The sequence below is a fragment of the Esox lucius genome, chromosome 23 (assembly GCF_011004845.1).
Source record: "Esox lucius isolate fEsoLuc1 chromosome 23, fEsoLuc1.pri, whole genome shotgun sequence".
Taxonomy (NCBI): domain Eukaryota; kingdom Metazoa; phylum Chordata; class Actinopteri; order Esociformes; family Esocidae; genus Esox; species Esox lucius.
The window spans coordinates 16,944,260-17,232,617 of record NC_047591.1 but is presented as its reverse complement, the minus strand read 5'-3'; the positions used below and the strand labels follow the sequence as shown (position 1 = coordinate 17,232,617).

Below are 288,358 nucleotides of genomic sequence, written 5' to 3'. Positions count from 1 at the left end.
ACAAATCCGTAGCAAACCCAGTGACTACGTCCGTAAATGTTTTTAAAAGAACCCACATAACCTCTTCATCAACTGCCTTCCTCTCATCTTCTGTCCTTATCGGTCCTCTCCTCTTTATTGCCCAAAGGTGCTGTTTAGCTTATGCAATATTGGTTATGATCGCCCCATAAAACAGGACTGCTCCTTAAACTCTGCAGTACTTTATGCGTTATTTACTTTCCTGGTGGTTTTATGACGGTGTGAGCGACATGGGGACAACCCTGAGGAGCCTGTATAACTACACACACACACACACACACACTGTGTTTGTGTCAGGCTACCACAGCACACTGTCAAAGGTGTTTAATCAAGACGGAGGCGGAAGGGGAACATTGTGTTCGTCAGCAGGGGAGACATCAGTCTATCTGCTTATCAGAATATGTCCGAATACTTCCGTAGTGAGTGAATGTAGTTTTACATTAACGTCATCTCCTGATGGTTCCATAGTGGATGAATTCAGTTTAATATGATCTCCTGATACTTCGGTATTGAATACATTCTATTTGACATTATCTCCTGATGGTTCCATAGTGGATGAATTCAGTTTAATATGATCTCCTGATACTTTGGTATTGAATAAATTCTATTTGACATTATCTCCTGATGGTTCTGTATTGAATTAATTCAATTAGACATTATCTCCTGATAGTTCTGTATTGGATTAATTCAATTAGACATTATCTCCTGATAGTTCTGTATTGGATTAATTCAATTAGACATTATCTCCTGATAGTTCTGTATTGAATGAATGCAGTTCCATGTCAAAATGTCTCCTGATAGTTCCATGGTGGATTAATGCAATTTGACATTATCTCCTGATAGTTCCATAGTAGATGAATGCAGTTTGATATGATCTTCTGATACTTCGGTATTGAATTAATTCAATTAGACATTATCTCCTGATAGTTCTGTATTGGATTAATTCAATTAGACATTACCTCCTGAGTTCTGTATTGGATTAATTCAATTAGACATTATCTCCTGTTAGTTCTGTATTGAATGAATGCAGTTCCACGTCAAAATGTCTCCTGATAGTTCCATGGTGGACGAATGCAATTCGACATTCTCCTGATAGTTCCACAGTGGATGAATTCAGTTTGACGTTATCTCCTGATTTTCTGTTCATCCATTGATAGGTTTGTTGTGAAATACAAAATAAACACTGTCCCCTCTTCCTTTCTTCACCCCTACTGTCTCCTTCCCTGCTCTGTCAACCTCTGTCCTCCCCTCAGAGTACACTGCTTCCACTATCTGATCCCTCTGGCTAAGCAGGGGAACTATGCCATAGTAGCAAATGTCGAGAGCATGGACTACGACCCCCTGGTGGTCAAGCTCAACAAGGACATCAGCGCCATCGAGGAGGTGATGGGTGCCGCGCTGCAACAGCACAAGTTCCAGTACATCTTTGAAGGTACTCCTGTTGCCGGGAATCTGTACTGGGCCCTCCAGATTTATTGGACCCCGTGGTAAAGATTGTCAATGAAAAGGATAATTTGCCCTAATGTTTTGAATGTAAGATCAAGCTAATGAACAAAGATTATCTTTACCAAAGGGGTCCAATAATTCTGCTGTGGTCTGTATATATGTAAATTCTATTCCTCTTAGAGGGCTTTATTGGCATGGAATACATTTGTTACATTGCCAAAGCAAGTGCAAATTAAGACAGATGTAAGTGAGAACCCAACAAAAAAACACTCACATAAATGTTTGGAAAGGTTAAAGTAATCGGTCTCTTTCTCTCCCCCTATCTCTTTCTCAATTTATGAATAGGTCTTGGCCACCTGATTTCCTGTATCTTGATTAACGGGGCCCAGTACTTTAAGCGGATCAGTGAGTCTGGCATCAAGAAGATGTGTAGGAACATCTTTGTACTGCAGCAGAATCTCACCAACATCACCATGTCCAGAGAGGCTGACCTCGACTTTGCGAGGTGAGACACACGTAGAAGCTCAATCAATATATGCTAGTGAAAATCCTGTGTGTTTATTTACTCTGAGATGATAGAATAATTTTGCCCTGCAGTCTATAGATAAACTGTACATCTGTTGTGTTGCCTTTGAGTCAAGGTTCTGCAGGACCTGTGATATCTGGTCCTGACTGGACTAGGCTGGGATAACTGGTCCTGACTGGACTGGGCTGGAATATCTGGTCCTGACTGGACTAGGCTGGGATAACTGGTCCTGACTGGACTGGGCTGGAATATCTGGTCCTGACTGGACTAGGTTAAGATATCTGGTCCTGACTGGACTAGGCAGGGATAACTGGTCCTGTCTGGACTGGGCTGGAATATCTGGTCCTGACTGGACTAGGTTAAAATATCTCGTCCGGACTGGGCTGGGATATGTGGTCCTGACCAGACTAGGCTGGGATAACTGGTCCTGACTGGGCTGGAATATCTGGTCCTGACTGGACTAGGTTAAGATATCTGGTCCAGACTGGACTAGGCTGGGATAACTGGTCCTGACTGGACTAGGCTGTGATATCTGGTCCTGACTGGACTAGGCTGTGATATCTGGTCCTGACTGGACTAGGCTGTGATATCTGGTCCTGACTGGACTAGGCTGTGATATCTGGTCCTGACTGGACTATGGGACGATCAGTAGACTGACGACGTAACTGGTGTTCCCACCGAGGGGGCAGCAGGCGACAGGAAGGGCATAACGAGAGGTAAGAGATGGCTGAACACGAAGGACAGAGAGGGACGATAGAATGAGAGAGCGGTTACTGTGAGAGAGGTCCGGGGAGGCGGCAGGAGACACAGAAAAATCAAAGCGAGCTGGTGGGAGGCGTGTTCTCAGAAGGGCACAGGACAGCTTTATTTGGCCCGATCGATGTGAATCCATTGTCCTCCAGTCCCTCTTTCCCCGTCCCGAATGTTCAGCCGCTATTCAGGACGTCACCAGGTGGAGGAGGACCTGATCCTGCTGCCATGTCAGTGACCCCGTCCCCCTCATGTTCTCCCGTGTCCTTGGGACCGCTCTATTGACATGTCAGCAGGAACACAGTGCAGTGTGACCGCCTGCTTATCACACAAACTTATTGCTATTAGTGTTTCCGTTCACACTGACCGGCGTCCGGCGTCGACCCGGGTTTTTTGGTCCCTCTAGCGCCATGTGTGTCGTCATTTGACGGGACCTTTCCGTGTCCTCACAGGTATTTCCCAGGAGGCATACAGTTCCTAGAGAACGTGCACACCCCCTTGACCTTTTTTCACATGTTGTTGTGTCCGTGCCTCTGTTTCATGCATTTCATTTAGGTTTTGCTTTCCCAGTTATCTGGACACAGTACTTCACACTTTTGAGGGGAAATGTTTTGTCATTGTGAAATGAAACCGCATACGATCTATAAAAATGCATAATTGGAGAGGTTTTCATCCCCCTAAGTTAATACTTGGTTTAAGCACTCTTTGGCTGTAATTACAGCGGTTAGTCTTTTGGGAAAGCCCTTTCTTTTCAGATTTCTTGGGATATTAGTCAGTTGCATACCTTGACCTGTCCCAGTTGCCACTGGCCTGATGGTCGTCTCAGTGAAGTCTCGCACTGGTTGGGTCGTCCAGCTTGGAGTTATGGCCTTGACTAGGCTCTTAGTGAGCCATACACCTTCTGCTAATTAGATCATCCTGACCAGTCACATTGTGATATTAGAAGCCTTTTATTACCGTCTCCTGATCTTTCCACAACTTTCCCCCTCGGCTGCTTTTAATGCTCATTCATGCTCATTGTCGAGCGCTTGCTGTGCAATTCATTACCTGATATATAGTTTAATTTTGCCATAATACTGGGGAGTGTAATAGACTGTTGAACAGCCATTGTTTCTACTACCTGGCTCATGGAGGAATAACAGTCTCTTTCCCTCTCTAGCTCACTACCTTTCTGTCTCTGTCTCTCTCTCTTTCTTTCCCTCTTTCTCCATCTCTCTCCATGTCTCCTGTGTGTCTGTGTGTGGACAGTGTGTGTGGGTGTAGTGGCTGTTGATTTGGAATTAAAGTGTGCATTGTTTACTGATTCAGGGTTTTTCTGATTGCCCAGCCTCAGGCTCTGTATTTACAAACGCACAAGGACGGGCAGGGAAGACACACACACACACACACACACACCTTCACATCATTCATGGCAAATGAAAGGGCTCAGCTTTCACATTGTTTATCTACACATAAAGACTGACACACTGTAAATGTAATTGACTGTATGACAAATATTACGAAATTATCGAAAGTCTAATGACTGACAGAGATGGAGAATAGAAAGAGACGTTCACCGCTCCTAGTTCCCTGTCTCAGAAGGACAAGTGATGGGGAGAAAATGGACCGAAAAGGAGTGAAGAACGACAGAAGGAAGACGGGAGTGGAAAGCCGGCGTGGTGTTGTGAGAGTGGCCCTCAACATGGTTGACCCTGGCAAGGGCGCGGTAATAACCATCGATCCCGGTTAACACTGAAAAGCCCAGGAGCAGCCTGCTCTCCATGGAAACGCAAAAGGAACGGAGACGGACACACTTCTGCGTGTGACGGAATGATATGGAAACAGTGGCACCCGGTGGCCAATCCTGGGTACGGCATGCCTGTAGTCAAGGTGCGCGGAGGCCGATGCAGTCCTGAAAAGTCCTGTTTCAATTCTGTTATTTACCGATGTGTTGAACTGCGTGTGATACTGCTGTTTTCAGCTGTTACCTAATAGAAATATAGGTAATGTAATGTGTACTGATTGAGAGAACGGGTTGTGCAAAGTTTACGTGTGTGTGACCTTGACCCTGGTGCTGGTCTGAGCCCAAAACTCCTGACTGAGAGGGATAAACCCCCCAGTGGGCCTTGTTATATATACACACACACACACACACACACCATCTGCTCAGAGACGGCACTAGAGCCAGATCTCATCCCATAGATCTGGCCGTGTCACTAGAACATCTGATCACCGTCATCTCATGAGTGTGTGTGTGTGTGTGTGTCTTTCTATTTTCACCCTCTCCTCTTTCTCTCTCCCTCCATCGCTCTGCTGCTGTTTTTGAATGTATTTCACTGCAAGAGAGAGGCAGTGAGAGGCAGAGTGAGTGAGTGAGAGGCAGAGTGAGTGAGTGAGTGAGTGAGAGGCAGAGTGAGTGAGTGAGTGAGAGGCAGAGTGAGTGAGTGAGTGAGAGGCTGAGTGAGTGAGTGAGAGGCTGAGTGAGTGAGTGAGAGGCTGAGTGAGTGAGTGAGAGGCAGAGTGAGTGAGTGAGAGGCAGAGTGAGTGAGTGAGAGGCAGAGTGAGTGAGGCAGAGAGAGAGAGGCAGAACGAGGCAGAGAAGCAAGGCAGAACGAGGCAGAGAAAGCAAGGCAGAATGAGGAAGAGAGAGAGAGAGAGAGAGAGAGAGAGAGAGAGAGAGAGAGAGAGAGAGAGAGAGAGAGAGAGAGATAGAGGCGGAGAGAGAGAGATCAAAGATGTTCTGAAATAAATGGATGATGTAAACTTGGAGACACCACTTCTCCAACCCGTCTCTGAGAACCACTGTCAGTCCACCAGTTCACCGCTGGGCTCTGCCCAACAACTGTAAGTTTGCCCTTTCCTTGCGGGTATGTTGTCTGAGTGTTTTCCGACACCTACCAGAAATGTCCTCAGAACATTAACATGACGTAACATTCTCATCTGCCCGCTTGGAGCGTTATGTGGACATTCTGGCCAGTTAGAGACTAGCCGGGTGTTTCTTTATGCTTGGCCAGTGTAGTGGATCAATTACCATTAACACGGAACGTCAGAATGACTTTGACATTTCCTGCTGACACAGCGCCTCTGAAACGTTCGGTGGATGTTCTAGCCGGACATTGTTGCCACGCCAGGTGTTTCGTCCTTCGCAGCGGATCAATGAACCCCTGATATCGCCGTCTCTCCAGCGCGGCATGTTGGTGATCACACTGGACCTGCTTAGCCATTCAGCACACACTGGTTGGCCTGGGGGAATTACCATTCCGTCCAATCAAGCACTTTTACTGCTGAGCAACAGTGGAGAGCGAGGCTGCCTAACATTAAGGACGACAGGGCCGCTTAGCGCATTGTCTTCTCGATTGCACACTCAGGGAATGGCATGTTTTGTGTGAGGTATGCTAAGATTGTGTGTGTGTGTGTCTGTGTGTGTGACAGCTAGTCTAGTTTATTATTTGTGTGTATGATTGTTTTCGTATTAAATATTCATTACAAAATGTCCTGTGTGTGGGTGAGACGTTAACCCTGTCACTGGCCTCCAATCACTGGTGTTATCCTGCTCTTACCTGCAACCTCCGCTTCCATGATAACCCAGTGCATCTTTAGCGGTTAGCGCTCGCCTGCTATGACAGACATGCAGGTGTCACAGGGTTGAGCTGAGAGCAGGGTGGGTGGCGTCTGGCAAATAGCTCTGCCGAAGGAGCCTGTGGTAAAACACAGTTTAACAGCGTTGTCACGGTGATGGGCTGTGTCGCTGAAAAGAGCACACAACCCAGCCATATTCACTTACAGCTGGTGGCTGAGAGAAGGATGCTGCTTCTCTTGAATAGTATCCAACCCCCCCCCCCCCCACACACACACACACACACACACACACCTCTACTACCCCTCTCACACACACAAACACACTCCTCTACCACCCCTCACACACCTAATTTTTTGAATTCATGTGACTTCCTCATTTGCACTGGTCAACTATTGGTGATTTGATTTGAGTCTACTGTCGGTCCTCTGTCGTTCTACTGTCGTTTTACTATTGGTCCACTGTCGGTTCTCTGTCAGTCCACTGTCTGTGAGAGGGGCACAGGGTGAGAGGGGCACAGGGTGAGAGGGGCACCGGGTGAGAGGGGCACCGGGTGTGAGGGGCACCGGGTGTGAGGGGCACCGGGTGAGAGGGGCACAGGGTGAGAGGGGCACCGGGTGAGAGGGGCACCGGGTGAGAGGGGCACCGGGTGAGAGGGGCACCGGGTGAGAGGGGCACCGGATGAGAGGGGCACCGGGTGAGAGGGGCACCGGGTGAGAGGGGCACCGGGTGAGAGGGGCACCGGGTGTGTAGGGGCACAGGGTGTGTAGGGGCACAGGGTGTGTAGGGGCACAGGGTGTGAGGGGCACAGGGTGTGAGGGGCACAGGGTGTGAGGGGCACAGGGTGAGAGGGGCACAGGGTGAGAGGGGCACAGGGTGAGGGTAGGGAAAACTAGACAGTGCCCTCATTTGCGTCAGGAGCCCTGGCGTTGGTTACTGTGGCGATAAGGATGCGTTCCACTTGATGGAGAGGATCACCCAGGGAGTGTATTCTGTTGTCATCCTCCCCTCTGCACCATCCTGCGCTAACTAATGTGTTGTTCCAAACGCGCTGACACAGGCAACCTTTAATGGCTATAATATTGTACACGCTGGAAATGAGAGGAAATGAATTGTGCTGATTCTTGTTTTCTTCTCTCTTTCCTTCTGTCTCTGCCTCTGTCCATCTCTCCCTCTCTCTTTCTGTCTTTTCTATCTCTCTATCTTTCCATCTCTCCCCTGTTCTCTGCTGCATGCGTCATAAATTGCCTTAATACTCTGTGTATACAGGGGGCTGTGAACGGAGTAGATGGGGGGCTAATTAAAATGTAATCACACGCACACAGAGTTAGTGAGCAACTGAACGTTTTCGCAGGTGGTGGGGTGAAAGGGGGTGGAGGTATGGCGTGGGCGGGGGGGGGGGGGTTCAGATGACACCAATGGCGCGTTCTGGTTTGTGTGAGCGGTTGAAGCCAAATGCTGGTTGTGTTCATTATCTTCTCCTGATCTGTGAATGGAGAGGAATAGTGGGGTTAAAACCACAGAGAATTAAATCTTATTAACAGCCCTGTTGGTGCTGTTGGCTAAATGGCTTTCCAAGAGCCTGGCTAATGAAGTGATTGGTTGGAAGAGTTTTTGGCATGGGGGGGGGGGGTTGTTTCTCACACCCACACACTTGTGACCCTCCCCCTGGGCAGAGTTGGGAAGTAATGGATTACTTCTACAAAAAAAATAGCGACTGTAATCTGTTACGTTAACCAACTAAAATATTGTAATCGGATTACAGATACTTTTGAAAAAAAATTATGCTTACTTTTGGATTACTTGAAAAATTGAAAAATAATAGGTGCACAAAATAAAACAGGCTGCCTGCTTGTTTTTTGGATTTTTTTATCGTTATTTGAACCAAAATAACAATTGAGTGGCTCAGTTGTTGTGTTTGTGATCATCATGCGCGAAAACGTGGACGCGCATAAGCAGTTTAGTGACTGATGAGGCGCTTGTTCAATTGGTAAAAACATTTTGTATCTATATTAGCCGACTCATTTAATTGTGATTTAGTTATACTCCACGCGTCTTTCTCAGAACAATGATAGGCGATAGGTCTACCTTTTGTTATGTATTAGTTCAAGTGTTATATATTATATAGTTAAAGTTTCAATGCACCGAACAACACAGTCGAGAAGAATTCCACTGAAACTGTTTTTCAGGATTAGGCAACTATTACTTTTTGAAGATTAGGCAACTATTTGTTAGATAGCTGTAACATGGGCTGCCTTCAAGATAAAACATTATATGGAATGAATCACGATATTTAAGGAGAAAATGTGTGTTGGGAAGCACTCTGTCAAAGGATGATGATATGCATTTGACACAACCACCTCAACTCCGCCCATACAGGTAGACCATGTGATTCTGCTTGCTTTGCATCTCAGAATATTGCATCCATTGGTAATCATTGGCTGCTGACGATGTTGACTTTAAACTAAGAGTGCAGGTGTGTAATCACAGTTTATTTCTATAGTTTGAGATTTTAAAATCAATTGCCGGTGGCCCTAATCACCATGTTACGTTTGCGCGGGTAAAACGTATTTGTGTGCAGGTGTTCACGATTGCAAACATGCGTTGGCGAGTCTGGGGTTTCTGCACTGTTTTGACAATGTTTGTGGTTGTGGAGCAAACCACCAACATTGGGGGGTGGGGGGGTGCATAGAGACTTATAATAGACAGAAACACTGTGACAAGGCTGTGGCGATGTTGTAGATTAACGATATTTAGCTCAAAATCACCTAAAATGAACTACATATTAAAAAATAAACCTGCTCTCACATGCTCATTGGGCCCATTGACGTTTAGCTTGCGGTGATAACAGTTAGCTGAAGTTTGAAATGGCTGTTTAAAGAAAACAGAACTATGGACTGCAGTTTGTTTTGCCCTTAAGATTTATTTAAGGGTGGACAACCAAGGCTGTGTGAGTGCGGGACTGTGTGAGTGCGGGACTGTGTGAGTGCGGGACTGTGTGAGTGCGGGACTGTGTGAGTGCGGGACTGTGTGAGTGCGGGACTGTGTGAGTGCCGGACTGTGTGAGTGCCGGACTGTGTGAGTGCGGGGCAGTGAATCAGAGATGGGGGGGGCCTTTTGTGGCTCTATAAACCGGTTTACCATACAAACACTACTTTACAACAATGCAAAGTGGACACTCAATAATCGTCCGCTTCTCTACCAGCAATTTTTTTTCATCTATACCCCACTTTTTCCACCTCCCTCTGAGAACCATGTGTATTGGGTTTCTTCATTGTTCTCTTTAAAGTGCTCTCTTCTTAGTACAAATGACAATGCGGAGATTACAATGTGAATGATGGTCTCCTGTGTACTGTTAACTGCACCCATGGTCTGCAGAATGGAAGTGGTGTTTTGGGGTTGAATAGAGAGGCACACAGACGCAAACAAAAAAACACACACGCACACTGATGGAGACAACTCACGCACAGAAACAAACACACAAAGACACACAGTGAAACAGAACACACACAGACCTACAGTAGAGACACACATCACATATTCCATTACCTGATAAGAATCCAAGCACTGCCCATCAGGGGTTTCTCTCTATGAATCTGCCTGTGGCGAGCAGAGAGAACTGTATGACCCCTCATCAATATTGACGAGCTCATTGAGGGCGCAGAATGAAAAAACGAACAGGGCCTTGGAGAGAGCTTAAGACACAGAGCGAGCAAGAAAGAAAGAGAACATTTTTGAAAGAGTATGCAAATTGGCATACCAAGGGCACCACTTGTCAGAAAAATATTAATGAATTAATCCACTCACACATCTGTTAAAGACTCTGCTATTACCGAACCCAATCTATCTTTCTTCCTCTCGCTGTCCTTCTCTCTCTCTATTCGACTTGAAATATTACAACAGTATAGAAATAGCTTCACAGAAGCCTGCATTCCCTATTTATACCGATTTAGGAAAATAATCCTTAGATATAGTAATGGGGGAAAAGGAATACAACGACTAAGATAAGAAATGTTATCCCCTGTGAACACACCATCACCACAGTAAACAAACATATGAACACACACACCGCCACCATAAACACACACAGAACACACGCACTCAGTCAACACTGGATCTGTACCCGTGTTCTTGGGACTGTTCCCTTTCACTTCCTGGACACAATGGAAGACTTTTGCTCATTGCTCCTTTGATGGACACAACTTAAATCGCTGTCTTTCTCTGGACACAAAGATCTGAGTTTAGAGACATGGGTGGGGAGATTTATCTTTCCATTGTCTACACAGAACAACTCCTTTTCTTTAGGTGACAATGTGACAATGTGACAGACTCCCTGTCTCCTCAGTGATGTCAGAGTCACCATTTTGACGGGCACACACTTTGTCTGAGGTCAGATCAGTTCAGGCATGTCCAAAACCTTGTTTATCTTTCTCCACAGTGGCAATTTGAGTGTCAGAAACCATTCAACCTCATATCCTCAGTGATTCATAATCTCCAGGGTGGAACAGTAGACTATGCTAGGTTCAGTAAGTGTCTGTCTATCTGTCTCTGTGGGTGTGCCTGTCTCTGTGGGTGTGCCTGTCTCTGTGGGTGTGCCTGTCTCTGTGGGTGTGCCTGTCTCTGTGGGTGTGCCTGTCTCTGTGGGTGTGCCTGTCTCTGTGGGTGTGCCTGTCTCTGTGGGTGTGCCTGTCTCTGTCTGTCTATCTGTCTCTGTGGGTGTGCCTGTCTCTGTGGGTGTGCCTGTCTCTGTGGGTGTGCCTGTCTCTGTGGGTGTGCCTGTCTCTGTCTGTCTATCTGTCTCTGTGGGTGTGCCTGTCTCTGTGGGTGTGCCTGTCTCTGTCTGTCTATCTGTCTCTGTGGGTGTGCCTGTCTCTGTCTGTCTATCTGTCTCTGTGGGTGTGCCTGTCTCTGTCTGTCTATCTGTCTCTGTGGGTGTGCCTGTCTCTGTGGGTGTGCCTGTCTCTGTGGGTGTGCCTGTCTCTGTGGGTGTGCCTGTCTCTGTCTGTCTATCTGTCTCTGTGGGTGTGCCTGTCTCTGTCTGTCTATCTGTCTCTGTGGGTGTGCCTGTCTCTGTGGGTGTGCCTGTCTCTGTGGGTGTGCCTATCTGTCTCTGTGGGTGTGCCTGTCTCTGTGGGTGTGCCTGTCTCTGTGGGTGTGCCTGTCTCTGTCTGTCTATCTGTCTCTGTGGGTCTGTTTGTCTATCTGTCAGTGTGTCCGTCTCTGTTTAAAGTCCCCCCTTACCCACCATTGTGTTAGAACAATCCCCAGGCCTTATAAGTGAATGGCCAGGGGCAGATAGTAGTGCTGTCTTTGTGTCCGCGTGGCTGTCCACCTCTCTCTGGGGAGCTTGGCTTGTTGAGCCCCAGAGCAAAGAGAGACAGCCCTGCTCTCTGCCACTGCCCAATGCATTGTTATGGTGTGTGTATATACAGGCATTTACATATTGTCACCGGCCTGTGCTGTAGGACAGGCTACTGTGAGCTCCACGTTACCTCCATAAATATGGATTACACCGCCATCAATATTTATTACTGTGGGTTGACCTGATCTGTTCCTTTGTGAATAGAAATGTATTGTCTCTTATCTCTTTCTTTCACACACACACACACACACACACACTCACACACACACACAAACACCTTTCCTGTTCCTTACATGTGTATTTGACCTCAGATACAGGTTCTACCCGGACACTTGTATGTGATCGCGTCTCCTGTCCCCCTGTCCCAGGCAGTACTATGAGATGCTGTACAACACGGCAGACGAGCTTCTCAACCTGCTGGTGGACCAGGGCGTTCGCTACACCGAGCTGGAGTACATCCATGCCCTCAGCCTGCTGCAGAGGAGCCAGACCGGTGTGGGGGACCTGAGCACGCAGAACATCCGCCTGCAGCGCCTCAAAGAGATCATCTGCGAGCAGGCGGCCATCAAGCAGGCCACCAAGGACAAGAAGATCACGACTGTTTAGGGGGGGGTGGGGGAGGGGCTTCAGGGGTTGACACTAATCTGCATTACTGTCCTGAACTGTTTCTCAACCTCCGGTCCAGCGTATTGCCGTTGACCAAACAGAATCAGCTAATCGTCTGGGGGGGTGTTGAGCTAGATGTTCTCCAAGGCTCATGCAGTCACTGCGGTTTAAAGTCCCTAATAAGATTATTATGGGGTCCCTATTGGAGTCTGTGATGTTTTTGGGGTTCTGAATTGGGGTTTGAGAACGTTGGGGATGTTCTGCTGTAAATTGAGTAGTTACTGATTAAGGTTTGAAGACATTTCGTTGTTACCAGTCTAAATCTGTTGTTGTAAGTCATTGGCTTATTCTCTGGCAAAAATAGTGCAGCTTCACTCACACACACTCCCAGACTGTCTCTAACAAAAAAAAAATTTAAAATCACTTCAGTCAGCCCTTGTCAGCTGTAGTCTCACCTGTGTCGGGTGGAAGAATGGAGGGACTCTCTGAGGGCCTGGCTTCAGGGCCTTCCTCGTCTCATTTTCCTATTACGTCTAACTGCTGTTCTCAATTACTGCTCTCCCTCGACCTCCATCTCTCCCTTGTGGGTCCGCTGTGTCTGCATTACCAGATGCCAGATTAGACCGTCTAGATTATCACATTTCTCCTCCCGCTGGGCGCCATTTTGTGGCCATTCCTCTTCCCCAAGGACAAAGAAAGGAAATTGGTTGTCCACTTCAGCTGTGATTCACTCCGTTGTCTTTTAATCACTTTTTGAATAATGTAGATTGGACATAGTGTAGCTATAGCAGTTTCAGGTTCTGGTGTGAATTGCTTTGAAAATATGGCAGTGTTACCACTGCACTTGTAGTATATAGTCCAAAGCTCACGGTCTTGACCCTAATTGAGATGCAACAGCAAATCATGTAAGGCCTGCCTACTGCTACAACTGCCAAAACTTCACTTTATTTGAAGCTTTTCTGACGTAAATACACTCTAAATAAGTTAAATAAATCCCCTGTGTCTTTTCTGTATATTAAGTTAATTTACTCAGAGAAACAGTACTTAACTACAGAGTGAGAAGAAAAACACAACAAGCGGGGCCCGCTCCCCGCAACACGGCGTAACGATCCATCATAATGACACGTAGGCTGGGATCAATATGAGTGCTGTGGCTGCCTGAGGGACTGCCTAGCACCATAGGAACAGTGTTTGTTTTACTCCGCACACTCAATACACACTATACTAAACACACACATACTTACACAAACTATATTAAAAAACGATTTACCCACACACACACTCACCATGGGGATCCAGGACTAGCAGTACTTGGAAAAAAGTCTCACATTTAAAAAGTAGTTTATTCTGCCACCTGTGTGATCAAGGGCACACTTTATCCAGGCATTAAGAATCTGTACCTCTCATACCCAAAAATAAAATCAACATGTTCAAGCCATTGTAAAAAAAAAAAAAAGTATCTTTTTTACTCTGTTTACTAAAACGTGTTTTATTTGCACATCGAGGCTATACGATTGTGGTTTCATATCTGTTTAGATTTTTCACAAAGATACATTGATTGTTGAAATGTGTCCCAATGCAATTGCAGATGCCTTCCACACTGAGTTAAAGACAGATCTTTTGCCCATGTATTAATCGCTAATCTTGCCGTAACAATAAACATGACCTTGTATCTGTCTGCGCAGTTTGTTTTGTGAAGAGAAATATGTTCTGGCTTCATCAAGGGAATTGTTTCTTTCACCAGCAAAAATAAAGTGCCATAGTAAAAAAACACTAATCAAACTAGATCAGCCTATTCCAGCACTGCCAAAACAAAGGGGCAACAACCTCATAGGGGTTGCTTGATTTATAAATGGGGCCTTGAAATTAACTAGAAAACAACCAGCAGCTTCATTGTAAACAGAACCAGGGTTATGTAACCAACTTATGGTGGCCGCAAAAAACAGTTGTAATAAACAGCGGCCTCTGTTTTCTTTCTAGGAATGTTTAAGATAGACCATGACCCCATTTTGGATGGATTAGACCATCAGAAACATGTACGTGACTTGTGTACAGAAGAGAAATATTACTGCAAATCGGTCATGCTTTTTCTTTCACTCCACATTCCTAAAGAAAATGTTTGCTTTTGACTACCTTACATTTTCCCTTATAGTAATTTCTTATATGAACGCTTGACGTTTCTGTTAGATAACAGTTTGTGTGATTCAATGACAGATGAATTGACTGAAACATGTCTAATGTTTCAATATGGTGAACCGATTCAATAGGGTGAAATATGGGATAGCCAAACTATGACCCCCACAAACACCCCTACGCGCACACACACCCACACCACCTACCCTCAATGCACAACAAAGTAGGGCCTACTACACTGAACAAAATTATAAATGCAACACTTATTGTTTTTGCCCCCATTTATCATGAGCTGAACTCAAAGATCTAAGGCTTTCTCTATGTACACAAAAGGCCTATTTCTCAAATATTGTTCACAAATCTAAAACTGTGTTAGTGAGCACTTCTCCTTTGCCGAGATAATCCATCCACCTCATAGTTGTAGGATATCAAGATGCTGATTAGACAGCATGATTATTGCACAGGTGTGCCTTAGGCTGGCCACAATAAAAGGACACTCTAAGACTGCCTTATGTCTGCGCTCCATAGACATCACCAAACGTTGGGTGTCTTCTGGTATCTTGCTTCAGTCCTGTACAGTGCTGCAGCTACGGTACCTTCAGTTCCTTCCAGTTGTTTCGGTCATCTTTGTCTTGTCTTCAGCAAGTGAAACACATTTCTCAATTTGATTCTCAGTTGGATTTCTCAGTTGGGTGACTGACGGTCATAAGCTATGCTTTTGACAGAAAGAATTTTTCCGGTGCTTCTGGCATCCTGGCTTACCTCTCCTTTGACCATGATGACCAATGAGAGGTAAGAGAAGTGTCATGGCCGTCTGCCTATTTTTCCCGTTACGTTCTCATTGACAACAGTGAGGTACAAACTTTATCAGCAGAAAGAGAACGGCAGTTTGCTGACGTATTTAATTGTACGAGGACCGCAGCATAGTCATATCGAATTATTGGCTTTGTGTTTTGGGGAGGTTTCTGATCACTGAACTACGAGATTCTTTCTTAGCTTACAGGGTAAGTGACAAGAGGAAGGATAGAAAAATATGCTAGAGTCATAAAGTATATTTACTCACTTTATTTCATGTTGTGTTGATTTACTGAGAATAAATATTGGTGGTGAAACCGGTGGTGAAAACCGCCCAGCACATCACTGGTTCCAGCCATCGTAGACCTCCAGCGCAATGCTGTCTGCACAGGGCGTGTGGGATCATCAGGGACCCTTCGGAACCATGCGACAAACTGTTCGCCCTCCTACCATCAGGCAAACTGTTTTTCCATCTACTGTAACCCTGCTGAACTTTTTGAACTCTGTGAAACATCACTAACCATACCCTCCCACCTCTCAAGAACTTTGTTGCACTACTCCCTTTGTACTACTCTGACACTGCCTTGCAAAGTTTGATAATGGAAGTTTTCAGTTGTACAGGTACGTGTTTAACCTGTGAATCTCACTGCTGATATCCCTGCATTTCAGTTGCACATGCACCTTGCACATTCAGTTTGCCACATTTAGAATTGCCATCGTACTTGCATTTAGCTGTTACATACCTCGGGGACCTCATTGCTGCTATCTCTGCATCCTGGTTGAAGATGCTTCCTTACTCCTTCAATTTGCCTAGATTGTACATCTAGAATGTCATTTTCAATTGCCATTTGTACCCGCACAACTATTATCCCACTTGCACTATAACATGCACTATACTTAGTACTTCTGCCCTACTCTATTTGCCTTAATTGCACATTTAGTATTGCCATTTATACTGCATTTGCCTTCATTGCACATCTATACATTCTAATTATAGAAGTATTATAAATATACTTAATACTTAAATGTATATTTTCTGCCCTCTTCTGTTTGCACTACTGGTCAGATGCTAATTGCATTTTGTTGTACTGTACTTGTACTTGTTCAATGACAATAAAGTTGAATCCAATCTAAATAATTACGTTTTCAGTTACTTTGGATTAAGTAAAGGTTGTTGTTATTGTATTAAGAACTATACAACCCTTCCCTTAAGAGACTTTAAACACTTATGTTTACTGTATTACAATATCTAGGTTAATCTGCTTGCCATGATCACATAGAGTAGGCTTTGCCAACCTGTCTATGTGATGTTGAAGCCAAAGTACAATGTCTTATAGGTCCTCCACTTCTCTGATGAGAATACCACGTGTGATGAACTTGTCTTCTCTTTGCGACTCTGCTGCTAATTTCATTAATTCCGTTCAAAAAGTGATTGTGATGATTATAACTGACAACTAATGAAAATCTCCAATTCAGTATCTCAGAAAATTTGAATATTACTTAAGACCAATACAAAAAAAATATTTTTAGAAATGTTGGCCAACTTAAAAGTATGAACATGAAAAGTATGAGCATTTAAAGCACTCAATACTTAGTTGGGGCTCCTTTTGCCTGGATTACTGAAGCAATGCGGCGTGGCATGGAGTTGATCAGTCTGTGGCACTGCTCAGGTGTTATGAGAGCCCAGATTGCTCTGATAGTGGACTTCAGCTCTTCTGCATTTGTTGGCATATCTTATCTTCCTCTTCACAATTCCCCATAGATTTTCTATAGGGTTAAGGTCAGGTGAGTTTTCTGGCCAATTAAGAACAGGGATACCATGGTCCTTAAACCAGGTACTGGTAGCTTTGGCACTGTGTACAGGTGCCATGTCCTGTTAGTAAATGAATCTGCATCTCCATAAAGTTGGTCAGCAGCAGGAAGCATGAAGTGCTCTAAAACTTCCTGGTAGACGGCTGCGTTGACCTTGGACCTCAGAAAACACAGTGGACCAACACCAGCAGATAACATGGCACCCCAAACCATCACTGACTGTGGAAACTTTACACTGGACTTCAAGCAACGTGGATTCTGTGCCTCTCCTCTCTTCCTCCAGACTCTGGGACCTTGATTTCCAAATTAAATGCAAAATGGACTTTAATCAGAGAACATTCACTCACAACACTCAGCAGCAGTCCAGTCCTTTTTGTCTTTAGCCTAGGCAAGACGCTTCTGATGCTGTGTCTTGTTCAAGAGTGGCTTGACACAAGGAATGCGACAGCTGAAACCCATGTCTTACCTCTGTGCGTGGTGGTTCTTGAAGCACTGACTCCAGCTGCAGTTCACTCTTTGTGAATCTCCCCCACATTTTTGAATGGGTTTTGTTTCACAATCCTCTCCAGGGTGCAGTTATCCCTATTGCTTGTACAGTTTTTTCTACCACATTTTTTCCTTCCCTTCGCCTCTCTGTTAATGTGCTTGGACACAGAGCTCTGTGAACAGCCAGCCTCTTTAGCAATGACCTTTTGTGTCTTGCCCTCCTTGTGCAAGGTGTCAATGGTCGTCTTTTGGACAGCTGTCAAGTCAGCAGTCTTCCCCATGATTGTGTTGCCTACAGAACTAGACTGAGAGACCATTTAAAGGCCTTTGCAGGTGTTTTGGGTTAATTAGCTGATTAGAGTGTGGCACCAGGTGTTTTCAATATTGAACCTTTTCACAATATTCTAATTTTCTGAGATACTGAATTTGGGGTTTTCATTAGTTGTCAGTTATAATCATCAAAATTAAAAGAAATGAACACTTGAAATATATCAGTCTGTGTGGAATGAATGTATTCATTATACAAGTTTCACTTTTTGAATGGAATTACTGAAATAAATAAACTTTTTGATGATATTCAAATTGTATGACCAGCACCTGTATTTGTCATTTTGCACACAAATCAATCCAAAATATGCTTTCCATAGTTACCTGAACTACAAATTCAGGAGACAGATTGACCAATTTGGTCTTGCTCAAGGACAGTTCAACAGATTTTTCGACTTGACGGCTCATGAATTCAACTACAAAACCTTTGGTTACCAGTCAAATGCTTTTACTGCTAGTCAGCTCTGTATCTGACACCGAATTATATATATTTCAGGAAAGAAGCTTTCCGGTACTACTGTTGAGATTGTTTTTATTATTGTAATAAGATCTGATTCGCTAGCAGTTTTCTGTGTAATCACAGTCAACTCATCCTCAGACTTTTGCTGTCAGCACATGTGTAGCCTCACTCAGAGTGCCGTGTCCATCACCCTTTAGGAGCCTGCCTAAAATGTAAGTAGAACATGCTGAGAGGAGAGGAGTCCACGAAATGCAGGAATGTCGCCCGACTGCATTTCCTGTGATGGTAGGATACATTTCAAGGTCTCCTTCTCAGGCCAACTTGTCTTATTCACCCCTGGTGGAGTTGACATGGCAACTATGCTTCCTGGTCCAGGAGGACTTGGCCAAAGCTAACAAGGCTAGAGCCCAATAAAATGCCGAGAGGAAGCTCTCGGAGCCTAACTTAAACCACGGCCCATTGGAGCTCCAGCTGGGAGACCAGCTTTATCTTCACCTTGAGGAGTTTCCTCCACAGTGCCCCGTCACCAGAGGCCTTCCTGGAGGAGCGCCAGCTCTGCTTGGCAGTGTCTGTGATGGTCAACTGGGTACTGCTCCGACACTGGACCCCCAGGATGACATTCACCCCTGACTGTGAGGTGTTGGAAATCAGTCCCAGCCTGAGGCATTGCCAGGGGAGCCTGATTCAACAGTGGTCATCAGTGGGCAGTCTCAGAAAGGTGAGTTTTGGGCATCAAAACCTCACCCGCGTTGCGCCAAAGCAAAGGCAAAATAATACATTTTACAGTGGGCAGAATTCTAGATATGGATGGATTGGTTCACTTATGCATCAAAATAGCAGAGACCTAACTAGTAGTCACATTAATTAGATGAGTAGTGTTTTATTTTTCACCATATTCTAAACATTGATATATCTCTCACAGCAGACTATGGGTTGTAGAAGAAATGTAGGTTTGATATTGCAAGGTCAATCAGTTATGTGGCACTGCCATCTGGCCAGTCAGTGTAACAAAAGAAATGGATCTCTAATGCAAGAAGCGTCCACCAAGTTTCCATAAACCTCCATCAAAACACTGAAGGACCATCTAATTGACTTCTGTGTGTTTTTGGTTTTCTGAAGAAAGCGATGAGGATTTGCACTATGTGGGTACATTTTCTGTTCACACACACACACACACACTTGAGCCAGTGCTGGGTTTGAAAATATGACAGCGAACAGGATGTTTTAGAAAACCAAAGGGCCAACTCTTCTGCTTGTGATGTTTTTATTTCCTTACGGACGGTTATAGAAAGCAAGAGAAGAAAGGAGTGAAGAGTTTCTTCCAGAAGGTTTGGAAAGGCTTTAAACAAATCCCTACTTGTGGCTGCCTGCACTCTAAACACTCTGATTCTATTTTAATGAAGATATGTTGTTTCATTCAAATAAACTAGCTTGCATAATTGTACTACAATTACTATTTCTTATCATAATAACTAATGGATTGGCTGTGACTTTGTCTGCTCTTAAAAGGTCTGCCAACTCTTTAGGTCTGAATATTTTTACGGGACCTAATATAGCAATCTAGCATCAATAATTGATGTGTGATTGTGAGGAGTTGGATCATTATTGCTGAAGCCAGATTCTGTTCATATTGCCGTTGGACTGGAATGTCACATGATTTGATATCTAACATTTACATGTATCTATTGTTCCCAGCTCTTTAGGATTTGAGCATACGCTACATGAATCAATAATACACCAATGTGAAGTATTAACTACTGTAGTTGTAAATAACTGAACTTGCTAAATCAAAACCTGTGTCAATATGGTACCATTGACACAGATCACAGACCCTGGTAGGTCACCATAACCATTCAAAGTGGGTAATGTTGTTTTGGTCTACATTCTCTTTACTACAGTCACTAAGCCATTAATGGTGTTAAGTTCTCTACAATATTATGCATTAAGCAGCCTTAATGTACAAACAAAGACTCTGCTTTTTGAGTTTAGACAGAATGCAATGTTAAATATTTTTCTTTGTATTATTATTTTTATTTTTTCTCCTTTCCTCCTAAACATGTTTTTGTCACAATTCTTATGAAAATGTTTCCCAATTTCAGCGACTGTAAACTGAGAGATTTGTTGTGACAGATGGAATCCTGGAGTTCCTCAAGACACCATTGCAATTCAGTCTTTCTTATATTGCTGGGTAATGGTTCCTATTGGTTCCTATTTGCACGATCAGTAAGTTGAGGGGTTCTTAAAGGAAACTTCAATGTAACAGTAGTTTCCAGGAGGAACACTGGAGTTATACTGTGGTTTAGATTTAAAATATAACTGTTTTGGTCACACATATGATCAAATGTCATTCCTTTTCATTTGTTTTGACACTTTAAGGTCGAACACACCATTTTTATGCTTCAATGAGGCTACGAAGGTGTATGAATTCCTCAAGGGCAGATGCAAATCCTAAATTCGAATAGTTACCACTTTATACAGTGCAGTCCAAAAGTATTTGGACAAGTGACAAAAGTTTTTTTTTGCTTTGGCTATATACTCTGTACATGGATTTGAAAGGAAACAAAACGTTAAAATGCATAAACCGAGAACCTTGTAGAAATCTAATTTAAAGTTTATTATGTGCTCCCACTTATTCAGCAATACAATATGCAAATACGTTAATTATAGTTTGGGATCTGAATGAAAAATACATATCCCACAGTTCCATTCACCTACTGACGTTTAGACATCGTTACTAAGCGACAGAGAACGCTGTAGTATACAGAGCAAATTGCCGAAATTTGTTAACAATAATAGCCAACAAGTATTTACTTACAAAATGGTTTTAATCTAACTTGTATTCTACTTCAGTGCAAAATGTGTGGATGCAAACAACCCCTAGTATTCCTCTGGGTTAACGACTTTCTAGCCAATAATTAGTCAATGACACAACAGTCCGGAGTTGGCCACGGAAGATAGCAGCCCTTACTTGCACATTTGCTGTCGTTTGCCAATCAAGTGCAGATACTTTTTGACCTTCAAAGACGAGGAAAAGACAATGGAGGTAGGGGAGTATATAGTTTGCTAAGCGCAACATACAGTAGCTAGATCAATGGTGTTGTGGACGAGTTTCAGATTAGCTACATATTTAGTCCAATGAGCCATGGACGTTACTTAGGGGATGACACGCTCAATAACACGCTGCTGTTACAGCTGGTTTTAATTACTTCGAAGCATGCGACCGCTGTTACACTACTATTTATAATTATTTTGATGTATGTAGAAAAACGATGGCGTATTGACGGAAGAAGACATGTCCACCTGTTTGTCGAAACTGGGACGCTCTGCCACCGGACTAGAGTATATCTACCAGTTCCTCTCCGTCCCTGTAAGATCTCTCATACGTTTATTTAGTTTGCGTTGCAATAAAAAAACATTTTTACTGATCTTTTATCAATGTTTATATTCCTCAAGTCTTTTTACTTTCCATTTGTATTATATTCCAGGATCAAAATCTGAAAGATGTGTCCATCTTAAGCAATTACATCTATCTTCAAAAACTCGAACTTCCGAACAACAACATAAAAGGTGTCTCCTAAGAAGTGTACTGTTCATTTGGTTATGAATATAATTAATGATTTAGTTAGATTGTGTAGCCTCATTAAACTATTTCTAATTGCTGTCAGTGCACATCAGAAACAGTTCTGTGCTGCTGGTTTTGATGATAAACAGTTGTGTATGTTGTGCCATCACTCTTCTTCTCACCCAACTCACCTTATGTTTGCTGACTGACAGATTTGTCCTGTGTAAGTCACATGCCCTACCTCATCATCCTGGATGCCTCCCACAACCAAATCACAGACTTCTTTGGATTCAAGCCACCAAAGAATCTCAAGGTTGGACATTCGGCAGATAGAAGTCTGCAGTTGAATTGTGGATTGGATCACAGTCCCAGAAGATGTTCTCCAATCATCTACAGTATCATTGCATATGCTTACCGCATACCCTTTCCAGGGTCAAATTCAGAACTCTTTTTTTTAATATTTTTTTTAGCAGTACATCATGTATATAAAATTATATTATTATAAAGAATTGTCCTGGATTTAGTAGATTATTTTCATATTTAATCTTTGCCAGGGTCCAGTTAAGAACTTGTCAGTAATATCTTACTTTTTTTTTTTTTGCAGGAGGTCAACCTTTCGCATAATCAGATGTCAGTGATGACAAACCTGTCAGAATGTTCTTCTCTGAGTATACTGAAACTGGACTGTATCCTTTAAAACAAGTTTTCACACAGAGGTCACATATTTCACTAAATAAATGTTTTATTACACCTGTAGAAGAGGAGTTCTAGTAATGTGATATTTTTCTGTCTCCACCCACCCCTACTAACAATCATATATTTCCTGTCCAGTGATTTTATTTATGATTAGGTTCTGTGAGCCATGAAGCCGCTTTCATTTGTGCCCTGCTGTTTCAATTGACAGGTGCTGTGCATGTAGCCATAAAACCATGTGGTTTTTATGAAAACAACATCAAATGTTGGCTTTAGAAAATATATATTACCCTACCGTTTCCCACAGGTTATTCATATCCAGCTGTATCTACACTTGTGTCTCATTGCGACAACTCCCAATGGATTTGGCAGAGTTAAAGATCACAGCAAGCTTTTCTTATAGGCAGTAATGCCCAAGACATTCACATATTTTCACACTGCTTTTCCAACCAGGAAGTTACATTGTGTAACACCTGTGAGGGTATGCTCAATCACCTGACTACCTGAGCTTAGTAGGTGTGATGTTGATTAAAAATTCCCTGCTTGCTATAGTATTATCTGCCTAAGAAATTTTGATATTATTTTTACATTTCATATAGACCAAAAGTTGTAAGGTCTACACTGCCAGTCAAATATTTATTCAATTTTTTTTCCACATTGTGGAATAATAGTGAGAACATTAAAACTATGAAATAACAAACATGGAATCACGTCGTACCCACAAGTGTTAAACAGATCAAAATACATTTTATATTGTAGATTGCTTGAGGTAGCGTCCCTTTGCCTCTGTGACAACTTGGCACACTTTGTGAGGTACACATACACACACATACTCTTCTCAAGAGTACCGTCTCATTGGAAAAACCCCCTTAACGCGTGCCTTTTCTGGACAGACAACTGTTTCAGTGAGATCCGTGGTCTGGAGCATTGTGCCAGCCTCAGTCATCTAAGTCTGGCACACAACAAGATCTCCCACATCAGTGGCCTGGACAACCTGCCCCTTAAAGAACTCTGTCTGGTTGGTCCTAACTCCTTTACCAGTCTCTTAAATAACCGTTGACAATTAACATAATTTAGCAGATGTTCTTACAGTATGGAGCGTGTACATTCCTGTGTTCTTTTCATCCTGCTCATCCTGTTCCACAGTGATGGATTTCTGAAATCATAAGCATTACTGTGGTTAGCAGTTGTTCCAGTGGTTTAATGAATGTGGCCCACAGACTAGCACACACACATACACACACACACACACACACACACACACACACACGTTTTCCTGTGAATACGCTGTTTTCCATTCACCTTGATGTTTCTCCTGGTCACCTGGTGTCTGTGTTTCCATTATGTCATCACTTCACAGAAGGTTCATGATACCCCAGTATGGAGCCTATTATGCATGCACACAGTATTTTAGCCCTTTCTTCTCCTGCGACGTGATGACAGCAGGGGGTGTTTTTTAACCCCCTTACTGTCTCTGATTTAAACCACAGATGTAATTGAGCTCCAGCTTTTGGAAGACACCATATGGTCCTGGCAGCCACCCTTTGGACCCCAGCCTCTACCTCCCGTTGTTCCGCTGTTGTCCTTTATCAAAGTGATTCCTCATCGTCAGCACGCTTGTCTTCTTCACTTCCCTCCTCCCCTATGGGGAAGTCTGCTGGAGGCATGAGCCTGTTTAAACCCCCCCCCCCCACACCTCACTTTCCATAACATCCCTGTCCACCAGGGAGGCCAGTCGCTGTCTCTACCTCCGCTCCCACCCCCACCCGGCACGGCTCGGTCCGTTTGCTACCTGTCAGGCGGCTTTCTGTCTCAGCCCTTTGTACCAAGGCCATCGGGGCTCAGCGAGGTCACTGTCACCCGCTGTCGACAGCACTCTGCCAGGCTGGCTAGTGGAAGATGGAGGGGGGCTCTGGGGCTGGATCCGTGATGATAGCCCATGCAGGGGGAGGTGGAGTGGTTAGTCACAGGGCTGGTCTTCAGTGATTTTGGCAGGCCCACTACAGCGTCTATCCAGCTGTACCACTTGTCGACCTCTCTGAACTTTGATTAAGTGTTCGCTGGTGGGGACCAGTTGTGTTCACAGTGTTAGTCACGTGTCAATTCCTCTCCATCCAGAGGGGGAATCGGATTGAGACGATCGAGAACATGGACACTCTGAGGACCCTGCAGGTTCTGGACCTGTCTCTGAATCGGATCAGCAGTCTCTTTGGCCTGCAGAACCTCTGTCTACTGGGCTCCATCAACCTGGAGAGTAACCAGGTGAGAACCAGTCCAATCTGACTATCACTGTTTACTGCTCTGTTGTCTTGTTAATGCTACTGTCTGCATAGTGCCAGTGCTCGGGTTGTGAACCACAATGTGACGGCATACCAGGAGCTGAGCAATAAAGCCTTTTCTCAGTGCATCAACTGGTTGACTGTGGTACTAAATGCTGTTTAAATAATTTTTTGTCCGTTTGTTAAATGGAAGTCATCGTAGTCCAAATAACAGTTTTTTGTTTAGTGTAATATTATTTTGTTTTCAGATCAGTGAAATCAAGGATGCCACACACATCCATGAACTGTTCCTTCTCCGGGAGCTGAATCTGCGCAGAAACCCTGTCCAGGTAGTGGAATTGCACCTAAAACCAACGCATGGCTTTTATCAAGTTGGTTTTCTAAATCTGGTTTCCACCTATCAGATTGGATTTAATACTCAGAAAGCGCATGAATTTAGCTGAAGTGAACTGACATTTATGGACAATCCATTATTTTTCTTATTGATTTCTATGCATTAGATAATTTCAGATGGACAAAAAAAAAATGTGTAATATATCTCCCTCCTGTGCTGTATGCTGTCACTATACTGATAGTAGAAATGTCTGTTTTACTGTTGACACCAGGAGCAGCCTGACTACAGACTGGCAGTGATCTTCCTCCTCCAGCACCTGGCTGTCCTGGACGAGGAGAATGTCTCTGCAGAAGACAAGGTGTCTAGCTAGGTGGATGGGTGATGGGATGGGACACGCTCGGCCTAGCATTTGGCAGAGGGTCATCGGGAGCATGTTGGGTGAACGGGGACGGTAAATGCTAGCAACGTATGGTAGTATAATAGCCATTTGCAGATATGACGTGAATGTCTCCCCTGTGTTGACCAGGTGTCGGCCACCAACAAATATGACCCTTCTATGGAGGTAGTGGCGGCCAGGGATCACATGACCCACATGGTGTACCAGCTGATGCAACCGCAGGTCATCTACGATAGGTAAACACCTGCTTGCCACCTTGATTATTTGTCTCCCATTCATACATAATAGAAACTAACCTGGCCCAGGTAAATAAATAGATTTTCCAGGTTGCTGCAGTATGTTGTCCGTAGCAGCATCACGCTATTTCCCAGGAAGCGTGTGGGTGAGGCCCCCTGTGTCTTAATGTCATCCTGAATAATCCTTGTGTTTCTGTGTTGGTCCCCAGCACCCTTCCCAGTCTGGACACTCCCTACCCCATGCTGGTTCTGACCGGCCCACAGGCCTGTGGGAAGAGGGAGCTGGCTCACAAGCTCTGCCAGGACTTCAGCCACTTCTTCGCCTATGGGTGAGTCCCTAGAGTCTAGTATCCAAGTGATGTATGTCTTGTTGGGCAGGCTGTGCCCAAGATCTATGTGCTAGTATGCATCCAGATGAAATATGCTGTTTATATAGAGTGCGCTACTTTAGATGAGCATGCATTGTGCATTTAGGGGTGTTGTTTATGATTGTGCCAGATAGGGACTTAATTGAGTTCTCTGTCCATAGAAACATGATACTTACACTGTCAACCAGATGTATGTCACTTCCCGAAAACGTAATGATTACCCCACGTGAGCGATGGTGATAACTAACAAGGTTCCCCACCAGCGTTTCTCGCCACAGCAACGACATAAAGGTCCTTTAATCTAGTAATGGAATGAATGGAGCCCTTTTAACAGAAGCACATCTGCCTGAGATGTTGCTCTCACCTTACATGTGGTTTTAATAGGTTTAACCCCCACAGACACACACACATACCCACACACTTCCCTTTCACATTCCTAGCCCTCTACTCTCCAGAGGCTAACATGAAAGGTAGGTTTAATCCTCAGCCCTGGTAAACACCTTTTTCAACGCCCTTCTCAGTGGTTTGCTGTGCCAGTGTAATTGTCTGTCTGTCTCTGTCGCACTGTTTGAACTAAGTATTTTGACAATTGCTTTGTGTCATTCCATGTCCCAGAGCCTGCCACACCACCAGGGGGCCCTACTTTGGAGAAGAGGACGGGAGTGACTACCATTTTGTCACGGAGGAAGACTTTCAAAACATGATTAACATGGTACGCGTTTGCGATTGACCACGAGCAGTGTTGCTAGATTGGAAGGTTTCCGCATCATTGGGCTAATTTTAATGACAGTGTTTGGGCAAAATGTGCATGGGCCGGTCGATTTACAAGTAGGGTTAAAATGGCGCTTGGCCAGGTTATTTTTGTGCAGGCTGCGGGTAATTGGCCGATATACTGTCAATTATATTTGGCCGATATACTGTCAATTATATTTGGCAACCCTGACTGCAATGTGGTACGTCTGTGCAGAATTACTAATCGACGAATCGGCTTGCATCCTATGTGACAATCTGTTGTGTGATTTACTTTAATGACTTGGCCCTTTTAATTTTTTTATATTGGCACTCTGAAACACCGGGATGGTTTGTCAGTTTGGGATTAATTGAGTATTCATATTAGAATTTATGCTGCACATGTTAAAATAAACTGGTTATGTTATCGAGACAATCGAGGAACACGCGTGACAAGAACACCTGGAGCGTATCTTACTCTTCGGGCCGAGCATGAATATTCATTGGTGAAAAACATGATTCGCTGCAGTTTCATTAAATAACATTATGATTGTAGTTTGACAAATATGTTTAGGTCAAATATTGTAGCGCAAATTTGCCCCTGGTTTATTTTGGTATTTCCAAACTGTAGACTAATTAAATTAATCAACACAAACATAAAATGAATGCTGTTATTACATTTAAATCTTTCAGACGAAGAATCATGTGTGGCATTTTTGAAAGATGAGATACAAGCTACATGGAAAATCTTTACTGGACAGCCTTTTCTGAAGTGAATCGGTTTCACAAGCTTTCCATAAGGTTATTAAAAATGTATTTAAAAATAGGCTCCCGTGGAATAACCATTTGTGAACAACTCAATGGACGGACAAGTACAAAACGTTTCTGTGGCTAATGAAAATCGTCGAAATGTGGGAAAGAAACGTAAAACTAAAACAATGGAAATAACAGTCGAAGGGAGATCTTACAGGATGCCGGAACAAATTGTAAGGGTCAAGAAAAATCTCTGAAAACTGTCCGAAAGAGGTACGTGGAAGAACCGTATATCAACCAATCAAGCTAGCTAGCTGTAGAGTACAGTACCTAAAATTGTTCTGGGGTTTTTAAATTTGTAACAATAGAGAAAAAACTAAGTTTGTTGGCTATTAACTTTATCGTTACAAATGTTATTGCTAGATTATAGAAGAAACACTTCCATCCATCGAATGATTAGACATGGCTGTCTATTGTCTGTAACGTTACAATATATCCTGAAGGGAAGTGCAGAAAGGATGTTGGAAAGTTGACTGATGAGCGCTAGTTGCTACTGTTCAACAGTTTCTGCACAGTCCCATACGAGAAACAACAAACGTTTATTCACTCTGGCTTCGAACAGGTTAGAAATAAGACAAAACTGCTGTTATAATAGCTATACAGAACATTTGCATGGTTAAACTTTCACAGCAGTTTCGTGGGTGGGGTGGGAGGGGTCCTGTAACCTGATTTGTACCTGGGTTATAGTGACTCAGTTGCACTCCAAGGCAGGTGCTTAGGCCATTATGAAAATACAACTTTAGGAACATCTTGATGTCTTCTGTGATCTCCTTAGAGGACACATTGGATGCATGCCCCAGTGAAAGAGGGCATCAAGGTGCACATTCTGTCTTTCTGAAGTACCCAGAACCACCACTCTCGGATGAAAGGAGACGTACACTGAGAATGCCTCAGCCCCGATCTGAATTTGTCGTGAATGTACCGACTCTAGAGACAGAAGAACACCAAATCTGCAACATTCAGTGTTTAGAGGGACATTTTCAAACTGCAGAGTCTCAATTCTGGCCGACCCATGAGTGACACTTGTGGCAAATTTGACATGTTCTTTGCTAAGATGTCAGCAGCAACATCTGCAAAGGGAGATTGCAGTTGAGTTTCACCATCCAAAAGGCCTACACACAGCTTGAATATGACACTGTGTGGGCTAAAGCCAATGCTGACTGCCATGTCATTTCTGTGGATCTACAGGGGGTTGTGTACACCCCTAATCTGGCCCACTGCGATGTCTACTACTAGCGTCAGCTGTTATATTTTAACCTTTGCATCCAGGAGCTTGGAAAAGAAGGTCCTTCATGCATGTGTGTTTGGCATGATGGGATTGCCCCCTGAGGAGCCATTTCCAAATTCACGCCACTCATCAAACCAGAGGGTACGCAAGCTGATCTTCAGTGACAGATGCTGTGGGCAGAATAACAACTGGCGGATAACAATCTGAGGTTGATGCTCATCTCTGTCACTTTAACGAAGTTGAGCGGAGGTTCATGGTCTCTGGTCATTCTTTTCTTCCTTGTGATCAATCTTTTGCCGCCATTGAGACGAGGCGGAAGGTTTCAGTCCTGCATACACGTGATGTTTCACAGATGATACCTGAAGCATCAACAGCGAACCAATTCAAGGCCATGAGGATGCAATGTGAAGACTTCAGGCATCTCCCAGATTCTGCCCTCAAGCGACAAGCTGGACTACAGATCACCTCAATGAGGTGGTTGAAAGTCACAGGTATTGCACAGAGAATACTAACACCCATCAACATGAAACATGTTGTTCTAACAATAAAATATCCTAATTCTTGGCTGTGAACGTTGTTTATTAATTTCAGGAACCTAAAATGTTTCTGTTCTAATTTCAGCTGAGGATCCTTGATTCTGTTCACCAGGCAGAGCCACTGTTTGTTGGAGGGCTGAACATCATGGCTGATGGCCAAACCAGAACCAAGAGGGACACTTCAACCTCCCTACTTGGCATGCCACTACCCAGAATGAGTCCTTTGTCCATCAAAAAAGACCAAGACCTAATGACCATGCTGAACTACTTGCCAGCTGCTTCACTCTTTTTCACTGCAGAGTTAATAATTTGTTGTTAAACCAAGCTACATAATAAAAAAATATCTGTATTCTGTGAGTTTATGATTCTCTGAACCTGTATAGTGTGTTGAATCTGGATACATTTCCAAAGATAATGTAATCTGTATTTGAGAAATTGACATGTTCAGTAGGTATTTTCTATGTGAATCAATTTGTGTAAAATGTGTGCAGATCCCAGTGCAGAGAATGTTATGTACAGTGTTTTCTGTTGTGAATTATTTAGTGTGATTGTTTAAACTTTTTATCTGAATTAAAGAAATGTCATTCCATACCGTATGTGAGTATTTGTTTGATCTTGCTCCCCTTTTTCTTCCTTCCAATATAGGTCTTTGTGTCACCAGATTTAGTGTTAACTCTGAGCCTGTAATTATTTACTGCTGTGAAACCTCAGTACAGAAGAGCTTTTCTTGGCTTTAGCATGAGTTTAACTCAATTCAAGACAGAAGGGCATACTATTCCAGAAATTAAAATCATCCACATCCTACAAGTACCTTTTTAAGCAGCAAAGAAATATCAATTGGTATTGGACGATGAGTATAGTGAATATATTTGTCGACTATAAAACTCTTTAAGGTGGTACATGATAATATAAAATGAAATGATTATATTAAAATGGACAAGTTGTCACATATATGGGTATATAGGATTTATTTGCTCAAAGTAGCGTTCACTACTGACCAGGAACATTTACATGGAACTAGCTGTTACTCTCAACTCCTTGGAAATACCTGGCAATACAAAAGTAGTTCTGTCAATGTATTTTATTAAGTGAATTTAGGGCTTTTAATTGTCCGTATCATATGTTCATGGTTTATCATAACAGTTTATCTGGCCCTGTTGGTCTCTGTGGAAATTGTAGAACAAGAAAACCAAGCCCTACTCATGTCCTGGCTCCCCCTTAGTTCCCTAACCGTTTTTATTGGCTTTAATGTTATCGGATACTTAATCATTGGCTACTTAAATGTGCCCTTCTATCTGCCATATTAGACACTTCAAAGCTCTAGGTTTAACATTCCTGAAGGCACGTCCTAGATATCCTACCCTGTGGTGGCCTGAGGTACTATAGAGGACTCCTGCCTGAGCATTCTTTTGTTTTTTAACATGTGGCCCTTTTTTTTCCTGATGTTGATTATGTAAGCGCTATGCTGTGGGAACTGGATAAATACAGATCTCTCTCCCAGTGATACATGGAGGAAACAGTTTGAAGTGGGAATCCTAACCCTGCACCCTTTACAGTTGAGAGGACGTCTCAGGTGATGTTTTATCGAACTGTGGTTTAGACAGCTTGACTTTTCCTTTACATTGGATGTTTTACCGACTCCCGTGATCATTCAGAACATATCAGACCAGAGCAGTTGTGCCACACTCCTCACCACATACTACTCTAATTACTGCCTCTTATCCGCTACCACACAAAACACACATCTGCAAAGCTCTTCGCTGCAGATTAGCCTGGTTCAGCTGGCCTGGTGCTTGTTTCGTTCCGTCACTTGGCCCGTCAACAGAGGAACAATTAGGGCACTTTGTTTTGTGGGCTGGATGGTTTCCAGCTCCTTAACATAGGTAGTGAAGTTAATCTAACTGTAGCACTTCTGGGGCCAAGTTCCTGAGGGACTGTCTGAATCTCTGAATGGGCCGGCAGTTAATCAAAAAATTTGTCAGAATAACAGCAATAGAAGAATGGAACACATCCAATGGGTGGATATGTTAACCATGTGGGTGTGTTATAACACATCATGCCAAGCAAAAGAACTATCCAAGGACCTCAGAAGGTTTATTGATGCCGGTTAGTCAGAGAGGGGTTAAAAAGACATTTCCAAGCAATTTGAAGTCATTAAACCATCATTCCACTGTCCAATGGATCATCTACAAGTGGTGAAAATTCCAGACCAATGGCAATCTACACGTCATTTCACCAAATGCAAAACAAGAACTGACTGAAAGATTCTCATAGACGTCTCTGAGAACCCTGAGATGACATCAATGAATCTACAGGCCTCTATTGCCACAACCAATGTCAAATTGCATGAGCCAACTGTCATAGATCGCACAAACCTGGCTTGCACTTGAGGTAAGAAAGGAAGACACCTCTGCTCTCAAAAAATAACACCAAGACTCGACTGATGTTTGCCAGACAGCACCTGGCTAAAGATTTAAACTTGTGGAGAAATGTGCTCTGGGTAGACAAGTCCAAGTGGAGTTGTTTGGCCGCAGTGCCAAACGCCTTTTTGGGCAAAATACAAAATACTGCCTTTGAACAGAAGAAACTCATACCAGCCGTAAAGCATTGAGTTGGTGGCATTATGGTTTGGGCCTTGTAAATTTACCATCATTGAGTCAGCCCTGAATTCTGTATTGTACCAGAGAATTCTTAAGAAGGATGTGAGGCCACCTGTCAACAAGCTGAATCTAAACTGACAGAACAACAGGACAATGATCCAGAACACACCAGCAAAGATGCAGTACAAGGTTTTTGTAATGAAACAGGTATTTTTTATTTATTTAACATTGCACAACTTTTCCAGTCTTTTTTTGCCCCTCTCCCAGCTTTTTTGAAACTTGTTGCTGGCATCAATTTCAAAGTGGCATAACATTTCTAAGATTCAAACATTTGATGTGTTGTCTTTGTACTATTTTCTATTGAGTGTAGGGATTACATTATTTGCACATCATTGCCTTCTGTTCTTAAAATCTGACACAAGGTCCCAACATTTTTGGAAACAGCATTGTTTATTTTTAGTCTGAATATTGAGAGAAACAGTATAACCTAACTTGATATGCCTGCAGTTCTCTGAACTGTCCGTAGGGTAATAAAGTGTGATAGATGACAACTCTGAGAATATTCAGTCCAGGTGCGAGTAGACCAGGGGTCAAAAGGTGCCTGTTTGAACTACAGGGCAGTGATGGAAGAGATGGTGCTCCTGACTGCAGGGTCATGAGTTCACCTCACAGGCAGGGATGTTGGCGTTTTTAATCTCAGCTGTACACAACTGGGTTCGGGTTGGACCACGTAGGAACATCAAAGACAGTTTGACTTCTAAATGTAGGTGTTTAACCCAACAGTAGTTAACGGTCCCACCTGACGCCTCTGTCTATTTGTCTTTTTCTCTCCTTCCTCAGGGACAGTTCATCCAGACCGTGCAGTATCAGGGTCACTGGTATGGGTTGTCTCGCGCTGCCATCGAAAACGCAGCCAGGCAGGGCCTTGCCTGCTGTCTGCATATGGAACTAGAGGTGAGTGTGGCAGTACACTTAATCACACCCGCAACCACTATACATACACGCACTCTATACAGACACACATATGTTACACACACATTCACTTGGACCAGCATCATGCCTAAGAGGCCAGAAATACACAGTACACAGTGTCCTTGTTTAAGGCGAACAGCATTTTCATCGTGTTTTGACCTCTGTGATCTCTACTTTCCCAGTGTGTTGTTTTGCTCATCACTAACCCTACCTAATTTACTGGACCGTCAAACCTTCTTTGCTGTAAAAAATGCTGATATTCTCATTCCAGTGTTGTACACTTGTGGTGTTTCTGTTAACAATTCAAATGTTTAAAAAGAGCCTGAAGAAACACATTAAAGGAGATATACCTGTAAGAATGTCCATCCATATCGCACTAATTAAAGCCATTGTAAACTTATACAGCAATGTTTTTACCACATCATGTTTGATTTCATATTATACCACCCTACAGACAGAATTGTAGAATGTGGCTTAGTATTTTCTGGTTTAACCTGTACGTCAAATACCTTCGCATGCAAAATGTATTTGCTGAATGAATGCAGCTGGGTTTCCGTAATGCTGGCTGTCTGTGATCCCGTCCCAGGGTGCATTCAGACTGAAGAACACACACTTTGAGCCGCGCTACGTCCTGCTGCTTCCCACGGACAAGGAGTGGTATGCTGGACGACTGATGGCCAGAGGCCTGTACACTCACCCCCAGATTGACACGGCCCTGGCCCGCGTGGACACCTACGCCCGGGTCAACGGGGAGCGACCTGGCTTCTTCGACCGCGTCATCCCCTGCGGTACGTTGCTCAGAACCAGTGTGAAGGAGCTCACGATGGCAGTGATTGTACCTTATCGGTGATGTGTTATTTTCTCTTGCGGATGTATTCGCAGAAAGGCCACACATGCACGTGTTTGCCTGTGCTGCTGTCTGGGTTTCTGTTATTGTTCTTGCTCCTTGGAAAAACTAGGTGATGGTTTCAAAAAAATTGGTGGTACTACTGTAGATTAAAAAAATTTAATAAACTTCTGGCCACAAACGATGCACCCTGTGGAAACTGACTGACTCACTATGAAGAAGACTAAACTGACATACCGAAGCCTTCAATGTCATGAGATTGGCGTTAAAAACTTGTTTAGTTACCAGATGGGGAAATGTGTTCCAGTGAAGGCACTTCGACATGCCGAGATGTGTCTAATGACCCCAAGTACAATGTGTCACATTTACAGGACAAATTTTCTTTCTTTGAAGCAACTCAATTAAATAACAGTTATCATTCTGGCCTACTATCTTTTAAAAATGTTTATTATAATTTTTGTGATTTTAACATCCCAGTGTGTTTGTGTGGACAGTACAGGTCTGTCAAGAAAGATAAGCAGAGTTGCACTAATGTATGACATTTTTTAATACTGTTTGCGTGCATTCAATTAAATGGTAAGAAGTTAAGTGAAGACACATTGTCAGTTCAGAATTGATCACAACCCTTATGTATGTGTTTGTGTGTGTGTGCTCAGACGACCTAGTGAAGGCTTACAAAACTCTGAGACATGTTTTGATGGAGTATCTTGGAGAGGAGGAGTTGGATGGAGTGGACCGAAGCAATACAGCCACCCCAGACAACATCTCCACAGGTCAGTGTCTACTACCACAGCCACCCCAGACAACATCTCCACAGGTCAGTGTCTACTACCACAGCCACCCCAGACAACATCTCCACAAGTCAGTGTCTACTACCACAGCCACCCCAGACAACATCTCCACAAGTCAGTGTCTACTACCACAGCCACCCCAGACAGCATCTCCACAGGTCAGTGTCTACTACCACAGCCACCCCAGACAACATCTCCACAAGTCAGTGTCTACTACCACAGCCACCCCAGACAACATCTCCACAGGTCAGTGTCCGTGTGTGTGGGCTGTAATTCTAAGTGTGGTCACTACGGTCAAGGTTTGGTGATGAAGTGTGTGTTAAGGTGTCGGTGTCTGTGACAGGGTTGTCAAGGAACTACTTGGTGGACGATGAGCTTCGCGATCCCGTCCCCAGGCTGGAAACAGGCTTTATGTCTCCCTCCGCTACGGAGACAGACCCCCCAGACCCCAGCTACCTCCAGCCCCAGCTCAGCCCACAGAATACCTCTGTTGTGAGTCCCTCAACTACACATTCAGCCACACACACACACACAGAGGGTGACACATTATAATGCCTGGCCGAAAGACGAGAGGTTTGATGGATGCGATCAACCTCACTGTCCTCATAAGGACTGCAGACCTCAAGGACAATCGTGGTTTCTCCCTCTCTATGGGCTGTAGGAGCCGGCCTCCATCCGCAGGCGGCAGCAACGGGTCAGGGAGGCTCTGATGGGGAGGAGCCCTGGAGCGTACACCCAGCTGTTCAAGAGGTACCCCGGGACATCCTTCTACCTCACATCAGCAACCTCCTCCTGTTGTGTTAACTGCCCGGTGACAGCTTATGTGTAGGACACCAGTATTGGGTTGTGTGTCTCCAGCAGAGGGAGCTAGCGAGGTCATAGTGAAAAGCGTGTGTGTGTGTGTGTGTGTGTGTGTGTGTGTGTGTGCGTGTGCTCGTGTATGTTTGTGTGGCCTTAATTTGGAACCTGGATTCTTGAAGGACTCATCCAATAAGTCAATTTCCAGCTCTGTTTACCAAATACCAGTTTGGTAGATTTATTCAGTCAGCCATCTACTCTCATGTTCCGACTGAGAGCTAATCTCTCTCTGGTGGACGTGCTCTCCAATGGACTGGACCTGAAATCCTGTGGATTGGTATTCAGCTCTGTTGGTGTCTTGGTGTGTGTTGTGTCTTTCTGTGTGTGTTGTGTGTGGTGTCTTTCTGTGTGTGTTGTGTGTGGTGTCTTTCTGTGTGTGGTGTCTTTCTGTGTGTGTGGTGTCTTTCTGTGTGTGGTGTCATTCTGTGTGTGTGGTGTCATTCTGTGTGTGTGGTGTCTTTCTGTGTGTGCGGTGTCTGTGTGTGTGGTGTCTTTGTGTGTGTGTGGTGTCTTTGTGTGTGTGGTGTCTTTCTGTGTGTGTGGTGTCTTTGTGTGTGTGTGGTCTATTTCTGTGTGTGGTGTCTTTCTGTGTGTGTGGTGTCTTTCTGTGTGTGTGTGTGTGCGTGCCTGCGTGTTTGTGTGTGTGTGCGTGTGGTGTGTTTTTGCTGGAGTGAATTAACCCCTTGACTCAAACTCCTGTTGACAGAAGACATACTCCATGTCGAGTTCCGCATAATTAATCATCATGGTTTTATGTTTTCCTGAGACATTATCTGGTAGTCACCTAATGTGCAGCACAAACTCTGGGTGTGGGTTTATATTATTTATTTACCAAGTGTTTCCTTCCTCCCGATGTCATGTTGTCCAGTTCACGCTTATAGCCTTGCCTGATGGCAACAACTCCCCGGGAGGTTTGTGGAGTTCCTGATCGAATCGCATCCTGTGATGCATATCTCGCCACACGTTCTGCTTTTCATCTCAGTGCTCAATCAGGAAGTATCGCTGGCACACATGCTCTGGGGGAAGAGAGGAGTGAGCCTGGCCAATAACCACAAGAAAGCTTGCAGGTGCTCGACTTACCACACAGAGTTACTTGAGCGTGGTGAGCCAATTTATACCACCCTCTGTGGAACCTCTGGGCACTGCTGCTGGTGCGCTCTAGGATTTGAACTCAGTGTGTGTTCAGAGGAAATCTTTCCTATTTGCACTGCAGGTCAAAAGTGGTGTTCTGCTTCTATAGTTGGCACTGTCATGGAACTAGGAGGTGAGTTTATGTGTGCTTTAACCACCCACAACTGTGTGTGTGTATGTGTGTGTCTCTCTGTCTCTTAGGTGTCCTCAAACAGCTCCATCATCATTAGCCTCTCAGTTTCAGCAGGACCCTGCCTTCTTATCCCCCATGATGCCTAGAGCCAGCCACGCCCCAAAACACAACCACTCAGAAAATAGCAGGTCTGTATCAAACCCATATGCACCATCAAAACCTACATTTGTGCACAGTTTTTTTTATCTCATTACTTTTGTTGCTCAAGTGTAGCATGTACCACTTTTAATATTCATTGGCTGTGATTAAGTGTTTAAGAGCATATGCATTTCTAAATTAGAGTTTTCAGTTAACCACTCAACACTGTCTGGGGACAGGTCTTCATAACGTCTTCTGCTCACGCCTTCCGTGTCTGTGTCCATTCAAAAAACTATCAGAGATTACAATTTTCCCAGGTGAAATAAACATTTTTCTGTACATATGTGTGAGAGCCTCAAGTAATGTATTCAAAACCAACAGGGAGTGTGGATTTGAGTGAGGAGCAAGTCCATCACCTGAGAAAATAGGTTTTTATTACCTCTTCTCTAGTGACATCTGAAGTAGTTAGTTATACTTCTGATTTTATGAAATCTTTACCCCATTTCAGCAACTCTGTTTTACTGAATTACTCATTTAACTACTGATTTAATAGACCCTTTTAAAATCAACCTTGTTTGCTTCAGATTTATTTGAAATTCTCCTGTGGGAGCAAGCCTGGGAGAGTCTTATAATGTTCTTGGCCTGAAGTTATTCAGAGCATCCAAGCCTTAAAAAACAAATATATTTGAATAAATTATATCTGAACCAGCCCAACACAACTTTCTTGTAATGACATACCCAATGACACACTTCAAGTATGAACATTAAAACGCTATATATTTATCTGCACAAATGCACCTCAATAGCAATGTATAATGTCTGCATGCACATTACAATATGGCTTCAACCCAGAACACTTGAAAACATTTCAGTGGGATAGGTTGTGACCTGTCTCTTCTTATATCAAACATATTTGATGGAATGTATCCTATTGCTGATGGCATTTTCTGTCCTTGAGTTCACAGTTGAATGTTCTCCTAACAGTCCTATATGGAGGTGGGGTTGAATCAAAATGATATCCAACACTGCACTGGGACAAGGCCAATCTGCCCATATGACATTAACACTTTATGACAGGTGTATTCCAGTGTGTCTTCTTTAACACTGTGTTCATCCAGTTATTTTTTCTATTCATTCTTTTCCTCTCTAAGTGTCTGTTTCACTCTTTCCTTAGCTTTTGTAGTTTCCTGACATAACTCGGTTCTCATCAGTCCTCTCTCCCCTCTTCCTTCTCTCTCTGCTGGGTTGTACTCATTAGTTGTATTCCGCTGCAAAATGTTCAGCCATAAACCGAATCCCTTAACTTTAGAAAACAAACAGGAGCAAATGGAACTAATCGTGCAGGGACCTATTTAAATATGTCCAGTAGAAACAGTAACTTTTTGAAACTGCATCTGACTAAATGAATCTCTCCTGGGATCAGCTGTGATGACTCCCGGGCCAGTTCTGGTCTCTCCATCCCCAGCTCAGCAGGGGCCTTCTCAGAGACGGCAGGGCCAGCTGGGCGTTTGGATGTGGAGCTGCTGAATCTTTCTGCACTGGGAAGCAACTTGGACGAGCTTCAAGGTGACTGTCCCGACGACTGGCTCTGTGTCTCTCTCTGTCTATGATTTTCTGTCTCCATCTGTTTCTCCCTCTCTCTACCTCATTTTTGCTCAGTCTCTCTCTGTCTCTCTCTCCCCCCGTCTCTCTCATAGTTGTATGTTTTATCTGATACTCGGTTTAACTACTCCACAGAACTGGGTTTGCTAGTCATACATTTTCTCAAATGTTCTCCTTCCCTCCCTTTTTATCTGTTTCTCTTACCCTCTGTCCCTCCCTTTTTGTCTTTTCTTCTTTCTTTCCATCCTTCTGTGCTTTTTTCTCTCTCATCTCTCCCCCTCTGTGTGTTTCTCTTAATTTCAATTTCAAAAGGCTTTTATTTGCATGGAAAGTGTTACCACATACAGCACATTGCCAAAGCAAACAGAATAATACCTATAAACAGGACAATACAGTAAGAAATGAATGAATGCAATAATGAAATTGTGAGAAACAGTTTGTAATGAGATGGTCCTGATTGGCTATTCCCACCAGTTGTGACAGAGGTTTTCTGGTTAATATGAAGCAAATATACTTGATTTTGTCCTTTTCAATCTTTCTTTCATAATTGTTAGTTAGAATTTTGGTAAAATAACATCAGTTGCCATAGTGCTCAGGGTGTAGGTCTGCATTTGCACTACATGTCTTCTCTGGTTAGTCAGATGTGGCTATGAAAACTGGCCTCTATGGTCAAACTGAGTCTGTACCAAGAAAGTGTTTTCCTTAGTTTTTTCTTTGTTAGTTAAAATGGTCCTCTTTTTGTTTTTCTTTGATTGGTTTTAATTGGTGTTAGTTTGGTTCCAAGTTAGATTGATTAAGGCAGATCAGATCTATACCACAGATATTGGTATATCTATTTTGATCGCTAATTTAATGGCATAGTGAGGCCGGAACACTCCCAGGTTGTGTTACTCTTCCAGATCAAGTGGATTCGAGCCACCCTCCTGACAGGCCTCGCCAAGGCTCCGAGCGCCTCTCTCCAGCTGCCGTAGTACGACCAGGCTCCAACGCCAAACCCATCCTACCCCCCATCCCATCGGGACGCAAGACCCCCGGACCCAGTCCTAGACCGTGAGAACGGAGAGAGAGGAGGAGTGAAGAGGAGGTATTGATGAGGGCGGGGCATTCAAATGTAGACCATGATGGCCTCAGTTACCACGTTTCCTACATTCACAGAATTCGGGCAGGAACACTTTATGATTATTATTATTATTATTATATGAACCTGTTTTTATTAGCTAAGAGGGTGAGGAGAGGTTGGAGGAGAGGGTGTGCTGGGTTATCAACGGGCCTGATACCAACCCACTCCTACTGGTCCATGTGTTCTGGAGGCAGCTGTATAGATGGCCAGACCATCACAGAACCTTGGCAATAACCATAGTCACAGGATGGTATAAACTACGGACAACACACTGAAATACGCTCATTCGCTTTTTGCAACCCGACTTGTACCAGAGATGTTATATGTAGTTAATGGCTTGTGGCTCTACTTGTCCCAGTCATGGATCATGCTCTTGACTACATGTGATATTGTTCTTGCCACAACCTGTCCTGCGGTCTTCATGAGTGAAGATGATGACAGTGTAATTAGAGTGGTGTTTACTTACACTGCTGCGGAATTGCAGGTAATCAAATCATAAAACCCACCTCATATTTTCAGCAGTCTTCAGAAAGGTTTATTTGGCATTCTTGAGAAAAGTTTAGTCAGCAGTCTAGAGAAAGGTTCAATTGGCAGTACGATACACCCACACCATTCTGTTTTTGGTTTATGCCCATTCCATTCTGTTTTTGGTTTATGCCCACACCATTCTGTTTTTGATTAACGCCCACTCCATTCAGTTTTTTGGTAAACTCCCACTCCATTCTGTTGTTGGGTCACCCCCACAACATTTCCTTCTTGGTATATTCCCACACCATTCCTACACAAGTAAAATGTTAACATACCTAATTACAATTTCTTTTGGAAGGAAAAGTATTTTATTTTGTATGTATTAACTCTAGATAATATTTCAAATAAATGTGGTCGTTAGAACTTTGCATTATTGTAATTATTGATATGTAAAACTGAGATCTCAATAGCCTACCTTTTCAGTTGTAGGGTTAATACTGGTAGGTTTGGAAATATGAGAGGAGTTGTGTTGCATATGTTTATGCAGGAAAATATTCAAAGTATGTTGTGGATTTCAACAATGCTTATAAAAAATGTCTACCAGAATTGTTTTACAAGCTAGTCATCAATGGACTGCGAGCTAGCAGTATCTCAGCTTGGAACTATTAGAGATCCCTGGTCAACCTAATTCCCAAACATTCCATGAAAGTAGGAACGTTTCAAAAAGCCCATATCCATTGTATGTGCTTGCTTGTTTTTTGTATTCCTTTTGGTGTCATAATATTTGTGAGGGTGTATAGAAACACTTTTTAATAAAATATCATTGCTAACCATGCTGTCAGTTCCGCTTTAAGGTTGCCAGCATAGTAATTCATGTCAAATTATTAATTCATGTCAAACCTTAACATTTGTATTTTATTTATGTTGCTAACCTTAACTCTGACCCTTAACCAAATCCCCAATACCTTACCCTAATTCGGACTTTAACTCTAATTTCATTTCTGCTCCCTGTGTTTAAATACATTCCTGCTATAATGTGTGTGTGTGCATTTGTTCGAGTGCATGTGCACATGGGCACAGCTTATACACACATGCACGCACACCCACACACACACACACACACACACACACACCTGGCCATCCATCACTGTCTTCCCATCGTAACCGGCAGATGTTGCAACCATGATCTAATAATTCAGAGGCAGTTTCTGACAAGACACCGCCTCAACCGCAATCCCTCAGGCTCTCCAGGCCTATAACCTGCTTACAGAGACCCTCTTCACACCCGGCTCTCCCTAAACCAACACATGACCTTCCCCTTGTGGAGCGCACAGCACCCACACAACACCTCACAGATAGATGGCTCTATTTTCACTTTGTCAGTACTGACGCTCCAGCTGGCCCTGATGTCTAATAGTGTGTGGTGTCCTGTAGCTGGCTGAAGCCGTTCCCTCTTCTCTACAACAGTCTGTGTGTCTGTCGTCACGTGTGCCTGTCTGTGTCTGTACCAATGTTTGTCTTTCTGCCTGTCTGTCGATCTGTCTTTCGGGGTAATCCATTTAGCTCCTGTCTGTCTCACTTTACAGGACCTAGTCTGGGGGAATTCCTCTGTAGGTCCATATATTCCCCAGACAGTAAGGCCCAGACACTCTCAATCATGGCTCGATACTTCGCCCCGGCTTGGGACGGAAACATTTCACTGTCTTTCATTCAAGACATAACTCCACAAGACAATAGAACTATTCAGGAGAGACAAAGGGAGATTGTATTGTGTTTGAAGAAGGACATTCATACATCTTTTATATTCTATTCCATTAATACAGCACAAAGCAGTTGGAAGAAATATTTAGAGATCATCCCTTCTACAGCGGAATTTAAGTTAGTACATCAGGAACTATCTTGTACATTTGGAGCTGCAGTAGCCAGCTAGAACATCTGAACCAAAGAGTATGAAGTCCTTATAACTGATTACCTCTGTTTTGCACAAAGGGACGTGTTGCATGCCAAGGCTTAATTAGGCTTAATCTGTGTCCACAAAATTGTCCCGGTGTCTCCCATTTCTCATCAGGTTCTGTCACGGTAACACATCTGTGATTTAAAAAGATGTTAATGTTGGCTGTGTTGCGGTGGTGTGCTAGTGCAGTGGTGTGTTAGTGCAGTGGTGTGTTAGTGCAGTGGTGTGTTGGCAGACACCGACCATCGATCACAAGCTGATTTCGAAACTTGTGCAAACGACCATGTTCATCACCAAGGATTAACACTCTGCCCTCCAGGACCTCTACATACGTTGATGTCACAGAAAGACCCTAAATGTAGTCAAAGGCTTCTGCCATCCGAATCAGACTATTATCTCTACCAAAGTCCCAAGTCTGTAAACAACAGCACCCCGCACAGCTTCTACCCCCAAGGCACAAGGCAGTTAAAGAGCACAATCAAAATTTTATCAAATGGTTCCTCGGCTATCAATTTACTTTTGAGCACAGGCAAACCCACTCATGCATACTTGCAATCCAACATAAATACACATTCATGCTAAAACAGCACAGACAGACCACAGACATACACACTCATCGTATACAGTACCGCTGATGTTAACTACCTGTCTGCTACTTTCACTAACACTATGTATAGTAACCTACAGCAACATTCTCTATCTTCAGTGGCAAAGTTAGGGTTATTTGTATCGTGTGTTTATTCTTGGTTGTTCGTTGTTATTTATACTACTGAGTATATTCTGTATGTTACTGTATGTTTAAATGTTTTTTCATTGTTGGAAAAGCGACTTGTAAATGTAAGTATTTCACTATTAATATGTACTTGTTAACAAACCAGGTTACAAATATCATTTGATACTGTATGAAAACCTTCAGTACAACACATTACAATATACATACTACTAGAATATGTAGCCTATTAGGCCTGTAAATATTATTTTAATTATGTATACTGTGTGTAACATATCCCATACTAGAGTTCCATCCGTCATAACAACACCAGTGTTCTCAATGTGCAATGTCTTTATTACTAGCTTGAGTTACCTGAGCGTTCCATGTGTTCATTTATGTAAGCCTTAACCCAGAGGTGTCAAACCGGTTCCACGGAGGGCCGAGTGTCTGCAGGTTTTTGCTCTCTCCTTGTACTTGATTGGTTAATTAGGTCACTGATTGGTTAGTTTCTACCCCCACCTGGTTGTGTAGGTATGAACTAGGAACAAATTTATAGGAAAAACCAAAAACCTGCAGACACTCGGCCCTTTGTGGAACCGGTTCGACACCTGTGCCTTAACCCTTCCACAACCACGCAAATACGGGTGATGCGGTCAGTTGCACCACACCGAGCCAGGAGAAACTGGCAGGCATGTCAATAGCATTTGTCTTCTATGTACGTTGAAGTGCTATAAGTGCTGCTCAGATCTGGACCGTATTTAATGAACCCAGGAGTGGTGGAGTGCTTGGGTTGCTACTTGGCTGTAAACATTGTTACAGGATGTTAGGGGGATGGATAGTGCGTTTGTACCAGCTGGTTATGTTGAACTGTTCTTGACCTGGAAGTCCTGTCATCTGTGGCCAGGTTGATTTGAATCATCTGAATTACTTCACTTTGACCCCTTTAAGTCATTCAGCTTACAGCCAGGTGGACAAATGACACATATTTATGATCGGTCGCCACACTTTAACGGCAGGCATCAATTGGTTCTGTATTTGTACAGCCTTTTTACAGCGACTGGAAGAGATTTGTAACAGGTTCTAGGTCAGACGTTTCACCTAGTTTATTCTAGTGTGGGGAATGGGAAGGTCCCAATAAATTAGAGTATCCTAGTGAAAATAAGAAGTTGAAAGAAGGATGGTTTAATAGGATAGGATCAAAGATGGTTACTGGGAAGTAATATGCACAACAGTGTTTTACGATGTCGGCTGTAACCTCTCTTGGTTTCTCTCAAATAGACACTCACACCCGAACGCAGCGGCATCCCACTGTGAAATAGACAAGGCACAGCTTATGATCAATGTGCAAAGCTTCGCTTCATTTATTTTCTGTTCACCGTCTTCGCGGAGATTCCCGTTTTCTCACACTCTTAAGGTCAAAGGGCAGCTGGCTGATATCGTCAACAGGTTTTAGATCAGTTACAGAGATGCAGGACTTAGGGTCAGGATACTGTATGGAAGTGTTATGCACCAACCCAAAGGTGTATTTACTGCCTAGAATGCCTTGAGATATAGGCCAGCTAATGCTAGTAGATCTGTTCTATCTTATCCCAACTTCCTGGAGTTGTCCTCATGCATGGGAGTAATACCAAAGCTGTACAGTGGGAATTCTCATCCCTTGTGTAGCTCCAAATCTTTAGTGTAAATCAAAAAGGATACTAACACAACTGCTAACACAGACAGAGTGAACATTCCTTGACCTCAGAAGCACACCATAGGCCAGGGTACCAGACTACAGTTAGCTAAAGTGGTAGAGGTCCAGTAGGACTGTGTACCAGTTATCTAATGTGGGAGAGGTCCAGTAGGACAGTGTACCAGTTATCTAATGTGGGAGAGGTCCAGTAGGACACTGTACCTGTTATCTAATGTGGTAGAGGTCCAGTAGGACAGTGTACCTGTTATCTAATGTGGGAGAGGTCCAGTAGGACAGTGTACCTGTTATCTAATGTGGGAGAGGTCCAGTAGGACAGTGTACCAGTTATCTAATGTGGGAGAGGTCCAGTAGGACAGTGTACCTGTTATCTAATGTGGGAGAGGTCCAGTAGGACAGTGTACCTGTTATCTAATGTGGGAGAGGTCCAGTAGGACAGTAGGACAGTGTACCTGTTATCTAATGTGGGAGAGGTCCAGTAGGACAGTGTACCTGTTATCTAATGTGGGAGAGGTCCAGTAGGACAGTGTACCAGTTATCTAATGTGGGAGAGGTCCAGTAGGACAGTGTACCTGTTATCTAATGTGGGAGAGGTCCAGTAGGACAGTGTACCTGTTATCTAATGTGGGAGAGGTCCAGTAGGACAGTGTACCAGTTATCTAATGTGGGAGAGGTTCAGTAGGACAGTGTACCTGTTATCTAATGTGGGAGAGGTCCAGTAGGACAGTGTACCTGTTATCTAATGTGGGATTGGTCAGTTTCACACTTTTTTCAGAAAGGTCAGTCAAGGACAAAAGGATGTTTGCGTAGTTAATCATCAGTATTGTCAGTTTCTGTGTTTAAACACAACTGACAAAGGACTCATGTGTACTCTAATAGATGATCTCTTGAATTTCAGCCAAATAATGGATGAGAGGAACATTATCTGGCTTGAGCCTCGGTAGTGACACACGCCTAGAACAAGTCTAACTCTTCTACTATTTTATTTTGTTGATACTTGTACCTTGGGCATGTTAGGACTAGCTGTGGTTAATGTGGACATGTATATATGCCTATTTTACATCCCGATTATATCCAAAGGAATTTCCTCTTGAGGGCCTGGCTTGACTTTAGAGCTTTTGGTTTTATTTGCTTTGGTGACGCCCTAATCTTAATGAATGCAGTAAATCAAGGAGAAGTTAAAGACCCTCTTTGTTGTAAGATTTGTGGCCACAAAAAGGAGACACCGACTTAATTCACCCGTTCTAACAATAGCTGTTTATTTTTCCTCAAATCTGTCTGTAGATGTAAGTTGTCTGTAGATGTACGTTGTCTGTAGATGTACGTTGTCTGTAGATGTACGTTGTCTGTAGATGTAAGATGTAAGTTGTCTGTAGATGTAAGTTGTCTGTAGATGCAGGTTTTCTTTGGATGCAGAATTTTACCAGGTCAAGGTGTCAGCTCTCCTTCTCACACATAGAATCTCACTGACACACACACACACACACATATACTCTCACTGACACGCACCCACTCTCACAGACACACAGGCACACACACACTCTCTCACTGACACACACACACACGCACTGAAACATTCACTCACACCGACTCAGTTGCATTAACACTGCGGTATGGTGTGGCTCACCACACAGTCACCATGACAACCACACTCAAGACCCTCCTCTCCCTCCCTGCCAGAGTGAAAGGAGATGGAAACAAGAGAGAGAAAGGTCTAGTGTTTGGCTTCTCACTGTGTTGCCCTAGCCACAGATTAATTCCCTGTCAACTCACTGAAACAAAGTTTCTTCTTTAATTACGCCGTTTCTATCACTCCCTCTGTTTTGTTTTTGGACCCTCACACTCATTCTCTGGCTTGTGTCTTGACATACTGTATCCCCTTCCTTCCTGTTACTGTCCTCTATGGTTATGCACTCACCCTCTCTGTCTGCTCTTTCAGTTTCTCCTTCTGCCTTGCCCCCTCCGTCTCTTTCTCTCTCTTCTTCCCTCCATCATTCCCTCCATCTGCAGTGTGTGGGTGCTTTGTCTAGTGTCATTAACGCTACTGCTTGAATAATAGAATGCTAATGGCATGTAATGGCACTAATCAATATACTGTGTATCCTACTGCAGGGCTTGTTGCTATGATATACGCACAGGGACGTTCATTTTGAAAGGTTTTGTTTTCTAAAGTAGAAATCAAAGCAGCTTCTCTCCTGCGAAGTGTATTGATTTGTCCTTGTGTCCCTACAGCTCATGTTGAGGTTTTCGTTCAGCTGTTTTATCTCTGCATAAATCTGTGGCATGTACAGGTTTCTTAGCCCTCTGGTAATAGCAGGTGGTTTATAATACTGTAGTGCATATACAGTAAGGTCCGGATTTTAAGTGCACTCGCTGGGTTTTGGGTAGTGATTATATGATGAGATTTACGGAGATTTGCTTATCGGTAATGCTTCAGTTTGTGTGTGTGGGGGCGACTTTTGTTTTTTTGGTTTCTGTTTTGTTACTAGTTTTTCACTTGTATTAACTTTTGGTATTTTCTTCTTTCCTTGTTTGTGTTTTCTAAAATGTTGAGGACACATCTTAGAATTTTTGTTTGTGAATGGTCCTACACTACCCCAATTTCTAACTCTATTTCTAACTCCCACTCGACTTACATTGTAACCTTGATTTAGCTTTTATTGAAGTTGACATAACTGCACTCCAAATTGACTTGTGCTAATGCAGTAGGAAAAACTATATTACCCACATGATTATGCATAATTCCCAACATTACAATTAATACTTCTCTAACATTAGGTTTTTCTCTTGTCAGGTTACTGCTCCATGTAACCGAAAGCATCTTACTGGGGGGTAGAAATAGTTTACCCATCTTTATTTTGCATGACTGTTTAACCCCCTTTTGAGGAAACATGCATTGAAAGTATATGGAGCTTGGCGTTATTTTTTATTACCATGTCCACTGATCCGAGTTTACAAGCTTTTTTTCCCTGTATTTCACCACTACACTACTGATCCCGCCCTCAACTTTTATCTAACGTTCGCCAGACAAGATACCGCAGGGCTGGGAGCCAGACCTCCAAGGCCTAAATCTTGCTTCAAGGCATGTTGCCTAGACCATAAAAAAGTGTTACTCATTTTACAGTGGTGTTCGTTTTCTGATGGACTGCAACCTCAATGAGGTCACAAGGAGGCTGTGGGATCTTGTATTACGGTGGCATTTAGGAACGTGTTAATTTAAATGTATTTAAGTACATCCTCCCATTCTAAACTGTCTGAAATGTCAGTCAGTTTACTTGAAGCAAGTTTTATAACTGTGATGACATTATTAACAGCGACGATGGTGGAAACACCAATGAGAATGATCAGGTATATTGGGATTTCAAGTCTTGTCCTCACACAGTGGAACAAGCGTTGTATGATTGGAAACACTACATCTATTGTACGCTGGGGTTTCTCCCAGTTGGCAGCATGCATGATGTCCATCCCCTTAAGTCTCTCCGCCCTCATTTAAATAATAATATCAGCCCTGCACACTCCTCATTGGAATAATATTATCAGTCCTATACCCTCCTCATTTAAATAATATCAGCCCTGTACCTTCCTCATTTAAATAATATGAGCCCTGCACCCTCCTCATTTACATGATAATATCAGCCCTGTACCCTTCTCATTTAAATAATAATATCACCCCTGTACCTTCCTCATTTACATGATAATATCAGCCCTGTACCCTTCTCATTTAAATAATAATATCTTCCCTGTACCTTCCTCATTTACATGATAATATCAGCCCTGTACCCTTCTCATTTAAATAATAATATCAGCCCTGCACCCTCCTCATTTAAATAATATCAGCCCTGCACCCTCCTCATTTAAATAATATCAGCCCTGCACCCTCCTCATTTAAATAATATCAGCCCTGCACCCTCCTCATTTAAATAATATCAGCCCTGTACCCTTCTCTTTTAAATAATAATAACAGCCCTGTACCCTCCTCTTTTAAATAATAATATCAGCCCTGTACCCTCCTCATTTAAATAATATCAGCTCTGTACCCTCGCCATTTAGGTGTCGATAGCAGTTCTTTCTCACTTCTCATTTCCCAAGAGTCTCTCCTGGACGAAAGCAGCCGTCCCTGCTGTGAGGTTTTCTGTTTTATTCAACAGCTCTGACTGTGTTTTACCCCTTAGAGAGACAGTTCATTTGTGGTCTCTGACAGAGATCTGCATATTAAATGAAGACACATTTCAAAGGCGGGATGTATTAGAGGGTGGCGTTTTAATGCGCCCAGGGGACGGAGAAATGGTTGGGAGGAGAAGACAAATGCAAAGTCAGAGGTTAGCTAGCAATATGGAGCTGTAGTGAAAACCCCATGTGTGCTGCTTTGAAAGGCTTCCCCATGAAACATATGGAAGGCTCTCTGCACTTTCTCCTCCCTAGTCCTGCTCTGGTGAACTTGATCTATTTATCCCGGGATAGAGGATGTGTGCATATGAGTGTGTGTTGAAAAAAGACACGTTTCACCGCTTCACGCTAGGCTAGCCATTCCTCCGTGGCAGTTTCATGCCATACAGTGGCTGGTGACCTACTGTGGGGAAATGTAGACATGCCACTGCCTGCCTCTGACTAATGGGCCAATGGGAGAGACGAGAGACAGGTAACCACATTCCACTCATAGTCTGGAAAACATGGAGAGGGTATTGACATTAAACAAGACTTTAATCAAGACCAGAGGTCACATTAGCCTGCGTCTTTCTGTGTGTGCATATATCTGTTTGTCTCTCTGTCTGCCTGGTTCTTTCAATTTACCTGTCTGACTGTTTCTATAACTGTCTACATTGTTGCTTTATCTCTGCCTGACTGCTTTTTTTTCTTTCCGTCTTACTTTTATCTGTCTGTCTGTCTGGCGGTGTCAGAATAGTCAATGCTCAGAGTATATGTGGAAATACTCTACTGTGCAGACATATGGATATGTCATCTTAATTTTAACACTGTTGACAGACAAATAAATTCACAAATAAATTATGGAATTAACAGAAATGCTATTTTTACCGCTGGCCTTTGAATCTAAGCGGGGTCGGTACTAGTCAGTCCCAGGATGGGAGACTAGGCTGTGCTTGAAGTGTTGCAAAGCCAGTAGCAGGCATTCTTCCTGCTAGTCAAGAGACCAAATCCCCAATGACCCAGTGCAGTGAAGCAGACGTTGCCCTGCAGAATGTTAAATCGGTTCCCTGACTCTCTGTGGTGACTAAAGACCCCAAGGCATTGATTGTAAGAGTAGTGGAGTTAACCCCGTTGTCTTGGCTACATTTCCAGTCTGGCCTTCATGCCAGACTGGCTACCTAATCATCCCCAGCTTCCAAGTGGCCAATTCATCCCCTCCTCTCCCCTTGTAACTGTTCTCCAAGTCAGGACTGCAAATGAGGATGTACTGTTAGTCAACTTAGCCGGTAAAATAAAGGTTTAATAAGTACAAACTGCATTTATTATCCCATCCAAAAGCTGAAACTGGTGTAATGATTAAACCACCTTTAGAGGCAAATTCAAAGGGTCCAACCACACATAAAACATCAGAAACTTGGTTTGCTTTGGTCTTCACTATATAATGTAGGTGTTTAGTAACATGTCATGCTATTTCAGGAGACAATCCGTGCAATCATTGTGGGCAGTCCCACCAAGTTCACAGCATATCGAAAGACTCTCTAGGAGGTATAAGACCACTACAAATGGATCTGCTCATGCTCACAGTTTATGTGAAAGTCAAGTCATCAAACAAACTGTCAAAAATCCACTTAACAAACATTTTAATTAAATCAGGACTGAAGTCTACCAGGAAATGTCTGGGTGGTGAAGAACAAGACCACAGGATCAATGAGCTCTAGACACGAAGATAGAAATGTCTGTCCTATACCATATGTCATTTCTGGGGGAAAACTATGAATTGCACATAGTCCTGGAAGAATACACAATGATACAAATTGCTGTAGCCAGCCTGCAATCGAATGGCATGATTGGATGACTGAGGAAATGCCCTTAATCCTAAAGAAGGGTTATTTCCAGTGTTGTTTAGATCAAGTATCCATTCAATCATATAGGTAAAGGTATAACAAAACGAGTGTCCTTCCTCACACAGCACTTTCTAAGCACTGCAATTTCTAAAACTGTTTACAGGGGATTTGGATTTTGTTTGAATGAAACGACACAAGGAAATATGACATTTATTTCCACTGTGTGAACTCTGTCAAGCTTATCTTCTTTTTACTACGCATTCACTAGACTAGGTCTATTCATTGAAGATGATAAGCCTTTGATACCCACGATCCAACCCCCTCTCTGATCTCTACCTTCTAAACTACTCTCTGCTTATACTCAGCATGACCACGGTTTTGACTCACTGGACAGAACATCACAGGCGCAGAAGACGGATGGATGTCTGATTGAAACCAGTCACTAAATTTATATTTATGGTGGTACTGGCAAGTCTAGATATTTTAATGTGTGGGCTGGAGGAAAACTGGGGCCCATAGTTTTTTTTTTGGGGTTGAATCACAGTGTCAATACTATATGTGATCCTTATTTAGTTTATCGCCATTAACGTGTGTGGTATTTGAACCCAGTCACCCGTTGGGAGTGCATGTTAATGGACGCACATTACTTAGAACCAACATTTAGGATGATGAGGGTCCTCTGGCATTTCTGAGGGCCTCCAATTAATGCATTACGACAGGTTTCAAACAGTGTTTTTAAAATGGCAGTATATCCTGTGTTGAGGGTGTGTGTTGACAGAGACGTCACGTAGGTGGACATTTTGTCATGCTACTTAAAGGCGAATTCCTGTTCTTCACTGAACCGTGTTGGGTAATGATACATTTTCCATCTATCTCTCTGCCTTTCTCCCTTCTCAATCTGTTTTCTCTGTCAATCTCTTTCTCAAGGACAAACCTGCATGCGCGCGCGCACACACACCCACACACAAACACCCACACACAACCACAACCTGCGGGCGAGTGTGTCAGCCACCGGACGGTGCTCCTGTCCAGTCCCCTCTGGCCTTGTCGGTTGGCACTGAGTCTGCCACCCACGTCTGTCTAACAGACTTCCACCAGACACACACAAACAAGCAGGTGTTGGTAGAGTCCCGCGGCCTCGCGTCGGTGGGGGTGGATGTCTGACACGGCCGCCTTGCCTTGCAGTGGGCTTTGTTGCCCTATGCAAAGTTGTCGTTTTTTAACCGCCATGTCACCTGAACAGTTACAGGGCCAAGGAGAGGGGATTGATGGGCCAGTTGGGTGCTGGGGATGTTGGTATGAGGGCCAGATTAGAGAGGTAGCCAGGAAACGGAGTGTGGGCAGGGGGGGGGGTAGTGTTCAGCCTTGTAATGTCCCCGTCCAATACACCCTATGCACAGCAGTGTCCCCCCCGCTGATATAAAGACTAGTGGGTAGTAGCCTCTGGTCCCCCATTCAGTGGTGTGTTGCAGGTGATTGGGACCAGTTTCCTTATGGCCTGATTGGTTGCTTGTGTGCACTTTTACTGTTGTTATAGAAACGGTAATTATCTTACCTGTAGGTGGACCCTGAAGCTTGTGTGCGTTGTAAAACTATAGATCTGGGTTCCTGAGCATTCGCTGAGATTCGTTTGTAGCTCCAAAGGTTTGTTCCAGAAAAAGGGTGTGGGTGTCACCTACTTGAAAAGACGATTATCTTTTCTGGATCCCCTTACTCTAATAAAATAAGAAATATAATGTCTCCCACAGGAGACTGCATAGCCTCTAAATCAATCTGTGTTGAAGCAAGAGAGAATGAAAAGTTTTGCTTGGTTCCTTGGGGAGGCGGGCATTGAGCATAAAGAAAAACACTTCTATTAATATTTCACTTGTTCCCTTTCATGATGCCTCTTCATGATCCGGCCTTTTCTACCTAATCATAAGTCCACTAGTGCTGGTTTTACCTGACCAGTTGTCCCCCAAAATTAAATCGGAGCAGAGATTGCAGATGTCTGTGTCCATATGAATGTCACATGCAATGTTTCTGACATGGTTGACGCGATTTTTATGGAAGTTGGTAAAATAATTTGTCGTCATCAAGATCAGGCATTTGCAAAACGACATTTATTTCCTGAATGTTGAACTCAAAATGCTAGTTTTGAAAAGTCTCGCCCCTCACCCAACTGGACTTACAGACAGGAAATTCGGGGGATGCGTACATCTCTCTATTAGCAACCCATTTGCCGTAGAGGGTTTTGCTCCATTTAGAATAGTGTGCAAAAACACTTGACCTGCTGCAACTCTGGTGCTTCACTGGACTGTTCAACGCTGATTGGTCAATAAAGTAATCTGTTGGTCAATAAAGGCATCCGTTGTCGTTCTTGATTTGCATGGAAACATCTGGTCAGACTCCCACTTATCAGCCCTTCAGACCGGCATCACTCTGGTACTGGGTCTGAAGTGTCATGAAATGTACTGGGACAGTTTGGATTTGGCAGAAATCAGCAGAAGTGGCTTACGCTGCTGGAATTACATTTATAGATCCTGTTTCTTCACAGGAGGGCTTTGTCACAATTTTCTTGGTTTTTACTGCAGCTGTTGTGACTCTTACTAAAGTGGAGAATAGCAGAAATGTATTTGTAGTTAGATGTTTTGACCTGCACATTTATTACTCATAGCCCAGAGTAATTTGGAAGACCAATTCTTCTGGTGTTTTGGTCTGTGTGTGGGATTGTCCCTGGCAAACATTTCCTTGTATCTCTGTTTCACACTTGAGTTTTGCTTGTACAAACAAATACTCTTGCCTGCAGTGAATTACTTTCTTTAGTTACCCGGACAGCTCATTTCTCCATATTGAAGGTATGATTGCAGATTTTCCTGTTAGGGGTGCATTGATTTAGAAGATATGGTTTGGATGAGACCGTCAAAGGGTGCCATTTTCCAAGGGAAAGTTGTGTGAGGTAAACTTATCCAACACACACCCATATGATTAAGACCAAACCTGACCAAAGTTTCTAATCTTTATTAAAGTCTTGAACCAACCCTAGTTAATCTTTCTCAACATTTGCACAAGTTTTGGTGCACCTGATTCTTATTTCAGCAAATTTATATAATGGCATAAGTAGGAATGTATAAAATAGTTCTACACTATGAAATGACATTTTTTTTATTGCTAAATTGAGGTACCTTTGTCAATGATTGTGATTGGAATTTAGCTCAAATATCCATGTGTCCAGATATGTTAAAAACAAACAAGAGAATGCGTTGAAAAATCTAATTTATAAACGATGATCTACTCTACCACAAAGATAGATATATCTTAAATACTATAAGTACATTAGCATAGATTTATAATGAGGAATTCTTGTTCATAATCGGAGTGTCGAAGTTGACAAACATTTCAGTACAGAACATATGGTCCCACCTCTATCTCCTCTTTGAGAACATCTTATCTACAGTGGGGAGAACAAGTATTTGATACACTGCCGATTTTGCAGGTTTTCCTACTTACAAAGCATGTAGAGGTCTGTAATGTTTATCATAGGTACACTTCAACTGTGAGAGACAGAATCTAAAACCAAAATAAAGAAAATCACATTGTATGATTTTTTCATAATTATTTTGCATTTTATGGCATTACATAAGTATTTTTATCACCTACCAACCTGTAAGAATTCCGGCTCTCACAGACCTGTTAGTTATTCTTTAAGATGCCCTCCTGTTCTCCACTCATTACCTGTATTAACTGCACCTGTTTGAACTCGTTACCTGTATAAAAGACACCTGTCCACACACTTAATCAAACAGACTCTAACCTCTCCACAATGGCCAAGACCAGAGAGCTGTGTAAGGACATCAGGGATAGAATTGTAGACCTGCACAAAGCTGGGATGGGCTACAGGTCAAGATGACGGTCAATCTCCCTCTGTCTGTGGCTCCATGCAAGATCTCACCTCGTGGGGCATCAATGATCATGAGGAAGGTGAGGGATCAGCCCAGAACTACACAGCAGGACCTGGTCAATGACCTGAAGAGACCTGGGACCACAGTCTCAAAGAAAACCATTAGTAACACACTACGCCGTCATGGATTAAAATCCTGCAGGGCACGCAAGGTCCCCCTGCTCAAGCCAGCGCATGTCCAGGCCCGTCTGAAGTTTTCCAATGACCATCTGGATGATCCAGAGGAGGAATGGGAGAAGGTCATGTGGTCTGATGAGACAAAAATAGAGCTTTTTGGTCTAAACTCCACTCGCCGTGTTTGGAGGAAGAAGAAGGATGAGCACAACCCCAAGAAGACCATTCCAACCGTGAAGCATGGAGGTGGAAACATTCTTTGGGGATGCTTTTCTGCAAAGGGGACAGGATGACTGCACCATATTGAGGGGAGGATGGATGGGGCCATGTATCGCGAGATCTTGGCCAACAAACTCCTTCCCTCAGTAAGAGCATTGAAGATGGGTCGTGGCTGGGTCTTCCAGCATGACAACGACCCGAAACACACAGCCAGGACAACTAAGGAGTGGCTCCGTAAGAAGCATCTCAAGGTCCTGGAGTGGCCTAGCCAGTCTCCAAACCTGAACCCAATAGGTCTGTATGGAGGAGTGGGCCAAAATCTTTACCTGGTCAAGAACTACAGAAAACATATGATCTCTGTAATTGCAAACAAAGGTTTCTGTTCCAAATATTAAGTTCTGCTTTTCTGATGTATCAAAAATGTATGTCATGCAATAAAATGCAAATTAATTACTTAAAAATCATACAATGTGATTTTCTGCTTTTTTGTTTTAGATTTCGTCACTCACAGTTGAAAGTACATATGATGAAAATTACAGACTTCTACATGCTTTGTAAGTGGGAAAACCTGCAAAATCGGCAATGTATCAAATATACCCACTGTATATTACGGCCCATCCCCAATTAAACTTTAAATTAAACGTAACAGCTTGTAGAAAAATGACCCACTCTAAGTTTCAGGCAGAAACTTCAACTTTACATAATTAAAGTGCTGTATGAGAAATTGTACAATTAAAGTCTGTTCTGTAGAACTGCAGGCGAAAGTAATGTTTGATTCATAACCGCTCTGATGGGAGCAGCCAGGCACAGAAAAGGCGGAGGGAAAAAATTAAGATTTCACAATTACATGAAATCTATATTTCATACAATTAGAGGCTTTGTGTGGCTGAAAAAACCCATACGGCAAAGTTGGGGTGTTCTAAGCTCAATATTAATATATACCTTCTATTCAGGCTCTGAATTGGCTTAGGGTCACAAAGAGGGAGAGAGGCAAAGTGTCTGGTGCGTGCGTGCGTGCGTGAACATGCAAAGAGATAGCGTCAGAGTATCGGGCCAGATTGCCTGTAAAAACAAGCCATGGTACCGAAGGAGCAGATACCCATGAGGCTGCTGGTGTATTTACTGCAGAACAGTTGTCGAGCCCATGACATTCCGGATGGATTACAGGCCCTCCCCTTCAACCCCCTGCAGACAAACATACACATACCTCCCAATAGCTTTGGTAATTGACCCCTCTTTTGTCCCCTCTGCCTCTCATTTCTTCTACTATTCCCAGTCCCTCTACACATGGCTGTTTTCCTCTGTAACCTACTGTGGGAATGTATTTAAACTCACTATTGCAACACAACTGATGACTTGGGGGGATTTTCTTCACATTGAGGAGTACAATTAGCTTTTGGTTTAGAGAGACATGCCTGCTTAATACTTCCCAACTGAATACCCCCAGTAGCAGTATACCACGTTTTATTTAAATTTCACACGCCGTGTGTCCCAAATGGCACCTTATGTCCTTCATAGTGCACTACTTTGCGTCAGGACATGTTGGGAATAAGGTGCCATTTGAGTCTTCCACCAACCATTGGCTAACGCTATAACTGCGTTCAACGCATAAATACGCCTCAAAAAAGGTGTGCATTAGAAGACATTATAGGGTTTTAATGTGATATATGTTCCTGTTGCTTGGCTTAAACTTCAGGAAGGTTGCTCCGGCTGTTTGATGGAAACAGATGGCCGAAGACGGCCGTTGTTGCCAGTTGTTTCAGTTTAGTTACCGATATGATGGTATTATAGGCCTACTTCAGAGTGTTTTACTTCACAAGTTGCATTCGTATTGGGGGTATTTTAAAATTCTTATCTTTCTATTGTTGTCATGCTTGTGCTTCCCCTTTGGTGTAAGGCTGCTTGCCTGGAGCTAACTAGCACGCACGGGCACGCGCACACCTTGATAACACGCCGACATGCACTCCCCCAACTGCCCTTAGAACTTGATTTATGAGCCTCACCGCACCCCGTAGCTAGTGCTGACCTCCTCTTGTGTCCAGGGGGTCAGCACCAGGACACCAGGGGTGGTCAGTCAGGCACTCTTAAGCCTAGCCTGGGTGCCAGTCTCATCTATTTGAATGTTAGATGCTGTATAATCAACAGACTACTTTAGGGCCAGGTGATAGAAGGTGCAGGGTTGGTTCTAATGGGACCCCCGTTGTTCCCTCCTGTCGCCCACCACCGAGAAGCTTTTACCTCAGCCGAGCGCTGGCGTTATTGTGGCCAAAGTGGCTGAATCCTGGCCCTAGCATTCCAACAACGGCCCAGGGTTCCGCGGAGGGTTGCAAATCGTCCGAGGTTGAGTGGGCGGGACATTGGACAGGGCTGCCTCGTCACGCTCTAGAGATTCCTTTATCTTTTCCTTTTCCATGTATTTTTCCCAGGTATTTATGCCTGAGATCGCAATCTCATTTTCAGCACCGATGACCTGAGAGAAATTGAGGTTAACTGCCTTGCTCAGGGACAGGATGATTTTACCTCACCTTACTGGTTTGGGGATTCAATCTAGCAAACTGGTCAAATGCTCTAACCACTAGGTTACCCTGCCATCTCTAGCGCTATGTCAAGGCTCTACGTGATCATGGTTGCTGGCCAGAGAATTTGCTCTCCTCCAGCCATGTGTACTGTAAGTACTGGCCAATATTTTCCAGCTGAGCGAGCAGTTTGGTTAGAATCTGAAAGACATGATGAGGTCCTGTGGATTTGCAGCAAGGAGGAATGGCAATAATTGCATATTGGACATCATAAAACTGGGAGGGGACAGGGGCGAAAATTGAGGTAACACTTTTTATTTTTGGTTTTAGCATAGTGTAGGCCTATTGCAGGAATCGTTCAAAGGGACATTGAAGCAATTTGTGTTGAGATCCAGCTCCACTAGCAACCTTTGAAATAGGCCCCCAGATCCTAAAGGATTGACTGCCTCACAGCAAGTGGAGTGCTTCTTGGGATGTGAACGTTCCGTCAGGGGGTGGGATCCGAATCTGCTGAGTCATGACTGACAGCTGGCGAGCCTCTATAAAATCGCAACATTCCTGTGGCCAACCATTAAGGGTGACCTCATTGATCTACGTCGGCTTGTCAAGTGCAGCATCCCTCAGAGTTTTAACTGTGTGTCCAATCTTGGCCAACTCACTAAATTTGATTAATGGGTGGTTTTCTTATGCCCAATCCCTACTCAGAATCTTAGTGGATATAATGCATGAGTAAAAGGGAAAAAGACACACACACACACACACACAAAATGAAGATTTTGCCCTTAGGTGCAGCACAGCTGTCAAGTCTGTGTGAAAGTGTGGAGAATTCAGACTAACCCTGATTCCTTGGTGTCCTGTTTTGGAGTGCTCAAAGTGATGGGAGCAGAGAAATCTTGAGGAGGACTAAGTCACGTTAGCCCCCCCCCCCCAATCTAAGCCCCTCTTTCTTTTTAGTCAACTCCCTACACATTGTGTTCTCTCTCTCTCTACATCACCCCCCCTCTTTCTCTGGGAGTTGGAGCCAACAGGTTGCGGCAGCTCCACACACCCCTACTCTAACTTTAACATTACAGTACAGGAGCTCTGGGGCGAAGCGTGTGTCTCATTCATTCACTCCCTATCCACTCACTAACAAACACAATTTACCTGTTACGGATTACAATACCATTCAATCCTGGATTCAGTCCTATCACCTGTGGGCACTTCTGAACCTCTTCACAGGGATTTTGCTCTCTCACAACCTGGCCACCTGGAAATAACTGCAGAAGCTCCAGTTACCTGAAAAAAGTTGCCAGATAGGATGTTGGCAGTCCCTGTAGAGGTAAGTGAGAAGTTTGTAAGGCTTTTAGGGGCTCAGTGAGTGGACCTGTTATTTTCACTGTCTCTCACTTAGCACTCTCTTCCCAGGATTATGCACTACTTTTTACTAAAACAGTAGTACAATAAACTGTATTTAGAAAATGGTGTCATTTGGGAAATGAGCACTTTACCTAAAGTTAACACCCAGCTAAAGACGTTTATAGAAAGCTGCTGTATGATATATTCTGCCCAGAGACACAGCCGAGCCAAGCTCCAGCACCACTCTGGACTGGGGCCAATGCCTTTATACTGGAGATAACTATTGTAATAGTACCTTTCTCTCTCTAACCTCCTCTCCTTCTCATCTCTGAGGCAATTGTGGAACACATTTGGAAACTATTATTTTCTGAACGCGTCGTTTCGCTCAATGTCGTTTTCAAAGCTGTGAGTGGTTGAGGGAGGTCACTGAAGCCAAACAAGCGGAGTCTAAGGCAACTCAAAGAGTATGCAGAGGGGCTCTAAATATTATTAAATGTGTTTGAAGAGCCTCTCCCCACACTTTAAGTTCAGGAATGCATTTAGAGTTTTTAGGGTCCCTATGTGCAACATTAATCATGCTTTTAAACATTGTTAGAGAAGTGTAATGTGCATTATGGTACAGCCAAACTGACCAGTATGGAACAGATACCAAATGAGAACTTATTGGTTTTGGTCTGTGCTCATGCTGCTTTTTTCTAGTTGGTCTGTGCTAGTGTTGCTCTTTTCTAATTGATGCATGCTAATCCTGGTCTTTTCTGTTTGGGCTCTGCTTGTGCTTCTCCTTTCTTATTGGTCTGTGCTCATGCTACTCTTTTCTGATTGGTCTTTGCTCGTGCTACCCTTTTCTAGTTGGTGTCTGTCTCTGAGTGATGCTTTTTTCCAATTGGCTAAACTATCCGTTTGACTTTCAAAAGTGTATCTGAACTCATCTGAACTTTTTGTCTGTGAAAGTGCCTGGATATTTTCTGAATGGGAATTCGTCATCCCAGCTATGGAAACCACAGATAAACTCAACGAGACAGTGAGGTCACATCCTTAAAGCAAATGACCTGCTCTGTGCAGCTGATGCCGTATCCACACAGACACTGCTATGTCCCGGTACCTGTGATAGACACACCAGTTGGACATGAAGATCACTGTTGTTTGTGAGAGGATGACAGTGATTTGATAAAATGTAATACCATAGTACCACATTACTCTTTGAAAAAACTGTGTTGTGCATGTGTGTGTGTGTATGTTTGCTCATGCGCGTGGCATCTGCATTCCTGTGCATGGTTATTGCATATGCACATGATACTACATATCCTAATGAAATATGGGAATCACACAGGGTGCTATACCTTGGGGCAGTTTGTGTGTGTGCATGCGTAAAGGCGTGTTTTCACTATTTGTCTGTACACACACACACACACACACGTATACACCCACTGTGTGTGTGTGTGTGTGCCTTTTCACTGCTCCCAATTTCACACCTACAGGGATAATCCTCTGTGAAGTAGAAAAGACATTATGTAGAAATAGCTGACATGTGGTTGGACTTGTAGTGCATGAAGTACCAAATCGACAGAGAGAGGGGAAGAAAGCGAGAGAGTGATGGAAAGGGGGAGGGGGGCTGGAGTGAGAGGGAGCTAGAAAGAGAGAGGGGTGGAGGGGTGTGGAAAGAGAAAGAGAGGGAATGAAAGAAAGAAAGCAGGAGAGGGAGATCAATTCGACGAGATGGGCGGAGAGATTGCGTGGCAGAGAGTTAAAGGTTTGGATCCGCTGTCTTTAATCCTCTCTGAGCTGTAATACACCAACAGGGTCAGACAGACACAATATCCTCTCCACTACGGAGGTGAGACTGCCAGGCTGGGCCCAGCTGATTGCATTGTGGGAGTGTTGCAGGGATGTTGTCAAAGGTTGCTGAGTGCTGCTGACCTGTTTGTGGGTGTAGACTCTACAGAAATGTCCCCTCTGCGTTTTTAGAGAGAGGCCTGGCCTATTGCTGATTAAAAGGCCTAAGATCAAAAGTTAATAGAAGTTTACAGCCCTTGCTTTTTGCAGTAACATATTTGCAGTGAAGGGCATTCAAGTGCTTTGATGTATTTAAAATGAGCTTGAATTAGCCAGGAATGTTTGTCAGGACCATATTATTTTGTTATTTACTTGTCATTTTCTCAGCTTACCTCAAATATTAGGTCTATTCTAGTTTCACAAGTGAAGTTGAAATTAGTTGCTAGTCCAACTGACTAACATTGTGGGCCTGACTCCTGAAAGGGGACATTTTTTATTACCTTTCTGACCTCAAGGAAAATGATTTTGTGTAGAATTCCTGATGTATTTCCAGTCTGGGGAAGTAGAGACTGGCATACCTGGTTGTTACCACAGCAACCTATGATTAGAACATAACTCTGTTTTGAGATCCGCTGGTTTCAGTAGATGACTCGTACAAAACAAGCTTCTCTGAACATTTAGTAAAACCAACCCCCAGAAAAGCATGTTCTATTGAGACTTTTGAGTATGATAGCAAATTAATGTTTGATATACATGTTTGTTGTGGGGCAATTGATTTCTACTGGCAGTCGTAGTTGTTAGTGGTGGTGGTAGTTATTACTAGTTGAGTAGTTGTTGTAGTAGTAGTAGGTGGTGGTACTGTAGTAGTGACAGTAGTAGTAGCTGTTAAAAAAGGTGTCTGTCAGGTACAATAATGTTATAAACTCACCACTTAATTCATTTTTATTGACATAATTCACTCCGTTCATCTCAATTCTTTCCTCCAGCAGGTCCCCTGTGCTCTAAAAAACTGTGCTGGTCTGCCGAACCTTGACAACTTTAGATTAGCTAGGTGGTGAAGTGTTCAGGTCTAGGGACAGAGTTAGTCATCAAGCCAGTTCACCAAGCCATATCCTGTAAACCACATTCCATCAGACCCCCCCCCCTCCGCACGCACGCACGTGCACGCACACTAACCCTACCGTGGCTTGTGACTATGACAGGCCGATGTCAGGTGAGCTTCTACACTGTCTAGTGAAGTACCCATGCTCATAGAGCCGAATACAAGCAGGGGCAGGACTCTTCTTGGTATGTCAATGAAGAGGTGTTTTGTAGCTTTTGGCTATTCAGTGTAACCCCATAGATGCATTCTCACTTCCATCTGAGTGGCTTTAAACTCAAAGTGTCTCTCAAACTATTGTGTATCCTGCCGGTTATTACCAGGGCTTTGCTGCTGTGAATACGACAAGAGGGATCAATGTTAGGATATCATGTTGATCTGCAGCTGATCTGATGTTGATTTATGGTTTTGAGAGGTGATTGGATGACTATGTGTTGAAGGTGGAGTGGATGTTGGGTGGAGGGTTGATGAGGGATGAGGGATGAGGGATGGGACTGGAGGGTTGAGGGGTGATGGAGGTAGGTGGAGTTGGAGTTTGTCTTTATTAGTGTGTGGCAGTTAAACAAAGAGAGGCGTCACACCCACACTACACCTGGGGAGAGGTAAACCGACAGAGAGAATATAAAACCTACTAATCACCCATACCTAACACTGCTACTGCACATTCTCACCTTCTTCTGTTGACCTTTTCATTGCATCTTAAGCGTTGCTTTTCAAAAGCACTTTTTATGTCACGCCAGTAAAGCAGTTTGAGAATTACTTTTGGCCTGAAATGTCGAGCTAAAACCTCTTGCCTTGAGGGTTCACTCCTTTGGTCTCCATGGCCTGGAATGCTGTGTGTGTGTGTGTGTGTGTGTGGGTGGGTGTAGGTGTGGGTGTGTATGTGTAAATGTGTCATCCTCATTCAGAGCACATTTACCTTCATAGACAATAATATTCATCCTCATTCAGAGCACATTTAACTTTATAGACAATAATATTCATCCTCATTCAGAGCCCATATACCTTTATATACTGTAATACTCAGTAATAGGTTGATATTGGATGCACATTTTGTCTGTGCATGCACACACACACACACGCACGCACCCAGGAAACTGTTAGCTATGGGGTCTTAGCCTTGCTCAAGGGTTAATCAGATCTGCTGTGAATTTGTTCACCTTTACAGATTGTGTTGACTCGAAAATGCAAAATGTGGGGTTACTGATCAGATGCTGTAGTTCTGGTCAGGCTACCTGTTACCCCTGCTATTCTAGTCTGGGGGTCATTAGCAAGCTAGGTTGTCCCCCAAGACTTCGAGGGTACCTTTCCAGTTCTTTAGTATATTAATATTGTTTTTCATTTAGCCCGGAGCTGTCAACATTCTCCACTGTAACAACCATGGCATTGAAATGTGTTGTTGACGGGGAAATATTCATGGACATGTGCACAAATAGGAACCATGCTGTTAAGACTTGATCATGCTGCGTCTTCAGAAATGAACATTCATTATGGCTCCAGCAGGATTAAGCAGCCCTGGTCCTGGAGTGCCACAGGCACTTTGTTTTTTTGATTTAACCAACCTGGAAGGCCAGGTGTGTTTCATTTAGTCAATCACTGATCAGATCAATTAACTAAGTGTCTCTGTGTGGTGCTTTGTTGGGAGCTGCGGTACCTCCAACACTTGATTTAGTTTAGTTTGCCTGTAATGTCTTTTTGGTTGCGTCGCGCCCCAGGAAGACGAGCAGTCACTGATGAAGATCCAAATGCGCTAACCGACAGTGTGATTGCAGGGTTCAGCTGCATAAGTCCCAACTCCTGATGGGAGCCCGTAGTGTTATCGATTTAACTTCTTGGACATCGTGTATACTTGTAGTAACGAACTATATAGCATTTCGGCATAGACAGGTTAGGTTAGAAATGTGGGTTAAGAGACTGATGAGAGGGATAAAGGTTCGGAGGTCAAGCCTGGGTTTCCAGGGGCATCAACAACACTGTGTACATTATACTGACATGAGGGTGCTGTGGGTTTTATTAATGCATGGGGTTCATACAGAACTGTTTGTAACTGATGCTAGTCTGAATAACCCTTGGTCATGTTTCGCTGTGCTGCTTTCAGAAACAAGAAAAGAGGTGTTGCTTTGATTGAAGAGTGGAGCAGTTGGAGATCTGTTGAAAAGGGAATCAGGAAGAGAGAAGAGAAGGACAGATTATGGGCCACTCCTGCTTCTGGATCTTTCTGGTGTCCATGTCTCTGTCTCACCAGGTGGTCACTGCACAGCCTGAAGGTACTGTAAGTCCAACTGTACGTCGCTCTGGGTAAAAGCTTCTGCTGAGTGATTCGGATGTGAATGGATTTAATGGATCCAATTTTCCTTCCTGTTCTCTAGACTGAAATCACTCTCTCATTCTTTGTCTGTGTCTCATGCCCTCCGTCTCTCTTGTTCCCTCAGTTGCTCTCTCGCTTTTGCTTATTCTGTTTCAACCATCATATCTGCCTTTATCTCTCTCCACCCCCATACCCGTTCCCCTTTTAATCTCTCTTTCTCCTTTCCCATCTCTGTCTCCCTCCATCCTCGCCCCTCTCTCCTTACCCCATCTCTAAACTTCTCTATCCTACTTTTTTTTAAAAAGTCGTACAAAATAAACTCCAGAACACATAAAAACAGATGTATTAGAACCCCAAGTCTAGACCCAAGTTGTAAATGTTCCTGTCTGTCAGACAGCAGTGGATCCCAGGAGTCTCCCAGATGTTCAGAACCCTTCTGACTGAAGGTGGAGGAGGGAAACCGTCTGGCTCTCTGTCTGCATACTTCCACCTGGCGGGAACGTGCCCCGGACATGTGGGCGTTTTTTAGTGCTGCGTTGGTCTGGGACAGATGTCCCCCTTCCTACCAGTTTGTGTGTTGAGCTTGTTGCGTTACCAAAGAAAATCTGTGGTAGCATGCGTGTCCAATACTAACCTCTGTGCGTGTGTTTGTGCCATGCAGACAGAAGTAGTAACACCCTATGAAATTCTAAATCATTAGGCTGGAAGAGATGATGGCTCAATCCGTCTAAAATGCACATTCCATGCTGATCAGAATTGGGTGATACTTTTAGTTTGTAATCTGATTGGCGGAGAGGCAACATATTACCACTGCCAACAACCTTGTCAATAGCCTGTTCTGGCTCAACTGCTGGCGATCTCCTCACCAAACATTCTGAAACCTGAGAAAGCAATAGAAAGATGGGGAAAGGATGATCTGACTTTTGGTATCATTTATCATTTCTGACATCATCTCCCACCTGTAAGGCTGGGGCACAATTAGCCTGGGGTCCGAGGTGCTAGTGACCTGGGTTCCAGGCTCAGTCACGTTACATCCTGAATGTGTTGCCGCAGCCCACTTCACTTTGATTCTCAGCGTACAGTGATGGCTAACAGCTTTATTTTTAGATGGCCGTAATTCATACCCCAACGTGATTTAAGTCTTATGTGAGATTTGACGCATTTCAATCATTTTTAAGTGGTCCCTCAGGCACTAACTCTGTTTAGTTTCCCCTCATAATTAAATGTCGATGCTGTGCAGGTGTAAATGTAAAAAATACACTAACTGTCATTTGTCCTGAGCTGGCTGGCAGCTGTGTTGAAGCTATAGCAACAACAAAAAAGACCATACAGTGGAAAGTTATTTTTGGACAAACAATAGCCAGTGTTTGTTTGGTTTTGGCAAGGATTTGGGCGTGATGGTAGAACCTAGTGAATTAACAGCAAATGTAGTACTGATGGGTGACGCTGTCTTTGTTGGAAGAGAACATGCTGGGCAAAAGTATCTCTCAGGCGGTAAATGTCCGCGGTGGAATTGAAAGCTGCGCCTTAAGGGTCTGCCTGCCTGCTAACTGCAAGTTTGTCTTAGTTGTGTGTGTACGATACACAAGTCGATGCGCACAGCAAAATAATTAATTGTAGAGTTCAGCTAAATAGTGTAAAACTATTCAAATAAACATGTCCTGTCTTAGACCTGATCTACTGTATGTCAGTACAAAATCCTATTACTTTGATTCATTCTGATAACGACAGGCCACCGTATTTGTCGCTCTGTCCGTCTGTTGCTGACTCTATGCTGAGGTTTTCTAAAAGTTAAATATCTCTGCGTGGAGTGCAAAAAGTTTACACTAAATATTCTACGAAACTAATGGAATACCTTTCTGTGGCCTGGGTTGGTTTGCTGCCTTCACGAAGCTTGACACAGGAATCGTGCTTGGCGCCAACTCGCTCTGTCGTTTCCTGCGACCTGTGAACGTTTTCATTTCAGCCGTGGAGTTCATTACATGGCATTGTGGGCAGAGCCAGTGAAGGCAGTTTGCCGTTGTAGTCTCCCAAAAGGGTCCCTGTGATATTCTACCTCAGGGGAATGGAGGGCACATATACATTTCCCCCCAGAATGATCAGCACTGTCTGTAAAGATGGTCAAAAAGACTGTTATTCATCCGCTTAAATTTAAACAGAAAATAATCAGAGAAATCAATTCTGCAATTAATGTACACATTTTCAACAGAGAATAATCCTAAAAAATGTCGACCTCTAAAGTAGTAATCTGTGAATATCTCCACAGTTAGGGCAATCATTCCTTTGTTTGAATTCAACTAAAGCTTTCGTGAACCTGACGTTTAAGATCAAGCTGATGAATTACAATGACCTGTTTTGATCACCTTAACCAAGAGGGGCAGTATTCTAGAGGGCTATGTGTTTGTGACCAGGTGCAGAGTTTGGCCTGCGTAGAGCTGGGGCATACAGACTGTCACCCCACTGAATCCTGGGATGGCAGCCAAGGATGAAAGAGGAAAGAAAATCAAGGATTTGGTATAACAAAGAGACATTTAGGTATCACTATGAAGAGGCTGAGGTATCACTATGGAGAGGCTGAGGTATTGCTATGGAGAGGATGAGGTATCGCTATGGAGAGGCTGAGGTATCGCTATGGTGAGGCTGAGGTATCGCTATGGTGAGGCTGAGGTATCGCTATGGAGAAGCTGAGGTATCGCTATGGAGAAGCTGAGGTATCGCTGTGGAGAAGCTGAGGTATCGCTATGGAGCGGCTGAGTTATCGCTATGGAGAGGCTGAGGTATCGCTATGGTGAGGCTGAGGTATCGCTATGGTGAGGCTGAGGTATCGCTATGGAGAAGCTGAGGTATCGCTATGGAGAAGCTGAGGTATCGCTGTGGAGAAGCTGAGGTATCGCTATGGAGCGGCTGAGTTATCGCTATGGAGAGGTTGAGGTATCGCTATGGGTAGGCTGAGTTATTGCTCTGGAGGCTGAGGTATCGCTCTAGAGGCTGAGGCATCGCTATGGAGGCTGAGCTATAACTAAAGGCATGTAGGTATTACAATGGAAGGTTGAGGTATCACTATATAGAGACAAGGGTGTTACTGTAGAGAGACTGAGTTATGGCTGTAGAGACTGGGGTATTACTGTGGTGAGATGGAGGTATCACTATAAAGCACAATAATTGCTCCTCATCTTCTAGTCACACTTGGCATCTAAATCTATGCCCCTGCAATGTTGTGTGTTGCATATGTAATACGGGGGCTGAAGACAGGGAGAGGAAGTGTGTGTTTGTGGGGAGACTTCACATGGTGTGTGGGTCCTTCTGTTACTATACATGTGAGGGCTATAAGTTCCTGCAAGGAGAGTAAAACAAGTCTACCCTGTGTTGGCGTTTTGCCCATCCCCATGAGAAAACACTGCGTGCTCGTGTGTTTTCATGCATGCGTGTGCACTGGCACGTATTTGAATACACAACTGTGCAAACGTGTGCAAATGTCTGTGTTTATGCAGAGACCCACGCAGCTGCCCGGTGTGTCTGAGAAAACATGGGCCGGGTCTCAATTTGTCCTGCTGGTCTGGTCATTCTAAGTGTTTCTCATTGCTGTACTAAAGTTTTATCGGTGGAGTGCTCAGAATATTGATGGCCTCAACGCCTCACTTGTGTGCTATTAAAGATTCATAAAAGCCTTGGGGTGTGCTGACTGTGACAGCAGGTTGACCACAACAATGCAGAACATGCAGAGACAATGTTTGATGGGATTGCACTGCCACCTAGTGGTACGACGCGGAAACACTGAATGTAAAGTGAGGGTGAAGTTGTCCCCAGGGGCCAGTTTTTTAAAAGCTTTACCTGGATTTTCATCTGTCCAATATAATTAAATGAATAGAGATAGGAACAAAGGTCTATTCAAATCAATTATTCATCCTTTCTGTTCTATTTATATGCATTTATTCTTGTCCAATTACCGCCCGCCCCCACACACCTACAGACACCCAAACACAGATACACTAATCTGCAATATGTGTTTGATGTCAGTACAGACGGCTGTTCATCTGAGGCCACGTCATGCCCTGTATTGGCATGACGATGTGCTCCCAGAGGATGGGCTGTTTGACTTTTGCCTTTCCCTTTGGTGTTTTTAGCTTCGTATAACTGGTCCCCTTTAAGTCGTTAACCCTTCTCTATCCCCTCTTCTGCCCACAGCATGTCGGACGGCAGGGCCTGCTGACATTGTTTTCCTGGTGGATGAGTCTTGGAGTGTGGGCCAGGCCAGCTTTTCCCTGGTTAAAGACTTCATCTCTGCCATCATTAACTCTTTCCAGGATAGTGTCGTGGGGGCTGAGGGAGTTCGCTTTGGGGTCACCGTCTACGGAGACATACCTAGGTGACTGTGGCTCTCAACAAAGGAAGACCTTCAAGAAACCGTCATTTCAGTTTCTTAACAAATCAGCTGCCAACCCTAAATCCTCAAGTAGTCCTGTTTAGGTGTTTTGAACCTTGTGATCTTTGCCTCTGGTTACATGTATCTTCAGTGAGTGGCACAGGCTGCATTTAGACAAACTACCCTATTTTGAGCTATCATTTTCAGAGCCAATCTGATTGGTCAAAATAATGTACAAAAAAATATAATAATTGGGCTACCTCTGTAAACAGCCATTTCACAGGGACCTAATTACATAGGTTTCTGGACTGAGTCTGTCTGGACCAAAGCTCTGGTCCTAATCACAGAGGCTTCTTGTGTCTCCAGGATGCGCATTGCTCTGACAGACTACAGCAGTCTAGACGAGGTTCTGAGCGCAGTGATGGAACTCCCCTTTGAAGGCGGGGCCAGCCGGACAGGCGACGCCCTCCAGTTCTTGGTGGATTACGTCTTCAGCACAGCAATCGCCAGGGACAACACCCCAAAGGTAGAGGATTGTGCGTCTTAGAAAATTCCAGTTTTATTCCTGTTATCATTACATTATCATTCCTGAATCATCATCATTACATTACCATTCCTGAATCATCATCATTACATTATCATTCCTAAATCAGTTCAGTATTATTATTCCTAGGTCATTATTCTTATGCAGTGTTGTTCCACCAGTCCTATGCCATTCCTATAGCATTCATACCTGAATGTCATTGCAATATCGGTCATATACTCAAACTGTATCATATCTCTATCATTCTTATATCGCACCTATACAATTCCAATTTCATTGCTATATAATTCCTATTCATTACCAGATCATTCTATTATCATTGCTTTATCATTTGTATGTCATTCCTTCATCAATGCTATATCATCTCTTTATCATTACTATATCATTGTGTATCATTACTATAACAGTGCACGTGCACCGAACAATGAACATGTCCAGACTGTCTAAACTCAGCAAAAGTAATGAATGACCTGAAATTATTGGACAGGTTCAGGTAAATTGGCCCTTGCCTCCTATGGGTCGGATGGAATCTTCTCCACATTGCTAACGACTAGCCAGTCTTTTCTCATCAATGCAGGTAAGGTTCAGGGGCTAGGGAGTAGGAGCTTGGCTTGATTTGGAATTCAGCAACTGCCCTTCTCCTTGAAGTGTTTCTGAGGCCTGTCCCCGCTGCACCCTCCTGGACTTTGACGGATCATTAGGATTCTCTGCAGACATGCTCACCTCTTCCACTGCAGCTCACACGCACACTGCAGCTCACACGCACACGGAAGCACGCCCGTAGAAGCGCACCCGCGCACTGCGAGTCATTCCGAAGTGCACCTGGCGTGGTTCGAGAGGGTGAAATGGATAAGGCGGACACATTGGATTTCGGCTGCGTGAAGGCTGAGCGCACACCCCTCGTGGTCACCCCAGGTGCATGCTGATGTGTTCTCACCCAGCGCCTCCCTTCAAACCCCTTCAAATCCCCCACCGATTGGAGCCTGAACTTTCAATGAACTGCTGTTCATTCTCCATATACCGGAGAGTTATCATTCTGCTGCGTTTTAAGTCGTAGCCTGTGTTCCTGCATTATGCATGCAATTATGAGTTCAAACATGCCAAGGGTCTCTAAGGACGGGCCTTGTTCTTCTCTCTCATGGTCCTCCATTTTGGATTCCAAATGTGGCCATGTCTATTATGGCTGGTTCTAAGCTGATGTGTTTCACCTCTGAAAATGTTTTTTGTTTTGTTTTATCCTTTCAGGATGGATTTCATGTGTCAAGCTCAGCGTGTTTGTATACCGCTTTAGAGAAGACACAATCCAGGAATGCAGATTGCAGCGCTATATATTTGGCAAAATTGTAACATAGAAATATTTGAACTGGGTTTTCTATGTTGTCTGCAGATTGTGGTTCTGATCACAAACGGCCGTTCAGATGATCGGGTGGATGGGCCGGCGAAGGCTGTGGCAGACGGTGGAATCTCTGTCTATGCAGTGGGTGAGTCCTTTACTTAGGGATGGTACAGTCTGTTCACATCACTGAAACATATTGGTCATTTTATCTGCCTTCGCTTTATGCAGTTTCTGAGCTGAAACATCCATGTGGTATTCATGGAATGTCATTTTAGGTGTGTGTGTGTGTGTGTGTGTGTCTGTGTGTGTGTGTGTGTCCTTTTACATCCATCAATGATTGTAGGTAATGTGTGTATCAGCTATGGTGCCAATCTTGTCCAAGTGCAAATACTTTATATGTACCTAAAATGCTGTAAATTAAAGATTACTTTTCTTTTTTTTAATTATGGGAACTGTATTAGTATGTTACTAGCAATTGGATTCATGAAATATATTTAAAGTTATCTTGTTGTGATACTTTTTGTGTACTTTTCATGTACTGCCTCATTTACATAATTTTTTATATACTTTGCCATTAAAATACAATAATGCTGACATTAAAATAATAAGATGTAGTTAATATTTCCAATGTCGGTAATTGAAAGTCTATTTAAATATATATTTATTTTTGCTCTGTGTGTCTGCACACATCACATAACCATAAATGTGTGTGTGGGTATTAACGTGTGTACAGTGCGTCTCTGCTCTCACATGCTTCCTCTCCTCAGCCCAGAGCAGGAAAATAATTACAGCTCATTAGCCAGTGGTGAGCTAATTACAGTGATTTTTCATCGGCCTTTTCTGTGCCCCCCCCCTCCTCTGACACGATGGCCACGTCCTACCATTCATCATCCCCATTGAAGAGGGCATCGGTCTGATCAGCTAGCCCGTCTCTGTCCGACACACAGAACAGACTGAAGCTAACACGGTCACTACATAGTCCACTACACCACTAGAGTAGGAGTAGTGATTAGTCATTGCCTTAGGATCTGTGTGTGTGTGTGTGAGGATAAGGGTCGTGTGTGTGTGTGTGTGTGTGCGTGCGCGAGAGAGCTCCATGATTCAGAACCTTTGACACTCTCTAATATCTCCATCAGTTACCAGAACGTTGTCTGACACTGGAACTAAATGTTCTGTTCTGTTCAACTCATTGCCATGACAAATGGAAGACACTGAATAATAGTGTCTGCTAAATGACTTCAGTGTATAAGCTGTTTTTTATTTTACCTGGTACAGTGACTGGGAGTGCACTTTCTTTTAAAGCAACGAGCTGTAAACAAGGAATAACTGCCTTGCTCATGGGCAGAACAGCCCGACATTTCACCGCGGCTGAGGGTTTCGATCAAACAAGTCTTCGTTTTCTGGTCAAATGTTCTGCTCAGACCATTATTTGGATTTTACAATGTCCATTCTATGTTGTCTAATTCTGTGGTTCTTCCAGGGGTGAGAGGAGCTGACGAATCAGAGCTCAGGAGGATCGTGACTGAGCCCCCTGAGGAACACATGCTTCTAGGCTCCGACTTCTCCCTCCTGGGCGCCCTCCTGCCCAAACTGTCCCGGAGGATCTGTTTCACAGCATCGGAACCCCCACGGCCTGTCAAATACTTCCCCAACGGTAAGAGATGGGATTTGTCCATATTACACACCGTAGCCCCAGATCTTACCTTGAAGGGATGTTTGACTCCAAGTGCCACCTAACGCGATTCTCCCAATCATCCTGGCTGTAGTCACTTTCTCTTTCTTGAAGACCATGTCTGCGTTTCTAAAGGCACCTGTCTATTGGGGCACAATCCTATACAGTAATATAACGAATATAGTCAAATATAAATGTAACTTTTACCTATTTTATTTTTTTCAACTCCTATATTAAATGAATGATTTTTTTCTCCTTCGCCCTCCGCATCCCGTTCCCCTCCCAGTGGAGGTGCCTGTGGTGGGCCCCCGGGACCTCCAGGTGAGTGAGCTGGCCTACAGCAGTCTCAGGCTGACGTGGAGCCAGGCAACAGGGGACGTCACTGGCTACCGCCTCCTGGTCACTCCCCTCAGCCCCAAGGGACATCCGCTCACCAGCTTGCAGACCCAGGTGAGGGGGGAACAAGGGGTTGTTGTGGGCGGCCCAAACCATCGGGACACACACCGAAACCCCTGGGAGGCGTCGTTCAAGACAGTTCAGTTTTCGATTCAGTCTGCCATTGAACTCTGCATTGCCTGGCTATTTTTTAAAACTGAAGTAAGCTGAAGTGGTGCTACGAGGGTCTGGAGCTGAGGCATGTGACCCCAGCAGGGTGAGGACGGTGGGTTAGGTGGCCGTGGGCCGGGGAGGGGAATGGTGACAGGATATTGGGCCCAGGACCAGATGGTGCTGGCTCCAGAGACAGACAGAACAGACAGAGAACCCAGCATGAAACATCCAGATAGGCCTGTGGGCAAACTATGCAAACTGTGTGTGCGTGTGTGTGTGTGTGTGTTCAGTCATCATTCATAAACGTTGTTCATTCATTTACATACACCTGTATGAGGTATAGGATATCTGCATAATTGAAGTGTATGGAATATTATGACATTACTGCATTACTGCATTGGTGCGTGTTGATATGTCCTCGATTGCGTCTGTTCGGCCATGCAGGTGGGCATCTATGGGCAGCTAGTATGGAGTGAGAATATCAGAGAGCTATTGTAACACGACCTTGAGGTGTGTAATGTCTAAGTCCTGCTGTCAGTTGATTTCAGCCGGTGTGTGGCTGTAGATTGCCTGCGTTGTTTGAATGGAATGCTGGCCAATTGACAGTTGATTTGAACCAGTAGTTTCTCTAAAAGGGTCCGGCTTGCTAACAAATCTAGGCATTCTTTAAATAAATTGTTTTAGGCAATATGTTGTCATAGCAGAAAGCACTGGCAACGACCTGGTTATCCAAGCTAAAACGGCTGATATTATTTTCCATCACTAGAGGCTTTGTGTCCATTCTGATTTAGTCTTTTGATGATATTGTTACATATTGTTAGTCTTCTACATGTTAGGTTAGGTTAGGTGGGTGTGTGTGTGTGTTTGTGTCTCAGGTGTTATGGATTTTCCCACTGTATGTGTGTGTGTGTGTGTGTTCCTGCTCTGACTCTGGCCCTAGAAGAACTCTGGAGACTTCGGCCTTCCCCCAGATGTATTTCTGCTGGACCATCTAGCTGGCCACTAATGTTCTGGCTCTAGGTACTTTCTTCAGTGGGTGGTGAGGCCTCAGAGGAGTGGGTCCAATAGACCTGTGTGGGCTGACTGATAGAAAGAGATTGTTTTTGTCCACAGTACCCTTTCAAATGTGTTTTTTAACCCTGTAAATCCCGGCAGAAACCCCCTGCCATTTCACATATTGTTTATTTTTCTGTCTGATTCCACTATTCCACTTCTGGTCAAGTCCTTGATAAATTTAATCAGATGTACTTGTGTAGGAAAATGTAAAAAAAAAATAATACATGTGCAATTACTCAGCGGGTTATGAAACTAGAATTCTTGTTATCACTTCATATGTGCATTGTTTAAAACTATGCAAATGCACTAACAAAAGTCTATTTGTAATAATATGTTAATGAAATTATCTAAATATGCGGGCAAGTTCAGTGAATGATGGCCTGAAAAAATTTCGGCAAAAAGATGTACCTCAAATTTTGAAATGAATTACGACTTCATGCAGTCACAGAAAAACACCTTAAATTCCAAGATAGTCCCAACACTGACAAAATCGTATTTTGGGGCGTTATGAGTGTAAATCTCACCACAGAACCGTTTTTGAGATCCTTTTATAGGGCCTCCCAACTTGCATTGCGGTCTACAACGTTCTTTCATAGCTCCTAGCTGACCACCAGGGGTCTAGGTTTGAAACCTGGCTAGTGCTGCTAGTTGACAAGTGCCTGATAAACCCCATAGGAGCTGGGCCTTCCTAGTCTCATCGCGCTCTAGCAACTCCCTCTGGCGATTTGAGCACCTGCAGAACTGACTGAGGCAGTTAGATGAGTGAGTGTGTCCTTATACAGGTTGACCCACCTGTATTTCCTGGTTAGATGAGCAGTGTGGAAATAAAACGGAATGTTCCAGATGTCTTAAGGGGAAAGACAATATCTATCTCTCCTGAATTTGTTAGGAGCTATGTGCTTTGATGATACAGCTGTAGATATAATGGGTGTTTCATATCAAAACGACAACTAAAAAAAAGTTGTTGACCAGTAGTGTTACTATGAAGTTACTGTACCTTCCAATCAGATGCCGAACCACAAGATAAAGGAAGCAGCACCTCTGATCACGGATGCGACAGAATGGGGTTGGAAAGAACAACACAACATCTCCGAGACACCAACAAAGGAATCAATGCATACTGTGGATAAGGAGGAACTGGCCCTTCACACACACACACGCAAACCTTCTTAGCTGAAAACTGTTCTCTCTCTGTCTCCCGTTTCCCCTCCCTGTCCCCGTCTTGGTGATGCTATCAGGTTGATCTGAAGGCTGAGGCGAGGACATGTGTTGTAACAGAGCTGACCCCTAAGACAGAGTACTCACTGACTGTCCACGCCGTCTACCCAAACCTCGTTGGAGGCTCTGCCACCGCGCTCGCACAAACAAGTGGGTAACGCAGTTAGACACAACCAGCCTCCCGCACACGTTCACGTGTCGGCGAACGTATTGTGAGGGTAACGCGGGTCAGCGCATGCAGTGGCATTTGACCCGCGCGTAGAGTACACCCTCTGTACATGCGTGTGTCTGACCTTTACCCCCGACAACGACGACGTGCCCATGTACGCGGGTGTTTGACTAACTGTTTTGCTTCCTCCGTGTCAGCCCCTGTGCCACCAGTCGCCAACTTCCGTGTGATTGATGAGGGCCTCTTCTCTCTGAGGATGGCGTGGACTTCTCCTTTAGGGAAGCTCGAGGGATACAAGATCTTCATCCCCAGACGTGAGTGGACGCCTGTTTTGGGACATTACGCCAAACACTCAGGGCCATCCTCGTTTGGTCTCTGAGACTGTTTCAAATACGTTTGACACATCCGATCTGTAGTGTCGGATGGTTAGAGTTTTTCATTTTGGGGAGGTTTGTGTTGCTCTTGCAAATGGTCAGCTTGAGTCAACCACAGCCTAATTCTTTAAACTGTGTTGTGTTTAAAAGACATCAAGACGCGATGTCTGCAGTTCTCTAATAAATAGTGGTTAATTTCACAAATTAATCTCAGTATAGTATCTGGAACGTTGTAATTTTTGTGGATTTGCTGTGTGATACACAAAAGCCTCTATACTGTGCAACAGGAGAGCTAAGCACAGTTGATGTATACATTTAAGGTAGGCATAATAAAAAAGTGAATCACCCTTGATGAGAGTGTCTCAATCTCCATTTTGTTCTAACCACATGCGTCCTCTAATTAAGAATGTCTCAACCTCCATTTTGTCCTAACCTCTCTGCAGCCAATAGACCTGGACTGACCTATGAGCAGCTGCTGGGTGGGGACGTCTCCTCCCATGTAATTGACAGCTTGGAGGAGGATAAGAAGTACACCATCAGTATCTATGCTGTCTACCCACAAGGCCCCAGCGAACCTGTCTCTGTCGTCGGAAAAACATGTATGGGACATTTCTGGGATGTCCACACACTCACATAGAGCATGAAAATGCCAGCTCAGTGTGCATTTCTTTACGCAATTCCTGCTGCATTAATGGCAGCTTAAAATTGCTAAATAAGATCTTTCACTTATTTAGCAATTTTCAGGCTATATAATAAGATGTTTTTTGACGAAAATAATTTGTGACTGTATTAGTTGTTTTTCTGAGTAAAAAGTATTTATTCTATGACTGTCCACTAAGTGGCAGTGTCACTGCTCCCATCATTTTGACAATTTTGATGCAGTTTCTGAACTCCCTCACTATTACAATCTGTGTGTCCAGGGTTGCCCAGTGGTCTAATCTACTGCCTCCATTATGCATGTACTGCTGCAGCACGTCTTTCCTACTGTCTGTGTAAAATGTATACTCTTTGAATAATCTGTAAATATGTGATCCTGTATCACCTTTGTTAATTTAACAGAAATATGTGTGTGTGTGTTTGTGTGTTTGTTATGCAGTGAAACTGGTTCCAGTGCATGAGTTCCTGGTCCAGAACTTCACCACAGACACAGTGCAGGCCCGCTGGGTGTCAGTTAAAGGAGCCACGGGGTATCGCCTCACCTGGTCCTCCACAGGTACTGGGAGTCAAGCCCCACCCCCACTGGCACTCCATCCCCACCCACATCACAGACTGACCCATCAGTCAGTGTGTGACACTGTTGTTAAAGCCAGCAAATTAGGAACAGCTTGAACGCTGATGGACAAGCATTAACTTCATACAGATACAATACTGATAAACAGTGACTAAATACATACAGTTTGAATAATTATACACAATGACATATATCCCACTGCTTTAACCCCCTGAGGGTGGGAAATTACTTGAGATCAAAGGACTCAATGCTTTTTTTTTCTACTCATTTCTCACACCTTTCTTATTCTCTGTCTTCCATCACCCCCCATTTGGCTCATCTACCCCAAGATGGCCACAGAGAGAATGTGAACCTGGGGGAGAACTTCAACTTCTACATGATCCAGGGCCTCCAAGCAGGCACTGAGTACACCATCACTATCAACCCAATCTTTGTAGACATTGAGGGCCCAGTCACCTCTACCAACGCCAAGACACGTGAGTTACCATGGCCACAGGCAATGAGTAACCATGGACACTGACAGTGAGTTGCCTTGGACACTGACTGTGAGTTACCACGGACACTGGCAGGGAGTTACCTTGAAAACTAGCAGTTAATTTCCATGGGCACTGGCAGTGCGTTAACCAGGACACTGAAGGGGATGTCCTTCTGTAACATCATAAATGCCTCTTCAACATGTATTTCTTCCTCTATTAAAACCCAACGATGTTTAAGGGTGACTCTGTGTTTTCATTTAAATGGCCCTTATACACTGTTCTGTTATTGTTCATCAGAAGATCGATGCTGTCTAGTGAAAACTGTCTAAGATACCGCAACCCTTTGGCTGTGGCTCAGTGAGAGGGATGTTCCAAAACACACTCGTTGTCCTGCAAACAGGGTCCAGAAACGAGTCCTCACCCTCTCTTCCCTCCCACTCCAGTGAAGAGCAGTGCAGTCCAGACCCTGAAGGCATCTGCCGTGAACACCAACAGTGCCGTGGTCTCCTGGAACGCCGTCCCTGGGGCCACCGGCTACCGGCTAGCCTGGGGGCCCACCCAAGGTGACCGCTCACTTCTCCACAATACATTACAAACATTCACGCGTTACACACTGAAGACCTGCCCTTAAACAATCCCCTCTCTTTCTTACCTCTCTTTCCATTTCTCTCTCTGTCGTCCCTCTCTTTCTTTCAGTCTTCCATGTCTTTCGCTATTTCTAGCTCTTTCTTCCTCTTGTTTTCTTTGCTCTATCCCCGTCCCTTTACCCCTTGTTTTGCATCTCCCCTATGTGGGGTTTCTCCGCCGCTCAGAGACTCCCTACAGTACTGTATCGGTCCCGATCAGGATCATCTGCCTGATGGGTTGAAGGGGGTTGGGGTTGTGTGGCGGTGGAAGGTGACCGGCACAGTTGGGGATATTGAGACGTCCCCCCTCTGGACGTCTCAGTGTTGACACGCTGCTGAAAAAACATAGACGCCAGCACTGAGCCCCTACCACTAACACTGAGCCCCTACCACTAACACTGAGCCCCTACCACTAACACTGAGCCCCTACCACTAACACTGAGCCCTTGCCACTAACACTGAGCCCCTACCACTAACACTGAGCCCTTGCCACTAACACTGAGCCCCTACCACTAACACTGAGCCCCTACCACTAACACTGAGCCCCTACCACTAACACTGAGCCCCTACCACTAACACTGAGCCCCTACCACTAACACTGAGCCCCTACCACTAACACTGAGCCCCTACCACTAACACTGAGCCCCTACCACTAACACTGAGCCCCTACCACTAACACTGAGCCCCTACCACTAACACTGAGCCCCTACCACTAACACTGAGCCCCTACCACTAACACTGAGCCCCTACCACTAACACTGAGCCCTTGCCACTAACACTGAGCCCTTGCCACTAACACTGAGCCCCTACCACTAACACTGAGCCCCTACCACTAACACTGAGCCCCTACCACTAACACTGAGCCCCTACCACTAACACTGAGCCCTTGCCACTAACACTGAGCCCTTGCCACTAACACTGAGCCCCTACCACTAACACTGAGCCCCTACCACTAACACTGAGCCCCTACCACTAACACTGAGCCCCTACCACTAACACTGAGCCCTTGCCACTAACACTGAGCCCTTGCCACTAACACTGAGCCCTTGCCACTAACACTGAGCCCCTACCACTAACACTGAGCCCCTACCACTAACACTGAGCCCCTACCACTAACACTGAGCCCCTACCACTAACACTGAGCCCCTACCACTAACACTGAGCCCCTACCACTAACACTGAGCCCCTACCACTAACACTGAGCCCTTGCCACTAACACTGAGCCCTTGCCACTAACACTGAGCCCCTACCACTAACACTGAGCCCCTACCACTAACACTGAGCCCCTACCACTAACACTGAGCCCCTACCACTAACACTGAGCCCTTGCCACTAACACTGAGCCCTTGCCACTAACACTGAGCCCTTGCCACTAACACTGAGCCCCTACCACTAACACTGAGCCCCTACCACTAACACTGAGCCCCTACCACTAACACTGAGCCCCTACCACTAACACTGAGCCCCTACCACTAACACTGAGCCCCTACCACTAACACTGAGCCCCTACCACTAACACTGAGCCCTTGCCACTAACACTGAGCCCTTGCCACTAACACTGAGCCCCTACCACTAACACTGAGCCCCTACCACTAACACTGAGCCCCTACCACTAACACTGAGCCCCTACCACTAACACTGAGCCCTTGCCACTAACACTGAGCCCTTGCCACTAACACTGAGCCCTTGCCACTAACACTGAGCCCCTACCACTAACACTGAGCCCCTACCACTAACACTGAGCCCCTACCACTAACACTGAGCCCCTACCACTAACACTGAGCCCCTACCACTAACACTGAGCCCCTACCACTAACACTGAGCCCCTACCACTAACACTGAGCCCTTGCCACTAACACTGAGCCCTTGCCACTAACACTGAGCCCCTACCACTAACACTGAGCCCCTACCACTAACACTGAGCCCCTACCACTAACACTGAGCCCCTACCACTAACACTGAGCCCCTACCACTAACACTGAGCCCCTACCACTAACACTGAGCCCCTACCACTAACACTGAGCCCCTACCACTAACACTGAGCCCTTGCCACTAACACTGAGCCCTTGCCACTAACACTGAGCCCCTACCACTAACACTGAGCCCCTACCACTAACACTGAGCCCCTACCACTAACACTGAGCCCCTACCACTAACACTGAGCCCTTGCCACTAACACTGAGCCCTTGCCACTAACACTGAGCCCTTGCCACTAACACTGAGCCCCTACCACTAACACTGAGCCCCTACCACTAACACTGAGCCCCTACCACTAACACTGAGCCCCTACCACTAACACTGAGCCCTTGCCACTAACACTGAGCCCTTGCCACTAACACTGAGCCCTTGCCACTAACACTGAGCCCCTACCACTAACACTGAGCCCCTACCACTAACACTGAGCCCCTACCACTAACACTGAGCCCTTGCCACTAACACTGAGCCCTTGCCACTAACACTGAGCCCCTACCACTAACACTGAGCCCCTACCACTAACACTGAGCCCCTACCACTAACACTGAGCCCCTACCACTAACACTGAGCCCCTACCACTAACACTGAGCCCCTACCACTAACACTGAGCCCCTACCACTAACACTGAGCCCCTACCACTAACACTGAGCCCCTACCACTAACACTGAGCCCCTACCACTAACACTGAGCCCCTACCACTAACACTGAGCCCTTGCCACTAACACTGAGCCCTTGCCACTAACACTGAGCCCCTACCACTAACACTGAGCCCCTACCACTAACACTGAGCCCCTACCACTAACACTGAGCCCCTACCACTAACACTGAGCCCCTACCACTAACACTGAGCCCCTACCACTAACACTGAGCCCCTACCACTAACACTGAGCCCTTGCCACTAACACTGAGCCCTTGCCACTAACACTGAGCCCCTACCACTAACACTGAGCCCCTACCACTAACACTGGCTGGTTCCTGTGTCATTGCCAGGTGAAAGGCAGCCAATCCTGGCCACCCCCTCAGAAAAGGAGAAAGATAGATTGCAAAAGGAATAAACATGGAATGGAGGGGTTTGTCTGTTGTTTTAATGAGGGGAAGGGCCTCTGATGATCAATACAGTGTGTCTATATGGAGATCACAGGGAAGGGTGAGTGTGTGGGTCTGAAGGAAAAAGAAAAGGGATGGATCTAGGCTAGATGAAAAGATGGAGGAGGGGATGTTAGGGTGTCTTCTCCTTTCATCTGAAGGTGATGAACAGTTGAATAGGTTTCCGTTGGTTTCCGTGGTACTCTTCTCCATCCCCTCACGGATGGTTGGCTTTTAAAAACTCCTCAGGATGTGTGTGATGTCAACCCGGCTATGCTTCAAAACAGGAGTCAAACAACAAAAGCGCTCTCTGTAGAATGACTTGCTTGGAAATGACTTGCTTGGGATTATTATTATAAGTAATACTCTTACATGATTAGTTTAGCATTGCAGTATGAAATTGACGTATTAAAGTAGAATGGTTCTCTAAGGGATTCATTAAATTGAGGTCTTGGTGACCACATGGCCAAAACAATGAATTTATCTTATTTAATTTAAAACTATATAGTACTAATCATCTAACACAATTCAATTGAACAAAACATTGGTCCTAAGACCAGTTTCTTTTCTTCCATAAACCTTCTGAATGTCACCAAAACTTCATGTTCCTCTGTGTAGGCCAAGAAAGTGTGAGCTCACAGGTTCAGCATGGATACCCTCACCAAATCCCAGCCAAAACGAATACGGGAAAATATGACCTTAGATCTTATGTCTTATGCCTGTGGTCCTCCCAGAGTTTGTGGGCCGGGACCGTCCCAGGCAGATGGCTCTGAACGGCACCACCACTGAGTACCATCTGAAGAATGTGGTCCATGACACGGAGTACGTCCTCTCTCTCTATGTCCTCTTCGGGTCACTGGTTGGGCCCGGTATCACAGCTACATTCCGCACCTGTGAGTATCATACTAGCCCTTTCATGGTGAAGTATGTCGTCTTCTCCAGTCCGAACAGTCGATTGGTTGAATCGGTTGTCTTAGTACTGGGCTGTTTTGCACACCCTGTTGGTTCGTTAGGACCAAGATCAGGCAGCCTGTTGTAGGATGACTGTAGGACCTCTTTCCTCTGTAACCAACACTAGCAAATAATACACAATAAAACATCCCCTGTCAAGGGATTCAAAGGCACTGCAGACGCATAAGAAAAATGGAGATAGTCCAATTAGTGAAAGAAGCAAGACGACTGGTAACGTCAATTCCTGTTGACTCCTCCTCGCAGCTCCTTTAGGATATGTGTCTAACTTCAAAGTGACCTCCTACACCAGTTCCTCCATCGACGTGGAGTGGAGCCCCATCGTAGGGGCGTCAGAGTACAAACTCACCTGGACCATAGGTAACGCCGTGGTTTCCTTGCGCTTAAGCCATGTCTGAATTGTATCCTAGATGAATGTCACCTCAGGACGTGCAGCGACTCTGTGTGTGTGTGTGTGTTGTGTGTGTGCGTGCGTGTGTTTGTGTGTGTGCGCGCAGACGGTGACACTCCGCAGTTCCGGTATCTGGACCGCGGCGTTCTGTTCCACCGCATTGAGAGTCTCCAACCGGAGACAGTCTACGTGGTCAGCATCCAGGTGGTCTACGGAAACACAGAGGGCCCAGACATTTCCCTCTCACAGCTCACAGGTACCTGGGGAGACGGGTCAAACCCGATGCTGCCGTTTTCTGCAGTGGCGCAGCGTTTAGGGAATGGTCACTTAGTCATGCACTGATGTCACATGGCGCGGGGTAGGATTTTGAACGTGGCCTCCGTCTAATTGGACCGTGTTGTTGTTGTCAGCGTCTGTGACAGAGTCAGAGCTAATCCAGGCTGTCAAGGAGGTGAAGGTGGTGGATGTAGGAGTCAACTCCTTCAAACTGGCCTGGCGGAAGACAACTGGGGTCACTGGCTACAAGATCACCTGGACCCCCTTCCATGGTGAGGAACGCACACTCGTGTGCAGTACGAACGCGCGCACACATACATTCCCACATGTTCACACGCCTTATAGACCAGCCTCAAAGTCAGTTAGTCTTTCTGGATTCCTTTCAGCCTTTCTCCACACATTCCTGTCATTTTGAGATGACCCCTCCTTTGAGAACTATGTTTCCCTTCAAGTTGAGAAGGAAGGAAAGAAAGATCCACTGCAAAATAGCGCCTTTATCAACCTATAAATATTGATTGTATGTGGTCCTCCCTGCCTCTAGGTGGCGATGAGAAGTCCCAGCTTGTATCTTCCTCCACTTCTTCCTTCACCATCCCTAAGTTACAGGAGAGCTCTGCCTATAAGATCCAGGTATCGTCGATGGTGGGGGGCCGAGAAGGAAGTCCGGTCCTAGTCACCGCACGCACTTGTGAGTACTGGACTCTCAGATATTATTCTGGACCGGAGAACTACCTAAAGACCAAAATGCACTGCACAACTAGCTAATGAAATATCTGGTAGGTATCTAAGAGACATTCATTGGGTTATTCACTGCAGTGTGATGTGTTGTTGCCCAGCTAAAACATGCCTGTGATGATTTTGTGTTTAAGTGGACCTGCCCAAGGTTAACAGCTTTGCAGCGCTGGACACCACAGACAGCAGTACTACCCTCAACTGGACCAGTGTGGCTGGGGCTTCTGGCTACCTGCTCTCCTGGAGGCACATCTCAGGTCAGACGTCAAAGACACCAGCACAGCCAAATACAGCCGTGGCTGTGTTCAGAAGTGTCCGTGCCCTTCCTTTGTCCCTTCGTTTAAGTAATCACTGACTAGTCATGATTGGATTGGTGAGTGCAAAGTCACCAGCACGTGACAGGTGATCTGCCAGGATAAAAAATGGAAAGAACAAAATAAGGAAATAAGGAAGAATGGTACCTAAAACAGAAACATCTGTGTAGGGTTAGTGTTAAGGACTTTATGTGAGCTTGGTAGGGGGGATTATATTTTGGGGGTACCACTCATTTGTTTCAGGGTTTGTCTTGGATTTGCCCAATTGCTTTCTTCTTGGAAATCTCCAAATAGTTCAGTCTATCTCAGAAGAAGACTGTTTGCTGAATATTCTCTGTGAACTATGCCTGGTTTCATGTTCCTCATTTTAATGTGTTAAAAGATTGGTGGCCATTATGAATAACAGTTATCCTGGAGGCATTTTAAATATCTAAGGCGCTAATTTAGGATGTACATTGTAATTTTGTTAAATTCATTGTACGTTTCCTTTATTAACTTTAGAATGGGGTTCTGTGAATCCTATACATTTTTTGTCATCACTTTTTGCATTTGTTCCTGTCTTTTACAAAACCAGAGGACAATGTTTTAACAATGAGTTGTTCTCTTCAGAGTTGAACATCAAAAAGGAGAAGCTTGGCCCTGCTCACACCATGTTCAAGCTGACTGACCTGCTGTATGGTAGAACCTACATCTTCACCATCAGACCATTGTATGGAGAGGTGGAGGGACCAGTCACCTCTATCCAACATAGGATATGTAAGGTTCAACCCTTCTTCACGTGATGCTTCTAACTCACTGGGACAGTTCAGATGGCTCAAAAGCAACTCTAAAAGTAGTTTGATTTTGCAATCCTTGTAGATAAGCTGAGAGGAAAGCATCCTTTGGCTACTATACATTGTATTGTTTATTAACTGGAATGTTACCAACTCGAAATGTATTCACTTGAATGTTTTTCACTGGAATGGTGTTCACTGGAATGTTATTCACTGGAATGTTATTCACTGGAATGATGTTCACTTGAATGTTTTTCAATGGAATGGTGTTCACTTGAATGTTATTCACTGGAATGGTGTTCACTGGAATGGTGTTCACTGGAATCTTATTCACTGGACCTTTCTTCACATGAATGATACCACAAACACAATGGTGATACATTCACTCACTAGCTTTTCACATAAGTCTGTGTTGGGGCCTGTTAAATGTGTTGAATCAGAACATTACATTACTCAACTGGATCTATGTGTATTTATTCTGCTACAGTGGCCAAGGACCTTCCTCTGGTGTCCGTCCAGTTAGTCCCCGTCACGCCTTCCCCTCTCCCCCCTAACACCATCACGGCCTCACAGCCCAACCCAGCCAACACCCGCACCCCCGTCACCAAAGCCCGTTCCAAGACCACCACCACAATCACGGGCAAAACGGCCGCTGCTTCCACCACCATCGACCATCTCACAACCAATACCAGAAACGTCTTACTTTTGGAGAAAGAGACAACTGTTCGACCAGGACCAGGTATTTAAACATTGGTTTATATCACCTGTAAATCTGCATAGGTGATTCGTTATATTCAATGTCAATATCAACTTTATTTATAAAGCACATTTAAAACAAATGTTTTTGACCAAAGTGCTGCACAGGGCAAAATCTAAATATACAAAATATATATTTACAGGTAAGAAATGTACATATGTACACATAACAAGAAACAGACTAATTTGCAGCACATACATTTTATGCCTACTCAGCTAGGATTAAAAGAGTGAAAAGGCGTGTCCTTAGCAATGACTATTCAATTCAAAGCAAACTAACGGGCCCTCAGAATCAAAGTTCTAACCTCGATTAGACGTTTATCACCTGATGATGATGATGTGTGCTATATGATCGCTGTCATGTTCACAATCCCCTGTGTGTATGTGGACGTGTTGCAGTGTGTGCCAACGTAAAGGCGGACATAGTGTTCCTGGTGGATGAGTCATGGAGCATTGGATCCAATAACTTTGCTAAACTCAAGGACTTCCTGTTTCGGATTGTTGCCTACTTCCCTGTGATTGGTCCTCAGGGCGCGCAGGTGTGAGAGTCCCCTTATCTTCTATATTGGTTCAAATGTCAACATTTTTTATCTTAGGACCATATATACATACTATATAACCCATCGGACATGATACACCTAACATACTTGCTAGGTTTTAGGGTTAATATCAGGGTTGTTGATGCTGAACTGTACATCACTGATTTCCTTTTTCATTCACCTGAGTAAGCTACAGTAAACACATTTCTGTCATTGGCATTAGAGCACTGTGCATGCCCCGCCAGGGTTGTGGGTTTGATTCCACGGGGGGCCAGAATGAAAACCTATGCACTAGATGAGTGTGCTAGATGAATGTAGACATGTAATGTCATCGTCTGTGTTCTCAGATAGATGAATGTAGACCTGTAATGTCATTGTCTGTGTTCTCAGGTAGATGAATGTAGACCTGTAATGTCATCGTCTGACTTCTCAGATTAATGTAGATATGTAATATCCTCGTCTGTGTTCTCAGATTGCCGTGGTGCATTACAGTGATGAGCCAAGAATTGAGTTCAGACTGAACGACTACAACAACAGGAACTCTGTGCTGAAAGCTCTTCGTGGCGTACGATATGGAGGAGGCAACACTAAAACAGGTACACACACAGAAAGCCCGTAAATATGAACTTCCTCCCTGTGAGACCATTGACCTGTCGTGATGAAGGGAACAGGATGACTGTAATGATAGGATGTGACAGTATTTACTGTGTATCTACATGTGTAGGTGTTAGGCTAACAATTGTAGATAGACTCAATGAGAATTAATTGAGGATTAGCCCAGTTGATTCAGCGGCACGATTGCTGCAGTGGATTAACACACTAGTAATCATCTGTAAACTGCTAATTGACCACAGTTAAGCCTGAAGAGATTTGTATTATTCTAATAGTTTATTTTAAAATAATCATTGTATAGCTTGTTTTCTGTATATTGAGACTATTTTTTTTTAAGTTGTGTGAATTGGTGTCATTCTAAACTGAATTCCATGGATATCTTTTAGTGTTGTTTTGGAAATATTTGGCAATAAAAGGGAAGTCATAAACATTAATTATTCAAGGTTTGGATTTGTAAGTCAATATGTTTAGCTGAACCTCTTTTTCCGAATAGTGACAAGCTGTCTTTGATGTATTTTCATTTTGTAATGACGGCATCTTCCATGCATATTTACTTCCTATACATCAATACATGGATTGACTCTGTAAATGGTACCTGCATAAGCACCCGCAAGCCTTGTTGTGTGTGTGTGTGTGTGTGTGTGTGCCTGTATGATTTTTTACGTTGATATTGCCAGTGAAAGCATTGTGATTCCACAGGCAAGGGGATGAATTATGTGCTGAAAGAGCTGTTCCAGGAGTCTCTGGGAATGAGGCAGGAGGTGGCCCACGTTCTGGTGCTGTTGACGGATGGCCGGGCCGTGGATGATGTGGAGCAACCGTCCAGGATAGCCCAGGCTTATGGTCAGTTCAAAGGTCATAATGTGTCTTCTGGTGCTGGTCAAAGGATGGCAGTGATTCACTCTGGTCTCCTGTGGCGGTGGAGGTGAAACACTAGTCAGAAGTGCTTATTGATACTAATAAATTTTATTTATAATGCAATAATAATAATAAATTTCCCTTGTGGGAAGGCTTTTATCTAGCATATTCCGTTGCATTACATCATCATGTCTTACTGTATATTGTCACATCACTCATTGAAATTAACTGGCATCTGAACCAGGTGTGAGTGTCCTGGCCATTGGGGTGGCCAGTGCAGACATGGAGGAGCTGAGGAAGATTGCCTCTCCAACCAGCTACCAGAATTTATTCTATGCCAGGGACTTTGACGACTTTGACTCCATAGAGAGAGACTTCATTAGCAACATCTGCAGTGAGGCGCTGCTCTCCGAGTTCAGACAACATGACGAGGTAGGGCACAGAGCACGGCAGAATTATTAAAACAAATACAGTAAATCACTGAAATGAAAGTTTTTTGTTAAAGGATTCTACTAGCTAATCATTTCTGCAAAATAATTCTCTTTAGCTAGGATCAAAGCTAAACCGGTATGAGGTGCAGATTGTCAGCCAATTAGCACATAACAATGATGACAGAGAAGTGCGACTGGAGATCTGGTGCACTCTGTTTGCCCTCCAGCTACAGTTACGGTGTTCATGAGGTAGAAATGAGGCTGTCATTGATAACCTACTACCTCTATTTAACGAAGGGATAAACACAGACATTCTGTTCATCACTTTGGAAATAATGGATGATGCAACGAGAGAGGCTGAGTGGCTTTATGGAGTTCATTTTAAGGTCATATACATAACAGAGGTGTTTATTCCAACCACACCACAGTATACATGTTTATTGAAGCCTATAATGGATCGTATTGTCCCACATATAAAATGACTGACAATACAAGAACGTTACCAGCCTGTATGAAGATCAAATTAAAAACAGGGTAGCGTCCATAAATATGTAAATCAGATGAACAAGTAGAAACCAAAATATGAAAAAGCATAAATTCACAAATAAAACATATAAACATCCAACTGTCTTGTAAATCAAGATTTAATGTGCCTTGTAGAACTCACTCTTATCCAAACAGCAACAGGTTTTCAACAATACTGTGGTATGAAGGTAATACAGTAAGGCTAGCATCAATGGGTTTAACCTTTTTTTTTTTTATTAGTCTGCCCAGCTGGACACCCCAACCGATGACCCTGGTGAGCTGACCAAACCCCAGGGACCCTGCCCCTTACAGTGCAAGGTATATCCTCTTCTTCATCATTGTCATCATAGCCCCCATGATCCTAATAATAGTAATAATTAGCATTAGTTTTCATTGTCATTATATTCATCATCATAGTCACAATTTGAATCATCCTCATCGTCATTATAATCGTCATCCTCGTTGTAATCATCATTCCAATCATCATCCTTGTCATACTCATCGTTATAATTACCATAATCATAATTATAATCATTCTGATCATTGTTATTCTCATTGTTAAAATTATCATTATAATCATTATCAGCATTATAATCATTGTCATAGTCAACATTATAATCATTCTTAGTCATTATTAAAATCATTGTCATAGTCAGCATTAAAATCATTGTCATAGTCAACATTATAAACATTCTTAGTCATTATTATAATCATTGTCATAGTCACCATTATAACAATTGTCATAGTCACCATTATAACAATTGTCATAGTCACCATTATAACAATTGTCATAGTCACCATTATAACAATTGTCATAGTCACCATTATAATCATTGTCATAGTCATCATAATAATCATTGTCATAGTCACCATTAGAATCATGCATAGTCATTATTATAATCATTGTCATAGTCACTATTATAACAATTGTCATAGTCACCATTAGAATCATTGTCATAGTCATCATAATAATAATTGTCATAATCATCATAATAATAATAATTGTCATAGTCACCATTATAATCATTGTCATAGTCACCATTATAATCATTGTCATAGTCACCATTATAACAATTGTCATAGTCACCATTATAATCATTGTCATAGTCATCATAATAATCATTGTCATAGTCACCATTAGAATCATGCATAGTCATTATTATAATCATTGTCATAGTCACTATTATAACAATTGTCATAGTCACCATTAGAATCATTGTCATAGTCATCATAATAATAATTGTCATAATCATCATAATAATAATAATTGTCATAGTCACCATTATAATCATTGTCATAGTCACCATTATAATCATTGTCATAGTCATCATAATAATAATTGTCATAGTCACCATTATAATCATTGTCATAGTCGCCATTATAATCATTGTCATAGTCGCCATTAAAATCATTGTTAAAGTCATCATATTCATCATCAACATCAAAGTCATCAGCTGATCTTTTACCCATTTAGAAAATTGACTGGATTTATCCTTTTTTCCTTTCTGTTTCTCTTTCAGGGGCAGAAAGGTGCAAAGGTCAGTATATTTCTAGTTGATTCCTTCCAACTTTATGAAATAAATATTTGTACCAGGTTTGTTGTTGTTTTACTAGTTGTCTTTCTGTTTGTCATTTAGGGAGATGCCTCTGGAAGTAGTGGACTGGTATGTTCTATAGCACCGTATTATCTATCTATGTCTACCTTTATGTCTATCTATCCTGCAGTATATATATACACACGTCTTTCTGTCTCCAAAAATCCAAACAGCCATTCATTCATGTTTGTGCCTTAATTTCATGACATTTGTTTGATTCCAGAGACTCCAGCAGAATTCTGCGATGTTTGAATCGTTTAGCCTCCAGTCCAAAGGAGAAAAAGGGGAGAGAGTGAGTGGCACCCTGTGTCGCCAACTTGTCTAATTAAAACGAATTGATACAACAGTTGTACCCTTGATCAAGGCACTTGCTCTGCACTGCTATCTGTGTGTGTGTGTGTGTGTGTGTGTGTGTGTGTGCGTGCGTATACTGTAAGAGTGTATATGTAGGGGTGTGTGTGTAGGTAGGTGTGTGTGTGTAGGGGTGTGTTTGGTTGGTTGTTTTTATTTCTGTATAAAGACAGAAAACTCTGTGCTGATGCTCTCAAAGATGAAAGCCACTGTACCATCAAAGAGGAGTTGTGTCAGAATTGGTAATGACAGGGAGAATAGCACCTAGAATTTGACTTTTACCATAGCCATACTCATACCTCTTTTACCATAGCCATACCATACCTCTTTTACCATACCCATGCCCCTTTTACCATAGCCAAACCCATGCCCCTTTTACCATAGCCATACCATACCTCTTTTACCATACCCATGCCCCTTTTACCATAGCCAAACCCATGCCCCTTTTACCATAGCCAATCAACATCAACAGCAAAATAAAGATCCTATTAAACTCAGTGTTACAGTACCTCAGTATTGATTGATACTGGACTTCACCGATCAAAGGTTTTCTGGCGAAACCATATTTCTTATTTTAACAGGGACTTCCTGGAACCGATGGTATCCCTGGGTTGCCCGGGCGACCAGGACGAACTGGACCCCCAGGTTCAGCAGGACAGCGAGTAACTATAACAAAGCTACTTTCAGAATTATTGTATTATACTGACTTAAAAGCTTTCCTATTTTACCAATGTATTAGACTTATATAAAACTGGTCCTGTTTTAAAAAAATTCTGGATTCATCTAATGCATTTGACTGCTAAGCACTGTTGCTGTGTCTTGCTATGATTTAGTTATTTGAATGTGCTTGTAGTTCTCTATGAGTTTTTAAGTCATTGAAATAACACTTTGGTTATTAAAAGTAGCAGTAAAAGCAGTCTAGTCCAGTGAGAAAGCTTATTAACTTCATTTGAGCTTCTGCCACTGTAAATGAGACTCCACTAATAACCCGTGTTTCTCTGTTCCAGGGTGTAGAAGGAGTTCCAGGTGATTTGGTATGTCTGAGTGTGTCCAGTCATTTACACTCACACTAAACAAAATCTGTGTCCCAAAAAGGCTGCCAATTCCCAAGTTAGTGCATTTCTTTAGACCAGGGCATATAGGTGTCCTTTGGGACCCCCCCCCACCACAGGGGGGCCATTGTACTTCAGAATGACATATAAGACCATTAATGCCTCGATCTGTCTTTAACTTGTCGTCTAAGGTTTTTAATCCTTCACAGAAGTAGTTACTAATCCCTGCTGCCATGCTCTTTGACAACCAGTCATAATGCTTAATTATGTTGAGTGGTGGGAACACTGAAATTCAGTTTCTTGGTTTTATTTCCTTCTGACAGGTTTTCAGACACTGTTGGGTCCATCATTTATACATTTCCGAGATATTGCCAACCTTTTTTGTTTCATAGTTTACTAAGTTTCAGTAAAACGATCACATACTCTGCCTTATTTTGGACACCAAGCGGTGTTCTTCCTTCATGTGCCTTCTGGCGGCAGTGTATTCAGTGTACCTAATAACGTGATTTGCCGTTTAGTGGTGAAACAGTGTCATGTTATGATTTTCATGTTATGTTCTGTAATCACAGGGGCCTCCCGGGGCCACTGGGCCAAAGGGCCAGAGAGGAGAGAGGGTAAGTAGAACCTCACAACTACATGAGTCTAGACATGACCAGGCCTTTTATGATTAATGATCACCCACAGCTTACCATTAATACTAACCAATTAACTGGTAAATAGTGGTTTTGCATTTATACAAAATCATTGTCTAATTGTTTTGTATAAATTGTTTTTTACTAAATTAATCTAATATGGCTGATGATTGTGCCCTAATACAACAGCATTGTAATGTTGTGAAAAACAGTTGCCTGCTGTGATGTAAATGCTGGTTTCAACAGAGTGATTAAACAGATGTTTTAAGTTGAGCTTCAACAAATCCTTTAGACCCTCTGTCCTTAATAACCTGCCCCCAAACATGCACTCGTATGGTGAATATTGAGTTCACCACATTGTGATTTATATATGTGACCTTTATCTCTGCCAGGGGGAGCCGGGGTATGTGATACCAGGCTTAGGGGACAGTCAATATGTTCCCGGACGAAAGGGCGAGCCTGGATCATCAGTGGGTATTCACAGACATAGACAACCCCAACACTACAACCCCAACACTACAACACTTCAATGCCAACACTACAACACTACGACCACAACACTACAACCCCAACACTACAACACTTCAATGCCAACACTACAACATTACAAACCCAACACTACAACCCCAACACTACAACACTTCAATCCCAACACTACAACACTACGACCATAACACTACAACCCCAACACTACAACACTTCAATCCCAACACTACAACCCAAAGACTACAACACTACAACCCCAACACTACAACCCAAAGACTACAACACTACAACCCCAACACTACAACACTTCAATTCCAACACTACAACACTACGACCACAACACTACAACCCCAACACTACAACACTACGACCACAACACTACAACCCCAACACTACAACACTACGACCACAACACTACAACCCCAACACTACAACACTTCAATCCCAACACTACAACCCAAAGACTACAACACTACAACCCCAACACTACAACACTTCAATCCCAACACTACAACACTACAAACCCAACACTACAACCCCAACACTACAACACTTCAATCCCAACACTACAACACTACGACCATAACACTACAACCCCAACACTACAACACTTCAATCCCAACACTACAACCCAAAGACTACAACACTACAACCCCAACACTACAACCCAAAGACTACAACACTACAACCCCAACACTACAACACTTCAATTCCAACACTACAACACTACGACCACAACACTACAACCCCAACACTACAACACTTCAATCCCAACACTACAACCCAAAGACTACAACCCCAACACTACAACACTTCAATTCCAACACTACAACACTACGACCACAACACTATAACCCCAACACTACAACACTTCAATCCCAACACTACAACCCAAAGACTACAACACTACAACCCCAACACTACAACTTTTTGTTATGAACATTTTGCTGTTTAATAAATTGTTTACAAGGTAAAGCCTTTGTAATGGCATCTTGAAAAAGGCATTACTTCATAGAGGGTTTATGAATTGTATTAACTTAAGTAATATGTTTTCCAATAATAGAAGCCTCCTATGAGTGAGTAACATAAATTAAAACCATCAGTGTTTAGTGCACATTCATATTTACTGCAAAGACCTGGGAAGTAGTTAGGGGAATGAGGTGGGATGAATGAGCCAGTTGGAAGCTGGGAATAATTAGGTTGCTGTGTTGGTATGGAAATGTGGCCATGACCCCGGGGTTAACATGCAGGGCAGTGTGCAGGGCAATATCCCATTCAGCTTCCGATGCAGATCAACAGTGGGATGTGGGTTATTGGCTGCTTTCTGTGGTTTAAAGCCCTGTCCTTGGTCTGATTACAGGGACCCCAAGGGGCTCCTGGTGTACCAGGGGTCTCTGGACCCCCAGGCCTGCCTGGACAGCCAGGGTCACCTGGGTCCCCTGGAATATCCATTAAGGTAAGACAGATACTGTGGTTGAGCAATTACATAAATTGTTCCGTCATACCAACAAGACTGGGTCATCAGGCACACAATTCTAAATAAATTGGTGGTGAAAAACAGCACTAAAGAGTTTTGATCATAAGTTAATCTAAAAGAAATGTTTTGTATAAATAATAATGATATAATATTCATTTTGCAATGTCTACTGATATGGGTTTTATAGCACGGCTTGAATGGACATATTTGTGTTGTATTTTCTTCTTGCAGGGGGAGACTGGCATGGCTGGTGCTAAAGTGAGTGGTGTGTTCCTTTGTCTTTTCATTCTGAAATATATACGTGGTTTCTGCTTTATGTCGAGGACTGATCAGGCTTACACTTGTAAGTTTTGTAAGCGATATTCAGTTGAATTGGAGTTTGAAGATTTGTCTTGTTATGGACAAACAACAAAACAACACTGCCAGGATTATGAATATGTTGTATTGATCCCTTTTTAAGACACATAGTGATGCTTACAAATGGTGGCTCTTATGTATTATGTTTGGAAGAGCTACCTTGAAAAAAATGTATTCCTTTTACTCTGGATAAATAAAAAAAATCTATAATAACATTTACACATAATTAACGTTGAATTTATATTTATTATTTCCCAGTAGCTAGATTAATGGGACTTGAACTACTTTTATGTTCTAGGGTGATAGTATTATAGGGTAGGATTAAATCGCGTTTGTGTGTTGTGATGTTTGCATAGGGTCTGCGCGGGAAGGCAGGGGCAAAAGGGGAAAAAGGTGATCACGGTGATGATGTAAGTCATGGATTTCTGTATGCTCAGTTACTGCTCATCTTTTTCACTTTAACATCATTATTGATAAGGGTTGGACTTGTTTCTTTTCTGATACAAACCAGGGCCAAGAAGGGAAACCTGGTCCCATTGGAGTTGATGGTGTTCCTGGCTTCCCTGGTCTGAAGGGAGACAAAGTAAGACTGTCCTTCTTCATTTACATGGTGTATCTGCTATATGTTGGTCTGACTCTTATAGTGATGAGATGATTATGATTGTGAAAGGATTATGGTCATGATATGACTGTGATTGATGGTGTATTCTGTTTGCCTTAGGGAGAGGAGGGTGTTGGTGTTCCCGGTGTCCAGGGCCCACGTGGAGAGCCAGGGGAAAAGGTACTGACTGGTCACATCTTATGTCCATCAATATGACGTTTTTGTACTGCTTCAGGGGACTTGTGTGGTTTAATGATTGGTTCATCTTTGTCCCGCAGGGAATAATAGGCCTGTCGGGACCTGTGGGAGCAAAGGTACTGCATGGTGACAGTTGGGTTTTGTAGTTTCTAATGTGTGTAGCCTTCATACCAATTAAGTATCATCTTTCCTTTCTCATTTTAAGGGAGAACCTGGGGTTCAAGGGTTACAAGGACTTATCGGACCACGGGTAGCTATTAATGAACTTTATTATGTTGTGTTGGGCTACCCATATTCATTACACCATACAGGGGACCATTATAATTATATCACACTCTAGACACGTCAAAAGGAGAAGAGGCCTTTATAATTAATTGATTCACGTTCCATGTTTTCTCTTCTGCTGTAGGGAAAGAAGGGACTGAAAGGCAACCAAGGAGATAAAGTGAGTTGCATTCATATCACTACGCCCCGCCTCATACTGAAATAGTCTCTACATAATTAGCATGACCGTTATGCCCCGCCTCATACTGAAATAGTCTCTACATAATTAGCATGACCGTTATGCCCCGCCTCATACTGAAATAGTCTCTACATAATTAGCATGACCGTTATGCCCCGCCTCATACTGAAATAGTCTCTACATAATTAGCATGACCGTTATGCCCCGCCTCATACTGAAATAGTCTCTACATAATTAGCATGACCGTTATGCCCCGCCTCATACTGAAATGTTCTCTGCATAATTAAAATGACCGTTACGCCCCGCCTCATACTGAAATGTTCTCTGCATAATTAACATGAACGTTACGCCCCGCCTCAGCTACCAGATTTATTTTTTAAGGGCATTGTGTGTGTGCATGTTGTCGTGTGTGTGTAATGCTGTAATTCGATGGATAATTACTCTACAAATCAGAGAATAATAGATAATCAAGAAAAGGTAATCGATGCCTAGTCTGTCAAACACAAAGACTGATCCATGAAATGCCAGAGGGTCTTGAAAATAGGATTAAAACCATATAAAAAATTAATACAAATAAACAGTAATACAATTTAAAAAGAATGTCTTGTGTTGTCCATTAGGTAATTGATATCTTATGAGATGAATAGAAGAAATGTCATAAAGAAATTTAAAGAAATTAGGCAAGTCAAAGATAGAAAACTCAGTGGAAGACAGAAACACCTGTCAGTATCTGATGAACGGTTCTTAAAGGTCACTTTCCTTGAGGGACATAAGGAAATCCAGTGAAGTGCTTACTTAGTATCTGGCCGAGTCAAAAGGCACCAAAGTGTAATGCCTCAACCATAAGTCAGAAGTCTTACAAAAAAACAAACATATTTGACTGATTTGCAAAATCATTATCTTCCAGCACAATAATGACCCTAAACACTCAAAGACAATTAAGACCTACTTGGAGCAGAAGTGTACAGACTGAACAATCACACAATCAAGTTGGCCACCTCAGAGCCCCGACCTCAGGCATAGCTGAAGCAGTCTGGCATCACTTTGGAAAAGCACAGAGAGTAGACCAATTCAGAAGAAGAGCTGAAGCAAATCCTGCAGGTGGCCGTGCAATTCAAACAAGCCCTAGTCCCTGTTCTTATACAGCTGTCGTATGTCGCATTGCTGCACGTCTGGAGTTTCACTGCAGTTCTGTGTGAGGGTGGCGCTGATCAGATGATAGTGATCACGTTGCGGTTGTCTCTCTACAGGGTGATCGAGGAGACATGGGGCCTATGGGACCACAGGGAGTGATGGTGAGTAACACCGTCATTACCAAGACTTTTGCATTAAGAAAGAGCTAGTCCCTCCCTGTTGTCTGTAGTTTGGTATTGAATGAACGTGACCCTGACTGTCCTGATGCGCAGTCTATCAGGCTCGTTGGCAAATGTCCACTTTTATTTAAAACTCCCTTCACAAATCCCCTAGTCGCAGAATCTGCCATATCCTTCACATCGCTCATCAAAGTTTGCAACTATTCAGGAAATCCCTCCCCTCTAACTCTCACTCCAGCTTTACCACTGAATCATCTGTATGAAGGAGTGGGTGGACCTTAGGGAAATTAACCCAGCTTATTAGTGGGGGCAGACATCCTTCACCCACCTCCACCCTATCCTTGTCAGCCAGGGATTTTAGCCCCCAGGTCTTGTCTGACTCAGCCAGCACACCGTATTAAAAATGCCCTTTGCGATTCACTGTTTGATTAAGAAACAGAGTTTTGTATGCGTTACATAAGCTACTTAGTTGGAGGTCTGCTCTAGAGAAACCGATAATGATCCAACAACTGTCTAAGTTCTTCTAAGGTATGTTGATTTATGATGAGTGTGTGTTCTCACTGCTTAAAAAGTGAAGGGCTGGTTTAAATAAGCACCAGTTAGAGTTTTAAACTCAAAGTGGTGCAAGAGGAACTGGACATGTTGGTTAGGGATATAATTAGGTTTTGGATTTAGTCTTAAAGATAGGTTTTTGGGGTTGGTTAAGGTAAGGTTTAGGGATTTTCAAAAAATAGATTTTTTGTAAAACATCTTACGAAGTGTTTGGTCCTCACTTTGATAGGAATGAGTTAGTCAATGTGCACGTGTGTGTGGTGGGTGGCTACTGGCTAGCTTCATTCAAACGTACAGTTAGGTCCAGAAATATTTTTGGCTCTGTATGCCACCACAATGGATTTGAAATGAAACTAACGAGATGCAGTTTAATTGCAGACTTTCAGCTTTAATTCAAGGGGTAGAACAAAAATATTGTATGAAACGTTTAGGAATTGTAACCATTTTCCTACACAGTCCCCTTATTTCAGGGGCTCAAATGTAATTGGATTAATTAACCCAATCATATATAAAATGTTTTTTAATACATTTTTATTACCTTGCCGAAAATCCTTTGCAGGCGGCAATGACTGCTTGAAGTCTGGAACGCATGGACATCACCAAATGCTGGGTTTTGTCCTTTGTGATGCTCTGCCAGGCCTTTACTGCAGTTGTCTTCAGTTGTTGTTTGTTTGTGGGTCTTTCTGCCTTTATTTTTGTCTTCAGCAAGTGACATGCATGCTCGATCTGGTTCAGATCAGGTGATTGACTTGGCCATTGCAGAATATTCCACTTCTTTGCCTTAAAAAACTCATTTTTTGCAGCCTTAGGATGACCTGTTTCACCTGCATTGAGAGCTCCTTTGACCGCATGTTGTGGGTTCAGAGCAACAGCTTCCAAATGCAAATGCCACACCTGGAATCAACTCCAGACCTTTTACCTGCTTAATTGATGAGGAAATAACGGAGTAGTCCACACCTGTCCATGAAACAGCTTTTGAGTCAATTACTTTTGGCCCCTTGAAAAAGAGGGGGCTACATATTAAAGAGCTGTAATTCCTAAACCCATCCTCTGATTTGGATGTGAATACCCTCAAATTAAAGCTGAGAGACTGGACTTTAAGCTCATGTTTTTCTAAGTTCTTAAAATATCACTTGTTTTGACTTATTTGTTAAACGTAATATTACATTTGGCAAAAAAAGCTTTGATTTTAAAATAGGAAGGTACGCTTGTATTTAGTTTGTATTTTATCTACCCAATTGGATATTAATCAATATGTTGTCCTCCACTCTCTCAGGGATTGATGGGAACTATTGGACAAAAGGGCGATGAGGTGAGTATTGATGGTTTGATGCCTGTGTGTGTGTGTCGGTGTGTGTGTGCCTGTGTGTTTGTTTGATTTAACCCTTTGGTCTCAATCCATAGGGACAGAGAGGAGTTCCCGGTGACCCAGCCAAAGGGGTAATGTAACTGTATCATGAATGAATGTTCAACAACAGGTGGCTCACTTCTTTTAGCCCCAGAAATAAAAAATAAATGTATGTATACACACATTTATATATATATGTGTGTGTATGTATGTATCTAAGCCGAATTACTATATATATACAGTATATATATAGTAATTCGTCTTAGATCCAGTCCAGGAACAATTGTCCTGCAGCTAAATCTAGTTGTCTCATATTGTCCTTCTGAGTCCCATCTACAGCAAATAGCCCAACATAAGTCACCCTCTGTCTTTCATCCCCACAGGTCATTGGTCCCACAGGGAAGAAGGGCACCAGGGTAACTTGTTTTATTAACTCCTGTTTCGGTATTTCTAATGTTGGGCAAAACCTTCAGAACCCTGGGGGGGTCTTTGGGTTCTTGAAAAGTGCTACATCTTTAACAATCTGGACCAGTTTCGCAGACGTGGATTAAGCCTAGTCTAGGACTAAAACAACTAGCTCAATGGAGTTTTCTGTTGAACTTTATTTTTTTGTCCTAGACTAGTATGTGAAACCAGGCCTTAAAGTTACATTTCTGACAGTTAACGTTACATAACAGAACAATTACGTTTCTGATTAGTGACTACTAACTTCTGGTCCCTGTTAAACTATCTTTTTAAAAGTGATAGTTGTACATTCAACTTTAGGGGAGTGTTTACTTAGTAGCCTGAGTTTGTGTGTGTGTGTGTGTGTAACTATTCATTTAGTAGCTTGTGTGTGTGTGTGTGTGTGGGTGTAACTATTCATTTAGTAGCTTGTGTGTGTGTGTGTTCTCTTTCTCAGGGTGACATTGGTCCTGTCGGTCCAACTGGACCCCAGGGGGTGAAGGGTGTACAAGGTGTCAAAGGGGAAAAGGTGGGAGACAGCATTTACACAACCGCATTTACACAACAGCATTTACACAACTACATTTACACAACTGCATTTACACAACAGCATTTACACAACTACATTTACACAACTGCATTTACACAACTGCATTTACACAACTACATTTACACAACTACATTTACACAACTACATTTACACAACTGCATTTACACAACTGCATTTACACATGCGCTGAATTCACCTGAGCGTCTGATCTGTAGGCATCATTGGTCACCCTGTAACAGCTCTGTAAAATGAATGGTGGGGTTGTGTTAGTCCAACCAACATCTTCCCAGATAAGAGGGTCAGTTGGTTGGTGTTCTAATCAGAAGAACATCATCTTATTATCAGCTGACTGTGCCATTCAATGTATTCACTGTATGTACGATCATTCTGCAAAGCTGAAATGACATATTGATTAGTTTACCACAGCATATCGGCCATCACAATATACATGACACGTATGAGGAAAACCTGAAGATTATTGAATTTTGATGGCGTAGCCTACCTTAAGTTGTGTTATTTTATTACTTTCCATTCATGTAATCCTAGAACTCAAACTGTTTAATATGGTCTTTTCTTACAGTCACAACAAGCACAAAACAAACGTTAGACAACATGCTCTCCGTGGAATATCATTGCCAGATAGAAAAAGCTTTTGTTTATTTCAGGCTGATACATTGTGTCTGTTTGGCTTCTCCAGGGTAATCCTGGCTTTGGTATTCCTGGACAGCAAGGACCAAAGGGTGATAACGGTGAGAGGGTGAGTGCTACATTTACAGAGAAACTCGCAAATTGGTGGAACAAGTGATAGGACATTGATTAGATGAGCCATGATGCTCTTGAACATGGTGACATATTTGATTTTCCATACAGGGAAATGTTGGCTTGTCTGGGAAACCAGGACCCAAGGTAAATAACCTCTGTAACATTGTGACATTTGAACAATATTACAATGAAACATACACATTTAAATTTTTTGGGGTGTTCATGTCAATGGTAATTGTTTTTTTAGGGGCAAGATGGCATTAATGGGGAAAAGGGCGATATTGGATTCCCTGGGAATCCTGGAGCACCAGGACTAAGAGGTAAAGATGTAAGTAAATCCTGAGTGCTTGTCTTGCAACGATGAAATTGTGTTTTCGTGTGTGTGTGTCTGTGCACAAGGCATATTGTGAATGCCAATACAATACACTCACTGTGTTCTTCAAACCATCATTTTGGATTCGATGACAGTTTGGGACTGACAGTGTTCTTGTCTGTAGGGTGTTTCTGGGGTCAAAGGTGAACCTGGTCTACGGGTAAGTTTGCGCGTCACGGTTATCTCTTGATTTGAATTGTAACTTTTCATAAATGCACTGGAACCTTTGTTGATATGTCTGAACTTCAATGGCACAGGGTAATGTACCACAGTTACCACAGGGATGCTGGTTTACGACCCAGTCGTGCTGTCCCAGGCTCAATCATTACAATAGCATGGGGATCAGATACAGATACAACGCCCATACACAGTTTTTCTCTCTGTGTTTAGGGTGAGCCGGGATCAGCGGGTGAGCCTGGTGACAGAGGAATACGGGTACAGTTTTCATCTTGTCTCCAATTCTTCCTGTACATATTCTGTCCGTCTGTCCGACTGTCGGAGGTGATGCGTTGCTTTTATTTCACTCTCTACTGATGACAGGGCCCTTTAGGGTTACCGGGACGACCTGGGGACCCGGGAGACAAAGGAGACAAAGGAGATTCGGGGAACATTGGTTTTCCTGTAAGACCCTAGGAATGTTACTGGCTCACTTCACATATCAGCTGCCGTGTTGTAGTAGTTTTTTACAGTTTTGTTACAGTAGTTTTGTTACAGTCAAAGATGTTATCCTGTTTAATTTGAATTCATCCACATTATTTAATATTTTCAGCAATATGGTTCTGTCTTTGTTTCAGGGAACGGAGGGGAAGAAAGGAGACAGAGGGGAGCCTGTAAGTCTGCATACACCACTGGCTAGTTATCGTTCATCTTTGCATGCATCAGTTGCCTGACGCTCTGTGGGTCTTTTGTTTGAGCCAGTCACCTCTCTGACTTTTTTCCACTATTGTATTTGTAATTACATTCTTATCCTGATTCAGTCACAAAGGAAATCATGTGACGTAGCCATTGAGTGAGCCTTCTATCTCCCATCAGTGTGTTGTGACAGCATTGCAGTCAACTGCTCAGCTAGCACAATGTGGCTTCTGGTTTCTGACTGCCTATCCCTCTTGTCTTGTTTCTGTGTTCTGGCCTCTGAAGGGAAAACCAGGACCTCCGGGAGGAGGGTCTGTAAGTACATCCATAATGAATTCCCACTTTACACCAACTCAGCCAACCCTGTCAGATAGAACTGTTGATAACTTTGAAGCTTCTTGATGACATCCCGGCGGGTTAGGTTAGTCATCCAAAGTTGGATGGAGACAGAAACTTTCCTTTTTTGGGAGGGGGTTGTTTCTTGTTTCTTATAACTAGTCCATCATTATCCCATAAAGACAGTTCGTGAAAAAAGCTGAAATGATCATTTTTTGTTGTTGTTTGTTCCCTCCAGTTCAGTTCAGACAACAATATCCTGACCAGGGTGATCAAGGTAAAATACCTATAATTTACCTCACTGGTGACACAGTATAACTTCATAACAGTTTTACGTTAACTTAATTACATCCATAGATGTCAGTTGGTTTCTTTTCTAGTATTCTCTATTCTGCTTGAGTCATGCTGTTGTTTTCCTATCTTTCAGGGTGAACCAGGAACTCCTGGAGAACCCGGTCATAAAGGGGAGACAGGTCAGCCTGGACCCAGGGTGAGTTCCTTACCTGGAGGTCACAGGTTAGAGGTCGGTCATGTGTATGGAAACAGGGTAACAAAAACACTGAATTATTCTTTTGGTAGGGCCCTGATGGAAAAGCAGGACCACCTGGAAAGGTATGAAAATACAAGTGAATAAGAGAGTTCTACTGCTATGTAATATCAGATAAGACTTTTTAAAGGTGGTCTGTGAGGTTTAATGACCATGTATTGGCACATTACTGTTACTGCTAATTTAACCCATGATAATGTGTTCTACCTGTTTGTCAGGGAGTGTCTGGGATTGGAAGAGATGGTCTGGATGGGATACCAGGCAAGCCTGGATCTAAGGTTTGTTTAATGCATACAACCAGGTTGTCATTATTTTAATACAGGTTACTCCAATGTATCAATTGAGAGATACTTGTAGCTCACAGCTTCTTTATGAGTAGCTTGCTGTGAAACTTTTCTCAAGTGTTCTTAACTATTCTGATGTGAATGCCGTTTTCACTCTTCCAACGCAAACTCAAAATCATATCTTTCAGGAATCAGACACTGCATGCTCCCTGCTACAGTCTACCCCCACTGCTTAGACATTTTTGGTATTTTCAGCCAACTGCGACTGGTTTTCTCATTTTACCAGGTGTATATTGAACACTGTGCTTTCTCCTGTACTTGAGGGGAAGGTCGCAGCGGTGAGGAAAATAATGTGCCTGGGTGAAAGCAAAAGTAGCAAAAGTGCTGCATTTCTTATTTTTTAAGTCGCTGTCATGGCTGTAAATGTGGGAGACCCCTCTTGAAATGTGCTTTTTGTAATGACACCCAAACATACGCTTGCGTTGCTTAGATGTTTAGTTGTATTACCAACAGTTTCAGTCAGTATTTCATTATATATGATGTTCTAACAGATAATCATTGCATTCTGTTTTAATGGATACTTGTCTACAGGGTGACCAGGGAAAGAAAGGCGAGCCGGGACTGGTGAGTTGAACACTGTGAACACTTTGGATATCTGGTCCTGGGATCTACATGATGTGCAAACCTCTATTTTAAGGCCATCAGTAACAAATCTAATTGGACATTCTGACCATTTGCAAAAAAGGTTTTTGCCACGGCAATTCGCAAATTCGCACTTAACCGTGACTAACTACAACCTCTGCCAAGTCAGTCAGAATTTCTGTACTTTCTGAATGTTTTGTGGTTTTCCAATAAAATGGGCACACAACAAAACAGCACAAATGTAGTAAATCTAACTACTCCAGGTGTGTAATGTCAATACCAGGTACCACTGGTGTTGGCATTGTTGGATAAAGACAATGTTTGTTTGTTTTTTTATCCCAAAGTCCCAACCCAAAAGTACCTTGGAAAAGTGCCAGTTCTGGTACCGCAGATCTTAGGCAATTAAGACTGTCTTTATGGTCTCAGTTCACAGTAATGCACAACTAAAAAGAAGTTGATGTTTAACTTCCCCAGCAGTGCAAGGACAATATTGATTTGTATTGCTATCACATCTATTCTCAACTGGCGCATTTTAAAAGGCCTTATGTCAAAGATATCTCTGTCTTCATCTCTGACATGCCAGAGATGACAACTATGACGTGTGTGTGTCTGTGTGTGTGTGTCTGTGTGTGTGTCATCAGAGGGGAGAGAAAGGAGACCAAGGCAGAGTGGGGATCGCTGGAATTCCTGGTCTACCTGGAACCCCAGTCAGTACTCAGCATTGTCGTATTACATGCAACAGTGTTGTATAATATCAGTATTCACAGATATTCCTATAGTTTGATTATTTATTTGAAAACACTATTTAATTGAAATCATGCCAGTTTGTAAGTGTCTATGTTCTGTTGGTATGTAGGGGAGACCTGGCATTGATGGGAAGCGAGGGCTGTCTGGAAAAGATGTGAGCATATTTTTCTCTTTTGTAATGGAAAAGTGTCAATTACTGTCGTGTTCCTGTTTGTTCCTTTCATTTTATTTGATCACTTTAACCCTAAAGTGTTATCGTATACATTTTTTCTCTTGTGAAAGGGTGAAAAAGGACTGAAAGGAGATGATGGCCTAAAGGTATGATTTTGATTATGTCTGACTATTTTCCAAACATACCAACACAATATAATATGCTATAATATTTCTAACTCTAGGGTGAGAAGGGGGAATCTGGTGCTGATGTGAGTATATTTCTCTAAGAATTAATTATCATCAAAGTTTTGGGAAAACGCAGGCTGGTTTAAGTTGCTCTAATATTCCCATTCAGGGTCATAAAGGAGAACCAGGTGCTCCGGGTCCACCTGGTACTCATGTTCTGGTCACACAAAAAGAGGTATGTACAAGAACTTCACAGAACCTGTATCTAGAGCTTGGAATACAAAAACATGAATGGAACTCTGTCATAAATTCCAGGAAGGATCAAGCTCAAAGGAAATTGTCATTTTTGTTGATTAATTTTCCCAGGGTGCCACCATTGAAGAGATAAGACAGGCATTCCCTATGCCAATGGGACCTCCTGGGGCTATGGTAAGGCTAATCACCAAACACTGCAGGACATTTTATAGGCATAATCAGCTACATCCACTGTATGCTCCACAATTACACAGCAATGTGTTCTGTCAAGTCCATTCAAAATCAGATGTTTCAATTCTGTTCAGAATCAGACATTGCAGTTCCCTTTAAATCATTTGCAGAATAAGTTATCTGTGGTTGACACTTTTTATCTGCAGGAGTTTTATTTAACCAGGAAATTGGATTGAAAATATATTCTCATTCTACATGATGGCCAAAGGCATTTGATTGCTCAATGATAAGACAACACACAGGAACACACGAATAATCTGTATCATCTGATATATTACACAAAATGTCTATGAGTTGATATTCTCCAAAAGCAACTAGCTATGCTCTTGGCTTGGTTTGAGGCTTGCATATGAAATGTGCATGATGTCATGCATTCTGAGTACCTGTTTTCTCCTTTGTCGCTGTGTTTTAGGGCCCATCTGGGATGAAGGTAGGAGATACTGCTGACTTTCCTCTATAGTTGCTGAGTAAAGATAGTACTGGTGTGGAATTTGAATGTGCTTAATTGATCTTCTCAGGGAGAACAAGGAGAGAGAGGATTGAAAGGAGTTAAGGTGTGCTCAGTTTTTTTTATTATGTACTAACAAATATTGATTAACACTTCCAGCCAAGGAAACCAAATAAGTGAGCATTTTGTACGTTTGATATTTAGTAATACTGGTTATACTCTTGTTCCACAGGGAGATGCTGGTCTTCCAGGAAAAATAAAAGAGATGAAGGTAGACATTTTGTAACTATACTAACACGACATGCATTTCACAGAAAATCACAAATAATGTAGCAAATTTCTTCTTGATTTATACCCAGGACATCGAAGTAATGTTTGAAGACTACGGCATAAGGGTAGGTTCTTGGCTGATGGAATTCATAACAGTTTTATATAGAAACAAGACCTTGTGATCAAACAATACCAATGGGATTCTGTTTGTATGGCTATTCACTGTAATACTGTGTTTAATACCGTATTAGAATCTAGATACCTTACCCTTGATATAATAGGTGTATCTAGATATCCTACACTGGATACAATTGTAATATCTAGATATCCTACACTGGATACAATTGTAATATCTAGATATCCTACCTTGGATACAATAGTATTATCTAGAGATCCTACACTGGATACTGTTGTAATATCTAGATATCCTACCTTGGATACAATAGTATTATCAAGAGATCCCACCCAGGATACAATGGTAGTATCTAGATATCCTACCCTGGATATAATAGCAGTATCTGGATACTCCATGTTGGATACAATAGTAGTATCTGCTGAGAGGGAATAACTACCACCCACTGTCCACCTTTGTTGGGAATGAGCAGGCATAGTCAACTAGTGCCAAAATCATTTTGCAATATTGTCCAAATGATGTGATATGATAGAATATGTACTGAAGATATTATCAGGAAATGTAACTCTATCTGTTTCCTAGTGATAGACAACCTCTATCACCAGAGTTTCTTATTTCGTGCCATTCTATTAAGAAATACTTTGTTTCCCAGCTGCCCTTGCTGAAGGCACTGATTGAAAGGCTGCTGCAGGATGGTATGGAGGAGCTACTTCAGGACCTGACCTCCCCCAGGAGAGCAAAGGAAAAGGAGCAGAGACCAGGCTCCAACATCATCTCTGAATACGCAGTCAGTAGTCCATCCGTTTCATATACAGTGGGGAGAACAAGTATTTGATACACTGCCAATTTTGCAGGTTTTTCTACTTACAAAGCATGTAATTTTTATCATAGGTACACTTCAACTGTGAGAGACGGAATCTCAAACCAAAATCCAGCAAATCACATTGTATGATTTTTAAATAATTCATTTGTATTTTATTGCATGACATAAGTATTTGATCACCTACTAACCAATAAGAATTCCGGCTCCCTTTTTCTTTAAGAAGCCCTCCTGTTCTCCACTCATTACCTGTATTTACTGAACCTGTTTGAACTCGTTACCTGTCCACACACTCAATCAAACAGACTCCAACCTCTCCACAATGGCCAAGACCAGAGAGCTGTGTAAGGACATCAGGGTTAAAATTGTAGACCTGCACAAGGCTGGGATGGGCTGCAGGACAATAGGCAAGCAGCTTGGTGAGAAGGCAACAACTGTTGGCGCAATTATTAGAAAATGGAAGAAGTTCAAGATGACGGTCAATCTCCCTCGGTCTGGGGCTCCCTGAAAGATCTCACCTCGTCAGGCATCAATGATCATGAGGAAGGTGAGGGATCAGCCCAGAACTACACGGCAGGACCTGGTCAATGACCTGAAGAGAGCTGGGACCACAGTCCCAAAGAAAACCATTAGTAACACACTACGCCGTCATGGATTAAAATCCTGCAGTGCACACAAGGTCCCCCTGCTCAAGCCAGCTCATGTCCAGGCCCGTCTGAAGTTTGCCAATGACCATCTGGATGATCTAGTGGAGGAATGGCAGAAGGTTGTGTGGTTTGATGAGACAAAAATAGAGCTTTCTGGTCTAAACTCCACTCCCGTGCTTGGAGGAAGAAGAAGGATGAGTACATGGAGGTGGAAACATCATTCTTTGGGGATGCTTTTCTGCAAAGGGGAGAGGACGACTGCACCATATTGAGGGGAGGATGAATGGGGCCATGTATCGCAACTTCCCTCAGTAAGAGCATTGAAGATGGGTCGTGGCTGGGTTTTCCAGCATGACAACGACCCGAAACACACAGCCAGAGCAACTAAGGAGTGGCTCCGTAAGAAGCATCTCAAGGTCCTGGTGTGGCCTAGCCAGTCTCCAGACCTGAACCCAATAGAAAATCTTTGGAGGGAGCTCAAAGTTTGTAATGATCACTGTAATTGCAAACAAAGGTTTCTGTACCAAATATTAAGTTCTGCTTTTCTGATGTATCAAATACTCACGTCATGCAATAAAATGCAAATTAATTACTGAAAAACCATACAATGTGATTTTCTGGATTTTTTACTGAGATTCCGTCACTCACAGTTGAAGAGTACCTATGATAAAAATTACAGACTTCTACATGGTTTGTATGTGGGAAAACCTGCAAAATCGGCAGTGTATCAAACACTTGTTCTCCCCACCGTATCTCTTGAGCCTGGGGACGTACCTGATGATTGAACAGGTTATCAGTGTTACACATCACTCCAGCCTGGAGATGAACCCTGGTGATTTAGTGTGTCATTCTTAGGATATGTTTGTTGGGAATACTTGGAATGTACATTTTTTAATTGAATTTAAAATGGACATTTTCCTGAAGCCTGGTCATAACCTGTGGATCAGAGCTCTTTGGATTTTTTTTAAAAGTAGTATGTCAATGCTGAAACACTACATTTACTAGTGTGTTAGCAACTGGACTGACAAGTGTGTTTTTAACAGAGCTCTGTGAAGTACAAGATCTCTGAAGAGCCTTTGACAAGTTTGGACTCCATAAAGGAGGAGGCAGACTCCGAACTGGACCGACAGCTACCAGAACCTAACTCTGTAAGTACTGTATCCACTCCAAGCTCAGGATCCGTATACAGCATGGACGATTTACCTCACACACCACAGACCTAACGCTTGGAAAAACTATTGTCTGCACTGGGTTTCGGGATTAGTATTAGTTGTAGTCCTTATGTAAATCCCATAAAAGTACTAACCCATTGGAATGACGTTTAAAGTTGTTATTCCTCTATTTTCTATCCTGAAGGATTCAATGAATGAAACAGAAGAAGGGCCCACATTCTGGGATATCACCACTCTTAACGGAGACGCAGATCTGGTGAGGATGGAGAGCACCTCTGTGGTGATCCACAACATTCGGACAGTGGATAAGGACTCTAGTGAAACTCCCTTGTCTAAGTTCACTTTGTCAAACTCAACATTTAATCACAGTATATCTGAAGAGGTATGGTGTCACCGGTCTTCTACACTCCTACAACCAAAAAGTGTCTATAAAGTTGACTGTGACTAATGAATAGTACTATAGTACAATCTGTTTGTGTGCGTTTGTGTGTTTGTGCTTATAGAGGATCTCGGTGGTACCTGGGACTGTAGGAGGGACTGCTCTCCTGAGTGAGGAAGATTCCTTGAAGAAGAACTCTGGAGAGAGAAAGAAAAATAAGGAACGGAAGGTGATGTCAATAGAAGTGTACATATTTGACCTTTCAAACAAAACATTGTTTTATTCCAACCAATTTCCTAATTTACATAGTATAGTTTGGACTTACATGTACAATTTTCGGCACTTCCTTTTTTTTGTCCATGATTAAGTAAATGCATGTTATATCTAAGTAGGTCTAAATAAGTTTAACGAAAAGATGTAGACTATCTTAACCCTTTAAAAACCCTAGATTTTTCCAAAATATTTTTTCTCCAATTAATCAACCTTTGATTACATTAAATTACATTCTTTAATCATAACTACAACAGCATGATGGATCTTAATTTCCTTTAAATCATGACAGCGTTTAACTGTGAAATTCTTAACCAGGGAAAGGGAAACAAAGGACGACATAAGAGGCAAAGACAACGCCTGGTAAACGCCCAAACTAAAGATGGAGTCGAAATAACCTAATTCCCTGCCCACACTAAAAATATCTAACATTTACGTTGTCACAGTCCGTTGCTAAGCATGTCATCCTTAATTGTCCTAACATCAAGTTCTTTTAAATTACAGTGACAAACCTAACCTCTTCTGTAGCACTCTCTATGTAACCTGCTTTTAACTTGAAGCCTTACCTAAGCCCATGAAACTCTATGAAACTCTATGGGCTGTGCCTGACCAATACACAGCATTGAAGTGTGCTAACTGAACAGAAAAACCTCAGAAAGCATGCATATATCTTTCTAACTATTTTTTTGTTTGGCATTGTTGTTTTAACACCTGTACGTACACTCTGTATGCTGCTTTTCGTCATAAAATCCGCAATTACGATATAAATGTTCAAAACGATATGTCCTCTTGATCCCAACCACATTTGTGATTCATCTTTTTCTCTCCTCTAAAGACAAATACGGAGCAAGAGGAGGAGGAAGAGGAATTATACATTGGGGAAGAGTACAGTTATGAATATGAGGTGATTAACTGTCACATGAGTGCATATACAGTAATTCTAATGACTCATTATTTGATATGGCACATGGAAGCTAAAAATGTGAATGTGATATGCAGTCATGTACAAAAGCTGGTAAGCAATCAATATTTTGGGATATGAGTGGTATATGAGTATATAATCAACATTATCTATCTAGATGCAGGGAGATGAGGAGAGTTTAGAGTACAGTATTATGAATCTCTTTCGCTCGCTACATAGCTGTTTTGCTAAATTCATAGTGGGTTTCTGAAAGAAATGTTTTTTTCTCTTTTTCCCCCCAAATCAACAGGATTCAACAGATGTGTCATTGTCAGTGGAAGCACAAGGGGAGTTTGAAATGACAACAGACAGTACTTTCCATCAAATTAGAAAAGAGGTAAATTCCTTTTCTCCAGATACCCAAATAGGAAATACATATATTTAATAGATATACTTAATTAATCTACTTTGGAACAATATTTTTAAGGTATTTGTGTTAACTTTGTGTTTTATTAGAATTTCAGTTTTTTTATAGATATTCATGTAATCCTAATTTGGGACAATATTAGAAAGTGCCAAATTTACATGGAAAATGTAAATAATTTAAAATGTACAGAATTGTGTAACTTAAATGCTCACAGTGTGCTTATGAAGTTTACATGAAATACTTTAAATGTACAAAAAAAATGTATGTAAATATTTTTCTATATATTCAGACATGGTTTCCCTGTTTGGGCGGGGTCAAACCATTCTAAAAACAGTTTTTATTTGTATACTGCAGCGTCATGATCAATATTAGTTGGTACTGATCATATGTTCATGTTTCTTGCAGAGTGGATTAACAACTTTAGCTCCATATCCATCTCCCTCCCCTGAAAACAATGAAAAGGTATGAAACTGGACTGGTTTACCTCATATGGTTTGTAATTTGTGAACAGTGGCCGGCAAGGTCAGCACCATAGATAATGAGTTTGGAGTCGGAATGGTTGTTGTTTTCTACAGTAGTTTTGTTATACTATACATGTATGCATTTTTTAAACATGCTACATTTTCTTCCAAAGCCACAGATATCCTTCACCACCCCGCAACTTTCCAGGCCGACAGAGAAGGTAGGACTGTGACAGACCCTTTAAACTTACTTGTGAGGTGAAGATGAGCCGAAATGTAGATCGTATCACATCTCTCTCATTCAAATGCCAAATTCTTTGCCTACACAATCCGACACTCTAAAGAGTCCAGATTCCTGGATGATTTGTTAGGGGTTCTTAAAATTGAAACTGTGTTGAAACCCCTGTCAAAGAACGTTTTAAAGAATTCCTTGAAGTTGTTTTTGAGTGGGTAGGTTCTTCAAATTGTTGTTTGAGAAACCACTAATATAGGCTATTTGAAATACCACTATAAATGTTTCCATATTTGCAATGTGAATAATCCCTAATGGATCATCCAAGAACTATTCCTTTTTGGAGTGTAGAACTATTTTCTTCCTTACTAACCATGCTCCAGTCCTTGCATGCCTTCAGTGGACTGTGAATACATCAAAGTGATGAAGAGTACTTGGATCCAACTGTTATTATTGGCATTCTAATAAAAAGTTGTAGGCAGTTCAGGTAGAAGAATTGTTTCTTAGACAACAAATTTGTTTTCTTTATTTCTTTATTGGTTGAATTCTATTTTTTGCCAGATAAAATAATACAGGGACACCAACCAGCTCAGCGATCATAGTACTTGTCATCATAGCGTATCAGTTCTCTTGCTAACAACTGTGAAAATTTCACCAGTGCAAAAGGTACCACAAATTGGATTATTATTTTAAATGTTGGCATGGACCAAAGACATAAAAACTTAAACAAAATTGATATTTGTTTAAAAATGTACAAAGCTGGGCCAATTTGCAATGGAAACATCAATATCGCAGCATGCATTGAGCATGATCTTTAAACTTTGCCTGAATGAGAATATCAAGAGCTGCTACCAAAATATGAACTTCGCTTCTTTTTTTATTTTTTTATTTTTTTTAACACAGGGCCTTTCCTAAGTCCACAAAGCTCGAGACGGTAGATTTGTAAGCACAGAGAGTTTGTATAAACTGTGAAGTGATGTGTATCGCTGGTGAGGACCAGACAACCCTGAGCCCGACCAGCATAACATGAGGAGGGACTGCTTTTCGTCGCACAATGATGATGTCACTCATCCAATGCCTCGTCCATGTCCAGAGTTGTGCATTACAGCAAAACCAAGTACCTAAAAGAGGAACTGTACATAGAACTCAACTCAGTTACATCAAGACACTGTGTTATGCAACAATTATTGTCCAACAAGTCTTGGAAAAATTAAGCTTATGATTTCATCAGATGTCAGTGTTATTTCAGCATTGACTTAGGATAAACTTGTTTATTTATTAAAGAAATTCACGATTTAATTTAGTATATCTTTTGTCTTGTAGCTTCGAATTAGTTGTATTGCTGCAGTATTTCCAACACCTTTTTAGCTCCTTTTATTTTTTCCAACCATATTCTTGTCAGTTTATTGCTGCTTATCAATTGCTCAACCAAACATTATTTATTGAAAACATCGAAATAGATTATATTTTGTTTACTGACTTGTGTGATAAGTTTAACTTTTTTATGAAATGTGTGTATTCTGCAGAATTAATAGTATTCATTTATGTTTGATAATAATATGGAACTATCTGTTTTCACTGGTGAAATTTGAAAATATGAAATTCTACCTTTGTATTTAACCTTTCTGAGTGCATGTAAGTAAATGTACTGTTTTTGTTCTTGAGCAAGTCTTTGTGTCTTTTGTCATCTAACATTCGACTGCAATACATTTTTTATATAATTCAAAGTGATATATACACTTGATCCAACAGATGACAATAACGTACACACACACACACACGCGCGCCCACCCCAAGTCTTAAGTAAAATAGCTATAGTGGAAATGGCCAATGAATGACTCGCGATCAATGACTCATGAAGGGGTTTTGGGAATTGGCAGGAGAGTCCATCTCATGTCCTGGTCAGAGTGAGGAAGAGCGCCCCCTGGCCTGACTACATGGTGAGTGTACTGTAATACATGGCTCAGGGTTGATCAGACTGTTGATGTTTGGTCTGCCTTTTACACTAGATTTCAATTACTACTAGGTAATGTATGTGGTTCTTGTTAAATTTCAGAGAAATCCTTGACTTGGTTTTTGCTGTTTCAGTCATACATGCCAGGGACTGCAGGAGGAAGAAATCGATTCAAGATGGGACAAAAAGTAAACATGTATTTTTGTCTTTTTTCTACCATTCAACTATTCTTAGATTATTTGTGGTCAAATCAAGGATTCAAATGTTTGACATTTCACAGGGAATCTGCTTTGTGATTACATGGTCAATACAAACAACAAAATATATTTTCTCTCTTTTTAAAGTCACAATCTGGAGCAAGAGGTCACAAATTAAATGTAAGTGTTTTGCAGCCAAAACCTATTAGCAATTTGCCCATTTGAAGGATTTTAAGCTTTTTGAGCATCTAAATAAATCATTATCAATCAATAAATCTCTATATAATCTTATAAAAGAATCAATCATTCAACTAATCCATGTTTTTATTTGTGGTTCCAGAGAAGGAAACAAAAAGACAGAAATCTTCAGCCCGTGACTGACTTCCATACAGAGATTGAGAGACGAAAAGAGAGGGAAAATAATTATGAGCGAGGGAAAGATTGGCAGACACAGAAAGAAAGAGACAAAGACCAGGAACTAGCGGAGCAGGAGGCACAAAGGGAAAGGCTGAGAAATATGGATGTGGCGGAAAAGGAAGTCAAAGAGGCTGAAGGCGAGATGTATCATGATGCAGAAAGTGAGAAAGAGGAGGGAAGTGGCGACTCTGAGTGGGACACTGAGGATGACAGTGAGTACGAGAGGGAGACAGAGATGGAAAGGATGAAGATGGAGAGAGAGAGGGAAGCAGAGCTCGAGTTGGACAGAGAGAACATGGAGAGGGAGAGACAACTGGAAAGAGGTGAGGTAGAAAACGAGGGAGACGAAGACAGGGAGAGAGAGAGAACAGAAACGGAGGGAGACAGGGACCTGGACAGGGAGAGGGAAGAGTGGGAGAGACAGAGGTATGAGATGGAACGTGAGATGGGAAGGCAAGGAGAGTATGAAGAGGAAAGGGAAGGAGAAGGGAGACAATATCCGGGACCTGAATATGACAAGTTAAAGGTAAAATCACTCACACAACACGCCCTAAACTAACTTCTGAAAAACAAACACATTCTTTGTTTTTAACGTGTTCTCCCTTTGTGGTGTTTTTTAAAGGGTGCCACAGGGGAAAATGGACTTCCCGGACCAAAGGTGACAAGTAGTCGTTTAAATTATTCATTTGATATAAAATATTTAAGTGATAATATTTCTTGAACTGAGTTACATCTTTAAAGTGCCATGTTACAATATTTACTGTTTAAGTCGTTAAACGTTTTTCACGTAAGTTTTTTTCTCACGTATGTTTTTCACTCATTTTCACTTATTAAAGAAGACCATTGCTCATCCTTAATATCTTTATATGTTTGGACACAAGCATGACATAACTACAGAATATACTGTGTACAAATGTTTATTCACCTATCATTATTTTGTCATATTAGGTTTATTAGTAAGTAAGTAAGTACATTTCTAGACTAAGTTCCCTGGAAAATATTTCAAATATTTCAGTTTGTTTTTCAATTGAATTGTTCATGTTATAGGTCACATTAAAGGTGGAAAAGGTTCTGACATTATTTATCTTTGTCTCATTCTTTTACATCACAAGAACCTGGCATTTTAACAGGGGTGTGTAGACTTTTTATATCCACTGTAGGGTCATGAGGAGAGAATTAACTTCAACAACAATAACTTTGTAACTCATTTTGGCAATCCACTTTGTTCTTCCAGGGTGAACTTGGTGAAAAAGGACAAAAGGTAAATGCATTTAGTTCGACAGAGCACAGCTCCAGCTGAGGTCTTTTTCAACAGTCATATTTGGACATTGAAGTGTTTCTTAAATGGACATTTCCTGCAGACTGCTGTGTACTACCACCTGAAACATGTATGCTGTTAACCCGGTTTGGTTGTGCTTGTAGGGTGAGCCAGGCATTGGTCACAGAGGTCCAGTAGGACAGGCTGGTCCACCAGGAACAAAGGTAGAGTCCCCCACTGACACCCCACTCTGCCTCCAACTAATTAACTATGTGGCTCTAACTCAATCCAACCTTTTTTGGTTACTGTACCACCAACCGACTGTCTCTCCTCCCTCCCGTCTTTCCATCTCTCCTTCTGTCTCTCCTATCTCTCCCTCTCTCTGTCCCTCTTTCTGTCTGTCTGTCTGTCTGCCTGTCCTTCTGTCTGTCTGACCGTCGCTCTGTCTGTAATATCCATCTGTCTGTCTGTTTCTCTGTTTCTTCTATCTCTCTCTCTGTCCATCTGTCTTTCCCCTGCTGTCTATGTTCTTCTCTCCTTCCCTCAGGGGGAGCCTGGGGCACCGGGGCCCCCAGGGGCTCAGGGCATCCAAGGTATCCGTGGTAACCCTGGTATCCCCGGTTCTCCGGGTCTCAGGGGCCAACCAGGAGAACCAGGAGAGGCGGGGAAAGAGGTGAGAATCCCAGGTCACATGACGTGACTATAGATAACTCCAGGCTATTGTGTGGTTGGAATAGTGATCTTTGGAAGGTCCATTCTGCAGCCATGGGTAAGTGGTGATTAATTCTCTCTTTTTTTTCACCTGTAGGGGGACAGGGGTAGAAGGGGTAAGAACGGATCCCCTGGAGCTCCAGGAACTAAGGGCAAACCTGGAACAGAGGTATGGAAACAAGATGGGCCCAGGTTGTTGTTGTCTTCCAGCTGGTTTTCTTACAGCCCTGATTAAAGTTTTAAATGATATACGGCTGAATACTGATTCTGATAAAATAACATTACTGGTTCTGTTAGATCTCAGTGCAGCTTTTGACACTGTAGATCACAAAACACTTATAGATAGGCTGGAAATTTGGGTAGGACTCTCCGGGACAGTCCTTGATTGGTTCAGATCTTATCTAGATGGCCGGAGTTACTTTGTCACCATTGGTAATCATAAATCTGATAGGGTGGCTATGACATGCGGAGTTCCACAGGGATCAGTTCTCAGACTGCTTCTGTTCAATCTCATTATGTTACCTTTGGCCAAATTCTACAGAACAACAACATTAACTACCACAGCTATGCAGATGATACTCAAATATATATGGATCTCGAACCATATGACAATAGCTCAATAGACTCTCTGTGTCATTGTATAGAGCACATAAATACCTGGATGAACCAAAATTGTCTACAATTAAACCAATATATAATTATTGTGTTTTGGTAATAAAAATAAAAGAACAAGTATTAGTACAGAGCTGGATGCTCGGGCCCTTATAACCAGGGATCAAGTGCGTAATCTTGGTGTTCTGATAGATTCATTTAACAGTCATATAAAAGCGGTCACCAAAACAGCATTCTATCATCTAAAAGATATAGACAGAATCAAAAGCTTGGTGTCCCACAATGACCAAGAGAAGCTCATCCATGCTTTATCTCTAGTAGGGTTGACTATTGTAATGGCCTCTTAACTGGACTCCCCAAAAAGTCTGTAAAACAGCTGCAGCTCATTCAGAATGCTGCTGCTAGAATGTTAACCAAGACCAAGAGAACAGAGCACATCACTCCGATTCTTAAATCTTTGCATTGGCTTCCAGTCAGTTACAGAATAGATTTTAAAGTGGTGCTTTTAGTTTATAAATCTCTGAATGGTTTAGGACCCGAATACATTTCTGATATGTTTGAAGAATATAAACCAAGCAGGGCTCTTAGATCCATGAACAAAGGTCAGCTAGTAGAGCCCAGGGTCCAAACTAAACATGGAGAAGCTGCATTTAGCAATTATGCTGTACACAACTGGAATAAACTACCAGAAGATCTTAGATGTGCCCCAAACGTATACATTTTAAAATCCAGGTTAAAAGCACTTCTCTTTTCGCGTGTCTATGACTGAGCTCCTAAACTTAACCACACTGTTTAGTCTTACATCTTCATATGATTTTATCCTGTTTTTATTATTTTTATATTATTATGATGTTGTTTTGATGTTTTCATTTGGGTATTTTGTTTTTATGTTATTGTATTTTTGTATTTTGTATTTGTCTTTGTAAAGGACATTGAATTGCTTCAATGTATGAATTGTGCTATATAAATAAACTTGCTTGCTTACAGTATAATGGATGTTTTGTTTTCTTTAAGGGACCACCTGGTTTACCAGGGACCAAAGGAGAGAAAGTGAGACTATTAAAATGTTGTTGATTATGGTGGGGGGGTGGGGGGGGTTGTCATTTTCAGTGTTGTAAAAGAGGAGATGCGTAATGCTAAAATCATTGGCCTCTTCCTGTTGCCCATCAGGGTGACAGTATACCGGGGGAACCAGGTGCGAGGGGCGTAGTTGGAATCACTGGACGCAGGGTGAGACCAATCACTGCTCACCGTAACATCCTGAGAGAAACTAGATCTATGGCACCGTTGTAAAATATGGGACAGCTGCTCAGTGAAAACCGTGTTTATATTGCTGATGTGTTTTGTTTTTCTGAAAGGGTGAAAAGGGCACCGCGGGAGTCCCTGGGCCGCCTGGGCATGCTGTAAGTATTAACATGACCTTTTGACCTTTTAAGGATATGTCATGAAGTTGAGGGAGTCTCTTATATCATTTCCTTATATCACCTCGTTGATTCAGGGTCCAAAAGGCTCATTGGGAAGCAAAGGAGCAAAGGTACATTGATGGTACTGTTTTGCAGGCTCTTGCTCAAACAGCCTTCCAAATATCACCCAAAAGCTGATCTTTTGCCAAATATTATTTTTTATTTATAGACAGTAATATACGGTCCACCAGATACTGTTAGATACTGTTTACTTTTTATTAGAGACGTGTGGCCACTCATTCATAAAAGACCCAGTGAGAAAATCTATCTTCACAGGGTGACCGAGGTTTTCCAGGAATACGGGGAGAAAGGGTAGGCCAAACATGGCATAAGCGCCATGCAAATACTTTTCATTTGTTTTGCATGTGATTATGTACTGTGTGATGTAGATCATGTACATTTAATACGTGTTCTTTATTTTTAGGGAAGCCCCCTGCAAATCCAAGGACCTAGAGGTTACAAGGGCATCAAAGGAGAATGGGTGAGGGGAAAACACCCTAAAACACGTAACATATAATACATTTTACATTTACATTTTAGTCATTCAGCGGACACTTATCCAAAGTGACTTACAGTAAGCGCAGTCACTTTTTCCCAGGAGCAACCTAGGGTAAAGTGCCTTGCTCATGGACACTACAACAATTGGCCCAGTCGGGATTTGACCCAGGAACATTCCATTTACAAGCCTGACTCCTTAACCACTGATGCCCCTCCCCAACATAAAAACATAATTATATAGCTCTTTCCAAACCCCTGCCCACCCCCCCCCCCCCACCCCACCCCCAGAGAAAATATATATTACAGACTTTTATTGCATTTTCACGTTGTGGGTTTTGGAATTGAATAGTCTGTTTACAGTGTGTATTGTTGTTTTGTTTGTTTGTTTGTATTATCAGGGAGAGCGAGGCTCCCCAGGTTTCGATGGAGATAAAGGGGAGAAAGGCGAGGACGGCCCACCTGGGTCCAAGGTGTGTCCTAATACTTTACTGTTTAATGTGGAAAGAGAAACAGGAAGAGACCAAGTCAAACAACTATATTACGTATAGTTTTATCTTCCATCACTGACAACGAAGCACATACTTGTTCTAACATTATGTGTTCTTTTTGGGTTCTCCCATTTGAAGGGACTCAAAGGAGAAGCAGGCGCCAAAGGAGCTATGGGCCTTTTTGGAGTCCGTGGGCCAGTGGGTCAGAAGGTCAGTGGGAAACACACCTAGCAGTCTACCTCTTTATTAACCCGTTGTTATCACATCTATAGCATGCCGCTCTGTTTACAGTTGATCTGCTTTCTAGGGAGAAACTGGTGAAGCTGGTGTCAATGGGGAAGTGGTAGGTATTTACACACTTCAACAGTATCAGCATTGACACCATCAGCGTAACTGCAAATGGCCCATAAACAGGCTCTTTTTACTGACTTTCATGTTGTCACAGGGCCGTAATGGGGATGATGGATTGGATGGAGCCACAGGAGCCAAAGGAGACATGGGACTCCAGGGACAGAAGGGAGATCAGGTGAGGAGAGTGTGGGGTGGAACATTGAATTTAAAGACTAGAACAGCAGAATTCACACGGTTATGTAGTATTTGTATCGTGTTCCATTTGTTTTTGTTCTGTTTCTAGGGTGACAGAGGGGAGCCTGGGTTACCAGGAGATACAGGGGGGAAAGGAGAGAAGGTGAGTCCTGTTAAGAAGATAAGTTCAAGTTGGTTTTTCCTCATATCATTTCTTTTAACCTTTATTTTACTAAAGGAAATACTATTTTTATGGAGTGTAATGGGGGGGCGGGCGGTTGGTTGAGTTACTTGAGATGCTAAAATTAGAAGTTGTTCAGAAAAACAAATAGTCCATTAGCAGAGGTCATGAGGATGTGTGTGTTTGTGGAGATGACTCTGTCGGTTGTGCTTGTTGAACAGGGATTCCGTGGTTTACCTGGACGCATAGGAAGCACTGGACAAGATGGAGAAAAGGTGAGCTGCCTGCATTGAGATTCGGTACATTAACAGCATAACAAGCAGCTTCAGGAGGCGCCCTTAGTAGCGCTGACCCACAGAAGTACAGGCATGAGAGGGTACAGCAAACACTGTGTCCTGTATCGTTTTCTGTACGATGGGCATAAAGCTGCACGGTTTCCAGGTTCAGTGACCATTGTCCGTGTTTCATTATTCTTTGTCCAAGGGAGAGACGGGGATTCCTGGGCCCCCTGGACATCCAGGTCTCAACGGTCTAACTGGGCGGAAGGTAGGGGACCCACCCGACACAGTCCCTCTCAGGAATCTTAGAGAGCGTGTGGTTTGAGTCCCATGTTGCCCTGTGTTGACCTGTAGGGGGACAAAGGGGACGGAGGTATCAACGGAGTAGCTGGAGCCCCCGGGCTAAAAGGAGAGAAGGTTGGTACCGATCGCCAACAAATCGGGTTCTGTGAACTTTTTCGGGGTTTTTGATAAGGTACCTCCCTTTATTTAGGCCAGCAGAACACATCTCTCCTTGAAAGGATGGCTATTGATATTCAGGATGAATATATTTAAAAATTAGTGGCCTCTGGAGTTCAACGCTGCAGTGTTCAGTGTGGACAAAAGCTGATCGGTTTCAACTCCGCCAAACCTATTCCCAAACAACACTGCGGTACTAAGACAATGTTGTAACTACTAATTGGACAAAAGAAAGAGAAAAAGGGGGTAACATTTTACAATTGGAAATAAATATATTCAAGTGTAGTTCTTGAAGTATTTTTTAATACATTTTTGCTTTATGCACTACTCGTGTTGTGATTTTATTGTGCAGGGCGCCACTGGTTTCCCAGGGTTTCCTGGGTTTAAGGGGTCAGCAGGCACACCAGGACGTGATGGGGCGGTTGGCAGACCAGGACTTAACGGGCCAATGGGAGGAACCGGACCCAAGGTACACCCTAAAGAACCTACAAATCCACGTTGGAACATAAAACATTTGGATGTTAGATGCATATAGGACAACTTGTGAGTAAATGTGAGCGTAGTAATTGTGTTAGGGTAGGTAATAGGCTGCACCCAGTGAAAAGGTACCTCATAACAGCTGACAGAGAGCAACCCGGCTCTTTGTGACCCACTACCACTACCGCCAGCATCAACTAACTATAAAGTTAAAGGTTTTGGTTCAAATTCAAGTAGAAGTGGGGGAAAAACCCTGCTGTTTCCCCCTTGTGCAAGGCATTTAACATTAATTGCTCCCATAAATCGCTAAGAGAGTCTGCTGAAGTACTGAAATGTACATGTAAGATAATATATCAGAGAAATCACATCCCACATAGCTCTCTCTGTCACTGCTTGGCGATGTCTGTGAATAGTGTGACCTTCAGAGTCAGGAAGATGGGTAGCTTTCTGCCCCCCCCCCCCAACCCCCTGCCAAGCAATGTATCAGTGGCCTGGAAGCAGAGCTCTACACATTAAACATTTATGGGTTTTCGCCCCAACACTCTTAGTAGTGAGCTCTTCCATTTTCTTTTGGTACTTTCTCTTATTGGCCCTCTGTTTGTGGGCTTGCTGACATCTGCAGCACTATGTGAGTGGGTGGGTTGTCACTCTTGCTGTGTTGTTGTCCCAGGGAGAGAAGGGCAGGAGGGGCAGGGGGAAGATCTGTCAGCGGGGGCCGCCTGGAACTCCAGGACAAAGAGGAGCCGGTGTAAGTCGCTCCACACATCAGTTAGTCGCACTCAAGTGTTTATGTTTGTACATTTAAAATACCTAGTGGGTGTTTCTGGTATTAGGGCGGGTGACATTAATAAATGCTGTGTGTTTTCCAGGGAGGGCTCGGGAATGAAGGTCTAAAAGGAGATAAGGGGGAACCCGGACTCTCCGTAAGTCTATCTCACTACACCACACTTATTCTTTACACCTGCCTTGCCCAGGACATGTTGGTAGTGACATACACTCACCTAAAGGATTATAAGGAACACCTGTTCAGTTTCTCATTAATGCAATTATCTATTCAACCAATCACATGGCAGTTGCTTCAATGCATTTAGGGGTGTGGTCCTGGTCAAGACAATCTCCTGAACTCCAAACTGAATGTCAGAATGGGAAAGAAAGGTGATTTAAGCAATTTTGAGCGTGGCATGGTTGTTTGTGCCATACGGGCCGGTCTGAGTATTTCACAATCTGCTCAGTTACTGGGATTTTCACGCACAACCATTTCTAGGGTTTACAAAGAATGGTGTGAAAAGGGAAAAGCATCCACTTTGCGGCAGTCCTGTGGGCGAAAATGCCTTGTTGATGCTAGAGGTCAGAGGAGAATGGGCCGACTGATTCAAGCTGATAGAAGAGCAACTTTGACTGAAATAACCACTTGTTACAACCGAGGTATGCAGCAAAGCATTTGTGAAGCCACAACACGCACAACCTTGAGGCAGATGAGCTACAACAGCAGAAGACCCCACCGGGTACCACTCATCTCCACTACAAATAGGAAAAAGAGGCTACAATTTGCACAAGCTCACCAAAATTGGACAGTTGAAGACTGGAAGAATGTTGCCTGGTCTGATGAGTCTCGATTTCTGTTGAAACATTCAGATGGTAGAGTCAGAATTTGGCGTAAACAGAATGAGAACATGGATCCATCATGCCTTGTTACCACTGTGCAGGCTGGTGGTGGTGGTGTAATGGTGTGGGGGATGTTTTCTTGGCACACTTTAGGCCCCTTAGTGCCAATTGGGCATCGTTTAAATGCCATGGCCTACCTGAGCATTGTTTCTGACCATGTCCATCCCTTTATGACCACCATCCTCTGATGGCTACTTCCAGCAGGATAATGCACCATGTCACAAAGCTTGAATCATTTCAAATTGGTTTCTTGAACATGACAATGAGTTCACTGTACTGAAATGGCCCCCACAGTCACCAGATCTCAACCCAATAGAGCATCTTTGGGATGTGGTGGAACGGGAGCTTCGTACCCTGGATGTGCATCCCACAAATCTCCATCAACTGCAAGATGCTATCCTATCAATATGGGCCAACATTTCTAAAGAATGCTTTCAGCACCTTGTTGAATCAATGCCACGTAGAATGAAGGCAGTTCTGAAGGCGAAAGGGGGTCAGACACAGTATTAGTATGGTGTTCCTAATAATCCTTTAGGTGAGTGTATATTGTATAGTGTTACTGTCCAACATATTGTTAGTGACATATATTACATGGTATTACTGATTGACGTATTGGTATTGACATATTTTACATGGTATTACTAATCGACATATTGGTAGTGACATATATTACATGGTATTACTGATTGATATATTGTTAGTGACGTATATTACATGGTATTACTGATTGACGTATTGGTAGTGACATATTTTACATGTTATTACTGATGAACTTATTGGTAGTGACATATATTACATGGTATTACTGATTGATGTATTGGTAGTGACATATATTACATGGTATTACTGATTGATGTATTGGTAGTGACATATTTTACATGGTATTACTGATTGATATATTGGTAGTGACGTATATTCCATGGTATTACTGATTGACGTATTGGTAGTGACATGTTTTACTTGGTATTACTGATTGACGTATTGGTAGTGACATATTTTACATGGTATTACTGATCAACATATTGGTAGTGACAGACATTAGTTGACTACTGGATATGCAGTAAGGAGAACGACGATGCTCATCTCTTCATCCTCTGTTGTCAGGCTGAGGAGGTAAAGGAACTGGTCAACCAAGAGGTGGTGGAAAAGTGTGGTGAGTTTGTGTGTAAATCTGTACATTTTTTGTGTGTGTGTACATGTCTCTGACGCTGCGACATGACACCCCTGTGTGTTCTGCCATCTGGTGTGTTCTCTCTGTGGTGCGTACCGCTGAGAGACGGAACACGTGACCAGCGGGAGTCATTCACAAACACTGAACCGCGAACTATCTCGCCACACACCAGAAAGCTGTGTTTTCTGATGACAAAAATGCAGTTTGTCATCAAATCAGAAATGGTGAGCATTTTACAGTAGCCAAACGTGATTTAATTCAAACACTCACAAATCTGTGACATTAAGAACTTACTCCAGCGATATTGGCTACAACCTTTGAATGATGACCACATGCACAAGTTTTTCAGCCCCCGTCTCAAAGGTAGAAAATTTAAAGCAATGAAACTCTTTTTCATGTTTATTCATGGGTAGGGGAAACGTTACCTCTTGTGTCTGTGGGTTATGCAGGGATGGAGTTGAAGTTTGTGGTAAAGTCCAAGGACCCAGATACTGAGAGCCTATTGTTTAGACATGACAGGGAGCCATCGTCCCTCACTGTCGGCCTACCTGGGGAAGAGAAGATAGGACAGCAGGGTGAGGAAGAGGATACGAAAACACTTGAAGAGGAGTTGGTACAAACAACCACTCCTCCTTCAGGTAAACTTACAGGTAAGGCGAATGTTCAAAAGGATCAAATGTGTTCCCCTGAAAAGAGGATTCTGTCTTCTTAACCCTAAGTTCATTATTACATTTTTCAAGCTGTTACCCAAAAATATCCCTGAACAGATTCCAGCAAAATATTTTTTACGTTTGTACAGAGGCAACAAAAGACTGGAAAAGTTGTGTAATGCTAAAAAACTAAACCTGGTGGAATATCACACAAAGTGGATATTGTCCTGTGGTCTGCCAATCAACATTTTTAATTATTTTTGGGAGTATCCATTATGGTATGGGGGTGCATTAGTGCACATGGCTTGGGTGACTTGCACATCTGTTAAGGCCATTAATGCTGAACCATATATAAAATACAGGTTTTTATATTCAGGGAACGCCTTGTTTATTTCAGCAGGACAATACCAAACCACATTCTGCACATATTACAACAGCATGGCTACATAGTAAAAGAGTCTGGGTGCTGAACTGGCCCAGCCTTCAATCCAGCCCTGTCACGCATTGAAAACATTTGGCGCATTATGAAATGAGAAATACGACAAAGGAGACCCCGAACTGTTGATCAGCTGCAATCCTATATCAAGCAAGAATGGGAAACATTTCACTTTCAAAACTACAGCAGTTGTTCTCCTCAGTTCCCAAACGCTTACAGAGTACTGTAAAAAGAAGAGGTTATTCAACACAGTGCTAAACATGAATGTATTTTACAAAAAACAATTTCTAAGTTTCAACATTTGATTTGTTGTCTTAGTACTATTTTGTATTTTAATATAGGGATTCAAGGATTTGTACATCATTGCATTCTGTTTTAATTTGCATTTTACACAGTGTCCCAATTATTTTCCAAAAAAAGTTGGGACGCTGTGTAAAATGTAAAGAAAATGTTTGGTACCTTAATGAGGGCCCCTGTCCTTTGGCTTTCAGACAGGGTAGCAGCGTGGGGACTGAGCCACAGGAAAAGAAGGATCCCTGGAGTAGGACACCGTTCATCAGGTGATTTTAAAGGGAATTTGTTTTCTCTTTTACTTCTTCCTCTTATTCCTTCTTCTTTTTCTGTTCATTTTGATTTGTTCTCTCTATTTCAGTCTCTCTCTACCTCTCTCTGCTGTCAGTCTAATGAGTGGAGGACTGAATGGGGCACAATGCGAGGAGAGCGATAAGATGTGTGTGTTTATAGCTCTATGGCATTGTGTATGCATAATATATTTTATGAATTAATGTGCGTCTTGCATAGAAAGACAAAACATTAATAACATCACTCGCTTGATTCACAGATGAACTGGTGTTGACTCATCCACTTTATATTACACTGCACAATGAACATTATTCCTCCGGTTTGGGCAAAGGATTTTAATTCACTGAGGACATTATGCCAATCTATCTCACCCTGTGTTTTTGTTCATGCATGTTTTAGAAGGTGACAGTATAAATCTAGCTTGGAAAAAAATCCTCCCTGTTCATTCAGCTCCAGGAATAGCCTTTTACAATTCAAGATTTTGTATTGATAACACTATTCCAAAATCTCCCTGAATGCCTCGCCTTCATGTGATGAGTATTAAACTGCTTAGGGCACACTGGTCCACTACTTAGCTTTGTGTTCTAACCTGCAGAGCATTTGGTCTGTAATCTCTGAGATACTCTGATTATTTTGAGACCCAGATCCTCTGTTTACCATGATTTCAGAGGACCTGAACGGATTACACAAGTACAACAACAACTAACTCCTTAAAGTATCATTTCCGCAAGAATGGTGTCTTTCTATTTATTTATTTATTTTTAAATGGGGCGAGGGGGGTTGAAGTCCCATCAACTAAACTATGGCTCCTGCCACTCTACTCCTTTAGATTTGAACCTTGACCTTTGCCTGCTGCCCATGTCAGAGGGGGCGTGTTCAGAGTATGTCTTACTGTGGTACTACCATCCCCCTTCAAGAGCGTGCCGGCCATTTGTCTACGGGGGCTGTGAAGGAAACCGCAACCGCTTCAACACCAGGCAGGAGTGTCAGAGGAGGTGTGGGAAAGAGAGGAGGTAAGAAACTACTTCAACACCGGGCAGGAGTGTCAGAGGAGGTGTGGGAAAGAGAGGAGGTAATAAACTACTTCAGCTCAGTTGCTGACAAGATAGCCAGACACCTGTATGGAGTTAACAGGAGGTTTATGAGCTTCAATATCCTGTGTGCTACCTACTGTTATTATTTGAGCATGGCTCTTAATTATTCCTAATTGCTTCCGCAGCAGGCTGGATAGTGTGACTTAATCTGCCTAAATGCACCCATAATGAAAGTATTTTTTAACCATTTAGAATGACTAGTTGTGTTGTAATAACTACAAAAATACACCCCTCCTAAATGCTAAACTTAAACATGCCAGCAGCCAGGACCATGGTTGTATTGTGGAGTTGATGGAAGATGGATCTTGGGCAAACGTGAGCATATCCCAGATGTTTCCCCATTTGGCAAACACATGGTTTATGTTACGGTTTGAAATGTGTGTAGACATCAGTCTGGCACACACAAATGGATTCTCAAACAAACAGGGGCTGTGAGCCATTGCATTACATAACACATTACTTCTTCACAGGTTTTGAGCCCAGAAGGTGAGAGCGAGTTCTCCAATCAAGATGCAATTTCTTTGGACAGGACACGTTGTATAAATTCAGCATTTCTGTGCAGCTCTGTTTTTAAATGTTGTATAAAATAAAGAATAGAAATACTGAGCTTTATTTTATGGCCAAACAATTAGGGAACTGTATTATGTTATAGTTGTAAATCAAAAATGATTTACAACTTACAGGACAATGGACAACTTACAGGACAATGAATCTTAGCCTATTTTAAGAGGTTTTCATGAGACACTTTGTAAGTGGTATTGGACCATTCTTCAATTAATAAGAATGTTTCCAGGCCTTTGAGTTCTTCCTACTCTTACCAAATACTACCCTCTACAACTCACACTACAGGTTTTCACCAGAGTTGAATGACATCTAGAGACTGAAACGGCAAATTGTCACACACTTCCTTTTGAAGTAGCACAGGCAGCTTCAAGTTTGACAGTTTCTGACAGTGTATGTGGCACCCGATACAGCAGAGGAATTACAATCAGCATCATCTTCCATGAACAAGGGAAACAGGAAATAATGCTGCAATACAGTTTCTTACAATGAGAATTATTTTAATCGTTAGGACTGCGGATAATGACACCTTTCTTTTCTAGATTTTTAAACAAAATCTATATTCTGAGAAATGTTATTAGGATGAAATAATGTTGTTTAAGGTTACAAAATACCCTTGTATTGTTAATATTTATATTGTAGTCCAATTTGGGTTAGGATTAAGGTTAGGGTTATCTTAGGGTACTGCTAATTTCAGAAGTGACTATAGATGACTCACAATTTAAATGTTATGAATATGTCTGTTCATATTGTTTGTTCAAATCAATGTTTTCACAGTACTATTTTCTAAGTTCTTCATTTGTTCCAAATTCTGAGCATTCAACGATTTTTGATCCTACTGAAATATGTTTTGTGTACTGTTATATGAACCTACATCAATGGCACTGTTTATGTAAATTGCTCATGAGAATGTAATGTATTTCATTAAACCACAACAATGAGTCCATGTACTTTATTTAGTCAAAGGTTTGGATACACTTCCCTATACTTTTGACCAGTACTGTACATACATATTGCTGTAGCTAAGAGTGCATGTTTGCATGCGTTTTCATTTCACAGACTGAAATAGTACATAATGTCTTCAGACGGATAGTGTGACCTTATTAGGACCTTTTGCCAGTGCCCACAACAAATCAGTAAATTCTTTGGCTTATGGATTAGGGTAAAACATACAGTTAAGGTTAGCATTAGAATTGGGGTTACCTTTAGGCATAATAGGTTAGGGTTGGGTTTAGGGGTTAGGTTTAGGCTTAAATGTTAGGATATTTAGGTTAAAGTTAGGTGGCATTATTATACTTTTTTGCAATTTTGGTATCCCCACATAGATAAAAATACAAGGCTGTGTGTGTGTGTGTGTGTGTGTGTGTGTGTGAGTGTGTGAGTGTGTGAGTGTGTGAGTGTGTGTGTCTGTGTGTCTGTGTGTCTGTGTGTCTGTGTGTGTGTACATGTGTGTATGTGTACGTACCTGCAGGGGTGAGGACATGGATGCGTGTCGTGACCTCTTCAGCAATATTTTTGGATGGCTACGTTGAAGCTTGGCAAAGACCCTGGTCTAAATGCTACCAGGGGGGCTCTCTCCTTCTTTTTCCGTGCCTCTCTCTGCCTTTCTCTCTCTGCCTTTCTCTCTCTTTTGCTCAGTACTCATTTTATCACTGTCTTGTCCTGCACTGCAAGGGAAACTGAATTAGCTATGAATAGCATTTCTCTCTTTCACTTTGCATTTGTCTTGCTCTCTCACTCTCACAACCATTCTTTCTCCCTTTTACTATGTCCCCTCCCTACTTTCTCATATCTCTCCTTTTCCCTATATTCACCCTGTCTCACTTTACACAGCATTGTCTGTCCAACCTGACATATACCGCCATGGCGCTGAAACCCCTTGGATGTCCGACTACCCACCAGCCCGTCTTGCCACGTCTTGCCACGTCTCTGGGCTACATGCGGTGTGCCCCAGCTAATGGGGGCCTTGTCAACCAGGCTGAGGGCCAAATGAGAGCCCAGTGAGCAAAGGAACAGAAGGCCGTGTTTGTCAGAGAAGAGGAAATACCGACTTGTCTTGGAAATGGGGGAATCCTGTTTGGAATAGGTCGGCTGTTGGGATAGATGGGTGGGTGGATAGGTTTGTTAAAGCAAAATCCAATATTCTATGAATTCCTTTTATAATATGTACCCCTGGGCAGATGCTTGTTCCCAGTCTGACTTACAACCGAGTGTGTAACTTGATTTTTTAGAGGCAACCTGTTGCTATCTCACCGCACTCGTGCGCCATCACTAACGTCATTCTGTTTGAATTGTTGATTTATTTTCACAATCACGCCCTGGATCTGATCACGACCCCCTCTCAAGGATAGCATACATATCAGCACTGCTTTAGACAAAATTGTTATATCGACCATGAAATAACACAATTAAACTTTGAATTTCGAAAACATTAATGGAAAAATATTTAGCCATGTTTAGACCTGGGTACTGATTGTCTTTATTACACAAATATATCATGCCATGCAAAATAACATTTGTATATCTTTGTGAAAACATATTGAACCCTCAAACATGTCATTGGTTTGGTGAGATAGCAGGTTGGCTGTAATAAATCATGCTTGATGAAGACATTCAAGTATGAGATTTTTCCTGAATTAAGCATTTTGATATGCCATGATCTTTATTGCCATACCAATAAACTAAACTTTTAGCCAGCAAATCTGCCTAATAACAAACACAGAGAACATGGTCCTTGGTCAGTTTAGAACCCCATTACCTAATATCTGGCCTCATTAAACGGTCCACTTAAATAGGAGATAGGTCTTTAATGAGAGTGTCTACCTCAACTGGTACCCACTAAGCAAGGTAGACTGGAGTGCAACTCCTTGTTGCTATAATTTCAATTGAGGAGGACAGTCTGATGTCCATGAGAGATGGGAAGTGTAATGGTCATTGATGTCTCCTAGGTGTGTGTGTGTGATCAAACTGATCTACACCAGCTAACCTTTCATTGAAAACTCAGAAAGCCTTCTTGCTGTTATGGAATATTTAAAGACATCTCTTACCTTCCCCATTTAATCCTTGTTCCTAATGCTCTGAACTGTTTAATCTTAGCTGTATCTGGGCAATGTCCGCACACTATCCGTAAAATAGACTACATCCTGCAAATCCTAGCAAATTTTTAAAACAAGTGTTATTTTGTAAGGCACGATATATTTGTGTAATAAAGACAATCAGGCAAGGTCAAAACATGGCAAAATATTATACCGCGATTGTTCTCGTTGAGCTGTCCATGGTGCTGTATTCTGTGGCGTCAAAACGCCGTTTGCCTTTCAGTGGCTAGGCTGCTCATGAGCGGTATATTGAAAAAATGCATTGAGCTAACACGTGTTGAATAAAAGTTTTCGAAATGCGAAGCCTAATTGTATTATTTCACGGTCGATATAACAATTTTGTCTGAAGCGGTAATGATATGTAGGCTATCCTTGAGCGGGGGTCGTGATCAGATCCAGGGCGTGATGGTTGAAAATATATCAACAATTTAAACACAATGACGTTAGTGATGGCGCACGAGTGCGGTTTGGTATAGACACCAACGAATGTTTAACGAATGGACACCAGAGCCAAACTCGTGATCAGACCGCGCGGAAAAGAATCTAGAGAGAACGAGGTTTAGACATCATACAGAATTGTTAAGATCTGGCATAACCAATACCTTATAGACGTTAAAGTGGTTATCTCGTGTTTTTCTTGTTTGTTTTATTCATCACTTGTTTTTTTCGCGGAAACTGTCGGAATTTGGTAAGCGATTTTTTCTCCATCTGCCACATTCCTATGTACTCAAGTCATGAATATACATTTTTCAATGTCATTAACTTTACTGATCGAATAAGACACACAACATATAGTGTAATTCTATACAATATGATGTGCAATAGTTTAGACTATTCTCTTTATAGTGAACATGGAGAGGTATATAAGCTACGATATTTTGAAACGTTTAAAGTTTGTAACAAATTAACAGACCATTGCTTCTCCCGCCACCTACAGCAAGATGCTTTTCTTAACTTCCCTGCTTGGTCTGGCTGTCCTGTGCGCACCAACGTCCAGCATCTGCCTGAGACTGTACCACTCCAACTTGTTCTGTGACGATGACATAATATCTGGGGTAAAGAGAAACGACGTTTCCAGTGTCGAGTTCCCACTGTCGGATAACTGGGGCTCCCTCATTAAGTCCGAAGGCACGCTCTCCTCTGCAGACTTACGAGGGAAAAGGACTTCCTACCCAGCTAATTATAAGTTTCTCAGCCAGATGCAGCTAAGGAGTAAGATGTTCCAGAACAGTGTGAAGAATGACCAGCGGAGCAAGTTTACCCTCTCTCTGGATGTTCCCACAAACATAATGAATATTCTCTTCGACATCCAGAAGTCCAAGAACCTGCACGCAAAGGCAGCCGACAATGCGCGTTTAATGGCGCAGATCGGACGAAGGAAGTGACCGTACGCTTTCAAGTATCTACCCAAATTATCAAAAGCATATTTTATTTTAACTTTGGAGGAAAAAACAATTGGATGGAAGTTTTATTACTTTCTTAAATCGATATTTCAAATGCAACATTTTCGATATGTACTTTTATGTAACCTACATAACTGCGATGTTCCACTTTGAGTATGATCTAGCAATTTAAATCCAAAACAATCGAATTATTGAGATTTAATTTTATGAAATAGGACTACAATTTCAATATTTGTAACCAAAGCATGAATAATCTTGAAATATATTTAATTAGTGGTCAAATAATAGAATGTGAAAATTTCATTAAATGAAATACGCACGAATTGTGGCATATTTTATGTAGAGAAGCGTTAAATGCATGGTAGCCTAAATGTTTGATCGTCCGATGTCTTGTTTTATATAGCTATATACATAGGGATTCTTTTTTTTCCTGAAATTAATAAAAGCAAATGAAACTAGGAGCATTTTCAATAACAATATTTTTTAAATAGACGGTTATGATATGTATTGCATAGGCTGTGACAGCAACTAAGGTGTCAGGTCAGTTAAAAAATACATTATATTACGCAAAATTATTCCCACAATTATATTGTAAATGGGCTATATCTGTTATTTTCATTGTCCTCTACAAGTGCGTTGAAGACACACACGCACACACTCAGACTTCCGAAATACCTGCATTTACAGAATGTGTCTTTTATATCTGGGTGGTGGGGGTTCAGCTTCATTAACGGGTAGCATACAGTAGGGCAGTGGTAGTTAACTAGATAAAGCTGCAGACATTTTTTTTTAATTGATGATTTGGGATCTAGAACAACTCAAAATGAATTTGTTATCTACATTTTACTATCAGACCACATACCGTTTTGCCACGTGTCTTCCACATACCATATGGCCAAGCATACGGGAACCCCTGGGAAATAGGTGACATGTTAACAATTTCTCGCATTCTGGCCGTAGAACTCTGTAATTCCTTCAGAGTTAACATTACTCTTGGTGGCTTCTCCCACCATGGATCTCCTTCAGTAGCTCCTTTTTCGATGGACGGAGTGCTCTAAGCAGAGTCGTGGGTGAGCAATATTATTTCCATCTAATGTATCTAGGATTTTGTCATTCATGTACCTGTTTTATCACCTATCTCTGTATGAATTTGTATCTGGCTATCTCTCTGATTTTAATTGTTAATCTATCTACCTATGAATAATCTTTCTGTCTACTGGTCATCTATAAACCTCTATGAACTCATAGAAATAGATAGAAGACTTGTTCTCTATCTGAAAGTTTATAGAGATAGATGGATGACTTATTCAAATAATAATTATTTCTATATGTCATCTACCTACCTTTATACATTTGGGAAGTAGTAAGTAGCAACCCTTTGCTTTGATGACAGCTTTGCATACTCGTTGCCTTCTCTCAACCAGCTTCATGAGGTATTCACCTGGAATGCATTTCATTTAAGACATGTGCCTTGTTAAGAATTTAATTGTGGAATTTATTTCCTTTTTAATCTGTTTGAGCCGCTAACTTGTGTTGTGAGGTAGGGTTGGTATACAGAAGACCATCATTATGTCTGTACTGTAGTACAGATTATGGCAAGAACATTTCAGATAAGCCAAGAGATACGACATCAATACTTTTTTCACATAGTTCAAACCACGAAGGATCCAGGGCCAGTTCTAGGCTGTCGCTTAGGGCCTCCGAATGCTAATGGAGAGGGGGCCCCAAATAAAATTTTGCCTAGGGCCCCTAAAAGGCTAGAGCCCGCACTGGCTGCATCAGATGACCTGGCCTCCACGATCACCTGACCTCAAACCAGTTGAGTTGGTTAGGGATGAGTTGGACGATAGAGTGAAGGAAAAGGAGCTAACAAGTGGTCAGCATATCTATGAATGTTATTGTTGATCTATGAATTGATCATTTGTTGGTCATACAGAAGATCATCATTGTCTGTACTGTAGTAGTCCATATTATGCTAAGAACAGCTCAAATATTCAAAGAGAAACAACAGTCCATTATTACTTCCAAGACATGAAGATCAGTCAATGCGGAAAATATCAAGAACTTTAAACGTTTCTTCAAGTGCAGTCGCTATGTCATGAGGACCCCCACAGGAAAGGAAAACTCAGAAATCAGCAATTAGCACTTCTGGTTAGATGCTTCTGGTTAGATATCTTGTACTGTACTTAAGTTGAATTTTATCTAAACCCCAATTTTTTTTCCCACAGAGTTCAAACCAAGAATGAGAGTGCTGGAGTGCTGCAGACAATGCCAAGAGTGTGCAATGCTGTCATCAAGGGAAAGGGTCACTACTTTGAAAAATCTAAACTATAAAGGTATTTTGATTTGATATTTATTTGTTTGTTTATTACATAATCCCATGTGTTAATTCATAGTTTCGGTGGATTCGCTATTATTGGACAATCTGGAAAGTAGTAAAAAGAAGAAATACCCTTGAATGAGTAGCTGTGTCCAAACTTTTGACTGGTACTATATATATGTTTTTTTACAACGTTCTGGACGTAGAACGCTGTAGTCTCCAACCTTGGATCTCCTTGTTCAGAAGCTCAGATTAGATGTCATGCTCTTAGCAGAATGGTGGGTGAGCAATAATTATTCCATTTAATCTAAGATTTTGTCATTTATGTACTTGTGTTAGTTGATTTCCTCACCTATGTCTGCATGAATTGGCATCTAGCTATCACTATGAGTTTTATTATTGATGTATCTTGGAATTTATGTCTTTTAGTCAGCTATCTACCTTTATGAAATCATAGAGATGGGTAGATGTCACAAGTTATCATAGAGGTAGGTAGAGGACTTGTCATTATTATGTATTATTGTGCCGGACACCTAACCCTAACCCAGCCTCTTATCTTAATCCCTAGTTTTAACACTGCAATAATCTATTAATTATAACTTTCTGGGTGTCCTGTTTGACCTTAGGAGGACATGAGCCTTTGGACCACGCCCTAGGACTACCAGGCCCAAATGACTCTGAGCTGCCTCTCTCCCTCTCTCTGAAGTCCTCCTAGATGTGTTGCTGTTTATTTCCCGACGGCCCATCTCATTATACCCACTTGTGCAGCAGACTTAGGTTCTAAGGACTCTGGTCACAGCCCTCTTGCCTGTATTCATATGCTTGTATTCTGATCATATAACAGTGAGCACAGCCAGAAGAGGCCTAGCCACCACTCAGAGTATTGGTCCTCCTAATTTTGACTCTACTAGTGAGTTTTTCCAAGTGACAACTTCTGATGTAAAATGGGCTTTATTAAATACATTTGATTGATTTATTGATGTAATTGGCTATATCTTTCTAAAATGTTTTATGACTTCTGCAGTTGAATTCATTGTGAAGGCTCATTTCAGCACCCTGTTGATGAATCTTCAACTAGTTTACTGCCAAACTTGTGTTTGTCTTGTGATTCTGACAAATATTTATCTACAGCTGTAATAGTGTGAGGGTAACTTAATAATGCGTTTAAAATCTGTTGATTATCTAATCAGATTTTATCTTGTATATAGAATTTGCATAACCAAGGGTATGGTGTTCAGCTCCACCTTTCTTGTGTTTGGATCATAGATTCCAGGGCTAAAACCCGGCAGGGATATGATCCCATTTTGCTTCATATTCTACACATAATAGACAGGACTGTTCTGAAAGGCACTAGTCTCAAATTTGGAGTGCTCAAGGGCAGGCATGGAAATAAACTGTATATCATCATCCCAGATAGTCAACCGACTGCTTCACCATGTCACCTGGTATCCCAGTGCATCTGCTCCAAAGTACTTTTTGTTTAGAAGCAACTTGATGCTGCAAAGCCCCAAAAAGCAATGCCTTTTTTTACGCACACATAAATAGGCGCACTATTGAAGTGCGAGAGAGTGCCGGCTGCTCTAATGGAGTTGAGTACCTGACACTGTTTTTTCACCAGCTTTTTCACCAGCTTACTACATAGGTACTATATTTTCATAATGTTTTTAATACCCTGATGGCGAATACAAAGGTAATGGAAATTGTTTGCAAACAATAGTGAACTGATTGGCTACATATAGACATTGAACTCATTTGGGGAGGGAAAACAATCACAGCAAGTTTTAGTAGCAGCCGGTATTAGCCCACAGATGTGCAGTAGGATGCGGGGCTGGACAGTAGATCAGGATGTTACAGCTTTTATTTTAACTCGTTCTCAGTTTTTGTGTGCCTCATGGTCAAAACAATACACAAGCTCCAAAAAACACAACCCATGACAGACAACATTTCCAAGTGACTCTCTGAAAAAAGCCCAAAGTTGCTTATAATAAACGGACATGGCAACACTGGACTCTCTCTAATTACATATTCTACCATAGATAATAAAACAGTTGATGGGATGATGTCATACAGCCCCTATAAATCAGAATGGAGCAATTCTCCTAAATCAGCGTTGGAAGAAGAGCCGTTTCCTGGCCACCTTCACCACAACCTTAGAGTGATGAGACCAGATCAAGTCATCACGGAAATTGACCCAGAGGAACCTGATGTTGTGAACTCTCTCTACTGCAGACCCATTGATGTCTATGGGGGCGTGGTCTACCCGCCGCTGCTTCCTGTGATCAACAATCATCTCCTTTGTTTTGCTGATATAGAGCTTTCAGAATATTAATGAACAAATCTATTTTAAATAGTTTTTAATAATTCATTAATTTAAGAGTACAAAATGGGTTATGGTCTATGCAGAAAGATACAGAATAGTAGGCCCACTTTAAATACTGGGCAAATGCATATTTTCCAAGATAACAATTAACTGTAATTTTAAATTATAATAGATGTATGTATTGTATATAGATATAAACACAATTTCATTTAATTGTAGAAATCATTATTGTAGTAAGAGTACGCTAAACGAAGCAAGCTGGGCTAACTGAATTTGGTATGCTAACAGTAGCATAGTAATCGGAGGACAGAAATAGAAGTAACAAGAATACTTTTTTGTGGACAAAGGCTACACAACATCGTTATCTGCTGATTATATACAGTAATCACGTTTTTAGACGAAAACGCGTTATTTCACATACGTTGTGCAACATCATACGGTACTGTAGCTAGCTAGCTGAGGCTGTTAATTTAAAAAAGAAACAGAATCCTGATACTGAAAACATGATATATAAAGTGAAGTATATTATCATATATTTATACACTATTACTGATGCATGAACAGTGTTGCCACCTTTGTATCGTTTATCCTTTTTCTGGCTCAAATTACTGCTGCACAAAATAACACCATGACTAATGCCTGGCTTGACTTTTCAGAACTAGTCCCAGGTAAGATGGCGGAGCGACAGATAGAACTATAGTCCCATCTATGATTTATGTCCATAGACATAATAAAGATGTATTATGTCTCTCTCTTTATTATGTCTATGTTTATGTCTATGTATTCTAGACCAAAAACGTAATTTCCGGTTGCGTGCCAAACACAGCGACACCATAGAAGAAGAATTAAGGACGTGATTTCCGTCGACGTGGACGTGTTGATAGGTAGTTAGCATTTGGCTACGTGGAAGTGGCAGGTCGTCTGTTGTCAGGCTGTCCATCGTCCGCACACAATCCAAATCATTCCGCAAACATGATTAAGAAATTTGACAAGAAGGACGAAGAGTCTGGTAAGATCCATTGTAAATGTTAAACTTAATGTAGCTATTTTAAAGTTGTTTGCTAATGTTATTTTCCGGCCAACGCGTAGTTACTGTCGCTACCTAGCTTGCTATCGACGATAGCTAGTTAGCGAAGCGGACCTTACGCCACACACTTCGGTTTATTTGCATTCGTTATGTTATCGGTTTGTTGACCAGATAGGTACTTCTCACCGTAAATGAATATTAATTGCCTTACTTATCTAGATAGCCTCTAGAGAACTGTACATAAAAAGCTACGGCTACAGCGAACGTTAGTGGCTAATTAGCTAGCCTCTATTAATTAAGCCGGGTGCTATGCCAAATTGTCAGGCACTCATTCTTGTTACCTTCTGTGTAAATGCCCTGTCCCAAGGAATTTTCCATATCCATGACGTTTAGACTAAGGAATATCCTATACGTTCGTACATCATGACTATACAGACAAGGGAGTACTGTAGGGTTGACGCTTGACAACATAGTTGTCACTCAAGGAATACATTTTTAGACTACATGTCTGCTAGTTACGAGGTTTATTTATTGGTAGCTAATGACGCATAACAAGCGTCTGGATAAATAGTATTAATTAAATACACGTATGCTTTAAGTTTAACCGGGCAATGGTACATTATTTGACTTTTTCTTCACCCTGTTCTTTAGGAAGTGGTTCCAATCCCTTCCAGCATCTTGAAAAGAGCGCTGTTTTGCAAGAAGCTCGTATCTTCAACGAGACACCAATCAATCCCAGGAGATGCCTCCACATACTTACCAAGATTATTTACCTCCTCAACCAGGTAAGGAAGGAAATCTGTAACCTCAAAACCTGTTGTTTCCCCGTGTGTAGGCTTTGATATGATATTAACCAAACCATTTTATCCAGGGAGAGCACTTTGGAACCACAGAGGCAACTGAGGCCTTCTTTGCCATGACCAGACTCTTCCAGTCCAACGATGTGAGGCTTGGTTATTGTTCTAAGTACAATTGATTAAACTTTCCTCATCGCAGAAAAGCAATTATCATTGGTGGTAAATAAGAAATGATGTGCTTGTGGAGAAATGCTCTCTCTTTGTTCCTTTAGCAAACCCTGAGGAGGATGTGCTACCTGACCATTAAGGAGATGGCCAACATCTCTGAGGATGTCATTATTGTCACCAGCAGCCTAACCAAGGACATGACTGGCAAGGAGGACGTGTACCGAGGACCCGCTATCAGGGCTCTATGCAGGATCACTGATGTGAGTTTGTCGACTGCTCCCGTCTCCCAGTGCTTTTAATTAGTCTGTGCCAATAATCTAAAGGATCGCTTTGTACCTCCCCGCAACAGACCACCATGCTGCAGGCCATTGAGAGATACATGAAACAGGCCATCGTTGACAAAGTGCCCAGTGTGTCCAGCTCTGCCCTGGTCTCGTCTCTGGTAGGACATTTTCTCGACGTCGTCTGATTTGGCTCTGTGACCTTTGTGTTCCCTGGGTAATGTAGTCATTTCCCGTTGTGTGTAGCATATGGTGAGGATGAGCTATGACGTGGTGAAGCGCTGGGTGAATGAGGCGCAGGAGGCCGCGTCCAGCGACAACATCATGGTCCAGGTGAGACACGCTGCTGAGAAATCATGTTGAATAGGCAGAACGTGGAGGAAGCCAGGAGGTTCTCAGTGCTTGCTCAGTGCTGAAAAGTCTAGCTTTAGTTTTCCATCAGGGGGGAGGAGAAGAAAATATGACACGTTGTGCCTTAATGGTTGAGGCCTTGGTGAATTGTGTGTAACATTTACTGTTTTGGCTGCGCCGCCCAGTACCACGCCCTGGGTCTGCTGTACCACCTGAGAAAGAACGATCGCCTGGCCGTATCCAAGATGCTCAACAAGTTTACCAAGTCTGGCTTGAAGTCTCCCTTCGCCTACTGCATGCTCATCCGCATCGCCAGCAAACTGCTGGAGGAGACCGAGGGAGGGTAGGTGTCACTGTGAGAGCATGTCAGGGACCGCTCCCTTGTCTTTCAGCCTCCTGAAAATCCTGATCTCTTAATGGAAGCCCTGTAATATAAACAGCGTGTTGGTCTTTTGCAGTCACGACAGTCCCCTGTTTGACTTCATTGAGAGCTGCCTGAGGAACAAGCATGAGATGGTGGTGTATGAGGCGGCCTCCGCCATAGTTCACATGCCTAACTGCACTGCCAGGGAGTTGGCCCCCGCCGTCTCTGGTGGGTTTCTTCCTCATTAGTTTGGTAAACGTACCCACATAGGTGATCATAGGTGAACCTGTAAAATTGATGATTGTGAGGTTGTAGTGTCCCTGGCATTACCATGTGTTTTTCTCTGCAGTCCTACAGTTGTTCTGCAGCTCTCCTAAAGCAGCCCTGAGATATGCCGCCGTCAGGACCCTCAACAAGGTGCGACTGCAATGCCTATTCCCACTACTCATTACGCTCTGGATTGCCGTCTGTATTTTGGCTAACGCAGCAACGGAAGAATGAATGCGCGTACAGATGGATTAATGCTTTCACCTACGTGCTTCCCTTTCGTCCACCAGGTGGCGATGAAACATCCGTCGGCTGTGACTGCGTGCAACCTGGACCTTGAGAACCTTATCACAGACTCGAACCGCAGCATCGCCACGCTGGCCATCACCACGCTGCTGAAGACGGGCAGTGAGAGCAGCGTCGACCGCCTCATGAAGCAGATCTCCTCCTTTGTCTCCGAGATCTCAGATGAGTTCAAGGTGAGGTGAAGGGGTGATTGAAATTTAAAGTATATTGTTATACAAATAACTGATTATATTATTATTAATTAAAGTTCAATTTCTGATGCTTTGAAATAGTTGTGTATGTACCAAGAAACAGACTTGGTAACAAAATGAAGATGGTGTCATTCAACATTGTAAACAACCACACGTTAACCAACCAGGTTGGGGTCCTCACAGAAAGGGTTAGGGTTCTATGGTTTCTATTAACTGTGTGACATTTGGTTTGTGTGTACTTCAGGTGGTGGTTGTACAGGCCATCAGTGCTCTGTGTCAGAAGTATCCCAGAAAGCACAGTGTCATGATGAACTTTCTGTCCAACATGCTCCGTGATGATGTGAGTTGTGCATCAAAATGAGCCTGTCTTTTTACACCTCATAAGCTAATTTCACAGCTAGTTATGGCATATTGTCATAGATTTGAACAGTCAAATACTGATTTAATGTACCGAAGTCCCTGATAAATGTTTAACCCCCCCACCCCCCAAAAAAACATGACTTTCACCTTCTGTCAGGGGGGCTTTGAGTACAAACGGGCCATCGTGGACTGCATCATCAGCATCATCGAGGAGAACCCGGACAGTAAGGAGACCGGGCTCGCTCACCTGTGTGAGTTCATCGAGGACTGCGAGCACACTGTGCTTGCCACCAAAATCCTCCACCTGCTGGGGAAGGAGGGCCCACGCACTCCCTCGCCGTCCAAGTACATCCGCTTCATCTTCAACCGCGTGGTGCTGGAGAGCGAGGCCGTCCGAGCTGGTAAGACAAAGCGCTGTTGCACGTGGGGCTGCTAGAGTTTCCCTGCTGGTCTGGCATTGTCGATAGTCTGTGTGTTGTGTGTGCTGACTTTAATAGGAGTTTCTAAGGAAGCCTGTTCTAGCATGTAACGATATCCCAAAGTGATTACTTGAAACCTTTCACACAAGCTGGGTAACACTGAAAGGCCACCACTAGATGTTTTGGTTCATCCACGTTGTATAAAAAGCCTTCCTTGTGACTTCTCCATTCAGCTGCAGTCAGTGCTCTGGCTAAGTTCGGGGCCCAAAATGACGACCTTCTTCCCAGCGTGCTGGTCTTGATGCAGAGGTATACTGCCTTTCACTGGTGCTTCACCTGGCTATTGGGAAGTGTGTGGCTGTTACTGTAGTGTTTTCATTGATGTCTGTTTGTGTCTAGGTGTATGATGGACAGTGATGATGAGGTGAGGGACAGAGCCACCTTCTACATGAACGTGCTGCAGCAGAAGCAGAAAGCCCTGAACGCTGCCTACGTTTTCAATGGTACACACACCCCCACCCAACCTTAGTTTGACCTTAAAGGAAGAGTTTATTTTTGGGAAATATTGCTTACCTTTGAAGGCCCATGGAATCAGCTTTGTCTCAGCTTGGAATTAGCATTCCTCAAAATCATGAACTGTCCCTTTTAACAAAAGCTGATCGGGACAGAGTTTTTTTGAATTTTCAACATAACTTTATTGACCATACAGAACTACTTAGCATTCACTGTCTGGTGGGTACAGAAAATAGTTTGCATAGGACCAGTTCAACGACCAAATTCCCCCAGCTGTTTTGTCAGACAATTTCAAGTGCTTTTTGAGTTTCTGCGTGTAGTGCAGCTTTTGTTGCTTGGAATGCAGTTTCAAAAAAATTATTTGGATGAGGCTAATTCCAGGCTGCGACAGAGGTGAATAATAGCTTGTAAGAAATGACTCCATGGGCTTTCAAGAACAATGGAATCTGTGTTGAACAGTCACTTTGAGACCACTTAAATGTGTAGATATATCTATCTACACATTTATATAGTTCGTGTTGTTGTGAATAGACACAAATCTAGGTATTTTAATATTCCAAGTACTTAATGTATTTCCTGTATTTTGTGTGTCCGTCTGTCAGGTCTGTCAGTGTCGGTTCCAGGTCTGGAGAAGTCCCTCCATCAGTACACGCTGGAGCCCACCGAGAAGCCATTTGATATGAAGTCTGTTCCACTTGCCAACACGCCTATCACCGAGCAGAAGACAGAATTTGCTCCTGTGGCCACCAGCAAGCTGCCAGAGAAACCTGGACCCACACGCCAAGACATCTACCAGGGTAATGTGGCCGCACTTGACCCCCTGGTGTATTTCAGAGCTGGCTACTGTCAGTAAGCCAGTTTCATGATGTCATCATGCGTGCATCTCTGTGACTCAGTGGTTCTCAAACGTCTCCAAACACTATTACACCTGAGTTCAATTGTCTACCAACTCGTCAGCCATCTGGGGGTACCCAGGAGAGGTTTGAGGACCACAGCTCCAAGCTTTAATGATGACACTTTCAGGGCAGTTTTTTCTTAAGTATTGAGGACTGTGCCCCCTCCCTCCCTCAACAGAACAACTGGCAGGCATCCCAGAGTTCCAGGGCCTGGGTCCTCTGTTCAAATCGTCTGAGGCGGTGCAGCTGACAGAGGCAGAGACAGAGTATGTGGTTCGCTGTGTCAAGCACACCTTCGCCAGACACATGGTGTTCCAGTTCGACTGCACCAACACACTCAACGACCAGCTCCTCCAGAAGGTACAAACTGACCATTGCTGGCATTCAGAAATATCTCCCAGAATGCACAGGGAATGTAAGCGTGGGGCTGCTGAAGGGGAAGCTCAGACAGACGTATTGATATCAGTTTTATTGTAGGTGATGGTTCAGATGGAGCCGTCTGAAGCCTACGACGTCCTCCATTATGTTCCTGCTGCTAACCTTCCCTACAGCCAGCCTGGCTCCTGCTATAGCCTCGTTAGCCTGCCCGAAGATGACCCTACAGCAGGTTGGTTTCTTAAAGTGGTACGGTGTTGGTAGGGTCTTTGTCGTTAGGTGGTGGGTAGTCTAACCCCCTGTAAGTTGGGGGGGGGGGGGGGGTTTAAGTACCTCCCCTCCCAAGTACCTACCCCTCCCCCCCCAAGTACCTCCCCCCTCCCCCCCTCCCCAGTACCTCCCCCCTCCCCAGTACCTCCCCCCTCCCCAGTACCTACCCCCCCCCCCCCTCCCCTCCCCAGTACCTACCCCTCCCCCCCTCCCCCCCCCTCCCCTCCCCAGTACCTACCCCTCCCCCCCTCCCCTCCCCAGTACCTACCCCTCCCCCCCTCCCCAGTACCTCCCCCCTCCCCCCCTCCCCAGTACCTACCCTCCCCTCCCCAGTACCTACCCCTCCCCCCCTCCCCTCCCCAGTACCTACCCCTCCCCCCCCTCCCCTCCCCAGTACCTACCCCTCCCCCCCTCCCCTCCCCAGTACCTACCCCTCCCCCCCCTCCCCAGTACCTACCCCTCCCCCCCCTCCCCAGTACCTACCCCTACCCCCCCCCCTCCCCAGTACCTACCCCTACCCCCCCCCCCTCCCCAGTACCTACCCCTCCCCCCTCCCTCCCCAGTACCTACCCCTCCCCCCTCCCAACAAATCTTATTTAATTTGCAGTTGTCACAAAGTGCTTTTACAAAACATCCAGCCTCAAACACCAAAGCGCTAACAACAGGGTTGATGCACAGTGGCTAGGAACTAGGCTCTGTGGGGTGGCTAGTCCTCTTCTGGCTGTGCTGGGTGAACATTTTAAGAGTACAAATTATATTTAATTAATGCATCTGGGCTGTGTCTAGAGTCTATAAAACAGTTGAAGTCTGCTGCATGACCAGGTGGGATCAGCAGAGTGGCAGCTGGTATCATCCACTTCTTGATCTGCAACACAACCAGGCAGACTTTGGACAGGGACAGCTATGAGTCCTTCAGGCCTGGTAGTCCCAGGTCTCATGTCCCCCTAAATATACCCAGAACAGGACAAGGAAAGTTAGCCTCGTCTGTAACAATAATAGAACAGCATACAAGTCCTTACCTCACAGGGTGGCCTTTACCCGACACCAGTGTTGTTCTTGGGATCTATAAAGATACAAGATGGCTGCAGTGCTCCTGAACAGTTAAAAGGGGTCAGGGAAGGTAATGATGGTGCTGTGTTCTTTGTCCTCCAGTGTCGTGTACGTTCAGCTGTACTCTGAAGTATTTGGTGAAAGACTGTGACCCCAACACAGGAGAGCCTGATGATGATGGTTACGATGATGAATATGTGGTATGTGCTACATAGGAAACGGATTGGAAATCACATTCATACAGTCTAGGGTCACTTACCCAGAGTCTCTAATTATTGGCGTTCTTCTCGCCTGTCCGTGTCAGTTGGAGGACTTGGAGGTGACTGTAGCGGACCACATCCAGAAGGTGCTGAAGCCCAACTTTGCTGCAGCGTGGGACGAGGTGGGAGACGACTTTGAAAAAGAAGAGACATTCGCCCTGGCTTCTGTCAGAACGCTGGAAGGTAATTATTTTCACCAGGACAGCATTGGGCACACTGATGTTCTAGACACAGCGGTTCCCAACCTTGTTCTGTGTCTCTGGTTGGCTACCACTGCATAGTGGATCTCATTCATTGAAGTAGAATAGTCAATGTTAACTTAGGAATTGACAAACAGGTCTTTAATCTCAGTGGCCAGATTTGATTGTGTGAGTGTCTTTGGACACATGCAATATGGGGTTCAGTCTCTTAACAGGGATAAGCAACACTGATATACCTCTCTTTCCGGTTACAGAGGCGGTCGGTAACATCATCAGTTTCCTGGGCATGCAGCCTTGCGAGCGCTCAGACAAGGTCCCTGAAAACAAGAATTCACACATCCTCTTCCTTGCTGGTGGGTATTTCAATGAACTTACATCTGTTGATTCTTAATCGTTTAGCTCTGTTTAGATAGATTGCATAAATAACCAACCTGGAAGACGCGGCCCTGAACGTCACTGTATCCGTTTCCAGGCGTGTTCCGGGGAGGTCACGACGTGCTGGTGCGTTCGCGGCTAGCCCTGGCAGATGGCGTCACCATGCAGGTGACGGTCCGCAGTTCTGACAAGACAGTTGTGGACATCATCCTAGCCTCCGTGGGCTAGACCTTTTCCAATTCTGAGCCGTGTGCCGATCCAACAAAGCAGCTCAAAGACGAACCTCTTATGTGTTATGTTGTCTCCACCTTTCTCGCATTTATTCTCCCCTGCTTTTGTCAGTTGAATGTGGTGTTTTTGGGCATGTGTGCTACTGGCACCTTTCAACAAGCAACTCATTTATACACCCTGTTTCTCTGTAGTCTGACTACAGATTCAGACCTTTTTCTGGATATAGCTACTGGTTGTAAATTGAGCATCATGGTTATTCATTGTTTCTGTACAAAAACCTCTCCATGATCTAGCAAATACGCTAATAAAGATTTACCATTGAAGTGCAAACTGATTTGCTTTTTTGGAAACTAATTTATTTCAAGAAAAGCAGTTTCTCGGTAAACAATGTAGAAATCATATGAAAATAAATATTTCTTCAGGATGCTGTTTACAAACTTCTGAAATTTACCAATGGGTCATGCTTCCAGTAAGTACACCTATGGTAGACCTTACAAAACTTTTCATGTAGCTCTATTTCGCAGTCATTTCGTTCTACAACAAAGATCCCACATGGCCCCTGCACCCGTGATAATATTCCATCTGCTGCTTTAGTGACCTCAGTGCCAGGAATGGATTCTTCAAGGTGATACCGTGCATCACACCAGCCATCACACCGTTCACGTTCAACAGACTCACCTACTCGGGGGCTCTGTCTACGCTCAAAGTGTTTCAGTCCATGCATCGGCATCGCTGGAAGTATGAATGTGTTCATTAGGTAGCACATGGCAAAAATGCGTGTTGGGAGTCCAAAAGAACATGGCCAAGGTTATTTACGTGCTGGTGAGGATGCTTAGAAAGCATTAATGAAGCTGAAATAGGCATTGAGGAAGCCTGTGGGGTCTTCCAGTTGAGGATAATGACTGATGTGTTCATCCAGAACCGACACTGTGGACCTCTTGACCAGTCTCCTGAAAGTGAAGAGAACATTGCATTAGAAGGGGAAAGAGGATAGAGCTAGCTAATGTAGCCATGCTATCGCCTACAACTGATAGGAGTATCATCATTCGGTCAAATTTTGTGTCGCTGCTAGTTGAGATGGCTACACACAGGTTGGTGTATTACTATGTCAATCGCATTTTTCCAAACCGTAAATTATAAAATATTAGGTTGGATCAATTACAGCCAGCCTCAACAATTTAATTAGAGAATCAATTTTAAGTCTATTGTGCCTCAGACAACCACTAGATGGGGGTGTTTAGGGTGAACGACACCATTTACTATGCACGCACAACCCTGAACAAACACTGAATACCAAGATTTCACTTTTGTAAAAAGCTTTTTCAATCCAACTGGTTGTGAATGAGGGGAACTACGGGAGAGGTGCACTTACTGGTAATGAAGGATGAACTGAGGGTGAGGGTTAACTGGGTCCAGGGGTCCATAGATCATGTGCACTAACAAAAACAAAGAATCAGAGAGAGAGGACAGTCAAGGAGAGAGGGACTGATGGAAGTGCGAGGACATCTGGGGGAGGGATTTCAGGAAGCAGGGCTACAGGTTAGAGGGGTGACATGGGAGGAGTAATGGCAGGCAGTGGCAATGTGCCTCTGAACTAAACCCACACAATCTCATCATCTAGTACATATCATCCAGTGATAATATACCTCAACTCTTCACAGTGAGATACAGTAGGCAGAAATCATTGGTAATAGGGGCCACGCTGTGAAGATGTGCTAGGCAGGGAGTTGTGAGTCACACCAATCCCCCCCACTACCAAGTTAACCTCAGCGGAGCCTTGGTAAGTCAGTAAGCTTCTGGAGTTAAGTAGCTTAGCTGGACTGACTCGCTGTCCTTTCTATTACAGAGAGTGCAGGCATATTCAGTCCTGAAGGGACCAAACACTTTGTGTTCTCACAGAAACTCCTTTGATACGGACCATAGCCAAAGACTGAAAGGTTACTGTACTATGTTTTAAGATTGTTTAACACGAGAGCATTCAGTCTCTGCTGAGCTGGGAAAGCTATAAAAGAAAACATACACCACATTCATGACCGTTTCATTTCCTTTTGTTAGATTATTCTTTTTCGTTGTGTATTGATGTATTTTGTAAAACACTGATTACACAATTGACTCCCAGGTCTTCTTGAGGACACCTCATGTAAACCGGTTACTGATGTTGAATTCATTGTAGTACTTACCCGGGATGACAGTGGAGGTGAGTGCTCCAACCCATCTATCTCGGTGTTCCAGCCTCTGATTAAGGTAATGCAGGATACTAGGAGGAGAATACACTATTTCAATATCATCGTTGCTCTTCGTCATCTGGTAATCAGTTAACTCGTATCAGCCAGGGCACGGAGCAGGACATTAATTCAATGTAAACAATTAAACAAACATTAAATGAACCAGAGACCAGGCTAGTGTGTTTTTTTTTTCCCCATGTGTGGGCATTTGATGAGGTCTGAAAACGAAGTGAGCATACGGTACCTGTCCATCACTAGGTTCCCATCATTGAAGCGGACCCCGGTCCACATGTCCAAGAATTCAGCATCCGTGGGCTGTGTGTAAGGACCAAACACATCGCCAAGCCTGAAGGGAAAACGCAGGTAAACACACGTAATGTATAGGTCCAGACTTGTAGTTTAAGCACATGCATCGTTTGTCTATAGGTGACATGAATAAGCTATAGAAAAACCGAGAGGAGTTTTTGGAAAAATACAGCGTCTTTTTCTCAAAGTGAACAGGCTACAAAACAGCACATCTTTGCGGGTCTGTCCTGGTAGTTCTGATGGGGTAAATGGGTTAATTCAAATGCCAGTGTGTAGGTCCAGACTCATAGTTTAAGCAAATATATCGTTTGTCTATAGGTGACATGAAAAACCAAGGAGTTTTTGGAAAAATGGCAAAAATAAATATTTCCTTTTGAGAGAGCACCGTTAAACCACTGTCCCAATTCTAGAGCACAGTTTGCTTTCCAACAATGCTATTTTTCTCAATATAGAGTAGGTCAACATTGGCATTTAAACCAACTTAAAAACACAGTAGAACCATGACTAGTCCCTTGCTGTAACCATGTTGTCAGTCATTTAGCAGATGCATCCATACAGAGCGCCCTGCAGAAACAATAAGTGCCTTGCTCAAGGTAAGAAGGACAGATTCCTCGTGTTTTTAGCTCTGGGATTCAAGACAAAACATATACAGTATGTGAGAAAACACAAGCCTGTACCCTTTAGAAAACAGCATGAAGTTGATGAGACGGGTCAGTACAGGAGAGAGAAAGCTGGAGTCCTTGAGGAGCTGTGTAGCGGGACAGAACACACATTATCCAACAGAACAAAAATAAGCCAACATCAATGGTCAGATAAGTCAGATGAAGTGAATGCCTAAACAAGTACATTTTGACTTACCTTCTGGAGAATTCTGGGATGATGTGTTTCAGGGAATATTCCTAGATTAAATAAAGAAAATCTGAAAACATGGAAAGTAAACAGTAGGACAAACTATCAAAGCAATGTCCCTCTTTAGAAGCTAGTGTTATATTGGGCATGACTAAAAATTCAAGAATGTATAAGCACTGAATATTATTGAATGAGGAGTTTAAGTACAGGATTTCATATTCAGTTAACTCTCATTCCCAGATAATCCCTTGAAAGTTCTCTTCATAGAACCCTTTGCTGTAATGACTAGGGGCTGGTCAATCAGCAATATATTTGCACTGATACTTTTATGCCCAATCTGTTTTTGGAGTGTCTTTATGTCTGGAATTTATTAGAAAACCAGAGGACATACTGAACATTCCTGAAATTGTCCAATAAAGTGATTTACACCCTGATCTAATGTATAATCTAGGTCACTCTGGGTAAGTGTGTCTGTCAAAATTGTTAATGGAGACCCTGCTATTGGTCAGTCACCTTCCAGGATCCAAACAACCCAGATTAGTTTAATCAAGTTTCTTTAAAGAAGAGAATGCCAGGCTACCAATTGTAGTGCAGGATTTCATGATGGTTCAGAGCCCAAAGTGTGCCTTGGGTACATTAGGGTGAGGAGTTATGAAAATACATTGAAGAGCACCCATTGTTTGAGCTGATAACTGGGTCACAGCAGGATGGCCTACTTGGGAGCCTATAAGTAATGGCCTAACTTGACCTGAATTAACATAGGTAGGTTTCTGACTGGTGGGTGTGGTTTAAATGACTAGACTGCAGGCACAAACCAAGGTCAAACAGAGCAATAGCATGCAGAGTGAGTTATTCAAATGGACAGGCAAATACAAAAAAACAAAATTAAGACGCTATCACCAACTCCCATTTACTAAGGTACGGTTAGGCCTTTAAGGTAGTGGTAACCAATCAGAAAAAGAGGTTAAACTGTACTCTACCTCCATTGGACAGACATAGACTGTTGATATTCAAGTGTCCAGTCCGGTTGTGGTCAGTCCTGTGAGATGAGAAGAATTAATGTTGAGAATATTAGCTACCTGGATCATTAACAGGCCTAAACGTTATTTGATTCAGATTTGAAAGCCTGTTGAAACCTTTGAGTTAGAAATGGCACTATAGCTGGTGATGCAAAATGACTCTGGTATGATCAGATGACTGCATCCTAGATGTGTGACAAAGCAAACCACAGGCTAGACTCAGACCATGTTAATAAGTACTGTACTGTATGACTGAAGATAAACTGGAGCCTGACAGACTAGGTGTTTAAGAGGGAAGCCTGAATTGCGGCTTTTCAATCCTGACACATTGTTCCCAGTCAAAAGTCAAACAACTAAAAGTGAGATCTCTTTCTTTGTCAGCCTGTTTGGAACCAAAATGTATTGATTATTCAATAATGTTGGCCTACTGCAACAACAGAATCGTTTCGGCGTATACTGCTTAAAATAACAAGTAGACCATTGAGTGGCCAGTTCATCCTTCTGTAGACCTCTGATTGGCCAGCTCATCCTTCTGTAGACCTCTGATTGGCCAGCAAATCATATTTAATGGTGTTTTTAAACTGTCGGGTTGACATGGGAAGTTTTGAAGTGGTTTTATTCCCATAAATGTATGTTTGGGCCACAAATACAGGCAACAGGACTTATGAGTTAACAGAATATTAACTTTTAAAGTTAGATCTACCCTAGGCAACTCATTAAATAGTTAATTAACTGCAGAAGTGAATTGTTATGACAATATTTCCACAATGAAGCCAACTCCAAAAATGATATAGTTTTATAAATCAATTAACTGATTAGTGAATATGAATAGTCTGTCATTCCATTATCAACAGCAGGATTTATTAATAAATCATGAAATAGGGTAGAAATCCACAACATCCACCATATATTTCACACTTGCTATATTTGTGGTTTGTAGAGCTATGTCTAACACATGTGTGGAGAGACTGAAGAGAGTTCATTTGAGAGAGCAGTGGACCGGACCCAAACCCACACTAACACGTATCTGAACCGGAGGCTGTGTCTCAGACCTCTGGACCAACCCAGGCCATGGTTCACTGGGTTTCTCTCAGCGCCTGTGATGGACAGCAGACGAGGAACGATGGCAGGAAGCTAGTTGGACCTATTAAGATGCCACCATGTGTGCAAATTCAATCAAATTGATTTATAAACCCCTTTTTACAACAGCAGTTGTCACAAAGTGCTTTTACAGAAACACCCGGCCTTAAACCCCAAGGAGCAAACAGTAGTAGTGTTGAATTTCAGTGGCTAGGAAAAACTCCCATTTTAGGAAGAAACCTAGAGAGGACCCAGGCTCAGAGGGGTGACCAGTCCTCTTCTAGCTGTGCCGGGTGAGATATTAAGAGTCCAATTGGAATAATTAATAAATGCATGTGGGCTATTTAAATTTAGACTAGGTCAGAAGTATGACCAGGTGGACAAGGACAGGGACCGCAACGGGCCCCCCAAACCAGGTACTCCACAGGTGTGGACCAGGACCTCATGTCCTTCTAAAGTTTAAACGGGAGGAGACTGGGAAAATTTAGAAAATGCATTCCTCATATCAACAATGATTTATAGTGGAGAAGGAGAACTGACCCAATCCCCCAGCACAATAGTATAGCAGCGTAAGACCTTGGAACTGAGACGGCGGGGTCCAACAGGCAGGAAATAAATCCACCCACATTGCCAGTCATCAACCAAAGGGACACCCACCAACTGCAACCACCCTGAATGAGGGCCGAGTATTGCCAGCAGACTACAGCTGTGTGCAACAGAGAGACAACAAGCCAGTGACTCTTCCCCCGAAAGGCATTGGAGGGAGGGCATCCCAGTGGCGACGAGAGCCCACCTGGCAAGACAGCAAGGGTGGACAGTATCAAGTCACCTTCACGCCCCCGGGCCAGGCTACACCAAATTATAAACCGTGCTGTAGAGATTCGTTTTTAGTAGACACTTTTGAAAGTTGGCACTGAGTTTGCATTTCTAACCTTAATTGGCAGATCATTCCACAGTAGTGGAGCTCTATGAGAAAAGGCCCTGCCTCCGGCTGTTTTTTTAGAAATTCTAGGTATAATTAAAAGGCCTGCATCTTGCGATCATAGGTTACGTGTAGGTATGTATGGCTGGATCATTTCAGCAAGGTAAGCAGGAGCAAGTCCATGTATTGATTTATAGGTTAACAGTAAAACCTTAAAATCAGACCTAACCCTAACAGGCAGCCAGTGTAAGGATGCTAGTACTGGAGTAATGTTTTTTCAAATTTTTGTTCTAGTTAGTATTCTAGCAGCCGTGTGCAGCACTAATTAAAGTTTTTATTGATTTGTCAGGGTAACCAGAAAGAAGAGCATTGCAGTAATCTAGCCTAGAAATAACGAAGGCCTGGATTCATTTTTCTGCATCAGTTTTTGATAGAAAGTTTTTGATTTTTGCAATGATTAAAAGATGAAAATAAGCAACTCGAGCATTGCAGTAATCTAGCCTAGAAGTAACGAAGGCCTGGATTCATTTTTCTGCATCAGTTTCTGATAGAAAGTTTTTGATTTTTGCAATGAATAGAAGATGAAAATAAGCAACTCGAGACATATTTTATATGTTCTCCAAAGGAGAGGTTAGGGTCAAGGGTAACGCCAAGGTTTTTTACAGTTTTTTGGGATACGACCATGCAGCCGTCGAGGTTCACAGTGAGATCTGCTAACAACGCTCTTTGTTTCTTGGGTCCTAAAATGGGCATTTCTGTTTTTCTTGAGTTTAAGAGCAAGAAGTTCTCTGTCATCCACTTCCTAATATCTGAAACGCATGCTTCCAAAGTAGCTAATTTTGGGGCTTCTCCATGCTTCATTTAAATGTATAACTGTGTGTCATCAGCATAACAGTGAAAATTTACATTGTGATTTCGGATTACATCGCCCAGAGGCAACATATATATTGAGAACAATAATGGGCCCAAAACTGAGCCTTGAGGAACACAAAAGCATACCTTTGACTTGTCAGAGGATATGCCATCCACACTAACAAACTGATATCTTTCAGATAAATAAGATTTAAACCAGGCTAGAACAAGTCCACGTAGCCCAATATGGGTTTCCAGTCTTTCTAAATGAAGGGAGTGATCAATAGTTTCAAAAGCAGCACTAAGATCAAGAAGCAACAGGACGGATGCGGAACCTTTATCTGAGGCCATTAGAAGGTCATTTGTTACCTTCATGAGTGCAGTCTCAGTACGATGATGGGATCTGAAACCGGACTGGAGCATTTCATAAATGTTATTTGTCTTCAGGAAGGCATTCAGTTGTTGGGAAACATTTTAGTAAGATTTATGAGAGGAACGGGACCTTCAATATTGGCCTATAATTGTTTAATATGTCGGGATCCAGATTTGATATTTTTTTGTGAAAATGTTGACTATTTTTTGTGAGTTTGGTACACATCCGGAGGAAAGGGAGCAATTTATTATGTTCAATATTGGCTGACCTAGCACAGGAAATAGCTCCTTAAGTAATTTTGTTGGAATCGGGTCTGGCTGACAGTTTGTGGGTTTAGAACTCATTACAAATTTAGTGAATGTGTTGAGCGATACGGTATCAAAAAATTCAAGTGTCCCCATTGACACCTGGTCAGGGAGGTTCAGGACATTCTCAGGACAACTGAGATTTTGAGGACCATAACTATTTAAGGAGGGGTCAGTTATTTGTTTTCTAATGGTGATGATCTTTTCATCAAAGTAGTTCATGTATTCATTACAACTAAAGTGAAGATCCACTTCACTTGTTGAGCTTTGCTTTTTTGCAACTGTATCGAAGAGACATTTTGGATTGTTTTTGTTCACCTCAATCAGGTTGGAGAAATAAGCTGATCGAGCAGACGTGAGTGATTTTCGGTATTGTAGTGTACTGTCTTTCCAGGCTAGTCTGAATACTTCAACTCGGTGGAGCGCCACTTTCGCTCCAATTTTCTGGAGGCTTGCTTAAAGTGCTCTAATATTGTCTGTGTACCAGGGAGCAAGTTTCTTGTTGCGTATTTCTTTTGTTTTTAGTGTCTAATGTATTTCGCAGTGTTGAGTTTAGTTCCTCGATTTGATCGTTTACAGATTTATTTACTCTGTCAGTTTCCCCTAGGCTATCATTCACATTTCTTTCCCTAAACCCAACTTTTACTATGCAATATAATGCAAAACCGAGTTCATCAACATCTAGGTGCACTCCGCTCTACCTGGAGCGTACTTAGCTGACCTGTAAAGGAGCTCCAGGGCTACAGTGTCTCCGTAGTCATGTGACAACAGGTTGACCCTCTGCTCTGACAGACCCAGGTGGGACACCAAAGCCTCCACAACACTGGCCTGCTCAAAGATGGAGTAGCGATGGGGCCTCTGTCAGGAAGAAAGGTTACCATGTTAAAATGGGCAATACTTGAGTAAAATGTGCCTATTTGGATAAAGGGAATTTACCTTTTTTAGCTAGGTTTTCAGCCCATTGCTCATGGTATAATGTGTCTGTCACTCATATCACATGAACACACATGGGACACGGCAAACCGTGGTAAATTGCAGGAAACGTTTGATTTAGAGTGATTAGCACTTTTCTTTTCCCTGGCATGCCATTTATTTTTGCCAATTTGTTGGCAGTGTTTGTTGGACAATGTGTACGTTCATGCTCTCACAGCTCAACAGATGCCTCATAAACAGTATAGCAACCTGAACAAGCCCACAAGTCTGGTATAGCCTGTTTGGCCATTGATCTCATGAAGGGGAAATGGAAAACTCACAGGCTTATCACTGAAGCCGAAGCCAAGGAAGTCCAGAGCAATGACTCTGTTAAAACGCTGATTCAGGGGTTCCCATATCTGTATGACAGAAAAACACACAAGGCAGTGTGAAACACCTGTCCGGACACCTAAACGCCTAGATTATGCAAAAACGAAGACTGAAACAAGAGAATACTCCCTAAAATTGAAAAGGCATGATTGTTTCTATTCTCAAGATGCTTAATTGTTTTTCAGACTGCCCTACTGAACATCAACCTTTTGATGATCTACCAACTCATTATACCATAATGGAATACACATTTTATTTAGGGATTCACAGGTAAAACAATTCTTGGCAGATACTGATAGACTATATTCATATACTTCTATTGGCCCATATCTATGTTTTGTCATTTCTGTACCTGTATACTTGGCATGAATGTAAATATAATAATGAAAGTTATCTTTCTATATATTTTAATAACAGCCATAACATAGTTAATGGAAAATGTACAAATTATATTATAAATCCACATTCCCTTTCTGTAATTGTACATAATACAATGCCCAGATATCAGTGTAGTAAATAATGTATGTAACATTTAACTCAAAACTGCGTTAAACAAATGATAGTGTAATTTGCTAAAGAGTTTTTTTTTTTTTTTAAATGAGCCGTTTCTGAAGATTGGCAAGTGAGCTCCATAACCTTAAGCAACACTGTTGTAACGCCACAGATAACCTATATGCCAAGAAAATGTCAGGATTATTATTTTCTTGCCGTGGCAGCTATGGTTTTACCACAATTTGCAATTTGCCAATAACGATCGCTGGCCGATATAACGGTGCATCCCCAGTTTTGCTTTTACTAATTTAGCCCAGAATGTTACTCATATTCTTGCCCAGAGCGACCCCAGTCAACCTTTAACTGAAGCTAGAATATGTGCAGAAACACACTCAATAGACAAGGCCCTTTCCTTGCCCTTGCTTACCTTGTTCCAGTCATAGCTGGAAGTAGGAAAACCATGGAGGAGAATCACAACATCAGAGCTGCCTACAGCACCATAGGACTCTTACCAGAGGAGTCAAAAGGAAAGCATCAGTCAGTTAACATTGTTCCCAAACCAAAAGACCTGAAAGCAGTATTCATGTGGATGAGAGACAAACGGTTGTGAGACGGATGTAGAGGGCAGAAACAAATAACCTGAACATGGGATAGAACTTTCAGTGGTTTGAAGGGGACACTGGACAGTAGACAATGCTTCAATGTGTACATTACAATATTTAGAAGTTTTTTTCGGAGTAAATCAGCCGGGATCAAGCAGATATTAGCTATCTGTAAACCATATACATTAGCATAATTTCAACTTTGATTTCTTTCCTTTTCTTTTAATTGAAAGGTTTGGAATTTAAAGCTCCCAGCTCCCCTTCTTCCTCCTTTTTTAATCCACATTAATCTCTTAAAACAGGAGAAATCCATAACAGTAAGCGTTCCCCTTAACGCATTCACCACTAACGTTTCCTAATCAGTTCTTAGTACATCTCTATGAGCGACGTGCAGAGAATTAGGAAGTGGATTCATATGCAATGCTAGGGAGTTATATTTCCAAACGGACAATGTATGGACCTATAAAAGGTGTATATTCAAATGGGAATAGGCCAGATCCCATCCTTCGATTCTACAATAACTGAATGCAGGCCGTTACCTCTGTAGAAGATGCTGTTGCCCCTGAAAGTGAAGGAAGCTCCCCCAGAGTGCCAGGACAGGAGGGCTGGGGAAAGTTGGGGGGGGGGGGATGTGTAGGTAGACTGCCAGGAGAGGAATGCACAGCAAGCCCAAAAGAAACCACCATTCCCTCATTTTGCCTAAACTAGAAGGTAATTGCATTCCGCAACCTGGAATGTGTGGAAGAACACAACATTTTATGTTAGTCTGTATGCATAATAAAATGCAATGCCAGTACTGTAGTTTAATGTTTACGTGTTTTTTTTTTTTGGTCACTACCATATCAAGACAATACTACAGTACTGGAGGTAATTCCTTGGAATTTTACTGCTGTGGTAGTGACCAAAGGTGACATTTTGTCCATTATACTACCATGAATATGCACACACACCAAAAACCAAATTATACTGTGATTTCCTTACCCTGTTAGCAAGTATGGAAAAGGTTTGACAGTTAAATCCGCTTGAATTTGCTTAGGACTGCAAATTATGACTTCCCTTTCTTTTTCTTCATTTGCACAAATCTAAACCAAGTTTTGGAACCGATATTAGACTTCTGTGATTGATGTCATAATCTTCTCATAGTATATTTATTGTGAAGCTCAAACTTATAAATGATTCTAACAAACAAATGATTCTAACACGACTCTTGATAAATGCTAATGTTAGCACCCTGACTTGAATACGACGTGTCCCGCAAATGACATAAAATCAGGGTAACTGTATTACACTTTTCCTCAAATCATGTTGAACGATTTGTTGACTTTTCAATCAAACCCCAATATTAGTATCAGGACTTCGATGGAATCGGTGCCACAACATGTAAACAGTGTCAGGAAAACCAAGCACGGATTGTTATACCTTGCCCATTGAGTGTTTCCAGGATAACTACACCAATGTGTCACTTTTTAACCGGGTGAATTATTCCTTTACTTCATTAATCTATGAAAGGAAGGTAAGCTACAGTTAATGGGTTTCCCTCTATGCGAAAATAATATATACTTAAGAAACGTCTTTTTTTTAATTTTTATTTAAAGGTGTTGGATTTCTGAAAATACACGGAGTGAGAACTAGAGCGAAGAAAAATCTAGTTCAGGTGTATTCAACTCACACAGGAGCCTGCTGGGTTTCTGATCTACTTCAACATTAATTGCACTCACCTGGTACACCAGGTGTAAAATCAGCCCCTTATGACAGACTTGCAATGAAACAATGTTGTGGAACAGGCTTCGACTATACAAGTGGAAATACCACATGGGTTATAACCAACCTTTCAAATGACAAAGCTACACTCCGATGGTGTCATGTGACACCTAGGCCTACTTAAATACATTCTTCAAGCAACATCCGCAACAAACTGGATATCGACATACATTTTAGGTTACAGTTAAATATGTTTGCCTATTTGTAATAGGCTATGCTATTTGAAAACGAATATATAGCCACATACATTCCATACACAGCCACATGTCAGTTACGGACACTAGAATAAACTAGTTTTGTCTACTGAAGCCAGGCCTACCTACAGCAAAGTCACGGTTCTGTCATTCCCATGCGTTCGAGGGATCCGTGTCCCGGTCACCTGGGTAGGTTTGAACCTTGGCCCAGCGTGCAGTACATGAGTGTAGAATGTTTTAATTTGGCATTTTGATGTGGGAGGAGCTTGTGACCAGAGCTAAGTGAGCAGCATTAGAAAAGTATTATGGTACACGGAATTTTCTAAATAAAAGTCCCCCAGCATTTGGCACAGCACTTTTCAAGAAGTCACTACTTTCGAGGCAGTTAGAGAACATATATTAATGTTAGCTCTTGCCCAAAATAAATTCAAGATCATTTGAGATTCTTCTTGAGCTTGATTTTTTTCCGCTCCAGCCTTTATCTTTGTCTGCAAAACCGTCCTTATGTCTGTCCTTATGTTTTAAGAATAATGAAGTGACGCACCATTTCTCGGTCCTTTCATGGTGCTGATGCAGCAAGCTCTGCTTCAGTTGAACAATCACAAGAAAGAAAATCAACAGTGGAACGTCCGGGGCAAACGCAAATACAACTGATTTTTTTTGTTGTTGTTGTGCCGGAGCAGTTAGAAAATAAATGCATGGCCTGTTCAGGTGGCATGGAACTTTTTGCCGACTTTGTGTGGACTTCGATTATTGATTAATTGATTTAATAAAACGCCTCCTGTATTGAACACTTGATTTGCCTGTTCGGGGGAAGAGCCCACAGCCCCTAACATTTTTCATTGTGCTCCTTATATAAGTAGTAATTCTCCTCAGATAGTTTTTCTCATGTAGTTCGAATTTAGAAACACTGGACACTAAGCTAAAACATGTAATTCGTATCGTACGTTTAACCGCGGACATTTGTTTTGAAATACCAAATACAGGAAGTGTTGATGTGGATATACATGCAGCTACATTGTTGCCACGACCATCGGGTTACCAGAGAGCCGAGCACTGGAGAGCAACATCTTTCAGGAGCCATCTGTCGGTGTGGATGTCCAACAGAAACAATAATGAATATTGATTATCACTATCCCTAGTTATTCAAAGTTGATAAGGCCAGATGTTTATGACAATTTAATAAACATCCTTTACTCAACAACTATAAACACAGGCAGTGTTGATGTGGATATACATGCAGCTACATTGCTGCCACGACCATCATTGGGTAACCAGGGACTGATTGTTAGTTGCAGTTTTAAACAATGAAGTCTGTCCCTGATCAAAACAAAAGCAAACCAGTTTCTTCAAGAACAGATCCTAATAATTGCAGAACCTTTGAGAAATTGGCACTGAGAAACAGAAATATAAAATAAGATGGCTTATTGGGTAGAATTTAGGGCTCTGAAATGTTAGTATTGAAAGTGAAAGGTAAAAAAAAAAAGTGCATCCTTACAAGGCATTCAACACTCATCACTCATATCAGTCTAAATGTCAAAGTATCTAAGGGTTAACACTACTTTCCACTTACCTATTACTCAAACTAACCACTAGAGGGCATTGTAAGACCACCTAAAACACTGAGGAAGTGGTCATTCATTGGCAGAATCAAGGTAATTGACAGAATCAAACCAATGTGGACAATTATGTATAATAAAGGAAAAACATAGCCCTGGATTTAGGCTAAATATTCATTTTTTATTTTTAAAAACCATACACATTACTCGACACGTTTCAAATGTAAATCCAATCACGATAACCATTTAAATTGCTCAAGATAAACAGACATGAAGTACTTTTATTTCCAAATGTTAAGATAAAAAAATAATAATCCATAAAACAGATGGATAAACATTCATTCCCGTTACAGGAAGAAGCTACAGAACAAACTTCTTATGGATTCTTTTTCTTCCCATTTCTCTTTTTGCAATCTCAAGCTGCTTTTTTTTTTATTTCTAAAACACAAGGAATAAAAACGCATTCCCAAAATATCATTGTGATTGAGCAAACTACTGAGCATACCCCCCCTCTGCCCCCCCCCCCCCCCTACACCCGGCTAAGTTTGGGTAAGAGGGCTAAATAGGTGGGGGATGTAACAGTCAGAATCTGCTGCCTAAACAAAAGCAACCCAACATGGTTGAAAAGCTACTTGACAACATTAAAAAAAAAAAATGGTTAGTATTTTGACCACAGGCCTACGTAGAAGCCTAGTCTCCCCTTTCATAACATTTTCCACCCTGAGAAAAATATTCCAATGAGAACCAATCAAAACCCTTTTTAGTTGTCCCTCCCCCAACCCAATGTTCCATTGTAATGTCAAACCCCCAAAAACTTGGGTTCAGTAGTTTGAAAGTTAGTCTGCATTTCCATAAAAATACAAAGGTACAATTTGTATGTTTGTCTGTATCAAAATGTTCCCAAGGGACGTGTTATGAAATAAAGTACCCTGTGCAGAGATACCAGTGAATGCCTAGTCCTTTTATTATTTAAAAATTCATGTGTCAATCCTTTAGTAGTGTTTCCAGTATATCAGGTGTCAAAAATATTCTACAAAGAAATTAAATGCAGCAACATTTTATGACAATTGTATGACAGTTTTAGGGACAAAGATGAAGTTGTGTTTTTTTACTTTTATGTCAACAAACCAGAAATCCAGGGGAAAAAATTTAAGAAATGTTAAAATTGCAAAAATATGAAAAGAATCCACTCGCTATTTATATTGCTACCTAGAGACATAACATTTAAAGTTAATGTTAACTTAACTTATATAATTCTTTCTCAATTAAACAATTTTCTATGCCTGAGTAAACAAATGTCAACATTTTACATTGGCAGGGACTGAAGTTTCTCTGAGTGAAGAAAAAAAAAAAAATTCTTAATGTGATGACCAACTGCCAAACCTCTTTATAGGAATTGAATCCTGAACGTGAAACTAATCAGATTTTCATTTCCCTCCCCCTTGAACATCAATTAATAACATAAGTAGCAGGAACTTTGAGTTTTGCCATGAATGTGAAAAACAGAACTTGAAACTGCTAAAGCAATTAAGGTTGTAAATATTGATATATGAATGCACAGAGGTCCTGATGGTACTTGCCCTATAACTCTGCTGTTGAAACCCACCCCCACCCCCGGACCTCTTCGCTATACAAGCCTTAGTGTTTATCTGTTTGGCTAGAAGGTTTCTATTTATCTACAAATATATAACAAATAACAATTGCAGGCAAAAATAGTTAAGTTTCAATAGAAACACCCTTTTTTCCTGAAAATACAGCAGTATCTGAAATAGTCCTCTCATTCAATGTTTTACTCCGTCCCCTAGTTTTCTGTATCATATGTCAGGAAGCTCTTTCGCCTACAAACAGAAAAAAAGTATCTACAAACTTTGTAAACAGACCTGCTTTTTCAAAAACATAAATAATTCAAAATATTAACAGCCAATGGAGCAGAAATACATTTTTGAATGAGCAAGGGCCAAAGATAGATAAATATACAACACCATTCAGATAATGAGAAACTAAAAGGTTCTTTCATTTCTTACAGCTGATCTTCAAGCCACTTGGAGAACCTCCCTCTCCTCGTAAAAATAATAACAATAATAATAATAATAATTAATAAAAAAATACAGGTCACTTTCAATCTGAGTTTATATTCACCCCTCTTGTACAGAGAACAACAAATAAATTATCATGGAGGGAGGGGTGGAGACAAAAGAAGCCCTCACATTGCCAGAGGGGTATTTTAAGAACAAAACAAAAAAAAAAAAAAAGTGTCAAAGACCATTCCCTAGATCGTTGTGAATGTTTGCTCGTTCCAGTCCAGCACAAGCCCTAAGCTTACAGAAGACTCTCCGCCCCCCCTCCAGTCTACCCCTCCCCCTTTCATCTCCTCTGCCGTCTCTCCTCCTCGGAGACGAACAAGCTCCTCGTCGCGGGTAGATAAGTGGATGTTGTGGTGGTGGTAGGGGCTAAGGAGTGGGATAGTGGGCTGGATCAGAGGGACGTCTCCAGGCTGTGTAGTGGGCTCCCTGGGGCCGAGGGGGTCCCTGCGGCCCCACTTGCCTCCACATAGAGGTGGTTGCTGCTGCTCTCCACTGCATTATTGTTCTGGTTGGGCGAGGGTGTCGGGGAGGGCGGGGTGGGCGTGACGTTGCGGGGGGAGGCGGAGTTGCGCTTGGTTGGGGCGTCGTCCTCTGCGTCCGTGTCGTCGATGAGGGGGATGGAGGGCTCCGAGTCCTCTATCCGGAACTCCGGGTGGGTCATGAAGTTGTGGATAGAGCTACGAGACTCAGGCTTTTCCAGTCCCTCATAGGGGGAGAGGGAGCTGCGGAAAGCATTCACCACCCGAATCTGTTTGAGGGGAGGAAGGTAAGGGAGGGACAGTCAGTCTCACCATAAAAATCAGTCCATTTTACATGTTTAATATCGCTTCAAACCATGGACACAAAAATATATGTTTTTTAATGGATCAACTGTTTTTTTAATGGATCAACCGCGATGAGTTTGGGACGGGGAACATGAAGAAACACCATTGCGTGATTTTGTTGTGAAACTCTCAAAAAGACGTGCAAGTATGCAGTGAGGAAGGAGGACTAGTCCCGGAGGCAATGGTCAGTTGGTGAGTCGTTAACCCTGATTCCTTTTGTTACTATCTTTCCTCCGACTGAGCCGTCAGTGGTGGAAGAAACCAGTCACAAGTTAGTGGGTAACACATCTCTTACCGTTGGCTTTCCCACCTAAAACATTTAAAAAAAACTCCTCCAGGGTTTCAGTAAACCATTCAGAAAACAATCAAATGTTTTTTTTTTATATTTTTTTAAAGGAATTGTAGAAATCACAAAATAATCTTTCTTCAAAAATCTTTTAGGGATAATGCAAAAATACTGTGACAGGTTCTAAGATGTTCTGGATGAGAAAATCTCCACAGAGGACCAAAGCTTGGACACATTGGTTATTTTGACTGGTCATGCTCAGAGAGACAGAGGGAGGGGGGTCAGTCACTGATTATGTTGTTGTAGTGGAGAAAACAAAAACTGCAGCAGCCAAGCAGGTCTAAAGCTTATATAGAGATACAACAGCACAAGAAAAACACAGACTAAATACTGAACCCATGCAGAGCGGAGCTACCTGGAAGTTCAACAGTAGTAAACCTTTGAGTATAGCCCATGACACATTTCACAGAATCTACGGAGGAATACGGTTGCAATCAGTAACATTTGGTTTTTTTGGTTAATTTTTGAACAAGTGGAAAGTGCACTGTCTATTGAGACACAGATGAAAGTACATCAAATTATGGCCAACCATACATTTTGTATGCAGTCATCAACAAAGCACCTGGAGAGAAGGTTAATAGTTAAGATACCCAGAAGAAACAAATGTAAATTATTAGACAAACAAAGTTCATGCAAGAATTCTATTTGGACATTGCGCTTACCTTAGGTTGTGTCTGCTGTCCGAATTTACAATAACCCATTGTTCACTTCTGTCCCTGCCTGGAGTTAGCATAACTGTCAAAAAGTAACTACACTCCTATGGTTTTTATTTTAATTAAAATTTTTACACTTATGATATAAGGAACTGTCTAGAAAGAGTTCTGAGACTTGACTTGGACATTCTATAAACCAAAATGTCCTCTTTTTGAGTAATTCTGGCATAGCTTTGCATGTGTTTTGCATCATTTTCCAGTGGCGAGATCAATTTTCCTTTCAGACAACGCTTTTTGGCAGCTTTTCTCACAATTTCCTCAAGAATTCTCTTGGTAGAATATGGAATTCATAATCGACCCAATGATGACAAGTTGGCCAGGCCCAAACCATAATGTCAACACCTCCATGCTTTACGGTTTTTATGAGGTTCTTCAGTTCAAAAGCAGGGATTGGTTTTTACCTAACATTGTGTCTGTTTTTGCAATTCCAGCTTTGACTCATCCATTCAGACCACAATGTTCCAGTCATTTCTCTTTCTGACAGTAGATTCATGCACTTCAACATGGATTGTAGCGACACACCTGTACACCCATTTGGGTGGAAATTGCTTGACTGTAGCATTGTCCAAATTCCAAATTATGTTATTAAAACACACTGCTGGTAATATTCTCCTTTAGATGCAAGTGGGGTGTAACAAAATATCGTCAAAAACTGTCACGTGTTCTTGTGAGGAATAAAACATGGACAAGTTGGAGAGTACAGATGCTACTTTATGAAACTTTGTTTTGAGGAGGTTTTGACAGTGGAGCTGCATCTTTAATCCAAAGATTTGGACAGTGCTAACTACGCCAGTTCCAGGCTGGGAAAGGGGAAGACAATGACTTATAGATTCACCATGGGTCATAAGACACAACCTAGGTTAATGAGATTTTCACCCAAATTCCATTCTTGCATTAACTATCCCTTTAAGTATAAATGCGTGAAAAAAAAAAAAAAGCTCTCCATTTACTTTTATTGCATATAGAACAAAAAAAACAACAAATGACTGTTTAGCTGCCTGACAAGTGGACATAAATAAATGCAAGTCATTACACTTCAAAGGAAGTCAGGGATGCAGTCCTCCAAGCATCTAAAAGAACATATTGCATAAATTAGAGTCAATGTCCATGACTGCAGGTCAGCCACTCTGAGAAAAGTTCACACACAAAAATCACTGACACAGCCTGGAAGAGAACAGTTAATACACTCCGAATGTGTCACAGAGCCCTTAATCCAGGTCTAAGAAGAGAAGGTTAATTTGGCAAAGGATGGCGTTGTTATTTCTCCCTGGACGCAGAGGGCACAGATATGGGCATTCCAGTACAGCAGCCCCTACAACATCCCACTGATTACCTATTAACGGGGTGATTAGACTACTTGAATAAAGCATCGACCCGACCACCTCCGAATGGAATTCCCCCTGGAAAGACCCTCAGACAGAACCAGACAGGTTCAGAGGAGGGTCGAGTGGGAACACAGTAAGAGGTTGAAAACGGGTTCATATAACAAGGCGGACAACTGAAAGACAACATTGAGAATATGTTGACATTTTAAGAGAAATACATTTTCTTTCCCACTTAACTAGAGACTATGTCTTGGTCGTTGGGGGGGGGGGGGGGGGAAGTCCCACCTATCGTGACCATGGGCATATACTCAAAACATTTACACAGCAACTAGATGGGGGGGGGGGGGGGGGGGGGGGCCAGAGCTGCGACAAGACCCGTTAGAGCACTAGTAGCCAGGGGTTGTGGCCATGGGGACACAGTGGCAGACGTAACCAGACAATGTCAATCAAACGTTACTCTAGCTCCTCCCCCTCTCTCCCCTAACCAATCCGATCGGAGAACAAAAGCAGAAGCAGAAAAAGGACGTGACACAGAAAGAGCCCTCGCAACTAGTGGCAACCTGGCGGGCGTTACCGTACATCGATGTGCACCGCTAATGTTACAAAGCAATATGGAAGATGTCTTTTTTTTTTTTTGGTTGAAGAAAAGGAGGAACAATTAGGAAAGAATGAATTCAAAGTTAGGCGAAAGAGTGGAAGAGGAAGATGTTAGATTGTCATGCACTAAGTAAACACACTCACACCCCACAGTGGTAGAAGCGATGTTGGCGGCAGAGGCAGTAGTAGAAAAGGCTACATGTGTAGGGCTAGAAACATTGGTTACATCGTGCTGTTGTTGGCTGGAGGTGGAGGGCTGCCGCCTTAGCTGGCGCTCCTGAAAGGAGCTTCCGCTCTGGAAGGCATTCACTACATCCATCTGCAACGAATCAGAGAGGGTGACAGGAGAGGAGAAGCCCAGAAACCAACCGTAGCCCAGAGGGAGAGTGGGCGAAAGGTAGAGAAGAGGCCAAGAGAGGAAGAAAGGACAGAAAGGTGAGAGATGAAAAGAGAAAAAGAAAGCAGAGAGCGAGAAAATGCAGCAAAAATATAATAGAAAGGTATATTTATCCCACAGAGAGATACACAGCAGTTAAGAAAAAGGGCAAGAAGGCACTGATCTGAAGGTTTACAGAGTCTGACCTGGCACTTATTTAAAGTAAAGATCTGGGAGGTGCTGGAAAAACCAGTGTGAGCGTAGGTAACCTGGGCAGCTCTGAGGTACTTGACATCTTTTAGAATAAACAGTGCATGCATATCAATGCATTTGGGTAGTGGCATAAAGCAGCTAGGAAAAGTTGTACTCATGAGGTAAATATTTACACCATAAGGGTCCTTGGTTGGATTCTTACAGTCTTTTTACTACCGCACACATGATCGAAATGACAGAATATTTGAGACCGATAGTAACTAAGAGGTTATACAGCTCAGTTACTGCCAGTGGTTTATGTGGTTGAGGGAAAGACAATATTTCCCCCCCTTCTTGGTTCCTAGAATAGGCTACTGACAACTGAGAAGGAACATTTGCTAAAACAAAGTAGCGAAAATACTTCAGTAGCCTACAGACAGATCAGTCTTGTATTCTGGGGTGTAAAAGTTTAGGTGATTATTGGAATGCACAAATCGGAAACTATTCCCACACTTGCTAAAGGGATTGGGTTTTGGCGACAGCCAATCTATGTAATGAGCCGATGCCACAAGACAGATTGACCTAACAATGTGCTGTAAACATGTAAGTTGATGACGGGCACATCGGAAACATGAGGGCTATGTCTAGTGAAACTCAACAACAACCACAATGACTGCCTTCTGGAATGACTTTACACTTGAAACAGCCACTAGTTAAACTGGTATGCTGCAACTTTGCCAATCAAGTGTTTCAAGGGGTGAAAGGAGAGAAGTTAAGGCTAGCTATGTAACCTCAGCTAGCTAACGCCAGGCTAATTGAGAGTACATCAATTTAGTGACAAATTCCAATCTCAAAATCCATTCAGATTGATAGCAAGTCAATTTATTTAGTGCTGTACAAACTTTCCTTTTAGTTCCATCTTCAACTGATTAGTAAAGTAGTTACTCAAGGAATCTTATAATTTAACCAAATACTAATAAAAATTTGCCAGTATAAACTAAGGAAAATCGTCAGCTCGCCACATGATTCGTTTTCACAGCAGTGACTTATTTGTCCAATACTACATTGCTACAGAATTTCTGCAAATGCCTTACTTTACCTGGGAGTGTATATGAATGTATTTTAATATCATTTGACAGTTATGTAAATTCTCCAATCTTAAATATTAATAATGTTGTTAAGAAAAGGTTGTTACTTACAACTCAGTCATTTAAAAGAGTAAAGGCATGTCACCAAAATGAAAAGGTCAAAATTGCGTCGGTACTCGCAGATTGTGTCGATAATCGCAGATTGTGTTGGTACTCAGCAGATACAAAGTTTAGTACTAGGAATTGTATTGACAATAAAGAAGTGGATTCAGTACATCCACAGCTGATAATGTGAACAGGATAAACAACATACAACGTTACATGTTGAAAGACGCTGTTTAGGGTTGACATTTGATAGTTGTAGTTAATCAGTCAGATTTCAAACATTTCCAGTATCCGGAAAAGCAGAACAACATTAGTCGGGCATTTCTTTCAATTTGGTGATGAAAGTTCACCTTTGAGCAATGTGGGGCTGTGTCCCAAAATGCAATCATATCACGCAATTTTAAAAATTCTAATACAGACAAACTATTTGTGAAACATGACATAATCCAAAAGAATTTGCTGGGAATAAAAGAAAAATGCAACAAAAAAATAAAATAAAATGTTCAAGCTGTCGCTTGAAATCATTTTCACGTCATCTCATTGATGGAAAAGAGAAGACTACATTTTCCAAGAGAAACATGAGGTGACACTTTTGGATTTGGCATTTCAATGCTTTATATATGAAGCTTTCACTCAAATTACCTGCAACTTGAATCTTTGTACGACACGCGTAAGCACTGATGGTTGTCTTTTAGGTCCAATAAATAGATCTGTAACGTGGTTTCGCTTTGTGCAACAAAATTATCCCACACCTCGATATTAAAGACAAAATGACCTTTACTTGAAATGCATTACGTGGACTTCTCAGTAATGCAAATGGTTCATTATTCTCTATGTCCGTTACATAAACAAGGTGTTCAACACAGCTCCTCAGCAACTCAGAATATGCAAATGGACCTTGCTTTAGCTTTCCAAAGCAAACAAAAACAGAGGTCAAAAGAAGGTTTGGGGGAGCACATGCCAGCTGTTTATTTCGAAGTGTTGAGATGAAGGAAAGGCTTCTGAGAAGTGCATAGAGAATAAACCATAACATAACCATATGGCTTGTGATCCCTTTACAGTGGCTGACGGTCAAAAACTCGGTCAAGGACAATACCTGAGTCTGGATGCGGTTGAGGCCCCTGAACCAGAGGATCTGCCCTCGGCGCAGCTCACGCTCAGCGTGGTCTATCTCCTCCATGTCCTCCATGTCCTCCAGCTCCTCGTCGGGGATCTCCTGCCTTTGGGTGCCGTGGCCCGCCGACTTCAGGAACGTCAGACGACTGGTGGGGATGGATGAGATCAGCTGGAGGGAAGAGAGGGGTTCGTCAGAGGGTTGCCCGGACGTGCCCCCGCACCAATACAGAACATGGGACCACAAAAGAGTAGCAGACAGAAGACCCAGTATGTCAAGTACGCAATAACTGGCCGGGCCAAAATACTTGCTGCAACTGAAAGGGGCATTATGTAGAATGTTTGCACTGTAATATCAGAACATGTCCAAAATCTATCTGCAGTAACACTGGAATGATAGTCTCACTGCATTTATTTATCAGAAATTATTAAGTGTATACGAAAGCTAATCTTAAAATGTCAGAAGGTCTATTGGTCAAACCCTAACAGGGCCCCATTTAAGATACAAACATGTCTGCAACATTGACAGAGCAACTCTGTGACTCGCATTGGGATCAACATAGATTTTTCCTACGACTGTAATTTAACATATTACAAATCTTGCTGTATCCCCATTCATTCATCAGCAGAACGCAGACATGAACACCCTACAATGAAAACCCCACCGTAACTTTTATAACGGTCATACTAAAACAAATGTTAACTTAAAGCTTCCGGGGTGTTGTATGGCAAACAATGCCATAATCAATAAAGAAACCAAGACTGGAATACTGGACAGCAACCCACCATCCATCCATCCATCCATCCATCCATCCATTTCAATAAAGCACAGCAGTTGAGCTACCCAACAGGGCCACACGGAGGCAGCGGGGCACCACGAACAGATGGGGTCCTGTTGGAAAGTTGCAGGTGTTGTGCACGTCTATGGGAGATCTCACCTGACCCCAGAGGAGACTGCCAAAGCCCAAGAAGGTGCACCACAGCCACTGGTCGATGGTCAGGCCGACACAGCTGAACGGTTTGCCCCCCCACTGCACGATCACTACCTGTGCAGAGGAAAGGGGAAGTGATGTGTCAAGCTCATTGTCATTCCTGTTAACGGATTCTTCGGCTAGTCGATATTAGCCTGTTGACAGATATGCATGCCACAAAAATTATAACGTGACCTACTGAAAAAAGTTGGTATGGTTTTCTGTTCCATCCTTTAGTATGCAGAGTTACACCTACATATATAAATCTGATCTAGGATAAGCGGACATTCCCTGGATCCTAACCTCAAACGAGTGTCTCGGGGACACTTCGAACTACCACCTGTGGCTCCCCTGTAATTCTACCTGGATGACGAAGGTGCTGAACACAATGGAGCAGAAAATGAGGTTGTTGAAGATGCCGTCAAAAACGTTGCGCTCGCCGTGGATCTTCCTGGCGTTGATCTCGTTGAAGAGCTGCATGAGGACGAAGGTGTTGAAGATGATGGTGTAGTGCTCAGAGGGCGGCGAGTGGAGGGGGGCATAACGTCCGCTGTCAATGTTAAATATACGCTCGCCTGGGAGGGGGGAGGACAGGTGGAAGGTTACATGTTAGCCTTCTAGTTCCTTACCATTTTTATGTAACCATATTTATCCAGGAAATCCCTATGTCAGAAGATGTTGTTAGATAATGGTGAGAATGTTCTCAGCCCTGGGAAGGGAGGAGCCAGTGTTGGGGCCCATCCCTTCTGCTGACCAGGACCCAATTGGCTCCAGGATAAGCCTGGACAGTTAGAACTGAACGGACACACTCCAGGCCTTTACCTACGAAGAGCAGGGTAAAGATGATGACGAGCTGGTAGACACCGTGGCCCAGGATGTTCTTCATCATGGTGCGGGAGATGAGAGGCTTGTTGCGGCCATACGGCTTCCTCAGCAGGAGGGACTCCGTGGGGGGCTCCGTGGCCAAGGCCAGGGAGGCAAAGGTGTCCATGATCAGGTTCACCCACAGCATCTGGACTGCCTTCAAAGGAGAGTCCTGGAGAGTGGAGGAGAATGGAGGAGAGCGAAGGCATGAAAAGGAGAGGGAGGGAGACGGAGAGGTAAGGAAAAAGGAAAGATGAAAGGAAGCCGGGAGAGGGCAGGACAGAGCGAAAAAGAAAACAAGAAAAGCATTACTCATGCCGCCAGTCCTACTTACATAACATCCTCCACATGATTCCAATGGCAGACAGCTGACTCACTGCATAAATCCAACCTATGTATTAAAAGGAAGGCAGGCTGACAATGTAGCCCACAACGCAAAGTGCCGATGCCGCCGGCGTGGTGAGGTTTATTGAACGCTGAAAGTATTCAGTAGACCACACACTGTTCAGAAATGACACTCACAACTGTACGCTGGCCACTTACAGGCCCGGACTCACCTGAGCTATTCAGGCTACATTAGAGGCAAAGCATTTCCCGCCAGCAGAGAAGCTAGCTAGTTGTCCCCCCCCACTGAGGAAACAGGAAGGGCGTCAATGTAACAGGTTCCCCCCGCTTGTTCGTTCACCTGTCAGAGGCAATTGTTCTGGACCTACTGTGTATATCTTCACAAAACCTGGGTGAATGATGAGTCTTACTGCGGAGAACCGGGCAAAAATCCCTTTGATCGAAATGCACCCACCCATAAAACAGATCAATGGTTAGGCTAGTAATATGGGTAAAACTGCAAAGGCGGAGGACAAGATGTTTACTGATGCCTTGTTCCATACTTAAAGTATGTTTACACATAAGCTGCCGGGCATGTTAGCAGGTCAGCAAATGTTATATACATTAGCATCTTAGCATGCCAGCAGAGGGTTTAGTAATATACATACATAAACAATTAGCCGCTTAGCTTGCACGCTGAGGGATTAGATGGGGCTGGGTATCGCCACTGATCTCCTGATGCGAATTCGATTCACAAGGTCCCAATTTGATGGCGATTCGATTTAATTTGGATAGTGATAATAGCAATACCAATACTGCTTACAAGCGTGATTTTTTTGAGAATGATAGCTATGAACTACACCTGGAACCTTATTTCTTGTATAAAATGGCAGATTACTAAAGATTCAAGTTAAACATGGACAAACCACCCCAAAACATTACAGTGAAATGCTTTTAATAAAAAAAATATAAACAAAATACATCTCTTTTTCTTGGTTTTAATATATGTGATCAATTATATTTTGTAAGTAGGTAATTTATAAACAATGCTCCTCACCCAACCAAGCAAGCCACGATCGCTGGACGTTTGAGTGCAGCCAGCAAGGGTACATTCAATGTGTGCAGAACATGAAGCAGCTCCAGCAACGCCACAACGCGCATCATATTAGCAGCATTGTCCGTCACAATGGCCGGTTGTTCCTCTAATAACTCTTAGTCATTAAACTCCTCCAGAGAAAAAATAGAGATATATAGAAAACCAATATCTGGAATGGATTTCAGATTGTCCAAACAAGAATCCCAATTAATCAGCAAATTTATGTTTTCACACAGCCCTAGGATCAGGTACAATAGGCATTTAAGGCAAATACCAATATTGCCTATTACATACCAAAGACTATCGGCCATAATCATCATTCATTACCTCAGATAAGCCATTGTTGTAAACTGAGGCAGTAAGAGAGATTTGGGGACCCTAGGCAGAGACTGGCCGAGGCCCTTAAATAATGTATTTCTTTACCTTCTGAGCCATACCGACAACAATTTGAACACCCCTTTCTTTATGGTTGATTGGAAATGCCACTTCTTAAGACACTTGCATTGCAAGTTGAAAAAGTATTTAATTAAGGATATATGCTGCCATATCAGCAACAACTACAGTAAGTCATGTTGTTCAACTACAGCGAAGCACCTGCACTTTTTGATGCACCTGCAATGAATTTCCACTGGGGCCCCAGGCGTTCTGGGGCCCTAGGTGGCTGCCTACTTCGCCTAATGGCAGCGCCGCCTCTGCTTTAGAAAACATCTAATCGTCCGGGCCGATCAATCGGTCGACCTCTAATCCACAGTAGCGTGTGCTGCATGCGTCTCGACATATAGCCGTCTTGTCAATGCTCAGCCACTCATCGCTCATTATCCCAAAACTACAGCATTGTTCGATAATGCACTCAGCTTGGCCCAGAGCTTTAAATAGCTGTTTGTTCCTATCCTATTGCAGGCCCATTTACCATTGATTTGCGCATGGATGAGCACTAATTCAGCGACTGCTGTCACAGTGACCGGCGGGTCAAAGAGGGGCGGATGATTGCTACCTCTAGACAGACCTATTAAGAAAAGGCTCCTCTGATCTGTGCAAATACATTCAACTAAATTGGGAGCAGTGGGTCCTTTGGTGTCCTTTGAATCACTGTTGAGGCATGTACATAGAACATCGACTTCAGTCACTACAAAAATCTCGCCATTTAGGCTTGGTTAGGATAGATCCCGGAGCTGCTCCTAACCAAACGCTGTATTTGCTCAGAACTTTTCTCTGAAAGCAAATCCAAAGCAGATTGCTTACCTCCATAATGCCCCAAAGGCAAATGAGCTCCCGTGAGGCATTCTGTGTATTTATTAATGGATCTTTAAGGTATAGGATAAAGGTACGGTCACGGGACAGACTACGTGGAGATGCTTTGGTGCCATACTCCATGGAACCCACGGACCAATCCGCAGAATTTGAACCCTGGTCCCTCGCAATGACAGCGCAAACGGCAAGGGAGTGAATGCAAGTGTTAATAATGAGACTGGGCACGCCTTGGCGTCGGTGGTTAACAGACTAGGCCCTTCTCTCTGACTTGCCTGGGTGATGCAAGCTCCGGTGAAGGCCACGATGACGGCCACCACGTTGACAGTCAGCTGGAACTGGAGGAACTTGGAGATGCTGTCGTAGACGTTGCGGCCCCACATCACGGCCTTCACTATACTGCTGAAGTTGTCGTCGGTCAGGATGATATCAGACGCCTCCTTGGCTACATCGGTGCCGGCAATACCCTGCAGGTGACACACACGAACAAGACACACGATTAAAAGGGAGTGGAAACAGTGATCGAACATTAACATCCCTCACTCTGGACACACGCCCCCCTCCCAGGAGACCGGCTTCACCGAACACATGAAGTGAAAATCACCCCCGAATAAACAATATGGGAGAAAATATGAATAAAAGTTAAGTTATGCACCTGTAATTACATCACTCCCTGCCATATATCTGAGCCGCTGCCCTGTTCGTTTGTTGCCATGGTTTACCGTGCCTTTGTGTTGGCCCCTGTCTGTTGGCCATTAGTCTGTAAACTTTGGTGAACTTGAACCCTGTTTCACATTGTGTTTCTTTGTAGAAATGCAGGAAACCAAATGTACATTCACAGTGCTAAGTTAAGCTCAACACTGCACATTTAAAAGATCAGATACGTTATATGCAGATCGTTACCTGGAACTTACAGTATAAGCTACCATAAACAACAGGCAATCATTTATATCCAAACAGTAACACCAGACATGACTGTATGATACGGGAAGTGAACCCACCATGGCAAAGCCCACATCAGCTTTCTTCAAGGCGGGCCCGTCATTGGTGCCATCTCCAGTAACTGCTACCACCTGTCTCTGTTCCAAAACCGTACTGTCAATGATGCCTGGGAGGAAAGACAATGTGCATGAAAGGAAACGCCCGTTACACATTTCAAGGGACTTGCGTGATAAAGTGAAACGTGTGCCATTCTATACGAGCCAAGTGAAGTACCTTTCACAAGAGTGTGCTTGTCGGTGGGCGAGGATCGTGCAAGCACTCTGAGTTTAGGCCAGATCTTATCGATGCGCTCTTGTTCAATCTAGAAATTAAAAAATAAATAAAAATAAAAATGGACATGAAAAGGATATTTCCAATTCTTCATTTATCGACTAGGTAGTTAAACTAATGCTACAAGGTTCATAAACGCTGATGAAAAACGTTAAACGGGGTTCGTGTTTACTTGGGCACGCAATTGAAATAAACCTTGTGATGGGAAATAAAAAAAAAGTGTGCCTTCAACAGGCCTCTTGAGCAGTGCAGCGAACTAACGCACCGCGGGTTGATCCGCAGAGGCGCGCCATTACAAACCGGTTCAACCCCACCATGTAGTCCAACAAAGACGGCGCTCAATTGACCTTCCACAGTCCGTATTGAAGGCGGGGCATTCCTTTTAGTCATTGCGCTCTACAGACTCATGGTGCCTGCAAGCTGACTGATAACCACAGCCAGTGTTTACCTTGGCAGACAGGTTCAGCTGACTTCCTGGTTGAACATGCGGTGTGATAAGAACCTGTTAGTTTGGGGCGGTATGTTTTGGGAGCTGCTGAGATGGGACAAGGTCATAGCTACAAAATGGACAAAACTTTGGTGGAAAGACATCAAATGGAAAACACCATGCAAGTATTTTTAGGCTGGAGAAGGCTAGTTCGTTAATCCCGGTTTCACTCCGGCTTCTTCAGTTTGATGCCTAATGAACACGAACCAGTTGTGGAATATAACGGATTATGTAGTCTAAAATCGTTACTCCACCTCTCCTTTCTCGTTGCGTATCCGTCGGTTGAACTCCTTGCCATCAATGCACAGGAAATCATCTCCGGGCTGCAAGATGCCACACTTGGTGGCGATGGCTCTAGCCGTGTTGATGTTGTCCCCGGTGACCATGCGTACAGTGATGCCGGCACGCTGGCACTTCTTGATGGCATCTGGGACCTGGGGGGGGGCCGGGAAGAGAGATGTGTTAGCGTGACCTGGCTGTGAAACCTGAGTCGCCAGTCAGCTGCAGGGCCGCGTTAGGACTGTTTTCAAGAACCTTGATTTGAATCACATCCAAAACGAATGTCAAGATCAGGTGTCCGCATCCTCTAAATTAAACGCCTATTTTCTAAATTAAAATTATAAACGTAAGTATACAAACGACCCAATAAGGGGAGGTGAGCAAATGCTTTTTAAAAACACATTTTGGAAGATAATTATTTTAAAACAGGAACACCTGCAGTGCCACCAGTTGCCCCAGTTGGAACAGACTCTGCAATAGGAACAAGCAACGGGTCGGTCAGTAAGCTCCCACTATCACAGAGGCTGCTAATACACAATGTGAGTCAGAGAGATTATCCATTAACCACAGCCCAGAGTGGTTCCTATTCAGGCCACGTGGCCTCTGCAAATGTGACATTTATACTGGTAAGAACATACTTCTGGGTCAATGCAAATTTCAATAACACAATGACACAGACATTTGCATATAACGGAGGGTGGCAGATTTGTTCATTGGCTTGCAAGCTAGCAGACGTGCTCGGGGAAAAATAATTTGGACTATACTGATAACAATAGTGCAGTAATAAAAACCTTATTTCACTATATACACTTTTCTTTACCGGTGCGCCTAAAATGTCAGTTCACACAGGAACAATATTTGGGCACAGAGGCAAATGAAATGGCCGCCTACTGAAGGTGGGCAGCGGAAGTAGATCGCACGGGGATTATCCTGCATCCTCAAACACTGACCTCAGGCCGGACGGGGTCTTCGATGCCAACCACACACACGCACGTCAGGCTGGTGAGAATATCGTTCTCCTGGTCCCAGTCGGGCTCGCCCTCTGAGACCGGGAAGTCGCGGTAGGCCAGGCAGATGGTGCGGAGGCCCTCCGACGCCATGGGCTCAATCACTTTCTTCACCATGTCGTCTCGGTCCCGGGGTCGGAACACCTTGGCCTCGCCACTCGCCGTCAGCAGCCTGCAGCATCTGGCGGTTGGGGGGGGGAGAGAGAGACGGGTTAGGGAGACGGAGGGAGGGCGTTAGGGAGGACGAGAGGGAGAAAGAGCGGGCAAGAGAGAGAAAGGAGACAAATTCATCAAAAATGAGGGCAGAGAGATAAATAAAAGGAGACAAGACAGGAAAAACTACTGCTTGAGACAGAACAAATGAGATGAGAAATGAGTGGTATGAAGTGAAAGACCACTTATGGGTCACGTCAGCCCTGTCAAAAGCAGAGACCTAAATAAAGAACACGAAATTCTCAACGGTGGGCGAAACAAGGCCATCTGTCTGGGCTGCCTGGGATGAGACATGAGGCTTTTTCAGAGTGCCATAACACAAATGAACAACGGTTAAGATAACACCGTAAGCATGAATACAATGAATAAAAATGTATGATCCAAAACAGCAGTAGACCCTACCAGATAGATCGAGTTCGATGGTCCTGCTGTTGTACGTGCATGCTGACATCACACACGCTACCTTTCTAATGTATACCGTTGCTTAGGCAACACCGACGGTACTATTTCCGAAAAATTGCCGAAATCCCTGCCTCACCTCATCCTCCACTGGCACAAGCCCCACTGCCTGGATAAAACTCAGGCCCCCTGCCACGGCTGAATTGAAAATGAATGTGGTTAGGCTCCTTTTCCCAGGCCACTTCTGAAGACGCCGCGGTAAGTGGCGTGATGGGATGCACTTCCACTACTTAAAGTTTAAGCTGTCACAATTCCTTTCCAATTCTGCCGGGACGCCAAAAACCTGCTTGAAGTGCTTCCCACTTCTTAAGTGTTCACAGGAACCTCTTTATTCAACTGTTGTCATGTATGCATGTATGATTTTGCGTAACAGCTTGCGTGCAGTCCCCGTAAACATCATCATACACTTAGCAAAAACGGTGGTTAGAAGTATCCTAGGAGGCATAGGTTTTTGCAAGCGTGTAATCATTATGGGAATTAAACTGTGACAACAGCCACACATGACCATTTGATCGACACAGGGATTCAGATTGGCAACACACTGAACTAGTTCCATTGCACATGAACCATACAAATGGCCATACTAAAACCAGGCCCAATTCGTTTGACTTTTAAGTCACTTCAACTTGGGATGGGATGCAAACTGTTCATGCAAGTTTCTTGTAGATTTAGAAAACGGACTGTGTCACTCTAAATTCATCATGGAGCATCATGTGTCGAGATGACTTGCGTCGGTCTGGCTACAACTTAGAGGAGGAAAACATTAGCTGCTCTAACCGTAATATGTAATGAATATATTCAGTAGCCTTTATCCCTTGTATGGGCCTATCTCCTAATCTGTATAGGATGCACTTATGAATACCCTTCTACACAAAGTGTTTTAGAGATAAAGCTATGATAATGCATTTTATCTCAGCTTGCAGCTCAACTTATAATGCGTGGCCCTGGGTGTTCCTGTGGTCCAAGCCGCTACCAATGGTGCAACATAGTGCTGGAACGTGTGTTTGAATCAGACGTTCTAACGTTCCAAGTCAATTTAGTGTGAGGTGAAAGTTTACTACACAAAGCCTAAAACAAGTAGTCTGAGTTAAAGGTTTGTGTGGGCTCACTAAAAGTGTTGGTTATTTATACTATACAAATAGTGATTCATCTTTAGACTGCCTAGTTATTACTCACAAAGATGGATACAGAAGTAAATGCTGACTTAAAAGGCCCCTACAAAATATCAATGGACAAGAAGCGCCGAATAGAGAGGATGCTTCAGAAAATATATCGAAGAGGTTAAAAAAAAAAAAAAAGAGAGTGAAAACGTACTTCTTGAGAATGATCTCAGAGGCACCCTTGCTGAACATGCGAAAGCTCCCATCTGGGTTCTTCAGCACTGTGCTCATTGACTTCCTGCTGGAATTGAAGGTGTAGACCTTGTAGAGCTGCTCCTCTGGGATCTCGTTGCGGATGGCCTGGTAGTCACGCTTCAGGTCATTGGCAAAGCCCAGCAAGGCACATTCAGTTTTGTTGCCCACCTGGCGCGGCAGACCGCCCTCCTTCTCCGGAGACTTGTTTAAGAGACACGGGAGACAAATAAGATGCCCGTTACAAACACAAGACGTCGGTACAAAGGCAGTAAAATAGAAAACATTTAAACCAGCAATGCTGTCCCAACGACAAGCTAACAGCAGAAAAATGTTAACTAAATTTTTTACACATATGTAGAGGCTGACATCCCAGAGAGTTCACCCGACCCGACAGTTGATTTTCTTCATCATTGTAAGAATTTCTGGACTAGAAGTCTTCCTATATTTACCCTTTTTGGTTTGTTGGCGACAAACTCATCCAACAGTTGTGCAAACAGTTGATAAGAATGCCTAATATTTTGTCTCTCTCTGAGACATGAAGGCCAACTTGACTTTCAGAGAAACACTTATGCCCCTCATGCTGTCAGATAGACTAAATGCAAGTAAGAAGATTAAAAACATGATTCTAAAACTGTGAAGACAATTATCCAGGAAGAAATATGGCTGCCATTTAAGCCATTCAAATTTTATTTCATGCCAAATCCAAAATGCCAGAGTCAAGAGCACAAAACCAGGTGTCACAGTCCAAATAGTTTATTAATTCATGGTGCATTAGGTTAGAAAACAGGCAACAGGGCCTTTTCCTCTCAACATCCCACCCTCGGCTGCTCAGCAGACACCCAGGCCAGGCCGTCATTCCCCCCCTGAAAGGAGCCCGACTCACCATGATCTTGGTCGTGTAAGCGCAGTTGATGCTGATGCCCAGGATGAGGATGTCCATGATGGCGGCAGGGACGAGCTCCGGCTCCGGCACCTTGCGGTAATGCTTGTCGGCCAGGTAGGCCTGCACCACGGTCATGCGATTCATGGTCAGGGTCCCGGTCTTGTCCGAGCAGATGGCTGTGGCGTTGCCCATGGTTTCGCAGGCGTCCAGGTGACGCACCAGGTTGTTGTCCTTCATCATTTTCTGTTGGGGAAGAAGAGAGCGCTTTAATAGGAGGGAGGGAGTGAGGGGGGACATCATGACACAGCGCAGTGAATTAAATCTCAATAGCAAACTAGCAACGGCCTGAAAATAGAATGGAAAAAGTTGAACAAAAAGTTATTCAATGACATATCAACCTACACAACAATCACACTGCAGTAGGTGTGAGTGGGCTGACTCTTAGATACAGGTGTCCAGGGCTCAGGTCCACTACTAATACTACTAATCGGCACTTGAGATAAGCTCGTCTGTTGGCCAAACAACCCCAGTTAGAGGGATCACAGCACGGCTAACTACCGTGGAAGGTTAGGCCAAACTCCAGCTTTAAGAGGCTGAAAGGCTGAGGGCCAACCTTTGAAAGGAAAAAGCTTGAGTAAACGAGTAAAGCTCATTGGCAGGGCATCAACAGCCATGGCCTTCGGTAACCTATTGAGTGGCTCCAATTCCTTCCCAAAAACACACATGCCTCGTTTATTGGCTATGTAGTTTCTCAAGCACAAGCTGCCAATCTGACCCAGACAACTATCGATCGGGCACAGAGAACCGCTAAAACAGATGGTTGATGCGTGGTGAGCTTTGGGAATTTATTTTTCCTTCTTCTAACATCACAGAAATCTTGCCATCATGACTATAAACCAAGGCAACAGTACCACAGCCTCAGGCCATGAGAAAGGGAAACTTACTTTAACGGAGTAGGCCAGGGAGATGGTGACGGCCAGGGGAAGACCCTCGGGGACAGCCACCACCAGCACAGTGACACCAATGATGAAAAACTTGACGAAGAACTGGACGTAGATGGGCGTGCATTCTGTGTCCCAGGGAAGGTCTTGGACCCAGAAGGTGTCCACCACAAACAGCACGACCAGGATGATGACTGTAATGGCGGACATCACCAGACCTACAGAGGAAAACTCTATTGAGACTTAGACGTCCAAAACTATCATGGCTTCCAGCTTAAACTTTGTTTTATTAGAAGCTATGAGATGAAAGCTATTACGTAAAATAATCACTGACCAGCTTTTCCAATTTGGACCGCTAGTTTGGTGAGTTTCCCCTGAAGAACGGACTTCTCCTTCTTCTCCTTTAAGTTGGATTTCTTCTTCTCGTCAGAGTCGGCGCTGTTGAGTGGCTGCATCTCCATGGCAGCTCCATCTGCGGCTTTAGCTGAGTGGAGGAGAGGAGTAACGTGGACTCATGTTGGATTGAAACATAACTGATACAGAGTATGGACGTAGTGGAATTTTCTTGCCCTAGTGCCTACCCTGGCTCACTGGACACAAAAGCCTTTACGGGGCCAATATACAATCAACTTGAAGGACAATTTAAAGGACTACCTTGTTTTATTTTCTCTAAGGCTATTGGGTAAAGTCCCAGTCAGCCTCTGGATGATAGACCAGAAGTTGATGGAACTGGTGTTGGAAGGCCAGTGGGGACCCTCTTTCCTCTGGTCTTAAGATCATATCCGAGTGCCCCAGGGCAGTGATAGGGACAAGACCTGGCGTAGGGTGCCATGTCCAACCTAGCACCATTTACATCACAGCCACCAATGTCTCCCTCATTCCTAATTCCCTCCTAATACCTCAACCAGATAGCGGATGTGACAAGTGTCCTGATGCATCAGAACACAGTGTATGAAGCACTGTGGGAGTGTAGAAAAGTACTATAAGGCCATACAGTTGATTAAAAAAAACTAAAAGCTAGTAATTAGCACTCGTGAGTCAACCATTTACTACCTAAAACCATAAAGATGACAGAATTGACCCATATTGGCCCTTTTAGGAAATTTAAAGCATATTGTTTCTCAAATGTTAGGCGGAAAATACATAAGCGAGCTGGAAGATCAACGGCTACAAGTAGTTACATCTCTACAGTGCAGTACTTTAATTCAAGGAGACTTAAAAAGGTTGCCATATTTTCTGCACACCTTTTGCTAGGGCTTAGGCTTTAAATCCCAATGGCCCGGTTTTGAAGAGGACTTGGGAGAAATGTCAACGTAATTTCAAGTGTGTCCCGACCGCTCCAAAATGTAATTAGGCTCTGGTAGGAATCTAATTAACGCATTCCCACTCAAGAGTGGCAGCACTGGGATTTGTTGAATCCACGGTTACAGTGGCCAGGCAGACAGAGTTTAAGTTCCTCTAAAGCTCCCTCTATCCATCTCCATCAACGCTCCCTTCTGGGTTTGATAATGCAAACAGTCGCGTTGACTCATCTGACCAAGAAACCTAGGAGATGCTGAACCCCAGTTCTGACAGGAGGCTGACCAGCAAGGCTGATCTGTAACCCATCAGTCCAACTGATAAAATAATCCTTTCGGTCTGTGCCAGGGCTAGCCCGGCCGAAGAGGCTGCCTGTGCCCGTGTCCCTCTCTTAACCAGTTCTAGACTGACAGAACACAACGACTGCTGAAGTTTTTCACCCTCGGCTGCTTCACTTATAATCACCGTATAGCCTGTTATAGCACAAGGGAGGAGTCACACAGTTAGCGTGAGAGAATTTGGTTGTGGGTTTTTTGCATGCAGGGTGGGGGCATGGATATTCTGCTGTGCCACGGAGGCCTGTTCTGCATTTACACAGCCGGTAATCCCAGACTGAGGGATTATTCTGGTCATTCCTGCCAGAGAATCTGAGCATGCGGGCCTGTACCAAGACCTCGATAAACAGGCACTTGCTGGGCCAGATACGCAACTATGCCAGCAGCATGGCTGCCATTCCGTACACATACCAGACTGTTTTAGAGACCTGGCTGTCTACAGATATAAAGCTCTATGACTGCCTGTCTACGGTTCTATATCTATGTGGGGGTCACTGTCGTATGCTAAACAATAAGGCTCAAAGCTGACATAAGGATGAGAAGAGACTGAATGGTTCTGCATGGGCAATGTTCTTTAAGAATAAAAAGTAGGGGGGGGGGCATTAGGGGAAAGAGAGCGAGAGAGAAAGAGAGCACGAGAGAGAGGCGAAAAGCAGATGCTCTTCCTGCAGGATTGGTACAAGTCTCTAATCTCATCTCAAATCATCACAGCTGGATTAAACAACACCTGCCTCGTGCTGGAGGGAAAGGCTAGGGGAAGAGCGCTAAAGAAAGAAACTGGGGGGGGGGGGGGGGGGGGGGGGCATGCTGGCACGGACGCGACACAAGATGAACCTGTCAATGGCACACCCAGAAGGATGCATAGTTGCATGACAAAACAAAATGACCATACACCTGCTAAAACTGCTACTAAAGAGACCAGACAAACACCCAAATGTGTGATGAGACCAGTCAGAGCTTAATTAAAATCCAATATTATTAAATTAAGGTTAAGGAGAGCATACTGCCAAGTCAAAATTAAACTAAACACACTAGCCTGGGAGAATTACCTTTCTTGCGGTTATCAGCAGCTCCATCTTGCTCTGTGGAAGGAAAGTAACAAAGAACAGTAAGGGATAGTATTCAAGGGCATGATGCATCTCAACCAATGTTTGGCACAACACACAAAAAAAACATGCACGACTACACCATACAGAAAAAAAGAAAGTAACCAACTACGCATGAATTGTGCAAAATTCCACAATACCCTGTACCGACAGACGAAGTTTGGTCCTCTCAAACACATGTAAACATGTGAATCTCACATATACATTATTATTTTTTGTACATACCCTTAATAGATAAATTATAGACAAAGATAGAGGTCTTACTCCAAGTTTAAAAAATATAAATAGGTTACTACGAAATAGGTGTCAAAATGATTAATACCACCAAAGACAATAGCACTGATCCGTTTATCAGTTTTATAAGAAACACACTGAGGCACCTTGGATGAGTCCTCAACACAGAATCCTCCCAAATCTTTATTAAGTCGTGTCTGCAGTTGTGGACTGTATTCTATTAATTCAAACCACAGGTCGTCCGTTGGTTTCTAGTCTGGAGACAGATGGCCAGGGACTTAAAATAACATTTTGGTTCACCAGCCAGGAGGTAGATAAATATATATAATTATCTTTTTTTGTCGCACAAGGTGGTTATATTTTGTTGAAAGATCCACTTGTGTTCAAGTTTCAACTGTCTGGTAAAGGCACCTCAGGTTGTAGCAAAGATATCCTTCCAAATAAAAATTCTAATTCATAAGATTTAAAAATCAAAAACAAAACGAATGACATTAAAATTTGACAACCCGCAATGTAAGCTTTAAAGTTATATCACACTCAATATCTTTCACCCACAATGGATGTAACCTTCCCATCTACACATTGTTTTGGCATTCTGGTTCAAAAAGTCTCATTGATCAGTTCAGCAATGACTTAATCATATCTACAGTGGTTCAGTCAAGAAAGTAACAGGGAACGACTCCGAGCAAACTCCACCGATTGAAGCAGCTCTCCCAAAATAACGACCACCACAGCTGAGACCTGACCTCTGCCCGGATCTTCCGCAGCTTAGCTCTAGATCAACCCTCTCTGGGGGCCGGTTGCTGTCTGCGGGGCTGTGTGAGTGATTAGAGGTGCTTCTGAGTAGTTGCTGCAGTATACAGCCCAAACAGACAGCGCTAGTTATCTACCCGTCTGACTCTGCTTGCTCTCATCTCTGCCCCTACTTCCTGCATCTACAGGAATTCAACAGATTCAACTTGAGAAGACAAATCTTTTCATGACAGTCAAAAGTATAATGAAAAGGCGTGGGTGGAGAAGACGAGATGATGCACCGCCTTGCGTGCTACTGTATATGAATCATGACTTGATTCCAACACGCTCCGAAATGTCAACATACTTTTCTTCTCCTTCTTCTCCTTTTTCTTGGCCTCCTTCTCATCCTCATCATCGTCATCTTCCTCTGAGGCACCCAGTAAAGCAAAGATGATTCCAGTTTGAGAGTTCTCGCCCACGGCCGTGACCAGCATCTTCCCAGAGCCTTCCATGACGTGGGTACCTACAGAGCGAAGACAGATCCGGGTGAGGGAGGGTCACAGACATAAACCATGTTTAAACCTCTACCAGATGTTTCCCATATTATTACTTAGCTAAAGCCGTGCAGACCTACAGAATTCTAACATTTTTCACCGCAGTACCATTATATTAGAACTTGGGACCATGGGTGTAAGTCCTGGATGCTGATTCCTGTTGGATGGAGGGATGAACTGTATAGAGCTAATAATTATTTAACATTATGAGCTTCCAGATGGAGGATGAAGTGCAGTGAGGTAGGGTCTACCTCACTGCACCTCATCAGTGAGAGCGAGCGCGCAGTCATAGTACAGCTGTCGTCATTGGCATTCCCTTTACAGATAATCCCGGTTCAATGTGCCGTGCTCTCAGGTCGTCCAGCCCACCTACTAGAGAGCACCAGCAACGACCATGGAAAAACAAGGCTCTGCTCTAACGTTACTAGCTGTTATTGACCACAGAAAGTACTCCAAGTAAGCCTGACAGTGTAAGCAGAAGTCAATGTCATAAAGTTAGCTAGCCCCTGGTAACAGTGGTGGACATTACCTAATAATACACATGAATTTGCTGTGGTGTTTTTCCAAGAAAATGGAGGAGGAATGTGTTAAGAAAACAGTTGTACAGTTGTGAGACTAGTTGTCCCTATAACAAATATGCACAGTTGAAGACAAAATGTTCCCACTGTAGACTACCAGTAGATCACTGAATAATTCCCTGAGCAAGATCATTTGTTCCCAAAACAGGGTGTTTTTTGTACTTTTTAATTAATTGTTTTGTTCACATGCTTGGTGGCTTGAGTTTGAATTTCAACTTTCAGCCAAGACATGAGTGAACTGATAAAGTTGTCAAGGGGTTGCTACAGGCAGCCAAGACAAACGTTTAAGCAGCTCATAAAGAGAACACGGGTCTATTCGGTCACAATGAGCAAAGATGCATTTCATGCACAGATGAAAGCCCAACAGATTCTCTTCCAAAGAAAAAATGTGCATTTGTTTATGTCTTGCATTTTAATTTACCATATAAAAACCTTCACTGTAAAAAGTGCCTGCCTGTTGACCGAACGCTTGTTTGTGAATTTGGGTATAATGGAGATGTGCAGATGCACATCATTAGTAACAGAAGTTAAATTACAGTAAGTGAGAAAGAAAAGAACTATGAAAACTGTAGAGCTACTGTATTTCCTGCTAAATAAAAGCAAATAAATATTATTGGACCACACCACATTCACACAATCCCAGCCTTTAAACAAAAGACTGTTGTGAGTCATTGAATTAATGGAAACATGATAGTCCCACAGCATTCAATGAGCCAGAGGAGGAGGAGCAGCAGGAGTAAGAGACAGAGGAGCAAGAGCAAAACAGGAGGAAAAGCAAGACAGGAGGGGGAGGAGCCAGAGACGGAAGAGGAAGAGCAAGACAGGAGGAAAAGCAAGACAGGAGGGGGAGGAGCCAGAGACAGAGGAGCAAGAGCAAGACAGGAGGAAAAGCAAGACAGGAGGGGGAGGAGCCAGAGGAGCAAGAGAGACAACAGACAATGTGTTTTAAGAGCGTCCCTACACCTGTGCACATTAGTCGCTTATGCTTCCTGAGGGAATGAGAACAGAGCAGAAGGCAGATGGAATGGATGCAGAGGCTGATCTGAACAGGGTGGGGTTGGCGATAATACAAACTAAAGGCAGAGGCAGACCGGCTCTCTTGGAGGTGTGCCCGTGGGTCTGGGAGAGGCAAACAAGCGCTTTTAAATCCCCCTCACTCCTCAGGGATCAGACCGAGGAAGAGACGTTTTATCAAAGGATCAACTTGCTTTCATAAAATGGGATTAGGGACAAGACAAGCAATACCATCGTTTGGCAAATAAAACAAGGTTTAGAGGGGAACTGGTCAACATATTTCACACATGGGAAGTCTTGAATCTAGACCACAGTATCTGGAACCAATCACTGTTGGACTGCCGTAAATAATGAATTAGGCAGTCAGATGCAACATGGTTATGGTCACTGACTCTCTGACTGCAGTGACAAAGTAAGATTAACACAAGCTTGGCAAAGTAAGGATCCCACTGTCTGGTGTAAGCAACCTGGAATATTAAGGGTGGACTAAAAGACGTAGGGGAGAGAACTGAACCACAACGATGCAAGGCATAATAAGCCCGGGGCAGAAGAAGAATCAGACAACTACCTGACAAAAGCATTGGATCCCGGTCCAGTGTCTTTTTGACATGGTCCGACTCCCCCGTGAGCGAGCTCTCGTCGATTTTGAGATCATTCCCTTGAATAAGCACACCATCCGTGGGCAGGAGGTCACCTAAAAGGCGCAAGGGAGAAGCAATAGGCCTTTATGAATTTACAAGACACATTTACCATCAGATCTGTCCAAAATGTCACCCAATTTTCTATGCTGGGCCCTACTTTTGCACAAACTGAAATACAACCAAAGGCGCCTCTCACCGTATTTTATCTGTGCAACGTCGCCGACCACAATCTCGGCTACAGGGATCAGAATGACTTGGCCGCCGCGGACCACGGCAAACTTCTGCTCTTGTTCAATGCGGCTCTGTAGGCCGCGGAACTGCTTCTCTTTGCTCCAGTCATTGAACGCGGTCACTAGCACCACACAGACGACAGACAGCAGAATGGCGGCACCCTCGATCCAGCCCGCGTCCGCCTCGCCTTCATCCTCGACTCCTCCAGCTGCTTTCCCACAGTCTACATGAGGGCAAACAGCACATCCTCAGTTTACACTGAGAGGCGTTTAACTGACAGTATGAACAAACCGGCAGCGCCACTGACATTTCTTTGTTGTCATTATGTAAAAATGCAGCGCAATGACATTTGTCTAAAAAACACTAAGGCTGAATGACACATGATTTCCAAAACAAATTACAACTGTGCAACCCTTCCTTATGATTTTATACAATCAAAATAAACATGCAAAAGCAGACATCAAGTCACCAAACCCAATACTTCTCAATGCAGAATTTGCAATAGGTAGGAGCTGCTTACTTTTCCGTTCAGCATCTGGAGGTTTGTAAAAAGAAAGGCCTAATGAAACTATGGCTGCCACTTCAAGGATAATCAGCGTTACATCTTGTAATGCTTCCCAAACTAACTGAAGAAATGTTTTTGGCTTTTTTGGAGGTATTAAGTTCTTCCCAAACACTTGTTTTCTCTTGTCGATGTCTGCAGGCTGCCCACTTAAACCTGGAGGGAAATGAGACAAATTTCAAATTAGATTGAGACAGTGTATTTTTATTTTTTACATTTTCGTAGTTTAACGCACGCACGCACACACGCTTCATTAACCACCCTCATCATCAATGAGGGTAGCTGTTGCATGTAGACATTTGGTGAATGAATGAAATGAAAACAGCAAAGACTGGACAGCCAGAATACCTTGTGAATACCAACTCAAAAGGTCATGCAGTTATATTATGTTGCAGGGCTCCTAAAAACAAGCAGCATTTCCTACAGTACCACAAATGCACCATGAGGCAACAATATACATTCGGCAAAAAAACAAGACAATCAGAGCCACATGCTCAGGGGAGAACAACAGGAAATGTTTAGAAAAGTAGTAGTCAAGGACAATCAGAAAACAAATGCCATTTAGAGATTTTTGTTTTCTGTAACATTTCCTCATTTAATACACAGACAACTGGAGATGCAGTCTTTCTCCTTTGATTTCGCACATTAAGTAACATTTCCTCTTTCAATACACAGATTGATAACTGGAGATGCAGTCTCTCCTTTGGGAGTGCATGACCCCATCGTCTCAACTTATTCAATGGAACTAAGCCAGATTATTACGCAGACCTATTCAATTAGAAAGCCCCTTTTAGCATTTTGGCTCTTCAAATGCATGCTCTACAGAGTCAAAGGGATCAGTAATATTCAGAAGACAGTTCAAATATACGGTAATGTCCTTTAACACTTTAACAGTGGTAGGTTTTGTGGTTTTCACACCAGCACATTGGATTTTAAATGAAATACTGAGTAAGAGTTTAAAGTGCAGACCGTCAGCTTTCATTTGAAGGTATTTACATCCATAACCATGAACCGGGTAGAAATAATTTTGCATATGTTTGGGGTCATTGTGCTACAGCAAAGTGAAGTGTCATCTAATGTGTTTTGAGGCATTTGTTGGTTCAGAGCATGTAAGATTTTCCTGTACACTTCAGAATTAATCCGGCTGCCGCAGTCAGATAATCAATAAAGACAAGGGAGACAGTCCACCATGTTTCAGATGAACACATTGGATTACGTGCAGCCCCATTCACCACATGTTCTTATCATCACTCTAGTACAGGTTAATCATCAGGCCATACAACTTGGTTCCAGAAATCTATAGTTTCTTTATGTACTTTTAAGCAAACTAACATGGCTGTCATGCTCTTAAGTTGGACTGTCTGCATCTTAAGAGGCCGACAGTATGCATGTCAACCGCTTAGTGTTACATTTTCAACCTCTTAATGTTTGAAAAACAACAGGATTGTGTTTTTTCTCGCATTCTGTAGAGTAACACACAGTGTGATCATCCAAACCTTAGCTAGATGTTCTCTCCTCTGCCTTTCATCACAGTGCAGAGAGTATGTGTGTGTGTGTGTGGGGGGGGGGGGGGGGGGGGGGGGCTCTAAGTTGCATTTTGTTGCTAGGTAACACGCCCATGTCATTAGTGAACACTTACTTGCATCCCCTTGGTCTCTCCTGTAACTTTTCCTAGGCTACACCCAAGACTGCTAGCGTGATATTTGAAACCTAAGCTGTCATTAAGTCACTAGATGGGTTAATGAAAGTAAATATGTTTGGAATCTCAAACAACTAAACAACTATCAAACCGAAAAACACATTCCATACCTTTACTTGACATCGCACAAAATATACATTTTTTTGCTGGGAGATGGTCCTCATTATGAACGTGCTTAAGTAACCAGATTATAGCTTCAGTGACAATGAATGAAATCAAGTGAATAATTACATCCAGAGTTTGGTTAATTGTTACATGTAAAACAAATCACATCAAAATAGAAAGCCTATTTCCATTTCCTCAACACTGTCGGTCAATACCATTACTATTGCCTCATATAGTTCAGATTCTATTACTGTAACCTGTGATTTTGCCGGACCGTGTAAGTGGAGCCAGCTAAGAAGAGCGAATGTCTCTTAGTGAGTGAGTGAGTGACTGACAACCCTTGTTAAAAAGCGTAGTGATTAGAGAAGCAGACTTGTGAACTGTGGGTCCCAAATTCGTAACTCCTTGCAGGCGAAGCGATGTATGCATTATGAATTATTCCGTTTAGACAAAAACTTCGCTGGCTAAAACCGTTAATATCTACATTATACTAAGCCTGAAATAAAACAGTTTACGGTTATATTGCGACTGTTTCTAGTGGTATGCATCCGTTTTGGGTCAGGATAGATAAACACATTTGCTGGCTTAAAACGTAGTTACGTTATAGTACGCCTTAATTGAAACTGTATATTGTTATATTGCGACTGTTTCTGGCATGGAAAAGTTCATCTTCAGTCTCGCTATCAAGTGCTCAATTCTTATGATTTTGCCATGAAAGAAAAAAATACATACAATTCTTATGCTATGAAATTAAATTGCTTTGGCAGACTCGCTAGCAATTGCTCAATTCCTATGACTATTCCAGTAAGTAAATAGATACCGGTAAAGCATATTACTGGCTAATACATTGTTAAAACAGCCAGTGTCAAATGGCATACATAGACGCTATTTGTGGTGGAGGTAAACTTAGTAAGAAACATTAGTCAGTTTAACTGTATCAATGTCATTCACGAATGGCCGATTAACTATTAAAATGGGCAGTGGCAAAAGAGGACTTGTTCAGGATATACAGAAGCCTTGTGAATACTGAAAGATGGCAAATGTACAGCTCTGTGGTGTAGAAGTTAACGACACAGCCTTTCATGTGGGCGACCCAGGTTAAAATCTCGAGATGCCAACTCTATTACGGGCCGGCCGAACTAGGCTTGCCTGGTTTCTTGTTAAGACATTAAGAAAATATTTTTAAAAAGATGTATTTTCCATTCTGAAAACGCAGACTCCTGAAAGCTAATGCGACCTCTGATAAGAATGATTGCATCAAAACCGGAATTATTCCTCATTTCAGCCTTCACAGAAAGGGAAAGCAGAGATTATTAGAGATCGGGACTAATGAAGGGTGGGAAGCTAGACTGGTAGGCTGTAGTCAGTAGGAAGTCCAAGGCTCACAGTCTAATAGACCAAACAGCACAAGCAGCAGCCGGGCAAGCCAGGCCTCACGTATATAGTCTGCATGCACGAAGCAATGACACCACGTGGCTCTGGGTGATTAGTCAGCATTGCAGAGCAGCACTGGGGTGAGGAGAGTGGAGATGAGGAGGCAGAACATTCACATGCAGAGAGATGACAATCGTCCAGAAGGGGCGATCAGAACTAACTGTTAAAAATGCGCTCGAGCAACACGTTTCAGACTCCTGGGGGAGATGGCAGCTATACATCAGCATAAGCTCATAGCAGGTGAGCGTGGGTGGAGCAGAATGCTTGTGTTTGGGCCCCTTAACAATGCAATCGAGAAATGTTCAGCAACAGTTTGCAAAATGAACTGGGACGGTAGCGTGCACAAAATGTGAGTATGCGTGCGAGTGATTATATTTGTGTTTGCACACATTTAACATGGGGTTTGCACACATTTAACATGGGTGCAAGAGACTGTCCTTAGAGAGTTTGAGTGATTGAGTAGATGTGGATGAATGAGCTGGGTGTGTGTTAGTGTGTTGGAGTGTGCAAAACACACCAAGGCGCAGATCAAAATGTATATCAGATAAAGCAGTTTACAGTCAGATGGCTGGGGGAAAGGGTAGAAGCTTTTCTTTTCAAGCTTGATCTTGGTGCTCCTGAACACATCTGTCTGCAAGAGAAGTAGTATGATCAGCCAATGGCTTGGGTGCTGAAGCCTATAATTATCATGACCTTTCTGCAGCACAGAGTAAATAATCAGGGTGCAGGAAGCATGCATCCAATGGTGTTGGGAGTGGTGGCCGTACTAGCGGATAATGTAGAAAGAGAATATGCGCGTGTTGCATCTGTAGAAGTCTGGAGATCCTCCAGAGGTCTTCTGAAATTCTTCAAAAAAGCAGTATCTCACTAAGAAGTACAACCCCGTTTCCAAAAAACTAGAAACGCGGCAAAATGTAAATAAGAACGCAATGATGTGCATATCATTTAAATCCTATATTAAAATAGTACAAAGAAAGTATATCAAATGTTGAAACAGACATTTTACAGTAACTTCACAACTATATGCCCACTTTGAATTTGATGCCAGCGACACATTCCAAAAAAGTTGGGACAGAGGCAACAAAAGATTGATAAAGTTGTGCAATGCTAAAAAACAAAACCTGGTTGAATATCACACAACGCATTTTGGTCAATTGGCAACAGGTCAGTAACATGATTGGGTATTAAAAAAAGAATTCCAGAGGATGGGTCTGTCAGAATTGAGGATGGGTTCACCACTCTGAAAAACTGCGCAGGGAAATAGTGCCACATTTAAAAAATAACTTTTCGCAACGTAAAATTGCAAAGAGTTGAAAACTGAAAACTAATACTGGTTGGCCATGATCTTTGGGCTCTCATGTGGCACTGGGTTGAAAACAGACAAGAAACTTTAGCAAAATCACTGCAAGGAACATTTCCAAAAACCATTGTCTGTGAACACAGTATGCTGCTGCATCCACAAACGCAAGTTAAAACTTTACCATGCAAAGAAGCATGCACACACACCACCCAGGACCACCACTGCCTTCTCTGGGCCTGAGCTCATTTAAGATGGACTGAGGCAAAATGTGAAACTATCCAGGGTTCTGACAAATCAATATTGAAATTATTTTTGGGAATCTTGGAAGCTGTGTCCTCTGGACAAAATAGGAGAGGGACCATCCGGTTTTTTATTAGCACACAGTTCAAAAGCCAGCACCCATGATGGTATGGGGGTGCATTAGTGCACATGGCATTGGTGACTTGCACATCTGCAAAGGCACCATTAACGCTGAACAATATATACAGGTTTTGGAGCCACATATGCTGCCATCTAGACATCTTTTTGCCAAACCACATTCTGCATATATATAAATCAGTCTGCAGTCCAGATCTGTACCCCCAATGAAAACATTTGGCGTATTATGAAATGAAAAACACAACAAGAGATACCAAACTGTTGAGCAGCAGAAATCCTATATCAAGCAAGAATCACTTTCAAAATCACAGCAATTGTTCTCCTCAGTCCCCAAACGCTTACAGAGTATTGTTAAAGACATGATGCAACACAGTGGTAAACATGCCTGTAATAAAACATGTCCTAACTTATTTGAAAGGTGCTACTGGCATTAAATAAAAAATGGGCATGTATGTTTTTAAAAACAATAAAATGTCTCAGTTTCAACATGTGATATTTTGTCTTTGTACTATATTCAATTAAATATAGGGATGAACAATCTGCACATCATTGCATTTTGTGGTTATTTGCATTTTACAGAGCGTCTCAACTTTTTGGGATACGGGGCTGTACATTAACGTACACACAAGAGTACAAAGGACACCCAAAAAGAAGATCTGATGATATCCACAGACAACATCAGGCCTCCCCGTTGTTTGAAAAAGAAGACACACAAAAATTCAGAAGACACTGAGCACAGAGCTTGCTCTTTGTTTAGTATATTAAATGTTAGGTGAAAAGGATACTGGGGTAGGACATTAAAGCCTCATTTTGGGGGAGGGGCAGTAAACAAGCAGGAGATAATGCAGTCTCCTCTATCCCCTCCATAAGCGTGTGCGTGTGCGCACGTGTGTTGCCTATGAGGTGTTGCTGCTGGCGATGACTCACCGTTTACAGCTCGATTAAAGGCTAAGGTTTATCATGCTGCTGCCATTCTAGTTCGCAGTCTCTGCGTCTGCTTTGATTCACTACAAGCTTTCAACTCTCCATTTTGCACCATTTTTGACCCTGAGCAACAGGTTTGTTCTTTTGCAAATATTTTGAGGGTTTATTATCCTGATATTTACAGCAAAAAAAAGGGCCAACTTTGGGCATGAAAAGTAATCTGCTGTCATCAGCCTGCTCAAGAGTTAAAAGGCAAACCTCTGGGTGAACCTAGGGGTGCCATCGGCATTTGCCGCAAAATCTTCCACAGATTGTGTCAAAAATAGACTTAAACAGCTTAAAAGGGATGGAAGAACACCACAGAACACCATGAAAATCAGCAATAACTGGAGACAACCCCAAAAGTGGGCATCAACTACCCTGCTGAAGAGGCTTGAAAGCCAGAGATTACAACAGGTAAATCAATCTATTCTGCAGGCAGACAGAACACCAGCCTACCACCTGTAGTTCAAAGTGAGCCAAACAGGACCATCTGCCATCCTGTCTCTGTTCACTGGGACAGACTGAGGGCAGCAGCAGAGCCGCGTCTGTAGCTGAATTCAATTCAAAATATGGGTTGACAAATATTCCTGTTGCGTCTTCTCAGAGTATGACCAGTCTAGGTTTAAGTGACATGCAAGAATGAATGTTTATTTTATTTTTTTGCAAGCCAGCTGGCGAAACAGACAAACTTGTTAAAGTTGAACTAACTTTAGCATTCAACTATTATTAGCTAATTAGCTATCAGACGTGACGTTATTGGAATGGGTATTTACGTGTGAGGTAAAAACACAGGAATACCGCAGGCAGAACATAGAACCACACTACAAGCAGAAAGCTATTATGCAGCTGCATCTGAGCTAGCAGAGCGCATTTTAAAAAAAAGTATTCTAGTATTGGCCATCATATCAGACAAATGACTGATTCTGATAATTGGAAAAATTCTTAAAACAATAATCAACCCCAATTCAAAAACCAAGGTTAAGCATTCCGCATTAAAATAGCACATTAGCTAAGTTGAAAGCAGTGTCATAATTTCATTATGTCACAATACGGTTCTAAACATTTGTTCAAGGGCTGAGTTTTCCACACAATACATCCACAATGGGAACTGATGAAGATTTGGTATAAAGTGCATTGCTACAGCTAAACATGTTCTCTAAAGGCAAATAACAAAATTCCTGAAATTTCCCCCAGAATTATTTTTTTTCCAATAAAACTTCCCCCAGAAAGGTTAAACAATGCAAACAAACCATTATCTATCTATTACCCAGCAGAAAGGTAAATCAATCTGCAAGTAGCCCATCAGCCTAGCACCTGTAATTCAGAGTAATGTTTAAAGGGTGAAATAAGAACTGATTCCAAACTATTGAAACAGAAAGAAGGGCATGCAAAATCTTGCCGAGAAATGCTCTTATATGCAAATAACTGCAACGTTTGCCAAAGAAAAGCTAAACATTTTTAAAAGATTTGTGAAAGGATTGGGCTTTAAAACAGAGAAATAGCCTGCTAACATATTAGCAATCGCCTTTCGATTGTCCAGCAGGCATTAATCTTAAATGACAGCTTAGTCTCCGGGGCCAATACTGAGAGAGCCGATTCATAGACAATTGTAAAAAAAACAAAAACAAATAAAGGAGGTGGCAGTGCTGTACACACTGGGGGAAAAATGATGTGAAGCTACTCTCGATCTAGAGCATGGCACCACCACCACAACTATATTAGTAAAATGACAGATGGACGCAGATAATCGATTGATTAACAGAGAATAGTCTCACCAATTAACCCTGTAAGCTTCAATAAACCCAATCTGTTAAAATGTTAAACCTGCCACATACATCCCAAAAGTGGACATATGTGTTTCAGAAATGAAATAATCATAACTCCTGAAGACCTTGGCCTTTTTTTGATGATGCATGCTAAAATCTGGCAAATACTTTCCAAAGCACTGAAATACTGTCAACAGTATAACATTAATGCCAACAGCCAAAATTTAGGAAAAAATAAAGGGTTCTGTTACAGTGGGGTTCATGTTCCTGGTTATTATGGTCACATACTAACGCACCAAGAGTCTCTTCCCACTAAAGTCTATATACTTCGTGGCATACATTTTGGAAGAGACCATGTGTGACACTGTCACTCTTGTTACATGTTACCAGCAACCCTTAGGAGAAGCACATTGGGGTGTTGTTAACTCATCTCTGTAGGGTTGAAGAAGGCCTGTAGAACATACAAAGGGATGCGGCACAAGCAATGTACTGCTTGCAGTGCGGAGCGCTGCCCGTGGTGGATCTACGCCGTTTTAATCTTGGATCAAATCGAAAATCCCCTACCCATAAGAGTTCAACCAAGGTCACGTCAGCAATTAGGCACAACAACATATCCTGGGAATGGGGAATATAGTGAGAAATAGAGTAAGACAGAGTGGCACATCCCTATGCATTTCCCCAAATGGATTCTGTGGTGTACAGGCACCACCATTTTAAGGTTGGTAACTCATCCAACTTCAGTGGCTGACACCTGACTCCAACCAAGTCATCAGTTATGTGATCACGACTCCAACTGGGTCAGCCAAGGAAGTAAGACATCCCAGCCAGTAGACTACATTAAAATGCTTGAAGCCCTCAATGGCAATGACCATGCTTTCGGCCACTGGAAGCCTCTATCCTACTCTATGAGTAAACCCCTATAGGCAGGGGAGCCTCAACCCAGTCAAGGCCCTAACGTGAAGTGACTATGCACTTCTTCCACACACTTGGCATGGCCATATCTGCTGAGCGGAACAAACACACACGGAGTCCACAAAAAACGGAATAGCGGCGGGAGGGGGGGGGGGGGGCAACAAAACACAGTGGTCGTGGTAATCTGAAAATGGCAGTCAGTGTAATTTTTTAAAAGATTAGCTGCTACACTGAGCGTAGTACTGCTGCAGAGAGCCCAGAGAGAGACTCTGGTAATGAAGTGTTTTTCAGCCCACATCTCCAGGGCACGGCAAGAGAGGGACACGCGTGTCATGACGCTGGAGAGGCAGAGCAAAATGGAAAAGGGCAGCAGAGCAGTTCCAGGGATGAGCTCATCTCTCGCCCACGTCACCACATCTTTAAACCAGTTACTCGCCTCACAACACCATCCTGCCCTGTCCCCACATGTGGAACACTGACCTGCACAGTCTGGTTCAGTGACTGGCCGACAGCTGTTCTGGTTGAAGCCTCCTTTCACACACTAGGGGTGAGAAGGGGTGGATACACAGGTCCAGGAATAGCCCACAGCCTTCAGTGCCGCCCTTCCCCCCCCCCCCCCCCGGCCACCTGTCTACTACAAGCTTTCCAAGGAAGTGATGTCAAGGTGCAGTGGATGACACGAACCAATGACACTGCAGCGAAGTCACGCACCTTTGCAATGAAACGCATACATACCGACAACCAGGAATGAGAACAGTGTTTCAAATTATCCAATAAGACATTAGTACTAGAGTATGTGTGAATAAATATTTTAGCCTAAAATAAACTTTCCTATTTGAAATCACAGATAAGCCGAAGTATAATTCAAAAAGTGAACACAAATCTTACATGGTTACAAAAAAGGAGAAGGCATGACCTTTCAATTTAGAAATGTAATAAAAGCTTTTTATGTAGCTTTTATGACATGTGCCTCATAAAGGGCCAGTAACTCATGCATGTAGTTATTGTTGACGTGGGCCAATAAAAGCATATTAACCGGTGGAGTGAGAGATCCCTAATGCAACACAAGATTTATATTACAGAATTGAAAAGCGTTATAGAAATGAATCTGCTACAAATAGCAACCAATGGGTGCCTCAAGTTTAACCTGAATACAGTATGGAAGAAAGTGCCACATGTCATATGGATGGGGGAAATAAAGATAGTAATACATCATTATTAAAATGGATTCCCTAATATGTTTTGGTTAGTATATGTTTAAGTTACGCCCACTAGATTGCCAGTAGACAAGCTAAATAATATGCTTCCCAAGCAGTTCGCACAATTTCATCAGCCTCTTGCACTCAGACATACTTTTAGGGAGATGGGAACAGTCATTGTAAGCCTATTAACTGGCCCTGGTTTTGTCACCTCTACATCGTAAATTTGTTTATTTACCTTTTTTCTTTCATATTTATTTAATGCACTTTGAGATTATTCTAAATAATGACAAACTCTCTAAAATGCAAAAAAAAAGTATCATATTTGCAGTATTTGACTAGGTATATCATAGGAAAAGGTATATCATTGAAATGGATAACTCTTTCAATGTAATCTGTTGTGTAAAAAGTTCACATCTAACTACCCGCGAATAAGGTGGAAAGTTTTAAACAAATTATTGACATGGTTCTACTAATAGTACACAAGGTTTTGGGCAGAATATTGTACTTTGGAAGTAAAACTGAATTAATTATCATGGCCTAGTAAAAAATGAAACAATCAGTAAAGAGCAATATCAAATCACAATACGTATTGTGTCTGGACCTAAGTGTGGTAATCGACCTAAGAGTGGTCCCACTTGCAAAACCCAACCCTAGCATGGAGCTGACATCACAGGGGTCGTTTTAATGCCGCATCTGCCATTATTTAAATACACTGAAAATTCTAAAAAATGCAGGTGGGCCTTTTCACAATTTCATTACATTTCAAATGCCAGTACTTTACATTTAAACCCGACTTATCCAAAACGATTATCACAACCACCCGAAATAAAGCTTCTCTGTGAGTGTAAGTTAAAAAATAAAATCCAACGCTTATCCATGAGTGGAATGGATTAAGTGTTGATATTTCACAAAACTGTACATGAATGACAAATGTACTCTGGTTCAAAGGCACATGCTCCAGCCAGTGCTTTCAATTAAACAAATTAATTTAAATAGAACAAACAGAACATGACGGGTACGATAGATCAGAACAAGCCATATGTAATAATAAAAATGTTTGAGGGGTCTGTTTGAAAACGTTGACTTTTCAAAGCAAACAATTCCCCAGGTAGCCAATTAGCCTAGTGAGCTTGCAAGCTTAGCGAATAATCTAGCTTCTCTAGGCTACTCCAACCAACAACACTGTTGTATGTTAATAAGCATTGTGGCCACCGCGATTCATGTAGCAGAGGTGGCTAGGCTACCGGCAATGCATCGCATTGCGCCCCTGTCTGCACGCTCCCAACTCACAAACACGATATGTAAGACTGACACTAGCTACCTCCCGAAGCAGTGCTTAGCGCAGGATAAAACGTAGCAGTATGGATATAGTGAAAGATAGTAAATAGAAAATCCTAAAATAACACACACACATCATTAAAATTCAAATCCATGGCCTATGGTGGTCTACTAGTCAAACCCACATCCTACAGTGCATATTAACCGACTTAACCAAATGAAAGGCTTTTCAACAAATACACAAAATAGATGTCATACCAATAAAGGGACATTTAAGAAGTAAATGGTTGATTAATTAAAAGGGGGTGTTTACCGTCTACAGGTGATGTTTTCAATCGGGTGCATAGTCCTTGAACATCCCCATAACTTTCCCCAATTTTGCTTATTGCCTCCGCCCCCCGCAGTTCCATGAGGGCCCGCAGGTCCTTGAGCGAGCAACCAAAGTCCCCATCGTGGTTGGCCATTGCCGTGGAGTTCTTCACTCCGCTGTACGAGTTGTTCGCCATGATTTTCTTGCTGTGTGCACCGTCCGCTACGGTGGAAAATGGCGTCCCGAAGGAAGAGCTTAAATCCTCAGAGAGCGAGCCCGGTTGTAGTTCCCATAAACGTCTCCAAGTCCTTCAGAGGTGGCTGGTAGTGAAGTGAGGAGACACTAGGTAGCAGGACTGGGACAAATCAAAATCCATTTCCCTCAGACCCTGGTGTGCCCTATTCTTCCATATTGACCGAGGTTCATGCTCACAGACACAGAAAGACAGCATACAAGGTCTGAAAGAACAAAAACAAAAAAAAAAGTTTAAAATACAGTAGCATCAATAAGTTCAAGTAACACAGATTATGTATGCCATCATGTTGTATATAGCAATACTCAGCAAAACAATGTACAGAAACGCCAGGTCACTGGAAAAGGCTCACTTTGATATACTTTTTTCTTTAAGACAGTCTTCTATTTAGCAAAGGCAGTGGGTAAACTGTCTTTGCTAAAAGTTATTTTCTATGTCTTTGAAATGATAATTGTGCTTTTTCAACTGTTTTGCCAGCTGAACACAAGGAGAAACAGCTAATGGTACAATGGCGAGCGTTGGTACTGATAAACTTTGTTTAAATCTAGTCTGACAGCGGAATTTGGGAACTCTCGTAGACAGTGGCGTTGATAAAACGTTACCTGTATGTCTCCAGTGCTTCACAGAAGTAGCCTACGCATCTGCTAACACTTCACTCATTTACACCATCATCACCCTAGTATCAATATCCTCAGAACAACACAGAAACACCAATGACTCAACAAAACTTAGTCTCCCCAATGTATACAAGCAGCCCTTTACAGTCAATTCAGACTAAGGAAATGACGAGCAGTGTGTGCATGTGTCCTTCCACAGACATTCGCCCATACTATGTGGTTAAGAACAGAGGATTTCAGTACAATCTAAGCTTAAGATTCAGATACAAAAGTTTTGTACTAGTTTAGTCACATCGTAACATCGTATTTGGATAGTTAATTGAAACGTTACTGATAGTCAATGTGTAGATGCTTTACAGACTAACACTAACTTTAACCCTCATCCTAACGCCAACCTTAACCCTAACAATAACACATTGCAAACCTTACCCTAATCATAACCTGAGGAAACATTGAATTCATTTTTTATATTTTGTTGAGAGTATGACTATATATAGCACATCTGTAACCTAAATAAAGTGTAACCAGTCATCTCAACAGCAAGCAACTTAACATTGAATATAGAAATAAGTACAGGAAATTAACACATGGCTGGTCACATTTAATACAGCTCAATATATTTAACTTTTGCTTGTCTGGAGTGAGAAACATGTAATTTGACCATATGTTTACCAAACAACTGGGAAACTATGGCCATTTACAAGAATTTACTTACACACCATTCTGACAGAGATGAACCGGCAAAGGTTTAGGCGGACGTGAACTATGCTTAAGAAACAAACGAAGCACTCTCCAGCAAGAACATGGAGCGGGCTGAAGAATGAACGAGCACACACGGACACGGGATTTATGTAGGTTGTGCATTTCAGAAAGGCTGACTTCTGAAAGTCAAGGCAACCTCTGATATGGTGTACTGCCCACGCCTAGTCTAGAGCCTTGACTACACTACCTACTCTGCCTGGGTGAGGCACCAGCTGGGTAGTCCGTTTGATTCACTGTCTGGATGTAAAGCTGAATAAACTGAACAGAAGACAGACATTTTTAAAGAGGGGGAAAACCAATCATAACTGCATCAGGCAAGAATCACTACACACGTTAGGACTCCATGAAAAAAAATAAAAATAAAGGTTTAACAAGGGAGCACATGCAATAGACGCAAAACATGTAATTTCCCTAATAGGACAAATGGGAGCACAATGAAGCATGTTTTTGGAAAGTTGTTGGTCACGATTCAATTCCATTCTGAGCCATCTGCCATGGAAAAAGTACACAATATATTATTCACTACACAACATAATTGCAGGGTTGGGCGCATTTCTGAGGCAACATATGAAACCACATTTCAGAAGGTAATGCCCCTTATCTTGGCCACAGATTTTCTGGGGTGAGGTTGTAATCCACGAAACGGTTTCCACCAACATTTTTCACAGAAATTAGTTTTTTTTTTTTTTTATAGTTACAAGATGTGTGAAACGTCAAACGGTTGCCTTAATGGCGCTGGTGCTCTACTTTCAGAGTGCATCAGTAAGACAGAAAAGGCTGCCGTGGCGACATGACAGAAACACAGACTTTCCAGAACTTGTCCAAAATGAGGTAAGGGCACTTCCACTGTCGCTGATGTTTCTTGCAAATTAACCTTGCATTATGTGTCTTTCCAGAAATGACCCCTCTAAAATGGTCGGCGCAAGCCGTTTGCCCGGAGCGCAAACTGCACACGTTTGACTCCAAAGTAGCAGAGGAGCAGCCAAGCTCCCTTTCCCCTCATGATCTGAGGCTGTCCCCTTGCAAGTACAATCAAGATGAAGGAAGTAACATTTGCTGCAGTGACAGTTTCGGGTTGCGGTACAGGTCACATGTCACAACAGTGGAAAATATCTGTGATTAGATCTCTGCGCTTATAGCTGGCAGAATATGATTGAATCATTTGCACACGACACCAGACCTATACTCAGTAAGAGAAGTCTAAGAAAAGCAAAATGGGGTTTAGCGAAGATAATCGATAAAAAAAATTGTAAGGCCCAGCAGTGTCTTCTTCAGGATTCAATGTATGAAATGCAGCTGTTCTATGGCCAAAGGCAGAGCGGGCTGATAGCCTAAAAACATACAAGCAATTAACAAGTCTGCCATGCTGCATCAGTACTGTATGTGTACCACGACAAAACTGAACTAGTGACTTCAGGATTGAAAGAAGGATGAAAAATGCAAAATAGACAAATCCTTGAACACCTGAACATGATTGTACAGACTAACAAACAGGGGGCATGAGTTGTGCTTTTGCATGAGAATGGCCCAAAGCGCACAGCCAAGACAAAGCTTGAGTGGCTTCGGGACGAGTCCGTAAATGTCCTTGAAGAGGGCAGCCAAAGCCTGATCTTGAACCCCATTGAATTGATTTGTGGAGAGACCAGACGACTGCAGTTCTCTCACACACACACACACCTAATCTGACAGAGCTTGATAGGAAGGAAGGAACTGGCCAAAATAAGATGTGCCAAGTTGGTAGAGGCATAGCAAAGAAGAAGCAACGCTGCCAAAAACACATCTATAAATTACTGAACAAAAGGTTCTTGATATCAGCTTTTGATTCATCAACAAGTTGCTCTGGGTAAGAACGTCTGGTAATATTGTAAATTCTAAATGATATTATAGGACATGGATATGAAAAATATCCAAAAGAGTGTTACATGTAACTTCGCTGATGGACTATGGTCAAAATATTGCAACAATAATTTCATAGGACAGCTTCCTAAAATATTGATTATTTAGCTGTGCCACTGTTCTCAGCTCTATAGGAAAATGTTTAGAACTGCTGGGAAATTTCCTTAAACATAATCAAGAGGGAGGGGCCCCTAAATATCTTAAAATCTGCGGTGTAATGGGCCAACTCCCCAGTCGCCACAGCCCTGAAGTATCTTTACTTGAGTTTGGCAGCAATATAATTGGCTATTTTACCTGATGGCTGTTGTGCCCTGGCTGATTGCCTTGGTGCCCTGCCAAATTAGGCACCCCCTTAATGTCAAGTGGCCTTGCCCCAAAAATCTATCAAACTGCCTAAAAGTTAAATTAACATCCATTTCTTTGACTACCCATGTTCCCACGTACCACTGTCTCCCTTCATGCAGGTTTTCCATTGCAAGCTGATTCTCTTCACTTTTAAGCTAAACAGGATTGACACCTGGTTTAAATTAGTAGACCATGGCAGGAGTTTAATACATTAAGATCTTCCAATGCAGACAAACATGACTGGTAGAATTGTGTGTAGATACATATTCTAGCTAGCAAGCCACTGAGGTATAAATAAACCTAGCCGGCCAGCATGTCCAGGGAGCAATGCATTGTGGGTCTTCAAGAACATATTTGCTGCATACAAACATATCACTATTGCAAAATGATAACAATGAATTGACATTTATTTAACAATAAAACATAGGATTGGACGGCTTAGCCCCCTAACGCGGGAGTTGAATTCAAAACACTGCCTCAAACTAAGGAAACCCTCTTAGTCATGGTTGGCCCTTTGAACCCCTTTGAATGCCAACTTGCTCGATGCGAGTCAAGGACAGAAGTCCCAGGGATCCCTTTGCAACGGAGCTGCCGGTGCGGCTAGGGTATTTTTAGTGACCCACAGTCTACCCCCTGTCGCCACCCCTCCCTTCCCTGGGCCAGTGCTGAAGTGGGTTAGGGCGTGTACATGTGGAGGACACAAAGCAGAGGAGAGCACTCAGCCTTACTCATGTCATGCAGGCTGGTTCAATGCAGTGTCAGAGGGCCACTTCACACCAGAGACTGGGCACTTCTGCTTCTCACAGTCCTACCTGCCAATTCACAAGACCACACAGGTGTCTCCGAACGGCAACAACTGCAATCAACAGCCTTTTCCGGCACCAACTCCCGGCACTTAACAGACATTGGATTGTTCAGGAGAATACAATTCATTATTTCATGTATTCCACATTTGCTGCCGTACTAGCAAATGAAAGGAATGGTCAAGTGTTATGTAATTCATGTCCATACCGGGCGGAACTACCGCCCGGTATGGGCCAACGAAATGCCAACGAAATGCATTTTCCCAGCGATCTACTGATAGAAACTGACACCAGCAGTTCACAAAGCAAGCTATGACTATTCATAATTATAAACAGAGAAGCACCTCCTGGGAACCCATGGTGTGTTCAGTGGGTGAGTGCCAGCGTAGTTATTACGGAGGCATTGACAAACAGCAGAGGAACAAAATAGAGGTGGACTAGTATGTCCGTCAATTATTAATTATTGGTCACTTCGTAAGCAAGGGAAGGGACATCACAGGGTTTCTTGAATTACTGTTCTACATTAATTGCTCAAGTTTTTTTTCCCCGTGTGTTTTCTGGTTTTGAAGCAATTGTTTTAGATTTGTTTAAGATTAGTTTTCTAATTGGCGTTTGTGCCCAGGCACATTAGGCACACGCAAAACAGCGGTACCCCCTGAATCTCATTTTTTTTTTATCCATTTCCTCAATTTGGGTTTTCTCATCCACAATAATACTTACACCATATCAGGAGACCATTCTGAGGTTTGGATAGATATATAGATTTTTGTTGCAGTAACCCTTTAATTCAAGTGCACACCAGCTGGTAATCTGTGTTCCTGTATTGGTCATGTGATTGCAGAGTTTGCTAAACAAATGACCACTGGGTTGATGCAGGGCTCTACTGCGGCATTTTTTACAAGGAGAAAATGCACAAGTAAGCTGAAAAATCGAGGCACACTGAAATAAATTAAAGAGCACAATTCGATTGTGGTGACAATCAGGCACAACAATAATGATTTTTTTAAATTTTTCATGGAATTCCATTGTATTGGTCCCTGAAAGACAAGTTATTCCCATGTATTATGTGTTCCATAAATGTGTACGTGCTCACAGGCCTGTGGCTTGGACGTTATCAACAAAGATAAATAAACTAACCAACTTGGTTACCAGTCTCTAGATTATGACTCACAAAAAAAAGTTACATAAGAAGCATATTGAAAATAAGAAAAAATATATTGATCTATATTAAATGTCACTAGCCACACATTTTTATTTGATTGAAACAAGTACACTTGAAGGAAAAAAATTGCTTTAGGGTGAAGTGTCCGTTTGTACTCAATATAGCACCAAGAGGCAGACTGAACAAGTCTTTAAATCCCAATGTGAAATATCTTTGCCCTTACAATCTTAAGGTGATACACTCCAGGGAGAGTTAATAGACGCATCATAAAAAGTACCTTATAGTGCAACTGACTATATTTAGCTTTCCATGATAGCCTACATGAGGTTGAATGTCAGCACAGATTAATATGACACAAAAGCCCCACTGCCTCTTACATAAACAATACTTCCTTCTGTAGTAAGGGGATTGGTTACTAAGTTTCCACAGCAGAACTAATTGTGACATATTGTAGTCTACATAAGCAATCCTTACAGTAACTACTGTACAATGAGATTAAAGCATATTATCCTTTGACACCTGTCCATTCTAAATACCATTAAATATTAACGACATAGCCCAGCGGCTGCTCAGTAATTTACCAAGAAATGTGTAACGCCACGGACAGAAACCCTATAGCCATTGTAGAGGTAGTGTCGGCCTACCAATTTAATTAGGTCATATCCTGTGACTGAACCAAGCTAGTGTCTCAAAGTTGTTGTTTTTTTGTTTTTTTTTTAAGAATGGCAATTGTTACCCACATGCATGTTTTCACTCCAACCCCAGCTGTAAATAACCACATTCAAATAATGAACCAGTAAATGATTAGAATCACAAGCACAATTTTAGGGTTTGAAGTGAAAATTAATAAGACAGTTGGGCTACAGTAACCTGAGTAAAAAGCCCTGTCCAAGTGAGTATTTTTTTTTTGGAATAAACAGAACATACACAACTATAATAATTAAATATGGACAAAGGTTGACCAATATCATGGAAGTAAGAGGGATTATATTACCCTATGCTTAGCGTTAGTCTGCTGAACTGGGCCGGGATCCTACTTGAGTGACAGCAACAGACTTGGTTCAAAGGCCTCAGACACAGTCAAAGGTCCATTTTTGATGGCAGAGGTGAATCATTAACAAAAATGTCTGGATATCTAAAAAGGCAAATGTCTAAAAGATAGTAAACCAACTAATTAATACAACTTCTTGAAAGCCATAAATGTATTAAGAATGCAACAAACTCCTGCACTTTGTAGAGCCGGAGAACCCTGACCCTAAACACAAATCTCTTCAAAACTTCAAACGTGTGTGCATTGTTAGACTTCAACAGAACTGTGGCACAAACCTATGGAATTCCCAATGTTCACAACTTGACACAAAGGTACTGTTAAGTGATTGTAATCCACATAGTCAACTGGCAGCTTTCATTAGAAACTCAGCATTCAGCTCAGATTAGGATGCATTGCTGGCAAGTGCACCAAGCCCGGTGCTATTTAATAGGATAAGAGCAGATCCCTTCTATTAGACACCAAAACGCGATAGGAGACTATTTGTCACAATGGGACCGGTACATAAGCTTTGCAGTAGGAAAATGATAAATGGAAAATTGCCTGTGGGCTAACTGTAGTCAAGGTCAAATGATTGGTTAGGGTGCATTGTCATAATGTTAACATAAATCAAGACCGTCGGTGATGTTGCCAAATTGGCAGGATCATTAATTCTCTAGTTTCTAGAGGATCGGCTATGGGCACCGCTACCACTAGATATAATGCCGCTAAATGGTTAACGTTATCTAACTTAACACCTAGAAACTCTCCCATAGCATGCACTACTGAACATATCAACAAGCGGATCTGCATGACAGGTTCCAAAGACACGTTGGGAGAACTAGACGGGATTCAGTAAGGACATGTTGCGGCGTAAGGTTGCTGAAATGTTTACCGCTATTTAATATAGGAGTCAATGTTAGCCAACATTGGCCAATCGGACACAGCTAACTATTTTCACCCAGTTAGGCAATCCTTCATCAAATTTTTTTTTTGTCAAAGCAATGACAATGGTAACTCACGTCGCTCTAGCTAACGTTAGTCAGAACGATACAATAGCTACTGTAGTACTAGTTATCGGTGAGTGTATTGTAGCAACAGTAGTTAGCAAGCTAACACTGGCTAAACAACTGGGACCCTGGCGTTATTACTGACCAGTGATCACACCACGGAGCACTTTAAATCCATTAGCGGACTGTCTTTTGTCGAAGTGCAGCTAACAATTAGCTAACAAGACAGTAAAAATATAACTATACAAAATGTTTAACAGTTACTTTTTTATCACTGTTAAATAAGCAAAATGAACATCGTCCTTGTGGTAAGAAAATCCATTAATGCTAACCTTGCTAGCTACAGGTTATCGACTAAGAGCGTAGTACTGCATGTGTCAAGTCAACTATGTACTGACTGTAGCCTGCCAGCTATAAAACATTCGCTAGCTAATGCGTCTGCAGCAAGTTACAATACACTACATTGACTGGATAGTAAGCCCAAGCGGACTAAACCCCTAAACTAATAACATTTCAAAACAAAAATCTATGAATTGATTTTGAATTAATTACAAGTAGTACATCCTTCGACAACTATACCTGAACAATATAAAACTATATAATAATATAGCTAGATTGCGAACGCAAATAAAACAGCATATTCAAGACATTTGTTTGACGACTTCGGCATCATTTTAACTGTTAGTAGGTGTTTCGCATCAATGTCTTCAGCCACCAGCCCACCAGCCCCTCCAAAAACGCAGCGCGTGCAGTCGAACCCATTTCAAACTAACGTTACAGTGCCGCTATTTCGCTAACAGCACAACTTTCCATGCAGTCAGTCTCGCAAGTTAGAATTTCTAGCGCGTTATTTGGGTATAACAAGATTCGGACACAACACATATTGAAAATAGTAATTATTGTCATTAAGACTCTGTGGTGAAAAACGTTAGATTAATGGACGAAGCAAAGAGTAACCTGAAGAGCATAACGCTCAATGGCAGTTGTCCCATCATCTTACCCAAGCTAATTAGCTGTAGCAATCGAGCCATCAACGAACGAGCAGCGGTCCTAAGTTAGCTAGCTACCGTTAGCTAACATTAACCGGGGAGCCAGAAATGCCGTAAGGAGATAAAACCATACAGACTATTGCTTACTGTGTTCAAAGCTCAGCCTTTGTCCATTTCGTTGCGTAACAAAGTATATACATGTGCACGAACAAATGTCTAAACCAGTAGCGTTACTTACTCCGTTCTCCAAATATATTACCTCAGATCTCTTTCGCTCTCCTCAGTCTCACCACACAGACTGCCCCTCTTTCCCAATCTGCAATATAACCCCGCCCACTACACTGTCACAACATGACAAGGGACATGTGATTCACTCACGCAGGTCACGTCAGGAGGATGGGCACTAGCTCCAATGTAGATCCCCATTGGTTTAACCGACATATCAGTCGCCCGTGGAAACAGTTACGTCATCAATTTTATTCCAAGGTAGAGATCCTCTCGTACAGGCTTTACCTTATCTGAATACATAAAAATCTGATGCATGCAAAGACCAATTCTTACTCGGTGTAATGAACCCATCATCACATTCACACTAATATATGTTTATTTGTGTGCACATGATGCATCTAGATCCCTGGCTCAGTCGTTGTGTTAGCTCCCCCCACTGTCTAGAACCAGACTTTCCCGGCGGCTAATCAAACCTGACGTCATTCTTTCCATGACGTCGCGATTTTTCTATGGATTCAGTGCTTCTGTGTTTGATGCTTCAGCGAGAGAAACGCATTCTTTTTGAAAGCACTATACAATCTGCCTATTATATTGCACTGAAAAGGATGTTTAATGGGTGCACGAAGTACGCACAAATCAAGTACGAATTACAAGAACTGACAGTCCGAATAGCCTTCCACACATACATACACACATGCACACACAGAAACACAGAAACACAGAAACAGAAAGCGGCCTGTCCTCAGGATTACCACATTGCTGCACCGTGTAGGGAATAGTGAGCCATTTGGGACACAGTCAAATAGGCCCTACTACTCTTCACTTAATGGATTTTATTAATAACAGAGCAAACACTGCTGCACAGAAGCATTTCTTCAGTAAACCACTCTGGATTTGTAAACAGGGCAAAGAGATTGTTTAAACATTGTGTAATTTGGTAGCCAAGATTCATCACCTCTGACTACATGAACTCGGAGTTAACATAGTTGGAGTTAAGGGACCTTGGATTGAGTTGGTAAATTTGCAACATGGTAATGTTGTGGGCTCTATGCATACAATTAAGATTTGAGTCTTAGAGCAGTTTAGCTGCAATGATTCTGCATCTAAAATTGCACAGTTGACTGCATACGCTGCATAGTGCATTTTCCAAATAGCAATCTTCTGTGTCAAGGGTGAATCATAACTAGTTTCACTGATTAACAGAACAAAGAGAAGGGATGTAAATTAACAATAACAATTTTCATCATCCCCTGCGGCAATCTCTCAGACTGGGTGTCAATGACCATTCTTTACTTTAAGTTCAAATGAGAATCATTTGGCCACATGAGTTTTGCAGCTGATATTTTTTCCATCTAAAAGTAATATGTAGGCCTCTCAGTGAGCCTCATGAGGCAAGCAAACAAGTTTCCTTACAGACCTCCAAACCCCGCAGAGCTGTGGGAAAATGCATATTCTATTTTTATGTATGCCAGTTTCCAGTTCTCCTTTTCTCTCTTGATCACATGTACACACACACACAAACACACACACACACACACACACACACACACACACACATACATATACACACACACAAAGTTCAGCTTCAGAGGGTTACGTTTGGAGCCTCTCCCATTGGAGGCCCTGCAGTGTTGTGCCCGGCCCTTGAGCAGATGTCCCGCCAAAACAGAGAGAAGAGCTACACGGATGCCTCCCTCTTTGACTTCATTGCAAACAACACCCCATTCCCTATTAAGTGCACTACTTTTAAGCTGGGCACATAGGGCTCTAGTCAGATCTAGGGCACTGTTTGGCAACAGGGTGCCACTTGGGACTCAGCCCTTAACTCTCCACCACAGGGCCTGGTTGTTCCACGCCTGTGGGTGATGAGGATGTCACAGGCAACCATGCAACAGAGATGCACACTTCAAATTTAATAACGTTGGGTTCACATAACACGCACAGTTTTTCAGGACTACGAGGAAAGACATTAGGAATAGTTTAATATAAGTTGGGTGATAAAAAAAAAAGAAAAGAAGCATAATATGTGGTGGCGGCAGTCTGGCAGATGTCATCCACTGTTTTTCATACGATTGGCCTTTGCATTATTAGTAGGCTAGAAAACTAATGTTTGTTGTCTGTTGTTCATCTATACATAACATCCAGTGAATTTCAAATATGCTCTGTACTAACATTCAGCATGTTTGCTTGGTTAAGCTCACTTAATCAGTGTTAAATCCATTTAAAGACTTTAGGAACAGCCTTGATGGGCTGAAATAAGCAAAAAAAAATGTAAATAGTGCAACAGGCAATGAAGCCTTTTAGCTGTTCCAATTATAGTCACTGCTTCATTAAAACTCATTCAATGTGATAACATTTAGCTTCTATTTTGTAATACGAAATTATTGGTGTAGGATAAGTCTACTCCGAAGTGTTTGTTTACATTATCCAACATCAGCTTAAATTTGGTGTCATGCTATTGAGTATTTTGATTCACCTTAATTAAAAGTTGTGAAATACTATAGTTGTGAAATACTCAGCAGGGTCAACTGGAAATTCATATTTGATTTTTTTATGCATTTTTTAAAGGTGAACTAAAAACAACTATTACAACTTATCGAAAGTAGCTGTGGAAGAAAAATCAAGGCGTTATAGATCAACATATGACGCAGAGTCTTGTGAAGCTGACATTTCAGAAAAGCCAAACGTGATGGCTGCAGTCTTGGGTTTATCCTAACAAAGGCCTATCATTATGGGGCTCCTCAGACAGCCATCGGAGAGAGAAATTAGATGAATAATTATGGGTTAAAAAGAACAGTGTCTAGCAAGTGGCACTGTACGTATTTAGTTGCTGTCACACGGAGTCAGTGAACTTGGTAGCAATCCTATTACCATCTTATTACAGTCGGTCTTATCCAGTTCTGTAATAACACGGGATGATAATGAAATCTACTTTCTGGACTACACAAGTAACAATATACCTATGAAACTGTGATAGCAGGAGAGCAGTAGGACAGCATATAAAAGAAAGAAAATGAAAAAAAAGAAAGTTGGCCAGAAAAAATAATAGCTCTGCATCCCATTTGCTGTGCTAAGCATGTTTTTGCCAAAAACATAGAACAGTGACTAACTAACTACTCCATTAGCCCATGTGCAGTAACGCTGTCCTGACATGTGACCCTTGATCAATGTTGACTAAGCGGAAAGCGCAAACATGGAAATTGCTCATTAGCTGAACTTACACAATTTCAAGAAATTCAGCCAGCCTATCAATAAGGTCAAGCTGCAATGTTATTACTTCCTTTAGCTATCAATCTATTTTCATGAATTTTATGTCTTGAGACAGACCTTTTTTCCCCCAGTGGTTCAACAAATCTGAAAGGCAACTTATTTTAAAATGGAGAGTTGAGGAAAAAATAAGAGTCTCTGGAACACGAGATAGATACAAACATTTGAATAGCGTGCCTTATTTTGTGTATTTATATCATGGATTTTAAGGTATGCTGATATAGCTGCACGCAACAAATGAATGTGGCTTTGGCCCAAACCACTTAATCAGCGTTATTCTGTGAGTTGGGTGGACTTTAGAAGGACAACATATTGAGTTAATGTGTGAATGTTTGTTCTGCTTACAATCCTGTTGTAACTGGTTGCCTAATTGTACTTAAAATCAACCAACTCTGCTGAAAGTTCCAGGGTACTTAAATTTCACGTTGATTTAATATATTTTTTTAATACCTGTATTTTTGAAAGTTTTCTGGTAATCTCATGCTATTCAAACATAAATAAAACATTTTTTGAGGGGGTAGAACATTTGTTGTCATTCTGGCTGGATTGCATTAGAACCTAAACCTCAGTGTTCAAGCCTACATTGAGGCTGATTCAGTGAACAATCGTAAGCAACTAGCTGCAATAGAATTGTACGTTTGCTCAACATTTCATTAGCAAAAATATCATGGGCAAACTCACAATCATAGGACAGCTGGTTGCCTTACAATTATATGTTGAATCCATTTTCCATTATCATTATTTCATTTACTGTGCACCACACCCGTGGGTTATTTACTGTAAACAGACATTTAGCAAATCTGATGTAAGAGAGAAGCAGATCTTTATATTGTGCTGAAATATATACGTAGATAAATATAGATAACATAAAAAAGTAGATTGGTTTACAGTTACTAGAGATTTAAAATGGGTTAAATACCAACATGGTTGCAATTCCATTTTACAGCTACATCAAAGTCCTACAGTCCTACATCAAAGTCCTACATGTCCTCCATCAAAAGAAGAGAGGTTTTGGTATGAGTAATTGTCATAGGACCTAATGCACCTCAGCGCCGGACACTACTAAAGACATTCTCTCTATTATCTGTCCAGACATCAACATACAGTATAACAATGTTTGACAAGGTCCCATGGGTGGAGAGCAGTCAAGGTTTGTACAGAGCAGGTTGTTTAGGCCCCAGTCAGGGTTTATATCAGGGCTGGTTCTTTAGGGCCAGTTCAAGGTTTTTGTCCAGGCTGGTTCTTAAGAGCCCAGTCAAGGTTTATATCAGGGCTCGTTCCTTAAGGCCAAGTCAAGGTTTATATCAGGGCTGGTTCTTTAGGGCCAGTTCAAGGTTTTTGTCCAGGCTGGTTCTTAAGAGCCCAGTCAAGGTTTATATCAGGGCTCATTCCTTAAGGCCAAGTCAAGGTTTATGTCATGGCTGATTCTTTAGGGCCAAATCAAGGTTTATGTTAGGGCTGGTTCTTTAGGGCCCAGAGGTTTCAATAAGAAACCCCCATTCCATATCGCCAACCTGCAATAACTACTGTAATCAGTTATTCTTAAAATGCGAGACAGGACAAACATGGGTTAGTGTGGTCTAGGGATCCACAATTACCTGCGCAGTACACACCCACGATGAGCTAACACGGCAAAGAGTAGCAACGACAGCCCCCATATCTTCCACCAAGAGAAGAGGTAGCAAAGAGCAACGCAGACCCCCACAAATGCACTTGTACACACATACACATGGATGCGCGCACACCCACACACACACATTCAAGGGCAATCTTGTCCAGCAAGGCTTACACACGCAAAGACCCTTCAGAGCCTGTGCAAGGGAATAGTGTTAACAGAGGCGGTGAGGTGAGACAAAAGTGAGAAAAAAAACTAAGAGAGAGAGAGAGAAAGAGAGGTAGATAGGTTTCTGTCATGGCTACTCTGACAGCCTTGGTCTCGGGCGTGTTTGTGTTTCCAGCTACTCCTGGAATTTACAGCAACAGGCACTGGCCAGGGCAGAACAGCAGCAGGGGGGTGGATGGCTGTGAATAAAGGCTCACACTGCAGTGGAGCGATAGAAAATAAGTGAAAAAGAGGGGAGGGAAATAAATATGTACATTCGGTACCTATGTACAGAGAGAAAAAGAAAGAGGGATATAATATACATGAAACTGAAAAGACAGGAAGAGGTGAGATAGTTAAAAAGGGAACACAGTGAGAGAGAATGAGTGAAAGAAACGCACCAAGTAAGCTAGAAAGAGTAGAAGAGCGAGGGAGGAGAGGCGGGAAGCAGACAGTGGTCTTACTCAGCCCTGAGACAGCAGCGCTGGGGTTATCTGGCCAAGTTTCCACTCACAAACAATAATTCACCTCAAGTGCCCACACTGACCAATTCTGACTGAGTATGTAAGGACACCAGCCCAGCCCAACCCCTTACAATACAGCTGCATCCTAAATCACACCCTAGCCCTTTTGCTATTTTGCCGAACCATAGCCCTAAGGGAACATCTTACATAGGGAATATGGTGTAATTAGGGAGGTGTCCACAGCGAATGAGGATAGTCAGCAGAGGTGGAGACATTTGACTATGTGCGCTTGTATGACTTTTTGGTGAACTTCTCATTTTTCCATGGTCTGTTTTCCGTTGAAATCTTCTGCATTTACATTAGCACTGGCTGCAGCCTGCGGTGGGGCTGGAAAGTTTATTTCATCCAGGTCACTGAACGTTTACGTGCCATAAAATATAGGGCACTTAAATAGTCTGGACTTAATTACCAACCGGGCACTGAGGCAGAGAAGAAACCACCTGAGATTCCAAATTCCGACTTTCACTGAATCATTTTCCATAAGCGTGACTTAATTATATTACCTGGCAACAGAGTCTCTGCATTCTATGAGCTTATGGGATTTTGTACAATAGTATGGACACTACTCAGGTTGATACCAAATTAGATGCATGGTGCCAGTCAATTAAATACAACAATTGTTTACACTCATTTACAAGTAAAACAGGTACTCCCACTGAAATGTCCCAGGTATCACTGTGTTTCCTTATTTATTGAAAGGAGTCAAGGGCAATTTGAGGCTTGCTGGCAGAGGTGACACTGAGGTAAATTGGCTGTAAGTGGCATAATTATGGATCGTTTTCACCCGTTAAGCTGTTCATTTAGGCGTGGAGCTTGGCCCAATAAACCTACCCCCCACAGTCTGCACCCGCTCAACTTCTTGTGCCGAAACATACTGTATTTGTGTCGGCACGAACCCTGAAAGATTATTGAAGGCCACAAAATAAATTAGAAAAACTCTCATAATCAATTAAACTCTGTGATCGAGCTGTGAAGCAGGCAACAAAGAAAAATGTACTTTATAACATTAAAAGAACAACCTGGTGTGGAACTTTGTTCACAAAGCTTCTCTGCTGATTCAAGATCAGTCTTGCCTTTAGGACAGTAATAAATAAGATCAGTGCACCTACTCTGATATACTATGATCACAGGCCCAGATCAGTTTAGCATGTTCGACGGTACTAAACATGATTACATGTGGGCCTGACCAGGATTGGCAACTCCTGCTCTGGGATGATTTACGAACGCAGGCCCTGGCTGAAGTGGCCACCACAGAGTACGGGACAGAGGCACAGAAGGGGCAAAGAGGAGCGGATCCAGTGGGAACTAGGTGGCCTTTTCTGCCCGTTTCTTCCATTCACACAGGAGACATTCTCCCCTGAGGGACCTCTATAGGCCGGAGGGCACAGGGAGGAAAAGAAACAGCCTACAAGTGGCTCTGCCCACGGCGCCTACTTCCGGGCTGGTGGGGAGTCCCCTTGATGCACACTATTCCACATAATGTGGTCTTGAACAGGTAATGGCCCAACCTCGCTTTATTAGCACATAGCCCTAGATGTAGGACAGTAACCACAACCAAGGGAGGGGAAAGACAAAGAGAGAGAGATGGGGAGAGGTGGAGAGAACCAGGGAGAAAGAGTGGAAGAAAGGAGAGAGGAAGTGCCAATCTCCATTATTTTGTCATTTCAGTGGCCTTATTCCAGAAGAATAATCTGGCCGGATTAGATTGGAAAAAAACAGACAAACCATAGAATCCAATTGGCTGAGCAAATTACATTCTTAACTGAATAAAGCAGAGCAATAGAGAGAAGTATAGATGCAGAAAGTCTGCATGGGCCATAAGAAATGAATATGTGAGATATGCTTCCTGGTTTACTCTAACATTTAGTGGTAATGACCCCTCCGTGAGTCTTCCCCATACAGACACACACTATGCAAATACACACACAAACACACACACACACACACACACACACACACACAAATAGCAACAATACTATTACAAAAGGAAGGATATTGAAAACTCACGGGGAAGAAGCACTACATCTTCACTGTAGGGACCATAACAAAACTAGCCATGACTCAGTTTATCCCCCTAAAAACCACCAGGTTGATATGCTTCATGGCCACTGGAACTGCTTCTGGCTTTCACAGACAGTAATTTAGCAGCTATATGTGGTTTCAGTGTTGACCCCTATTAATATTTTATTGTGTAGAATAATGACAGTGAGGATGAAAGGGGTTTTTAAGGACATGAGGTCAGTCGCTCCTTATTACCCGATCTTACAGATAGACAGACACTCCCCAATGTTTATGAAAGCCTTTTCCTGCTACTGACTCTTCGTCACTAGTGTTTATTCAGTAAGGAAACTGCAGATGACAGTCACAATATTTGTTATGCAATTCCCTTTCTAGGGACCGCCAGTGACTGGTCCGGATAAATGGAACAAATTGGTAAAAAGTAGGAAATTACACATTTTCATTGATGGTGAAGGTGCTTTTAGTTGGAAATTACTGTAACTAGTGACATCATGAAATTGCCCCATAATAGGCTAACTGAATCATTGATACAGCCAGAAGACAATCAGATCAAGTCTATTTTTGCTCTCAAGATAAACAACTACCAAGTAGTGGACCATAGGGCACAAACAAGGGAGTGTAAAACGACTCACTCCCATTGACTCATATCCCCCCATCCCAACAATGTTGAACTGTTTTGGAAACCTTGCACTTTCTTTCCACTATTCATGGAATGCTTTTATAATTCCCAACCAGCTGCTCCACGGATTAAGGACTGAGGAGTTTCTTCTTACTGGGATAGCTTTAACTAATCTGGCTGAAGTTTAACTAATCTAGGTTAGGTTTAACTAATCTGGGTTAGGGTGAACTAATAGGGTTAAGCTAATTTAGGTTCGCATTGATCCAGACCTACAGACCATGTAGGAGTGCAACAGGGAGAGACACAGGAAACGCTATCAGTGTTCTGGGTCCTGGTGGGCATTTTATTAACAAAATGAGAAGAGGGAAGAAATGTAAATGCTGAGGTACGTGGTGAGGCAGCATTACAGGACCCATTGCTGCTTTTCTGGGGCCATTTTATCCTCCAGGCCTGATTGGAGGCAGGTCGCCCTGTCAAGGGTTGGCAGCTGAGCGGTACCCAAGGACCCCTTTCCGCCGCCCTGGGCCGGGTGGTTCTCCCTGGGTCGTTTGCACTAATGCAGGAGAGGGTGTGTTCACACCACACCAGGATCTTGTCATGAGAACCTACAGTGAACGTTTCAATGGGCAAGACCAGTACCGGGCATTGGTATATATTTCACCCTTATCAGATTCAGGTTCTTGCTTTCCATCACTAGCTCAGTCTTCCCGGCTCTCTCTCCCTCTCTTGTGTTCTCTCTCTCCTTCTCCCTACTGCCTGCCATCCTCAGTGGTGTCCAAAAGGGAATTGAAGCTTTCCTCTATCTCGGTTTGTCACTTCAAGGGCAAGGCAGAAGTCTTCTAACTCTTCACCAACGACATGGTGAGCAACCCTGACTGGCTCTGTTGTCCACCAGGAGATGGAGAATGACCGGGCATGTTTGTCAACGCGCCTTTGGTGCCTTTCCTGTTTTGACCAGCAATGTGAGGGATTTAGCAGTGCATTTGGGTGTGTGTGTTTGTGTTTGTGCGTATGAGTAGAATGAGGGAGGGGTGGGGGATTTTCTGGGCAGGAAGGCTAAGTGTAGTCTGGATTTGGACACGTCTTTTTCTGCGCCTCTAGTGATGTCATCAAGACTATTTATAGATTTTCTGTAAGTGAAAAATGACATGTACAAGTTCTGTCTTTTACGCCACTGAGAACAAGCCACGCTTTGTCGACTGTCAGTTTCAAATTCTTCATCTTGCTAAATGTGCGCTTGTAAAGATATTAGTCTACAAAAAATTCCACCCTGATCTCCAGTATGTGCAAAACCATAGAAACAGTGTTTCCTTTGTTTCAAGAGAGGAGGAAAGTGTTCTGCCAGTAGTACCACATGCCTATTAGAAGAAATACAGCCCTACGCAAACACCTTGTTCCAACTTATACAGAATACACACATTCAGTGGTGGTGCTGAAGGGGAACGTAGGTGAAATCTACATCAATAAAAAGGTATGACAGTTAAGATGATTTTCCACTGGCTGTAATTCATCCGTGAAGCTTTCAAATGTACCTTCTATTCTCCATATTGAGTCTACAGACTGCCTTTGTTCGGGTCGGACATTTGAGTTTCGCAGGTTTTAGAGAAGAGAGTCTTTAGAACTTGTTTATTGCTGCATTTCCTGCTAGTAATAACATATTTGAGGAAGGCAGACCCAATTGGATGTAGTTGACATTGTGAATTCATGAGGCGGTCTCGACGTGAACAGAATTGGGAGCTACTGAAAGTTTGAGCTTTCAGCTGTAGACAAACAAACTAAAATATAGATTAAATACAGTAAGGCACACAGTTAGTAAAGATGTCATCACCTGGTAAAAGATGAGCCTCTACATGAGAAGTGACAAATGCTCATCTGATACCTGGTGTATACAGTATAATCCACACTAAGCCAGTTTGAGACCTCTACACACAGCCTAGTTGAACATGCCGACAATAAATGGTTACTTTTGGAGGTGTAGGGTATAATATGGCTATAGATTCCTCTAGCTCTAGTAGTGTAAATGGATAAAATGCTAACATTCAGCTAGCCTAGCACCCCAATTTTTATGTATGCCGGTAGGGTTGAAAAGCTGATTTTATGTTCTTTTTTTCTAATTTCCCTGAGTCACAGGAACTTCTGGATAACATTTATGCCTCTTTGTCCAGCATATCTGGTATTTTTGCAAGCCAATGCTAACTACTGTAATGTATTGAAGAACACAGGTACAGTTTTTGCTAACTATTCTTAAAGACTTTCAATCATTGCGCTAATGCTAGTTAAACAATTGTGCAACTTTTAAATATAGCAACTTCATTGAAATTGCTTACAGAGCAATGAAAATGGTATTCACACTGTCATTTATCTCTCTGCTACAATCCCTTACATTACCAAAATAAAAATAAAATGTATCCCATCTATGCCAAACATCACTCCACCAAAATGTTTTCCAATTCAATATTAAACACTACTAAACACACTACTCTTCCCAGCTAGCCTACTATGCCCATTCATAAGTTCTCCTTACATTAGGCCTATCAGACAAGCTAGCAGACTGGAACATAGCATCAGCACCTTCCTTCTTACTCTATCAAGCTGTCTAACAAGTGCCTCAGTGCCGTCAAACATAGGCTACAAGTGACAGTTCCCAGAGCTTAGCCACTGAAACCCTCCATTTCTACAAAAGAGGAGTCAGACGAGGAGCAGTGTTGGAGCAATTAGCTGGAAATATGGATTTTAGACAATTCCATGTTGACACACTCCTGTAATTTCAATGTAGATGCAAGTGTGGAAACTGAAGACGCAGTGTATACTAGAAATAGACGCAGATCCTTAACGTTTGGATACAAGCATAACAAATGAGCGCCATCATCGTCATCTCCACCATTCTCCTCCTCCTCTTCCACTCCATTGACTCAGATCTCCTGCCAGCTGATCCCCCGGTGTCTGTCAGACACATGCGCAAAGTTGTACCTGAAACTACGGCAGAGCCAAGCCTGGGTCCTGGCAGAGCTGTGGGCATTGTACCTGCTCGTCCATAATGGATGAGGATGCCGCAATAATTTATGACTTTGGTGAGTAACCAGAGAAGGCGTGGGGACATAGACTGGCTGGCCCAACCTCATTTTACCCCAGCTTTACTCAGAACAGAATTCTGGGAAAACGATTGGGTCAGACTTTATTCGGTTAGTCCAACAGTAGATAATATTTGGATGATCTACAAATCGATTTCATAAGAATATCGTTAGTTAGAGTAATGCTAAGGATAAGGGTTATGGTTTGGGCCCAGGTTAGGTTAAAGGTTACATTTAGGGCAAGCAAAAGGGCTAGGGTCAGGGGACAGCTGGTTGACATATTGACAGTTATTAAACATAGTTTGTAGATGCTCAGTCAATCTATAAACCATCAACTATCCAATACATATGTGACTCCTACCCAGAAATGCAGCATTAAAAACACTAATCCATCTGTATTAGAAAACAGACAACAGGTGTTGGCCATCGGCCCCTGGTTCAGAAGAACAACGCAGGGAAAACTGTTATAACTAGAATGCGAAGCCCTCATGAGTTTGCATAGTTCAAATGTTGATTGCGATATTATTACCAATAATTAGCCATACTCTATATATTGCACTTTCATTTAGTTGTTTAAATTTAATGAGTGGGAAAAGGCCTCCTTGTACTCTATAGGGTCAGCAGTTTTTCCTGGGCTGGAGGCCATGTGGAAAAACTCTGAGCCCTACTTATGAACATTGCTCAGCTTCTGCTGTCAACAATGAGATCTTGTGACCAGCTGCCCTGTCAAGGCTATACTGCACTCTTACAGCTGTCCAGATCTCCATAGCTTCTGGGTCCGCTGCAGAGTTCTTGTACAGAACAAATATAGGAGCTTCTTCACTCACACTCTCATACTGACCCAGACTTTCTAAAAGCAAGCCATGACACATGCACTCCGGCGAGTGGTCAGTGACACACGCGTTCTGATGAGTGAACAGTAACATGTGAAATCTGGTGAATGGACAGTGACACATGGAAGACGGAAGAAATGGGGGGAACAATAAAGTGGAATTGCTCTATAGGCTTTCCTCCCGTCCTCTGTCCCCTCCCAAAGCTGAGCCCAAGTACCAGGGGCGTCAGACTGGGGAGAAAAGGGGTAATCAGTATATAGGGCCCCAACATGTAGAGGGGCCCTCGAAAATGTTTGTATCTTGAATAAAGAGGAGAGGGGCCCTCAGAGACTGCCTATGTAAAGGGCCCAGATTTTTTAGCTACACCTCCAAGTACAAAATAATGTAGGCGTGTGTGTTGGCACGTGGAGAGGGGTTGGGGGGGTGGGGGGGTCCCCAAAGGACAGCCGTTGCTGTTACCCTGCTTTCTCAATGTCATTGTAGTGTGAGAGTCGGGGGGGAGGGGGCGACAACCATGTGTCTGAAAAGCAATCTGGGGTGACGATAAAATAATTTTTATCATACTTTGTGTGATTAAACAGCAGGTCCGGCAGCAAGATGTGTGAACCTGCCAGCCTGTGAGGAAATCAATTCAAAACTGGCAGCCAGATAGGACACGTCAATCACAACTCAGTGGGTGAGAAGAAGAGATAAAGGGTGAAAGAAAGAAAGGAAGAGAGAGAGAGAGAGAAAAAAAGAAAGGGACAGAGGTGAATAGAGAGAGAAATCTGTATAGGGGAAAAGAGAGAAAAATATAAGTGAACAGAGAGAAGAAATGTGGAGAGAAAGAGGCGAAAAAGACAGGGAGTAAGAGAAGAAAAAGACAGAGCTAAAGAGAAGAAAAAGGGAGATAAAGAGAGGGAGATAAAGAGAGGGAGATAAAGAGGAAATAACGGAAGAAAATACTCCCAACAGACCACTCATTCACAAAAGCTTTGATAGCCTCTTGATGTCGAGCTTCAAAAGCAGAAAACTGGGGGGAGAGAGACGGGCAAGCATGCGTGTGTGCTTGTGTGCGTATGTGACTGAGTGTGAATATGTGTGGGTATGTTCCACAGTCACATGAGGGGTTAAGGGGATAGAGAGAGGGATTTAAGGAAAGGGCAGGGGCCGGATACATCCTGTGGTTGGAGCTGCACAGCAGTGTCCCCAGCGTGGGGTTATCGAGGGGGGGGGGGGGGGGCTGTCCCCAGGTTCTGAGGCCTTGGCCGGGTACATCCAGAAGGCCCTTAGAGCGTGTTTAGACTACAACAATTGTCCTGATGACAAATTCATTTAAATAACATTTACATAACATGTAAATGCTACTTTCTATTCATACTGCATGTCAAGACACTCTCGCTGGACCAGTGCTATGTGGTAAGGCTTGCAGCACTTTGGCCTCCTGTCCAGGAAGAACTATAAACCCACTGACTGAGTAGTTTACCTGGAAAATAACATGGCGCTCCACACTGACTGAGTGCTCTTCAATCAATCAATCAATCAAAATTTATTTATAAAGCGCTTTTTACAACAGCAGTTGTCACAAAGTGCTTTACAGAGACACCCGGCCTTAAACCCCAAGGAGCAAACAACAGCAGTGTTGAATTTCAGTGGCTAGGAAAAACTCCCTAAGAAGGTCGAATTTTAGGAAGAAACCTAGAGAGGACCCAGGCTCAGAGGGGTGACCAGTCCTCTTCTGGCTGTGCCGGGTGAGATATTAAGAGTCCAATTGGAATAATAAATAAATTTCTCTTGGCTAAATCCAGAGTATATTCGATTTTAGACTAGGTCAGAAGTATGACCAGGTGGACAAGGACAGGAAGAGCAACGGTCCCCCCAAACCAGGTAATCCGCAGGTGTGGACCAGGACCTCATCTCCTTCTAAAATTTAAAATTGGAGGAAACTGAGAAAAGTTAGTAGTACATCCCTCATGTCCCCCAGCACAATAATATAGCAGCGTAACACCTTGGAAACTGAGACGGGGGGGTCCGGTGACACTGTGGCCCTACCCGGGGGAGGCCCCGGACAGGGCCCAACAGGCAGGAAATCAATCCAACCACATTGCCAGGCATCAACCAAAGGGACACCCACCAACCGCAACCCCCCTGAATGAGGGCCGAGTATTGCTAGCAGCGTACAGCCCAACTGCACAAGTGCGCAATAGAGAGTCAACAAGAAGCCAGTGACTCTTCCCCCGAAGGGCATTGGAGGGAGGGCATCCCAGTGGCGACGAGAGCCCACCTGGCAAGACAGCAAGGGTGGATAGTATCAAGCCTACTGGTCACCTTCACGCCCCCGGGCCAGGCTACACCTAATTATAAACCGTGCTGTAGAGATGAGTTTTTAGTAGACACTTGAAAGTTTGCACTGAGTTTGCATTTCTAACCTTAATTGGCAGATCATTCCACAGGAGTGGAGCTCTATGAGAAAAGGCCCTGCCGCCAACTGTTTGTTTAGAAATTCTAGGTACAATTAAAAGGCCTGCATCTTGCGATCTAAGGTTACGTGTAGGTATGTATGGCTGGATCATTTCAGCAAGGTAAGTAGGAGCAAGTCCATGTATTGATTTATAGGTTAAGAGTAAAACCTTAAAATCAGCCCTAACCCTAACAGGCAGCCAATGTAAGGACGCCAGGACAGGAGTAATGTGTTCAAATTTTTTTGTTCTAGTTAGGATTCTAGCAGCTGTGTGCAGCACTAATTGAAGTTTATTTATTAATTTGTCTGTATAACCAGAGAGAAGAGCATTGCAGTAATCTAATCTAGAAGTAACGAAAGCATGAATTAATTTTTCTGCATAATTTTTGCGATGTTTCGAAGATGAAAATAAGCAACTCTTGAGACATATTTTATATGTTCTTCAAAAGAGAGGTCAGGGTCAAGGGTAACGCCAAGGTTTTTTACAGTTTTTTGGGATACGACCATGCAGCCGTCGAGGTTCACAGTGAGATCTGCTAACAACGCTCTTTGTTTTTTGGGTCCTAAAAGGAGCATTTCTGTTTTATTTGAGTTTAAGAGCAAGAAATTCTCTGTCATCCACTTCCTAATATCTGAAACGCATGCTTCCAAAATAGCTAATTTATTAAAATTGCTGCTGATGGTAGAATATTTTAGGTGCCAGCATGATTCTTTTATTTTTTTACTTCCATCCCAGTGACAAAACTGTTACTTTTTCTGATCCTGTTTATTAATGGAGCACGACCAGACTTCATCCGTCACCACTCATTTGATTCCGATATACACTGACAGAGACGTCGTCCCGAGAATATGCTTATGCAAAAAAACGTTTTTTGCTATCATTTACGCAAATCTGCCCACAAGTCTTGTTCATCTATATAAAACTAATGTAGCATAGAAACAGCCTTAATGGAGCCCACAGTTGACTTGATCCTCTTTTTATATATATATATATTTTTTTACGGCTCTGTGTGAGTTTTCACAAGTCTGAAGCTATTCTAAATCCCACCTGGAGTCAACTGTTGGCTTGTATTGCAACATACCTGCATGATGGACATGGTTCTCTAACCAGACTATTTGTTTTCATAGACATTACACTGGAGTACATTGTGCTGCCCCATCTCCTTCCACTTCGGATAAACAGACGGACAGTTTGTTAACGTGCTCGTGGCAGGTTGGCACTGCCGGACAGATGGTGTTGAAAAGTACGACAAAGAAAATGGATATGGAAACCAAGGACAAAATGAAGGTTCAGTTGAAGTCTGACCTGGTCTCTCGCACACACACAGAAAAAGAGAGACTTTTTTTGCACTGCGTTCTCCAAGTACATCATATGCGTGACCTTGAACTTGAATTTTTCTGTCCTCATGGGAACCTTAAACCTACCCCTAAACCAGAATTTCATGCCCCCATCACATAGCCTTGAATCTAATCATAAACCTGACTCCAACCTAAACCTAACAAATGTGCAAAATCTTGTGCAAAATGTCTTTTCAACATCCTTTGCTCAATGGGTAAACACAATAACCTAAACGGCCTAAAGCTAACCCCAGCCTTAACACCGAGTCCTAACCCTAACCCAAAGGTTGCCCCACTTCTTACATGATGCAATTCTACTTCTCCCCCTATTGCATTTTCCCTAATGGTGACCGGACAAATAAAACGTTGCGGAGACCCATTTTACAGGTTTTACTATGATATTTGTGACTACCAATCCCGAGAAGTAAACACAGACCTGGATCAGACAACTAAGACAGACCCCCTCTGCCCTCCTTAGTTATCACAGCTACCGTAAAAAAAACAACCTCCTATCTTCTGAACATGCGATAACGGAGTCTGCACCTGTGCTCAACTGTCGATAATGCGGGCCCATAAAATCTAATCACGTTTGCACACCCACTGATTGCCATGCAATGTCGCAGAGGGAGAACCCGATTCGCTGGAAATCCATTATCCGAGTGCGGCCGCATCAATCACATGACAGAGCAATTGCAGAGCATTATGGGAGTCCCTGTAGCTTCTGTGTCTATGCGAGTAACACAGAACAGGGAAAACACCACAGCATTAAATTCTGATGGTTCACATGGAATCAATACATGTAACTGTCGGCTCATTAGGGTGACTACTAGTTTCCACTTTAGTTTAATTTTCGTTTAGTGAGTATGAGTAATTAGTGGACTGCATTGTTCCAGCGGTTGCAACCTCCACTGAAAATGCAGCCCAGTGTGGGTTTTGAAATATTCCCACTGTTCTTTCAGCTAAAACGTATTCCCCATTGTCTCTATAGACAATAAAAAAAAAAAAAGATCATTTTCAAAATGATTTAGCGCAAATGTAATATCTACACAGAGCCCCTTTTGTATTCCAGACCCGTAGCTGTTGGTATTTCGATAACGCGATGTTAGATACCATCTGGTTGGACTTGTTTTGCAATGTCCTACCGTGTTACCCGAACAATGTGGAACGACAACACCTGTATTGTACGCGCCGCGAGAGAGATGAGAAACCTCCCATCAATGTGACTGAACATGACGCGGGCAATGTCCCCCAGAATGGACCTTTGACCCAGTGACAGAGACTGATGAGTCATCAGCAGTGGGCCCGCCACTACAAAGCCCTTCGGGCCAGAGCCGGACCGCTTCAAATTAAATACCCATTGCGACTTGGGTAAACAGCAGAAGCTGTGTTGTGGCAGCAGGAAGGAGGGTGGCTCGGTCGTTGTGCCAAAAGTATCCTCTTATGTTCACCGGGGTGGACACAGAACCGCACAGACGCCGGGTTGGTTTTTTGTCTATTTGTAACGTAGCAACGCACAGACACATAGGCAGAGACAGTGACACAGAAAAAAACACACACACACACACACACACACACACACACACACACAGAGAGACAAACACAGAGACACACACAGAGACACACACACACACACACACACCCCTCACACACACTGTCACCACAGGGGAACAGGAATATGACAACGACTCCAATGATTTCAACCCTGCGACGAGTCAGCCTGCCGCCGCTCTCCCAAGAGTACTGACAGGACAATTACATTTAGTATTCAGGAGGTAATAAGGAACCATAACCTGCCCTCGACTTCCAAACAGCTCTGCAGAGCACACAGAGCACACAGAGCCTGTGCAAATCAATTGATGTTTACCATTGCTTACAGACCCACGCAAGACCTACTGTAGTCAGCACACAAGAGATTGCGGTGAACAGACAGCACGGTAATGGATTTCGTAGTCCAAAGGTGTGGGGAAAATGCCACTGAATCATAATTATGTCATCCAGATCATCTTCTGATCTGACTATCATTCAAATATTAAAGCGTTTTCTGTTAGTGGGTGGATGTGTGTCATCCTATCCCATCCTCATTCTGTTAGTGGGTGGATGTGTGTCATCCTACCCCCGTCTTCATTCTGTTAGTGGGTGGATGTGTGTCTTCCTATCCCATCCTCATTCTGTTAGTGGGTGGATGTGTGTCTTCCTATCCCATCCTCATTCTGTTAGTGGGTGGATGTGTGTCGTCCTACCCCCGTCTTCATTCTGTTAGTGGGTGGATGTGTGTCGTCCTACCCCCCGTCTTCATTCTGTTAGTGGGTGGATGTGTGTTGTCCTACCCCCTGTCTTCATTCTGTTAGTGGGTGGATGTGTGTCGTCCTATCCCCGTCTTCATTCTGTTAATGGGTGGATGTGTGTCTTCCTATCCCCGTCTTCATTCTGTTAATGGGTGGATGTGTGTCGTCCTATCCCATTCTTATTCTGTTAGTGGGTGAATGTGTGTCGTCCTACCCCCGTCTACATTCTGTTAGTGGGTGGATGTGTGTCTTCCTATCCCATCCTCATTCTGTTAATGGGTGGATGTGTGTCTTCCTATCCCCGTCTTCATTCTGTTAGTGGGTGGATGTGTGTCGTCCTACCCCCGTCTACATTCTGTTAGTGGGTGGATGTGTGTTTTCCTATCCCATCCTCATTCTGTTGGTGGGTGGATGTGTGTCGTCCTATCCCCGTCTTCATTCTGTTAATGGGTGGATGTGGGTCGTCCTACCCCCTGTCTTCATTCTGTTAGTGGGTGGATGCGTGTCATCCTATCCCATTCTCATTCTGTTAGTGGGTGGATGTGTGTCGTCCTACCACATTGTCATTCTGTTAGTGGGTGGATGTGTGTTGTCCTACCCCCGTCTACATTCTGTTAGTGGGTGGATGTGTGTCTTCCTATCCCGTCTTCATTCTGTTAGTGGGTGGTTGTGTGTCTTCCTATCCCGTCTTCATTCTGTTAGTGGGTGGATGTGTGTCTTCCTATCCCGTCTTCATTCTGTTAGTGGGTGGATGTGTGTCATCCTATCCCCGTCTTCATTCTGTTAATGGGTGGATGTGTGTCGTCCTACCTCCCATCTTCATTCTGTTAGTGGGTGGATGTGTGTCATCCTATCCCCGTCTTCATTCTGTTAGTGGGTGGATGTGTGTCGTCCTACCCCCCGTCTTCATTCTGTTAGTGGGTGGATGTGTGTCTTCCTATCCCATCCTCATTCTGTTAGTGGGTGGATGTGTGTCATCCTATCCCCGTCTTCATTCGGTTAGTGGGTGGATGTGTGTCGTCCTACCCCCCGTCTTCATTCTGTTAGTGGGTGGATGTGTGTCTTCCTATCCCATCCTCATTCTGTTAGTGGGTGGATGTGTGTCATCCTATCCCCGTCTTCATTCTGTTAGTGGGTGGATGTGTGTCTTCCTATCCCATCCTCATTCTGTTAGTGGGTGGATGTGTGTCTTCCTATCCCATCCTCATTCTGTTAGTGGGTGGATGTGTGTCGTCCTACCCCCGTCTTCATTCGGTTAGTGGGTGGATGTGTGTCGTCCTACCCCCCGTCTTCATTCTGTTAGTGGGTGGATGTGTGTTGTCCTACCCCCTGTCTTCATTCTGTTAGTGGGTGGATGTGTGTCATCCTATCCCCGTCTTCATTCTGTTAATGGGTGGATGTGTGTGTGTGGGTGTTTGAGTGACTGTGTGGGTGTGCATGATATCACAGGTGCTTTTGCATGTCAGTTAAAAGTCCTTTGAGCGAACCCCGGAGAGCTCTGAGTAAGTGTGTTTGTGTGCCCTCTTTAGATGGAATTGGGTGAAACGGGATAGGGGTTGTGTGTGTGTATGTTCCTGTGTGTGTGTGTGCGTGTAGGGTGGGGGGTGGTACCCTTGAGCACAAAACACTTTATAAATAACTGAGAGACACATGCCCAAGGCTCATTAGCATTAAACAACCCCCCACCTCAAACAACTCTGAGCCAGATATTAATAAAGGGAAAACTGTGGTGTGGAGGTGGGAGAAGAGAAAGGGAGGGATGGGGGGAGATGAAGGCATGAGCAGGGGGAGTTTCTGCAGGGAGCACCACCACAGTGGAAACACACACACACACACACACACACACACAGTAACTTAAGACCAACATCACAACTTACTCTCTGTTACAGTAAAATTAAAGTTGTGAAATTGCTTAACAAATAGCAGTCCTACAATCCTGTCCGTGGAAATATGTGGCCTTGGGAACTGTGACAATTGTCCAATGTCCTCAGTCACATGATCCAAAGGCGTGTATAAATTACCAGACATTAGAATCGGTTTAAAGTTGATGATGAAAAGGTAATGTACTCTTGTTCAATTTAATAATGTGTTGCTTAATGTGTGGCTTGCTCTGGTGCTCTGTGATCGTGGATCACTTATGCAAGAAAAGGAAACATGCCCTGCAATAGTGTTGAAGTTCAGTGTGGAGGGCAACTCGATTGTTCACAGAAAACCCTTTGCTATGCTTAGGTCAGTATATTTTTGCTGTGCTTAGCCCAGTATATGTTTTTATGTTTTACAATTTTTCATATTTAAATTAGAAACCATGCTGACCTTGGCAAAAAATGATACATGACATGTTTGTTGAGGTGGCTAAATGTCTTTATAGGACTGAAACATGCACGACTAGGCAAATTTGTTAGTGCCAAATTATAGACTGGGACGTTAAATGGGCTATTAAGTCACTGACATTGACTCCAAAGGTTATTTAAATCCATGTAGAGACAAAGTATGCTGGATGTTTTGTTTTATGTATTTCCCAAACCATTACCCTTCAGCGATTCGGAATGATTTTCTGCAGAAAAAATTCTAAGTATTTGATGGGTAATTATTTAGCAAATGTTTTTGTACTCAGTGTGCCAAAATGTGTGCGTCATTCCGTCAGTCACAGTAACTACAGTAAAACAATACACACATGGTGATTTCTCATAAAACGCTGAGATTCTATACATCCATCCTGGCCCTGCTTTACTACTGACAGAATCAAGGGAAGGTCGCCGGGAAAAATAGAGACAAACAGAGACAGAGAAAGAGAGAGAAAGAGAGGGAGAGGGAGAGGGAGAGGGAGAGAGAGCTGCAAGGAATTCAAGCATGGTGGCTTCTGGTTCGTGTGTCATTAGTGTGAACCAGCTGTGAGGGCCCAAAAGACGGGACGGAAAACCAAGAGGAAGAAGACAGAGTGGAGAGACGTGGGAGAGGGCTGAATTCATGGTTCAACAGAAACCTAACAAAACCGCATGCTGACGACACCCAAACCATCAATGGCGCCAGAGCTTTACAACCAGCAGCTATGCAGATCAGATAAAGGCCCTAGCGTGTGTGTATGTGTCATTGTGAGTGTGTGTGAGTGTGAATCAGTCTGTGTCAATATCAGTGTGTGTGTGTGTGTGTGTGTGTGTGTGTGCGTGCGTACTGTAGACCTGCACTGTGCTCCGTGGGGCTGTCCTGAGTTGACCCCTGGCAGGTTACTCCCGATAACATCATTATTACTCATCATTACTACAGAGAATCCCCAGGCTGCTAAACTCTCTACTCTGCTCTGTCTGCCGTTGCCTTGGCAATGTCCATGCCACTAAAACTCCACTGGAGCCTGCAGAGAAACAGAGTACGAGACTGTGTGCATGTACGAAGGGAGAGGATTTGGGTGTGTGTGTGTGTGTGTGTGTGTGTCTTTGCGTGTTCGTGTGGAGAGGGTATAACTCAACCTATCCGCGTGCATGTGCTCCTCTGCTGCGTGCGTGTGTCAGGGGGAGAAGGGGCAACCACAGGGGTACACCGGAATTAGGGTGTCCGCGGGCAGACGGAGATGCACAACGCCCAGGGGCAGGAGTGAGAGGAGAACCGCAGTGATGGGAGGAGAGAGGGAGAGAGGGAGAGAGAGGGGGAGAAACGCAGAAGAAAATCCGACAGAGATATTCTTCATGTGTCAGTTGCCACGCAGAACAAAAAACACATAATTCTAAATGTTGCCCAGGCCCAACAAAGAATGGGAGACAACAATACGTTAATAGCATGTTACTAGAAATACACATTCTGAAAGGAGACATTTCATTCAGCTGTAATGTAGCCAAGTCCAAACAAACGGGAAAGAGAAATAATAGAGACAATCTGTAAAATGTATGGGAAAACAAGACAAGACAATGGCTCGATTATCCCCGTGGGGGAAAGTTGCCACTGTTTTTGCACGAAACACGTGAACAAGCACAGAAAAGCAATAAAGAATCCAGAGCCATCAAAGATATTTGTGGACACACCATTACACTAGTAGCATGTTAGGTATCTAAGGATTAAAGTGCAGAGGTTGTTATTGAGCTCAAAAGGCTCCGAACCCACCAGTGTTCTGAAAGCCTCTGGTATTATCTCTTGAAAGAAACTGTCAAAATAACTACTTAAACCCATGAGTGGAGGCTGTTAGCAAGTACCAGTAATTCTGATGACTAGGTAATGAGTTGGGTTGTTCCCCTCGATCACAAAGTTCTCGGTTTTGAATGGAATTACCCCTCCCTGTTGCAGAAAACACGTTCATTCCTCCTGTCACATGAGGTTCTACTGCTGATTTAAGATTAAATCATTGTGAAATTGTTTAAAGGCACTTTTTCCATCTTCTTTTTTTAGGTTGAAATTCTCGAGAGAACATGTGTTTTTTTTGTTGGTTGAATGTGATCATCATACCAGAATGTTTAGAATAGGGTAGAAGTAAGCCAGTCATAAAGGACTAATTCTGTATAATGACCCAGGACGATTTGTCATCGAGGGAGAGGGTCTGTGGAGATGAAAATAACAGGATGACGTTCACTGGATAAGTAAACGAGCAAGTGAACCGGTGACCGGCGATGAAGAGGACACAGCCAATAGGAAGAGGCCTGGCTTTGAGGTGCCAGGACAACAATCTGTCATTCGACATAGGCAAAACAAAGGAGAAGTTTGTGAACTGCTGGAAAGGGAAGCCCCCCCCCCCCCCCCCCCCCACACACACACACACAAATACCCCGGAGAGCTTCAGATCTCTCTGTGTCAACATCACACAACTATTGTGTTCCACACACAGCAGCACCTCTCTCCTGGCTGAAGAGTTTTGCTGTGGCCGCTCAGATCCTCAAAACTTTCTACAGCCACACCAGTGAGAGCATCCTGACAGGCCGTTTCAACGCTTGGTATGGCAACTGCACCGCCTTTCAAAGGGTGGTGCGAACGACTGAGTTCATCCCCGGGGGCCAAGTTCCCTGTCATCCAAGCCCTCTACACCAGGAGGTATCTAGGGAACGCTCAAAAAATTATTAAATGACCCCAGCCACCCACACACACACACACAAATACCCCGGAGAGCAAAACAGACAACTGTCTATACCGCCAGAATGCAGACGTGACATAGCTTGTGTGGAACCAACAGAACCAGTTACAGCTTCTACCCCAAAGCCGTAACAAATGATATTTTTAGATGTAATGACGTCAATTTGCATTTTCGGGGAAAGGACTTGTATCTAAGCACCGCTAATTCACAATTGCTGTCCACAAAGCATGTGACAGAAAAAAATAACTACCAAGGCGAATAAGTGTGAGGCTAAAACTGTCCTAGGTACCTAGAGAAGAGAAGCAGAAACAGCAGAAAAAAGAGAAGCAGAAACAGCAGGAGCCAAACAAATGTGAGGTTAAATTATTACTCAAGCAGCAGCCTTTCAACATCAAACACACCACTGGTGTGATTGACCGTTGAGATCTGTTTTCGTCTTATTTGTCCATAGAGCTAATTCTGTTTAGCTTCAGGCCTTGTTCTTGCTCTTAATATTGTCATGTTAGGGGTGCCTAACTGTGATTTTGGCACCAGCAAAATGCCTCTGACTATTTCTCCAACGGTGACTCCAGGACGTCTCCTGAATGATGGTCCTCGCTGCAACAACATATTCACGCTTTCACTACCAGGCGGATATAATATGGTTCAAGTGGTAATTTCTTTTTATATGTTTAATAACCCATTAAATAACCTAGTGAAAGAGCAAGCCACAGAACACCACAACACAGTCCTGTAAGCTTAGAGTCATTTCAAAAACATAGAATGTACACGCACATTACAGTTTTGATAATACTGAGGACACTTTCCATCCATTACATATCCCTACTGTAAAATCTACATCCTCAGTTTGTATTATACATCCCGAATGCAAAGGAGACATCATCACTGTAAATCAGCCTAGAATGCAGATCTACTATATGTTTACTGTACTGGTATATTCAGTATGCTTACTGTGTCTGTGCATGTATCTATCACTGGCAGACATTATTCAAGTCTGGGTATATACGCTTGGAGAGATTCTGATCCTGTCCCCTCAGTCTCCATCAATCCACCCCCTCATTCCCCTCCCCTGCCCCGCCTTACCCAGGTCTGTTAGCTGCTGATACAGGGAGTTAGGAAGAAAGTTTTCATGAGTCACTGAGCTGAAACCCAATATTTTCCACTCAACAACGTTTAAACCATGTCTTAAATTAATAGAGAGCTGGCCTCTGGCCTATGTGTGTGTGTGTGTGTGCGAATCTATGTAGGCTGTGTCTTTTTCTTTATATGTGTGTGTTTCAGGGACAAGGTGGCTCTCACAAATCCCTTGGAAAAGAAAAGCAGGCCACCCTGGTTACACTAACAAGTCCCGGGATATTGTATAATGGCCTATTATCAGTGGCTTTGAAAGGTTTATAGTCTATTTAATTACATTTGATTATCTGCATTTTTTTTGCCAATGTGCTATTTCAGAATATTTATGTTCTTCCTGTCTGAATCCCACAAAAAGCAAACTAGGGCTTAGAGTAGTGTCCTCAAGTAGTGACCCAGAGTAGTGTGCTACAGAACTGACCCAGAGTTGTGTTCTACAGAACTGGTTCAAAGTAGTGTCCCACAGAACCGGCCCAGAGTAGTGATCCACAGAACTGGCCCAGAGTAATGTGCTAGAGTAGTGGCCCACAGTAGTGGGCTAGAGTAGTGTACCAGAACAAGAGTAGTGTCCTAGAGTTTATTATTAATAATAATAATTAAATGTTGACATTATTTATGTTGTTTTGTGTGTTGTCTTCTTGCAGTTGAATGGATTTGGCAAGGTCATTATTGAAGATGAAAACTGGTTCTCAATTTAATTTCCTGGGTAGAATAAAATAAAAGGTCTAAAATCAGGCCCAGCCCTCCATATGATAAAGGCAAAATATATTCCATATCTGAACTTCTACTGAAAGACACTTGTTCTTTCTCCATGATGAGCGCCGCTATATTGACGGGTACATAAACTTACTAATGGACTGCAAATGAAAATCAACCTTGCCACTATAGTTGATGTACTGTTCAGCCCAGCATCCTGTCCCAGACAGGCTATCATACTGGATTTGTCATCATTGAAAATCCCTGAAGAGAAAAATTAAATTAAATGAAGAGGCTCCACTGGACAGAGAGGACGAGGGAGGGGGAGAGAGATATGTAGGAGGAAAGACTGAGGTAGGGAGAAAGGGGCCATAGTGAGATTGAGAAAGACAAAGAAGGGGATAGGGAATAAGAACGAGATAAGAAATAGAGAGAAAGTAAGGTAAAAAAAGAGCGAGACAAAGAGAAAAAGAAAAGGGAAAGAAAGACACACATAGACAGAAAGAGAGAGTCGGTCGGGTTGGCTGAGGTGGATGAGATGATGTCATAGGTCTCCCTGTGTAATCAGTGTGTGCTGGGGCAGCTCGAGGATTCAGAATGCATCAGCAGATTTAAACCAACATGCAGCGACGGGGCCATATCCCCGGAGACCTCTCATTACAGAGGGTGGGGAATAATGGGAGGGGCACAGAGGAGAGAGGAAGGGGGACGGTGGCGGTAATGAGCATCACTGGAACGGGAGGGGAGATGGGAGTGACATGGGAGTGACATGGGGGGCTACAAGGAGTGATGTAACAAGGCCGAACCAGGGCAGGGCACTAAGCATTCACTGAGGACCAACATGAAGCTCTATTAATTGCCTCCTGAATTAAATGGAACTGGCCCCAAGCCCCTTGTTTCGTAACTCCATTTGCAATAACCGTTAACGCAGGACTTAGGTTGGGATCCAAACAGAGTCTGAAAATGCGATTAAATCTCCCCTTCACTGTGTGTCTGAGTACCGCCACCTCCGTGAGAGAGAGATCGGCCCCCCCCACCCTTCCAGCTATGCCTTTCAATGGGCTTAAACCTTCACAGAGGGCCGCAACAATGGGCCTGTCCCCCTAACGACACAGATGTCTGATCTGCACGTGCCACGTGACACACACTCACAGCGAACAATGGAATCAACGTAAGGAACACTGACAGACAATGAAAAGTGAGACCATGAGAGACGCAAACTGGCACACAGAAAGCCAACAAGCACAGATACGCAAACACGGGCACACACAAACACGCCCCTTCATGCACACACAGCCACCGAGTGACCCACACAGAGGCAAACAGAGACACACCACCACACACAGAAGGACATGTGTGTCTAGAGAACTGGGGTAAGTGTGTCCAAACTTTTTTTTACAACTATTTGTAAAAAAAAGCAATTTATTCCATATTCACAAATAAGGTTAACGCTGCTCAGTCTGTGTAGAACCGTGTCTGTGGTAGCTTTTACCACAGTGTTTAGCTAAGACGATGATGGACGTGGTGACACCAGAACGCAGGTTGAACTGAGGCCACTCCCCCAGGAACAAACACAAAGCATGATGGGACTGATGGTTAGCAGCATAGTTCAGTCACTCCGGGGGAACCGTTGTCAAAAGCAAAGAGCTGGCATGCCAATCACCACGGCACTAATAATACTCTCAAGTGAGGTGGAAATTGTGGGAACGCTCAGAATACCACGGATAAAAGTAATCTGTGTGACTAGACTGATTTTGAATTGGTTGCTTGATGTTTTTGGCTGTTTCCAGAGTTTCTTTGACGTTCATCCCGAAGCTACTGGAAGGGACTTAGCATAACTGGTCTGAAACAGAACACGAAATTCTCAAAAGTGAGTGAGCTACTGGGGTCTGTTGCATGACACTTTTTAAAAATGTTGTATGGAATACATAACAATTTAGCAGTGGTATTGAAATCTGGTCCTCAAAACAAGTTTCACTTGGGTTTTTCATTACAACCCTCTAATCAGGGACCAACAAAGACCTGGGACACCTGGTGGGTCCAATGAATGATCAGGTAGAACAGCACACCACAAGGGTCAGGTTTGTTTACCCCGGGGTAAGAGGATGTCAACACAGAGTGGTGTAGAGCTGTTTTATACATTTCCCCCCATGTTTTTTCCACATTTCATTACATCCAAGTCATGATTAAGGCCTTGCTTATTCGCAATAATTCCCAGCAGACTCGGGACAGTTGATGTCGAGATATGCCTTCCGAAGCACATTAATGGACCAGAGGGCGCTGGCCAATTGCACGTCTCTCAAGCAGGGCCCCAGAGCTAATCCCAGAGAAAAGATTCCAACCTGGCCCCGCATTGACACAGCAAACTAAAAGCCAGGGACTTCTGAACTATGTTTCCCAAACCACTTTTTGAATACTGTACCCCACAAGCCACTAACACACTTCACTCAACGTGTTACAGTTACATCCAAAACTAATTATTTATTTTAAATGCAAAGGAAAAAAGAGGTAAAGACTCCTGGGTCAGACTAGGCCCCAGCCTCAATGAATGTCTGATATTTAGCTGACCATTTTGCTTGTTAAGATCAAACAACTGAAGCTGGCCGAGAGTCCTTGTGTGGAAACACGAATGACGTAGACAAGAGTATATTTCCACTAACTTTCTACTTCATTAAAACAAGCAGAAGTTGCAGACCAGGCGGTTTCTGTCACAAAGCATTTTCCACGCTGTCATATGAACACTGAATGAGAAGCACATCAAGACTCGCTCTGACCACAAATAAGCACATTTTCTAGTAAGTTAAATAGTGGCTTGAAGGTTTTAGGAAAGCCTGTTAATATATGGATTTTCTGTGAGTGCGTTCATTTGTTTGTGTGTCTATGCATTTGTCTGTCAGTGGTGTGTGTGTGTGTGTGTGTGGCTGTCACCATGTCGGAAACTACATACAGTTTCAGACTAGACAACGACGTACTGCAGCGATCCTATCACAGATCCTATCACAGGGATCCACTTCCTCTCCATGGGACCATCTTCCTGTTGTGCTTCAAATGGTGCTCTACACAAAGACAGACAAGTTATTAACCTGCAGGAAGCCATAAATAATTGATTGGCGAGTGGCTTAAACAGCCCATGGGCTGCCTGGCAATTCCACAGCCCTCTATAAATAATGAATTATGCTAATTAGCCCATGTGTATGCAAACAGGCCAGACTGACCCAAACACATTGGTTAAATGGGCACATGGTTGAAGCGCTGTTGGTGTGACGCTAAATGACAGGCCAGGGTAGCGGTATAGAGCTGCAGGTTTAACTGCGTACCAGCAACTATTGGTCACCCGTCGAGTAACTTCCTTCATACCAACATACCACTGCGTCAACGATACGAACAACCGCTTCCTGTATTATTTCGAAAGTCTCTATCCGAAACGCTCATCTACAGCAAGCAAAAGTCATCATGTCAGAGCACTGATCTGTGGCAGACCAGACATGTGTCATTTTCACCCCGGGCTATATTTTTTTTGCCTTTTGGGTTTGTCCAGCTTCTTTAGGTGGCAAACTGATCATTATCTGGCAAAAAATGTGAGCCTCAAGGATATGATGGGCAATCTTGAGGGCAGGGGAAATGCCAGAATTGATTTGCTGTCGCAGTGTGCCCCTGCTGGTGTTGCTAAGACAACTTAATGTTGGCGCAGCAGTGCAAAGCAGTAATTTTTTATGTTTCCCTCGCCCTGTTTGCTTTCACGTTGCTTTTGCAGGCCGGTCTGGGCAGATTTGGCCTCAGATAACACAGTGGAGGGCACTCTCAGAATGTGAGGGGGATCTATTGTGACTTGGGCCAATCAGAGCACCAGAACGACTGACAGGCATTCCACAGAGCGCTTGACACATATCAATACTGCCCCTCTCCACTGTGACGACAGAGCCTGCCTCTGCTACAGCCCTGAGGCAACCAGGGAACACTGATGGCCTTCCAGCAAAGGTCGGGAGAAAGAGACCTTTTTTTCACCTCATTCCTCTGACCATCAATAGCACTCTAGCATCCATCCGTCCATCCTTTCAAATGACTTGCATGTCTGAGAGCTCTTTAATGACAGCTAGTGCTGACAAAGCACAGGAAACAAGGATCCACAGGAGACATTTTACATTTCAATTTTAGATTCAATTTCAGGCATTGCCTTATCCAGACAATTCCTTCTATAGTGGCTTGTCAGTAATATTTAACATATTAGTTCATAGCGGTGTGAGTTCAGGACATGCACAGAAGGCAACATTGTCCTTTTAATTGTTTGTTTTGTTTGTTTAAATGCTCTTTAATAAGGTTTATGATGGTTTGTCAGGAGATGGACAGGAACTGTGGTTGGGGGTTCCAGGACAAAGAGGAACTTCGACCGGGCTGAGATACCCTCGTCTATGGGTGGGCTTCGACCTGACTTAGATACCCTCGTCTAGGGGTGGGACAGTCAAGAGACCAGAGATGGCCATGAAAATAGGCTCTCAATAGAACCATGTTCTAGTCTTACTGACAAAGCCAATGACTTGAAAATGACTCAATATATTAATAAAGGCAGGGCACCGCATACAGTAATAAAACCAAAACCCACTGCAAATGTATCCAACTACATCCTAAACTCACAATCGTTAATGCAATCGTTGCTTGCTGCGAAAATGACACCAATTGCTAAACTTTAACTACTACAATACACATAAAGGATACTGTGGAAATTCCTATGATACCATCAAAACACTGGGATTAGATACATGTATCGCCTTCATTTCTAAAAGGCACAGCATGTTAGATTCTACAGTGTCGCCTCATATGAGGCAGATCCAAAATGTGTAAGTACAGAGACACATTTATATTGTTGCTTCACTGCCCAAATCAATATGGTACAATCATACAGGTTGTACCGTAACGAATGGAGACAAACGGAGTAAAAGAGTTCAACTAATAGCATCAGTGCATTCATCAGGAGCACATGCCCAAAGGAGTGAAGCCACAATCAAATCAAAAGCATTTCCTGGTAAAGAACCTTTTAGTGGAGGTTACAGGAGGAAAGCGGCAGTTCTTCCTGTTCCCTAGCATCCAGGAGAGTGGGTATTTGAGTACAGCTATTATACTTCAGTAGTGCTAATGCCAGGCCCCCGTCTCCACATAAAAGCAACTTTGCTTTCCCATCCCATTAATCTTCCTGCTTCCCCAAACACTTCAAAGGAAGACTCAACTATGTATAGGTCTGGGACAACGTCAATCAGTCCTCTTTGAGAGAGGGCAACCAGTTTTATTGTGTTTTCTGTAAGCCTCAAGGCAGGCAGTTTAAGCGTGATGAGCTCACATCGCTTAACGTGAATGGAGTAATGGATAAAAGGCTGTATACAAATGGAATAAATATGTGATATATTAATGTAATACATTCTGAGGTCTTCAGAGGTTTTAATATTCAGTACCCGTTATGTGTTTTCAAACGAAATTTTTGTAGGGGAAACAAAATATCATAGCATAGGTAGTGTAGCGTATGCTGGCATAATTATGGGGTCACGATTCAGTGAGAAACCTTTAATAAATATATAAAAACCCTGGAAGGCCCAAGACCTCATATTTTTCATCATCATGTAATTACACAGAGAAATGAAAGCACTTCAGTAAAGCCTCAAATGTATGAAAAATCTCCTGTTGGACAAAATTAGACAACCTTAACATAAATATTTCAATGTGAATGAAAAACATCCCAGTGCAAGCCTATCATAACCAAACAAACAACGTAGCCAATAACATGTATTGCACCGATTCACAGCTGCCAGATAATGGTGCTGAGTATTTACCTCGTTCTATCTCCTTTTGCAACTTTACTTCTCCTACCATGCACTTGAAAGGCTCCTACCGGCAGGATCAGAACTTGTGCCACTGTGGCCACTCACCCAGAGGATGTGACACAGCAGAAACCGAAGACAGACAATATTATATTGGCAAGGCACAAAGCCAGAACATTCACCAACCAAACTGGGTCTCCTCCGCTGAGTCTAACTGGTACACTAGAGATCACATGGTGGCGTTCGCTGTATCAGTCGCAACGCTGTGACCCCTACAAGATGTGTGCACAGACACAGACGTTCACACGCACGCAATTCTGCGAATGATGAACATAACCCATCCAACGCTAAAAGCCTGACTCAACAAATTGATTTCGAAAATCAATCAGGCCATTGCCAAATACTGTGTCATCAGTGTGCATTAGCACTTTTTATATCTTATGTAGATGAATGCAGTCTGTGGTGGCAGGTACTGGGCTGTGGTGGACAAACCATTGATTAGTAAATGTTCATATATGGAGAGATATACTGGAAAGTCTGTGGAGCCGGAGTTCTGTTGCGACACTCTCAGCTTTAAGAACATCCTTGGCTACCCGCTAGAGACCGGGGTTCTGTACCCATCTCCACCGTTCACCTCTGTTTCTCCACAACTACATCTGTTCTGTACCCATCTCTACCGTTCACCTCTGTGTCTCCAGAACTACATCTGTTCTGTACCCATCTCCACCGTTCATCTCTGTGTCTCCACAACTACATCTGTTTTGTATCCATCTCCACCGTTCACCTCTGTGTCTCCACAACTACATCTGTTCTGTACCCATCTCCACCGTTCACCTCTGTGTCTCCATAACTACATCTGTTCTGTACCCATCTCCACCGTTCACCTCTGTGTCTCCACAATTACATCTGTTCTGTACCCATCTCCACCGTTCACCTCTGTGTCTCCACAACTACATCTGTTTTGTATCCATCTCCACCGTTCACCTCTGTGTCTCCACAACTACATCTGTTCTGTACCCAACTCCAAAGTTCACCTCTGTGTCTCCACAACTACATCTGTTCTGTACCCATCTCCCCAATGTTCACCTCTGTGTCTCCACAACTACATCTGTTCTGTACCCATCTCTACCGTTCACCTCTTTGTCTCCATAACTACATCTGTTCCGTACCCATCTCTACCGTTCACCTCTGTGTCTCCACTACTACATCTGTTCTGTACCCATCTCCACCGTTCACCTCTGTGTCTCCACTATTACATCTGTTCCGTACCCATCTCACCTGTTCAACTCTTTGTCTCCACATCATCTTTCTCCCTTCAATTCTTACTAGAGTCTAGTGGAAAAATAACAATGAAGTATGGAAGGTGAGTGGCTGCCCAGTTTTTTAAAATAAATACTGGAAAGCTAGCTTTTAAGATGGTGTCCTGTCTATAAATTCTTCCAAACAGAGGTAACGAGAACAATCATCTCTTCTCCTCCATACTGCCAAAAAACTAAACGCGGGTCGCCAGGGTGACAGCAGCCACCATATCCTTCTTTCCAGAAAACATCCATCGGGAGTTGATTGTGTAGTCAAGCGATAGAGCCTCTGTCTCAAATCAAATCCTATTCCCAGAGCAGTGCACTACAGTACTACTGACAAGACCCTGTAAAGATTTGAGGGTCACAAATGGGACACACCTCAACTCCCTTAGTAGTATCTTTACATTTGACCCCAGGTGTGTAATTTGAATGGAAGGAATACACCAGAATGACACGCAACCCAACAGATAAATAGAAAATCTAGTCCTATTAATAGCCAACGCCATTGGATGAATATTATGCAACCGTGACCTTATTTCGCTAACCTCAGGGGAAAACATGACATAACCATCACATGACTTATGAATAAACATAATGTATAATACATAGCCAGCATTACTAAGCATTGTGACCATGTGGTTTTGTGAAACATAACTCCTAGCTACTGCGATGGTTAAAGGGGAGAATTCATAAGTTGAATTCTTGTCTTTCAGACAGCCCAGTTGTGACCACGAAGGTGGGTCCCTAACAGACCTGCATAAATATTTCCATTTGATGTTTATCAAAGGGAGTACACATAACAGAGGATGTTAGGGGGAGTTGTACGATAGGACATTGGGCGGGGGGGGGGGTGAGAAAACCAAAACCGAGTGACATGAGTAGGTTATTTCCAATCCCGTCAACGATGGCAGGCTTATGCCACATGTTGGTGGTTTTGGGCTGAGGACCTGAGTCCAGCTAGAAACATTTTAACTCATTCCCGGGGGGGGGGGGGGGGGCCAGTCAATGACCTTAGCCTCCCACGATGCACTGGGGGTAACCACTGCGAATCACACTTTGTGTACGCCATCTGGCACCACCTCTGCCTTCCCATGGTGCACCACACCCCTTCCGCAAAAAGCACAGTAGGGCTGAGGCAGAGGATCGATGAAGAGTAGGGTGACAAAGAGCAGCTCGCTTTGATGTGGAGAGAATGGGTGGAGGAGTCAGTAGGGTGGGGCAAAGGGGAGGAGGGCGGTTTCCGCCTCCCAGAAAGGACCGCCCCCTGGGAGTCTTTGAAACCTTTGTCCAAAGGTAGCTGTCTCCTTGGTCACCGGGGAGACGGCTGGTCACAGGTGAGAGTGGGAGGTGTCTTGTAGCTGTCAGTCCAGACCAAACAGATGCTGTTACAGGTGATAGGCGTGTTCACAGAGATGAGAGTTCTTTAATCTCAAAGTGCGCCCTCGCATACACACACGCACACACACACACACACACACGATAGCTACAGTATGCTGTTTTGGTTGACATATTGACCCGCTCTCTCTCTCTCTCTCTCGCTCTCTCCGTCCGTCTGTCTGTCTCTCTATCTTTATCTCTCCATTTCTGTCTTTCCCTCAATCTTTCTATTTGTAGTTTCTGCACAGCTGGACATCTTGGTATTTCAGATTACCATACGTCATTACTCTCCCCCATCCTACCCAACCCCCTGCATTCAAACACACACACACATGTGCACGTACAAGCACTCACACACACACACACACACACACACACACACACGTACAAATGACTTTGATGATGTCATTGCAACCCTCTCTCATTGTCTCCCTCCCTCCCTCTCTCTAACCCACACACAGCTTATGCCTGCATGGAGGGCTGCCAAAATACTGCAAAACCACTGCCCAGATGTCAAGCCTTTGTGTCGGGGCGTTTGTACTAGAAAAGACCCCTGGAAAAACTAAATTCTGAGTTCAAAACAACAGTTAATCCTTTAGCCTGTATCTGTAACCTCTTTGCAATTTTCCAAAATAAAACAATTAATAATTGAAAAAAATCTGAATACGTATGCATTTTTATTTAATCAAGTAATTTCTCCTAAGCTCTTGAGTAAATTACAATAGTGATTTCATAAATGTTTGTACTGGCCCCCAGTGGAATCAAACTCACAACCCTTGGTGAGCACCATGTTCTTACATTGTGGTACACTGGAGGAAACACTGTGTGTGTGTTTGTGTTTGGAGCGAGATCACTCGAGATCAACATGCATCTTAGACATCAGTCTAGATGGGGGAAAAATCGGTTCCCACAAGGTTTTTGGCAGGTCCCCTATAGGGAAATTGTGATTTCCACCGTAGGTTAGGTTTAGAAAATTATATTTGTACTCTATACATTATAATTATATTTAAGTATATTTGTGCATAATGCCAGAATTGGGGTTATTTTAAGGTTTAGGCATTACCGTTTAGCTTTAGGGATTAGGGCTAGGATATATTTAGACATAAAGGTTGAGGTCATTGAGGTTGAGGTTAGGTCCTCCACCAGACTGTATATCACCACTTGACATTCTAATTGTTCTTCTAACTACTTCCTGCCATTGAAAACTTTTAACGGCTCTGAAAGAGCATCCTTTTAGACGGCCCAGTTTTTGACGAGATAAGACCAATTTAAACCAGAATTAATTTACCTGAGGTGGGGACGTTCTTTCTTTCCTCCTCACGGCTTGACAAGACGGCACCGGCCCCCTGCTGCTAACCAAGATAAACTTAGAGGGAAGAGGGGGGGGAGAGGGGAAGAGAAGAGAGGAAGGAGAGGAGAAAAGGGGAGAGAGAGATATAAATAAAAGAGGGAGGGGAAAAGTGGAAGAAGAGGAAAAGCTAATACCAATATAAAGATTTCACATCTTCAAGTATTTTCAGTATTTGCCCAGATACACACACACACACAGACACACACACAGACACACACACACACTCGCTGATATGATGTGCTTCAAATGTACTGTGTGTACATGAAGTTGCGCACAGTCCTGCTCACACACACACACACAGTACACACATGACAAGTTGACGTAGTTTACCGGATAAAATATACAGTGCCCTTTTACACGTCACACACACTATCACACAGCGATTTATGTTGTCCCTCCCCCTCCACACACACACACACACACACACACACACACAGAGGATTACATAGTGCCATAGCCCTAGTGGCTGTTTCTGTTCTCTAATATGGTTTTCAAGGCAAAGCTGGGACCAGAGTTGGTTCTAGGTGTAAGCGACATAAGCGGTTGCTTAGGGCCCCTGACTGCTAGGGGGCCTCATACCACTAGGGAGGCACTGACCGACGTGGGAGAGGGGGCCCCAAATCGAATTTCACTTAGGGCCCCCAAAAGGCTAGAGCCGACACTGGCTGGGACAGAGGATGACAGGCAATAGCGGGGGCAGTAAATTATGACATCATGCCATATCACAATCTCCCTACCTTATCTGATCTCTCTGGAAACCTCTTTGCTTGTGTTACACTATGATGATGCATGTAAAACACTGACGTCTTCTGCAGTAATGCGGTCGACGTATCGGTCTGTCGTGGTGAAGAAAGAGCTGAGCCGCAAGGCGAAGCTCTCGATTTACCGGTCAATCTACGTTCCTACTCTCACCTATGGTCATGAGCTTTGGGTCATGACCGAAAGGACAAGATCCCGGATACAGGCGGCCGAAATGAGCTTTCTCCCGTCCCAACGGAAGGAGACCCCGGGGAAGACCTAGGACACGCTGGAAGGACTATGTCTCCCGGCTGGCCTGGGAATGCCTCAGTGTCCCCCCGGAAGAGCTAGAGGAAGTGTCTAGGGAGAGGGAAGTCTGGGCATCTCTGCTTAGACTGCTGCCCCCACGACCCGGCCCCCGGATAAGCGGAAGGAGATGAATGAATGAATGAATGAATGACATTTATAAAATATATACATGTTGTATACTTGGTCACAACATTTCCTGATTTCATAAATGGACCACTTATAAGTAAATTCATTGTGCCTTTTTTCAAATTGAATCCACTGATGAAACGTAAGCTTTTACCAATTGTTTCTGTGGGTGGATTAGTCCTTTAATGTAATCTATGGATGTGATCATGTTGCTGGAAGAAGCAGAACTGTTTTGAGCTGATTATCTAGCAATCAGTTAAGTGGTGAAGATACAGAAATAAGGGAATCAAGTACAGTAAAGCCTTGGAGCACACACACACACAAACATACATACAGACGTACACACAGACCACACGCACATACACAAACCAACTTAAAAAATAAAATAAAAATCAGAACACCAAAGATTTTAATTTATCCAGTTTACAAATCAATTATCTTCCTTTTTATATTTATAACTAATTTAGAAAAATGTGGAGATTGTGTTTTTCCATCTTTTGTTAAAATCACTGGCAACATTTTTTTTTTGATTTCTTGTGGAATTTAAAGGGGGAGAACACTTTTGAGAGCCACTTCAGGGTAAATACATCTTGATTGGTGATAATGCCTATTGTTTCAGGTCAGCAGATTTATTCTCCAACAATAGTAATCATTAACCTTATTCATCAGAGGGTGAAACACAATTTTACAGCTAGCCTTACTCAACAGAGATAGACATCGAATAAACAATGCCTCATCAATAGATAAAACAGAATCTGTCCCTTTTTACATTTCTTATTACTGAAGTAAAGTCTGAAAACAAATCAATGTCAAATCAATGTTTTGGTCCCTCACATCTCACAAAGCCACCACCTTAAGAGAATATGAATGACAATTAATAATGTGTGATTACTGACCTTGTGAGTGAAATGCTTGAGAGACGACTACATTCAAAACACCAACTGAAGTGGATGTTTGCCATTAATGGTCAGATGACGTCATGGATTTGTGAGGCAGGCAACAGTAGCTCACTCTGTAAGAGCACAAAAACACGTGCGAAAATGTACGCACTTACTGTTGTAGGTTTCTCTGTAACATGACCCCAAGCTGTATTAATGTAAGTTGACATTCCTTGTCTCATAAACCTACAGTAGCTTGACCCAAAATAGAGGAGAGTTGTGAAAGTAGGTGGACAGTGGGGGGGGGGGGGGGGGGGGGTTGGAGGAGGCGGGGGGGCTGAGTCTCTCCGGGCCTGTCTATTATCCAGGCCACATCACCCCGTTCAACCCATCTGAATGACCTGATTTATCCCAATATATCTCAAGTTCAGAGCGTGTTTGTGTGTGTGTGTGTGTGTGTGTGAGGGTGGATTGTGTGTGCTCGAGACTGTGTGTTTGTGTGTAATTGTGGTCCACTAAACACTATCCTTGACTGATCTTTAGGTTCGCAGATGTCGAAATGATGTCACCTGGCAGTCAGATACAGTGAAAAACAGGCAGCTAAGGAAGAGGTTTCATCCAGCCGACAATCATCTGGGCCTGCAATCTTCACATGGATTTTATCAGGCATCGTTGTGTGTGATAACAGGCCATGGTACCAGGGGGTTAGGGGGTTACCGTGACAGGGTTAGGGGGTTACCGTGACAGGGTTAGGGGGTTACCGTGACAGGGTTAGGGGGTTACCGTGACAGGGTTAGGGGGTTACCGTGACAGGGTTAGGGGGTTACCGTGACAGGGTCAGGGTTGACAGGGTCAACGGTCCCAGCCAGCTGAGAGGAGGGCTCATCCACTCATCATCATCGGAAAACAACTTGAGGAATTGACTGAAATAGTCAACGCGTCAGTGTTCATAAAAATGTGAATATAGGCTTACAACTCCTCAATGTTTTGTTAACTGTGTAAATATCTGTGGGACAAGTTGACTTTTATCAATACCTTCACGTACACTTAGAGAAAATGTTTTCTGTATAGTGAAATATCTTGACAAATGACACCTTGTTCTGACAGGATTTACCCAAGTACGAAAGCGCTAAGATGGGGTATGCCTAGACAAAACCCAAACCTGATTTGAATTAGACATAAAACAGGAGACATGAATGTTGTAAAATGCAAAACAACTGCGTTCACTTTACACTGCCAGGTATTATGGGGATATTGACTCATACTGACTCGTAAGGGCATAGCTGAGCCGCCTGAGGGAGGCGCTATAGTGAAATGAGACCAGAACATCCCTGCTGACAAGGCTTTCCTGCTCAATATTTGCATCGTCCAAGGGGCTTCTCTGGCAAAGTCAGGGCATAGTCAACTCGGTGCTATATGAATATGAAGCTTATTTTTCAATGAGTGCAAAACATTTCGTGCCACATGGCATGTCTGCCTTGCTGAGAAAGCTGTCTGTCTGGACAATGACTGGGCTTTCAGAGAGCTACTTTATGCCACTACCTGTCTCTGTACATCCACAGAGCGTTAACGTGTTGCCGTGGTCTAGTGTGGTCGATGGGACAAACACACACACACACACGCGCTGGCCTGTCAACCATGCCCTCAACTAACAGGAGCGCTGAGTGAGTGGGACGCCAAGGTCCAGAAGAACCTAGGGGCCATCGAGCATAGAGGACAGAAGAGAAAGAGAATCAGAAAGAGAGGGAGAAAACGAGAGGGAGGAAGAAAGGGAGGGAAAAAGAGACTGAAGAAGAAAGAGAGAGAGAGAAGGAGAGAGGGAGAAAAGCAGTAAAAGACAGAGAGAAGCATGTAGTGGTATTGACTGTGTAAGATGAGATAGGAGGGAGATTTTTGGACTCAGAGGGTCCATACAGAGGGTATACAGAGGGTTGTACAGACAAATGTGCGTGCACATAAGCACGCACGCACGCACACACACACACCAAACCTGTCCACCAACTCCCCCATCATCCCATGTCCAGCCACACCAATTATTCCAAATGATCCCACGTCTCCTCTCAGTCCTACTGCCACAGACATCCATGGTTATTTTAATTGCGACCAAAGGCAGCTTTGACTTGACCTAACTGCTATCAACGCTAATCACTATGATACCGAGCAGACACAGAGCTGGCGAAGGGGACGGGGGGGGGACTGAAACAGCTCAAATGTTTGTGTGTCTACGCGAAGGCCCGCGGGGGACAACTCAGTGACATTCAACACAGTGTCTGTGCGCACGTCTCACACTCCCCTTGGGAGTTCAAGCTTTACCGTGTGTCCGCACTTGTATACTACACCGAGTTATTCCACGGAAAAAACCTCCCAAACCAAACACCCCAACACAAATCAACATCACACCAACGCTCATTATTTCCCCCCCCCCGGTCCTGCTGATTATGCAGTACACTGCTTTCCAAAACTAAGAGCTACGATTACGGACGTCACGCCCGCCCGCCGCCGCTAAGAGCGCCTCTTCCCCCGCTGTCCGATGCACACGCTTGGGGCGCGCCGGGGATCGTCTGCTCGGTGAGATGCCCGACCGCGCTCCTGGACAATGTTTTTTCCGACCGGTTCGAATCACCCAAAAGGTAACTCTATCCAGGGATGTCTGAAGATGACAGTGGGGTTAACTCCCTCCACCGAGGTCCTGCATGACCTCAGGTCATCGATGACCGCTCACACACCGCTCACCCTCTGTTGGGAAAATTCAGGCGGGCAGCGTGGGGTGGGTCAGGAACGATGCGCCACCCGAACAGCTTCTTTTCCCATCCTGTGGCCCTCACAGCTCATTTCCCATTAAATCACCGCTTGCTGCATTTAAGAATCGACTTTCTGCACAAAATTCTGAGCAAATGAATTGTTTATTCTGATCTAATAAGTCTAATGCTGTGTCCACAGCTCATTCTCAACTTTCCTAACTCTTAACAAGTTAAAGCTTCATACCAAGGAACAAAACTTAAATAAAGTACCTATTCTATTGACTGCTCTGAGAAGACAACAACTGCAGCTCCCGCTTGGTTAAGACACACCCTTAAAAAAGCAAAAAACAAATAAAAACATGCTGCAACATATTAATCGACTTAGCTCCAGTGTGAATGTCGTTAAGCCCTTCAAGAAGCTTAATAACTTAGAGGATAGAGCAGCAGGGATTTGGTTCACAGTGTAATGGAGCTGGCGGTGAAGAGGTGCCGCATGGAGAGTTGAAATGTCTTGAACGCCCAGGTCCATATAGAGTTCATATTGAGATCCAATGCAAGATAAACACAGACACACACACGCATGCTCACACGCACCCACACACATGCACGCACACAAGCACGCATGCATACACTGGACATGATCAAGTGTCTGATACGTTGTCCCCTAAACACACAAGCAGGCACACACATCTCCATCTCCTTAGCTTGCACTACAAAAGGTCAAATTGAGGTCAAGTTAAATTCAGGAACCAGGTCAGGTTTAGTCAAGCTACACAGGTTTAAAAATCACGTTAAGGACTTGCGTAAAATAAATAGATAAACTCCCCCTGGTTCAAACAACACGTTTCACTGAAAGTAAAGACGTAAAATAAACACAGCACGCAATATGAACCCAGTGACCCAATACCAAGTTCACTGAGTCCGGCAGCTACCTTTGGACACAGCACGTCGCATATCGTCACCCACTGCCAAATGGATTGGAACCATCTCATGCTTAGTGGACAGTTTCCCTTCCACCTGAACATTTTTAGATGACAGTGCATTTTGAACACCAAATTCCTTGTTTTTATGGCGGGGAAGGAAAAGTGGTTTAAATGTTTAATAAGAAGATCAAAGGAGAATTAAAGATAGTCAGATAGTAGATGTTTGACAATCATCCAAAACCGAATTGCTTTTCCACTCTAAAAATGTAATAAAATGGGAACATTGCGTTTATAAGAGGCAGTTAAGATACAAAGGGGCATGTCTGTTTTTGTTGTTAGCCAAGTGTTGAGATTTATGATGTTGTCAGCACTTTAAGCCCCAAAGGTACTGAAACAGGAAGTGTTCTCTCTGGGATAAAGTTGAGATCCTGTAAGCAGTGTAAATGTTTGAGATAGTGTTACACCATCACACCCACACCGACACCACTGATGATGTATGATTTGGAAACCGGCCCCCAGGGGCAAAGGTAAGTGTGTTGACAGTGAAGTAGGCTGGTGGCCTGCTTGAGCATTTGGAACGGCGATGATAGATGGGAATAAAATTGAGGCTCCAGCCAATGCTAGGCAGACCTTTTGTCTGTGCTACAGCTTATCCCAGTGCTTGTATAAAACATCCTACAGCTAGTTTGTTCTAGTGCTAGTACAACTCCTCAGAGTGCTAGTACAACTCCTCAGTGCTAGTACGACTCCTCAGAGTGCTAGTTCAACTCCTCAGAGTGCTAGTTCAACTCCTCAGAGTGCTAGTATAACTCCTCAGAGTGCTAGTATAACTCCTCAGAGTGCTAGTACAGCTCCTCAGAGTGCTGGTACGACTCCTCAGAGTGCTAGTACAGCTCCTCAGAGTGCTAGTACAACTCCTGTGCTCGTATTTGAAGACTTTCTTTCACCACCATTCAGTTTGATTGAGTTGTTCCAGTTATAATGCCTAAATGTAACATGAGAGATTGGGAGACGCTGTCGGCTGTTTGACTGACAGGTCCAGTTTTGTTTTGGTTTATCTTTTGAGAAATATATAAAATGTACCCACCTCTGAACAAATGTCAGAATCAGAGGCATAATCACAAATCTGCTGCTGGTTGGGCCTGCAGACATTCGAGTAGGCAGAAGTGCAAATAATTCAAATAATATTTTTAAAAAGCCAATATAAATGATAGATCTTACTACTGAAACTTTATGCACACAAACCATCTAACACCTAATCTTGCTGACCTAACAGTGATTAGTTAATTAAAATGTTCTGTTTAAAAAACAAAGACTTTTGTTGTGTTGTGTTGTGTTGTGTTGCCAAGAAGGTATATTCATGTTTTCCCTATTCTTTTATTAACATGATCAACTGAAACTCGTGCATTTGCATTATGTTTCACAGTTTGATATTTACCATTTCAACAGGGTGTTATTTTGTCACTAATGGGAGTTGAGACATGCTGTGAGCAGCATTAAAAAGCCAAAAATATTTCATTTTTAACTATCAAAAACCATGAACAATTTATTTTGGCCTGTGTGCAGGCGTTTGTTAAACATTAAAGAAAGTAAAATAATCAATTCTCAGAGCAGCTCTAGCATACAGCTCCTGGTGATCAACATCCTTTTTTTCACTGCGCAAAAAATGGCTCCATTCTTGCAGGAACACAAAACTGCTTCTACATATCAGTCCATTGTTCTGCAAAGAAACATGATTTAACAAAATCATCGCACTTCCGGTTTTGTGTTTATGTAGGCTACCATTTGGTTTTTAACTGGGCCATCCAAGAAGCCCTGAACATTGAATATTTCAACAACATAAAAGGCTAGTCAGAGCAAAGGTAATGCCTGAATGGTATCAGAGTGAAGTCGGAGTCACTACATAATTTTGGAGACCTGCTCTGCGCTCAAGACAAACAGAACGTGCCCCCTCCCTCCATGAAAATCACCCCGGACTCATACTCCAAGCAGTTCAGTCGGCCTGTCAGCATGGATGCCCTATTACACGTTCATCCTGTCAGACAAAGTTAACCATTCTTTTTCATGTACTTAATATCAAATGCACAGCTCAACCTGGGTTGACCAGATTCTCTTGGCTGGGTGAGCCAGATTCTCTTGCGGGGGTGGGGGGGGGAGGAATCTGGCATAGACACTGGACCACCCAGACCCGGATCAGAATCTAAAAAGACTGCTGAGAACCCAGCAGGGTGATTCCAATGTGTTTTTGCTCCGGACAGTTCGCCACCACACAAACAAATACAATCGTATTCCGAGTATCCCCAGATGATAACTCATGCTCTTCTCCCACACAGCCAAGGCTGCTGTTTTCCTGTTGTCTCAGCCAAGGCAGTGCTGCTATGACTGGCGATTCAATACGAGGCACGCAGAGCTCTTCAAATCTGATGTGGACATAACAGGGTCACAGTGAATAATCAATTGCACCCGTGTTATCCTTCCTGTCAAAATGGTGGGGAAGAAATATGAAATGTCTGTCGCCGCTTTTGAGAATTGATTCCCACAGCAGGACTCAGCAGCAGCGCTGAGCTCAGGGAGGGTTGGCAGCCAGGCCTTGAGATTAATAATTACAGGGAACTCAGTAATCAGCGAGGGAGTGGGTGGGTCAATTACAAAACGCACTGAAAGATTCATGCAACAAAATATAATCATGCCAACCTGGCCCAAGAACACGACCCCCGTGGCTTGGAGGATAACTCCACAAGGGCAAGGATTGGAGGACGGATACACGTTGAGCTCTGTGTCAAACCAATCACGGTCACCTCCAATAACTAAGAAGACATACACAAAATTGTACTTTGTGTAGCGGTGCAACTGTTAGACAAAATACAGGGACAAAATAAATCTACACAAAGTTGATGTGCATCCAGAGACAAGAGGAGTGTTGAACATTTAAGTAAAGGGGATATGTGTTCAGTATATAACACACTGGTTTACAGCTGATGTACATATTTGCACTCGATGATGCCCCAGTTTCTTCATCCGTCCTCATGACGAACTTCCACTAGGCCTGTGACCATGGAAGAAAAGAAACACTGAAAAGGAATGGAGCTCGCCGCTCTCCAATGTGATTTTATGAGGAATTTACTATTTTTCCCTCTTGCTTCATATTTTGCTTGTTCTCTCTCTCTCTCTCTCTCTCTCACTCTTTTTCTGTCTCTCTTGATCTTTCATCCGTGATTCCAGTTTGCCCTCGAGCAGTAGAGGGACATTATTGCTTGCCATGATGAATCCAAGAGAACAAATACACAGAAAGAACTCTCTCTTTTGGGAATTACTTTGCACTAATCACACGGTTGATATTCACAAAAACAGGCCACCAAAGAGGACAATGCCCCACTTTGATTACAACAACTAAGGCTTTATAAGGAGAAGCTGTAGAAATCACTAATCTAGCAATAGCAGTATGTAGAAGACTGATAATATTGGTCAGTATTGTGACACAGAGCTACACACATGCCTTTATACCATGTTGCCATCCACAGTGGATTTCAGAATGATTGTCCCACTTGGTAAACATGAGCACCTACTACTATAAGATGTGATTAATAAAACATTTTATGGATGCCAAAATAGATACATAAATTTTTAAGAATTGATTTTTCTTTTAACAATTTAACCTCAATTAAAGGTAAAATTTTACTCACATTTTGGGCGTAAGATCAAGCTGATAAAAAACTATGTTTTTTTTATAGCATTGTTTGTTCATCCTTACCACAGGATCCAGTGATTCTAGACAGTGCCATATGCTGTTCTATATGCAGTGCTATATACGGTATGCCATAGCCGTGTCTGACGTGATGTAGATCCCCTTTAGTTGAAACCCTGTCATAAAGATGGTTCAGGAGCCATTTAAATCGCTAGTGTTAAGGTTCATAACTTCAAATCCCTTGTAGGAACGGCTTGAAACATGACCATCTTAAGGTGAATGTAAAAGATTTCTTCTTAGGCCAGACTAACTAATTCTCTTTAAAGGAAAAACTAAATTAAGAGGACAAATGACCAAAAGAGAGCCAAAAAAAAAACTGTCAAACAGAATAAATACAAGAAGGGCGAAGGGAAAAACCTGTCAAATCAGACTTGGGAAACTATTGTAACTTGTAATCAGGTTGAAACAGCCAGCCAGGGCCCATTCAGCGTTTCTAGACCATTGTCAGCATTAAGGTCCAGGCCAATCAGACCATGTCTTGGAGTCCCATCTTCTGAGTGTGTAAAAGCTTTTCAGCAAGGTCCAGGTTTATAAGTACAGCCCTATTTCCAAAACAGTTGGGATGCTATGTAAAATGTAAATAAAAACAGAATGTCATGATAGGCAAATCATTTAAATTCTGTATTCAATAGAAAATTGTACAAAGACTTTATATCAAATGTTGAAACTGAGACAATTTATTGTTTCTTTTGAGAAATATAGGCCCACTTTGAATTTGATGCCAGCAACAGGTTTAAAAAAAGTTGGGACAGAGGCAACAAAAGACTAGAAAAGTTGTGTAATGCTAAAATAATTACATTATTTTGGGGAATCATGTACGCCTTGTCCTCCAGACTTAAGAGGAGAGGGACCATCTGGCTTCTTATCAGTGCACAGTTCAAAAGCCAGCATCCGTGATGGGGGTGCATTGGTGCACATGGCATGGGTGACTTGCACATCAGTGAAGGCACCATTAATGCTGAGTAATATATACAGGTTTTGGAGCAACATATCCTGCCATCCAGACAACATATTTCTCAGGGAAGACCTTGCTTATTTCAGCAAGACCATGCCAAACCACATTCTGCACATATTACAGCAGCATGGCTCCATATTAAAAGGGTCTGGGTGCTAATCTGGCCTGCCTGCAGCAAAGACCTGTCACCCATTGAAAACATTAGGAGCATTATGAAATGAAAAATATGACAAAAGAGACCCTGAACTGTTGAGCAGCTGAAATCTTATATCAAGCAAGAACGGGAATACATTTCACTTTCAAAACTACAGCAATGGATCTCCTCATTTCCCAAACACTTACAGAGTTTTCTTGAAACTTGGTGCTGGCATCAAATTCAAAATGTGCTTGTATTTTTCCAAAAACAATGACATTTCTCAGTTTCAACATGTTGTCACTGTGCTATTTTCAATAAAAAATATGGATAAATGATTTGCACATCATGGCATTCTGTTTTTATTAGCATTTTACGCAGCGTCCCAACTCCTTTGGAAACGGGGTTGTAACATTTAGCACCTCCCAACCTGGCCTCCCTTTATTATTTAGACACTTCTGAGAACATGATTTATTCAGACAGACCAAATTGCATTTTCCATTTTAGACACCGCAGAAAAGGAGGACACTAGCGGACACAAAAGATAGAAACAGTATGTCTTTGTGTGTGTGTGTGTGTGTGTCAGCCCCTGTGTGTGTCAGCCCCTGTGTCAGCCCCTAAGCCTAAGTTAGAGCCCCCGGGGGCTTGGCCAGTATAGAATCAGTAATACCCAGAGGACACTTTGCCAACACTGTGCCCTCCAACAAAGACTAGACCATATGGCCTGACAACTGATTGATCTAATACACCCGATGCCACACACTTGTAAACACAAATTCACATGTTCAGACTGATACAATCCCTGGCCCACTCATACAACCGCAAAACATGACCAAAGATACACACAAACATGCAAGCTTCTCTGAACTTATTCCTTAATGTCTCTCTCTCTCTCTCTCTCTCTCTCTCTGTCTCGTTTCTCTCACTCTTTTTTTCAGGTCAGCCCAGTAGAGAGCACTCCACCATAATGAGCTGCTCCGCTTTCAAGGCAGATGGAAAATGTGCCAGACTTTCTTCCCTCCTCTCCTTCGCCGTTGTCCCCTCCGCCCATTAGCCGGGCCCGGGCCCAGCCGCACGCCGCCAATATCAGGTGATGGGACGTGTTCTGGGAGACGGGGAGCAGGGAGACTGAGGCAGTGGAAAAATCAACATCACCCCTTCATTAATACTGCAGCTTTTACCTGGTGAAAACCAACACTGGCCGTATTCCATGGTGTCACTGGAAAGGGGGGATCGTATGCCACGGGTTGACATGCCAACATTGTTGCCGTACAAGCGGTGACGCAAGGTGTCAATCTATTATTTAGAGTTTCTAGGCGAAGGAGAGGAGCTGAAGAAGTTTGGAAAGAGAAAGAGGACGACGGAATGAATCCCTCCAGAGACGTAACCTGTGAAGAGACCTCTATAGGATACATTGAGGCCAGTTGGTGCGGGGACAGATGTCAGTGACATTTAAGCACAGTGGTCAGTGTGTGTGTGTGCGCTCGTGCCATACCATGACACTTGGTTGCGAAGCACCTCTCCACAGACTAGCGGTTTGACCACTGAACCACTTCAACTCATTTACCAGTTTCTCTGGTTCCTACCGCAATGTCATTCCCCCGCCCAGAAGTTTAAGGCCACAGTCTAGTCTCATTAACAGCCTGCTGGATTTTGGCAGCTGTCATACGGCATGAGGTCATCCCTCTGAAACACGACCGCCAGTGAAAATAGGCCACAACTAATGAACCATCAAACAAATTAAATGAACCACCAATAGAATGAAATGTACCCTGAGCTGCATCAATGTGAAGAGTTTACCTTCAGGTGTGTCGTTAAAAACATGTTTGCCAGGTAAGTCAACTTGAGAACATGTCGTCATTTGCAACACCGGGATGCGCTAACAGTTGAGTGCCTTGCTCAGGGACAGAGGGACAGATCAAATGGATCCAATCTAGCAAACTTTATTGTTGCTGGTCAGATGCTCAAACCTCTGGGCGACCTGCCACTTTCCTAATGGCATTGGTTTCCACTGTGCTGCATTATACCTTCTGATATCTCCAGAGGTTCTGTGGTGCATTCAACTTTCTGATATCTCCAGATGTTCTGCGGTGCATTTAACCTTCTGATATCTCCAGAGGTTCTGTGCTGCACTATACCTTCTGATATCTCCAGAAGTTCTGTGGTGCATTTAACTTTCTGATATCTCAAGAGGTTCTGTGGTGCATTTAACTTCCTGATATCTCCAGAGGTTCTGTGGTGCATTTAACCTCCTGATATCTCCAGAGGTTCTGTGGTGCATTTAACCTTCTGATATCTCCAGAGGTTCTGTGGTGCATTTAATCTTATTTTGCAAAAAAGAGTGAGAACTATTCACTGAGTTCACTGGGACTGAGGATTGAATGAGAGACAACTCAGCAGAAAATTAGGAAATATGTGCGTGCGTGTGTGTGTGCTCGTTTTTGTGTGTGAGTGAAAGTGTGCACATGTAATCCTGTGTGTGTGTGTGCACATCTGTCTGTGTGCATCCTCCTGTGTGTGTAAGCGGGAATGTGCAATCCTGTTTCCGTATTTGTGTGCGACTGTGTGTGTAGGGGTTCCCACCTGGTTGGGCAGGGAGCCACATGCGCCTGGGTATTGTCAGTTGTGTGTCACGGAGGGTCGTGTCCCCAGTGTTATCTCTGCACAGCAGCCTGTTCACACTAATGAACCAGCTCCAATTCCTCCTCTCAGACAACTGGCTCCAAGGCATTTATCTACTGAAGCAGGACCAAAGTCTGGAACACACTGCATAGAAACCACACCAATAGCCTTCCCATTCCACTGGAAGGAATGTACAGTGGCTCTCAAAAGTATTCACCCCCACCCCCTTCCTTGGAGTTTTCCGGATTTTATTGTCTTACAACATGAAATCTCAATGTTTTTGCCACTGATGAACACAAAAAAGTTTGATTACACGCATTAAACACAATATCTTCAGGTCACATCACTGATTTTAAACGAATCAGAAAGCACCTTAATACTTGCAAACGTATCACAGCCAATAGTAAAGCAACTCAAAACACCTTAAAAGAGATTTGAGCCGATAGTGGAGTTGTTTCCATGCTGAAGATAAAAGAGCAATGAAGCCTTTGAGCCTTTTGGGACGTTTCCCTTTCACAGTGGGCCATGTCAGGTCGTGCAGCACTGTGATCCTTATGTCACGGCTGCACAGAAGGAAACGTCCAGACAGCGTCACAGCTGAGAACAGCCAGCAGGCCATCATGGGACAGCCACCTCAACTAGATCTCACAAATGGACATCAACAAGATGTTTGTCCACTAGTGAATGAACGTCAATAAGTGATTTGGCCATAAAAAAGTTTTATGCACAAATGGGTGTCTACATAAAATGCTAAAGCAGCTTGTTGATTTGTCGTTATTTAGTGATACGCTCCTGTCGATTATCAGTGGTGTTGCCCATGTGTGCCGGGGGCCGGGGAAAAACAGAGTTAGGATGGGGCCTGTGCGGAAACAGAGTTGGGATGGGGCCTGGAGGTAAAATAATTCCGATAGGGTCCGGGGTGGGGGGGTGGGGGGGGTTGGGAGTGTTGGGATGGAGCCTGGTTTAGAAACAGAGTTGAGAATAAAAGTACCGTATATCCATGTGCATGTCCAGTGTTAGATGGCCATTTGAGCCTACCTACCCTCCATTACAGAACAATATGAAGGTTCTCCACCCCTGAAATGGTCAAATGGTGTACTCCATTTAACACTCCATCAGCAGAGTAAACCTTCTAAAAGTCCTAGTTGTCTGGAAAATGACCCTGTCCTAAAGCCCCCACTCTCCAGCTCAGCACCCCAGCGGTAAACTAGCCTACAATGGCACTAGGAACAAAAAGCTTGGAAGGAAATGTTTGTTTCAGATTCCAATACCACCCAGGTATTTTTAGATAAATTCTATGATTGTAAAAGGCTCTGTTTAAGAAAGTCTGATAACTGAAGATAATGAAGGTAATGTGCTGTAAAATATTTCGCAAAAAAACCGAGAGCTGAATTTGGAGAAACTATCCAACTGAATAGAAAGAGGTATGGATGCATGACAATAATATAAATATGTGTTGCTAAGTAACACTGAAGTAAACACACATCTGAAGCACACTCAAGAGGCACTCAAGAGGCATTTACTCATATATTAAATAGAATCAATAGATTTACTGTCTGTACGTCATTAGTATTAATGGCAAAACGGCTGCAACCACAAAAGATTATGTTCTGACACGCATTCATGTCCATCACGTCACTGAATGTCAATCATCCAACAGCCAGTCATCCTAAATCGACGCACAGCCTCGCTTCCTTTCATGCGATGACCTGCCATTTGTTAGTGAAGCGATGACAGTGGAAGTTTCCACTGGCTAGGAAAATCCATCCTTTGTGACAGTCCTTACATGACAAGGCGTCAGGGTGACCCAGAGGACAGACTATGTATACTGAAGTCCAACGAAACACGACACAGACCTCTCCGCCGAGTACACACAGAGGCAGTATCACGACCGGCTCCGGCAGGGCAAATGTGTTCTGGATGCTTTACAGTTGATGTGAAAATGTACACGCACTTCATAAATGTACTTTAACGCGTTACATACACATTTGTAAATGGATTCGGGAAAAAACACGCACACCGAACACACGTTCGTGTTTCCGATCGTTCACGTGTTTTCTTTTCGGTACGTGCTGGTCACTTGTGAGCGGTTCTTTGTTTCGGGGGTATGTTCATTAAGCCTGTGTGTCTGTGTAGTCTGGCGTATAGGTGTTATTGTATCATGTCTCAACACTCGACAGGCTCGTGTTTGAACAGGCTTTTTCCATGATAAACAGACTTGGCCCAGACGGTGGATGAGGACGGAAGGGATGAGAGGCATCACTCCTCTGGTAATTAGCCAGGTTTTATGGCCACACACATAGACGCCCACACACACACACACACACACACACACACACACACACACACACACACACACACACACACACTGAGAGAAACAGACACTAGCATGCACTCACACGCTCACAGTCAAACACACTCGCACATTCCTCAGACACATGCATATACACACACACACACACACACTTGCAATGAGAGAAACAGACACGCGCATGCACTCACACGCTCACAGTCAAACACACTCGCACATTCCTCAGACACATACACACACACACACACACACACACAGGCAAAGACATACACATACACATGCTACAAACGATGCTAATGGTATTCAGTGATGGAGAGCTACGACGCTCACAGGGACACATCAACGCAGCCATGAAACACAGGCAGCGCAGAACATTTGTGGTAAAAGACACATTTGAAATGGAACTCATCATCCCCTCTGAGAGGACATTTTTACGGGACCACTGGAATGTACTCAGACCCTGAATAGATCTTCTAAATTTTAGCATTTCATCGCCTCTCCCCCATGCCATGTCCAGCCTGGTGGGAGCATTATGGCGTGGACAAATGCTAAGACACCACCCCCTCGACCACACCCCCACACATGAACAAAAATCTGTCCAAACTACACCCAGACAGACAGACCTGGCTGAAGTCCCCAGCGACCATTCAGGTGGACATTAGCCTTGTGGAAAACCACGCTGTGTGACCTGGGAGGTTTGGTTAGGGGTGACAAGGTTTTTCCATCTGATTCGGTGTGTCGGATATCATATTAGTATTTCGCAACCCTTGCATTGTCTCCGCACGCCGCATACGACCCAGAGTCGAGCCGAACTCAGAAAACAGGCGTTGCCTTTAAGTTAAGTACCACACGTACCGTCTTCCATCTGACTGTGTAGGTCAGACACTATATCTAGGTCTGTACTTCCCAACCTTTGACCTTTCCACTGGCGGCATAACTTGGCACAGTGCAAATCCCCAGGAGGACGTACAAGGAGGGGGAATATCTGACTCACATTCCAAACTCTGATACCCAGCTATGCAGGAGCTGGTCAGTCTGGGAAGTTCCAGCAGTGGAACCCCCTAACTTTCCAGCAACTTGTGCAGAGGCGTGGTAACATACAGGCCCCCCACCAGAAACCCGATCTTACGGGTTAACCCCCATGTCCACTCTACCCACTGTTTCTCCCCTACTTTCCTAACGGTCTTTATATGAAATAAAAACACGAATAAATATCAGACTTTCCCAAGACTAAAATTACATTATGAGTTTTTGATCAACCTTTTACTGTATCACTAATGATTCCCCAAGTTTCAGCCTCGGAAAAGCCGAAGATATCCACAACATTACCATTCAAACTGCATAACTGGCTGTACTGAAGTAACTGTAGCTTCCATGTCACCATGGAAACATTCAGTGACACATTTTAGGGAGAAAGATTACTCTTAGGGGGATCAAGTGAGACAGGAAGGGGACAGAAGAGACAATGTCAGTTAAACAGCTGAGCCTGAAGCAAGAAGGGGAAATCTGTTAGAGAGAGAGAGAGACAGAGAGAGAGTGGTCTCAGAGTTCATGGGGACCTGAACGAAGAGAGAGAGAGAGAGAGAGAGGGAGAGAGAGGGGATTCCTAGTTACAAGAGCCACAGCAGGTGTATTCTCTCCACTGCCTTGCCATAACTGAATTTGGAACATGTAATACATAAATTAATGAATTAGAAATTGAGCCAAAATCTTTAAGCTATACAGAGAGGTGTTTGTGGGAAGTATCCCGTAGTAGACAGCGCTCCCGTGTGATCCAAAAGGCTTGTTAATGCTTGCAGAAGAGGCTGACGGACACATAATTTAGGTTACTTTAGTGATTAACCAAACACAAAGCAAATGTTTATGTCTCCCTCCTCCACACACGTTGAATCGGGAGGTGACTTGTATGGAACCATGTATGGCTTTTTACAAACGTGACAGCTATGGACCCGCTTACTTAGTCACTCTGTTCATGTGACCCAGATTGGCAGAGCGAAGCAGGAGAAACACCAGTTAGACCACTCATCCCACATGGAAAACCCCCAAAGGGGACATACAGAATGGGTTGAGGTGGGAGTGACAGTGGAGTTACGAAAAACTGAAGGGGATATACCCTGGTCTGGAAATATCAGAACCTGGATCATAAACACCTCTCCTGTTGCCCTCATGGATATTTAAAACATGAACTAGTGAAATCACATAGAGGGAGATTCCTTGAGAATCACATACAAAATCAAACAGTCTCAAGTGTGTCTAGAGACTATGCTTAGGCCCATGATAATGTTTATAATGCAAATATTTTCATTGGCCTTATAGTGAGGACATGGAAAAATTCAGATCATTTGAATATGGCACAAACACAACTTAGTTTGCATGCAAATCCTTGATTTTTAAACACTGATTCAAGATTGTACAGCAACTGTCTATCAAGCATAGAGACAAACAACACATTTAGTATGAATAATTTCTATTTGACATTTTAGTAATCAAACAGACACTGTCCATCTATCCAGAGTGACTCACAGTGCATTCATCTTAATAAGCCATTAGCAAAGTCAGGACTAAAAGAAAAAAAAGAATGGGAGCTTAACACAGGGGCTTAACACAGGGGCTTTAACACAGGGTCATCAAACAGACACAGTCCATCTATCCAGAGTGACTCACAGTTAGTGCATCCATCTTAAGAATCCTAGATGGGATCACAAACCCCAGAAGTAATACATTTTACTAAAGCAAAGTAGCCCTCAGCAAAGTTAGGACTAGAAGAACAAAATACATGGGAGCTTAACACGGGAGCTAAACACGAGGGCAAAACACAGTGGCTTAACACGGGGGCAAAACACGGGGGCAAAACACTGGGGCTAAACACAGGGGCTTAACACAAGGGCGTAACACAGGGGCGTAACACAGGGGCTGCTCCTGCAGTAAACATTACTGTGTCAATCAACCTCACAACATGGCAGTAAAGCACCAACTGTATGTTTTGGGCAGGGCAGTTGGGGAGTTCCCTAAAAAAAGAAGGGGATACCCTGATCTGGAAATGTTGATCTCTTGGTCATCCACAATGCCATCCCCCACCCATGCCTTCTGTCCATGCCACAAGGCTTATTTTTAACAAAAAGGGTAACCCCAGAATGAGAATCACATTTCTGTGTTGTGTAAGGCTTGCACCTTTTAGGGGAGGCCTCCACAGGGCTGCAGACATGACTGGCTAGGCTTCATGCCTCACAGGCAAAGAAGCAGTATGCGCACACACACACACACACAAGTTAATAAATACAGATGAAAGGAAATGATAAGCAAGACAGAAAATGAAGATACAACTCAGTCAAGTTCTACTTGGTCTCTCTCGCTCTCTCCCTCAACTGAATTTTTCTTGGAATTTGAAGCTCTTTATTGGGACATTGTCAATGCAAGTAAAAAAGAAGAATGTAATAAATTACAGTGAAACCAAAAATAACTTAGGCCAATATAAAATTCTAAGTAACCAGACAAGTACAAAAAAGGACAAATGTTTTATGTTATTTTAAAGGCTACGTACTGAATATAGTGTTGTTAAAATATGCAAATAGTTACAAATGAGCATGACAAACGTTAGGTTCACAAGGCTGTTTGTACTCCACTGGTTGCCTGTTACTCAGGGTAAGAGGACACAAAGCTCCTGTGATTGTACATGTGAACTATTTTACCTTTCAGAAATGGGAGCTTATCAATGTCTAAATTGACTTCAAACTTCATTTTTGGGTCTGTATGATCTTAGGGAAATACGTGACTGTAATGTAGTCATACATTAGGCCGGAGGTTGCAGCTCGGTTTCCACAAAAGCCTGGTCTGTCTGTGGTGATCTCTATAGATAGCAAGGCCATGCTCACATAGCCTCTCTCTTTCTGCTTCCTCTTCTCGGTTTCTTTCTCACTGTCTCTGTGTCAAATTTCATTCTCTCTCTCTGTCTTTGTTACTGTCTCTCATTCTCCTTCATTCACTTCACTTCCATAACTTTGCTCCCTCTGTTTCTCTCTGTCGCTTCACCACCCTGTCGGTCATAGGGAATAAATCAGCCTTCTGGTTGTTGTAGCTATTTGCAGTGTATGGGCGCATTTCTGCCGGTACAGTGTGTCCTGTAGGAGACAAGGCTGACAGCCTTTTATTATCGCCCTGCCTCAGACTGGAACAGCGGACCCCAATTTTCTCCTTCTTTCACCCTCTCCTTTTGTCAATCCTCTCAATAAGGTCTGCAACTCACAAAGCATATTAATGCTCTCTTTCTCGCTCTCTTTATTTTCCATCTATTTCCACACGTATCTTTGCCTCCCTTCTGTCCCTCGTTGTTTTTCTGTTTTTCTCGCTCCTTCTTCCTCAGGCTGCTAACAGGGATTAGCCTTTTAATAGACGAATGGATCAGAGAGGTGGACAAGAGGGAGGACATGATGATCTGCAATAATGAGGGAAAGGCAGTGTGTGTGTGTGTGTGTGTGTGTGTATGTGTATGTGTGTGTGTGTGTGTCTGTGTCTGCACGCGATAGAGGGAAAAACATACAGAAAGTTACCAAACTAGAGAGCGAGAGAAGAACCACCAGGAGTTCAGTTTGCTCACCATCCTGAGTGTCAGTAAAGCGATTGTTGGGAACAACAGGGGCATTAGTATCTGGTAGCGGAGGTGGCATAGCTGCTGATGGAGTCTCAGAACGGGGCTACAAAAGATGTGTTCATGCAAGAAGTGTCACAGGGAAGTCACACCCGGGCGGGACCTAAATATTTTACCGCCTCCATACTTTCATACTACAGTATGTCCTCTTATCCTCCAATTTAACCCTCACAACTCTCTTTCAAAGCGCGCCGGAGAAACAGGGTTCACGGGATCTCTCCCAGACCGACTGGGGAACAAAGTGGTCGGGGCCAGGCAAGGATGAAGGCGGCATCGATCTGGTCAGTTTTTTCCGATAGTTCAGAAACTAGAATGTTTGATTAACACAATATTGAATGCAGGCTGCAAACGCTGCCAATCGACCATCAGTCTTGACACTCCACTGTCTGTACTCGTTCTGGACCAGTCAAGCAGCTCATATTTCCTAGGTGATCATATTTCCTAGGTGATTTCCTAGGTAAGCACACATTATTCCTGAGTGATTGGTCTGAAATGAAATATCAGAAAGAAATGTGCCTCTGAGCTCCAGAAATGCAATTTTCGCGATCTTTCGCCAGCGTGTAGGAAAGCTCAGAGTAAAGCCACTGCGTGTTAGTGATTAGCCAATATCCAAACCCTCCAGGCAATTATCCTCTGAGCTGTGAGGTATGATTGTATAGGTAGGCAGCAGGCAGGCAGAAGAGTGAGAGGAGAGGCGGGCAATCATTATGGATAAAAGGTTGTGTTGTCATGGAAAGGAAGTGTGTTTGTGTATTTTTGAGTTGTTGTGTATGTGTGTGTGTGTGTGTGTGTCTGTTTCTGCGTTATGTTCACTTTTGCCCAGTTCAGCAGTGTTGGTGGAAGAACCTGTCTCTGACGCTCTTATTGTGAAACCCTATGCTGTGATACATTCCCCATCAGACCGACGGCAGCCAGATGAACAGTGTTTTTGAGGTGTAAAGGGTCCATGGTAATACTCCAGGCTTTTGTCTGCAATAGTGTCTGATGGATTGGAGCATGGTAACGTGTTGGGTCATCTTCATTACCCACCGGAGGTCCTTCGGGTCGTGAACACAGCGGTTTGCTGTACCAGGCAGTGATGCAGTTGTGTGTGTGTGTGTGTGTGTGTGAGTATAGGATGTGCTTGGTCAGGCCAAAGAAGCGTGTTTCAGGTTCATTTGCGGTGAACACGGTTGCAGTATGGCAGCACCATATTGACACCGCTTGGTTTAGCTTGCCTTGACGCCACATTAATATAAACATGAATTACTTTTCCATGATTTTTCATGGATCATAGGTTATTCTGCCTCCCTCTCTTTGTATAGTGTATTTGTCTCTCATCTTGACCCAGACAGAGCACAAACATGGCATGTTCAGCCAGCGGAATGCCTGGAACCCAAACATGAGACAGTTCCAACATGAACCAATATGTCTTCCATGTCCAAAACTCACGACAGCATCCAATCGTTCTTATCTAGCCCAGAATGGGGCCCTGTGAGAGGCTTGAGTGAAGCCAGGGTAGATCAACCACCCACCACAACACCAGCACCACCTACCTACTGGATGAGAAACCTGGCCTCTCAAAACTAGAGTGAACAGAAAGAGAGAAAGATATAGCCTCCTTTCTATCGTGTTAGCTACAGACGTGTCCAACTCACATTCATGGAGGCTATTCATTTCTGATGAGGCGATAGCAGGAACATTCTATTGGTCACCACAGCAGAACCAGCGCCCAGTTCAGAAATCCCACCTGCATATTAGTCATTGAATTCTTCCTCCCTAGGTCCCATAGATGCGAATAATGAGACAAGTTAGTCATCCTCTATTCATATGCCCGGCATTAAAACACTTGAATGCAGATTTTCCTTTTGAATCTGGTCTACGTTGACTTCTGTTTTGGTCGATATATTGCGATGACTCATTGATTCTCTGGTAAATGTCTGGGTTGTGATGGAGATGAATACGATGGGTAGTTACGATGACAATCAAGAAAGGTCTTTGAGCTCTGATCTAATTGGTGTCGTGTCGGAGTGGGCAAAACATATGCAAACCCTGTGTTGAGACCCACAATAGGCACCACATGATATCGTTTCAGCCTTGTCTGCCGATCAGAACTGTACAAAATGGATCCTGAGCTCACCAACCATTTTGTGCAAGATCAAATAATGTTCACAGTATTTCGATGAATAATTTTGTCTTTTCAAAAACAATTGAAGATAACATATCGTAACTATCTTGTCGGGCAGAACTAACAAATGTGTTACTAGGTTACTAACCAGCATTGCTTGAACTGGACACCTGGATGGAGTGGATACCGAACATTTAAACATGCAGCCTGGTTCTAATCACTGGTTCTGTCCATGGAGAATAATAGGCTTTACAAAGCACTTAAAGCACTCTGAACATTACAGTTGGGGAAGTGAAAGTACTGGAGACTGGTGGATAGTATACTTATGGTTCGTAGTCACTAAGATACACACTAATTTGACAGTATTTGAACACCGTCGTATACCAAGGTCAATCTTCTTGAAAACACCACATTTACAGAAGCAGAATGTGGAGAGAGAGAGAAAAGGGAGGCATTGTGGAAGACGATGGGTGGGGGGGGGGGGGGGGTGGTATCCCCAGGCTATTGTTCTACAGAGGATGAGTCAATAACCCCAAAACACATGGAGTGGTGTATTCATATTTGATGTCTATTGATTCAGTCCAGACTGAAACTTTATATTAAATCCAATATACATACAGTCATCAGTAGCTTCCCTGAAACCTTTACATCACACCCTTCCCATAGCTCTGCCAGGGAGGATTATCAGGTGGAAAAGACAACAGACTGGACATATCGATCAACGTCTCAATTCAACTGGAGACTGAGATGCCTTTACTTATGCCTGTATATATATACATATCCCACACTTCCACGCTGATTCTCAAATTCCACTGTTCTTATATGTAATATAATTCAGAGAGACAGAGTTGAAGTGAACTGTCCACAGCTGTTCCAGGAATAAACAGACTAAATAAATAAAATTAGCATGTGACGGTGGACCAGTATTGTGTTTGTGCATTGGTGTGTGTTTTCTGTGTGTGTGATCCTAACAGATATTCCGTTGCATGTCAGAGATAACAGCTTGGGACAAGGGCGCTGAACTAGCAAGGGGATTGTACATGCGTGTTAGTGTGAGTCTGTGTGTATACGTAAGCGCGTGTCTACAGTACATGTGTGTCTGTGCGTGCGAGTGTTAGTGTGTGTGTCTATGTGTGCATGTATTTTTGTGTGTTTGTGCGGGGGATGGTCGTGATGAGAGGGGGTAGTAGATCATGATTTGGTTTAAAGGGAGATTAGACTAGATTAAGAGACAGTGGACAGAGTCAGATCCCCCTTTACACACACACAAAACACACACACACAACCCCAAACGGAGGCTCTTTATCCTGTTGGCCGTGGTCCAGCTTCACTTAAGAATGAGTGAGGCCATTTGGTCACGGGTGATTCCCGGTGTGATTGGTCGAACTCATGCTGACCCCCAGGGCCGTGACAAAGAGATGGCCACCGGAAGGTCTGTCGACTCATCGTACGCAGCCTTCCTCCTCTGCTCTCCCAAGTCTCACAAAGGAAACTCCTCCCCCCTCTTTCCCGCTAACACCCTTGGTCTATTGGTCTCTTTCTGTTTCTGTCCCTTTCTCTCGGTCTCTCTGTTCAACTGATCAAATGTTTGGTGAAAACAACCATTCAGTCAAACATTTGATTAGAAGGTGGAAGGTACAGTGGGGAGAACAAGTATTTGATACACTGCCGATTTTGCAGGTTTTCCCACTTACAAAGCATGTAGAGGTCTGTCATTTTTATCATAGGTACACTTCAACTGTGAGAGATGGAATCTAAAACAAAAATCCAGAAAATTTTGTCTGGCATACCCTGTGTCAAAGGTTAGGCGATGTGGTGGTTGTCTTATGGTTTGGGGATGCTTTGCCACCTCAGGACATGAACAACCTGGCGAGACTGAAAGAGACCAGAGTTCTGCGCTTCATCAGAAAATTCTAAAGGAGAATGTCAGGTAATCCAGTCGGGATCTAAAGCTGATGCCCATCTGGGTCATGCAGCTGAACAATGATCCAAACACACCAGCATAACTACACTGCAATAGCTTTGACAGCTCGAGTTCCCTTAATTTATTGCAAGGTCTTCCATAATTCAGCTAAAACGAATAAGCAGATATTAAAAGTTAATTGGAAAGAGTTCAAATAAGTTTTCATGGTGCTGTAAGTGTATATCCTGCCATGCACCACATTCAAACAGACAGATTAATCCAGACGTCATTAATATAATCAGATAATAATTAGATAATCTCAGAGAAGCTAAGCTCTCTGTTATATGCATAGCCTAACCCTAACAATGCCTCTTAATTACTCACTGAAATTCAGATGGCCAAAGTTGCTCGCTTGTGGGCCTGCCAGTGAAATCTAACAGGATGTTTTCCAGCCCTGAATATGAAAGTTACATTTAGAGTATAGAAATTCAAATCCAAGCACCGATGTGCATTGATGCCATTCATTTGTAAGAAGCTAACATTTGGTAGCCTAGACGACAAGCTAATATTAAATATAATATTTAATTATATTTCTCTATTAAACTTACCAGAGACACCAACATCCATCTGCCTCTATGCTGCATTTCTTTAGTTAAGATCTCTCTACATAAGTAGCGTCACATCGTAGAGCTCCAGGTAACCCACCACGGCCACTGTAAGCTTTGGCAATTTTCTTAATTGTATGTTTCAACCCAATTCTAAACCCTAAACCAGAATTAAAATTTTTCCAGGTGGGCAAAAATAGACCAAATTGTCAGGCTTTCTGGTGATTTATTGTCCCCGCGTATAGAGGAAAATCTGAATCCCAGACATGTATCCTCACACACAAACACAACCGCCAGCCCCTCAAACAAATGTACACGTTTCCTGCTGATCCAAACAAGTCTGGTGAAGCGACAATTATGAGGAGGAAGGCGTGTATTTATAGCTAGCTGTGAATACACTGCAGAATGAATAGTTGTCTGGCAAGGAGATTGTATTTAAAGCTCGGTGATGTCAACACAAGGTTGGCCAGTTGCCATGGTTCCTCCACACTGAGCAGACTGTTGGGTGGTGGGGGGAAGGCGAGGTCTTACAGACGGTGAGCACAGGCAGTGGAGGAGGAAGTGGTTAAACCAAGGACGGCAGTGACGAAGTAGAGACGGTGTGTTTTTTCAACCGCTGGCCGGCTGAAGGAGCCACCGGCTACAGACCGCAACCATCACCAAGTCTACGCCTGGAAAATAGATTTCAACCATTATTTAACCTGCATGAATCAGAGTCTACAGCTGACCACAGTTGGAACCCCTGTGATGGAACCAGACTGTTGGAACCCCTGTTATGGAACCAGACCGTTGGAACCCCTGTGATGGAACCAGACCGTTGGAACCCCTGTGATGGAACCAGACCGTTGCGCCGATCCAAGAGGAAAACCTATGGCCACATCAGAACAAATGGTCAAACCAAACATTCATAGGGAGCAATCAGAACAGTTAAAACGTTAAAACAAGTAATGAGTCATTTATCAGTGGACCTCTACCAGCATTTGACAGAGGAATCAATACGTTTAGCAGACTACTTGGACTGAATACATAGCTTAGCATAGAGTTTAAAAACACTGAACTTTATTGACAACTTTGATCTTGTCTCAGGGGGGCACAGGCACATTTTCAGAGGATGGTCTCCATCCCAACAGGGAAGGACAGAGACTTCTACTGGACAATTTTCTCTATTTACTCCATCACCCTTCTGGACCCCACCACACCACCACCTCTCTGACACATGGCCTCAGCTTCAGGTTAAACACTCCTTGCCTGCAGGACTGGACACTCTGAAGGATTAGCAGCCATCCAAACCAGATTCAGCACGTATTACAGCAGCATGGCTCCGTAGTAAAAGAGTCTGGGTGCTAAACTGGCCTGCCCGCAGTCCAGACCTGTCACCCATTGAAGACATTTGGCGCATTGTGTGACGAGGAATATGACAAAGGAGACCCTGAACTGTTGAGCAGCTATATCAAGCAAGAACTGGAAAACATTTTACTTTCAAAACTTCAGCAATTGGCCTCCTCAGTTCCCAAACACTTATAGAGCATTGTTAAAAGGAGTGGTGATGCAACACAGTGGTAAACATGCCCCTATCCCAACTTTTTTATATGTGTTGCTGGCATCAAATTTAAAATGGGCATGTATTTTTCCAAAAACAATACAATTTCTCAGTTTCAACATTTGATATGTTGTCTTTGTACTAAATTTAATTTAACATATGCGATAAATGATTTGCACATCATTGCATTATATTTTTATTAGCATTTTACGCAGCGTCACAACTGTTTTGGAAACAGGGTCGTGGAAACACAACGAACAATTAACAATTTCATACCAATTTCACATCAAGAAAAAACAACCATGAATTCTGTCATTAAGCACATGGAACTTGCTCTCCTAAAAGGTAGATCCCTATCAAACAAGTCATTTTTAATGAATTATCTACATATTTGTACCTATAAATTTGATTTCATGTTCTTAGACAAAATCAACAGCCCAGCAGTTCTTATGGAGACAGCCTTCCCAAATTATAATTTAATAGATGCTGTTGGAGCTAACAGGAAAGGGTAGCTGCCCTATTTGCCCTAAAAGTCCTAAGTAGCGGCCTCATTTAGTGACATCTATCAATGCAAGCAGATATCATTTTCATGTTTTGAATATCTATCAGCTGCTATTAACCATTTACAGGCCACCAAATCACTCTGCAAATTTCTTCGATGACCTCACAGAACTACTGTCAGTTACTTGCACTGACTTTGACTGTCCAATTATAACTGGTGATTTTAATATTCATGTGGATTATGTCAATGACAGTAGTGAGAAAGGACTCAATACCTCTTCAGACAAATTTGGACAATCGCAACAAATGAAAAGGCCCTTGCATAATCGAGGACACACCCTGTATCGAGTTATTGCTAAAGGTCTTATTGTCTCAAATGTTGCTGTAATTGCTTTATTTGATCATTTCTCTGTTGTCTTTGACATGTCTATTATTCCTGACATCCATATTTGATCAGATACTATTAAAAACTATACATCAATGAGAACACTAAATCACTGTTTATGAAGGTTCTCATTGTCACCAAAGTCATCGGACAACTGCACTTCCACTTTTATTGACTTTCTAGACACCTTTGTTTCTAAAGTTTCGAATGTTATTGATGATATTACACCTGCTTGGGCCAAAACTATTGCTGGCAAGCAAAAAGCACCTTGGGAAAATTCTACGTCTGTAAAGATCCACGAAGAGAGAGTGCCAAAAAGCTGAATGTTGAATAACAAAACTTCAGGTTGACAATGACATCTATAGAGGAACACTTCATTCTTACACTATAGTACTGAGAGGTGCTAGACAATAATTCTTATCTAACATCATGAACAAAAACATTAACAATGTACATACTTAATTTGCTACTGTTGATAGTTTAACAAAACCCAGCAAAATTACAGCACCAATAGCCACAGAGCTTGTTTCCACTGAGAAATGCAAAGAATTTGCTTCCTTTTTCAACAATAAAATTCAGGACATGAGAATTAGACAAGCGATTAAAAACACCACAACAATAAAAACAGTGACACCGCTACATTCACATGAAAGGAATTTGGTAAGCATGACACGGTTTAATACAATTGACCATACAACTATTATGGATACTGTAGAATATCTTAAGCTGTCCAGCTACTCCCTTGATGCTCTGCCTATAAACCTTTATGTTTTTAGCTGCTTGGCGATGGATCTGCTGCCAGTAGTTAACAGCTCCTTCCTGTCCGAAAACGGCAGTCGCTAAACCTCTGTTAAAAAAGCATAGCCTAGACCCTTGTGTAGCCAGCAACTACAGACCTTTTATAAATGTAGCCTTCTTAAGGATCGGAGCAACATGCATTACACTGTGAAAGTTTGCTAAAACTCTAGCTACCTAGCTAACCTCACACTGTTGTTAGTAATTGCCCTAGTGGTGTTAATGTGGCTAGCTACACAGATAAAGCAGACATGGCTAAAGTTACTGACTTTACATCTAACCAGCAGACATTGTTCGCACGTTTTGCTACTACTACTACTAGCTTCTAATAACGTCAGCTTGCCAGCAAGGACAATGTTACCTACCTAGAATAACCTCATACTTTTGTTAGTAATTTGCTATAACTATCTAATTATCTGGCAAAAACGATTGGCCAACTTTCTATGGTAAAAGTGGCAAGCTGCCATCTGTACATGCTATTTGCTTTGTTTACTAGCCCAGCTGGTAGTACTGTAATCGGAAAACATAACCATGGTGAGTTTAGACTAGTAGCTGTCATGGTTGAGGTTGTGGTAGGACACAGGTGCAGAGTCAAATAAATGTAGGTAATCCATGTTTAATCCACAAAAGGAAGACCAAGACCAAGACCAAGACCAAGACCAAGACCAAGACCAAGACCAAGACCAAGACCAAGACCAAGACCAAGACCAAGACCAAGACAGCAACCAGTGACATGGGCTATCCAATACACAGACAAAACCAAAATGAACCACAATGGTGTGGCAAAAAAGGGAACTTAAATAGAGTCCAACACCTGCCTCCAATTGGGGAGACTAAAAGGATTGGAGGTGGCTAGAGGTGCCACCTCCTGTCCTGTCCTGACTATGCCCCCAGCCCAGCGCAGAGATGGCTAGGGGCATAGCCAGGACATGACAGTAGCTTGCTATTCTCACATTTCTGTATTTATGCTACATCAGATACATTTCATAAATTAATTGTAGCTCATTCAGAATGCTGAATGAAAACTAAGAATGATGAAAACATTACACTAATTTTTAGGTCTCTGCACTGGCTCTCAGAATGTGACGAGGACTCGCGAGGGAGACGCACACTCTCTCTCCCGGCGTGGTGTTCGGCGTGCGTCGTCACCGGCACGCCACCCCTCCTCCCACGACACTGTCATGTCTTGTTATTGCACACACCTGGTGTCCATTCCCTCGTTAGGTAACCTATATTAGTTCCTGTGTTCCTGGGCATCTTTGTGAGGTATTGTTCAATGTTTGGTGTTGTGTACTAGTGCGCATTGTTGGCACACCTATTCTTTGCGCTTGGACGCTTCCCTTTCCTTGGGGTTATACGTGCTATTGATTCATATAAAGCATCACTACCTACCTTCCTGCAATTGGCTCCTTCCTTCCTTGGACACCATGACGACACCCACCTGACACTGAATCTCACAGAATATATTTTAAGAGACTGCTACTCGTTTATATATCACAGTTACATCTCAGACCTTCTCTCTCAGTATAAACCCTCTAGACCCCTCAGGTCATCAGGGTCTGGTCTGCTAACCTTTCTGAGAGTGAGGACAAAGACTGGTGAGGCAGCATTTAGTCATTATGTGGCACAGAGTTAGAACAAACTACCAGAAAACCTTGGACTTTTACCACTTTTAAATCTTGGCTAAAATCTTTGTTTTCTTCTGCCCACTTATTCATCTTTTAATTAACTTTCAGCCATCACAAATGTGATGCTTTTATTTGCATGCTTTGTCTTTTCTACTACATGTATCTCTATTATTTGTTTACTAATGAAAAGCACTTTGAACAAATATACTTGCCTTGCCAGATTCTGGAACACAGCTTAAGTACAAAAGGAATTGTTATCTTACAGTGTCATATCTAAACTTCTGTCTTCCCTCTGTCCTTGCCTGTGGTCATCTGGTGATTACAGGGAGGTTGTGGGGGAGGTCTTTGTTTGGGATCTCTCCCAGTCCACGGTCTGCTCAGCATCTCACTGATAATCCCTGTCTTCCTTAGCATGTAACGGTCTGGGAAATGTTTCCCGCTGAGGAGAATTCTCAGCTGGAATATTCCATGGATGGTGTCAAGGTATTGAGAAAACCGGGCCTGATCTTATTTATTCTGAACACCTAACCTGACCAGTACAAACTCCTGGCCCTGACTCCTCTATTCTAAACATTTATACTGATCAGTACAAACTCCTGGCCCTGACTCCTTCATTCTAAACATTTATACTGATCAGTACAAACTCCTGGCCCTGACTCCTTCATTCTAAACATTTATACTGATCAGTACAAACACCTGGCCCTGACTCCTTCATTCTAAACATTTAACCTGATCAGTACAAACTCCTGGCCTTGACTCCTGGAGTCCCATACCCAATCTTTAATTTATAAATAGTTTTCATTTGCAACAGCTGCGTTGTTTTTCAGTTAGTTAATTTTTTGTTTAACACAAATGGTCCCAATGTCCTTTCAGTGTTTTTAACATTTACACATTCACGCCCCGGGTGCCAGTTATAGTATTTATGTGGTGACACTCAAGCCTCTCCACCCAAAGCTCAGCCCAAGCTGCGGTTAAAACAGTTAAGAATGTTACAGTGTGAGCTTCTGCACATATGTAGATAAGACAGAATGAGCGTACAGCAGTTGAGAGGACGTGTATGGAAAACAACGGCAGCTGAAATTTAAACTGAGTCTCTATAAGAAACGACCTCCCTGGAAACAACCGGCCGACATATAAATGTCACTTCTACCAATGACATAATTATTCAACACAAACACAATTCATATTCAACGAGTAATCCTACCTTCATTTGCATCAGGCATGGTCTTTGTTGTCGGTCTAATGCGTAGCATATATTGCTATATAATAGTGTGTTATCCTATTATGGAAAGCATTCCTGATGGCTTTATGCAATGGCGTTATCTCAACTGACCAGGGGGGGTTTCACTGATGTAAAGGGCCAAAGAAATGAAGAGCTCACTCTGTGAGACCATTGAGACAGTCAGGGATGTGTGTGTGTGTGTGTGTGTGTGTGTAAATAAAACGACTCATCCCAACTACCCAATTAGCATCTTCATGTGGTTCACCTTAACACATACACACACACATACACACACACACACACACACACACAACCACACACACAACCACAAAGACAAACACACAGCTAAGGAAATTGTGGTGAAGAGCTGGCGTGAAGAGCAGACACACAGGGCCAGACATGGCCTCCATCCTGGGCTCTCAAAGTGACAAGCTGTTTCACATGGGATTACATCAGGCTACACAGGCTCTGGGTAGGATGGAGGGAGGGAGGGAATGCAGAATGAAGAAGGGAGGAAGACGTGTTGGACGAGGGAAGAAGGGAAGAATGGAGGATAGGAGGGGGGGAGAACTGGAGGATGGAGGAACAGATGGAGGGATAGAGGATTTGGGGAGGACGACTGAGGGAAATGGAGGACATGGGTGATAGAGAAATGGAGGGAGGGGTAAAGGACTGGGGGATGGATGAAGAGATGGAGGGAGGTAGAACTGAAGGGAAGGAGAGATGGGGGTATACTGTAATGAGATGGCAGGAGGGATGGAGTATGGCGGGACTTGGAGGACTGGGGTTATAGAGAGATGGAAGGAGAGATGGGGTTTACTGTAATGAGATGGCAGGAGGGATGGAGTATGGTGGGACTTGGAGGACTGGGGTTATAGAGAGATGGAAGGAGAGATGGGGGTTTACTGTAATGAGATGGCAGGAGGGATGGAGTATGGTGGGACTTGGAGGACTGGGGTTATAGAGAGATGAAAGGAGAGCTGGAGAACAGAGGTGGTGGAAGGAGGAAATGACTGACATTACAGTCATATCGCCCAGGAGGTGTTCCCTCAGACCTATTCAAGGCCGGATGGAGGAAAAGACAAAAGGAGCAGGAGAGAGTCTACTACAGCTGAGGGACAGTTTGATGCCCATTAAATTATTAACAGCTATTCTCGTCATACTAACTACAAAGTTATGGAGGCAAAATAAATATTTCGGATTACAGTATTATGTTTGTTTATGCATGCGCCTTCATGAAATTAAAAGGTATGTAGATCTGTTTCTATGCACGTCTACAAGAAAATAGAGAAAACCTCATCATGTGTGTTGCACAGTCACTAAATATAAATATATTTCTCCCCTACAAACAAAACATTCCTCTCAGATGGAGACATGGAACTACGAAGAAATTATTAACAAGAGCTCCATATTGTTTGATTTTAATGACGCTAGTTAAATGGACATTTATTATTTGTGATTTAAAGGGAGGAATTACGATAAAGTGCCTTTGTCAAGGACACATCGTCCAAGGTATCACCTGGTTGGCTCAAGCTTTCGTTTGTACTAAAAATGTGAGTCAGATGATATTTATACACACACACACACTCTTAATGTGGAGAGTGGTGATGGTTAATTACTGTATAGGATTTCACTGTGGGCATGGAGTGTCTAGGGTCAGAAAGCTAGGCTATATACCCGAGGTTATGTCAGAATGCATTACCCATCATTATCATTAAAGGCAAAAATACAGAACACACCCACACACACACAGTGCCCACCCACTCAAGGCCTATGGTCAAGAAATCCAATGAAATTCTCTGAAAGAACTAGCCAAGCACACAGACACGCACACAACACTCACAGATTTTTTTAAGTCAGGGGCTAATCCACTGACCTGTGTTTAAATGTACAGGAGAGGAATAGTCGAACAGACCAAAGAGAAAACTGTGAGGATGAACTTGCAGAGATGAGACACAAAAGCCCTGGCCACAAATGCATGTGCTTCACTGCTCTGGGTTGGACAGAGAAGCAATACCGTGAAAAGGGGGGGGGGGTGTACACAAGCAACCGGGTGTGCATCCTTGCAATGTGCGTGTGAGAGAGAGTTTGCCTGATCTGATGCAAATGGAGAGTTAAGTAACAAGATTATCACCACAGACCAGACCACAGACCAGACCACAGACCAGACCACAGACACTCCCATGCCAAAACACAGGGGCCCTTTTAGTCGGTTTGTGTTGACGAAGACAAGCTCATATTGTGCGGCTCTGCTTCATCTAGCTCTATATATGCAGAAAAGAGATATTTTCTGAACTTTTTTTTTACAAAGATGACACACACCCATTCATTCACTTATTCACTCCCCTACTCACATTATAAATCATTTGCTAAAGGACTAAAATGTCAAGTGTAAGTAATTATTTTCTGTGTAAATGTGTGTCAGTGGCTAGGAAAGGCGAGATGAGACCCATGAATTGACCCAAAGCGTTCCTTTATGCGAAGCTGCAAGTCCAGACATGACATTATTGTCTAGACAGGCCCAATTTTAACCAGTAGACCTGGCACGCCCCTTACCTCGCTTGACTTGGAGACAAATTTGAAATGAAATTTGTTATACCTTCACCCAAGGTAATTTGCCCTGTTAGGTCGGCTAAAAAAGCTACTTCTCTGTCACACTTTCAAGTGGGAGAAGTCAAATTAAATGTAATTGTAGAGTGTCATAAAACAACAGGCGCAAATCACCTGCGTAGCTAAAAAGAGAAAGCAACGTAGAAACCAGTGACTAGGCACCAGGCAAGCCTAGTTCAGCCAGCCCACAATTACAAGGGATGAATTTTGTTGTACCTGGATGGTTTCAATCTGCAGTTTTCTATGTGGCAGACTTTGTCTTTGACCATTACATTATTTAAACAGCGGGTTGTGTTGAACGTGATAAGTGTCTAACTGTTGTGCAAAGGCAAAAGGCCGTAACTTCAGTTTTGGTTGAGAATGAGTTACTGTCATTTTTGGAAAATAAAATACCTGCTTTATCGTGTGGACAAATACCCTGAGTCAGTAATTGTGTTTTTAGGAGATAGTGTGGTCGTCTTTGCCGTAACTTCCAAAAGGCCTAAAGAAGCCGAGGCAGAATCCTGTAACATCAGTTACGGTTCCTTGTCTTTGTTTTGCTGCACTCCCAAACACACAAATTGCTGCACATCCGTGTGATTACTGTTTACCGCGCTGAAGTTACGGTGTTAGGCTCATCCACCCTTAGGCTGAAGATACACCTACAAGCCGCAAAACACCACCGCTGCGCGAAAGGGGATGCTTGGCATGTTGGCGCTAATGAACCTTTTACGTTCAAGTCACCACCACAAATTGTATAGAAATGGGATATAAGCGTGTTGATTTGGCGGAATGTTCAGTTGAGTTTGATGCTTTGAACGTAAATGCAACTTTTACCTCAGCCATTACCTTTTTGCTGAAATAACGTGGACGACAGAACGTTTATTAACGGAACAAAAGTGTACTCATGTACAAAGATTACAGTAGAAGGTCGTCCATACAATAACAGTTGAATAGCTAATCACTACACTATGTTAACTACACTATGTAAATCTAAATCAAAAGCAGTAGGTTAGTTGTATGTGCAGTTCGTCCATTGTAATATAATCATAAACAGTTTTAATTTAGACTTCCTGTAATGTAGCTATTGAAGCTCATAGCCAGCAAATGTTTAGTCTGAACAAATCCTAATTTGTTTTGTCTGTGGAGAGCATTGAACCCAGGTTGACTACATGGCAGTCCGCATCTCTAACCACTGTGCTATTTACCAATGGGAAGTCAGTCAGGCAGTCACTCACTCATTCACTCAGAGGCAGAACAACAAATGTGTTCACTTTGTCAGCTCTGAGATTTGACCTTGCAACCTTTCAGTTACAGTTCAAATGTTCTAACCACCAATAAGACAACCTGCCACCCCCAAATAAATAATCAACAATAGCAAAATAAAATAACAGAGGGTACCAGTACATGATATTTGAGGTTTATGTAAATATACTTAGCGGGTATAACGTGACTAGGCAGCATTTAACAAAGCTTCAAAGCAAGAAACCATGCATACTGCATGGTTACCTGCCATCAAAGCATCTGGCTCCAAAGATCCTCTGTTGGAGGCTTTAATAATCTTACATATTTCATCTGTCTTTGTGGTTTGTTCAGTTGAATATTCATTTCAGGATCTTTAGCATACCAAATTTGTACCATATGTAAATTATTGAATCTGTAACAGATAATCCGAATTGCAAAACATGTTGCAGGTTGTAATGTATCCCCAATGTGTGAAGAGTTTAAGTGTGTGTGTCATCAGTAAAAATGTCTATGCAGCACGTTACGTGTACATTTTCTGGATAACAGGGACCTTGTACAATCAGCATCAATAATCATCTGCTCATTTGACGATAGTGTTTTGCACTGCCATCCAGTTGTGGGACAACAGGCATTACAGGACTAGTGAATCACACATAGGAGCCTGTGTTTAGGGTCAGCATGGTGAATGTCCTCACAACCAGGGGAGGCCCATCAGGAAGTGGTTACGGGTGTGACTGCTTGATAGTCATTCAGCCAGGTCGCTACGACGGTTATATTTACACCCGTGTTTCCAAAGACGTTGGGATGCTGCGTAAAGTGCAAATAAAAACAGAATGCAATGATGTGCAAATCATTCATCCCAATATTTAATTGAAAATAGCAGACCAGATTTGTGCTTGGAAATACACGTCACTGGTACGCCCTCTTGGAGTTGTCCCTGTGTCTCCTGGGCTATGATGCATGTTCTGAAGCTACACTGACCCCCGGTGATACTGCCACAGACAGAGTACAGAATCATCAGACACTAGAACAGCCAGAACCCTCCAGCTCCAACCCCTCAAATTTACCATCTGAATCTTTCCTTCTCGGTTTGGGTGTCTTGGCCCCTTACGAGCAAGAGAGATTCTCTCAATGCTGTCCCTTGTTGCTCAATTGTTAGGACACAGTGCTTAGAATGCTTCGATGTTCGATTCCAATGGGGGGACCAGAATTTAAAAAAGTATTAAAAGACATGAGAACTCAGGACTATAAATTGCGCTGGATTAGCTAAATGACTAAAATGTAAAACCTCATTGCGAGCAGAGTGATTTGAATGAATGCCAAGGACATCAAAGACTATTCTTAGGGTCTCTCGGTGGGAAAGGCTTCTTAGATATTATTGCATATTTTTCAATATGTTACCAGCCTTTGGGATGTGGATTTCAAGCAAAATATTAATGTTGGTATAAAACTGACAGGTCCACATAAGGAGAGACGTTTAGTTACTGGGGTTTCGAGAGTTCAAGGTTCATTTTATAGCCAACTGTGTGTTTCAACTGTCAACCGTGACCTGTTCACCGGGTGACGTGCTTGCATAAGACGCATTACCTCCCACTTACACACATGCACGCATGGCCTACCGAACTGCATGCACAGAGAGGATCCTACACGTTGCAAATCGCAGCAGTTCAGCTGTGAGTTTCACGAGGCGACGACCAGAGTGTCTAATGTCCCACAGTGTAACCAAGGCTGTCTGTTTATCTTCAAAGACCCGACATTATGACAGGGGACAGGCCCTCTCCCTAATCCCTGACTCACTTCCAATACGCGTTACTGCAGCCACACCACCAGTGCCAACACTTGTAGATGGGTGTCTAGGTATGTGTGTGTGTATTTGTGTGTGTGTGAGCCCGAAAGCGTGCGCTTGTGTGTGACCGAGGGGCTCAGACTCGACTGCTAAATCCACTTCATGAGGCAGAGTTCTTTTACACTAGGATTCACATTCAAAGGGTGAAACAATTTAGCCCAAAGTAGGAATTGCTTTACTAGTTAAAAAATAATTCACTTGATGCTAGATGATTCCTCACACCGAAAGGAAACTAATCCACGGTTCAGTTTTCTCAGCCATTACAAACTCTTACCAAATTCAGCCACCATTTTCAAAAAATTGATCGTAAGTAATCAGGGCGTGAGCATGTTTCTTGTTTTCAGTGGGGCTGCTGATCCGTCTTTTCTTTGGAGAATAAGTAGAACTTACTTTACCTCATTTTTCTCCACAATCTTGTGATATCAAATACATGACTAAGGATCTGCAAGCAGCAGGACCTCATGCAGAAGCTCCCAGTATACTCTGGACAGTCGATGTCAAGATATACAGCTCCGGAAAAAATTAAGAGACCACTGCACCTTTTTCTTTCCTTTCCAAAAAAGTTGAAAAGGAAAGTTTTGAGTGAGGAACATAAGTGTCCAATTTGCGGTGGTCTCTTAATTCTAACTCTTCTGTAAAAAAAAATCCGGAGCTGTGCAATACGTGAACAAAATGGGATGCTGTAACAGCTGGCCTGTGCCGTGCCTGCTGTTATATTTCTATGTACAGTGTGTTTTGCTTCTGTTTCTTCTGTTTCTATGTTCTTTTTTCACCTGCGTCTTGTTCATTCCTCGTTATCTCTCTGTTTAGATTCCCCAGTTCCCTGTGTTTGGTGTTGGTCATTGTTTTATTGTAATGTAGCCATTAGAGTGTTTGGTTTTAAGCCTGTGATTATTGTGCCTGGTTATTAAAAGACCTTGTTCACCATTTCGGCGCATCGGTCCAGCCGTACCTCACACGTTACATATCCTCACATGCAACAAGCTTCTGGAACTTCATACTGTTTTCTAAAGGTCAGAGGAAAGACAGACCCACAGACAATATTCGGTGCGATTTGACTGCTAAATTATAAGGTATTGTTTTTGTGGATTTTTTATTATTTCATTCATTTTTTTACATCTTGCTTCATTAACACAACCCTCAAAGATGCATTACAGCAATTCTTGGCCACCAGTTGTATAAGGGGTTGAGTAAAAAAGGATCCCTAAAAATATTCACTATGTTATGCATGTGCTGAAACTTGGAATTGCATGGCTAACTAAGGTATGGTAGGTTCTACTTTATGCAGTATAACTGCATCTTTAATACATCGAACAATACAATGTGATATCGTCATGGCTCCTTTACCGTTATTCAACCGTACCACTTCCAAGGCTTGTTATGCAACACTAATGGACTGAAATAGTTTAAAGATGAGTGACAAACTCAGTCATGGTAATTTAATGTCAGAACAGGCCTTCAAATACGCATTGATGCATCAGCTTCAATTCATCATTCTTATCTGATGTTTATACCGGCAACGCATTTTACAGTGAAGTCAGACCCACAGGACAACCAAGATTTTGTTCGACTAATGTGGATTGATGACCGTTGTTGACCGTTTAGGGAGTACAATCTATTGATCAGTTTGACAAACTATTGGTCAGACATGGTTTTACTGTAGTACAGGCCCCTGATAATTGTGGATATTTATCAGGACAAATGGATTTAAAAATCTAAACACAGAGTCGTCTTTGCTGGTCTCTCTGTGTAGATGGTTTAGGGGGAAATGTGTAAAAACAATTCATTTGACTGTTTTTTGGTCAGGATTTTTGAAGGTGGGATAAAATTTAACAACAATTTATGAATTGCAAGGAAAGTAATACTTTAGATCTGTGTTTCTCCAGGTGATGTGCGGTCCTTAACCCGTAAAACACATTGTTATGTCATACATAACGCATAATCCATATAGCCATAACAATAATGTCTATTTATACATAACATCTTCATATCCATTTATACAAAATATATAGATGATGCATTAGTCAGCAGCAGATGGACATTACCGTAAATGAATACAACAAACACCATTACATTATAGTAATCCTTTAAATGTGTTATACATGAGTTAGAGGTAGCACTGAAAATATTGCATAGCTTCAGTAAGACCGCCCCCCCCCCCCCCCCCCCACACACACACACACACATGTCCATACAAAGAACACAAACAATGTCCATACAAAGAACACAAACCATGTCCTAACAAGCCAAACAAACCATGTCCTTACAAATCACACAAACCATGTCTTGACAAACCAAGAAGAATACTTAAATCACACAAAACATGTTTTGACAAAACCATATCAACCACAATAAATATTATCAACCACAATAAATATTTCCTGACAAATAAAGGGAATGGGAAATGGGAAAACAAAAGATAAGATAGGTTAAACCAGTTAAATGACGCAACAACAACATTTTTACCAAAGGCTTTTGTCCAAATGATAAATCCTCTGATAAATCGTGTGTTCATTGAATAGATGCTCTTTCCCCCGCCCTCCTTATTCCAGTGTTATGATTGGCCTTTCGTAGTGTCTGTACGTGGTACAGGAAACGCAGCTGTGCCAGTCCAGCATCGGAGTGTATCTGATACTACAGTAGTGACCTTTCCGTAGCGCTGTGGCCAGGATTGAGAGAATTTGTTTGCGAAGACAACACCATTCGTCAGAGTCAAGCGGTAAAACTACAAGCCCCTGTCCTTTCTCAGTCCCTGGCCCTGCATCTCCAGCTGTTTCAGTATATTACGGATTTTGTGTCCATGGGTAAAGAAGTGAATGCTGTGACTGGTGTATTTCCTGTCTCAGACAATGACTGGAATGATATCCATTCTTCTTTGGGAAGTGCGGTACTTGAGGCTGTTGGTTGGGTATGAGGAATAGGCTGTCAGCACGGATGCAGCCAGTCTTTGGGAGTGCTAGAAATGTATGTAGTTGTTACCTGGTCAACATTCAATGCAGTTCTATCTATCTGTGTTTAATGAAAGATACTTGAAACTTGCACTTGCCATTAGTCAGGTTTAACTACATTATTACTATGTAATTACTATACACAGTCTCACTGTTCCACAGGTTAAAACCCAAACTTAGAAACAAAAGCTTCAATGTAGGCTAAATATTTTTAAGTTAAGCTTTAGAAAGTGTTACATTTTACGTGTGGCCTTGAACACAGCCCACCAGAATTCAAATGTCAGATTTAGGCAACAAACCAAAAAATTCCACTTCATTCATCGAATGGCAGATGCAAGAAAAAGGCAGAGGCCATTCGATGATTTTTATCAAACATCAAAAAGTGTCCAGTGGGAATCAAATCCCAACCTTTAATGCTTGGTTCCGAGGTAGGAAGTGATGTGATGATGTGATAATGTGATAATGACCGTCTGACCGGCTGTGTGTGTGTGAGAGTGATAATGACTGTCTGGTTCACTTTGCGAATCGACTCTTCAATTCGAAATGTCACCAGTCGTAGTGTGTGTGATTGTGTGTGTGTGTGTGTGTGTGTGTGTGTGTGGGTCTGCCCCAGCAGTAGGAGGTCCGGGGGCATTCAGTGGACCCACCACTTCTCCATACAATATGGAGAAGCTCCCTCCACCTGTCTACTGGATTGGGGGCACACACTCAACCGTGAGTGACTTTGACAGCGTGACGATGGCCGAGGTGGTGTGGCGAAGCAGCCGCGCCACCATGGCGTGTAGGAGGAGGGTGTGACACGCCCTGACAGACACCCGGCTGAGCACTTCGTCCTCCTGCCGTCGAATGCAATCAGCCGGCTTTACATCATAGAATGTGGGGTCGGCGGGGGGGGGTAAATGCAATTAATTCATTATTGATACTGTCACGTGCACCTGAGACAATGCGGCTTATGATCAAAATCAATCAATCAAAATGTATTTATAAAGCGCTTTTTACAACAGCAGTTGTCACAAAGTGCTTTACAGAGACACCCGGCCTTAAACCCCAAGGAGCAAACAACAGCAGTGTTGAATTTCAGTGGCTAGGAAAAACTCCCTAAGAAGGTCGAATTGATCTTATAATAGGTTGAATAACATGGTTAGCACAGTGTTGTCTGATGCTGCACTCGAACTTGAATCTGTAAAGAGTCAGTGCCTATCCACAGGAAAAGATACAGCAGGATACACTAACAAAACTGTCAATGGAATTTGTACAAAACTGTCTTTGGTGAAGGACTAAGAACATTTCTCACGGATAAACCAATGGGAGGCGTGTGTCTTCCGCTAATCTGCATATGGTAATGAGCAAATGGCGATGTAAAAGTGAAAAAGCGGCCGAACGCGGTGTTGCCGGATTGATGGACGGTGGAGGGAATGCGTGGGAGAGGGGAATGCGCTGGTTCCTCCATAGAGCCGTCCCTTACCTTCCTGCAACGTGGAATTACATCACATTGGCCGTGAGTGTGACTCGATGTGTGTGTGCACGTGTGCGTGTGTGCGATAGGAGGGCGATGGGTTGTACTGTTTTGTGTGAGAGTGAGAAAGAATGTGTGTTTGGGTGTAACTGCATGCTTTTGCTACCGTGTACGTGGGTGGGGATGAGCGTGTGCGTGCGTATGAATGTACATGCATGCGCAACACATGTGTCTGTGCGTCTCTGTGTGTGAATGTTGATCCTCCCGGGAGAACACAGGGCAGGTATGTTTGTTATTTCGCAAAGACAACATTGCATGTTCACTGACGTTGCGCTCAGGGGCAGGATTGAAATGATTGCCAGTGAATGTGGCTTTCGTTGCCGTGCGTCCCGCGTTCTCCCGCGTTCTCCCGCGCTCTCCCGCGCTCTCCCGCGCTCTCCCGCGCTCTCCCGCGCTCTCCCGCGCTCTCCCGCGTCACACCTTTGTGCTGTGTGAATGGCTTGGCTGGGTGAGGAGAAAGAACACAGACTGTCGTGTTAAAACGCCTTTTAGAAGAATTCTGAAAAATCGTTGAAACTGTCCCTTCGGGACAATCACTTGTAGTCGAGAGATTCTTTTGACCACAGACGTGCGGAATTTACCACAGAATCTTGGAATGAGGACTTCACTCCTTTCATACCACCCTTGATTTGGTAATGTGTGCCTCAGCAGCTATTTGAGGCACGAGGCTCAGAGACACTTAGGCTTTTGTAATGTGCAATCATTATTCACCCCGCTTTTTGAAGGCTGATAAACAAAATATTTTGAATTTGCTTTTACTGGAATGTGACGCGCTTATTTCTGGAAGTCATAATTATCAGTTCGTCGAGTCAACAGATCTTTTATCCAGTTCCATCATGGCATATCACCTGTGCTTTGTGTTGGAACGACCGGGCGCAACCTGATGGAAACTCATAAGAGGGAACGTTGAAGGACGTGACTCACAAACAAACAGACCAGCAGACTGTTCTTTCTAAAATCATCAAACATGCACACAAACACAAACAGCATCTGTTGCTAAATGAAAATATACCTGGGGAAGGCTGTGCAATTGTTATTCAGCAACAAATAACTTCAACATTTCACCCACACTTGGAGGAAAACCATAGAGTCAAATGGATTTTTGTAAACCGTAATTCCCTACTTATTTGACAGTCAAAGAGCATAATTCATACAAGCACACAAGGGACTGCACGCTACATCTGGATTTAAAGAATTACACAAGGTGAAAGGGGCCAATTGAAGGACTTAGAAGCATGTTTCCATGCCAACGGCCAGCTTTCTCTGAGCATCAGCTAATGAAGTGTGTTGTGGTTAGGCATGGTTTAGGAGAATCTACCTGAGGCGTCTACCTCCTCTGTACAACATGAGTTGTGTCTGTGCCACACACACACACACAAATGGAAAGTGTGCATGCCCACACACTCACGCAAGCACTCACGCAAGCACTCACGCAAGCACTCACGCAAGCACGCACACATATACACACACACCTAGCCGCCATGAGTGAATACATGCTAATCAGTTCAAGTTCTTACGAGTCATGCGCACTGTGTACACACACATCAAACCACACAGAGGAAGTATTGTCAATTCACTCGTCAAATTCATTCGGAGGGGGGGATCTTTATGTGTGTCAAACCTGGTCTTACTGTGAAGCTGTCTGAGTCCCCAGTGCATGAAGCCTGTCTCTGGTTCCAAACACACACTCAGAGGAGCCACGGAGGCCCACGCAGGGAGCTCCAATGGAGAATCAACCCCCCACTGCTCCCACAGGTCAAAGCCCCAACTCAGACCTGTCACTTTCCACCTGGGTGATGGGGACCCCAGTTCATAATGGAACTCACACTGCATTATGGTTATTTATCATGGTTTATTTTTTATGGATATAAATGGTTTGCAAAGCAATGCCCAGTACTGTCGTTTCAATATAGTGCATTTTTATGGAAAAATTTTAGGACTAATCCAAGGAAAACGTGCAAGGAAAGGCAGGTTTGAAGGGAAATGTATAGGGCAAAAGGCCCAACTGGGGAATGTTTTGCTTGCATGGCTGGGCCATGAAAATAAGCTACATTTATTTTCCTGTATTGGACTGTTACCATTTAAGAAAACAAAAGGTTCAGACGGGACCCGTGTGTTCATTCATTTTGGCATCAAAGCTAAGAGGTCAACAGAGGTGTGTTTAGAGAAATCCCTGGTTCCCAGAGTGTTGTGCCAGCCATTACACATTAACAAAACACAGGGGGCGGCCAAGTTCAAGTCCTTCTGACTCCGTTGCTTTTCTCCAGCCTCAGGTTCATTAGCCTGCTCACTTCTCCAGTAAAGAATTACCATAGCAATCAACATTGTCGTCACACCCCCTGTCCTTGTGCATTCTGGTTGTTTTGGACAGGTGCAGTGGCAGATCACTGCAGTACAGCAGCCAACGATGTCAACCATCTCGGGAGTGAAGTGGCGACTCAAACGGAACCGGCACAGATCCTGCCATTACACCCGTTATATTCTCCTTTCATCTTTCCAGTGTGGCCTCTCACCCTCATAACTTACCACACAGCTTAATCAAAGAAACACACACCCATTGACACAATGGCAAAAATGCACACACGCAGTCACAAGTACACACACATTTCAAGAATTGTGTCGTGTAGTTTGTCTTGTGCATCCTATAAATATTTTTTTCCAATTCCAATATGTAACGCCACACTACTAAGTCATACCTCTCACCACACTACTAAGTCATATCTCTCACCACACTACTAAGTCATATCTCTCACCACACTACTAAGTCATATCTCTCACCACACTACTAAGTCATATCTCTCACCACATTACTAAGTCATATCTCTCACCACACTACTAAGTCATACCTCTCACCACACTACTAAGTCATATCTCTCACCACACTACTAAGTCATATCTCTCACCACACTACTAAGTCATATCTCTCACCACATTACTAAGTCATATCTCTCACCACACTACTAAGTCATACCTCTCACCACACTACTAAGTCATACCTCTCACCACACTACTAAGTCATACCTCTCACCACACTACTAAGTCATACCTCTCACCACACTACTAAGTCATACCTCTCACCACACTACTAAGTCATACCTCTCACCACACTACTAAGTCATATCTCTCACCACACTACTAAGTCATATCTCTCCCAGTTCCATCCATTTACTACAAATCATACATGGTTGGCTCCCTCATCCCTTGAACCTTAAATTCCCAGAGTGCAAAAGCATAGTGAGTGTAAATGCCATTTTAGCATTAGGGCTATGCTTATAATAAGCCCAAAGCATACATTTACTCAAATCATTGCTAGGGTTTTTACCGCAAACAAATATTGTCTTGGTTCCATGGCATTTAAAAAATATCTAAAATGAATGACAGAAATCTGGAATTATTTTCTTTTTCAAACTGAAAATCCAAGGCTAGATAATAATGACATACTGGAGGTCAAAGGCACATTTGTTTTATTTCATTTTGTTTTGAATCAATTATTGTGTCTTAGTGTTTTGCAGATTGCTCAATCCCACTAGTGGCTTGTAGATATGGTTGTCCTTGTACAACAAAGCCATTAGACTTGGTCTCAACAATGTTCCAATCTGCCACAAAATTGGCAGATAGCAGGAAGACCCATTTTATCTGGCTTTGCAAAGACTACAGATGTAAAGACTAATTCTTTGTAAAATTGTGTTCACACACTCGAAAGTGGGTTTTTCAAACCACAGGCAATGGTAGTTTTTACAGATTCTCTAGAGATTGAGAAATAATGACTGCTTTTCATCACTTCAAATCGCTATGAAATAGTAAGAGAATCTTTAAATAGGAACTGTGAATATTGTGGTAAACTTACAGTAACTCACGAAAGTGAGTACACCCCTCACATTTTTGTAAATATTTGATTATATCCGTTCATGTGACAACACTGAAGAAATGACACTTTGCTACAATGTAAAGTAGTGAGTGTACAGCTTGTATAACAGAGTAAATTTGCTGTTGCCTCAAAATAACTCAACACACAGCCATTCATGTCTAAACCGCTGGCAACAAAAGTGAGTACACCCTTAAGGGAAAATGTCCAAATTGGGCCCAAAGTGTCAATATTTTGTGTGGCCACAATTATTTTCCAGCACTGCCTTAAGGCAATATTTACCAATATTTTGGCCACACAAAATATTGACATTTTGGGCCCAATTTGGACATTTTCACTTAGGGGTGTACTCACTTTTGCTGCCAGCGGTTTAGACATTAATGGCTGTGTGTTGAGTTATTTTGAGGGGACAGCAAATTTACACTGTTATACAAGCTGTACACTCACTACTTTACATTGTAGCAAAGTGTCATTTCTTCAGTGTTGTCACATGAAATTATATATTCTAATATTTACAAAAATGTGAGGGGTGTACTCACTTTCGTGAGTTACTGTACATTCAGAAAACTAGAATACAGGTAAATAAAGCAACATTTAAATTTGACTTTAAATCATGTGGCCTTCACATTTTACCATTAAAATAAATGATACATTTCAATTAATTACATACAGTAGATCATATGACCATTCACTCATTATCTATTTTGTTCTTAACACAAGGTTGTTAGATAAATCTATCCAGAGTTTAGAAATACAACAGTTTGATTCACCTGCAATGTATGTGTAATGAATGACTGTTTAGAAACATTGACCAAGGGGACGTAAAGCATTTCAACAACGGGTGCTATAAATCTAACTAATGTAATCAGTGTACATGGAAAATAAGTTCAAAAATCAGTTCAGAAGATCAACTTCAGTAGAACACGCTGGGAAACATGATAATGATGGCCATTTGAGATCTGTTAATCAACACCAACAACACTGGTGTTCTTTTACAAGGGACTAGGGTTCATCTGTGTCCGAGGCACTGCCCCTGGGTGTGTAACTCATGGGATCATTGCTTACCCGTTCCACTGGTCCAAAATCCTCCTCAGGAAAATGGCAGACGGGCCCATACAGGTCAATCATGACCAGAAAACCAGCCACCTGAACAGTTTCAGTGCTACTGCCCGCAGCGACCATCCATCTGTTCCACAGAGACTGACGGGGCTGCGCTCATCACATCAAATCACTTCCAAACTGTCCACTGTCAACTAAAGAGTGGCACTGCACTGCAGCCAAAACTCAGTCCATCTTAGATGAACGTATAGTATGAATTTTCAGCGCTTAACGACTACGCTTACAGAAAATTGCAACAACGTCCACGCTTGCGTATTTAAACTATTTCAGCCAAAGCCGTAGCATGTAGCGCAGGCTACACGCGGCAGTTTAACACCATCTGCTCGGGAAATTTGTTCACTGTACATCATTCAAAACAGCCCTGTAGCCTACTACCATCTGCTCGGGAAATGTGTTCACTGTTCAAAACAACGCTGGAGACTACAACATCAAAGTCAAGGATATATACGCAAAGTGCATACGAGTCAAGACTGATTGTGTCCAAACCTATGCAGAATTATGCTACACGGACGCTTTTGACGGCAAAACCGGAAGTTATTGCTGTGTTTGAACGCAGTGTCCTGGTCTTGCAGTGATGTTACACTATGCTGTTATATTGGGTGATGTTAACAACACCAATTATGTTAACAACTTTTTAAAAAGCAACAGGACATGTGCACTGACAATATTCCCGTGTAGGCTGCTACAACTGTTGCGTATTCTAACAGATACCAATGAATCCCATTAATGTCTTCCACTGGATTCATCTGCCAAGTCATACATGTAAATGAGGGTCTTTGTTTTTCATGTAAGGATCACAATAAGACAGTTTAACCTTTCAACGTTGTCAGTAAAACGCCGTCCTCTTCCCGCAGTAACAATCTTCCCGTCTGTCTCAAGTCAGATGTCCCCCAGCGACAATAAAACCCAATCAATCTGGCCAAGGGACAATTTTACTTCATTCAACATCAAATTAGAGGTTTCCTGTAAGCACACGGTAATCCATTGTTCACAGATAATCAATTTGAAGAGCGCCTGTTCAATAAATGAACATTTTAATGGTAAATGAGTGTGATGTGTGCCTCCAGATAGCCAATGAGATGTGATCTACTGGAGGCCTGCCTTCACTGTGAATAATGGGTGGCAGGAAATTAGAGGCCTTCTTCCGCTTGCAACCTTATCTACTGGTTATCCTCTTCTTCATCAGCACAAGAAGATTACACAGGGGGCAAAGAGCAAAGAGAAAGAAAAAGGAACAGAATTCAGATTTGAAGATATTTAGATGATGATTTCTTTATTTTGCTCTTTCTGAGTAATGGGATTCATTTGTTGCATTCTACTGAATTAAACTCCGCCTTGGGCGCATGTATGCTTATTCAATGTGTTTCATATTCTGTGAGTGTGTGTATTACTGAGCGTCATAGTAGAAACATGCGGTCTGCATATACCACAAAAAGAGAGAGCAGTGCTCTGGGCCATGTGCTGTGACACATACATGCATGCACAAACACATACACACATTCAAATGGACGCACAAACATATGTTTTATTGCACTCACACACACATACACACACACACACTGACACACCTTCACACTTGCAGCTTAATATAGCCACTGAGACAGAACCAGTGGTACTGGTCAAGGCGTCCGACCCCCCACAGCCCTCGGGGTGATGCGATGTGACATGTCGAATG

General features: G+C 42.9%; 6 protein-coding genes and 3 long non-coding RNA genes across 21 annotated transcripts in view; 7 read left to right on the top strand and 2 right to left on the bottom strand.

The window, feature by feature from the left end:
• The window catches only part of exoc4 (exocyst complex component 4), a 123,364-nt gene extending 109,423 nt beyond the window's left edge, over nucleotides 1–13,941 (top strand). Inside the window, exons 16-18 of the mRNA XM_013140204.4 lie at nucleotides 1,272–1,450; nucleotides 1,810–1,969; nucleotides 12,027–13,941. Of these exons, the coding sequence (XP_012995658.3) occupies nucleotides 1,272–1,450; nucleotides 1,810–1,969; nucleotides 12,027–12,264 (577 nt within the window). The 3' untranslated portion in view covers nucleotides 12,265–13,941. The remainder of the gene's footprint in view (nucleotides 1–1,271; nucleotides 1,451–1,809; nucleotides 1,970–12,026) is intronic.
• A 7,071-nt stretch (nucleotides 13,942–21,012) lies between these two features.
• lrguk (leucine-rich repeats and guanylate kinase domain containing) lies at nucleotides 21,013–40,909 on the top strand. 4 transcript variants are annotated; one of them, XM_034290127.1, is made up of 21 exons: nucleotides 21,013–21,320; nucleotides 21,540–21,644; nucleotides 21,763–21,844; nucleotides 22,052–22,152; nucleotides 22,444–22,525; nucleotides 23,426–23,550; nucleotides 24,651–24,794; nucleotides 25,060–25,140; nucleotides 25,417–25,503; nucleotides 25,672–25,778; nucleotides 25,988–26,107; nucleotides 26,762–26,858; nucleotides 32,893–33,006; nucleotides 33,611–33,812; nucleotides 34,528–34,644; nucleotides 35,006–35,154; nucleotides 35,324–35,412; nucleotides 36,853–36,972; nucleotides 38,346–38,488; nucleotides 39,424–39,608; nucleotides 39,742–40,909. In XM_034290127.1, exons 1-20 carry the CDS (start codon nucleotides 21,315–21,317, stop codon nucleotides 39,576–39,578), a joined length of 2,226 nt encoding a protein of 741 aa, XP_034146018.1. In that variant the 5' UTR covers nucleotides 21,013–21,314; the 3' UTR covers nucleotides 39,579–39,608; nucleotides 39,742–40,909. The 4 variants fall into 4 exon arrangements, with proteins under 4 accessions (XP_034146018.1, XP_034146017.1, XP_034146019.1 ...); XM_034290126.1 differs by having other exon boundaries at nucleotides 39,424–40,909; XM_034290128.1 differs by lacking the exon at nucleotides 39,742–40,909 and having other exon boundaries at nucleotides 39,386–39,588.
• LOC117593789 lies at nucleotides 28,033–30,041 on the top strand. The gene is made up of 2 exons (XR_004575237.1): nucleotides 28,033–29,407; nucleotides 29,538–30,041. It is a non-coding gene; the product is annotated as an uncharacterized LOC117593789 (long non-coding RNA).
• A 17,562-nt stretch (nucleotides 40,910–58,471) lies between the features above and the next one.
• col7a1l (collagen type VII alpha 1-like) lies at nucleotides 58,472–127,164 on the top strand. 3 transcript variants are annotated; one of them, XR_003777868.2, is made up of 109 exons: nucleotides 58,472–58,568; nucleotides 63,556–63,724; nucleotides 67,951–68,131; nucleotides 68,495–68,654; nucleotides 70,060–70,153; nucleotides 71,489–71,662; nucleotides 71,967–72,130; nucleotides 74,524–74,653; nucleotides 74,870–74,986; nucleotides 75,490–75,645; nucleotides 76,143–76,259; nucleotides 76,607–76,753; nucleotides 77,197–77,316; nucleotides 81,174–81,332; nucleotides 81,655–81,768; nucleotides 81,906–82,055; nucleotides 82,210–82,347; nucleotides 82,617–82,763; nucleotides 82,945–83,064; nucleotides 83,731–83,877; nucleotides 84,382–84,633; nucleotides 85,050–85,189; nucleotides 85,662–85,785; nucleotides 86,501–86,644; nucleotides 86,904–87,091; nucleotides 87,856–87,933; nucleotides 89,136–89,153; nucleotides 89,253–89,279; nucleotides 89,434–89,502; nucleotides 90,143–90,223; nucleotides 90,569–90,595; nucleotides 91,183–91,227; nucleotides 91,638–91,715; nucleotides 93,092–93,187; nucleotides 93,440–93,466; nucleotides 93,922–93,975; nucleotides 94,077–94,148; nucleotides 94,287–94,346; nucleotides 94,445–94,480; nucleotides 94,570–94,614; nucleotides 94,774–94,809; nucleotides 96,078–96,122; nucleotides 97,969–98,004; nucleotides 98,097–98,132; nucleotides 98,424–98,456; nucleotides 98,942–99,013; nucleotides 99,732–99,791; nucleotides 99,905–99,940; nucleotides 100,044–100,124; nucleotides 100,294–100,329; nucleotides 100,560–100,604; nucleotides 100,710–100,790; nucleotides 100,964–100,999; nucleotides 101,307–101,336; nucleotides 101,596–101,634; nucleotides 101,785–101,847; nucleotides 101,937–101,969; nucleotides 102,123–102,182; nucleotides 102,780–102,812; nucleotides 103,472–103,537; nucleotides 103,687–103,731; nucleotides 103,860–103,895; nucleotides 103,973–103,999; nucleotides 104,086–104,151; nucleotides 104,283–104,345; nucleotides 104,815–104,832; nucleotides 104,921–104,956; nucleotides 105,083–105,121; nucleotides 105,210–105,245; nucleotides 105,906–106,040; nucleotides 107,764–107,868; nucleotides 108,077–108,274; nucleotides 108,396–108,500; nucleotides 108,860–108,904; nucleotides 109,377–109,445; nucleotides 109,753–109,839; nucleotides 110,275–110,331; nucleotides 110,504–110,551; nucleotides 112,443–112,502; nucleotides 112,651–112,704; nucleotides 112,861–112,893; nucleotides 113,054–113,656; nucleotides 113,753–113,788; nucleotides 114,365–114,391; nucleotides 114,553–114,612; nucleotides 114,936–115,061; nucleotides 115,197–115,268; nucleotides 116,726–116,761; nucleotides 116,882–116,941; nucleotides 117,070–117,114; nucleotides 117,210–117,245; nucleotides 117,451–117,486; nucleotides 117,599–117,655; nucleotides 118,071–118,142; nucleotides 118,299–118,370; nucleotides 118,468–118,503; nucleotides 118,606–118,686; nucleotides 118,795–118,848; nucleotides 119,088–119,141; nucleotides 119,350–119,412; nucleotides 119,499–119,561; nucleotides 119,956–120,072; nucleotides 120,751–120,828; nucleotides 120,950–121,003; nucleotides 122,850–122,898; nucleotides 123,366–123,566; nucleotides 124,494–124,562; nucleotides 125,414–125,656; nucleotides 126,149–127,164. XR_003777868.2 is itself a non-coding variant. In XM_034290124.1 (109 exons), the coding sequence occupies exons 2-109, from the start codon at nucleotides 63,649–63,651 to the stop codon at nucleotides 126,153–126,155; spliced, it is 9,039 nt and encodes a 3,012-aa protein (XP_034146015.1). In that variant the 5' UTR covers nucleotides 58,472–58,568; nucleotides 63,556–63,648; the 3' UTR covers nucleotides 126,156–127,164. The 3 variants fall into 3 exon arrangements, 2 of the variants coding, with proteins under 2 accessions (XP_034146015.1, XP_034146016.1); XM_034290124.1 differs by having other exon boundaries at nucleotides 125,414–125,597; XM_034290125.1 differs by lacking the exon at nucleotides 108,860–108,904 and having other exon boundaries at nucleotides 125,414–125,597.
• A 3,555-nt stretch (nucleotides 127,165–130,719) lies between these two features.
• LOC105020357 lies at nucleotides 130,720–134,033 on the top strand. Of its 2 annotated transcripts, none has more exons than XR_002195962.3 (4): nucleotides 130,720–131,803; nucleotides 132,966–133,073; nucleotides 133,264–133,335; nucleotides 133,684–134,033. It is a non-coding gene; the product is annotated as an uncharacterized LOC105020357 (long non-coding RNA). The 2 variants fall into 2 exon arrangements; XR_828715.4 differs by having other exon boundaries at nucleotides 130,720–131,807.
• A 2,195-nt stretch (nucleotides 134,034–136,228) lies between these two features.
• Nucleotides 136,229–144,412, top strand: copg2 (COPI coat complex subunit gamma 2). Its single transcript, XM_010887316.4, has 21 exons — nucleotides 136,229–136,386; nucleotides 137,056–137,189; nucleotides 137,276–137,347; nucleotides 137,474–137,629; nucleotides 137,719–137,811; nucleotides 137,897–137,983; nucleotides 138,187–138,344; nucleotides 138,460–138,593; nucleotides 138,715–138,782; nucleotides 138,923–139,111; nucleotides 139,374–139,469; nucleotides 139,647–139,890; nucleotides 140,142–140,217; nucleotides 140,308–140,411; nucleotides 141,024–141,218; nucleotides 141,496–141,677; nucleotides 141,795–141,924; nucleotides 143,115–143,212; nucleotides 143,317–143,455; nucleotides 143,727–143,825; nucleotides 143,945–144,412. The coding sequence occupies exons 1-21, from the start codon at nucleotides 136,350–136,352 to the stop codon at nucleotides 144,073–144,075; spliced, it is 2,622 nt and encodes an 873-aa protein (XP_010885618.1). The 5' UTR covers nucleotides 136,229–136,349; the 3' UTR covers nucleotides 144,076–144,412.
• A 15-nt stretch (nucleotides 144,413–144,427) lies between these two features.
• mest lies at nucleotides 144,428–156,633 on the bottom strand. The gene is given in 13 exon segments (XM_010887318.3): nucleotides 144,428–145,028; nucleotides 145,451–145,514; nucleotides 146,259–146,335; nucleotides 146,548–146,649; nucleotides 147,287–147,357; nucleotides 147,468–147,508; nucleotides 148,439–148,497; nucleotides 152,731–152,867; nucleotides 153,263–153,340; nucleotides 154,231–154,310; nucleotides 154,945–155,032; nucleotides 155,034–155,134; nucleotides 156,486–156,633. Coding segments are annotated over 12 exon segments (1,008 nt in total). The 5' UTR covers nucleotides 155,127–155,134; nucleotides 156,486–156,633; the 3' UTR covers nucleotides 144,428–144,910.
• Nucleotides 156,634–159,262: 2,629 nt separating this feature from the next.
• Nucleotides 159,263–205,922, bottom strand: atp2b1a (ATPase plasma membrane Ca2+ transporting 1a). 7 transcript variants are annotated; one of them, XM_020042906.3, is made up of 22 exons: nucleotides 205,844–205,922; nucleotides 196,724–197,178; nucleotides 185,329–185,526; nucleotides 184,774–185,031; nucleotides 184,505–184,630; nucleotides 182,155–182,313; nucleotides 180,765–180,797; nucleotides 178,416–178,565; nucleotides 178,085–178,299; nucleotides 177,141–177,383; nucleotides 176,217–176,458; nucleotides 174,174–174,411; nucleotides 173,199–173,378; nucleotides 172,401–172,488; nucleotides 172,187–172,293; nucleotides 171,461–171,652; nucleotides 168,476–168,689; nucleotides 168,017–168,228; nucleotides 167,621–167,728; nucleotides 166,666–166,854; nucleotides 164,035–164,127; nucleotides 159,263–160,751 (listed from the first exon to the last, which is right to left on the bottom strand). In XM_020042906.3, exons 2-22 carry the CDS (start codon nucleotides 196,914–196,916, stop codon nucleotides 160,395–160,397), a joined length of 3,795 nt encoding a protein of 1,264 aa, XP_019898465.1. In that variant the 5' UTR covers nucleotides 196,917–197,178; nucleotides 205,844–205,922; the 3' UTR covers nucleotides 159,263–160,394. The 7 variants fall into 7 exon arrangements, with proteins under 7 accessions (XP_019898465.1, XP_019898464.1, XP_019898467.1 ...); XM_020042905.3 differs by having other exon boundaries at nucleotides 205,823–205,908; XM_020042908.3 differs by lacking the exon at nucleotides 205,844–205,922 and adding an exon at nucleotides 205,732–205,824.
• A 55,064-nt stretch (nucleotides 205,923–260,986) lies between these two features.
• On the top strand, nucleotides 260,987–288,037 carry LOC109614949. Its single transcript, XR_002195963.2, has 3 exons — nucleotides 260,987–261,150; nucleotides 287,538–287,659; nucleotides 287,751–288,037. It is a non-coding gene; the product is annotated as an uncharacterized LOC109614949 (long non-coding RNA).
• The last annotated feature ends 321 nt before the right edge of the window (nucleotides 288,038–288,358 follow it).

Coding starts and splice junctions, on each gene's coding strand:
- lrguk (XM_034290127.1), top strand. Junction 22,526..23,425: donor GAGTATACTGAAACTGGACT/GTATCCTTTAAA, acceptor TTTTCTGGACAG/ACAACTGTTTCAGTGAGATC. Junction 38,489..39,423: donor CAACTTGGACGAGCTTCAAG/GTGACTGTCCCG, acceptor TTACTCTTCCAG/ATCAAGTGGATTCGAGCCAC.
- col7a1l (XM_034290124.1), top strand. CDS start 63,649: ATGGGCCACTCCTGCTTCTGGATCTTTCTGGTGTCCATGTCTCTGTCT. Junction 118,371..118,467: donor GTGGGCCAGTGGGTCAGAAG/GTCAGTGGGAAA, acceptor TCTGCTTTCTAG/GGAGAAACTGGTGAAGCTGG. Junction 119,142..119,349: donor CTGGACAAGATGGAGAAAAG/GTGAGCTGCCTG, acceptor TCTTTGTCCAAG/GGAGAGACGGGGATTCCTGG.
- copg2 (XM_010887316.4), top strand. CDS start 136,350: ATGATTAAGAAATTTGACAAGAAGGACGAAGAGTCTG. Junction 139,470..139,646: donor CCAACATGCTCCGTGATGAT/GTGAGTTGTGCA, acceptor ACCTTCTGTCAG/GGGGGCTTTGAGTACAAACG. Junction 143,456..143,726: donor TTCTGTCAGAACGCTGGAAG/GTAATTATTTTC, acceptor TTCCGGTTACAG/AGGCGGTCGGTAACATCATC.
- atp2b1a (XM_020042906.3), bottom strand. CDS start 196,916: ATGGCGAACAACTCGTACAGCGGAGTGAAGAACTCCACGGCAATGGCC. Junction 185,527..196,723: donor GAAAACATCACCTGTAGACG/GTAAACACCCCC, acceptor ATTTCCCTCCAG/GTTTAAGTGGGCAGCCTGCA. Junction 167,729..168,016: donor TCAGCACCTTCGTCATCCAG/GTAGAATTACAG, acceptor TCCTCTGCACAG/GTAGTGATCGTGCAGTGGGG.